The sequence below is a fragment of the Microcaecilia unicolor genome, unplaced genomic scaffold (genome assembly GCF_901765095.1).
Source record: "Microcaecilia unicolor unplaced genomic scaffold, aMicUni1.1, whole genome shotgun sequence".
NCBI classification, from domain to species: Eukaryota; Metazoa; Chordata; class Amphibia; order Gymnophiona; family Siphonopidae; genus Microcaecilia; species Microcaecilia unicolor.
In genome coordinates this window covers 1-220056 of record NW_021963100.1, presented here as the reverse complement: position 1 = coordinate 220056, position 220056 = coordinate 1, and the positions used below count along the sequence as shown (strand labels likewise).

Genomic DNA, 220056 nt, shown 5'->3' with positions numbered 1-220056 from the left:
ATCTAGGACCTTTTGGGAAGACAACGTATCAGGCCGCTATGCTTGCCGCCAAGATCCAACTTACCACCTCTACATGAGCATCCACTTACGGAACTCGGTGAGGCAACTGTCCAGTTTGGTTGAAGCACTTCCTCCGGAGCTCACTGAACCTTTTCACCAGGTTTAGGCAGCAGAAGGCTGTCGCAAATTCCTGGCCAGGGTACTTAAGACACTTTTGATGTGGCATCCCGAGTATCTGCTCAAGGTATAGTAATGCGCAGACTCTCATGGCTGCATGTCTCTGACCTGGATCATAAGATGCAGCAGCGAATGGCGGATGTTCCTTGCTGGGGGAATAATCTTTTTGGAGAAAAGTAGAGGACATGGTCGATCAGATCAAAATGCACCATGATGCTATGGATTCTCTCTCCCGCCGGGCGTCTTTTGCTACCACTTCCTCTTCTCAGAGGTTTTTTGGAGGGAAGAGGAGTGCTCCCTATTCCTAAAACAGGCGTAGGTAAACTCCTTGGCAGCCTGTTCAGGCTCAATCCCAGCACACTCATTCCCATCAACGACGTGCATCTAAGGCCCCTAGGGCTCCCCAGCAAAAGCAAGGGACGGGCTTTTGACTGGCTCCAGGGCAGCATAGCCACAGAAAAAGTGTCCGTGCCGGATGGCTTGCCGGTCGGGGGGGGAGGTTGATGGTTTTCACCAAAGGTGGCCTCTTATAACCTCTGACTGGTGGGTTCTTCAAATAGTCCGGTTAGGATACACTCTCAATCTGGTATCCAGGCCTCCAAATTGTCCACCGGGAGCTCAGTCCTTCAGCTCCCAGCAGCAAGCAGTACTTGCAGAGGAACTCTCCGCCCTTCTAAAGGCCAATGTGGTCAAACCCGTTCCACCAGGGAAGAAGGCTGAGATTCTATTTCAGGTACTTCCTTGTGCAAAGAAAACAGGGGGATGCGTCCCATCCTAGACCTAAGGGCCCTGAACAAATTCCTTCTCCGAGAAAAGTTCAGGATGGTTTCCCTGGGCACCCTTCTTCCCATGATTCAGGGAAACGATTGACTATGCTCTCTGGACTTGAAGGATGCCTATACTCAAATCTCGATACTCCCAGCTGACAGGAAGTATCTTCAATTTCGGTTGGGAACTCGGCACTTTCAGTACTGTATACTGCCCTTTGGTTTTGCGTCTGCGCCCAGGGTCATTACAAAGTGCCTGGCAGTTGTCGCAGCATCGCTACACAGACTGGGAGTGCTTATGTTCCCTTATCTCGACGATTGGCTGGTGAAGCACCTCGGAGGCAGGCGCTCTACAGTCCATGCGGATGACTAATTTGACTGCTAGAACTACTGGGGTTTGTAATCAATTATCCCAAGTCACACCTTGTCCCGGTTCAAAAATTGGAGTTCATTGGAGCTCTGTTGGACACACGGACGTCTCAAGCTTATCTCCTCCAGGCAAGGGCAGACAATCTCCTTGCCCTAGTGTCCTTGGCTCGAGCAGATGCTGAGACTTTTAGCAGATCACAGCTCAGCAGATGTTGAGACTTTTAGGGCACATGGCTTCCACAGTTTATGTGACTCCCATGGCACGCCTACATATGAGATCAGCTCATTGGACCCTAGCTTCCCAGTGGTGCCAGGCCACGGGGGATCTAGAGGATGTAATTCATCTGTCCACTGACTTTTGCAGCTTCCTTCAGTGGTGGCCATTCGATCCAATCTGACCCTGGGACGCCCATTCGAAATTCCTCAGCCGCAGAAGTGCTGACGACAGATGCATCCCTCCTGGGGTGGGGAGCTCATGTAGATGGACTTCACACTCAAGGAGCTTGGTCCTTTCAGGAAAAGATCTTCAGCTCATCCTCCTGGAATTACGAACGATCTGGAACGCTCTCAAGGCTTTCAGAGATCAGCTGTCCAACCAAATCATTCTAATTCAGACAGATGTATCAGGTTGCTATGTATTACACCAACAAGCAGGGGGGGCACCGGTTCTCGCCCTGTGTCAGGAAGCCATCCAGATGTGGCTTTGGGTGCACCATCACGGCATGTTTCTCCAGGCCATGTATCTGGCAGGCGTAAACAACAGTCTGGCCGACAGGTTGAGCAGGATCATGCAACCTCACGAGTGGTCACTGACACGTTGTCCGCAAGATCTTCCGAGCATGGGGCACCCCCTCACTGGATCTTTTTGCCACTCAGTCAAATTACAAAGTCCCTCAGTTCTGTTCCAGACTTCAGGCCCACGACAGACTAGCGTCAGATGCCTTTCTCCTTCATTGGGGATCGGGCCTTCTGTATGCATATCCTCCCATACCTCTAGTAGAGAAGACTTTGCTGAAACTCAAGCAAGACTGCGGAACTATGATTCTGATTGCGCCCTTTTGGCCCCGTCAGATCTGGTTCCCTCTTCTTCTGGAATTGTCCTCTGAAGAACCGTGGAGATTGGAGTGTTTTTCGACCCTCATCACCCAACGCGGACGACGACCCAGTTGTGAGAATTATCAGCCCGCTATCCTCTGAGAATACCTGCTACAGGTATGTATCTTCATTTTTATGCTTCAGTTTACAGACAGATAACTGGACATTCTCTAGAATTTTCCGGTACAGCGTAAAATTCATGGTTCCTTCAATATGGCAAGTTTTTCAGGTCCTGAGGAAGCAGAGCATTAGAGGCTGACTGAGTTTTGGTTACGGTGCTGAAACTGACCCAAAATCCTTTTTCTGCCCAATTTCAGTTTTAGCCGCAAGACTATGGCTGTTTGGTTCAATTGAAACTGACCGTGTGTGTTCAGTGGAAGCCAAAAGTTTGTTGTCTCCTCTCCCCCCTCTGTTGGGTAAGCATAAAAAGCTAGTAATCATGATATTAACACTATCTGACAAAGTTCCTGTCTCAGAGGATGTTTAACTATCTGTATTACATAGTAGATGACGGCAGAAAAAGACCTGCATGGTCCATCCAGTCTGCCCAAGACAAACTCATATGTGTATACCTTACCTTGAATTTGTACCTGTCCTTTTCAGGGCACAGACCATATAAGTCTGCCCAGCAGTATTTCCCGCCTCCCAACCACCAGTCCCGCCTCCCATCACCGGCTTTGGTACAGACCGTATAAGTCTGCCCTCCCTATCCTCGCCTCCCAACCACCATCTCCTCTTCCCCCACCTGCTCCGCCACCCAATTTCAGCTAAGCTTCTGAGGATCCATTCCTTCTGCACAGGATTCCTCTATGCATATCCCACGCATGTTTGAACTCCGTTACCGTTTTCATCTCCACCACCTCCCGTGGGAGGGCATTCCAAGCGTCTACCACCCTCTCCGTGAAAAAATACTTCCTGACATCTTTCCTGAGTCTGCCCCCCTTCAATCTCATTTCATGTCCTCTCGTTCTACCGCCCTTCCCATCTCCGGAAAAGATTAGTTTGCGGATTAATACCTTTCAAATATTTGTACGTCTGTATCATATCACCCCTGTTCCTCCTTTCCTCCAGGGTGTACATGTTTGTACATGTTCAGGTCAGCAAGCCTCTCTTAATACGTCTTGGAACGTAAATCCCATACCATCCTCGTCACTTTTCTTTGCACCGCTTCCATTTTTTTAACATCCTTCGCAAGATACGGCCTCCAAAACTGAACACAATACTCCAGGTGGGGCCTCACCAACGTCTTATACAGGGGCATTAAAACCTCCTTTCTTCTGCTGGTCACTCCTCTCTCTATACAGCCTAGCTGTCCCGTTCCGGCCCTTACCTGGCGGTCCGCGGGCCGAAGCGCGAGGCTGGGGCGCCCGTGGGATGCGGGGCAGCGGGGGAAGGCTGCCACGGGGATCGCCGCGACTGCAGGCTGCTCCGAGGCCGGCGATCCAGAAGAGCAAGCGCCGGCCTCGGAGAAGGAGATCCGCCGGCCAAGATGGCGGCGCCGGCGTCGTCGTCCTCCTCGCTACAGCGGGACCAGCGAGGAGGCTCCGCCCACTTGCGCCGGATTGGCGCATCCGCGTAGGAACTCCGCCATCGGACGGGAGGACCAATCCGGGCCCCCGCTGCCGGCCTGGGCGAAGAGGATTGGTTCCAGCGGTTCCCCAGCCAGGACGAGCGGGGATTTAAACGGGAACACGGAAGGGGTCCAGTGCTTCCGTTTTGTTGTTTGAAGCCACATTCCAAGCCTGTGTTTGTTCCTCGTGCCAGCTAGCCGTCCTGCTAGCTATTTCCAGTAAAGACTGTGTTTGTTCCTCGTGCCAGCTAGCCGTCCTGCTAGCTATTTCCAGTAAAGACTGTGTTTGTTCCTCGTGCCAGCTAGCCGTCCTGCTAGCTATTTCCAGTGAAGACTGTGTTTGTTCCTCGTGTCAACTAGCCGTCCTGCTAGCTATTTCCAGTGACGACTGTGTTTGTTCCTCGTGCCAGCTAGCCATCCTGCTGGCTATTGCCAATAAAGACTGTGTCCGTTCCCCGTGCTCAGCTAGCCGCCCGGCTAAGCCACGCTCACCAAGGACTCTGTACCCACATCCAGCCAGGCCAGCCGTCACCCCGCGGTTCCAGCAGTCCTGCTGGCCGCCCGCAGCTGAGGGCTCAACCCTCGGTGAACGGCGGTCGCCGCGGGTGAAGATTCGGGGTGCTCGGTGATTTCCTGGCCCTAGTGGGGCTCGGGAAGACTCGAGAGCTCACCAATACCGGAGTGACATCAGAGCCGCGACAGAAAACGGAAGCCATGAGCTCGCCGACGCAACCTGATCTACGGGACCTGGCCAAGGTTCTCCAGCAGCAACAGGAACAGCTCAATGCCCTGTCTGGGGCGCTCCAGAATGTATGTTCTCAGCTTTCCACGCTTCAGGTACAGAACCAGGCCGCTGCGGTCCAAGGGGTCGCAGCGGCTCCCCGTATGGGAGGGTTCCGCGTGGGACCTCGGTTCCCTGAACCAGCACGATACGATGGGACCCCGGGAGGTTGTCGGGGGTTCCTCAACCAGTGTAACCTGGCCTTCCGGATGCAACCGGAGGCCTTTGCTTCGGACCAAAGTAAGGTGGGCTACATTATGGGCCTTTGTGAAGGAAAAGCCCAGGACTGGGTGGCCCCCCTGAACGAACAACATGACCCCATTTTGGATGATTATAGCGAATTTCAGCGTCTGTTCCGGATGGTGTTCGACCTTCCGGGAAGACCTTCCTCCGTGGCATCGGAACTGCTCCGGATTCATCAGGGAGAAGGTACGGTGGCCGATTATGCCATCCGGTTCCGTACCTTAGCCACGGAGCTGCGTTGGAATCCGGAGTCCTTGATGGCCATTTTTATGGAGGGATTACAAGAACGAATCAAGGATGAATTGGCGGGACGGGAGATTCCCGGACAATTGGATGCCCTCATATCACTCTGTATACGGGTGGACACCCGATTCCAGGAGCGAGCCAGAGCCCGGGCGGAGCGGCAGAAGTGGGCACGAGGGACCTCCCGGACGAGCAAAGGGCCGTCCTCTCGCCAGGGGAACCGGGACACTACGGAGCCCGGAGGAGCCGATGGTGATGGGCCGGCAACGGTTGACTCCCGCCGAAAGACAGCAACGACAGTCAAACGGACTGTGCTTCTATTGTGGGAAGGCTGGGCATTTCCTCCGGACTTGTTCCATCCGGCCGGGAAATGCGCTCCCCAAGGCACCCTGAGGGGAGGGTTCTTGGGGCACTCCGCTCCCCTACCAGACACCCTGATCATCCTACCGGTGACCTTACGGTGGCAGGAAGCCACGGTTCAGACCCGAGCCCTGGTGGACTCGGGGTCAGGGGGCAATTTTATTGGGCTCGAACTGCTGCAGCAAATGGGCTGGCCCACGCTCCCCCGGAGGCCGATGCTGCGGATAACCTCCATCCAAGGAACTACCCTTCCCCCAGCCGGTCACTGAGATTACTCCAATGTTGGGACTGCAAGTGGGGGAAAACCATCGGGAGGAAGCCGAATTCTTAGTATTATCCCGGACCATCCACCCTGTGGTTCTGGGACTGCCATGGTTACGATACCACAACCCGGTTATCGACTGGGCCGGGGGAAGAATTCAAGCGTGGGGTAATTCCTGTCAAGAGACCTGTTGTAAGGGTCGGGCTGGCAGCTGTCCGGCCTTAAATACGTTGCCCGAGGAGGGACCGGGTGAACTGGGCTCCTTGCCTATGGATTATAGAGACTTTGCAGATGTGTTTAATCCCAAGGAGGCGGAGGTACTACCGCCGCATAGGTCTTTTGACTGTGCTATCAATTTGAAGACGGATACGGTACCCCCACGGGGCCGACTGTACAAACTGTCCCGAGGAGAGTTCAAGGCAATGCGAGAATACATCCATGAGAACCTACGGAAAGGGTTCATTCAGCCGTCTACATCCCCAGCCGGGGCAGGGTTTTTTTTCGTTACCAAGAAGGATGGGTCGCTGAGACCTTGCATTGACTATCGGGGATTAAATGCCATCACCGTGAAGGATCGGTTCCCGCTGCCGCTCATTCCCGAGCTCTTGGACAGACTGCAAGGAGCTCAGATCTTCACGAAGTTAGATTTGCGGGGGGCCTACAATCTAGTACGAATCCGGTCCGGGGACGAATGGAAAACGGCTTTCAACACCCACGAGGGACATTTTGAATATAGGGTGATGCCGTTCGGTCTCTGCAATGCCCCTGCGGTGTTTCAACGCCTTATCAATTGTGTACTAGAGGATTTGCTAAATTCCACGGTGATTGTATATCTGGACGACATCCTAGTTTACTCTAAGGACCCCCTGGAGCATCCGGTCCATGTTCGTGCAGTACTGCACCGCCTACGTCAAGCCCATCTATTTGCTAAGCTGAGTAAGTGCGCTTTCCATCAGCGATCCTTACCCTTTTTAGGGCATATCCTGCTTCCAGGGGGGTTACAGATGGAGCCAGACAAGCTCCAAGCCATTCGAGAGTGGCCTCAACCGAAGGGCCTGAAGGCCTTACAACGATTCCTGGGCTTCGCCAATTACTATCGCCAATTTATTCCCCAGTACTCCCGGTTGACAACCCCGTTGACAGCGCTCACCCACAAGAACGCGAGGGTCAGGGATTGGCCGCCAGAGGCGCAAGCGGCTTTTCATCGGTAAAAGAGGCTTTTGAGTCCGCGTCCATTCTGTTGACCCCCGACCCTGAGAAACCTTTCATTGTAGAGGTGGACGCGTCCGCCCTAGGGGCCGGGGCGGTCATTTCTCAAATCAACCCCGAAGGCCGGCGCCAACCGTGCTCCTTCTTTTCACGTAAATTCTCCCCAGCCGAGCGGAATAATACGGTAGGGGATAGAGAACTCTTGGCTTTGAAACTAGCACTGCAGGAGTGGAGACACTTGCTGGAAGGAGCGGAACACCGGTTCACGGTCATCACTGATCATAAGAACCTCCTATACCTCCAAGAGGCTCAACGGTTGAATCCCCGACAGGCTCGGTGGTCATTATTCTTTGCCAGGTTTCATTTTCAATTAGTGTTCCGGGCGGCCTCCCAGAATACCCCGGCAGATGCGCTCTCCCGGGCCTTCGAGGTACCAGAAGAGACTAAGGAGACTCATCCGATGTTAGACCCCGCTTGTCTCAGTGCGGCCACAGGGGAGGTTGCACCGATCCAGAAATTCGTGGCGGCCGCCGATCGGAAAGAGGTTCTGCAATGGGGGCACTCGTCTAGATGGGCCGGGCACTTCGGGTACCAAAAGACACTCCGATTCATCACACGACATTATCGATGGCCACAGATGAGACGAGACATCCTCCAGTTTGTTACCTCGTGCCCGGTATGTGCCCGAACCAAGCCAGTAGGAGGACCCCCCGTGGGAGACCTACAGCCACTGCCCGTGCCGACCAGTCCCTGGTCGGAGATATCCATGGACTTTATCACTGACTTACCTCGCTCCCAGGGTCATACCGTGATCTGGGTTGTGATAGATCGGTTCTCTAAAATGGCTCACTTTGTTCCATTCGCGAACCTCCCGTCGGCCGCCTCTCTAGCTCAAGCCTTCATTCACCACATTTTTCGACTACATGGACTACCCACTCGGATCATCAGTGACCGAGGACCCCAATTTACCTCCCGCTTCTGGAGAACTTTGTGCACGGCCTTGGGGGTGGAGAACCATTTTTCATCCGCTTACCATCCTCAAACCAACGGCATGGTTGAGAGGATTAATCAAACCTTGAAAGGATTCTTACGAGCTTTTGTCAACCAACGACAAGATAACTGGGTTTCTCTACTTCCCTGGGCCGAGTTCGCCTATAACCAAAGTGACCACTCGTCCTCAGGGCAGTCCCCGTTCTTCCTGGTATATGGACGACATCCTCGGCTTCCAGGGCCGTTCCCGGCTACCGCCATAACCCCGGCGGGGACCAAGTCATGGCCGACCTACAAAAGGTCTGGAAGATGGCTAGGGAACAATTACAGAAGACCGCGACCAAGGACAAGATCTTTGCTGACCGCCATCGGCAGCCCGCTCCCGTGCTCCAACCAGGACAGAAGGTGTGGTTAAGCACGAAACATCTGAGATTCCGAGGTTCTTCCCGAAGATTGAGACCTCGATATGCGGGACCATATGCAATCCAAGAACGAATTGGGCCAGTAACGTATCGGTTGCGGTTACCCGGCACCCTACGAGTGCATAACGCCTTCCATATCTCGTTATTGAAGCGGTTCCGGGGGTCCGGGTGGCACCCGCCCCCGGCCCAAGAAGAAGATCTCCAGGTGGCCCCGGACCCGGAGTACGAGGTAGGAGAAATTCTCGACTCAAAGTGGCGGCGGGGAAGACTGCATTATTTGTTATCATGGAAATCTTTTGGCCCCGAAGACAATTCCTGGGAACCCGTGGCTAATGTTCATGCCCCAGAATTGGTCAAAGCCTTCCACGCCCGATATCCGTCCAAACCCGGGCCCCGGGAGAAGGGGTCATCCGGGAAGATACTGTCCCGTTCCGGGCCCTTACCTGGCGGTCCGCGGGCCGAAGCGCGAGGCTGGGGCGCCCGTGGGATGCGGGCAGCGGGGAAGGCTGCCACGGGGATCGCCGCGACTGCAGGCTGCTCCGAGGCCGGCGATCCAGAAGAGCAAGCGCCGGCCTCGGAGAAGGAGATCCGCCGGCCAAGATGGCGGCGCCGGCGTCGTCGTCCTCCTCGCTACAGCGGGACCAGCGAGGAGGCTCCGCCCACTTGCGCCGGATTGGCGCATCCGCGTAGGAACTCCGCCCATCGGACGGGAGGACCAATCCGGGCCCCCTGCCGGCCTGGGCGAAGAGGATTGGTTCCAGCGGTTCCCCAGCCAGGACGAGCGGGGGATTTAAACGGGAACACGGAAGGGGTCCAGTGCTTCCGTTTTGTTGTTTGAAGCCACATTCCAAGCCTGTGTTTGTTCCTCGTGCCAGCTAGCCGTCCTGCTAGCTATTTCCAGTAAAGACTGTGTTTGTTCCTCGTGCCAGCTAGCCGTCCTGCTAGCTATTTCCAGTAAAGACTGTGTTTGTTCCTCGTGCCAGCTAGCCGTCCTGCTAGCTATTTCCAGTGAGACTGTGTTTGTTCCTCGTGCCAGCTAGCCGTCCTGCTAGCTATTTCCAGTGATGACTGTGTTTGTTCCTCGTGCCAGCTAGCCGTCCTGCTAGCTATTTCCAGTAAAGACTGTGTTTTGTTCCTCGTGCCAGCTAGCCGTCCTGCTAGCTATTTCCAGTGATGACTGTGTTTGTTCCTCGTGCCAGCTAGCCGTCCTGCTAGCTATTTCCAGTGATGACTGTGTTTGTTCCTCGTGCCAGCTAGCCGTCCTGCTAGCTATTTCCAGTGACGACTGTGTTTGTTCCTCGTGCCAGCTAGCCATCCTGCTGGCTATTGCCAATAAAGACTGTGTCCGTTCCCCCGTGCTCAGCTAGCCGCCCGGCTAAGCCACGCTCACCAAGGACTCTGTACCCACATCCAGCCAGGCCAGCCGTCACCCCGCGGTTCAAGCAGTCCTGCTGGCCGCCCGCAGCTGAGGCCCCCAAACCTCGGTGAACGGCGGTCGCCGCGGGTGGAAGATTCGGGGTGCTCGGTGATTTCCTGGCCCTAGTGGGGCTCGGGAAGACTCGAGAGCTCACCAATACCGGAGTGACATCAGAGCCGCGACACTAGCAATCTTCTAGCTACTGCCACCGCCTTGTCGCACTGTTTCGTCGCCTTCAGGTCCTCAGATACTATCACCCCAAGATCCCTCTCCCCGTCCGTGCCTATCAGACTCTCCCCGCCTAACACATACGTCTCCCTTGGATTTCTACTCCTTGGGAACCTAAAGATGCCAGACTTGTTGAGAAGTCCTTGTTAAAATGGCTCTCCCAGTTGTCAAGCTGTGCTTGCAGTTCCTGGGACAGGAGTTTGGTAATCTAATGTGGGTTTAGCAGAGGTCTACTGTCACGAAACACCTAGCACCCAACTGGGGTTAACCCAGCAACCACCTGGAGGGTCTGTCCCCAGCACTGCTCAGGGCCGCCTGCACCTAGGCATGTGCACTACACTGCATCCTCCTCCCCACCGACTGGGCCCCTCTTGCCTCTGGCTAGTCTCCCACTCAAGTTATTCCCTGGTGATCTGTAGGGCACTGGGGCCACACTCCCAGGGGTCCCACAGTTCCTAGAAAGCACTCACAGACCTCAAATACAAACCACCAGGATTCTTAGTCCAAGACATCAGAGCTAATAAACCTATGAGATCAGAGAAATAGAACAGTGGACAATGTAAAACAGGTGGAAAAACAACAAGCAATAACAGGTAACTGAATAAGGATCAATATTAAAACTAACTAATAAACACTTTGTCACTACCTGGGTAGCACCTGGGGAGCTTCAGGAGAATAACTGCTCGCAGTTCTTGAGCAGGACCTCAGGGCAGAGATGTTTACCCTTCACTCTCAATCTGAGACTAGGGAAAATCCAGTATCTCCTGGCTGAATTTTGAACTCCAGGGCCAATCCGAGCCCAGAGCACCAACTTTGAAAGTATCTGGCCAATGACACTGCAGCTTGCCTTCCCACAGGGCTTAAACTGAAAAAAGTCTTTTCTGCAACAGATTTAAAACAGAAAACAAACACCACCTGCTGTCCAAACAAGAGAAATACACTACATGGAAACAATAATACAATTTATAGATATAGATACACACACACCACTTTGGTTGTACCCACAGAAAGGTGATATATCAAATCCATGACTCTCCCTTCCCCTTAACGGGGCTGGCTGTAATCATGCCTTGCTCTGTTCAATCAGCTGAATCTAATTATAAATTAAATTCTGTTAAATTGGTTGATTAAGGGGGCAGTTACTTTTTTTTAAATGGGTGCTATTGATGTTGGATAACTTTGTTCCTTAAATAATGAAGTAATTTTAAAAGCTTGTTTACTCAGGTTCCCTTTGTCTACTATTACGTTTTGTTTAAAGGTCAGGAACCATTGAACCATTCAGTGTGACACGTGCAATAAGAGAATTGTTTTTTTTTGGGGGGGGGGGGGTGGAGACTTTCACATCACTGTATTGTGTACTTATCAGCTTCCAGGATACATGTATGTAGATCTCTGAATTGAAAGCACTTTTTAGCCGATACTGTTTCCACTGTTCTGCTTAAGTTTGTCATAGAGGAATGTTGGATTATCAAGAGGCATTTGTGTTGGCTTGTGCTTCAGGCTGAAGGCTGCTGACACAGGAAGTTGTTACTTGGCCCTTGCACTGCTCCTTATTGTGGTGTCAGGATGTGGAATTTGTGGCTGTGCTTGGTCTTTACTGCTAACAGGCCACCAAAGTTTATCCTGGCTCTGGGCCGCAGCTGACAAAAATTCAGTGATTAACTTTTTTTCTCTATCAGATTACAGAAATTCTCGGCAGCAGTAAAATTTTATGTAACTTTTTTGCTATAGTTTCTCTGACCCATTTTTCCCATAGCCTTCATAATCCCTGCTAATGTAATATCTTTTCTCCAGGACTGACAAAAGTGCCTTCTTCACTTGAGGCAAATGTCAAGCCTTCAAAATTAATCTTAAACTGGTTAGCACGAAATTGAAAACTTTACTCACTAAATTTTTTCCAGAGCCATAAAGGATAGTGCTAGTGTATGACCTTCATGCATCTTACCATTGAAATTAATATGTGTATGCATTCATTATAAGGTCCATATTTTTTTTTCCTTTGTGACCTCTTTGTGAGCCTGGGTACTTGTGAAAAAAAGCTATGAACATGTTTTCCTCCATTGCGCTATTCGTGTTCAGGAGCATCTCTGTGCAGTTCGAATAAAAGTGGGTGCATGGTAGCCAGTTTGAGCTGGATTGAGTGAGACCAGTTTTCTGGCAGGTCAGTTTAACTTCACTAAAATCCTTTAGTTCAGCTCAAGAAAAGATTGACACCTCGAAGAACCACTGTAGCAGATGGTTACACAAAATAGATCAGTAGTTAGCAGAGATCAAATGCCTGCGTTTACTTTAAAATCACTGAGATCTAGTGACTACTTGTGGTGTCAGGTTTTTTTTTTTTTTTTTTGGGGGGGGGGGGGGGGTTAGATGTAACTGAAAACATGACTGTTGAAGTGTACTTTCAAAAGGGAATAATTACTAATAGGTATTGGTGACAGTTTGAATATTTTGTGGGCTTACTGGATAGTGTAGGATGTGTATGATTTCCAGTGTTAAGCCAATACTGTATCTGGCTACAGGTGTTTGGTAATCCATCTCAAACTCTATCAGGTAAAGGGACTATAAATGCCCATATGTTATGAAGATGTGTGGAAAGAACTCTTTAAAACTGGGTGAATCGGGAAGAAGAGATTCAGGTTTCCCTAGCAAATTTGAATTTTAAAAGACTCCTAATAAACTCAGTTTTATCCTGGTTTTCTGTCTCCTGAACTCGAATAACCAGTGGCTTTCAAGGGTGATATGGAGGAACTGAAATAAATCTGAGAACTGAGCCAGATTGACAAATTAGAGTAGTAAATTGCCTGGACCGGATTGCTTGTATCCAACGGTACTGAAATAACTCAAACATGAAATTGCTGATCTGCTGTTAGTAATCTGTAACCTGTCATTAAAATTTTCCATAGTACCTGAAGATTGGAGGGTAGCCATTGTAATGTCTTTTTTTTTTTTTTTTAAGGGTTCCAGGAGTAGTCTGGGAAATTGCAGACCTATAAGCCTGATGTCGGTACTGGGTAAAATAGTGGAAACTATTATAAAGAAAATTAGGGAACACGTAGAGAAATGTGGTTTAATGGGACAGAGCCAGCATGGTTTCAGCCGAGGGAAGTCGGATAAAAGTGAGCTGGTTGATCTAGATTTTCAGAAAGCTTTTGACAAAGTTCCTCATGAGACTCCTGAGAAAATTAAAGACTCATGGGATAGGAGGCAATGTTCTGGTGTGGATTAGGAATTGGTTATTGGACAGAAAACAAGAGAGTATGGTTAAATGACCATTTCTCTCAGTGGAGGAGGGTGAATAGTGGAGTCTGTACTGGGACTGGTGCTATTTAACATTTATAAGTGATCAGGAAATCGGAACAATGAGTGAGGTGACTAAATTTGCAGATGACACAAAGCTATTCAAGGTTGTTAAAACACATTTGTGACTATGAAAAATTGTAGGAAGACCTTAGGAAATTGGAAGACTGGGCATCCAAATGGCAGATAAAATTTAATGTGGACAAATGTAAAGTGATGCATATTGGTCAGAACAATCCAAATCATAGTTACCTGATGCTAGGTTCTACCTTGTGGGTCAGCACCCAAGAAAAAAATCTAAGTGGTGGTGTAGATAATACGCTGAAATCTTCTGCCCAGTGTGTGGTGGCAGCAGCCAAAAAAGCAAATATTTATTTATTGCATTTGTATCCCACATTTTCCCATCTATTTGCAGGCTCAATGTGGCTTACAGAGTTTTCTTATGACATGTTCATTCCATATAATGCTAGGACTTGTTAGGAAAGGTATCCTATATAATAATTCTCACCTCCAACGTTCTGACTTGCTGCCTGGGACATGGCTCATTCCGAGTTGGTCAGGAGGGCTCCGTAGATCAGGCTGACATTACCGTAGCCATTATGATGTCAACTTCAGAACCCGGGGGGGGGGGGGGGGAACATGCCTCACAGCTGCTCCATGTCCAGAGGAGGGTCGCTGGACATGGGAGGCTGGAGGGGGGGCAGGGGAGAGAGGAGGGTTGCTGGACATGGGTGGCTGCAGGGGAGAGAGGACGGTCGCTGGACATGGGTGGCTGGAGGGGGGCAGGGTAGAGAGGAGAGTCGCTGGACATGGGTGGCTGCAGGGGGTCAGGGGAGAGAGGAGGATCACTGGACATGGGTGGCTGCAGGGGGAGAGGAGGGTCGCTGGACCCGGGTAGCTGCAGGGGAGCCGAGGAAAACCTTGCTAGCGCCCGTTTCATTTGTGTCAGAAACGGGCCTTTTTTACTAGTGGTAAATAAGACTTGAGAGTATTATAATGCAGTGGTTCCCAAACCTGGTTGTGGATGCACCCCAGTCAGTCGAGTTTTCAGGATATCCACAATGAATATTCATGAAATAGATCTGCCTACCAAGGAGGCAATGCAAGCAAATCTCATGAATATTCATTGTGGGTATCCTGAAAACTCGACTGACTGGGGTGCATCCACAACCAGGTTTGGGAACCACTGCTATAATGCCTCTGTATTGCTCCATTATGCAACCTCACCTAGAGTATTGTGTGAAGTTCTGGTCACCGTATTTAAAATAATTAAAAAAAAAAAAAAAGATATAGGCGAATTAGAAAAGGCTTAAAGAAGAGCAACCAGAATGATAAAGGGGATGGTACTCATCTCATGAGGAAAGGCTAAAGAGTTTAGGACTCTTCAGCTTGGGGGAGAGGTGCTTGAGGTCTACAAAATCCTGAGTGGTGTAGAATGAGTCGAAGTGAATCGATTTTACTCAAGTACAAAGACTAGGACAGTGTTTCCAGTCCTGTTGTTCCCCTTGCCAGTCAGGTTTTCAGGATATCCCCAATGAATAATCATGAGATTGCATATAATGGAGGCAAGTTATGCAAATCAAGTAAACCTGACTGGCAAGGGGTACTCCAAGAACTTGGGAAACACTGAACTAGGGGACACTCGATGTTACATGGTAATACTTTTTAAAACAAATAGGAGGAAATATTTTTTCAATCAATGTGAATATAAGCTCTGGACCTTTGCCAGAAGATGTAGTAACAGCAGTTAGTGTATCTAGGTTTAAAAAAAGGTTTGACAAGTTCCTGGTGGAAAAGTCCATATTCTGCTACTGAGACAGGAAAGCCACTGCTTGCCCTGGGATTGGTAGCATGGAATGTTGCTAATATTTGGGTTTCTGCCAGGTATTTGTGATGTGGCTTGGCCACTGTTGGAAACAGGATACTGGGCAAGATGGACCATTGATTGACCAGTTGTCTGGTTATGTATGTTTATTAGTATTTATTTACTGCCCTTTTGAAGGAATTCACTCAAGGTGGTGTACAACAAGAATAAGTTAAACATAAGCAATAGACAATTACAGCAGTAAAAATATTCAAATACACAGTACAGCATAGTATGCTACATTACGATGTCAACACAATACACAATAAAACATTTTAATAGCATAGGCTATAAGCAAAGATGGAACATATAGATAAGTGAGAATAACAGGAATAAGAAAATAAGGTACTAAACCAAAGATCTGAATGGACACACCCAACTTCCCTCATACTCCCTAAATACTCCATCATAACTAACTTACATGAACCTTATTCCACCACAATAACACCTTGTATTTGTTCACACTGGAAATGGCGAACGCCACTACGGTAAAATGTAAGCCACATTGAGCCTGTAAATAGGTGTGAAAATGTGGGATACAAATAAAATAAATAAAATAGTCTAAAAGAAAGCTGCAAATAAAGTCAGGTGCTTGAATGTTGTTATCTTAGCTAGGGTAACAGTGGGTAAACATGTCCTGCTATATAGTATGTGCAGTTGGTGTTATTCCTTGTATATGTGACTAGCAAGTTAGTTAGTTACTTTCTTTCAAGGCCTGGTTGAAGAGCCAAGCTTTCACCTGCTTCTTGAAGTAAAGATAGTCTTGTGTTAAGCAAAGACTTTCAGGGAATGCATTTCAAAGTGTAGGGTATCACATCATGTGATGTCCTTTGGGGAGAGTGTGCTTAGGGATACCCCTTAGGAGAACCTTAGTGACCATGGAGGTGTGTAGAGGGGGATCGTGTTCAAGTACTCTGAGCCATTTCCTTTAGGGGCCTTGAAAATCAAAGTTTTTAAAATTTGGCCAGTACAATTTGTATTGTACTGGTAGCCAGTGAAGATTTTGCAAAAATGGAGTGACATCACATTTCTTACAACCTTCTGTTAGTCTTTCTGCAGCATTCTAAATCAATTGGTGTTGGTGCAGGCGCTTTGTAGTCAGACTAGTGTACAGTGCATTACAGTAATCCAGTCTTGATATCATGGCATCAGAACTCAGACAAGGCTTGCCTTCTCAGTTTATTTTTATTTATTAGGATTTATTTACCGCCTTTTTGAAGGAATTCACTCAAGACGGTGTACAGTAAGAATCGATCAAACATGAGCAGGAGGCAATTAGAGCAGTAAAAATATTCAAACAACAATACAAAGTATGGCATGGTATACTACTTGCAATGACAACACAATATGTACTAGAACATTATAATTGGTAGTGAAGGGTAAGGCAAAGTTTTAACATATAGATGAGTAAGAAAGTAGGAAGAATTAGAAAGTAAGGTGGTTGATTTGAAGAAAGTTGCACGTGGGGGTCAGAGAGATGGTTAAATGTTATCTCAGCTAGGGTAGGAGTGGATAAACATGTCCCGCTGCAGTATGTGCAGCCTGAGTCAATCCTTGTGAGTGTGTGTGAGTGAGACTAACAAGTTAGTTACTTCCGTTAAAGGCTTGGTTGAAGAGCCAAGCTTTCACCTGCTTCCTGAAGTAGAGATAGTCTTGTGTTAAGCGAAGCCTTTCAGGCAATGCATTCCAGAGTGTGGGGGCTACTCTGGAGAAGGCTTGCTTGTGGGTATCACATCGTGTAATGTCTTTTGGAGAGGGTGTAGTTAGTGAAAGTCCTTGGGAGGACCTTAGTGTCCTTGGCGGTGTGTGGAGGATCATCCTATTCTTCAGATACTCGGGGCCATTTCCTTTCAGGGCCTTGAAGATCAGACATAGAGTTTTAAATTTAGCCCTGTATTGTACTGGTAGCCAATGAAGTTTTTGCAATAATGGTGTGATGTGGTCACGTCGCTTGCAACCTTCTATGAGTCTTGCTACTGTATTCTGAATCAACTGGAGCTGGTGCAGGCCCTTTGTAGTCAGACCATTGTATAGTGCATTGCAGTAATCCCGTCTTGATGTTATCATGGCATTCACAACTGGGGTAAGATTTACCTTCTCGATTTAAGGAGAGAGGCAGTGTAGCTGTCTCAAATAATAGAAGCAGCTCTTGAAGGTTGCTTGGATTTGGGGAATCAGAGTAAGTGTTGAACCTAGCTGTATTCCAAGGTTCTTGCCTTGAGATATCAGGTATGTGCCCACTTGTGCTAGGAACCCATGGAAGCTCTGTTTTACTTGGGTTCAGGTAGTTTGTTGTCTTTAGCCCATTGTTGAGTTAATGTTAGGTAGTCAGTTTATTCAGGGTGTGGGTAAGTTAGGCTCAATGGGTACTATCATCAGCATAGATGAGGAACTGAGTTTCTATTAATCAAATCAGCTTGGCTAGTGGCTTGAGGTAGATATTGAACAGAATAGGTTAGCCTGCCCAATCAAAACTGAACGGCTGTTTACTATGCTGAACAGGTGCTTTGTTGAATTGGCAGCCTGCTCAATGCATTGAGAGAAATTGTTTTTGACTGCTGTTAAGGCTTGGCAGTACGTAGGCATGTGATTCATACAGTTTAAATATCATACACCAAATACTCAGCATTTCTTGCATGGCTTCCAAAGATATTTTATAAAATATTTGCACAAAACAGAGGAAAAATCCTCAGCAGACCCCAGGTATTTTGTGTCATTGCAGCCAATCGGGTACAGTGTCTATCATCGGCATTAAAAAAAAAACCTCTTGCGTTATTTATTTTGTATTTGATAAATCAAAAAATGTAGTAAGCTCTCCTGCACATTCTTTCAGAACACCATTCTTAACTTGTAAGTTTGGTGTTCTGAAAGAATGTGCAGGAGAGCGTACTACATTTTTTTTTTTTAATCGAATAATCCAGGGCCTGCAGGTAGTCTGTGTCTACCAGCGTATATCCGCAGCATGCTCGAACCAACTGAGGCATGCCCTTGCAGCTTAAGAGCGGCGCACTGCCACCTCAAAGTCAAGCTTCCAGGAAGACTTAACTTCCTATCCTGTACATCTTTTTAATGCTATGCCACCTTCCACTGAGAGCATGGTCTTCTTGGTGACCAATTCCACCAAAGCATCCACCTTAGGCAATGTCAGCTTGTCCAGGTCTATGGGCACCAGGGGATAAAGCTGTCCCATCACCCTGGACACTTTCCTCCCAGCATCTGGGGAGGACCACTGCCCTGAAATGAGTTCCTGAATAGCCACGCACATAGGGAAGGTCCTAGGCAGCTGCCTGGTGCTTGCTATTTTAGGTTTGGAAACCGCCACACCATTCTCTGGGGAAGAAATATTAAGAGCCTGAAGTGCCTTGTGAAAAATACGAACCCGCTGTCGGATCATCCTGCTCATCCGGGAGTAACTCCCCCTCCGCCAGGTGAACTGGTAGTGAAAACGCTGCCTCCGAGAGGAGAAGGTGGCACCAGCTCTTCAACCTGTGTGACAAGGTTGGGGGTGGGGAGGGATCTGGCACCACCAGGTGTACCCTAAAGCTGACACCGCTCAGTCACCCCCAAGCTTTGACAGAGGTGGCAGAACCAGAACTGGAGTAGCATAAGACGGTGTTTCCCAAATCCAGTCCTGGAGTGCCCTCTGCCATTCAGGTTTTCAGAATATCCACAGTGAATATGCATGAACTTGATTTGCATATACTGCTTCCACTATATGCAAATGTCTTTCATGCATATTCATTGTGTAAATCCTGAAAACCTGACTGGCAAGGGATACTCCAGGATCATACTTGTGAAAAACTGGTGCAAAAGATGAACCCAGGAAGATGAAGGAAACTGTCAACCACCTGCTGGAGCTATACTGATCAGGATGAGTACCCCCCCTATAAGGCAGAGTTCAGTTCTCTCTATCTCTACTTGCTGGTAGATGATTACAACCCACATGTCTCTGGATTTATCTGCTGCAGACACTAAATAAATTCCCTTTCATTCTAATCCAAAATATGGCTGGTTTGTTTATAAAACTTTTAGCCTGCTTCATCTATAATTCTGAGCAGAATACAAAAAGCATACACAGTCATGTACATCAAATATATAACTATAAACCTCATTTGTAAAGACAAGCTAACATAAAAGCAATAAAGTTATTTTTAAAGAGCAACAGTCCTAATCAATAACAGTAAACCTGTGAGAGGATAAAGGAGCATTGGTAGATTTGGGCCTTGGGAGACAGATTTTTTAGGCTGCTGTGGATCTCATTCTATAAGGCAGACCTTTACTCTTATGCCACAAGGTGTTGACTGCTGGAGTGAAAATGAACTTGAGTTTTGTTTTTTCTTTCCTTCCTGTAAGTTGATGGTTTTTAACTCCTATAGTAGTCTGGACGTTCCCATCTCTGGGATCTGCTATCACAGGACCTAGTGACTTGTATGTAGATAAATGCTGCTGCTGCGAGGGAGGGGTTTTCGCCACAGTTTATTTTGCTACTCCATCAGGCGTTTTTGTTGAAAAAGGCCTTGCCCACCCCCTCACGCAGCTGCGACAGCTTCGGCCTTTGATTCTCTCAGGGGGTCTGGGGGTAACCAAGAGATTTTGGGTTTTTCCCCAGAGGATTTCTCCTCCGTTAAAAAGCCTAGGCTTTCTTTGGGGTCTGAGGAGGGGTCCTGCATACGGTCGCCTGCAGCTTCCTCCATGGTGGCTCTCTCGGAGCAGACAGGGGTGGAGGACGGTGTCCTCACTGACCAACTGGAGAACTCTTCCGCCGTGAGGATTTTCCATAAGGAGGAGTTGTCCTTCTTTATCTCTCAGGTGCTGGAAGCCCTGAATATAGAGGACCCTGAGGTTGCGGGTTCTCAGGCGGTCAACCCCAAGATGGCTAGTACCAGACGACCTTCTAAGGCCTTTCCGTTACATGAAGCTATTGAAGAGTTGATTTCGGCCCAGTGGGTGGATCCGGATGGGGGGCTGAAAGTAGCCAGGGCTATTGCCAGGCTGTATCCTGTTTCAGCAGACCGTTTAGAGCAGTTTGCTCTACCTAGGGTGGATGCCCTGGTGACGGCGGTCACTAAGATGACTACTCTTCCAGTGGAAGGTGGTGTGGCACTTAAGGATATGCAAGACAGGCGGCTAGAGGCCTCTTTAAAACGTGCCTTTGAGGTGGCCGCTTTGACACTTCAAGCTTCTGTTTGTAGTTCTTATGCGGCTAGAGCTTGTCTCAGTTGGCTACATTCTGTCATGGATTAGATTTCGGAGTCTGATATGCCGGGAACTCCTCAGATGTCACTGATGGATATTGGGCTGGCGTACTTGGGCGGATGCCATGTATGATTTGGTCCGTGCTGCGGCCAAACTCATGGCCTTGACCGTTTCCTCTCTGCGTCTTATGTGGCTCCGTCATTGGGCCGCAGATATGGCCTGTAAGCAACAGCTCATTAAATTGCCTTTCCGAGGGAAATTGCTTTTGGGGAAGACCTAGAAAGGAGCCTCGAGGTCACGTTTTAGAGAGACGCACCGGTATCGCCCAGGGCGGTCCAATGCAGCCTTTCAGCGTCCTCGTTTTGGGCAGCGTTCTTCCTTTCGCAACGAGAAGCTTCCGGCTGCACCCCCCCTCTTGTCAGGGGGCTCCTTCTCGGGCCTCCCAATGATGGGGCGCAGGTTCACTCGGGAGGAGAGCAAGATTGGTGGTCAGCTTTCTCTGTTAATTCCAGAGTGGGCCAGAATTACTTTTGACCAGTGGGTCCTTGATGTGGTGCGAGAAGGTTACAAGCTAGAATTCTCTCCCGTCACAGACTTTTTTCTGGAGTCCCGCTGTGTATCGTGGGCCAAGAGGACAGCGGTTCTGCAGTGTTTGCGAGACCTGCTAAGGATAGGTGCTATCGTGCCTGTTCCTCCTCTCGAAAGGCACACAGGTCGGTACTCCATCTTCTTTGTGGTTCCAAAGAAGGGAGGGGCTTTTCAGCCTATTCTCGATCTCGGAAAAGTAAACCAGTTTTTGCAGGTTCGTCACTTCTTCATGGAGACATTAAGAGCAGTTATTGCTGCTGTTCAACCAGGCGAGTTTTTGACGGCTCTCAATTTGAGGGAAGCTTACCTGCACATTCCCATTTGGCAGCCCCATCAGATTTCTCAGATTTGCAGTGCTGGGTCAGCACTTCCAGTTTTGGGCCCTTCTTTTCGGAATGGCCACTGCCCCACGCACTTTTTCCAATGTCATGGTGGTGGTGGCGGCGTTCCTGCGGAAGGAGGGGATTCGAGTGCATCCATATCTCGACGACTGGCTGATTCGGGCGATGACAGCAGAGGAGAGTCGAGTGGTCACCGACCGAGTGATTGCGGTGTTGCAGTCCTTAGGTTGGGTGGTCAATATGGACAAGAGGCATCTGGTTCCTACTCAGAGCCTGGAGTATCTTGGAGTGCAATTCGATACGAAGCAGAGGAAGGTGTTTCTCCCTGAGGGGCGAAGGATCAAATTGAGTTCTCAGGTTCGGACCTTGAGTCGTCACGCTCCTGGAGTGTGGGACTATGTTCAGCTCCTTGGTTCCATGACGGCGACCTTGGAGGTCATTCCATGGGCAAGGGCTCACATACGGCCTCTTCAGAATTTCCTTTTGAGCAGATGGTTGCCAACGTCGCTGGATTTTCAACGACGCCTTCCTTGGTCAAGCCAGGACAGTCTCGCGTGGTGGCTTTGGTCAGCCAGTTTGCAGAAGGGTGTTTCTCTGGCGTCTCCCAGTTGGGTGGTAGTCGTGACGGATGCCAGCCTTGCGGGCTGGGGAGCCCATTGTCTTCATTGAGTAGCCCAGGGATCGTGGACCCCTCTCAAAGCAACTTGGATGATAAATCGTCTGGAGTTGCGAGCAGTCGTGAATGCGCTGCGGAGTTTTTAGGACCGTCTGCAGGGGCAGGCGGTTTGTGTATTCTTGGACAACACCACAACGGTGGCCTACATCAATCGGCAGGGGGGCACTCGCAGTCTTCCCTTGGCAGTGGAAGCGTCTCGTCTTCTAGTATGGGCGGAAGCACATGTTCAGAGTGTCGGCAGCGCACAATCCGGGTCAAGACAATGTTTAAGTGGATTTTCTCAGCCGGACTCTTTTGGACGCAGCGGAATGGACGCTGTCTGACTCGGTTTTTCGGCTGATCTGTCAACGTTGGGGAAGTCCAGTAATGGGTCTCATGGCCATGGCTTGCAATGCCAAAGTTCCCCAGTTCTTCAGCCGCAAAAGGCAGCCAGGATCCGCAGGATTGGACGCTCTTCTCCAGCCATGGCCGGAACAACAGCTACTGTATGTTTTTCCTCCGTGGCCTCTGATAGGGAGAGTTCTTTGCAAATAGGGCGGCCTCGGGGGCCAGCCGTTCTAGTGGCCCCAGACTGGCCCCGACGGCTGTGGTATGCGGATCTCGTTTGAGCACTCTGAGCCACCATTGAGACTTCCGGTGACTCCCGATCTGCATCAAGGGCCAGTTCAGATGGAAAAGCCCTCCTGCTTTGGTCTTACGGCCTGGCTATTGAGAGGCTGCTGCTGAGGAAGAAGGGATTTTCAGGACCAGTCATTGCCACTCTTTTGGGGGCACGGAAGCAGTCTACTTCAGCAGCGTACAAGCGAGTGTGGAAAGCTTTTTTGGCATGGTGTGCTTTGCATGCTGAATCGCCTTTTCAGGCAGACATTCCGGTTATTCTGGAGTTCCTTCAGGATGGTCTTCAAAAGGGATTGGCATATAATTCCCATCGAGTGCAGGTGGCCGCGCTAGCTTGTTTTAGGGGCAAACGAGAGCAGCTCATTCTGATGTGGTCCATTTCCTACGCGGGGCTCTTCGGCTTCGGCCTCCTCTGCGGCAGCTGTGCCCAGCGTGGCATTTGAAGGTGGTACTGAGAGCTCTCCAGGCCCCACCATTTGAGCTGTTGAATAAGGTTTCTGAGAAGGATCTAACACTTAAGACAGTGTTTTTGGTGGCCATTGCTTCAGCTAGGAGGATTTCTGAAATTCAGGCTTTGTCTTCCAGAGATCCTTTTTTGCAGTTTTCTGAAGCAGGGGTGTCTATTCAAACGGTGCCGTTGTTTCTACCTAAAGTGCTTTCGGCTTTCCATGTCAATCAGGCGGTTTATATCTTCTGTCTTTTCGAAGAGAGGATTATCTGGAGGAGTTTGCCTCGCTACGTTTCCTGGACGTGCGGAGAGCCTTGTTTCAGTATTCGCAGATTTCTAACGAGTTTCGACGCTTGGATCATCTTTGTGCTCTTGTGGGGATCGAAAAGAGGTGAGGCTGGATTAGGGAAGCCATTGGAGCGGCGTATCTGCTACAAGGGCGGGCGTCCCCAGTGGCCCTGAAGGCGCATTCTACTCGGGCGCAGGCGGCTTCTTGGGTGGAGGTGTTGGCCTTATCTCTGGAAGAGATTTGTCGGGCGGCTACTTGGGAGGCCCGTCATACTTCTGCGAAGCATTACAGGATAGACGTGTCTGCTCGGGAGGATGTGAGTTTTGGGGTGGGAATGTTGGCGCGGGGAGCATGGGCTTCCCACCCTACTTAAGGAATGCTTTGGCACATTCCAGTAGTTCGTGGATATATCTGCTGCAAGTGACAAGGTAAAATTATGTCTTACCTGATAATTTTCTTTCCTTTAACTCAGCAGATGAATCCAGGATCCCTCCCTAGTTCAGCCGACGTTTTTTTCATTTTCTGCGCAGTGTGGCTATTTTTTCCTTTTGGGTTCTCTTTTGCAGAGTTCAGACAGATATGAGAACATGGAAAGGATTCCAATTTCTGGATCAAGTTGCAGTTATTTTGAAGTTCTTATTTGGTTCTCTGTTTTTCATAGTGAGGATGGTTTCTGGTTGTTATTGGTTTCATATTTTTGGCCTTGGCAAATGCTTACGAATGACATACTAACTGAGGAAGGAGCTGGCCGTCTGGCATCACTGCCTTTAGTTTATCTCATATCTGCTGTTAGGCGAACTTAACCCACTAGTTCCTGGATTCATCTGCTGCGTTAAAGGAAAGAAAATTATCAGGTAAGACATAATTTTATCATACTTTGTACAAGTGTTAATAGAACAATTGACCATCTCACACAACTCCAAATCTCAAACCTTCTTTTACTGTATGTCCCCCCCACCTCCCCTTGTCTGTTCCTTAAGTGAACTGGCTTGGGTCTAAGGTACTGTGCACAGGGAACAAGAAACAACTGTCTAGGGAGAAAAGACTACAACTGTGAATGCTGACTCACCTAGACACCCAAAGATTTGTTGCTGTTTGGACCCAGGGACAAATGGCTACAGTGTCAGGAGTTGGCTTGTGCAGGCTTCTAGGAAGAAGCTGAAGCTGTGAGGAAAAGCTGTGTGCATGTGTTTAAAAAAAAACAAAACAACCTGCAGCCATGAGTACTGGTGCACACAACCCAAAATGAAGAGACTGTAGCTCTGTAGGCTTGGTGAGACATGGCTCTAACCATGATTGCTGGTTGGGAGTCTAAAGGAGTGTTACTTGAGAAGCCCTGGGGGAGGGGGAAGCAGAGATGGAGGGGTAGAAAACTGGGGGAGAGAATGAGAAAGCTGGGATGGGGCAGAATGTTTGGGGGAGGAGGAGAGATAGCTGAGGAGTGGAGGGAAATGCAGGGGTGGTCCAGGGCTTATGAATAGGGAATTATGCACAAGAAATGATAATATTCTGCATTTTTATCACTCAAAAATAGTGTAATTTTTAACAAATGATGCTGAATTTTGTGGAATTTTCAAGATTTTTTTTTGCACAGAATTCCCCCAGAAGTAAACTTGAACAAGTATGAATCTCTTGTTTAGCTGCTTGCTTATCTGACTTTTTTTTTAAGCTCTCCCCCCCCCCCCCCCCAAACTCTCAAATTTCTCACATTTCCTATATTGCTGTTTAATTTTGACATCAAAAATATCTGACTTAAAACAAGCTAGGCAATTTACTCTTTTTCCATTCAGCTGCTACAGCTATGTGTGCTGCAATCATAGGGGCTGATGCACAAAGCTGATTCAGCATGTGGTTTCTACCACCAAAACTCCAATTGGTATGCAGTGAGCATGCAACCTATCTATTTATAGCATTTATACCCCGCTCTTTCCCGCTCGTTAGCAGGTTCAGTGCGGCTTACAAGGTATGGTACAAAGTATTACAGAAATAAGAGTATGGTACAAAGTGTCGCAAGTAGTAGTAGCCTCTAAAAGAAGTCAACATCCTCAGGTGCATCTAGGTCTCTGTATTCAATTATGTTGCAAAATATCCCCTTTCCTGTTAGTGCCTGAGTGGTAATTGGCTGAAACACTGACAGCAAAAGGGGACCTTTAAAGAAAAAAAAAACCCCAAAACTTTCCAGTGGTCTGCATCAACCCCACTCGCCCTCTCCCCCTCCCCCAACCTGCCCCATAGTAAAACTTGCTACTGTCTAGCAGCACTTTCCCCTTTTCCCATGAACCCCCTCCCACCAACTCGAAAACTAAAACTCCCTGGTATCCAGCAGCACTCCCTCATCCTGAACTCCCCTTCCCCCGACTTAAAAAAAAAAAAGCCCTAGTGTCTAGTGGTGCGGTATCTTAATGAGGCAGGATGATGCCTTCTTACTGGTGCCTCTGTGCCACCTTCTTTAAAAATGGTGATGCTTGATCCTACCTGGTGCATTCTGTGACACATCAAGTGGTGTCACTGTCACATAAGAGAGAAATTAAAATTAAATGTATCCAGAACTCAAGATTTTAATCCTTTCTGATCATCTGAATGGGAAAAGTTATCCTTCAGAATTTCAGACAGAAGATATTCCCATTTTGTGAGAGGTAAGTATTTGGGTATTATATTAGATTCCTTTGTCTTTTGGGTCTCGTATTAGATTTTTAGTAAAGATTTCCTTTACATTGAAAATAGATGCCTGTCTGAAGAAAAATTTAGAACTATATTACATGCATTGGTAATGATGCTTTTTGATTTAAGTATTCCTTCAAATTTGATACATTCTTTGCAGATGGCACAAAATGCCAAAGTCTGCATTGTTACAGGTGCCTTAAAATTCGATCATCTCTCCTGAACTTCAAAAATTACTGGCTTACCTGTTAAATTTTGAACACAATTTAAAGTTTTGACTTTGATATTTAAAAGTAACTTGAGATGTAACCCCCCCCCCCCCCCCCCCCCCCCCCCCACACACACACACACTTTGGCCAGTATACTATGATTGTATTGTCCATCATGCCCATTGAGTTCTGATGTCTAAATATTGAATGTGCCATCATTCAGGTAAATTAGATTAAATGATTTCAGATCAAGAATTATGTAGAAGGTGCACGTCTGTGGAACACCCTCCAGAAGGACTATGCACTGTAAATTATTTGTAATTTAGAAAATTACTCAAGGAACATTTGTTTCAACAAGCTTTTTAGATGAGTTTCATAATGTTTGATTTTATTCTGGTTTTGTATTTTTTTTTGTTACTGTTTAATTATGTATGTAAACCTGTAGTATGGTATATAAAATAAATACAAATTTTCCCCATATATAGTTTTTGTGCACCCTACCAAATATAAGAAAAATTCCCTTATTTGGCAGATCAAGGGGAAGGCAATGGGACTTGATAATACCGCCTTTCTGTGGTTTTTGCAACTACATTCAAAGCAGTTTATGTAGTATGTACAGGTACTTATTTGTAACTGGAGCAATGGAGGGTTAAGTGACCTGCTCAGAGTCACAAGGAGCTACAGTGGGAATCGAACCCAGTTCCCCAGGATCAAAGTCCACTGCACTAACCACTAGGCGGCTACTCCACTCAACACTGCTTGGTGTATCCAAGGATACACTGGGTGGAGTTAAAGTGCTGCTGTTTTCAAAGATGGTGTCACAGAGGCATTAAGATACAGGGTGTCTGGAGGGGGGAGCCTAGGGGAAGGGTTGGGGGTGCCACTAGACACCAGGGAATTGTGCTAAGAAGGGGGGTCCAGGGAGTTGCTGAGAGCGGGAGAGGCAGCTGTGTCTTCTTAAAGCAAAAAAGAAAAACATCCAAACTCTCTGTAGGATAGTAGCAGGCAGGCAAAGCTTCTCCCATTCTCAGCAACTCTTTCCCCGAAGAATCTAAGGCGTAACGGGTCCACCGGGTGAACTAAACACTGCAGGGGAGGACTTGGAGGGAGGGACCCTGCCCCCAGGTGTGACACCCCCCCAGGCTGAGGCAGCCATGGGCAAAGAATAATTCTGAGAAATCATATTAAGGGTTAATTCTGTTAAAATCTGGGGTTTAAAAGTGGTGTTTGAATTCTAGCTTTTTACCTTGCAAGCAAGATAAAGGAATGCAGGCTGGAATTAATTACTAGAAGTCTAGCGTTTGCCGGGCTGGGTTAGAAAGGTCAGAAAGACCCTTGTGATTGATGGATTGCTAAGCAAACACATATGTATTCTATTATGAGCCGGCATATTGCAGGCAGTTTGTTTAGGATTAGTTTAAAATGCTTAGAAGAAAATACTATTTAGAGAGAGAGGCAATAGATTAGTATTTACAAGTTTTTGATATTTAGAATATGTTTTTCTGTGTAATTAATATGTAGGATACCTTTCTAAATTCTGTATTATTCTTTGTCTGACGTTCTAAGCAAGGACTGCAGTGAAGAGGCCAACATGTGTTTTAAGTTATCTGCAGTTCTGGCTGGTTCAATGTATAAGCTGATAGGTGAACGAGGTCAGGACTAGTCAGCTCTCTTCTCCTTGATTAATTGTAGGTAAATGTAGAAATGGTCCTGAATGCCATTAAGTAAGATTGGCTTTTGACCCCTTTAATGAATGCCAGAGTTCAGCTAGCAGGTAGTATGAAGCTGATTAGGAATATGAGAATAACCAATGTTAGATTGGGCCTCTTGGTCTCTAAGGGAACCCAGTTTAAGCTATAGATGAGAAATCAATCATAATGAACATGCAAGAGTTCTGGAGACCAAATGTCTGGTGTAAGGGGCCCCAGGTCACAGGTCAGTTTAGGATGTCTGGAACCTATGTAACTGATATTTTAAAGTAATGATTGGTTGAGGCCAGGTAACCAATCTATTCCTTAACCAATTGGAGAGTAAGGGGGGGGGGCAAGGCTAGGAGGGGGATAGAACAGTATTTAAGTAGGAGCAGAAGCAGTTTACGTCAGAAGAAAGGAAGGAGAGCTGAAAGAAAGCTGGAAGACAACAGGAGAGAAAGAGAGCAGAAGGAACAGACAGAAGAGAAGAGAGCTGAAGAGGACAGACAAAAGCCATAACATCCAGAGAGCTGAGAGAGAGAGAAGAGAGCTAGAACTGATGTCCTGCTTTGTTTGCTGGCAAATAAAGAAGATTTCTCCCTCATTCTGGTGTGTGCTGTCTGACTCCTGAAGTATCACAAATTCCTATCTCAATTCCTGCAACAATTCTTGGTGGCAGCGGTGGGATCAATCCTGCATTAATCCCAGCACCCAACTGACTGGAGAACATTCGCCGGGTATGTATTCTGTATTTTGTATTGTAATTCTAGCTAGAAAATTGTAAATCAGCCCCTCAAAAATTGAGGAAGGAGAGCCTGATCAACTCTCAGCGAAGGCCCTAGTACCTTCTAGTCGCGGGGACTAGAAGCGAAAACGCTTGAGCTTATCTGTATCTGAGAAATTTGAAATTGTTGGGTGGGATTTTCTGTATGGAATGTGTGATGCGTGAATGTTAAAAGAGTGGGGACCCCTTACCGCAAATCCAAAAACTCCCTCCCTTTTGTGTGTTGTAACTGTAAGCATTATGGGTGGGACATCATCTAGACAAATTGCTACCCCCCTAGATTGTATGCTTAAGAACTTCAAAAAAGGATTTTTAATTAATGACTATGGACAGACTTTAAGCTCAAGTACTCTAAGAACCTTGTGTGAAGTTGAGTGGCCATCTATGGGAGTGGGGTGGCCCCCTAGTGGCAGCTTAGATATTGAAGTAATCCGGAAGGTCTACAGCATAGTTGTAGGAGAACCAGAATATTCTGAACAACTCCCTTATATAGATTCCTGGGACAGCCTTGTGACTGACCCTCCCTTATGGTTGAAAACTTATATGGGATCCCCAGTAAAATTCATGTTAGGCCAAGTTCAAAGAAAGATTAGAAAATCTAAACTAGAAGAGGGAAAGAGCCCCAGGAAGCCTACCACCCAATCGGTGGCTTCCGCCCCTACCCTGTCCGAGAAACCCATACTCTCTGATGACCCCTCAGACCTTGAGCCACCACCTTATGGCCCATTGTTGGGGTTCCGTGCCACCCCCAGAGATCCACGCCGCCCAGCCCAAGCCTCTCCAGCACAGGCTTCTCCGGATAGTTCTTCCCCTCCTGTGCCACACCTGCCACACCCTAGGTTGGACTTTTCACCCAGTCTCTACCCTTCTGTGCCACATCCTCTCCTGTTAACCTCTGAAGACCCGCTTTGGGTTCCACTCCCTGACTCCTCAACTCCTGACAGCCCAGCCTCTCCCTCTAATACCCCTACCCATTCATTAGGGGCCCGGCATCCCTTTCAATGGACTGAATCACCTGTGACCACCTCTCGGTCTATGAGTACCCCTCCCCATCCCTCAGGGGTTCAACCTACCTCCACTGAATGGGTTAGACCCGCTGCAATTACTTTTGAGCATGATAGGAGGGTAGCTCCTAGCTCTACCTCAGGTTCCATTCCCACCTCCTCGAGAGTTCTGCCACTCCGACAGGTAACCATCACTCGACCGGATCCTAATAATGAGGGTCAGGTTATACAGGCACAGGCCTATCAGTATGTACCCTTCACAACCACCGATCTCCTGAATTGGAAGACGCATTACCCCTCTTATACTGAAAAGCCTCAGGCAGTGGTGGACCTAGTGACTAGCATTATGGCCACCCATAACCCAACCTGGACTGATTGTCAACAACTTCTCCTGACCCTCTTCACAACTGAGGAGAGGCGGAAGATTTTGCAAAATGCTGAGGCCATCACGCGAGAGCGTGTCCCCGGGGGGACACAGGACCCAGAGGGATGGGTTAGAGCTCGGTTTCCTCGCGCAGCTCCAGATTGGGATCCAAATGATGGGCAGCACTATGAACTGTTGTCTGGCTATTGCCGGGACTTGCTGGAAGGTATGAGGAAAGGCATAAAGAGGCCCATTAATCTGGCAAAGGTCTCTGAAATTCTCCAAGGGGCAACTGAATCCCCTGGGGCCTTTCTAGAGCGACTAATTGAAGCCTACAGAACATACACCCCATTTGACCCTGAAGCCCAAGAAAACCAGAGAATGGTGAATAGTGCATTGGTGGCCCAGAGTATGCCAGATATTCGGAAGAAGTTGCAGCGTCAGGAGGGATTCGCAGGGATGAATACCACCCAGCTAATTGAGATCGCAACCAAGGTTTTCATTAATAGAGATCAGGAGGTGCGCCGAGAGGCTGACCGGAAGATGCAGAAGAAGGCCGACCTTTTAGCGGCAGCCATTACTAATTCCACCCTTAATCGAGGTCGACCTCTAGCTAATGGGAAGCCAAAGTGGGACCCCGGACCACCAGCCAGGCCCCGAGATTCCTTCAATCAATCCCGGCAAAGGGGGGAGAATCCCAGACCAAGATTGGAGAGGGATCAGTGTGCCTATTGTAAGGAAAGAGGGCACTGGAAAGATGAATGCCCCCAGAGGCGCCAGGGACTGAGAAGGGGACCAGGAGATCGAGGAAGCCGAGGCCGAGTTCGAGAGGGAAGATATGAGCCTCCTGAATCTGACATCATCGGGATAGCTGAGATGGCAGAATGGGACGAATAGGACAGACCGGGTTCCTACAAACTGGGCTCCCAGGAACCTATGGTCAAGCTAACTATAGGGAGCCGCTCAATTCCATTCATGATTGATACAGGAGCTGAACATTCTGTTGTAACGGAGCGATTAGCGCCTGTGTCTGGAAAAACTGTCCGAGTGGTGGGTGCCACGGGGGTGCAGAACCGGAGGCCCTTCCTGACGACCCGTAGATGCCAATTAGGCTCACACACAGTCACTCATGAATTCCTGTATATGCCAGACTGTCCAATCCCTTTGTTAGGCCGAGACCTGCTGTCCAAGCTTAGGGCCCAAATTTCCTTTGATTCTGATGGCCAGACTTCAGTCTCCTTTCGGCCCCCGATATCCAGCCCTAAGGGTATATTGAGTTTCTGCTGCCCTCTTGAAGAAGAATGGCGGCTGCATCAGTCGCATGGCCAAGTTGACCTACCCCTGGCAGACAGCTTTCAGGTCAGTGGGGTATGGGCAGAAGATAATCCCCCAGGGTTGGCCCGAAATATTCCTCCTGTACATGTAGATTTACTTCCAAGTGCCCGGCCAATCCATCTTCGTCAATACCCAATTCCCAGAAAGGCTCTGGAAGGGATTCAAGCACATCTGAATCGTCTGTTATCCCATGGAATTATTCGACCTTGCCAGTCTCCATGGAATACGCCACTATTGCCAGTTCAGAAGCCAGGGACTGAGGACTACCGGCCAGTCCAAGACTTACGAGTGGTTAACAAATCCACTATTTCATTACACCCTGTAGTGCCTAATCCATATGTCCTGCTAGGATTGATACCTTCTGGAGCTACCCATTTCACGACACTAGACCTAAAAGATGCCTTCTTTTGTATTCGGGTGGCCCCCGCCAGTCAATTGCTTTTTGCCTTTCAATGGGAAAACCCAGTAACAGGAAGGAAGCTTCAGTATACATGGACCCGCCTGCCACAGGGGTTCAAGAATTCCCCCACTATTTTTGGGACAGCCCTAGGGCAAGACCTTAAGACTTTTAAATCTGAGCCTTCCAGGCGAGTTTTACTCCAGTATGTAGATGACCTCCTGATTGCAGCAGTGACCCAGGAAGAGTGTTTTGAGGCTACTAGAGAATTGCTGGAGCTACTCTTGGATGCAGGCTATAAGGTCTCACGCTCAAAGGCCCAACTTTGTCAGTCAGAAGTGAAGTATCTGGGCTTCTGTATTTCCCAGGGAAGTCGGAGACTGGATGCTAGTAGGAAGCAAGCGGTAGCTGCAATTCCCCAACCCAAGTCCAGAAGGGAAGTTAGGGAATTCCTGGGAGCAGCTGGATTCTGCAGAATTTGGATTCCAAATTTTGCATTGATGGCGAAACCCCTTTACCAAGCCACAAAGGGGGGTGAAAAGGAACCATTTGAATGGGGACCTACAGCTCAACAATCCTTCATTGCTATAAAGAAAGCCCTACTCCAAGCCCCTGCGTTAGGCCTTCCTGATGTGGAGAAACCTTTCTCATTGTATGTCCACGAGAGACAGGGGGTTGCTCTGGGTGTGCTGACCCAGATGATGGGATCCTGGCAGAGGCCTGTTGCATACCTGTCTAAACAGCTGGATGGAGTGGCTAAAGGATGGCCAGCCTGCATGAGGGCCATTGCAGCAACAGCCTTACTGGTCCAGGAAGCTGATAAGTTGACTTTGGGGCAAGAACTGGTTGTTAAAGTCCCCCATGCAGTTCTCACCCTCATGGAGTATAAGGGCAACCACTGGTTTACAAATAACCGCATGGTTAAGTACCAAGCCAGTTTGTGTGAGAATCCACGGATACACCTGGAAACAGTGGCTACATTTAATCCTGCCACTCTTTTGCCAGCATCTGAGGGACCACCGGATCATGACTGTATCCAAACTATGGATGAAGTGTACTCCAGTCGACCAGATCTTAAAGATGTGCCTTGGAGGGACCCAGATGTAATTTATTTCACAGATGGAAGCAGTTATGTGGAGAACTCTAAGCGACTGGCAGGCTATGCTGTGGTGACAGAGGACAAGGTGATAGAAGCAAGAGCCCTGCCCCAAGGAACTTCAGCCCAGAAAGCAGAACTTGTGGCCCTCATACGAGCTCTGGAGCTAGCAGCAGGACTGGTAACCAACATTTATACTGATTCTAAGTATGCCTTCACAACCCTACATGCTCATGGAGCTTTGTATAAGGAAAAGGGACTCATAAATGCTGCAGGCCAACCTGTTAAGTATGGACCTGAAATACTTCAGCTGCTAGAGGCTGTTTGGGCCCCCAAGAAGGTAGCTGTCATTCACTGTAGGGGACACCAAAGAATAGATACTCCAGTGGCCCGAGGGAATCGCCATGCTGATCGGGTGGCCAAGGAAGCTGCTCGAGGACCCCCAGCAAGTACTGTGACTCCCCTGTTCCAAATCCGACTGCAAGAATGGACACCTATGTATACCCAAATGGAAGAGAAATGGGCTCAAGAGGAAGGTGCAGTAAGGAGACCTGATGGCTGGTTACATCTCCCTGATACCAGAGTTCTGGTGCCACGCCACCTAGCTTGGCCTGTAGTGTCTCAAGCTCATGACCTATCACACTTAGGGAAAACAGCACTAGCCCGTCTACTCAATCGAGTAGTGGTGCTGGAAGGATTGGATAGTCTGGTTGCCACTGCCTCTGCCCGATGTACTCTCTGTGCCCAGAATAATGCTCGTCAGGGACCCCGTATTCCACCAGGAGTTCAGTCTAGAGGACTAACACCCTTTGAGTCCCTAGTTATAGACTTCACAGAAATGCCCAGGAGCGGTAGGCTCCGATACCTCTTAGTTATGGTCTGTACTTTTTCTGGGTGGGTGGAAGCATATCCTACAGTCACTGAGAAAGCCACAGAAGTAGCTCGAGCCCTCCTTAGGGATGTCATCCCCAGGTATGGATTGCCCCTTGCCATAGGTTCAGATAATGGTCCCGCCTTTGTTGAAGCTACACTTCAGGCCCTGTCCCGCGCATTGCGCATTACCTGGAAATTGCATTGTGCCTATTGTCCCCAGAGTTCAGGGCAGGTTGAGCGGGCAAACAGAACCTTGAAAAATAGCCTAGCAAAGATTTGTCAGGAAACCCAATTGAAATGGCCACAGGCATTGCCACTAGCCCTCTTTCGCCTCCGATGCACCCCAACTAGAGGAACAGCCCTCTCTCCCTTTGAAATTGTGTATGGGAAGCCCCCAGCCATTTTACAGGGAATTAAGGGAGACATAGGGATTTTAGGGTCTGCCCAGGTGCAGGAGCAGGTAGCCCTCTTGGGAAAGATAATTTCTGAGCTTCAGTCTTATGTGAGAGAAATAAACCCTGTCCCCTTCCAGGCTCAGGTACATTCCTTCCTGCCAGGGGATAGAGTTTGGGTGAAAGATTGGAGGCTTCAGCCTCTGGGGCCCCGATGGAAAGGACCTTTTACTGTTTTGCTTTCTACCCCTGCAGCTGTGAAGGTCGCAGGGATTACTCCATGGGTCCATTGGTCTCGAATTAAGTCTGCTGACCAGACTGAGCCCAGCACGGATCAGACGGAGCCTAGACAGTGGAGAGCAGAAAGTGATCCAGCGGAGCCATTGAAGTTGCGCCTGACCCGAACCAAAGAATCTACTAGCTGAAAAGAAGGGTCAACTGCATACTGCAGGAGCGGCTGAACTTCGGCTTCACACTGAGACTCTTTCTTGCCCAGATTCTGGCTTTCTTGGAATTTGAAAGCTTGATCCTTGTCAGTTGAGGGTCTATCCCAACTGGTATAAGAACTCAAAGACTGAGAACACTATATGAGAGTAATCTGTGATTAGCACAGACTGTTGAAATATTATTGCTTAATTAGTTTGCTGTATTTGTTTTAGATTAGGAAGAAAGAAAATGTTAGTAGTTTGGATGCTTTTGTTGTTTTCTACTCCTTGCCTCCTTGTTCCTAATACCCCAACTCGCTCCAACCTTTGGTTACACTCAGTCCAGGAACTAATTAGCCAGGCAAAGATTACTTCCCCTTGTATTGTGTGTTCCCGATTTTCTCCTTATACCACAGATGTCCCAGCTGTTCCTGTCCCTGTGCAACTCCCAGCTCTTATACCTCCCTATTTTTCGAGTTCAGGTCCTTGGAGCCAGGATTATACTTGGTGGTCCTTTTATAATGCTACTTCCCCCTCTGAATCTTCTCTAAGGCCAGTTTTTACGTCTCCCTATCCAGCTTCTGGAGTGTTTTGTTTAACAAGAAACATCTCAACTGTTCTTCCCATTCCCTGTAACTATACTAATGTTCTCCCAGAAAAAGGAGAATCTGTGTGGGTAGTTTCTCCAGGTACTCCTATGTGCCCTACTACCGTACCTGCAGATTATGACCCAGGTGATTATCTGGCTCCTAAGCGTACCACTGAGAAGACTATAGTGTCCAAGCTTATTTTCTACTTTCATAAGTCCCCGGGGTATGAAGAGTTACTAACAAATGAGCAGCCTGTCACAATTGGGGATTGGCGCCTATGGTGTGCAAAGTCTCCATTTCGTCTTCGTTCCCCCTGGGATAGGGGCTCGCATTATGGGCACCCTAAGTACCCTGTCCAGCCTGAGCCAACATTTATTGGGAACTTTCCTCACCCTCTCCTTGGTCATTACTGGCTCTGTGATAATGTCCTCCACATGATTCTTCCCTTCACATATGATTTTTGTGTATTGGTAACCTTGAATTATTTTCCTAAAGTTATTCCTCTTAAGCCACTATCCCCGCACCGCTCTAAGCGAGAGGCTTTGTCCTTACCCTCCTCCGTTGCCACAGAGGATGAGGCGATTGAATTAGCCCTCCAGTATATCAATTCTACTTATCCTCTGACTAAAAAGAGACTTGTAGCCCTTTCTGCCACGGCCTGGATTCCAATTGGAGGCCCGGTAGCGGGTATTACTGAACTAGGTATGGCTACTCGGAGACTTCAGTCCCTACTCCATGTTTTAGTTCATGAGCTGAACGTGGTAGTCAATGCATTGCAGGATCAAATTAATGAATTAAGTATAGTTTCTCGGTATAACCGTATGGGTCTTGACTACCTCTTTGCAGCTCAGGGTGGTCTCTGCACAGTGTTAAATTCTTCAGAGTGCTGTACTATTGTCATAAATAGGACGCATGTAGTTAGGCATGCCATGGATAAAGTCCTACATTTGGCTAGCCTTAATGTGGAGGATTACCGAGGAGGATTAGACCTTACCTCCTGGTGGTGGTCATTGACCTCCTGGATACGTCCCTTGTTCATTTCCCTAATAGTCTTAGTTTTAGCAGGGTTGTTGTTTTGTTTCCTGGCCTCATGTGCTTCGGCAGTATGCCGTCGGACCTTAACAAGTAGGGTAATGGTGATTCACAAGTCTATTCCTAATTAGGATCACTATAATCTCCAGAGTTTGAGTTGTGAGACTTATCTCTGCATAAGCTGATTTTAGTCTCAAAGGGGGGAATGAGGCAGCCATGGGCAAAGAATAATTCTGAGAAATCATATTAAGGGTTAATTCTGTTAAAATCTGGGGTTTAAAAGTGGTGTTTGAATTCTAGCTTTTTACCTTGCAAGCAAGATAAAGGAATGCAGGCTGGAATTAATTACTAGAAGTCTAGCGTTTGCCGGGCTGGGTTAGAAAGGTCAGAAAGACCCTTGTGATTGATGGATTGCTAAGCAAACACATATGTATTCTATTATGAGCCGGCATATTGCAGGCAGTTTGTTTAGGATTAGTTTAAAATGCTTAGAAGAAAATACTATTTAGAGAGAGAGGCAATAGATTAGTATTTACAAGTTTTTGATATTTAGAATATGTTTTTCTGTGTAATTAATATGTAGGATACCTTTCTAAATTCTGTATTATTCTTTGTCTGACGTTCTAAGCAAGGACTGCAGTGAAGAGGCCAACATGTGTTTTAAGTTATCTGCAGTTCTGGCTGGTTCAATGTATAAGCTGATAGGTGAACGAGGTCAGGACTAGTCAGCTCTCTTCTCCTTGATTAATTGTAGGTAAATGTAGAAATGGTCCTGAATGCCATTAAGTAAGATTGGCTTTTGACCCCTTTAATGAATGCCAGAGTTCAGCTAGCAGGTAGTATGAAGCTGATTAGGAATATGAGAATAATCAATGTTAGATTGGGCCTCTTGGTCTCTAAGGGAACCCAGTTTAAGCTATAGATGAGAAATCAATCATAATGAACATGCAAGAGTTCTGGAGACCAAATGTCTGGTGTAAGGGGCCCCAGGTCACAGGTCAGTTTAGGATGTCTGGAACCTATGTAACTGATATTTTAAAGTAATGATTGGTTGAGGCCAGGTAACCAATCTATTCCTTAACCAATTGGAGAGTAAGGGGGGGGGGGGGCAAGGCTAGGAGGGGGATAGAACAGTATTTAAGTAGGAGCAGAAGCAGTTTACGTCAGAAGAAAGGAAGGAGAGCTGAAAGAAAGCTGGAAGACAACAGGAGAGAAAGAGAGCAGAAGGAACAGACAGAAGAGAAGAGAGCTGAAGAGGACAGACAAAAGCCATAACATCCAGAGAGCTGAGAGAGAGAGAAGAGAGCTAGAACTGATGTCCTGCTTTGTTTGCTGGCAAATAAAGAAGATTTCTCCCTCATTCTGGTGTGTGCTGTCTGACTCCTGAAGTATCACAAATTCCTATCTCAATTCCTGCAACAAGGCAAACCTCAGTCATTCTCTGGGCCGGTCTGGAGGGACTTCACTAAAGGAAACCAAATTAGCAGGTAAGGTCTAATTTCTCCTTCTGCCCGGGGTATGCTGCCATCTGTATACATCTTGCAGCTGATATCAATCATACTTCTGGCCACAGCTTCTCCATGGGACTCAAGGCAAACAAATGCCCGAATTATGGCTCAGTGCATTTCTGTGGTGAAAAGAAGTTGCAGTGTCTGTAGGATAGAAATTTAGAAAGGGATGTAGCAGTTGGAGAAAAGGACAAGACAGTTTCCCTATTCTTCCAAACCACCAAACTACCCTCTGCAATTGCCACATCACCCCCAAAACTAGCCCCCGTCTACCCCATTACCCCTACATAATGTGGGCAGGTTCAGTAAGACTTTGTACATATTTCATTGTACGTATTTCATGTTCACATGTTTAGGGAAGATATGAGATGTACTCAGGATTTGAGAGATTAAGATTGCCAGCTGTCTTGGGGGTTTTTCTGAAGTCAGCAGAATTTTACATTAATGGCCAGATAAGGAGAATTGGTAATAAAGAAGTTCTGGACGGCTTCCTAAAGAAAAAGTCCATATACTATTATTGAATTGACTTGGGGAAAATCCGCTCCTATTTCTGGGCTAAGCAGCATAAAACGCATTGAACTTTTTCTGGATCTTGCCAGGTATTTGTAACCTGGATTGGCCACTGTTGGAAACAGGATGCTGGGCTTGATGGACCTTTGGTTTGTCCCAGTATGGCAATACTTACGTACTTACTTTTCAAGTTCTTTCCTCTCATCTCCTCCCCTGATAAGATGCACAGAAAGTGTGCACACCCATTCAATCTCTTCTCCCCCCCTCTCAATCAATACAAATGCAAGCATTTGCATATAAAGGGATTTGAAAGGTTTTCATCATTCATGCTCTGCATGTTTTCCCCACTTAAGTATCAGGCAGCAGTGGTAAGTAAGCATCACATGGTTCACTGTCAAGTGTTCCAATTTCACTCGTTGCTTTCATTTGAATATATTGGGTTCACTGTCAAGTGTTCCAGTTTCACTCGTTGCTTTCATTTGAATATATTGCCCTTACTTGGACCACTTGATGATCTTTCAAAATTTGTTACTGCTAACCCACAATTCTTTTCAAAATTAAATAAGAGCTCTTGCCACTCTTGGTTTTTTTTTTTTTTTTTGCCAAATGTAAGCAAAGATTTTCTTGTGCAGGGTCCTAAGTTTGCTCAGGAATGGGTATTTTTAGTATTGAGAATACTCAGTCTATTTTTCTTGCTGCTGCCACCCTTCCAAGCCATAATGTCATTATGCCATCTTTAATTCATACATTGTGTGCACTGTGTTAAAAAAATTGAACTATTTGTATGACCACCAAGATGTGACACTTTTTTCCTATCTTACACTTTTTTTTTTTTTTTTTGGTGGGTAGAAATTGGGAGGGTGGAGGCTGCTCAATTTTTATACTGCTCCCTTAATCCCTAGACTTACTAGACTGCATGTGAGTAAGAAAGGACATGGTGTACAACCAGATCTGCGGCTAATTTGATAGTGCATGTTGAAGGAAGGAGAAATTCCGGTCTAGACTCATCGGCTCTAATACAAGTTATTGAGGAACTGGAGAGTCCGGGGAGTCGTAGGTCTAGGGATTCTCTTCAGCCATATGGAAAGGAGGGCAGAGGAAGAAAGGTGAAAACCTAGTGAGAGATGTGGCAACATAAACATGGACAGGGAAGAGACTGTGACCTCCACGGTAAGCTTCATTAGATTGCTGCTGTAAACTCCAGTGCTCAACATTCCAATTTATGTTCTGAAACAGATTTTTATTCCAAGTATAGTAAACTGATTGCAAGCAGATTACCAAAGCATTAAAAACTGTGCACTGTCAAACAAAATACACTGCTGAAAAATGGTGGTTCCTGAACCGTACAGTGTGTTGGGACAGTTGGACAAATGAGGAAATTGTCTAAACCTTGATTGGGGTTTGCTGATGAGGTCTGGTGTGCCAGATTGGTAGGTAGAAAGTGAGATGCACCCCCCCCCCCCAAACCTCTTCAAACATTCCTCTTACATTTACTGTCTTGAGTCCTTTCATCCTTGTCCACCATGTACAATTATTCTCGTGATACGGATTTTGTTGGCTTCTCAAGACCTTTCTTTTATGACTGAAATTTGATTTGAATTTTTGTTTTAGATTCAAGTCCTGAAAGCACAGTTGGAGAGCACCCAGAAAGAACTGGAGTCTTACCGTTCATATAATGGACGATTGCATGAGCAGACAAAATTGCACAAGGAGGTGCATGTACCCAGAGGCTACATCGCTCAGGTAAGCGGAGGGGGGGGGGGGGGGGGAGACAGGGTGGAGATGAGTTTTGGATGACTGGAGTGGAAAGTCCCCTCCCAACTTTTTTTTTCTCTCGTGTGAATTCACAGCTTCCATAGCATCCCTCTAGACCAGTACAGATGGGTTATCTACTCTGACCACCAGATGGAGTCCGAGAACAAACTGAGCTTCAAGTGAGCCTATAAGTGGACAAGTGGACTGTGCAGTCCTCAGGAAACCAGTCTGTTCTCAGTCTCAGCAGATGGAGGAGAGGTAAGCCTGTGCAGTCGGTTACTTGTGGACCCTGGGATTTCTTTTCTTGAGTTTTCTTCCTGGGGCTACTGGATAAGAGAAAATGCTCCCTCTCTTTTTTTTTGTTTTTTTTTTTTTTTTTGTTTAAAAAGGGAAAATTAAAACACCAGAGGTAGTTTCAGGTTTTGCTTCCCTCTTGTCTGCCTGCTGGAAAGGGGTTGAGGCCCGCTGGGGTCTCTTGCGCCTCGGAGGTGTTAAACCTGGGTGGCCAAGTCGGGACCTTGCTTGTGGGTACCTTTGGTCTGTGAGCCTCAGCTGTCTGGCTCCGTCTTCAGGCAAAGCAGCAGTTTGGAGTGTTGTGGGGTCTGCCTTGCTTCTACTTTCTGGCCTGGTGTTGGTGAAAAACAAGTGTTTTATCGTGGGGCAGCTGCATGGAAAAAAAAAAGAAAAACAGAGTAGCAGACATTTTTTTTTCCCTCCCCCAGCAGTTATTTTCCTGCTGCCCCAACACTTCTCCGGGGAGCCGCGGAGTTCCCGCAGAGGTACTCGATGCGCTGGTACAGCCTTGGCCCAGCGTCAGCCTGTTTTATGTTCTCCCCTTGACCCTTGATGGACAGATTTGTGCTTCGAATTTAGCATCATGCTGGTCAGGTGGTTTTGGTGGCACTGGATTGGCCGTTCAGGCCGTGATATGGAGACCTCATTTGGCTTCTTGTGGCGGAGCCTTTTCGATTTCCACCACTGACAGATCTTCTATCTCGGGGACTGGTGCTCATGTCTGATCCAGCTCAGTTCTTGCATACGGCTTGGCTTTGGAGAGGGTGCGTTTGTTGAAGGGTTTTCTGTCCCAGTGGTTGCCACTGTGCTTCGTTGGAAGAAGCGTGCAACTTCTTTCACCTAATATTCGCATGTGGTGCATATGTGGGGACTGTTCCTTTGTGCCGCTGCAGTTCCCCAGTTTCTTGATTTCTTACAGGCTGGCCTAGATAACGGTCTCGTTTTGTCATCCTTGAGGTTGCAGCTGGGGCCTACTTTCAGGGCCTGATTCAGGGGCATCCTTTGGAGTCCCTTCCTGATGTGATTTGTTTCTTTTGGGGCGTACGTCTTATTCATCCTCCAGTTCATAGGTCTGTTCTGCCTTAGGATCTTAACCTGGTGTTGTCCACTGTCGTAGAGCATCCTTTGGGTCCTGTACTCAGAAGGGTTTGACGTTGAAGGTGGTGCTTCTTGTGGCCTTGGCTTTGGTTTGGCGTGTTTCCGAGTTGCAGGCTCTTTCCTGTAGGAAGTCTTTCCTCCAGTTTCTTCGGGAGAAAGTGGTTCTTCGCGTTCTGCCTCAGGTGGTTTCTCCACTTCATGTCAATCAGCAGGTTTCCCTGTCTTTTTTGGGGGGCAGTTCTGGCTTGGAGGAACAGAAGCGCTTGCACTGTTTGGATGTCCACAGAGCCCCCCTGTCGCTATTTGAGGGTGACACTAGTTTCGCCGTTCGGATCATATGTTCGTGTTGTTTGGTTCACAAAAGGGTGAGGTGTGGTCTGCCACTGTTGCCCATTGGGTGAGGGAGGCTGTGGCCTCTGCCTGTATACTTTAGAAACAGCCTGTTCCCTCCTTCTTGAAGGCCCATTCTACTCAGGCTTTGGGGGCTTCATGGGCAGAGCATTCATTGGTTTCTCAGCTGGAAATTTGTAAGGCTGCAACCTGGTCTTCATTTCTTTACGCGCCACTATCACCTTGATGTGTTTGCTCGTCAGGATGTGCGGTTTGGAGCCAGGGTGCTGACAGAGGGGCTCCGTGGGTCCCGCCTATCATGGTCACTGCTCTGGTACTTCCCATCTGTGCCGGTCTAGAGGGATGCTGTTGAAGGAGCAATTAGATCTTGCCTACTAATTGGCTTTCCTTTAGTTCCTCTAAACTGGCACAGAGCCCTTCCAGCGGACGGTAGTTTTGTTGTTTTCAGTGTTTTTGTAGCTGGCACTCTCATGAAGTGTTTTGGTTCTTTTTCAGAACTGTACAAAAAAAATATACAGACACGGGAGTGTCAGGATTCAACCCCGTACCAGCCGCCTTGCAGTTGGTCAGAGCTAGTGAATCCTGTTTCTCCTATTTGGCAGCAGCAGTGCAGACAGCCTCAGTCAGGGGATCGAGGTGGCAAAATTGAATGGAGAACTTGATTTCCTTTTGGAGTGTTTTCTCTGTTCAGTCCTGTGGGTCATCTGCTTTGCTAGGCGTATATTGGTTTCCTGAAGACTGCACAGCCCACTTATAGGCTCACTTGAATCTGTTTGTTCTCTGTCTCCATCTGCTGGTCGGAGTGCATAACCATCTGTGCCGGTGTAAAGGAAAGCCAGTTAGCAGGTAAGATCTAATTGCTCCTTGATGAAAGCAAGAGGAAAACCATTGCAATGGGAGATCTTCCACATAGATTTATCTGGTTTAATATTAACTCTATCACCAGGAAATACACACACCGATAGTTGTATAGAAGTTAGCCAGCCCTCCATCGGGGAGGCTTGCAAATCTAGCTGTAATGATGCAATAAGAATTTTTGGTGTCTGCTAACCTTGTAAATACTGTGGACATTATGAACTTCATGGAATTTGCAAGTGTGGTGCATTTCTGTTGTGATCCCCCCCCCCCCCCCCCCAATTCTCCACACGAGTATTCTGATAAGGTGTATGGATAAATCCAGTTTGTCATGTACTGGCTGGAATAGCTTCTCCCAAACTCTGGAACTTTTGTGTTCTTGTATGTGCCTCAGCTCTTTTTTAACACAGATAATACAGTGGCCTACACCTTAGGATTTATTTAATTACTCTTGATAGTTTATTGTTCAAATTATATGTTATGTTGTAGCTTTTGTGTTGAATTTGATAGACAGTGTAGCCCAAGTGCTGTTGCTTGTGATTTGTATTTTGTTTTCAGTTGTTTGTTTGTTTTAACTGGTGGTTTTCTGTTGCTTATTTGGGCTCCCAACTACCAGCGGGTTTTTTACTCACTTTAGTTCCGTCTTGCAGTGACCGTCCTCACTAGGGCTCATTCTGGAAATCTGTAACTAGCCAGATTTAGGACCACTAGGTGTCATCATTGCAAGATGACCAGTTCGGCCTCAGTCTACCCAAGGAGCAGACATCTGAGCTGGGAATTAGAATCCAGCCAGCCTTTGAGAAGCATTCTTTGCTCTCAGTATGTAATTTGTAAGCATTATTTTTGCTGTAATATTTGCTAACATCTCCAACATAGAAAGTGCATGCTATTTTCAGATAACTGATATTGATTACAAAATGTTTTTGGTGCTTAGGAAGACCATATGTGTGAGAGAAAATAGAGCAAATCTTGCAATCTTACAGGTCATAACAGAAAAGACCATTTCCAGTACTCCCCCCCACCCCTCTTCTGTTGACTTTCATCTTCCTTTTCTTTTCTTTTTTTTTTTTGTGCTCTGGGAAACTAGCTGTACATATTAGAAAGCTGCACAAGAGTGGGAATCCACAAGGATTCTCTCCAGGTCTACGGGGATGGGCCCAGGTCTTGCGGGGTCCCCTGTGGAAATGCACGGCGATCTGAGCTTTGCCTCTCCTGCCCCGAGACACAGTGTTGTCTCCTGGCATGTACCAAGCCACCCTAGTGGTCTAGTGGTTTCTTCAGGGCAGGAAAGATCCCCAGTCTTTGCTGCCACTGACCCTCTTGCTGCCACACCACTTTTTTAAAATGACTTCCGAGACTTCCAGTGGCGACCTTGTGAGACTTCCGTTTTCCCCTTCCTCGTGCAGCCCGAATCCTGTGCACTCAAAACAAAGCAAGCAAACCTATGAACTGCTGCATCCACGTTGTCGTTCTTTATTTTTGGTGGCATTTTTATTTAATCTCACTTAGATTTTCAAACACGCCGGCTTGTGCATATGGATGTATACAGAGGAAGTATAATAATGGAATAACTTTTTATAGGTAGAGTAGTAATTTGTTATAAATCGTAATCAGTGTTTCATTTGGAGGGGCTGGTTAAAGGGATACCCTAGTACTGTTCATACAGAGATTTCTTTTCTCCTGGTAAAGGGCCACTAAAACAGACATCATTATGAGAATCAGGTTCTTAGCATTCAGAGTGTCTGTCTATTTACTTATTTATGGCATTTGTATTCCACATTAAACATGAATTAGGTTGAAACCTCGAGTGTTTTTCCCCTGTGCCTGTATCAAAAGAAAAAAAGATGGCATGTGGGAACTTGCTTCTTCTGTTTTGCGGATTGCAGTGGTATATTATAAAATTGCACTTGCCTTTTTTTTAAATGCCCAGTTGGGTATATATGCTATTCTCCGAGGACAAGCAGGCTGCTTGTTCTCACTGATGGGTGACGTCCACGGCAGCCCCTCCAATCGGAAACTTCACTAGCAAAGTCCTTTGCTAGCCCTCGCGCGCCCGCGCGCACCGCGCATGCGCGGCCGTCTTCCCGCCCGAAACCGGCTCGAGCCGGCCAGTCTTCTTTTGTCCGCACTCGGTACGGTCGTGTTTTCGCCGTGTCGAGCCCCGAAAAGTCGACCTCGCGCGTCCAATTTATTTTGAGCGTGTTTTTTTCCTTCGGGAAAGTTTTCTCTTAGTCGGGAAGTGCTCCGGAAACCCCCCGCTGGGTTTCGTGTAAATCCTCCCCGTACTTCCAGCTTTTTGCCCCGGTAAGTTTTCTTTCGTCGTCGGGGTAGGCCTCTTTTTGGCCTCGGTCGAGATTTTTCTCCCTCTAAATTTTGGTGCTTCAAATTTCGCCATTTCGGCTTTTGATTTCGCCGGCGTGATTTTTCCGCCCATGACATCGAAGCCTTCCAGCGGCTTCAAGAAGTGCACCCAGTGCGCCCGGGTTATCTCGCTCACTGATCGACACTCGTCGTGTCTTCAGTGTCTGGGGGCCGAGCACCGCCCTCAGAACTGCAGTCTGTGTTCCCTGCTTCAAAGGCGGACTCAGGTAGCGAGACTAGCCCAGTGGCACGTGTTGTTCTCGGGCTCTTCGTCGGCATCGGCACCGGGATCTTCGAGTGCATCGACGTCGTCAGCGTCCAGACCATCTTCCTCGGCCGCCCCTGCATCGAGTGCATCGAGGCATCGGGCCTCTGCATCGGCGCCGAGACATCGGATAGCTGCATCGACGTCGGTGGTACCAGGACCTCGTCTGCTGATGTCGTCGGACGGTGGTGCATCGGGTGGAGTGCAGGTGAGGGCTGTCCATTCCCCTGCTGGTGGCGGTGAGCCCTCGGGTGGGTCTCCGCCTACCCTGAGGGCTCCTGCGGTACAGCCCCCCCCGAGATCGACCTTCTTCAGTCTCGGCCCCGAGGAAGCGACGGATGGATTCGACGTCCTCCTCGTCGGTGCCGGGGAGCTCCGGTGACATGCTTCGGAAGAAATCGAAGAAGCATCGACACCGGTCTCCTCCCCGTGTCGGCACCGAGAGCTCTGGGTCGCCGAGGGATTCGGCACCCAGCAGGCATCGGCACCGAGAGGACCGCTCACCCTCTGTTCAAGAGGTGTCGATGCGCTCCGCTCTGGGCAGCCCGGAACAGCCTCCACGCCCGGAACAGGTACTGACGTCGACGCCTGCATCGACCTCTCAGCCTTTCTCTGCAGCCACTCTAAACGAGAGCCTCCGGGCCGTTCTCCCAGAGATTCTGGGAGAGCTGTTGCGCCCTACCCCTCCGGTACCGGCGGTGCTTGCGCCTCCGGTACCGTCGAGCGTGGCGCCGGCTGGCCCATCGCCCAGGTTGAGGTCCCCGACGTCGGTACCGCGTGCGGTGCCGACCGCGGCCACCTCCCAGGAAGGCTCCCCGACCACGTCGGCGGAGGGAGCTTCGCCGATGCGGGCAAGGGAGTCTACCTCTCGACGCCCCCATCGTGGACGGGGTTCCACGGAGTCGAGCAGGGCGAGGTTGCAGACACAGGTCCGGGAACTCGTGTCTGACACCGAGGGTGAGGCCTCGTGGGAGGAAGAGGAAGATCCCAGATATTTCTCTGACGAGGAGTCTGAGGGTCTTCCGTCTGATCCCACTCCCTCTCCTGAGAGACAGCTTTCTCCTCCCGAGAGTCTGTCTTTCGCTTCCTTTGTCCGGGAGATGTCTACGGCCATCCCCTTCCCGGTGGTTGTGGAGGACGAGCCCAGGGCTGAAATGTTTGAGCTCCTGGACTATCCTTCTCCACCTAAGGAAGCGTCCACTGTTCCCTTGCACCATGTCCTGAAGAAGACATTGCTTGCGAACTGGACCAAGCCATTAACTAATCCCCACATTCCCAAGAAGATCGAGTCCCAGTACCGGATCCATGGGGACCCAGAGCTGATGCGCACTCAGTTGCCTCATGACTCTGGAGTTGTGGATTTGGCCCTAAAGAAGGCTAAGAGTTCTAGGGAACATGCTTCGGCGCCCCCGGGCAAGGACGCTAGAACCTTAGACTCCTTTGGGAGGAAGGCCTACCATTCCTCTATGCTCGTGTCCAAGATCCAGTCCTACCAGCTCTACACGAGCATACACATGCGGAACAATGTGCGGCAGTTGGCGGGCTTGGTTGATGCTCTTCCCCCTGAGCAAGCCAAGCCTTTTCAGGAGGTGGTCAGGCAGCTGAAGGCGTGCAGAAAATTCCTGGCCAGAGGAGTTTATGACACTTTTGATGTTGCGTCCAGGGCCGCTGCTCAAGGTGTGGTGATGCGCAGGCTCTCATGGCTGCGTGCCGCCGACCTGGAGAATAGACTCCAGCAGCGGATTGCGGACTCGCCTTGCCGTGCGGATAACATTTTTGGCGAAAAAGTCGAACAGGTGGTAGAGTGTCTCCACCAGCGGGACACCGCATTCGACAAGTTCGCCCGCCGGCTGCCTTCAGCTTCTACCTCTACAGGTAGACGATTTTTCGGGGGAAGGAAGACTGTTCCCTATACTTCTGGCAAGCGTAGGTACAATCCTCCTTCCCGACAGCCTGCGGCCCAGGCTAAGCCCCAGCGCGCTCGCTCTCGTCAGCAGCGTGCGACTCAGCAAGGCCCCGCGGCTCCCCAGCAAAAGCAAGGGGCGAGCTTTTGACTGGCTCCAGCAGAGCATAGCCGACATCCAAGTGTCAGTGCCGGGCGACCTGCCTGTCGGAGGGAGGTTGAAAGCTTTTCACCAAAGGTGGCCTCTCATAACCTCCGATCAGTGGGTTCTCCAAATAGTCCGGCAAGGATACACCCTCAATTTGGCCTCAAAACCTCCAAATTGTCCTCCGGGAGCTCAGTCCTACAGCTTCCAGCACAAGCAGGTACTTGCAGAGGAACTCTCCGCCCTTCTCAGCGCCAATGCGGTCGAGCCCGTGCCATCCGGGCAAGAAGGGCTGGGATTCTATTCCAGGTACTTCCTTGTGGAAAAGAAAACAGGGGGGATGCGTCCCATCCTAGACCTAAGGGCCCTGAACAAATATCTCGTAAAAGAAAAGTTCAGGATGCTTTCCCTGGGCACCCTTCTCCCCATGATTCAGCAAAACGATTGGCTATGCTCTCTGGACTTGAAGGATGCCTACACACACATCCCGATACTGCCAGCTCACAGACAGTATCTGCGATTTCAGCTGGGCACACGCCACTTCCAGTACTGTGTGCTACCCTTTGGGCTCGCCTCCGCGCCCAGGGTGTTCACAAAGTGCCTAGCTGTGGTAGCAGCGGCGCTTCGCAGGCTGGGGGTGCACGTGTTCCCATATCTCGACGATTGGCTGGTGAAGAACACATCCGAGGCAGGAGCCCTGCAGTCCATGCAGATGACTATTCGCCTCCTGGAGCTACTGGGGTTTGTGATAAATTACCCAAAGTCCCATCTTCTCCCAGTGCAGAAACTCGAATTCATCGGAGCCCTGCTGGATTCTCGGACGGCTCGCGCCTATCTCCCAGAGGCGAGGGCCAACAACTTGTTGTCCCTCGTCTCGCGGGTGCGAGCGTCCCAGCAGATCACAGCTCGGCAGATGTTGAGATTGTTGGGCCACATGGCCTCCACAGTTCATGTGACTCCCATGGCCCGCCTTCACATGAGATCTGCTCAATGGACCCTAGCCTCCCAGTGGTATCAGGCCGCTGGGGGACTAGAGGACGTGATCCACCTGTCCACGAGTTTTCTCGAATCCCTATATTGGTGGACGATTTGCTCCAATTTGACTCTGGGACATCCCTTCCAAATTCCTCAGCCACAAAAAGTGCTGACCACGGATGCGTCTCTCCTGGGATGGGGAGCTCATGTCGATGGGCTTCACACCCAAGGAAGGTGGTCCCTCCAAGAAAGCGATCTACAGATCAATCTTCTGGAGTTGCGAGCGATCTGGAACGCTCTGAAGGCTTTCAGAGATCGGCTGTCCCACCAAATTATCCAAATTCAGACAGACAATCAGGTTGCCATGTACTATGTCAACAAGCAGGGGGGCACCGGATCTCTCCCCCTGTGTCAGGAAGCCGTCAGCATGTGGCTCTGGGCTCGCCGTCAAGGCATGGTGCTCCAAGCCACATATCTGGCAGGCGTAAACAACAGTCTGGCCGACAGGTTGAGCAGGATTATGCAACCTCACGAGTGGTCGCTCAATTCCAGTGTGGTGCGACAGATCTTCCAGGCGTGGGGCCCCCCCCTGGTGGATCTCTTCGCATCTCAAGTGAACCACAAGGTCCCTCAGTTCTGTTCCAGACTTCAGGCCCACGGCAGACTGGCGTCGGATGCCTTCCTCCTGGATTGGGGGGAGGGACTGCTGTATGCTTATCCTCCCATTCCTCTGGTGGGGAAGACTTTGTTGAAACTCAAGCAAGACCGAGGCACCATGATTCTGATCGCTCCTTTTTGGCCGCGTCAGATCTGGTTCCCTCTTCTTCTGGAGTTATCCTCCGAAGAACCGTGGAGATTGGAGTGTTTTCCGACCCTCATCACGCAGGACGAAGGGGCCCTTCTGCATCCCAACCTCCAGTCTCTGGCTCTCACGGCCTGGATGTTGAGGGCGTAGATTTTGCCTCTTTGGGTCTGCCAGAGGGTGTCTCCCGTATCTTGCTTGCTTCCAGGAAAGACTCCACCAAGAGAAGTTACTTCTTTCATTGGAGGAGGTTTGCCGTCTGGTGTGACAGCAAGGCCCTAGATCCTCGCTCTTGTCCTACACAGACCCTGTTTGAATACCTTCTGCACTTGTCTGAGTCTGGTCTTAAGACTAACTCCGTAAGGGTTCACCTTAGTGCAATCAGTGCATACCATTACCAAGTGGAAGGTAAGCCGATCTCAGGACAGCCTTTAGTTGTTCGCTTCATGAGAGGTTTGCTTTTGTCAAAGCCCCCTGTCAAGCCTCCTACGGTGTCATGGGATCTCAATGTCGTTCTCACCCAGCTGATGAAACCTCCTTTCGAGCCACTGAATTCCTGCCATCCGAAATACTTGACCTGGAAGGTCATTTTCTTGGTGGCAGTTACTTCGGCTCGTAGGGTCAGTGAGCTTCAGGCCCTGGTAGCCCAGGCCCCTTACACCAAATTTCATCACAACAGAGTAGTCCTCCGCACTCACCCTAAGTTTCTGCCAAAGGTCGTGTCGGAGTTCCATCTGAACCAGTCAATTGTCTTGCCAACATTCTTTCCCCGTCCTCATTCCTGCCCTGCTGAACGTCAGCTGCACACTTTGGACTGCAAGAGAGCATTGGCCTTCTACCTGGAGCAGACACAGCCCCACAGACAGTCCGCCCAATTGTTTGTTTCTTTTGATCCCAATAGGAGGGGAGTGGCTGTAGGGAAACGCACCATATCCAATTGGCTAGCAGATTGCATTTCCTTCACTTACGCCCAGGCGGGGCTGGCTCTTGAGGGTCATGTCACGGCTCATAATGTTAGAGCCATGGCTGCGTCGGTAGCCCACTTGAAGTCAGCCTCCATTGAAGAAATTTGCAAAGCTGCGACGTGGTCATCTGTCCACACATTCACATCTCATTACTGCCTGCAGCAGGATACCCGACGCGACAGTCGGTTCGGGCAGTCAGTTCTTCAGAACCTGTTTGGGCTTTAGGATCCAACTCCACCCCCCGAGGGCCCTGTTTGTTCTGTTCCAGGCTACACTCTCAGTTAGTTGGTAAATTTTTTAGGTCAATCTCAGTTATGTCCTCGCCGTTGCGAGGCCCAATTGACCAATGTTGTTGTTTTGAGTGAGCCTGGGGGCTAGGGATACCCCATCAGTGAGAACAAGCAGCCTGCTTGTCCTCGGAGAAAGCGAATGCTACATACCTGTAGAAGGTATTCTCCGAGGACAGCAGGCTGATTGTTCTCACAAACCCGCCCGCCTCCCCTTTGGAGTTGTGTCTTCCCTTGAAGTGTATTGTCTTGCTACATACTGGACTGGCCGGCTCGAGCCGGTTTCGGGCGGGAAGACGGCCGCGCATGCGCGGTGCGCGCGGGCGCGCGAGGGCTAGCAAAGGACTTTGCTAGTGAAGTTTCCGATTGGAGGGGCTGCCGTGGACGTCACCCATCAGTGAGAACAATCAGCCTGCTGTCCTCGGAGAATACCTTCTACAGGTATGTAGCATTCGCTATCTCAGCTTTGTTAAATGTTTCAGATATATCCATCTACTTGCTCCCATGATCTAACTAAATTCTATTATTCTGTCTCACTGTATTTTCAAATGTAAGCTACATTGAATCAGAATTTGCTTGGGATAATGTGTGATATAAATGTAAAATAAAAAAAATCCCTTATTTCTAATAATCTTTTTGCTATTGTTTTCAATAGCATTTGCTATTGTTTTAGGTGAACCAGTGTGGCATCCATCTCTGCCTACTGGCTTCAGCCCATATAACAGGCTAGATAGACTCAACCTTTGAACAGTGGGGCTTCTGATCTCTGCAGGAAATTAAATTAGACATCAGGTGATGAGGATGTCGTGAGCACTAGGTATGTTCAGAAATCAGATGGTTAGTAAGTGTCACAACCAGACCGGGAATTCATATCACTTGAGCCAATAAGGACTAAGGAAGAAATTTCAACCTTTTTGCCCTCAAGGTATGGGCTGGAGTGTTTGTCTTGGGACATTTCTGATGATCATACAAACCTAGTCTGGGTGAAGGGCCAAGCTGGAGACCAGTTAACCCCACCTCATTAGTGGTCTTCCTTCATGAGAAGGAAAATAGGTTCTGTTTTGTGGAGTGGAGAAGATCTGGATAGGAATATTAACAGCCTTCTGGAAATTGGAAGCCAGTCTTTCTTCAGTTGACTAATTTTGAGCAAGGGTGTGTGTTGGGTTTTTTAAGATGTTAAAACCTAAGAAGTAGGGTAAAGAAGTCCCACCTATATGGTAATCACTAGGATGGCCCATTAGGTAAGTAGGTGTCTTGTCAGACCTGATTATCTGAAAAGCATGGCTTGCTGTTACACCTTTGAATGCAGATTTTACAACTTAGTTGCATTTAGTAGCTTCACAGATTATGTTCAAGGAGGGGGAGTATCACAAAAGCAGATCCAACTCAATGAATGAGAGTCTCTGGCTTCATTCAGTGTGAGGGCAGGCCCTCAAACCATTCCCTCCTGCCCCCACCAACATAATTTCCTCACACACTTTTTTTTTTGTCTTGTTATTGATGTTTAATCTGACAGCACAGTATAAAAAGGAGAAAAACCATTAGAATGTAACATTCCATCATGTAGCTTCCCAGTATTCCAAAACTTGTGGGATAGTTGTCCATCAACCAGCATGTGGAGATAAAGAACTGAAAACTGAGCTTTCTCTTGGCATCCAGTCCAGCTCCTCAGTACTTTCTATCTCCAGCAGGTGGATAGACACGCTTTTCAGCCTCTGGTTTCGGGTGCTTTGCTCCTGGTCCAGTTGGTTCCTAGTTGAGCTTTGTGGGTGGCTTGAGTCTACAGAATCATATCTGGAGGACTTCAGATCCCCTGTCTCTGATGCCCCAGAAACTTACTTTTATCTGTGGAGACTGTGAGCTTGGGAGGAGCAGCTGGCAGTGGCAACTCCCGACTAAAGTTTGACTGTAGGTTCTAATTGGGGCAGAGGAGGGATCCTGACTCACTGTTTGGGACACGTGCTGTGCTTGTGACAGTTGGGGTGATTGGCATGTCCCGCAGATTCAGTTAAGCGGTATTCCTACTATGGGACCTTTCGGCGTTGCAGTGCGTGCACGCTGGGAATCCCAAGGTATGCAAAGGAAAGGGTCAGCGGCAGCACATCTCTGGATTTGGCACAGCATCTGAATATGCCAGGGTCTTCAGGCTCTGGGCCATTACACAGTTTGATGCAGGAGAATGTGGGAATGGGCACCATTTTGTTGTGGCCAACTGGCAGTGAGGAGCAGCCTCTTATCATACATGGAGCACAGCCACCATTTTACATCCTCAGAGCCCGACAGAGCATTCAGCTGCATCAGGATCTTTGTTTTCTCTGGAATTTATATTGCTCTTACATCAGGCCTATTTACTGAAGTAGAGACAGTCAGTTGCTGCAAGGTGCTTCAATCTCTTGCCCTGCTGCCCTTCCAACTCCTAAGAGATCTCGTTTAGACCTCCAGAAGTGGGCAGATGAGGCTATCTCTGCTTCTCTTTCCTTATCTGATATGGCCTTGGTCTATTCAGAGAAGCAATCATTGAAAGAGCTATTAGAGGAGAGAGATAATCTGAAAGTACTGAGGTGGTTTCATAAAGAGAAGCTCAGTACTCCTATTTCTGAAGCACTGGCAGTGCTTTCCATTGAGGAGCCTTCTGCTTCAGTGTCAGAGTTCTATCTTTGATCATGAGGGGACTTAAAGGTCCTTCTAAGGCTTTCCTGATATATCCAGACATTAAGGACCTGATTACAGCAGAATGTGTCTCACTGGATGCGTGGCTGAGAGTGGGAAGGGCCATGGCTCACCTCTACCCGTTAGTTTCGGAAGAGAAAGATAAATTGCAGCTACCCAGGGTGGACTCCCTGGTTACAGTGGTGACTAAAAAGACCACCTTGCTGGTGAAAGGGGGACATTGTCCTTAAAGACCTAATAGGATAGGAAGCTAGAAGGCTTGATGAAACAAGCCTTTGAAGTGGTCTCTTTGGGCCTTCATGTGACAGTGTGCAGCTCGTTCATTGCAAGAGCATGCCTTAAGTGGCATCAGCAGTCTGAAACACAAGACAGGCGCCATAATGCCCAGCTGGATATGGGGTCCACCTACTTGGCAGAAGCTATTTGACATATTACGGCCCACAGTATGTCTTTGGCTGTCATGGCATGTCGGCAACTCTGGTTGCAGCATTGGGCAGCGGACACAGCATTGGTCACGTCTAGTTAAACTGCCCTTTTGGGACGTGGCTGTTTGGAGAATATCTCTGTAACTTGATGAAAGAACTGGGGGAAGCTAAGCCGCAGTACTTGCTGGAGGATGCCGAAAGTCTCTGGTCATCCATCTTCAGGGGGATCTTAATTCCGAGACAGCAGAGTGTACCAGCCTGGTCGTTAGCAATATGGTCAGAAGACCCACTTTCAGGCATTCCAGTTTTCCTTTTGTGCAGTCAGGAAATCTTCCTTTCAGTCAGTTAGAGCGTCCAGTGCATCCAGAGCTTCGCAATGATGCGAGGCTGGGCCACTCTTCTCTTCCTTCGGTGGGAGGGGTGGGACAGAATCACATCAGACCAGTGGGTTATGAATGTTCTACACAAAGTTATAAGTTGGAGTTCTCCCACCTGGTCACTTCTCTCTTCTTGCAGTCACCTTGTTGAAAGGGAACCTAGGTGGCTGAAGTTCAGGCCATTGTAGATTCCTTGCTGGCACTCCAGGCCATTGTTCCAGTTCCCAGGCCGAACAGGGACAAGATAGTTACTCTGTCTACTTCATTGTCCCAAAGAAAGAAGGCACTTTTCGTCCGGTGTTAATCTCAAAGGTCTAATCTGCTGCCTCAAGTGTCTTTCACATGGAGACACTTAAGAGCAGTCAAAGCCTTTGTTCAAGTGGGAGAATTTCTCATCACCCTCAATCTCAAAGAGGTGTATTTGCATATACCCATGTGACTGCTGCATCAGAGGTTTCTATGTTTTGCGGTTCTAGGCTGTCACTTCTAGTTCAGGGTTTTGCCCTCCAGTCTTGCCATGGCACCAAGAATGTTTACTAAGGTTATGGTGGTGGTGGCAGAGGCAGCAACCTTCCTTCAGAGCCAGGGAATCAAAGTTCAGCCGTATCTCAACAACTGGCTCATTTGTGCATCATCCTATTAGGACAGTGTGGTACTGACAGACAAAATTGTCTGTCTTCAGTCGTCAGGTTGGATGATCAATTTCGAGAAGAGCAGACTAACTCCATTACAGATACTGGAGTATCTGGGTGTTCTATTTGACACAGCACAGGAGTGGATCTTTCTCAGAGAGCGCAGGAGGTCAAAGCTGGTTCAACACATTTGTCTTCTCAGTCAAGGCAGGTCCAGATTCTGGGATTATGTCCAGGTTCTGGGGTCAATGACAGTGTCAGTGAAAGTGGTGCCATGAATAAAGGCTCATATGCAGCAGTTACAGGAATCTCTTCTCAGCCACTGGTGTCGCAGAAGTGTGACCGTCATCTTTGGACGCTGCTTCTATGCAGTGGTGGTTGTCCCAGGAATTTGACTGTCGGACCTCCCTTTCCAGTAACACAGTGGGATATGGTGACAACGGATGCCAGCAAGTCGGGTTGGGGAGCTCATTACAAGTTCAGTCTGGCACAGAGCACCTGGATGGAACAGGATTCTCAGTAGTCGATAAATTACTTGGTGCTCAAGGTAGTGTGGAATGCCTTACGCAACTTTACTCCTTTTCTGGTGGGGTTCCCGGTTTTCTCCAACAATGCGACGGCGGTGGCTTACATCGTGCGGCCTCCCTCAGTAATTGGGAGGCAAAGACAGTGTAGGGCAGACTTCTATGTTCTGTGCCCTGATCTTGACCTGGACAGAAATGGATGGGCTGGAGTAGGGCTTTGACTTCAGAAGTTGGAGAACAAGGCCTATGCCGGGCAGACTTCTACAGTCTGTGGCCTGAAAATGGCAAGGACAAATCAAGATCAAGTATATATGTGTAGTATCACATCATACCTTATGCTATGAGTTTATCTTGTTGGGCAGACTGGATGGATTGTACAGGTTTTTATCTGCCTTCATCTGTTACTATGAGGCTCATTTTCAAAAGAGAAAAAAGTCCAAGAAGTGGCATAAATCTGCATCTGGCCATTTTTCTCACAAAAACTTCCAAATTGGTATTTCTCAGAAGTGCATTTAAATCACAAGGTGGGCGTGTTAAGGGCGGGATCTGGGCTTCCTAACACTTGGACGTTTTTCTGCCATTATGGAACAAAACAAAAACGTCCAGGGCTATAAGTTGGACATTTTGGTCTAGACTTATTTTATTAACAAATTAGCCACAAAAAAGTGACCTACATGAGCCACAAAAAAGTGCCCTAAATGACCAGATTACCATTGCAGTAATAAAGGAATGGCACACTCCTTCAGTAGTCGCTGACCCCACCCCTTGCAAAAATGTAAATAAAACAGTACATACCAGCCTCTGACAGCTTTAGATGTTATGGCCAGTCCTATTAGAGCAGCAAGCAAGTCCTTGGAATAGCCTAGTGGTCAGTGCAGTGCACTGTAGAGAAGGTGACCCAGGCCTGTAATCCACTCTATTATATTTGTGGTGGAAAGTGTCGGTGTCTCACCCCCCCACCGCCAAAAACATACTGTACCCACATATACAGTGGGGGAAATAAGTATTTGATCCCTTGCTGATTTTGTAAGTTTGCCCACTGACAAAGACATGAGCAGCCCATAATTGAAGGGTAGGTTATTGGTAACAGTGAGAGATAGCACATCACAAATTAAATCCGGAAAATCACATTGTGGAAAGTATATGAATTTATTTGCATTCTGCAGAGGGAAATAAGTATTTGATCCCCCACCAACCAGTAAGAGATCTGGCCCCTACAGACCAGGTAGATGCTCCAAATCAACTCGTTACCTGCATGACAGACAGCTGTCGGCAATGGTCACCTGTATGAAAGACACCTGTCCACAGACTCAGTGAATCAGTCAAACTCTAACCTCTACAAAATGGCCAAGAGCAAGGAGCTGTCTAAGGATGTCAGGGACAAGATCATACACCTGCACAAGGCTGGAATGGGCTACAAAACCATCAGTAAGACGCTGGGCGAGAAGGAGACAACTGTTGGTGCCATAGTAAGAAAATGGAAGAAGTACAAAATGACTGTCAATCGACAAAGATCTGGGGCTCCACGCAAAATCTCACCTCGTGGGGTATCCTTGATCATGAGGAAGGTTAGAAATCAGCCTACAACTACAAGGGGGGAACTTGTCAATGATCTCAAGGCAGCTGGGACCACTGTCACCACGAAAACCATTGGTAACACATTACGACATAACGGATTGCAATCCTGCAGTGCCCGCAAGGTCCCCCTGCTCCGGAAGGCACATGTGACGGCCCGTCTGAAGTTTGCCAGTGAACACCTGGATGATGCCGAGAGTGATTGGGAGAAGGTGCTGTGGTCAGATGAGACAAAAATTGAGCTCTTTGGCATGAACTCAACTCGCCGTGTTTGGAGGAAGAGAAATGCTGCCTATGACCCAAAGAACACCGTCCCCACTGTCAAGCATGGAGGTGGAAATGTTATGTTTTGGGGGTGTTTCTCTGCTAAGGGCACAGGACTACTTCACCGCATCAATGGGAGAATGGATGGGGCCATGTACCGTACAATTCTGAGTGACAACCTCCTTCCCTCCGCCAGGGCCTTAAAAATGGGTCGTGGCTGGGTCTTCCAGCACGACAATGACCCAAAACATACAGCCAAGGCAACAAAGGAGTGGCTCAGGAAGAAGCACATTAGGGTCATGGAGTGGCCTAGCCAGTCACCAGACCTTAATCCCATTGAAAACTTATGGAGGGAGCTGAAGCTGCGAGTTGCCAAGCGACAGCCCAGAACTCTTAATGATTTAGAGATGATCTGCAAAGAGGAGTGGACCAAAATTCCTCCTGACATGTGTGCAAACCTCATCATCAACTACAGAAGACGTCTGACCGCTGTGCTTGCCAACAAGGGTTTTGCCACCAAGTATTAGGTCTTGTTTGCCAGAGGGATCAAATACTTATTTCCCTCTGCAGAATGCAAATAAATTCATATACTTTCCACAATGTGATTTTCCGCATTTAATTTGTGATGTGCTGTCTCTCACTGTTACCAATAACCTACCCTTCAATTATGGGCTGCTCATGTCTTTGTCAGTGGGCAAACTTACAAAATCAGCAAGGGATCAAATACTTATTTCCCCCACTGTAGGTGACACCTGCTGCCATAAGAGCTATTGTAGTGGTGTATAGTTGGGTATGGTAGGTTTTTTTTGATGGTTTTGAAGGGGCTCAATATACAACATAAGGGGGTGACAGTGAGATGGGTAACGGTGGATGTGTACCTGTGACCTTTTATGTGAAGTCCACTGCGGTGTCCCCTAGGGTGCCCCACTGCTCTTCTGGGATGCCTGTGTGGCCAGTCTACAAAGAAAGCTGGCTCCTACATCCCAATGGCTTAATTTTGTATGCTTTTCACTTGGATGTTTTTGTTTTGGAAATGGTCCAAAAAGATAGATGCACTAAACACAACGTCTAAGAAATAGCCAATTTTCAAAGAAAAGAAGGTAAGACATTTTTCTGGTTTGAAAATGGTAATTTTTGCTATTCTGTTTTTGGACATTTTCATCAAAATGTCAAAAGTTGGATTTAGACATCTTAGACATCTTATTGAAAATGCCCTTCCATGTTACTAAAGAAGAAAAAAAAGCTTGATTTACATTAGACTACCAGGCTGGGTGTCTTTTTTTTTTTTTTTTTTTTTTGACAGAAAAGAGACTTCTTGAAGGTAACTTATCCTATAATTCCAGTTATATTACCAAAGATTCACAAATTATTGTCAGCACCTCCTGGTATTGGGCAATTTTCTAAAAATTACACAATACCAGGAGGTGCTGATAATAATTTGTGAATTTATCGGAATTCATTGATTTCTCAGACCCATTGTCCTGCTCATTCCATCATTCATTTGTGATTTTTATTTTTATTTTTTTTTATTTGGTGCATTTGTACCCCATATTTTCCCACATAGCAGGCGCAATGTGGCTTACATTCAACTTGCATCATACTTTTGGAAGATGATATGGGATATTCAGGGAGATATTACATTAGTAACAATGGGCATAGACTCCCTGTACACCAATGTGGAGGAGTGGCCTAGTGGTTAGGGTGGTGGACTTTGGTCCTGGGGAACTGAGGAACTGAGTTCAATTCCCGGCACAGGCAGCTCCTTGTGACTCTGGGCAAGTCACTTAACCCTCCATTGCCTGCCGCATTGAGCCTGCCATGAGTGGGAAAGCGTGGGGTACAAATGTAACAAAAAAAAATATATATATACCAAAATAAGCAATTGAAATAATTACGGATACGTTGAGAAATAGAGACATCAGTTTAAGAATTTCCACTGAATTTGTGGTAGAACTTGCCAGTATTGCTGTGTGTGAGAACTTGTGCTGCTTTCAGAGTACTTTTTAAACAGATAAAAGGCGCAGTGATGCATGCCACAATGGCACTGTAGATTGCGAATTTCCATTTGCAGAGTTTAAGAAGCATCTCGGTGATCACTTGCAAATACCTGATAGCACTTTGGTGTAGATATATAGATGATATATTCATGATATGGTTAGGAAGTGTAGATGAATTGCTTTCTTTTCATGAATGGCTCAACAGATTCAAATCTAAAACTTAAATTGGAGTTTCATGATAAAAAAAACCTCATTTCTTCACATATGGATAATGTATGAAAATAATAAACTGACAAGCCTTTATCGTAACCCTTTATTATAAAGATAGACATCAACAAATTACTCTATTATAGTAAGGGGATGGGATTTGATATACCGCTTTTCCTTTCCTTTTCATCCATACCTATGTACCGAACATTGAACATTGAAAAAGTAGTTCCAAGTGATTCACACCAAAAGATATTGTGCAGCCATAGAATCTTCCGTATTCTCTGTCTCGAAGCAGTTGGTTGCTGGACTGTGCAGTTCTCCAAGGACAAGCAGGTTGCTTGTTCTCACGACTGGGTTGACGTCCACGGCAGCCCCCACCAACCGGAAGAACTTCATGGGCGGTCCCGCACGCAGGGCACGCCCACCGCGCATGCACGGCCATCTTCCCGCCCGTGCGCGACCGGTTTTTTCGATTCCTCGCTGGAGAGAGACGTGTTATCGTCTCTCTCTCTCTCTCTGTCAGCCCCGGAAACCAGATCGCGGCCTAGCCGCGGTTTTTTCTCAACTCGTGCACGCGTTCGCATATTTTTTTTTTTTATTAAAAAAAAAAAAAAAAAAGAGAACAGTGTCCTTGTCGTTCCTAGCCGCGAGGGCGCTTCGTCGCGGCCTTGTGGCCGCGCAGTCGTTTTCTTTTTTCGGGTGTGCTTTTTCACTGCCACCATCGACGACTTTGACTTCGCCGACGCGATTTTTCCGTCGATGTCCTCGAAGGTCCTGAGCGGATTCAAGAAGTGTGGTCGGTGCAGCCGGCAGATCTCGCAAATCGATACCCACGCTTGGTGCCTCCAGTGCCTCGGCCCGGAGCATAATACCAAGACGTGCACCTTGTGTCTCGGCTTAAGGAAGCGGACATAGGTGGCGAGGCAAGTTCTTCGGGACCGTCTTTTCGGAACTTGCGCCGGCCCTTCGACGTCGACCTCGACGGCATCGGTGTCGACGGCCGGATCTTCGGTACCGGTACCGATGTCGACGAAATCGGTGCTGACTATGGCACCGACCCCAGGAGTACAGGTACCGTTGGCCCGCCAGCCTGCCGGTGACGGCGGGGGTGAGCGGCCGCGTGGGCAGTCGGCCCCGGCCACTCCCTCTACCCAGGGCCATCGGGACCGAACCCTGTCGGATCCGATTCCTCGAGGCCGGGGGGGGGGGTTCTACCTCCTCCTCAACTCTGCCGCCGAGCGCCGATGACGGGCACCGAAAGAAAACCAAGAAGTACCATCATCGGTCGCCCACGGCGCACAGAACTGCCAGCTCCGGCACCTCGAGGGAGGACTTGACGCCGAGAAAGCGGCAGTGCCAAGAGGAGCGTTCCCCCTCGGTTGAAGAGGTGTCGCTGCGCCAGTCCGTGGGTGCTTCGGTACCGTCTCCTGGACCCGAACAGCTTCCGGCACCGATACCCACACCGGCCCCCCTGCCTTTCCCGACAGTGGGCCTTGACGAGTGCCTCCAAGCCATCCTTCCGGGGATCCTGGAAGGGCTGATGTGCCAGGCTCTGCCGGCACCGGGGGTGCTTGCGCCCCCAGTGCCGTTGATGGAGGCGCCGGCGTGCTCTAGCCCGATGCCGCGGCCTCCGACGCCGCTTGCGGCACCGGGGTCGACCGCCACGCAGGTGGAGTCCCCGTTGACGTCGATGGAGGGAGCTTCATCCCTGCCGGTGCGGGAGTCCACCGCTCGACGTCATCACCGAGGACATGGTTCCTCGCAGTCGAGACGGGCCCGGTTGAGGTCTGAGCTGCAAGAGCTCATGTCCGACACTGAGGAAGAGGCCTCGTGGGGGAAGGAGGAGGACCCCAGATATTTCTCCTCAGAGGAGTCTGTGGGTCTTCCCTTCGACCCCACTCCTTCACCGGAGAGGAAGCTCTCGCCCCCTGAGAGCCTCTCCTTTGCCTCCTTCGTCAGGGATATGTCTATTTGCATTTCCTTTCCCGTGGTCTCTGTGGATGAGCCGAGGGCTGAGATGCTCAAGGTCCTCGACTATCCATCACCACCTAGAGAGTCTTCCACGGTGCCGTTGCACAATGTCCTCAAAGAGACACTGCTTCGGAACTGGCTGAAGCCATTATCTAACCCCACCATCCCCAAGAAAGCGGAGTCCCAATACAGGATCCACTCTGACCCAGAGTTGATGCGGCCTCAATTGCCTCATGACTCGGCGGTCGTGGACTCTGCTCTCAAGAGAGCACGGAGTTCGAGGGATACCGCCTCGGCGCCCCCGGGGCGGGAGTCTCGCACTCTGGACTCGTTTGGAGGAAGACCTACCAATCTTCCATGCTCGTGACCTGCATCCAGTCATACCAGCTCTACACGAGCATTCACATGCGGAACAATGTGAGGCAACTGACGGACCTGGTCGACAAGCTCCCTCCGGAGCAGTCCAGGCCTTTTCAGGAGGTGGTTAGGCAGCTGAAGGCGTGCAAAGAGTTCCTGTCCAGGGGTATCTATGACACCTGTGATGTGGCATCCCGAGCTGCGGCCCAAGGTATAGTGATGCGCAGACTCCTGGCTGCGTGCCTCTGACCTGGACAACCGCACCCAGCAGCGACTGGCGGATGTCCCTTGCCGGGGGGATAACATTTTCGGCGAGAAGGTGGAGCAGTTGGTGGACCAACTACACCAGCGGGAAACCACTCTCGACAAGCTCTCCCACCGGGCGCCTTCAGCATCCACCTCTGCAGGTGGACGTTTTTCCCAGGCCCGGCAGGCTGCACTCTACGCCTACAGCAAGCGTAGGTACACCCAGCCGGTTCGGAGGCCTCCTTAGGCACAGTGACAGTCCCAGTGCGCTCGTTCCCGTCAACAGCGTGCGCCTAAGCAGCCCCCTGCGCCTCCACAGCAAAAGCCGGGGACGGGCTTTTGACTGGATCCATGGGAACATAGCCGCCATCAAAGTGTCCGTACCGGACGACCTGCCGGTCGGAGGGAGGTTGAAAGTTTTTCACCAAAGGTGGCCTCTGATAACCTCCGACCAGTGGGTTCTCCAAATAGTGCGGTGCGGATACACCCTGAATTTGGCCTCCACTCCACCAAATTGCCCAACGGGAGCCCAATCCTTCAGCTCCCATCACAATCAGGTACTTGCAGAGGAACTCTCCGCCCTTCTCAGCGCCAATGCGGTCGAGCCCGTACCACCCGGGCGGGAAGGGCAGGGATTCTATTCCAGGTACTTCCTTGTGGAAAAGAAAACAGGGGGGATGCGCCCCATCCTAGACCTGAGAGGCCTGAACAGATATCTGGTCAAAGAGAAGTTCAGGATGCTTTCCTTGGGCACCCTTCTACCAATGATTCAAAAATACGATTGGCTATGTTCCCTGGATTTAAAGGACGCTTACACTCACATCCCGATACTGCCAGCTCACAGACAGTATCTCAGATTCCGTCTGGGGACACGGCACTTTCAGTATTGTGTGCTGCCCTTTGGGCTCGCCTCTGCACCACGGGTGTTCACGAAGTGTCTCGTGGTGGCTGCGGCGTATCTACGCAAGCTGGGAGTGCACGTGTTCCCGTATCTCGACGATTGGCTGGTCAAGAGCACCTCAGAGGCAGGGGCTCTTCGGTCCATGCAGTGCACTATTCACCTTCTGGAGCTGCTGGGGATTGTGATAAATTACCCGAAGTCCCATCTCCAGCCAGTCCAATCTCTGGAATTCATAGGAGCTCTGCTGAATTCACAGACGGCTCAGGCCTTTCTTCCTGAAGCGAGGGCGCACAACCTCCTGTCCCTCGCTTCCCAGACCAGAGCGTCTCAGCAGGTCTCAGCTCAGCAGATGTTGAGACTCCTGGGTCATATGGAGGAATATTTTCAAAGCACTTTGGGAGGCTAAGTTCCATAGGTTTCTATGGAACTTTGGGAGGCTAAGTGCTTTGAAAATGAGCTTGATGGCCTCCACGGTTCATGTGACTCCCATGGCACGTCTTCACATGAGACCAGCTCAATGGATCCTAGCTTCCCAGTGGTGCCAAGCTACCGGGAATCTAGAAGATGCCATCCGCCTGTCTGTCAGTTGCTGCAATTCGCTGCACTGGTGGATGATTCGGACCAATTTGACCCTGGGACGCCCATTCCAAATACCGCAGCCCACGAAGGTGCTGACGACGGATGCATCTCGCCTGGGGTGGGGAGCTCATGTCGATGGACTCCACACCCAGGGTCTGTGGTCCCTCCAGGAACAAGATCTTCAGATCAACCTCCTGGAGCTCCGAGCGGTCTGGAACGCGCTGAAGGCCTTCAGAGATCGGCTGTCCTACCAAATCATCCAAATTCGGACAGACAATCAGGTTGCAATGTATTACATCAACAAGCAGGGGGGCACCGGATCTCGCCCCCTGTGTCAGGAAGCTGTCGGGATGTGGCGTTGGGCTTGCCAGTTCGGCATGCTTCTCCAAGCCACATACCTGGCAGGCGTAAACAGTCTGTCCAACAGACTGAGCAAAGTCATGCAACCACACAAGTGGTCGCTCCATTCCAGAGTGGTACGCAAGATCTTCCGAGAGTGGGGCACTCCCTCGGTGGACCTTTTCGCGTCTCAGACCAACCACAAGCTGCCTCTGTTCTGTTCCAGACTACAGGCACACGGCAGACTGGCGTCGGATGCCTTTCTCCTCCATTGGGGGACCGGCCTCCTGTATGCTTATCCTCCCGTACTTTTGGTGGGGAAGACCTTACTGAAGCTCAAGCAAGACTACGGCACCATGATTCTGATAGCCCCCTTTTGGCCCCGTCAGATCTGGTTCCCTCTACTTCTGGAGTGTCCTCCGAAGAACCGTGGAGATTGGAGTGTTTTCCGACTCTCATTTCACAGAACGACGGAGCGCTTCTGCACCCCAACCTTCAGTCTCTGGCCCTCACGGCCTGGATGTTGAGGGCGTAGACTTTGCTTCGTTGGGTCTGCCTGAGGGTGTCTCCTGCGTCTTGCTTGCCTCTAGAAAGGATTCCACTAAAAAGAGTTACTTTTTTAAGTGGAGGAGGTTTGTCGTTTGGTGTGAGAGCAAGGCCCTAGAACCTCGCTCTTGTCCTGCACAGAACCTGCTTGAATACCTTCTGCACTTATCAGAGTCTGGCCTCAAGACCAACTCAGTAAGGAATCACCTTAGTGCGATTAGTGCTTGCCATCATCGTGTAGAGGGTAAAGCCATCTCTGGAGAGCCTTTAGTCGTTCGATTCATTAGAGGCTTGCTTTTGTCAAGGCCCCCTGTCAAGCCTCCTACAGTGTCATGGGATCTCAACGTCGTCCTCACCCAGCTGATGAAACCTCCTTTTGAGCCACTGAATTCATGCCATCTGAAGTACTTGACCTGGAAGGTCATTTTCTTGATGGCAGTTACTTACTCGTAGAGTCAGTGAGCTGCAAGCCCTGGTAGCTCATGCTCCTTATACCAAATTTCATCATAACAGAGTAGTACTCCGCACTCACCCTAAGTTCCTGCCAAAGGTGGTGTCGGAGTTCCATCTTAACCAGTCAATTGTCTTGCCAACATTCTTTCCCAGACCACATACCCGCCCTGCTGAACATCAGTTGCACACATTGGACTGCAAGCGAGCGTTGGCCTTCTATCTGGAGCGGACACAGCCCCACAGACAGTCCGCCCAATTGTTTATTTCTTTCGACCCCAATAGGAAAGGGGTCGCTGTCAGGAAACGCACCATCTCCAGTTGGCTAGCAGATTGCATTTCCTTCACTTATGCCCAGGCTGGGATGGCTCTTGAGGGTCATGACACGGCTCATAGTGTTCGAGCCATGGCAGCGTCAGTGGCCCACTTGAAGTCAGCCACTATTGAAGAGATTTGCAAGGCTGCGACGTGGTCATCAGTCCACACATTCACATCACATTACTGCCTCCAGCAGGATACCCGATGCGACAGTCGGTTCGGGCAGTCGGTGCTGCAGAATCTGTTTGGGGTTTGAATCCAACTCCACCCTCCAGGACCCGATTTTATTCTGTTCAGGCTGCACTCTGTTAGTTGTTCTTCGTAGGTCAATTTCTGTTATGCCCTCGCCGTTGCGAGGTTCAATTGACCTGGGTTCTTGTTTTGAGTGAGCCTGAGAGCTAGGGATACCCCAGTCATGAGAACAAGCAGCCTGCTTGTCCTCGGAGAAAGCGAATGATACATACCTGTAGCAGGTGTTTTCCGAGGACAGCAGGCTGATTGTTCTCACCTACCCTCCCTCCCTCCCCTTTGGAGTTGCGTTTTTCCTCATTCCTTTGCTTGTCATTCAACTGAGCGAGAATGGTCGCGCACGGGCGGGAAGACGGCCGCGCATGCGCGGTGGGCGTGCCCTGCATGCGGGACCGCCCGCAAAGGTTTCTTCCGGTTGGTGGGGCAGCCGAGGACATCAACCCTGTCGTGAGAACAATCAGCCTGCTGTACTCGGAGAACACCTGCTACAGGTATGTATCATTCGCTTTCTTGGTGTTTCTCTGCCAGCTCCTGACCCATTGTTGTTTGGATGTCAGTTGAGCTAGCTTCTGACTAGTACTATCTGGCAGGCAGATGATCAAAAGCCCCGCGCTGTTCCAAACAGCGCTCAAAAATAGCGCTGGAACAGTGTGGGGCGCTATTAGACTTATGATCAGAGATAATGCATGCATATTTAAGCAGCGCAGTTATCTCTGATCATGGGGTAGAAGTGCGAGTGAATTGTGCCTGAGCTTGCGCTCAGCATAATCCTCCTGCACTTGTTTGATAGGTCTGGGCTGTCAAAAACCCAAACCTGTCAAACACAGGGGCTGGAGGTCCATGGGACCACCAGGCCCTGACTACCCCTGCCCCGAGCAAAGGGGGCTGGAGGTCTGGCGAACTTCCAGTCCCCCCCCCCCCCCCCCCCAGGTTCAGGGAGGGCTGGAGATCCGGTGGGTCTTCAAAGATTTGCGAAAGTTACTTAGATCATCCATGGTTTTCAGGGCTATGGGTAGTGCGTTCCAAAGCTGTGTGCTCCTGTACGAGAAGGACGTGGTGTATGCCTGCTTGTATTTAATTCCTTTACAGCTGGGGAAGTGCAAGTTAAGGAATTTTTGTATTTCTACGCCATTCTGCCTTGTCTTGTTTTGTACTTCATTTTGAATGGTCACACTGAGGGTGGGGACTTCCTGCTCTGCAAGTCTCTCATAATGCTTTCGTTTTCATAAGTTTTTTAATCGGAGGACTTAATATTCCTAAATGCTGAAGAGACACTTTTGTATTTCTTTAGCTGCTGGCAGTTTCACAACTTTTGTTTACATTTTTACTCTGCCTATTTTTAGCTCCTTTACTCTTTTTGTGCTGGTCACAGTCTCTGCTTTCCTGCACTCCTATTTTGCCTCTGGGCAAATTTCTCTGCTGGCTGCTGGTTCTTGTCTCTGTCTCCCCCCCACCTCCCCCAACTTTGGGTTTACTGGGCTTAAACCTACACCCAAGTAAGGGAGCACTCTTTCAGGATGTCTTGTAATAGACTGATATTTGGTAGGGCACCGAGGGGCTGATTCACAAAGGCCGTCATTAAATATAGCAGCTGTGGGTGAACTTAATGATTCATAGTCAGAGGCTGATGCACAAAGTAAATTGCATGCTAATGAGATGCATGGAAATTCTGCAAGGGAAAGCACCTAGAATACGCGCAGAACAGTGTCTCTGTAAGAGTCCATGTTCTGCGCATTCCCTGGAATCACTGCTTCATGCTCTGACGGTGGACTAGTGTGGAATGATTTTGCTATTAAAGTAAAAAAGAGCTATTATGTGCTCAGAAATGTTTTATGTGCTCATTTATACAGGCAGGAAGCTGTTGAATTTTTCACAAAGGGCTAGAATGAGGGGCAGCATGGAGGAATTGAAGGAAACTAATTTTCTATCTGGCTCCGATTACAATAACTATTTCACCTTGTTTCCAGAAATCCCAGGTTGCCCACTCCCCTCCCCTTCCCGTTGCATATTGTTGGGTCATGCAAGGACAGACCTAAGATAGGTGCTTCTTTCTGTGCATCACATGGAATGCTCATTTTAATACTGATGAGTTTGTTGTAATACGTTTGGATAGGGTTATCGGTAGCTGCTAAGGTGAACAGTAAAAGGGATGTGGAGCCCCTGTGTGCATTAGATGCTAAATAAATTTGCTTTAGACCAGATACAACTGGCCTAAAGCAAACCTTGCAAGCATGGTAAGCTTAGTGCATCAGCCCCTGAGTCAGATTGCAGAGGAGTGGCAGGCACACTGTTTTTATCTCTGCTCTAATTAAGCTGAAGTGCTCTTTTTTTTTTTTTCACCAGCATGTGTCTGCTTTGTTTTTAACTTTAAGCCTTGGTACTTAATTGTATTTGAACTGAAGCTAGCCTGAGGGCTTTCAGCCACCCAAGGGTTAATGCTCCTCTGCTCAAATTTCAGCTGGGTTCTATTCATGTTGTTTTTAAAACACAGGACTGAGGGCAAGATGCACTAAAGACTCCTTAAAGCCCTTTCCTTACCAATTCCCTTAGCGAATGGGTAAGGAACAGGCATGCATCAAGGGATAGGAATGCAAATGAGCTGCTTGTTGTAGCACATTTGCATCCTCTATTCCATCGTTAAACAGTTGGCCAGTCAGCCGGTCGAGCATGCGCAGAGCAGCCAAGCATTATGCTGGCTGCTCTGCGCATGCCAAATACGCCTCCCGAAGACGCCGCGATGCTCACCCCCTCCGATGCGAATCGACAGAGGACAGTGCAGTTGAGGACGCCCATCCAAAAAAAAAAAAACCCCGTCCATTTTGGCCGTCATTCCCCCCTGCAATAATAAAAACGTCTTTTTTGGCAGTGCTTCACTCAGCGGAGAGACCTGGCAGTCTCTGAGCCAATCACAGCGTGTTTAGCTCGGCTAAACGCGTTGTGATTGGCTCAGGGACTTCCAGGTCTCAGCTGAGTGAAGCACTGCCAAAAAAGACGTTTTTATTATTAGGGGGGCCAAAATGGACGTTTTTTTCTCAGAGGACAAGCAGGCTGCTTGTTCTCACATAAGGGTCGGCGTCCACGGTGGCCCCAGGAACGGAGATTTTCCAGCAAAATCTTCAGTCTTTGCGACAGTCCGTAGGACACGAGGCGTACGCACTGCGCATGCACGCGGCCATCTTCCTGCCCACGCGCGTCCGTTCCCACCTCAATTTTTTCTTTTCCGCGGTATAGAGAGGCTGTGTGTCAGGCGCTCTCTCGCGGGTCCAGGAAAACTTAAGCGCCCTTTCGCAGTGTTTATCGCTTTTTTTGTTTTAGGTTGCCCTTTTTCTTCTTTTTCCTTTTTGGTAAGTTTACTCTTGCTTTTCGTGGCGGCCCTTTTGGCCGCCCGTCCGCGCTTCTCTTTTTGTGCCTTTTTTGTTGGCACAATCGAGCCGTTTGATTTCGCCACCGCGATTTTTCCGCTGATGTCCTCGAAGCCTCCCAGCGGCTTCAAGAAGTGAACTCGGTGCCAGCGGTCGATCTCGAGCACTGACCCACACTCCTGTTGTGTACAGTGCCTTGGGCCTGACCATCGCCCAGAAGCCTGCAAAATGTGTCTTAGCTTGAAAAAGCGGACGCAGGTGTCAAAAAGAGCTCTTCGGGACTGTCTTTTTGGAGCTCCGACTGGTTCCTCGGTGGCGACAGCGGTACCAAGGTTGGTGGCGTCGATATCGGCACTGGGGATGGCATCGACATCGGGAGCGCAGTTAATGGCTGACTGGACTTCATTTTTAGCTGGGAGTAGTGAGCCGTCGAGTGGGCCTCCACCTGTCTCGAAGGATCCTATTGGGCAGGCACCCCGGGACCGACCCATGTCGAACCCCACCCCGAGGAGGCGTGTGGATTCCACGTCCTCGTCGGTACCGAGGAGTTCCGGTGACGTGCTTCGAGCGAAGGCGAAGAAGCATTTGCACCTGTGTCCGAGACACGGTACCGGGAGTTCTGGGGCGTCGAGGGATTCGGCAACCGGAAAGCGTCGACGCTGGGAGGACCGCTCGCCCTCCATCCAGGAGGTGTCGATGCAGTGATCTCCAGACAGCCCAGTACCGCCTCCCAGACCTTTGCAGATTCTGACATCGACTCCGGCACCGGCCTCCCAGCCTTCCTCGACAGTGTCTCTGGAGGAGAGCATCCGAGCCATTCTTCCAGGGCTTCTGGAAGGGCTGATGTAGCGCTCGGTTCTGGTACCGGGTGTGCTTGCACCCTTGGTACCGTTGATCCACGCACCGGCTGGCTCTGTGCCTGTGGTGAGGTCCCCGACGCCGGTACCACTTGCAGTAACGGCCTCTGCTGCCACCCAGATTGACTCGACGTCAATGGAGGAAGCTTCATCGCCGCCAGCATGGGAGTCAACCTCTCGACATCGCCATCGAGGACATGGTTCCTTGGCATCGTCGGGCCTGGTTTCGGACTGTAGTTCGTGAACTCTTGTCTGATACCGAGGAGGATGCCTCCTGGGATGAAGTGGAACATCTCAGATATTTCTCTTCAGAGGAGTCTTGTGGTCTTCCTTCTGATCCCACTCCTTCTCCAGAGAGGAAGCTTTCTCCGCCGGAGAGTCTGTCCTTCTCCTCCTTTGTCCGAGAAATGTCTGTGGCCATTCCCTTCCCTGTGGTTAATGAGGATGAGCCCAGGACTGTGATGCTCGAGGTTCTGGACTATCCTTCGCCACCTAAAGAGTCATCCACTGCTCCTCTGCATAATGTCCTTATGGAGACATTGCTGAGGAACTGGATGAAGCCTTTATCTAATCCCACTATTCCCAAGAAAGCAGAGTCCCAATATCGGATCCATGGAGAACCCGAGTTGATGAGGTCCCAGTTACCTCACCACTCTGCGGTTACGGATTCCGCTCTCAAAAGAGCCAGAAATACTAGAGATTTTGCCTCAGCGCCCCGGGGCGAGAGGCTACGACTTTAGACTCTTTTGGGAGAAGGCCTACCAGTCCTCTATGCTCGTGTCCAAAATTCAGTCTTACCAGCTCTACACGAGCATCCACATGCGGAACAATGTTAAGCAACTGGCAGACTTGGTGGATAAGCTCCCTCCGGAGCACACCAGGCCTTTTCAGGAGATGGTCAGGCAGCTGAAGGCGTGTCGTAAATTCCTGTCCAGGGGTGCTTACGATTCTTTTGATGTTGCATCCAGATCTGCTGCTCAAGGTATAGTGATGCGCAGACTCTCATGGCTGCGTGCCTCTGACCTGGACAATCGAGTCCCTTGCTGGGGGGATAACATTTTTGGCAAGAAAGTCGAGCAAGTGTTAGAACAGCTCCACCAGCGGGAGACTGCAGTCGACAAACTCTTCCACCGGGTGCCTTCAGCATCTACCTCAACAGGTAGACGTTTTTTTCCGGGGAAGGAGGAGTGCTCCCTATGCTTACAATAAGCGTAGGTACAATCCACCTTCCCGACAGCCTTCTCAGGCTCAACCACAGCGCGCTCGTTTGTGTCAACAGTGTGTGCCCAGACAGGCCCCTGCAGCTCCCCAGCAAAAGCAAGGGACGGGCTTCTGACTGGCTCCAGTTGAGCATAGCTGCCATCAACGTATCTGTACCGGACGATCTGCCAGTCGGAGGGAGGTTAAAAATTTTTCACCAAAGGTGGCCTCTCATAACCTCCGACTGGTGGGTTCTTCAAATAGTCCGGTCCGGGTACTCCCTCAATTTGATCTCCAAACCTCCAAATTGTCCACCGGGAGCTCAGTCATTCAGCTTCCAGCACAGGCAGGTACTTGCAGAGGAACTCTCCGCCCTTCTAAAGGCCAATGTGGTCAAACCCGTTCCACCAGGGGAAGAAGGGCTGGGATTCTGTTCCAGGTACTTCCTTGTGAAAAAGAAAACAGGGGGGATGCGTCCCATTCTAGACCTAAGGGCTGTGAACAAATATCTGGTTTGAGAAAAGTTCAGAATGGTTTCCCTAGGCACCCTTCTTCCCATGATTCAGGAAAATGATTGGCAATGCTCTCTGGACTTAAAGGATGCTTACACTCACATTCCGATACTTCCAGCTCACCGGAAGTATCTGCGATTCTGTCTGGGGGCACAACACTTCCAGTATTGTGTGCTGCCCTTTGGGCTAGCGTCTGCTCCCAGGGTTTTCACAAAGTGCCTGGCAGTAGTTGCAGCGTCGCTACACAGACTGGGAGTGCATGTCTTCCCTTATCTCGACGATTGGCTGGTGAAGAACACCTCAGAGGCAGGAGCTCTACAGTCCATGCAGATGACTCTCCAACTCCTGGAGCTACTCGGGTTTGTCATAAATTACCCAAAGTCCCATCTCCTTCCAGTTCAACAACTAGAATTCATAGGAGCTCTGCTGGATTCACAGACGGCTCAGGCCTATCATCCCGAGGCGAGAGCAGACAACCTTTTGTCTCTCGTTTCTATGGCCGGAGCGTCACAGCAGATCACAGCTCAGCAGATGTTGAGATTGCTAGGCCATATGACCTCCACAGTTCATGTGACGCCCATGGCACGCCTTCACATGAGATCTGCTGAATGGACCCTAGCTTCCCAGTGGTATCAAGCTGCGGGGAGTCTAGAAGATGTGATCCAGCTGTCCACCGACTTTCACAATTCCCTTCACTGGTGGACAATTCGATCCAGTTTGACCTTGGGACGTCCCTTCCAAATTCCTCAGCCTCAAAAAGTGCTGACCATGGATGCATCTCTCCTGGGTTGTGGAGCTCATATGGATGGGCTTCACACTCATGGAGCCTGGTCCTTTCAGGAATCAGGTCTCTAGATCAATCTCCTGGAGTTGCGAGCAATCTGGAACGCTCGGAAGGCTTTCAGAGATCAGCTGTCCAATCAAATTATCCAAATTCAGACGGACAACCAGGATGCCATGTACTATGTCAACAAAGCGGGGAGCACCGGATGTCGCCCCCTGTGTCGGGAAGCCGTCCAGATGTGGCTTTGGGTTCGCCGGAATGGCATGTTTCTTTAGGCCATGTATCTGGCAGGCGTAAACAACAGTCTGGTCGACAGATTGAGCAGCATAATGCAACCTCACGAGTGGCCGCTCAACTCGAGCGTGGTTCGCAAGATCTTCCAAGCGTGGGGCACCCCCTCGGTGGATCTTTTTGCCACTCAGATCAATCACAAGGTCCCTCAGTTCTGTTCGACTTCATGCTCACAACAGACTAGCGTCAGATGCCTTTCTCCTACATTGAGGACAGGCCTTCTGTACGCATATCCTCCCATACCTCTGGTGGGGAAGACTTTGCTGAAACTCAGGCAAGACCGCGGAACCATAATTCTGATTGCGCCTTTTTGGCTGCGTCAGATTTGGTTTCCCCTTCTTCAGGAGTTGTCCTCAGAAGCACCGTGAAGATTGGAGTGTTTTCCAATCCTCATCACTCAGAACGAGGGGGCGCTTCTGCATCCCAACCTCCAGTCTCTGGCTCTCACGGCCTGGATGTTGAGAGCGTAGACTTTGCCTCCTTGGGTCTTTCTGAGGGTGTTTCCCAAGTCTTGCTTGCTTCCAGGAAAGATTCCACAAAGAGGTGTTACTCTTTTAAATGGAGGAGGTTTGCCGTCTGGTGTGACAGCAAGGCCCTAGATCCTCGTTCTTGTCCTACACAGACCCTTCTTGAATACCTTCTACACTTGTCAGAGTCTGGTCTCAAGACCAACTCAGTAAGAGTTCATCTTAGTGCAATTAGTTCTTTCCATTATCGTATGGAGGGTAAGCCTATCTCTGGACAGCCTTTAGTTGTTCGCTTCATGAGAGGTTTGCTTTTGTCAAAGCCCCCCGTCAAACCTCCACCAGTGTCATGGGATCTCAACATCGTCCTCACCCAGCTGATGAAACCTCCTTTTGAGCCACTGAATTCCTGCCATCTGAAGTACTTGACCTGGAAGGTCATTTTCTTGGTGGCGGTTACTTCAGCTCGTAGAGTCAGTGAGCTTCAAGCCTTGGTAGCCCAGGCTCCTTATACTAAATTTCATCATAACAGAGTAATCTTTCGCACTCACCCTAAGTTCCTGCCGAAGGTGGTGTCAGAGTTCCATCTGAACCAGTCAATTGTCTTGCCAACATTTTTTCCCCGTCCTCATACCCTCCCTGCTGAACGTCAGTTGCATACATTGGACTGCAAGAGATACTGGCCTTCTTTGTGGAGCGGACAAGCCCCTTCAGACAGTCCACCCAAATGTTTGTTTCTTTCGATCCCAACAGGAAGGGAGTCGCTGTCGGGAAACGCACCATTTCAAGTTGGCTAGCAGATTGCATTGCCTTCACTTATGCCCAAGCTGGGCTGACTCTTGAGGGTCATGTCACGGCTCATTGTGTTAGAGCCATGGCAGCGTCAGTTTTGAAGTCAGCCACTATTGAAGAGATTTGCAAAGCTGCAACGTGGTCATCAGTCCACACATTCACTTCTCATTACTGCCTTCAGCAGGATACCCGACGCGACAGTCGGTTCGGGCAGTCGGTGCTGCAGAATCTGTTTGGGGTCTAGAATCCAACTCCACCCCCATAGACCCATTTTTGTTCTGTTCCAGGCTGCACTTTCAGTTAACTGTTGCTTCGTAGGTCAATCTCAGTTATGTCCTCGCCGTTGCGAGGCCCAATTGACCTTCTTTGTTGTTTTGAGTGAGCCTGGGGGCTAGGGATACCCCACATGTGAGAACAAGCAGCCTGCTTGTCCTCGGAGAAAGCGAAGATACTTACCTGTAGCAGGTATTCTCCAAGGACAGCAGGCTGATTGTTCTCACCAACCCGCCCTCCTCCCCTTTGGAGTTGTTGTGTTTTGTTTTATTTGCTTTTCATTTAACTGAGGTGGGAACGGACATGCGCAGGAGGGAAAATGGCCGCGCATGCACAGTGCGTCCGTCCCGCGTCCTACAGACTGTCGCAAAGACTTTGAAGATTTTGCTGAAACATGTCTGTTCCTGGGGCCGCCGTGGACACCGACCCACATGTGAGAACAATCAACCTGCTGTCCTCGAAGAATACCTGCTACAGGTAAGTATCTTCGCTTTTTGGATGGGCGCCCATTTTGGCTGCCTTCCCCACTTGCAATAATAAAAATGACTTTTTTGGCAGTGCTTCACCCAGCTGAGAGACCTGGAAGTCCCTGAGCCAATCACAGCGCGTTTAGCAGAGCTAAACGCGTTGTGATTGGCTCAGGGACTTCCAGGTCTCTCAGCTTAGTGAAGCACTGCCAAAAAAAGACGTTTTTATTATTGCAGGGGGGGAAGGCGGCCAAAATTGACTTTTTTTTTTTGGATGGGCGTCCTCAACTGCACTGTCCTCTGGATCGAGGTACATCGGAGGGGGTGAGCAGCGTGGCGTCTTCGGGGGGGGGGGGGAATGATGGCCAAAATAGACGTTTTTATTATTGCACTGATGAGCACGTGACTTTTTTTTCCCCAATTCTTTTTTTTATTTTATTTATTATTTTATTGCATTTGTATCCCACATTTTCCCACCTATTTGCGGGCTCAGTGTGGCTTACAATATATTGTGAATTATGGACATACAATATGTACAGTTCGGTTATGGGTTAACATTGTGAGGAGTTATGTGAAAACAGAATCGAGCCAAGCCATCGTTTGGCGTAGAAACATTGGAATGGTACAATGGGGGAAAAATAGGGCGATAGAATAATGGCAAGGAGCCTTAGGTATAACTATTTTATATATGGGAGTGTTAATAGTGGTGTGAGTACGGGTAGGAGGGTACAAGAAAGTGTATTGATGCAATTCTGTTGGTGTGTATAGGCTTCTTGTGTTTTGATCCTTGCCGTAAATTTTCTCAAAGAGATAGGTCTTCAGTCGTTTGCGGAAGTCGGTTAATTCGTAGATCGTTTTCAGGTTGCATGGTATTGTATTCCAGAGTTGCGTGCTCTTATAGGAGAAAGTTGATGCATGCAGTGCTTTGTATTTTACGCCTTTGCAGTTAGGGAAGTGGAGATTCAGGAAAGTTCGGGATGATCTTTTTGCGTTTCTGGGTGGCAGGTCTATTAAATCAGACATGTATGCAGGGGCTACACCATGAATGATTTTGTGGACTAAGGTGCAAACTTTAAAGGTGATGCGTTCCTTGAGTGGGAGCCACTGCAGTTTCTCACGTAAGGGTTTTGCACTTTCGTATTTTGGTTTTCCGAAGATGAGTCTGGCTGCTGTATTCTGGGTTGTTTGAAGTTTCTTCAGTATTTGTTCTTTGCAGCCTGCATATAGTGAATTACAGTAGTCCAAGTGACTGAGTACTAGTGATTGTACTAAGCTGCGGAAGACGGATCTCGGAAAGAATGGTCTTATTCTTTTCAGTTTCCACATGGAGTAGAACGTCTTTTTTATTGTGTTGTTTGCGTGAGTCTCAAGTGTTAGGTGGCGGTCGATAGTGACTCCAAGGATTCTTAAAGTTTCGGAGATTGGCAGTTGTAGTTTAGGTGTGTTAATAGCGGTAAATTTATTTGTGTTGTATTGGGAAGTAAGTATGAGGCATTGAGTTTTTTCTGCATTCAGTTTCAATTGAAATGCGTCTGCCCAGGTATTCATGATGTGTAGACTTTGGTTGATTTAGTTGGAGATTTCGCTAATATCTTGTTTGAATGGAATGTAAATCGTTACATCGTCTGCGTATATGTGAGGGTGAAGGTTGTGATTTGATAGAAGTTTTGCCAAGGGGGTCATCATTAGGTTGAAAATAGTTGGTGAGAGGGGGGATCCTTGCGGTACTCCACATTCAGGTGTCCATGCGGCAGACGTATTTGATTTTGATGTGACTTGATATGAGCGCAAGGTTAGGAACCCCTTGAACCAGTTTAGGACGTTGCCTCCGATTCCAAAATATTCAAGTATGTGTAATAGGATTCCGTGGTCAACCATATCGAAGGCACTTGACATGTCGAATTGTAGGAGGAGTATGTTGGTGCCGGTAGCAATCATTTGTTTGAATTTGGTTATTAGTGTAATTAGTACTGTTTCTGTGCTGTGATTTGATCGGAATCCTGATTGGGCATCATGCAGTATTGAGAACTTATCAAGATAATTAGTGAGTTGCTTGGTTACCATCCCTTCAGTTATTTTGGTTATTAGTGGAATAGATGCTACTGGTCTGTAATTAGTTATTTCGCTTGCGTTTTTCTTTGTGTCTTTGGTTATTGGGGTGAGTAGAATTTTTTCTTTTTCCTTTGAGAAAAGTCCGTTCTGTAGCATGAAGTTCACGTGGTTCGTTAGGGCTATTATGAATTGTTGAGGAGCTGATTTCATGAGGTTGTTTGGGCAGATATCTAGTTTGCAATGGGATTTTGCGAATCTTTTGAGTGTTGTAGAGATGAGGTCTTCTGATATTATTTCGAATTCTGTCCAGATCCTGTCTCCTGGGTATATTCCGTCTTCTGGGTCTAGGCAGTTCAGGAGTGTGTCGTATTCAATAGGGCTGGTAGGTATTTTAAGTCGTAATTGTATAATTTTTTCTTTGAAGTATTTTGCGAGGTCGTCGACCCCTGGTGTATCTTTGCTATTGTTTATGACTGGTGTAGTGTCTAGCAAGTTATTTACAAGATGGAAGAGTTTGTGGGTGTCTTTGTAGTTTGAACCAATCATTGTTTTGTAGTGTAGTCTTTTAGTCTGTTTTATGGTATTTTTGTATTTCCTCCGAAGTGATTTCCAGGCATTCAGTGTGGTTTCGTCTTTCTTTTTGTTCCATGCGCGTTCTAGCTTTCTGACTTGTGTTTTGATTTTTTTCAGCTCTTCTGTGAACCATGGATTTGGTTTTTTCCTGCGTGATGTTCTGGTTTGGATTGGGGCAATTATATCTAATGTTGTTTTGCATATGTCATCCCATTCTTGGAGGAATTGGATGGTTTCTGCATTTGTTGACCATTCATTTTGGTAGACCTGTTGCCAGAATGTTTCGGGGTCTATTTTTTCTCTCGTGGTGTATGTTGTCCGTTCATGTTTGTTTATTGCGTTGTTTTGCGTGTTTCTCCACTGGAGAGAGACATATACTTTATGGTGGTCTGTCCATGGTGTGGGTGTCCATCTTGTGTCTGTGAGTAGAAGAGTTCAGTCTGAGTCGAATTTGTGTGTGATGATGTCTAGTGTGTGTCCCTTTTCGTGTGTTGGTTGAGTGTTAGGTGCGTGTAAATCCCAGAGTTTTAAGAATTCTTTGCAATCTTGTGTGCCTATTGAGGTATCATCTTCGAGGTGTAAGTTGATGTCTCCTATTATGAGGATGTTTGAGGTAGAGACACATGTGTTCGAGATGAAGTCCATGAGTTGTGTTTGGGAGTCTTTCCATTTTCCTGGTGGTCTGTAAAATATGATTGCGCTGAGGTGTCCTTGTAGGTTCGGATGAGTAATATTTGTCGAGGCTATTTCAAGTTGTGGTGAGGTTGATTCGCCGGTGGTTTTGATAGTGAACTCAGATTTGTAAATTATGGCTATTCCGCCACCTCTTTTTCCATTTCTTGTCCAGTGTGTGATTCTGTAATCTGGTGGGCATGTCTCTTTGATGGCGGGGTCTGTGGGGCTGTGGAACCATGTTTCCGTGATGAATAGAAGGTCTAGATTATCTGTGGTGATCCAGTCTAGTATGTCTACTGAGTTTCTTACTGCTGATCTCGCATTTATGTATCCTATTTGGATTGGGCGGTATGGTTCTGTAGGGAGGTTAGATATGTTTATTGTTCTTAATTGTCTTCTTCCTCGGCGGTTGAATTTGTCGTCGTTGGATTTTTTTTTCTCTTTCTGTTGGTGGTGTTCGTGTGTGTGGGGTCTATCTTTAGGTTGGTTATTGTGTTTTTGGTCTGGTGAGTTATTAGTAGGTTGTATGTAGAGTTGATGAGTTGTGGTTGGGTAGTTGTTGATGTTGGGGATGGTCCATGCGTGGTAGATTATGGGGATGAGGTAGATTATTATTAGTAGCTTGTTAGTATTCATATTTATAATGCAGTGCACTTAGATATAGTTTTTAAACAGGTATTAAGCAGTGCGTGTGGATAAATTAAGATACGGTTAAAAGTAGTCGCTAAAAGTAGTGCAATTGAATTATGTGCAAGTATAGCAATATCTGGCAGTGTGACCTTTGCTTTTCACTTGTGCAGAGCAATATGCTTAGAAACAATTATAATCAGATATTAGAGCAATACATTTAGATACAATTATATACATTTAGATACAATTATAAGTAGTCACTCAAAGCAGTGCTGTAGAGTCAGTACTAATATAGCAATATTTAGCAGTGTGGGCTTTGTGGTTTCAGTCAGGCAGAGCTACAAGCAGTAGCCTAGCTTCTATGGTTTTCTTCGGGTCTCCGCTTGATCTTTAACGCAGTGCACCCAAAGCGAGGGTTCTGAATGGCATGTATCCTGGTATCTCGCAAGCAACAGGATTGCAAGCAGCTCTACATTAACAACCAAATTCCCCGGACACTTAGCTTGAGTTGTCCCGTGTTGGAGCGCTGCATTTGGGCGGTCCCTGGTAGCTCCCGTCTGTTTCGAGTTTGTTTTTGTTTTTTTTTGTTTTACTTTTGTAGCAGTTTTTCAATCCCGCGCAGCCCCAACGAGAGGTACAGACCTCTCGTTAGATTTTCCAGTGTTAAGGCAATCGGAAAAGGTTAGTGCATCTCATTACAATAGGGTTTCTACACAATTTGCTCAATCTGCATTCCGTTTTCGTTAGCTGCTACCCTGGGAAAAAAGTCTCTATTAGTGCATGCCAGGGTTTACTACTTGCTTGTTAATGGCTCGTTAAGTTTAGAGCATCTGGCCCTGAAGGCAATTAACATTTTCTGTTTTTTTTCTTGAAGCAGGCTTTGCAGTTTGCATATCTAATCTGTTGTCATCTCTCATCTTTGCTAGTAAAACAGTATTTTCCTTCAGCCAGGTCCTTTTTTTTTTTTTTTTTTTTTAATCAAACCTGAGTCATACCACTATAATTCTTTCCAAGTTCCTTGACGGTAATAGTTGAATAGGATTTTTTTTTTTTTTTTTAAATTTCCAGTCACACAGGATTCTCAGAGGTGTTTCAGTTCTGGACAGGGTTTGTATTGCTCTTGCAATCTCCTGCTTTCACCTATAGAGGTTCCCAATCTCCGTTTCACAGATACATCATTCTACATTACCTTAGTATTGTGCTTATTTACACTACAGTGGCAACCAAGCTATATTCAACATTCTCCTTCCTGCTATACTGCACAAATACAGTGCCAGTTCTCTAATTGGTTTTGGCCCTTAGGGTGACAGTGTTCCCTCTAAGGAGTGACTTGCTGCATGCAAAATGTTTTTCTACTGACTGCTAAAAATAACCCAAGAGCTGGGGTGGGATCGCTCCCGAACTGTCTGCATGGTCCATCTGTAAAAAGTCAAAAGCTGTTCCAGTTGGATAGGCAGTGCTTTAAAAGGTGGAGGACAAAATATTTTTTATTTATTTATTTTTTATTTGGGACAGCTTTTTAATTTATTTGAAAACATCCTATATGCAGATATAAATATCATGAAATCAAAACTGAATATCACGAACTGGGTTCGATTCCCACTGCAGGCACAGGCAGCTCCTTGTGACTCTAGGCAAATTACTTAACCCTCTATTGCCCCAGGTACAAATAAGTACCTGTATATAATATGTAAGCCACATTGAGCCTGCCATGAGTGGGAAAGCGCGGGGTACAAATGTAATAAAAATAAATAAATAAAACAGCTTCAAACAGTAATGAAATGCATGACCAAATTTCAGTGAGGACATCCTGTTTACTGATGGGTTCATCTCGTGCAAATGGATTATTCTGTTTTGAGCATGTTTCAGGGGCAAGTGGTTTTCATAACTAAATGGGCTATAAGCCCCTAATGCAGTCCATTGGTTTTCTTATATTTTGTCCTTGTGTGCCAAAACTGGAAATACAGAAATCAGTAACATCCAAAACTTATTAATTAACATTATAAATGTGTTCACAGTTGGGTAATTGAGAAAATGCTGTTAAATTATATTAGAAAGCATGAATTCAACTTGGTTAACTTCTGCTTTATGTCAACCAGTAGTAAATAGTAATCATAAACAATATTAATTTCATTTTTGTAGTATACCCCACTGCATTTCACAAAACTAAAGGAGCAAGTTCCCCCAAACCATCTTTCTATTTTGACACTGGCTTCCAATTAAGGCTAAAATATTTTTTAAAACTAGCGCACTCATTTTCAAAATATTGTTTATTTTGTCTCCTGATTACATGTTAGATCTGATAATCATCATGAAATGCAAGTCCAGGAACCAGAGGCTACTTGCTGCTCCATCTGCCCAACTGCAGAAGCATGATACAAATTCATTTGTACAGCTAAATTCAGTTGTCTGGGTTCCAAATGGTGGAATTCAATTCTCAGTCATAAGAAGTATTACCTACTATCTTCAGTTCAGAAAAGAATTAGGTCTTTTTTTTTTTTAATTCTTTATATTTCTTTTAACAATTCCAAGAATAGATCTTGTACAGAAATAAGAGGATTATATTCACAATATTGTAACGAAGAATATATAATATTGAAAAACAAATTATAATCATCTTGTAGTAGTCCACAATAATGGGGGAGATACAAGGCACAATATAAGGCAAAATCAGCATTTAAATTTACATACACATTCCGTGAAGGGATTCACAGGATTATAATTTTACAATTAAGGAGTAGTTGTCATAACCATTGCTGAGGTTGAAAGTGGAGTGACTACTTTCTTAGATTCTAAGAGGGAATTCAGGTGTAGTGGATCAAAGGAAATATATTTCACTGAGTTAAGTTTCACAACGCACTTACACGGAAAATTCAGCCAAAATAATCCCCCTAATTGGAACACAATAGGGCGTAGCTTAAGAAAACTTTGGCGCTGCTTTGTGTTACTTTGGACACATCTGGATATATTCTTACTTTAAAGTTAAGGAACGTTTCTTTTCTATGTCTAAAAAATTGTTTCAATATCCAATCCCTCTCTGGCTGTAACACAAACGTAACAATAAGAGTTGCAGCTTCCAAACCCACATTATCACCTTCTATTATTTGTGAGAGATTCAAAGTCTCAAAAATCGGTTCAGTCCCTTCTGAATCAAGTTGTCCAGATAGGCTTGATTTCTTATATGGTTTAAATAGTAAAAACTTGAAATTGGTGGACACGCTTGTTCAGGTATCTTTAAGATATCAAACATATATTTCTTAAATGTTAATAAAGGTGCAACCATTTTTTGTTTGGGGAAATTTATTACACGTAGAGTCTTTGATCTCTGTTGATTTTGTAAAATTTTCAACTTTGCTCTGTAGCAATTTGTTCTCTTTTATAATGTTTGCTTGAACTTGTTGGGATAATTTAATATCCTTAACATTTTCCTCGTATTTTTCTTCAATAGATTTTATTTGTTTTTCCAATTTTGAAATAGTTTCATTAGGGGTTTGTACTTTTTGAGTCAATAACACCAGTTTTTGGGAAAAAGATGATTCCAAAGTCAAAAGGGCGTCCCATATTGTCTCTAAAGTAATGGTTGAAGGTTTAGAAAGAAAAACGGACTTACGTAGTGATAAAGAAACTTTCTGAGTCTTCGGAAGCAATCTTCTCTTTTTCAACAGATGTCCATTCAGAAACGCCGTCACCATGCTGGTTATCGCCCTTCTCCATCAGGGCGTTCTGCGATCGATTACAGGGGTCTGGCCCTGCTAGAATTAGGTCTTTTAAAGAAATTGTATGGTTGATCATACATGCTACAAATGTTCCATACTGCTTGCAACTGTAAAACAATACTGTAACTTCTCCTAACCGATTATTATAATTGTAAACCACATTGAACCAAAACTTGTTTTTGGATAATTGTGGGACATAAAAAAAGATTTCAAATGCTCCCTGGTTTCAATCTAATTCATGTCCCTATAACCATCCCTTCCAAATGACACATGGATTACGATTTATAACAAATTACTATACCTATGAAAAGTTATTTTGTTATTGTACTTCCTCTTTGTACATCTATATGCTGCACAAGCTGGCATGTTTAAAAATATAAGAGAGATTAAATAAAAGTGTCACCAGCAATAAAGAACGACAGCATGGATGCAGCAGCCAGTCTCCTGTTTTTATTCAACCTCCTTGGGTTCCTGCAGCCGGCAGCAATTCACAGTCGGAGGCCGTGTCTGTGGCTTTCCTTCTGCCGTGTCCCACCTTCTCTACTGCAAGTTCCTGTTTTGATGCTAAATAGGAAGTTGTAGTAGAGGGCGGGGTACGGCAGGAGGAAGGCCACAGAGACAGTTTTTGTGAATCGCTGCAGGATCCTGTAAGGAAGGAAGATGGGAAGAAGAAAAGGATTTCTTTGTTGCAGGAACAAAACTTTTTACCGCTCCTGCAGGGCGGTAAAAAAAAATTGTTCTTGCATCCATCTTAAGTGAGTGACGCTCCTGATTTGTATGAATGATCACTCACATGCTCACCTTAGAGGGAACACCAGTGACAATATAGGATTTTTCCTGTATAGCATTGCTGCAGCAGTAAACCAGTATTATACAAAAGCGTCACTGCCTGTCTTGCACAACTGTATCAGCAAACTGCATGGGTGTGCCTCTGGTGGCAGACTGACTCCGCTGCTGCAGCAGCCAGTTTGCATAGCACTGCTGAGTGGCTGTTCATCTGTTTTACAATGGCATTTGTCAGCATTCCGTCATAATTCCCTTGTTTTTCAACAGTACTTAACTGGATGTCTCAGTTGTAGGCCAGCACCAGCATGCTGTGTGCTCCTTTGCTACAGCTGTGATTTGGAGCACAGAACAGAGGTTGCAGGTTCTAAGTTCACACTAGCTCTGAAAAGCGACAACAAAGCCAGGAGGCCGACAGGAGCTGGAGGCAGCAAGTTAAAAGACACCCACCACATGGTGCAGCCCCCTTTTTCTGAGAACATCCCAGAGTCTGGAGCAGCTAAAACTGAATGAGCTGCAATTCCAGTCTGCTCTCTTTCACAGAGGCTAATTTACCTTCTCATTTAATTAATTAACTGCATTGGCTCCCTGTCAAGGACCGAATAACATTTAAAATTTGAGATATGGTGCATAAAATTCTCTATGGTGAAGCCCCTGTGTTTATGGACACCCTTGTCAGCTTACCACCTCGAAACTCTCACAGATCAGCACGCTTGTATTTAAATCTGCATTACCCAATCTACAGAGGCTTCAAGTATAAAACCACCTACTCCTCCACCTTTTCCTATATTAGCGCACAACTGTGGAATGGTCTACCTAAATTTGTGAAAATTACCCCTGATCATCCGACCTTCAAAAAATACCTTAAGACCTTCTTATTCGGAAAAAGCTTACGCTCCTGACCTGCCCCACACCGCTGCCTGTTGAATTCAATTTCTCTTTCCACATTTCCCCACCTCTGCTATTACTCACTAGCCTCTTTCACTACAATGCTGTTGACTGTTTGTTGTAGAATTGATGTATGATTTTTGTAAATTTCTGTAAGCCACATTGGGCCTGCCCTTGGGTGGGAAAATGTGGGATATAAATGTTATAAATAAATAAATGTTTTCTTTGATCCCTAACAATATGGTTGGATAGCTTCCTCTACTTAGCAGGTAATTTGCCTATGGTCCTTCACTCTCGTCTCTCTGTTTACAGTGCCGCTACTCAGGCCAGCTCATAACAGGTCTCTAACATGACACAACCCTCTTGATGAGCTCACAACTCACCAGTTCTGGCAGACTGCCACTTCATCAGCATTTTTAGCAGTGCCTTGACCAATGATTGGCACAGTTATCGTTTCTTTACTATTGGTATCAGCTATTTTATCTGGATGCCTTGCAGCTCTTTCTCTAGTTTAAGCCACAAAAAAAAAAAAGAAATTCACCTATATTGATAGGTATAATCATACTCAGCAGTCTTCAGATACTAGTGGTATCTATATTTTTCTAGATGTCTTTTATTGCCTGTGCCTTTTATGTAGTTGCCTGTCTTTCATGTCTTCTCATAATGTTGTGACAGGCTTTACAGGCTGTGTAATTTGCGCCTCTTTGTATGCTCAGTAGCTCAACACTCTAAATATCTCTCTTCTCAACCTGATTGGCTCACACTGCCTTCAGACTCTGACCTCTTCAGACTGAGTAGGTTAGCTTTTCTTTTTTTCTTTTTTTTTTCTTTTTTTTTCTTTTTTTTTAGGTCCTGAAGGACTGTGGTCTCATTTTGACCTCAGTGTTGCAGTTCTTCTTTTGGGGTGAGCAGCTCCCTTCCCTTTTTGAGCTGTTCAGCTTAGCTTTCTTGTCTCCCTGGATGATTGGGATCTCCTCTCTGGCACAATAGATAATCTCTCTTAATATGAATATATTGGCACATTTCTCAGGCTGAATACTTCTTCTCTGGCTTGGTGTACCAGTCCTTTACGCAGGCGGAGTGCTTCTGCGCATTCGGATCTCGTGTCTGGATGGATAGTTTATCTCCTTTATTTCTGTTAAAGGTCACTTTCATTTCTCTACAATAGACTTTTGCAGTTCCTTGGCTACAAGCTCTCGGGAAGAGGTAGAGTATATTTTTTGGCTTAAATTTGAGTCCCTTTCTTGTTGTGCATTGCTTTAGTTCTATACCAGACCAGTCTTATTCTTGTACTAGTAGAAAAGGCCCGTTTCAGACACAAATGAAACGGGCGATAGCAAGGTTTTCCTCGGAGCATGTATGTTTGAGAGAGAGTGTGTGTGAGAGTGACTGTGTGTGAGAGAGAGAGAGAATCTGTGAGAGTGTGTGTGTGGCAGAGTGAGTGAGACTGTGTGTGTCTGTGTGAGAGAGAGTGTGTGTGTGAGAGAGTGTGTGCTTGGGGCCCCTCCCTCCCACCCAGTTCCAGTGTCCCCCCCTTCCTCCATGTTCCAGGTCGTCGTCGTCCCCCCTCCATTCCTCCGAGTTTCAGGGTCCCCCCCCTTTTTTTTTTTGTAGTTTTTGTACAGGTGGTGCATTCCCCCCCTCCCCTCCTCCAAATGCCAGACCCTCGTTCCCCTTCGAGTTCCAGACCCCACCACCCTGCCTCCCTCCGATTTGCAGACCCCCCTTCCGCGACCCTCTTCAGCCCGCCAACCCTCCCCCACCATTGCATACCTGTGCTGGCGGGGGACCCCAACCCCTGCCAGCCGAAGTCCTCTTCTTGGCCGCGCGGCGTGGACGAATGATGTGATTAAGTTTGAATCAGTTTGTGTTCGTGTGTCTGATGTCAGACGTGCAGGAAGTGGCATTGCTCATGGTCTGGGCGGAGCAGAATGTCCAGATACTCTCGGCGGTGCATGTATCAGGCGCAAACAGTCTAAGGTGGATTATCTCATTCGTCATCGTCTGGACCCAGGGGAGTGGACTCTTGCCCCATTTGCATTCCAGCTTTTCACCGATCGCTGGGGTTCTCTAATTATGGATCTGATGACCATGGTAGAGAATGGCAAGTCACCGTGGTTTTTCAGTCACAAGAAGGAACCATTATCGGAGGGCCTCGATGCGTTAGCACATCCCTGGCCTCCTCAAGCTCTGTTTGTGTTTCCTCTGTGGCCACTCATTGGTTGTGTTCTTCAGCACATTCAGGGTCACATCGGTCTTGTGATTCTTGTGGCTCCCGACTGGCTGCATCGGCCGTGCTGTGCGGATCTTATGAGTTTACAACGCTTCCTCTTCCCTCGGAGGATGGTCTGTTGAGTCAGGGACCCATGTGATGCCTGACGTGGTTCGATTCTCACTTATGGTTTGGCTGTTGAGCGGGCTCGACTGTTGAAAGGTTACTCTGCTGCAGTGGTTCATACCCTTTTGAGTTCCAGGAAACGGTCCACTTCCTTGGCCTACACGCAGGTTTGGCGTGTTTTTGAGGCCTGGTGTGAAGACAGAGGTACAGCCGTTAAGGACTTCTTTGGGTCACATGTTGGATTTTCTTCAAGGCGGTTTAGAAAAGGGTTTGTCCCTGTCCTCCCTTTGGGTGCAGTTAGCGATGCTTGTTTTCGGGGTCCGCTTCAGGGAAAGTCGTTGTCCCTTCATCCGGACATCTCTCGTTGTTTCCAGCGGGTTAGAGACCTCCTCTGCACCCGGTGGTTCCTCCTTGGGATTTAACTTTGGTTCTGTCTGCCTTGGTTAAGGCCCCGTTTGAGCCTCTGGGGCAGGCCACACTTAAATATCTCACTCTCAAGGTGGTGTTTTTGGTGGCTATTGCTTCAGCACAGTGTAGTTGCAGGCCTTTTCCTGTTGAGTCGTTTTTCGTCTTCTCTAAAAAAAAAAAAGATTTTAAGGATGGTTCCTTCCTTTCTTTGTAAGGTGATTTTCCCCTTTTCATGTCAATCAGTCAATCTCTTTGCCATCTTTTCTGAGGGATGAGTCTCCTCAGTTGTATAGACTTGATGTTCGTTGGGTGCTGCGGTGTTATGTGCAGCAGATGGCAGAGTTTCAGAAGTCCGACCATCTCTTGGTGGTGTTTGGGGGACCGAGGAAGGGAGAGGCGGCATCTAAAGCCTCTGTTGCTTGCTGGATTAAACAGGCTCTTTCTTTTGCGTACCTGCTGTCGAGTAAGGAAGCGCCCGCGGTGCTGCGTGCACATTCTATGCATGCCCAGGCTTCTTTCTGGGCAGAACATTCTCTCATTCCTCAGGACATTTGCAAGGTGGTGACCTGGTCCATTCTTTTGTCAGGAGCTTCAGATTGAATGTTCAGGCCCGGCAGGATGCTTCTTTTGGGGCTTCCATATTGCTCTGGGGACTTCCCCACCCTCGGTGAGTACTACTTTGGTACCTCCCACTCGTCGGGAATGGTCTGGAGAAGACGATAAGGACCTGGATTGGCCACTGTTGGAAACAGGATGCTGGGCTTGATGGATCTTTGGTCTTTCCCAGTATGGCAATACTTATGTACTTATGAGAAATTAGATCTTACCTGCTAATTTGCTTTCCTCGAGTCTCTCCAGACTATTCCCAAACCCTGCCTGGGAACAGTGGGGAGGGGGCTAGGTAGGTACCTCTTTTTGTTCTGGGGTTGGAACTGCATCTATGAATTTGGTTTGGTTATAGTTTTCTCAGTTGGTGCTCTATTCCTTCTGGGGTTTTAATCTCTGGGAGCTTAAGTCTATAGGTATATATAGTTGTGTTTTGATAGGTTCTATTGTTACTTGCTGATAGTTGTGCTGCTTGGCCATTCAAAATACTGAGCAGGTCAGGATTGCACAGTCCCTTATACAGAAGCACTGCTCAATAATTCTGTCTCCTGCTGGTAGGAGTGCATATTATCCACTTGTCGGTAATGGTCTTGAGAGACTCGAGAAAAGCAAATTAGCAGGTAAGATCTAATTTCTTATGTAAGCTACATTGAACCTGCAAATAGGTGGGAAAATGTGGGGTACAAATGTAACAAATTAAAAATTTCTTCTTTGGGTATGTGGGATTTTTTACTCGCACTGCTGTCTTCCTCTGTGTTAGTTTCTGGTGATGTCATTGGAACATATAAAATGGCAGCTGGAATGTATGGAATTAAGCATTTTCATCATGTTTCCAGTGGCATTTTTTAGTGACTTCAGAAGGGAAGATACAAGTGCTTTCAAATGACACATTGTTCGTGCATTTTTATGAAGATTTAAAAATCGGGTCGTTTTGAAAAAAAATTACGATAAACTTAAGTTCTTATTCAGATAGAACCTTTGACCTTTTTAGCAGCTCTCATGGGCTTGCACATGAAGTTAAGTTGCTTTGGTTGGTAAAACTAGAAGCAGAACCTGCGCAAGTGTGATTTGATTCCCTCTAGGTAGGTGCCATCATCTACTTGATCAAATTCACTGTATTAGATCGTTTACAAAGAAGCACACTGCTCTAGTAAGACACTGTGAAGACATTTGTTATTGTGTCTATTGCATCCATGTCTAGTATCTACATACTTATGTTTGTCACCTATATCTGGCTGTATTCTTGAAAGATCTATGCTTTGTATAGCTGTGTGTATTACATTTTTAAAGTAGTTGTCAACATTCTTTTAATGTACACTATGAAAAGTTTGCATGTATTGCTAAGCCAAGCTTTGAATATGGAAGTGTTACACATGCATGAAAATATTTTGCATTTATGATGCATATTGGTGTACACCATGTTTTTATGTATATTATTAGTTTATTTATTGCATTTGTATCCCACATTTTCCCATCCTTAGGTAGGTTCAATGTGGTTTACATAGTACAAGAGAGACGGTTACAAAATTTCAGTCTTAAATGATCATTAGTAGCATAGAATGCATCTACATGACATATGGGAAGAATAGGTGGCATTTGCGGGAGTGAGCAGTGCTTCGTAGTTTTTCATTTGAGGTTGTTTCGTGTAATGTTTTCATGGTTGAGAGGTTATGACAACGTAGAAGGAAGGGACTTACTGAAAAGGTGTGTTTTTAGGTTTTTCCTGAAGTTTAGGTGATAGTTCATTAGTTTCAGGTCTTTTGGCAATGAGTTCCAGAGTTGGGTGCCTATGAATGAGAAAAGGCGTACGACGATTTGTATTTCAGGCCTTTGCATCTAGGGTAGTGGAGGGTTAGGTATGATCTTATGTTACGATTTTATTGTGTATTATGACTTGCTTTTATCTTAAATATGCGTTTAGTGATTATCTGTAACAGCTGCCCCTGACGCAACAACATATGCAAAACGTGGCCACGTTGGGCTCTGGTTACATTTGTTCATTAAAGGTTTTTGAAACTTACCTCCAAATCTGTTTGATCTACTATGTATGCATTATCCATAGCACTGTAGGTCTCTGCCTCCCACTGTCCCCTGTAAGACTTGAGTGAGACCTCATTTAGAATATTGTGTACAATTCTGGAGACTGCATCTTCAAATATAAACAAGAGGAGCAGCTACTAAAATGATCAGTGGTCTTTATCATAAAGAGTATGGGGACAGACTTAAAGATCTCAAGATCTATTCTTTGGAAGAAAGATGGGCGAAGGGAGATATGATAGAAATGTTTGAATACCTACATGGCATAAATGCATTGGAGGTAAGTCTCAATTGAAAGGAAGGGGCAGGGCATAGGATGACTGTGAAAGGGGACAGACTCAGAAGTAACCTGAAGAAATACTACTTCATGGAAAGGGTGCTGAATTTGTGGAACTATCTCCCAGTTGAGGAGGTAGAGACAAAAACTATATCTGAATTTAAGAAAGCTTGAGACATACATAGGATCTCTTTAAGGGAGTGATACGGAGAGTAGATGGCATGGATGGACAGTCTGGATAGACCATATGGTCTTGATCTGCCTTCATTTTTCTCTGTTTCTGTGTATCTGGTGTCCAATTCATGTTCCCATTTAAATTTGTGGGACAAATTAAAGGGCATCCTATAATACAGAGATTAATTTATGGTTATTACAAAAGCCTTCATAAAGGTCCTCCAAAAAAGTATTTTCTCTAGTAACTTTGGGCCCAATATTCAAAATGATTTAAAACAGCCAGGAGCCTCTTAGGGCTAACTGGGCATTTTCAGTGGCACTTAACTGGATAGTGCTGCTGAAAATGCCTGGTTAATGCTCAAGCTGAAACCTGCTATTTTGGGGGTGTTCCACATAAAGCAGTCCTATCTTTGTGGTTCTTCGTAGCTGGTTAAGTGTCAAATATTGCACTCAACCCGCTATGTTTTAGTTGGCTCCTTATACGCAGAAATTCAATGCCAGAGCCTAGACATGGCCCAGCATTGAATTTCCAGGTTTAGCGCCAGTGGCTGTCAGCAAAATACTGATCGCTACCAGCTGAATATCTGGTCCTTTGGATTTAATTGTCTTGGGAGGTCTAAAAATGAACTAACTGCAGGTAGGCATAGTGATCATGTGACAGCAACTAATAATCATGAACCAGGTCTTCAAAGGGTAGCAAATCTGTATTGAATATTTGTCCCCATGTAGTTGGGTGAACCTCCAGCCCCTAAAAATTCCCAGAGCACTCCCTGCTGGAAAAAGAGGATTGTCTTCAATCAGAGAAAATTGGGACAAATGGAAATCATGATCTTTGCCTGTGTGATTTGGGATCTGCAAGGGTATAATGAGTAGTTGGGCAAATTTCACCAGCAAGCTCCGTATACCTGGGAGGCAACCACAACAGGGATGTTAAACTGACCCATCTGGTTCTGTTTCAGCACAATCCACAACTTATGAGGGTGTGCTTGAAACTATTTTATGGTTGCATGTGTCTGAGCTGCTTGATGATAAAGGGCTGGTTAGGAACACCCAGGCCTCATTTTCCTATCTCTTAACAGAATGCTTTGAGGCAGTCTGGGTCATTTATTATTATTTATTTATTTATGGTTTGCTTATATCCCACATTTTCCCACTCATGCAGGCACAATGTGGCTTACAGAAAGTTAACTAAAATTACAAATTTGGAAACTTAGAAAGTATACAAGGAGCAAACAGGGGAATCAGTATCTAACAGTGCGAAACTAAGCAGGGTAAGGGTCAGGGGGGTGCATCAATCAGCGGTGTAAAGTGGAGAGTAAGTCTTAGCAAAGAAGTAGGTCTTTAACAACTTCTTGAGGGTATGGTCCGCTTGAGTTTTAAGGTGTTGCGGGAGAGCATTCCAGTGTTTAGGACTTCAATAGCGGAAGGACGAGGTGAAGATCTTCTTGTACTTGACACCCTTACAATTCGGGAAGTGTAGATGGAGATATAGGACCTAGCAGCAGGATTGGCATTCCTAGGCGGAAGGTCGATCAAGGGGAGCATGTAATCCGGGGCAACCCCGTAGATGATTTTATGGGTTAGGGAGCAAAGCTTAAAGGCAATGCGCTCCTGTACAGGCAGCCAATGGAGTTTGAAGCGCAAGGGTTCGGCATGCGCAAAGCGTCGTTCTCTTAGGATGAGTCTCGCGACAGTGTTCTGAACTGTTTGGAACTTTTTCAACAGTGAGGCCTGGCAGCCCGCATAAATTCCACTGCAATAATCCAGCTGGGAGAGGACGAACCAGTGGACAAGTGTACGGAACATATCTCTAGTAAGGAAGTATCTTATGCGCCGGAGCCTCCACATGGCGTGAAACATTTTTCTGGAAACCAAGTGCACGTGATTGGCCAACTGGAGGTGTGAGTCCAGGTGCACTCCTAAAAGCCGCAGGCTATTTGCAATCGGAAGGGCAGAGCCCATTACTGGAAGCATTGTGTCAGTTACTTGGACAATTTTTATTCCATATAAATTAAATAATCTGTTTCTGGAGGTACAAAATGAAAGCCCTTGGTATTGAAATAGGCAAAACTTGGAATAAGTATGAGTGTCGAGGTAAGATTGAATTTTTACTGTTGTCATGCGGCCAAACCATGAGAGGGCAGTGATCCCAATGATCAAGATCTTACTTCAATTCCCACAGCAAAACTGAGTAATTATCTTGAAACAAACAAGAATATGTAGTTGTTATATAGACCCCCCCCCCCCCCCCCCAAAAAAAAAAAAAAAAATTATTTGATTTTGTTTTCTACCCATTTACAGTTAAACGATCTCTTGAAGACTGTGAAGAAACAGTGTATGTTAAGCCTGTAAATTGAATATTTTCCTCTCTAATTCTAACAAGTATTTCTCAAGTTTGGCCAACAGATGGTGCATGTTTATTCTTAAAGCTGTTACAGAGGACTGACTTCAGTCAGCACACTGTAGTGATGTAACCAGTTTTTATTTGAAACTTGACTGTCCTGGAGTTTGAAATTACCTAGCAGGTGCTGGCTGTTTCTTCAGTTTCAGCCTGGGAGAAGTCTGTATGCCCTTTCTAAGAAGTAAGCAAATGTCTAGCTAATATTATTATTGATCCATATTTCACTTACCTGTTATTGTTTGCTAATTGCACTATTTTGTTCCACTTTTCAATAGTTTTAAGAGAATAAACATAATTGTTCGCCTTGTTTGTCTAGACTGATAAAGAATCCTGGTGGTTTGTGTGTTGGTTCTGTGGTTGCTTTCTGGGAACTGAGGGATCACTGGGAGTGTGTCTTCCAGTAACCTAGAAATCACTGGGAATAATTTTAGAGCGGGAGAGTCACCAAGAGGTAGTTGTGACCCAGTCGTTGGGAGGAGGGTGCTAATGTAGAGCACAAGCAGCAGGTGCAGGCAGGCCTGAGCTGTGCTGGGGATAGACCCTCTAAATGGCCGCGGGTTAACCCCAGACGGATGGCTAGGCATTTCATGACAGACATTTATTTAAGAGTGCTATCAAGTGACATTGTAGGCCTCAGATTTGTTCATATTAACTTTAAAACCTGGTACACTAGCAAACTGATGCAACACTCTAAGCAAGTTTGGTATGGAGATAGGATTGGTAAGGGGCAGGAGAATGTCATCTGCAAAGAATACAGTTTTATACTCTGTTGCCTACTCACAGCACATGGATATTGGAGCTGCCCCTTATTGTGGCTGTTAAGGGCTCATCATTAATGGAAAATGCAGAGGGAACAGGGAGCAACCCTGTCATGTCCCTCTACTTAAACAGTTGGGATTCCACCCCCCCCCCCCCCCAAATTAATTCACTCACAGGCTTAGGGAAGCAAAGAGGGTTTTGATCCAGTCTCTAAAGTAAGGACCTAAGCCAAATGTTGACAAAACAATCCATAAAGGGCCAGTGAAGACTGTCAAAGGCCTTCTCAGCATCTATTTCAAGAAGACCACATCAGTATCTTTGTAGAGCAGGCTATTCCAATTAAGTTAACAGTTCTAAGCCCACCTGATCAGGGTGTACTAAGATCAGGACTGCAGTGAGCCTATTAGCCAAAACTTTAGCTAGGATTTTAACATCACTATTAAGCCCTGAAATCTTTCTGTGGTTTAGAGATCACTGCAATCTAAGTCTCCATTATAGTGGCCGGTAAGGGGGCACCCATACAGGTCGCATTTAAGAAATCTGTAACAGAGCAAGGTCAGAATTAAAGGTCTTGTAAAATTCTCATGTAAAGCCATCTTGGTGTCTTATGGGTGGGAAGTGATCTAATAGCATGGACAGTTCCTTGATTGTTTCGCTATCCAGAAGGGCACATTGCTCAAGGGTCAACATTGGAGGAACTAGCTCGGTTAGATAAGAATCCATCACAGAATTAGCAGTATACTTCATTATAGTACTCCTTAAACCTATCCTGTGTCTGTGTAGAATGAGTTGGTAAAGAGCCCTCCATGTCTAGAATTTTAAAAATGCTTTTGTCGGCCTGAAGCTTACATAATCACAAGGCTAATAACCTAATTTTATTTCTCATAAGCCTGATGTTTCAAATGTGCATAGGAATAGGCTACTTTATCTATATAATAACTAACTGCATCCTAGGCACTTGTAATTCTTTGACAGTAGTCTCTGAACTAGTAAGTTTATGTTGCTGCTCTGTAGAGCCAGTGCACAACGTACACTCTTTAATTAGGGCCACTTCCATATGCTTTCACTACATAGCTGCTTTAATGAAAAAGCACCTGGATACTGCTTTAAGGGCATTCCAAATCACCCCAAGAGATTGTCCAGAGTCAAGGTTATCAATGAGTCCTTCAGCTTGTCTTATAAGCTTGAATCAAGGACTCGTCCCTTAGGATATCATTAAGAGACCAGTACCTGGTCAAGGCTCTCCCCCAATGTCAAATAGCTCAACCCAAGTAGGAGTGTGATCAGAAACAGCAATGATGCCTTTCCTTAGCATCCCTCCGGACCAGCCCAGAATGCAACTGATGGTTGTGCACGTCTTCCAGCAGGTGGTGACTAAAAACTCTGACTCTAGAGAGAGCCAATAAGAGACCTGGTTAACTGGAACTAGATCCATTTTCTGTAGGTGCAAGGTGGTGAGCCCTTTCAGTCTCTCTCTATTTTCTTTTCTTCTGGGTTTATAAATATATTTAGGATATTTTATTCTGGGGTAGAGAGTGTCTTGAGTTTTATTCTGTGCCCTGGTGTCTCTTGTAGTGTCTGGAGGCTGAGATCTGTGGGGGTCTTCCTAAGCCTCAAGGGTGTCACACTCGGCTGGCTGGGTCCCTCCCCCCACCTCCCTTGGTCTCCCTGCTTTGCTTAATTTTCCTGCAGGTTATTAGTCAGCCTTAAACTCTTCAAGGGAAGAGTGTTTAAGGCTTTGGAAGAGGCAGCCACTAAAAAATAAATTAAATTAAAAAAAAACAAAAACAAAGTGAACGAGCAGGGCATCTCTGTGTCCGCCTCTGTCGGCGGCGGCTTGCTTTATTTCTTTGATTTTTGTTTTCTCTTCAGCGGAGTTTAAGAAAAAATACTTGCCAGTTTGTTACAAAATCAGCTGTAAGATAATTGGCATCTACAAATCATAGTCAGTGCTAGAGTATGACCCATGGGAATGTGCATATAATGTATTGGCTAATCTGCAAGCATCTACCACTTCTAAATTAAGATGTTGAAGCACTCTAGTGTGTGTTTATCCTGCCCTGTAGAAACCCTAGTACGATCCTGGTCAAACTTCAGGCGGGCATGTTTATTTTATATTTCTAATACTGCCTTTTCCGGCTAATGGATCAAAAACAGTGTACAAAATAATAAAACATCAATGTAGAAAGGGATGCCATTGTAAAATAGAAAAGAGACTCCACACAGGAGACCCAGCTTTTTAAAATCTTTTTTTTCCTCTTCCTAAAATTAGTTTACTCATACAAAAATAGATAACAGCTGCATTATCTTTTTGTTTTTTTGTTTTTTTAAAGCAGCCTGTCCAGCATTTGGAGCATATATGGTAGCAGAAGTAACATCAAACTCATCCTGTTTAACATGAACAAGAGAGAGCAGCCCTCAGGATCATGCTTCATCTGCTCAACTGGAGCAGATAAAGTATTGCATAATAGAAGTGCAACTCCTTTTTTTCAGCCACAGTAACATCTGAAGCAAACAATATCTTTGAAAACTGTGCATCCTGGAGCAGATACTCATATCCTGATGTAAAGTGTGTCTCTTGCAACATCACTTCTAAAGGACGAAGGGACCCTTAGCTCTTGTAAAACCGGCTCTTTCTAGGAGAGTTGAGGCCTTTTACATTCCATGTCAGAACGTTAAAATCAACCCACATAAATAGGTAATGTAAAAGAAAACTGAAAATAAGGACATAGCCAGTGAAAGCTAGTTCCCCCTCCCTCCCAGACAATCACCTTATCCAGGACATATGAAGCATCAAATCAGACAGTAAGTGATTAAACAACTTCCCCCCCCACCCCCCCCCCCCCACCCTATCAGAAAAATAGGTTCATGCATATGAGTTGTATCTAAGGCCACACAGTGAGGTACCCAAGGTCCTAACCCACTGCCTCATCCCCCCCTTCCCCAACCCGCACTTGCAAACAACAACGAATACCTTGTATGTAAGCATACTAATTATCCTGTAATTAGACTCTCAAACAAAGTCGTTTTACAAGAAAATACATTCACATGTACAAAACTGTGAAGCAGAAATGTAGCAAAACCCAGTTTGGAGCCATTAGAGCTCTTGACCAGCTCTCCAATGTTCCATGCTGAGGTTTCTTGGACTTATCAGGGACCCAGTGCCACCATTGGAGTTTTGCTCAGGTCCTAGGTGCAGCAGCAGCAGGCAGAGATGAAAGAGAAATTTTGGCAGCATCCTGCAAACTCTTCCAGACCTTGTTAACTGTCCTCACTAGATTCGTTCTATTAGCATAAACAAAGGCTAAAGACCAGGCAAAAATCCAGAGATAAGGCATCGTCTCCTTTACAAGAACCTTAAAGATTGGTTTCATTTCATTGTATATTATTAGTCGGCCAGGATAAATCCTGATGCACACGCTTCAGAGACTTGAAAGTGCAGCACACCCATTTGGTGCACTTGCTGGTAAATCCACTCCTTTACCGTGAATTTGGCAAACTGGATGATGTCTCTCGGCCGATTTTGTGGGGGAGGGAACACTGATCCAAAGTGCATTGCTCTCGATCCAGTTCTTTCAGGGCCATGTCTCCTGTGCCACCTAAGATCTGATTGCACAGTATTTGTACTAATTTGGCGACATCCTATTTGCCAGCCATTTTGAGCACACCCTGAAATCTGAAATGTTTTCATTTCCCACTTTTCTCCAGGTTGTCGACCTTAAGGAGCAGATCATACTTAATCTGGAAATTGTCCGCTCAAGTGAGCGTACTCGCCATCGTTTCGGCATGCACCTCCACCCTGGCTCCCAACTCTTAAATCACAGTGCACAGTATCAGTGTTTTTTTCTGGAATTTCTTCCTGCATCCCTTGTGCATGTAACCCTGTGTCACGAAACATGTAGCCAGTGATCTGGGGTTACCTCGCGGCCACTTAAAGGGTCTATCCCCAGCACAGCTGAGGTCCGCCTGCATCTGCCGCTTGTGCTCTACACTAGCACCTACCTCTCACCGACTGGGTCACAGCTGCCTCTGGGCGAGCCTACCGCTCTCCATTTATCCCCAGTGATTTCTAGGTTATTTGAGCCAGTGCTTCCAGTGGTCCCACAGTTCCCAGAAAGCACTCACAGACCCAACACACAAACCACCAGGATTCGTTATCAGTCTAGAACGAACAAACAAATGTGTTATTCTCATAAAAATATTGAACAGTGGACAAAAATGTGCAAATAGCAAACAGTAACAAGTAACTGAAAAATGGATCAATTAGAAAACTAACCAAACATCTATATGCTGTCTAAATAGTACCTGGGAAGATCGGGACATATAATTGTTCACAGAGCCTTAGCAAAGAGATCTGTCTCCCTCTTCTTCCAGGCTAAGACTGAAACAATAGCTAGCTAGCCACTGCTGAGTAATTTCAAAATTCTAGGCCAATCAGAGACCAGAACAGTCAAGTTTCAAATAAAAACTGGTTACATCACTTCAGGCACTTCCTATTACCCTGATGGCGAACCTATGATACGCGTGTCAGCACTGACACGTGGCGGCGCCGCAGTGTGGTCCGCCCTCCCTCCTCGCTCCCGGAAACTAACCCTAAAGCCTCCTTTCACGTCGCAGCAGCAGGGCAGGCCACTCCTTCCTTCCGTGTCCCGCCCTCGCCTGATGTAACGTCCGCGAGGGCGGAGCACAAAATGAAGGCGGAAAGGTCTGCCCTGCTGCTGCTTGCTGCGACGTGAAAGGAGGCTTTAAGGTTAGTTCCGGGCCCGGTAGCGGGTGGAGGGGGGCCCCGGCGATCTCGGGTAGGGGGGGGCCCGGGGGCGGTCCTAGTAGCAGTGATTTTTCTCGAAGTGACACACCACCCGAGTTATGCTCGGTTTTTTGGCGAATTTTGACACACCAAGCTCAAAAGGTTGCCCATCACTGTCCTATTATCTGTGTGCCAAATAAAAGAAAGAGAAGTCAGTCTTCTAACAGCTTTAAAAATAAACATGCGCCATCTGCTGGCCAAACTAGAGGAATACATTTCAGACATAATTAAGACAGGAAAAAATCCAATACATTTTACAGGCTTAAAACACATAGTTTCTTCACACCCTGGTCCCGCTCCAGAGTGTGAGCTAAGCTCGTCTGTGTAGGCACTCTGACCGGGGTTCACAAGAATACAAGTCCAGTTGAAATAGCTCATAGTCTGGGGCCAGGTTAATCCCAGTGGGCCAGAAGGTATTACCACCTTGCTCTCTGAATGATCAATACTTTAAATCAAGCAGTCATACCTGATGAACTTCAAACTCTAATAGTCCAGAGAACACTTAGAATCAGTTACTTCATAAAAAATGGTATGTATAATTTGAACACGGAAAGGGGAAAAAATGGAAGTATTAAACAGTCACATCCATCCAGTTAAACTCTGTTCAATGTCCATCCCAGACCAGTAGTCTTACTCATTGCTTGGCAAAGTCCTGCTGGGAGTGGGGCACCTTTGTGCCTGCTCCTCTCCCACCTGGAGCATCTTTTCCCGCCAGGCACTCCTCCCTCCTCCTCTTACAGTTCCCTGCTTTTGGTAATGGCTAAGGATCTCCTATCTTCAGCAGAGGATACATTGAGCCAGCAGTGACCAGGGTCCACACCCCTTCAGTGCTCAAGGTTTTGGTGGGGGCTGGGCAACCAAAGACCCTGCTGTAACAGTGCTCAGCATTCTTATTTGTCTCTACCCTGCCCCTCAGGCTGGACTCCTCCACCCACCTTAGGCAGCTCTGTTAGATCCCATCACTACAGTGACTTCAGGAGATTCTCCCACAGTCTAGATTGTAAGCTCTTTGAGAAGGGACTGTCTTTTTTGTGTATGGTGTACAGCGCGGCGTATGCCTTGTAGCGCTATAGAAATAGTAGTAGTAGTAGTCTGCCCTGCAGCAGAGGCATCTCCTTGGGGTTAGTACATCTTCAACCCATGATAACGCCCCCCCCCCCCAACTACTAGTGGCATGAATGCTCCAGCACAAATTGCCTCTTGCATTGCTGAAGGGTCCGTGCTAATGTGCCATCAGTGTGACTTCCTCTTTCCTTGGAGTCCTAGTTCAGTTCCTGTAATGGGCGAGTTAAAATGCTAAGCTTCTGTGGTCCTGCTTTCTGATCTTCTGCACTGTTTATCCCACCAACAGTTCTAAAATCACAGGATGTCAGTCCAGCACTGCTGCTGTTTAGTTCCATAAAAGAGGACTCTTATGTGGTTGTTTTTACACTGATTTTGAGGTTGTACAAGCAAAGAGCATAAAGAAAAAAAAAATCATAGAATATGTTCTTGTCCTACAGGTTTTCTCATTTTAATTTGGCCTTTTATTAGGCAGTTGTTGGGTAGATAGTAGCATTTTGTGACAACAGTGGGTTTTAAACCTGTAAAACTGTGTTATTTCTTGAAGTGTATTTCTCTAGTTTGACCAGCAGGTGGTGCATGTTTTTTAAAAACTGTTAGAGAACTGACTATTCTTTCTTTAGTTAACACAGGTAAGAGGTAACCTGCAGTGATGTGGCCAGCTACTTTTAAAACTTCTTGTTCTGGGCTCTGATTGGCCCAGGAGCTCAAAATTCAGCTAGCATTCACTGGTTTTTTCCCCACTCTTAGCCAGGGAGAAAAATCTCTTTCCCGAGGCCCTGTGAACTTGATAACTTGTGAGCAGCTATATGTCCTGATCTCCCCAGATGCTACTATTTAGGTAGTATACGAATGTTTAGAGAGTGTTATAATTGATCCATATTTCAGTTATTGTTTTGCTCATTGTTCCAATTTTTCATGACCATAAACATTTTTAGTTTATTGCCTCTGCTTGTCTGGACTGACTAAGAATCCTAGTGGTTTGTTTGTTGGTCTGTGGGTGCTTTCTAGGAACTGTGGGACCACTGGAAGTGTGTGGCCCCTATAACCTAGGAATCACTGGGGATAATTTGAGAACGGAAGACTCGCCCAGAGGCGTTTGGAACCCAGTCCGTGGGAGGAGAGTTCTAGTGTACAGCCACAAGCTGCAGATGCAGATGCTAGCACATCTGAGCTGTGCTGGGGATAGACCCTCTGAGTGACCACGGGGTAGCCCCAGGTGGGTGGCTAGTCATTTCCTGACATTCTATTAGAATTCTTGTTTTTGAAGAACAGCTACACGAAAGTGATTGATAACCCTGATTCCTACTGGAAAAACTCTAAATTGTTGGTTCCCAAATCAGCCCATTGGGTTCTCCAGTCATTCTGTTTTTTTGTATATCTCAGTGAGTATGCATGAGAGATTCATGTATGCCATTGTATACAGATACCTTATGTTCTTTATGAATGTCCAAAAAACCTTCTCTGCTAGGGCATTTCTGAAGAAAGGCGCAAGGGGAAAAGCTGCTCTAAACTAGCTGCCTAGCCCAACTATGATCTCGGTCATTAATCTTCTTTCATCTAAAGCTATTGAGGAAATTGCTTTTCGTATCACTAATACCACTTTATAGCTGAGAATTCTTGGAAGATTGTAGAAGTTCAGGAGACAAACTCACTGTTTAACCTGTCCTCAACTCTGGATGCAGTCTTCCGAGATAGTAATTATCCTTTCTGTCCATTCCAACTGTCCTATTTAATTGTGTTTTATTCTCAGGAGGCGTGTGAACGTAGCCTTGTAGAGATGGAATCTTCCCATCAGCAGGCAATGATGGAGCTACAGCGGCATCACCAACGGGAGCTGGAGAGACTGAAGCAAGAGAAAGAGGAACTGCTGGCAGAGGAGACAGCAGCAACAGCTGCAGGTGTGGGCTGAGAGCCACTCCTTACCTGATGTCTGTTACTTCCCTGGACTGCTTTATGAACTAACTTATAAAATGTTTATCCCCTCATTTTAAAGACACGAGTGTACATTTATTTTGATTGTTAGTCTTTCTCTAATCTTTTTTGCAGCCATTGAAGCTATGAGAAAAGCACACCAGGAGGAACTTCAGCGGGAGCTAGCAAGAGCTCGGAATTTCTCATACGGTGGGAGCACCAACTCAAGCCAGGAAGCATTACGTCGGCAGCACCAGTATGGCCCTTTGTAATTTGCATGTTTCACTGGAGGGGGAAGGGGGTTGTTAAAGTTTGTGCTAGCAAGCCACAAGTTAAATGGCTTTCTCTGAGGACAAGCAGGCTGCTTGTTCTCACATGTGGGTCGACGTCCACGTCGGCCCAGGAATCGGCATTTTGCCAGCAAAATAAAAACAAGTTTTGCAAGAGTCTTCTAGCGTGCAAATCGCACACACTGCGCATGTGCAGACGACTTCCCGGCAGTCGTGTGAGCGTGCTTCCTCGTTTTTTTCTTGTCTGCGGCGGAGAGACAGTGTTTCAGCTCTTAATTTTTGGCCCAGGAAAGAGAGTCGTGATGACTAGTTCGTGTTTTCTTTTCTTTTTTTCCGTCATCCTTTTTATAAGTTTTCTTTCTTTTTTCGACGCAACCGAGTTTCAGGCCGCACGGCCGGGCTCTTTCCTTTCTTTGTGCCCTTTTTTTTTTTTTCTTTCTTTTCAACAGCACAATCGCAACGTTTGATTTTGCCGAAGCCATTTTTCCTTCCACGTTATCGAAGACACCCAGCGGCTTCAAGTGTTGTACGCGGTGCAACCGGACTATCTCAGGTACCGATACCCACGCCTGGTGTATCCAGTGCCTTGTGCCCGACCATAGCCCAGCTGCTTGTAGTCTGTGTCTTCGTATGAAGAAACGGACCCAAGCGTCTCGAGAAGCCCAATGAGAAAACCTTTTTGGGGCTCAGTCCAGTCCTTCAACATCAGTACCAAGGTTGCAGCATCGACAGGAGCATCGACGTCGGGAAGAAAGGTAATGGCTCTGAGAGACCAACTCGCGCTGGGAGCAGTGAGGCATCGAGTAGGTCTCCACCTGCCTTGAGGCCTCCTGTTATGCAAGCCTCCCGGGACTGACCTTCGTCGGACCCGGCCCCGAGGAGACGTGAGGATTCCACGTCCTCCTCATCGTTACCGAGGAGTCTCGATGACGGGCTTCGAGCGAAGGCGAAGAAGCACCGTCATCGTTCTCCTTCGACACACGGTATCAGGAGCTCCAGGGCGTCAAGAGACTCGGCATCCGAGAAGCGTCAGCGTCAAGAGGATCGCTCCCCCTCGATACAGGAGGTGCCGATGCGTCAGTCTCCTAGCAGCCCAGTACCTGCTCCCGTGCCTCCACGGATTCTGACACCACCTGTTCCACCGACCCCACAGCCTTCTCCGATGGCGGCTCTCGATGAGCGCATCTGGGCCTTGTTTTCAGAACTTCTGGAGGGACTGCTACGACAGTCGGCTTCGGTGTCGGGGGTGCTTGTGCCTTCTGTATCTGCTGCTGCAGCGGTGTCTGGCCCTTCGCCTGCAGTGAGGTCCCCGACCGCGATGCCGCTTGCGGCATCCACGTCGGCTGCCACCCAGGTCAACTCCGCTTCGACATCTGTGGAGGGAGCTTCACCGCAGTCGGACCGGGCATTGGCGTCAAGGCAGGTTGTGTCGAAGCACCTTAACTCAGGTTTTATCCGATACTGAGCAGGAGCGTTCGTGGGAGTCAGAAGAGGATCCCAGGTACTTCTCTTCTGATGAGTCCTTTGGGATTTCTTCTGATCCTTCCCCTCTTCCAGAAAGGAGACTATCTCCACCGAGTCTGTCCTTTTCCTCTTTTGTCCGGAAAATGGCTATGGCTATTCCCTTCCCTGTGGAAGTTGAGGATGAGCCCAGGACTGAGATGCTCAAGGTCCTGGATTATTATTCTCCACCTAAATAGGCTGTGACAGTTCCTCTGCATAAGGTACTGAAGGAAGTCCTTATGCAAAACTGGTCAGACCCTCTGTCTGGCTCCGTGGTGCCGAAAAAAGCTGAAGGCCAGTATCTGATCCTCGGTGAACCTGGGTTAATGAGGTCTGTTACCCCACAATTCCATGGTGGTGGACTTCGCCCTCAAGAGAGCCAAGAGTACTAGAGACTATGCTTCGGTGCCCCCAGCAGAGAGGCTAGAACACTTGACTCTTTTGGGAAGAAGACGTACCATGCCACAATCTCACCACCAAGCTCCAGTCTTACCAGCTGTTCATGAGCGTGCATTTGCAGGACTCGATATGGCAACTGTCCAGCTTGGTTGATGCACTCCCTACGGAGCTGGCCGAGCCTTTTCGCCAGGTGGTCAAGCAGCAGAAGGCGTGTCGAAAGTTCCTGGCCAGGGTTACTTTTGACACCTTTGACTTGGCATCCAGAGTTGCTGCTCAGGGTATAGTGATTTGCTGACTATCATTGCTGCATGTCTGACGTGGATCATTCTGTCCAGCAGTGAATGGTGGATGTTCCTTGCCGGGGGGATAATCTCATTGGTGAAAAAGTAGAGGATCTAGTGGATCAGATCAAGAAGCATAATGATGCTATGGATTCTCTCTCCCACCAGACGTCCTATGGTACTGCCTCCTCGTCTAGGAGATTTTTTGGCGGGAGGAGGAGTGCTCCCTATTCCTATTCTAGGCGTAGGTACACTCCTGCTTCTCGGCAGCCTGCCCAGGCTCAACCCCAACGCGCTCGTTCTCGTCAACAGCGTTCGACTAAGGCCCATACTGCTCCCCAGCAAAAGCAGGGGACAGGCTTTTGACTGGCTCAAGTTAAGCATAGCCTCGATAAAAGTGTCTGTACCGGACTTCTTACCGGTTGTAGGGAGGTTGATATTTTTTCACCAACGGTGGCCTCTTATAACCTCCGACTGGTGGGTTCTTCAAATAGTCCGGTTAGGATACACTCTCTATCTGGAATCCAAACCTCCAAATTGTCCACTGGAAGCTCAGTCCTACAGCTCCCAGCACAAGCAGGTACTTGCAGAAGAACTCTCCGCCCTTCTACAGACCCAAGCAGTCGAACCCGTTCCACCAGGGGAAGAAGGGCTGGGATTCTATTCCAGGTACTTTCTTGTGCAGAAGAAAACGGGGGATGCGTCCCATCCTAGACCTAAGGGGCCTGAACAAATTTCTAGTTCGAGAAACGTTCGGGATGATTTCCCAGGGCACCCTTCTTCCCATGATTCAAGAAAATGATTGGCAATGCTCTCTGGTCTTAAAGGATCCTTACACACATATCTCGATCCTTCCAGCACACAGGAAGTATCTTCGATTTCGGCTGGGAACAGCACTTTCAGTACTGTGTGCTGCCTGGTGCCAGCGCCCAGAGTATTCACAAAGTGCCTGGCGGTAGTCGCAGCGTCACTATGCATGTGTTCCCTTATCTCGACGATTGGCTGGTGAAGAGCACCTTGAAGGCAGGCGCTCACCAGTCCATGCGAATGACTATTCAGGTGCTAGAGCTACTGGGGTTTGTAATCAATTACCCCAAGTCCCATCTCACTCCAGTGCAAAAGTTGGAATTCATTGGAGCCCTGTTGAACACAAAGACTGTTCGAGCTTAGCTTCCCGAGACAAGGGCAGACAACCTGTCCGTGGTGTCCGTAGTTCGAGCGTCTCAACAGATCACGGCTCGGCAGATGTTGAAACTTCTGGGGCACATGGCATCCACAGTTCATGTGACTCCCATGGCACATCTACACATGATCGGCTCCATGGACCCTAGCTTCCCAGTGGTATCAAGCTGTGGGGAGTCTAGAGGATGTAATCCAACTGTCCACCGACTTCCGGAATTCTCTGCAGTGGTGGGCGATACGATCCAATGTGACCTTAGGGCGTCCATTCCAAATTCCTCAGCCACAAAAAGTGCTGACAATGGCTGCATCCCTCCTGGGGTGGGGAGGTCATGTAGATGGGCTTCACACTCAAGGAGCCTGGTCCTTTCAGGAAAAAGGTCTTCAGATCAATCTCCTGGAATTGCAAGCGATCTGGAACGCTGTAAAGGCTTTCAGAGACCGGCTGTCCAACCAAATCATATTGATTCAGACAGACAATCAGGTTGCCATGTATTCTCCGAGGACAAGCAGGCTGCTTGTTCTCACTGATGGGGTTGACGTCCTCGGCAGCCCCCTCCATCGGAAAGTTTACTAGCAAAGGCCTTTGCTAGTCCTCGCGCGCCCATGCGCACTGCGCATGCGCAGCCGTCTTCCCGCCCGAAACCGGCTCGAGCCGGCCAGTCTTCTTTCGTCCGCGCTCGGTACGGTCGTGTTACGCCGTTCGTGCCCCAGAGAGTCGACCTCGCGCGTCCTTTTCGACGTGTTTTTCATTGTTTTTCCTTCTAAAAAAGTTTGGGAAGCGCTCCGGAAGTGTTCCGGAAGACCCTGTCGGGTTTTCTGCCCTTCCCGTATTTTTCAAGTTTTGCCCCGTAAGTTTTCTTTCGTTGTCGGGGGTAGGCCTAGTTTGGCCTCGGTCGAGATTTTTCTCCCTCTAAATTTGGTGTTTCAATTTTCGCCATTTCGGCTTTTGATTTCGCCGGCGTGATTTTTCCGCCCATGACATCGAAGCCTTCCAGCGGCTTCAAGAAGTGCACCCAGTGCGCCCGGGTAATCTCGCTCACTGATAGGCACTCTGCGTGTCTTCAGTGTCTAGGGGCCCAGCACCGCCCTCAGAACTGCAGTCTGTGTTCCCTGTTACAAAGGCGGACTCAGGTAGCGAGATTAGCCCAGTGGAACGTTTTGTTCTCGGGCTGTTCGTCGGCATCGGCACCGGAGGCATCGAGTGCATCGACGTCGTCAGCGTCTGGACCATCTTCCTTGGCTGCCGCTCCATCGACTGCATCGAGGCATCGGACCTCTGCATCGGCGCCGAGGCATCGGGCGACTGCATCGACGTCGGTGGTACCGAGACTTCGTCTGCTGATGTCGTCGGACGGAGGTGCATCGTCAGGAGTGCAGGTGAGGGCTGTCCATTCCCCTGCTGGTGGCGGTGAGCCTTCGGGTGGGTCTCCTCCTACCCTGAGGGCTCCTGCGGTACAGCCCCCCCGGGATCGACCTTCTTCGGTCTCGGCCCCGAGGAAGCGACGGATGGATTCTACGTCCTCCTCGTCGGTGCCGGGGAGCTCCGGTGACATGCTTCGGAAGAAGTCGAAGAAGCATCGACACCGGTCTCCTCCCCGTGTCGGCACCGAGAGCTCTGGGTCGCCGAGGGATTCGGCACCCAGTAGGCATCGGCACCGAGAGGACCGCTCACCCTCTGTTCAGGAGGTGTCGATGCGCTCCACTCTGGACAGCCCGGAACAGCCTCCTCGCCCGGAACAGGTTCTGACGTCGACGCCTGCATCGACCTCTCAGCCTTTTTCTGCAGCCACTCTGAACGAGAGCCTCCGGGCCGTTCTCCCAGAGATTCTGGGAGAGCTGTTGCGCCCTACCCCTCCGGTACCGGCGGTGCTTGCGCCTCCGGTACCATCGAGCGCGGCGCCGGCTGGCCCATCGCCCAGGTTGAGGTCCCCGACGTCGGTACCGCGGCCACCTCCCAGGAAGGCTCCCCGACTACATCGGCGGAGGGAGCTTCGCCGATGCGGGCGAGGGAATCTACCTCTCGACGCCCCCACCGTGGACGGGGTTCCACCGAGTCGAGCAGGGCGAGGTTGCAGACACAGGTCCGTGAACTTGTGTCTGACACCGAGGGTGAGGCCTCGTGGGAGGAAGAGGAAGATCCCAGATATTTCTCTGACGAGGAGTCTGAGGGTCTTCCGTCTGATCCCACTCCCTCTCCTGAGAGACAGCTTTCTCCTCCCGAGAGTCTGTCTTTTGCCTCTTTTGTCCGGGAGATGTCTACGGCCATCCCCTTCCCGGTGGTTGTGGAGGACGAGCCCAGGGCTGAAATGTTTGAGCTCCTGGACTATCCTTCTCCACCTAAGGAAGCGTCCACTGTTCCCTTGCACCATGTCCTGAAAAAGACATTGCTTGCGAACTGGACCAAGCCATTAACTAATCCCCACATTCCCAAGAAGATCGAGTCCCAGTACCGGATCCATGGGGACCCAGAGCTGATGCGCACTCAGTTGCCTCATGACTCTGGAGTTGTGGATTTGGCCCTAAAGAAGGCTAAGAGTTCTAGGGAACATGCTTCGGCGCCCCCGGGCAAGGACGCTAGAACCTTAGACTCCTTTGGGAGGAAGGCCTACCATTCCTCTATGCTCGTGTCCAAGATCCAGTCTTACCAGCTCTACACGAGCATACACATGCGGAACAATGTGCGGCAGTTGGCGGGCTTGGTTGATGCTCTTCCCCCTGAGCAGGCCAAGCCTTTTCAGGAGGTGGTCAGGCAGCTGAAGGCGTGCAGAAAATTCCTGGCCAGAGGAGTTTGACACTTTTGATGTTGCGTCCAGGGCCGCTGCTCAAGGTGTGGTGATGCGCAGGCTCTCATGGCTGCGTGCCGCCGACCTGGAGAATAGAATCCAGCAGCGGATTGCGGACTCGCCTTGCCGTGCGGACAATATTTTTGGTGAAAAAGTCGAACAGGTGGTAGAGTCTCTCCACCAGCGGGACACCGCATTCGACAAATTCGCCCGCCGGCAGCCTTCAGCTTCTACCTCTACAGGTAGACGATTTTTCGGGGGAAGGAAGACTGTTCCCTACTCTTCTGGCAAGCGTAGGTACAATCCTCCTTCCCGACAGCCTGCGGCCCAGGCTAAGCCCCAGCGCGCTCGCTCTCGTCAGCAGCGTGCGACTCAGCAAGGCCCCGCGGCTCCCCAGCAAAAGCAAGGGGCGAGCTTTTGACTGGCTCCAGCAGAGCATAGCCGACATCCAAGTGTCCGTGCCGGGCGACCTGCCAGTCGGAGGGAGGTTGAAAGCTTTTCACCAAAGGTGGCCTCTCATAACCTCCGATCAGTGGGTTCTGCAAATAGTCCGGCAGGGGTACACCCTCAATTTGACCTCAAAACCTCCAAATTGTCCACCGGGAGCTCAGTCTTACAGCTTCCAGCACAAGAAGGTACTTGCAGAGGAACTCTCCACCCTTCTCAGCACCAATGCGGTCGAGCCCGTGCCATCCGGGCAAGAAGGGCTGGGATTCTATTCCAGGTACTTCCTTGTGGAAAAGAAAACAGGGGGGATGCGTCCCATCCTAGACCTAAGGGCCCTGAACAAATATCTCGAAAAAGAAAAGTTCAGGATGCTTTCCCTGGGCACCCTTCTCCCCATGATTCAGCAAAACGATTGGCTATGCTCTCTGGACTTGAAGGATGCCTACACACACATCCCGATACTGCCAGCTCACAGACAGTATCTGCGATTTCAGTTGGGCACACGCCACTTCCAGTACTGTGTGCTACCCTTTGGGCTCGCCTCCGCGCCCAGGGTGTTCACCAAGTGCCTAGCTGTGGTAGCAGCGGCGCTTCGCAGGCTGGGGGTGCACGTGTTCCCATATCTCGACGATTGGCTGGTGAAGAACACATCCGAGGCAGGAGCCCTGCAGTCCATGCAGATGACTATTCGCCTACTGGAGCTACTGGGGTTTGTGATAAATTACCCAAAGTCCCATCTTCTACCAGTGCAGAAACTCGAATTCATAGGAGCTCTGCTGGATTCTCAGACGGCTCGTGCCTATCTCCCAGAGGCGAGAGCCAACAACTTGTTGTCCCTCGTCTCGCGGGTGCGAGCGTCCCAGCAGATCACAGCTCGGCAGATGTTGAGATTGCTGGGCCACATGGCCTCCACAGTTCATGTGACTCCCATGGCCCGCCTTCACATGAGATCTGCTCAATGGACCCTAGCCTCCCAGTGGTATCAGGCCGCCGGGGGTCTAGAGGACGTGATCCACCTGTCCACGAGTTTTCTCAAATCCCTATATTGGTGGACGATTTGCTCCAATTTGACTCTGGGACGCCCCTTCCAAATTCCTCAGCCACAAAAGGTTCTGACCACGGATGCGTCCCTCCTGGGATGGGGAGCTCATGTCGATGGGCTTCACACCCAAGGAAGCTGGTCCCTCCAGGAACGCGATCTACAGATCAATCTTCTGGAGTTGCGAGCGATCTGGAACGCTCTGAAGGCTTTCAGAGATCGGCTGTCCCACCAAATTATCCAAATTCAGACAGACAACCAGGTTGCCATGTACTACGTCAACAAGCAGGGGGGCACCGGATCTCGCCCCCTGTGTCAGGAAGCCGTCAGCATGTGGCGCTGGGCTCGCCGGAACGGCATGGTGCTCCAAGCCACATATCTGGCAGGCGTAAACAACAGTCTGGCCGACAGGTTGAGCAGGATTATGCAACCTCACGAGTGGTCGCTCAATTCCCGAGTGGTGCGTCAGATCTTCCAAGAGTGGGGCACCCCCTTGGTGGATCTCTTTGCATCTCGAGCCAACCACAAAGTCCCTCAGTTCTGTTCCAGGCTTCAGGCCCACGGCAGGCTGGCATCGGATGCCTTCCTCCTGGATTGGGGGGAGGGCCTGCTGTATGCTTATCCTCCCATCCCTCTGGTGGGGAAGACTTTGTTGAAACTCAAGCAAGACCGAGGCACCATGATCCTGATTGCTCCTTTTTGGCCGCGTCAGATCTGGTTCCCTCTTCTTCTGGAGTTATCCTCCGCAGAACCGTGGAGATTGGAGTGTTTTCCGACCCTCATCACGCAGGACGAAGGGGCTCTTCTGCATCCCAACCTCCAGTCTCTGGCTCTCACGGCCTGGATGTTGAGGGCGTAGACTTTGCCTCTTTGGGTCTGTCAGAGGGTGTCTCCCGCATCTTGCTTGCTTCCAGGAAAGACTCCACTAAGAGGAGTTACTTCTTTCAGTGGAGGAGGTTTGCCGTCTGGTGTGACAGCAAGGCCCTAGATCCTCGCTCTTGTCCTACACAGACCCTGCTTGAATACCTTCTGCACTTGTCTGAGTCTGGTCTCAAGACTAACTCTGTAAGGGTTCATCTTAGTGCAATCAGTGCATAACATTACCGTGTGGAAGGTAAGCCGATCTCAGGACAGCCTTTAGTTGTTCGCTTCATGAGAGGTTTGCTTTTGTCAAAGCCCCCTGTCAAGCCTCCTACAGTGTCATGGGATCTCAATGTCGTTCTCACCCAGCTGATGAAACCTCCTTTTGAGCCACTGAATTCCTGCCATCTGAAGTACTTGACCTGGAAGGTCATTTTCTTGGTGGCAGTTACTTCAGCTCGTAGAGTCAGTGAGCTTCAGGCCCTGGTAGCCCAGGCTCCTTATACCAAATTTCATCATAACAGAGTAGTCCTCCGCACTCACCCTAAGTTCCTGCCAAAGGTCGTGTCGGAGTTCCATCTGAACCAGTCAATTGTCTTGCCAACATTCTTTCCCCGTCCTCATTCCTGCCCTGCTGAACGTCAGCTGCACACATTGGACTGCAAGAGAGCATTGGCCTTCTACCTGGAGCGGACACAGCCCCACAGACAGTCCGCCCAATTGTTTGTTTCTTTTGATCCCAATAGGAGGGGAGTGGCTGTAGGAAAACGCACCATTTCCAATTGGCTAGCAGATTGCATTTCCTTCACTTACGCCCAGGCGGGGCTGGCTCTTGAGGGTCATGTCACGGCTCATAATGTTAGAGCCATGGCAGCGTCGGTAGCCCACTTGAAGTCAGCCTCTATTGAGGAAATTTGCAAAGCTGCGACGTGGTCATCTGTCCACACATTCACATCTCATTACTGCCTGCAGCAGGATACCCGACACGACAGTCGGTTCGGGCAGTCAGTTCTTCAGAACCTGTTTGGGCTTTAGGATGCAACTCCACCCCCCGAGGGCCCTGTTTGTTCTGTTCCAGGCTGCACTCTCAGTTAGTTGGTAAATTTTTTAGGTCAATCTCAGTTATGTCCTCGCCGTTGCGAGGCCCAATTGACCATGGTTGTTGTTTTGAGTGAGCCTGGGGGCTAGGGATACCCCATCAGTGAGAACAAGCAGCCTGCTTGTCCTCGGAGAAAGCGAATGCTACATACCTGTAGAAGGTATTCTCCGAGGACAGCAGGCTGATTGTTCTCACAAACCCGCCCGCCTCCCCTTTGGAGTTGAGTCTTCCCTTGAACTGTATTGTCTTGCTACATACTGGACTGGCCGGCTCGAGCCGGTTTCGGGCGGGAAGACGGCTGCGCATGCGCAGTGCGCATGGGCGCGCGAGGACTAGCAAAGGCCTTTGCTAGTAAACTTTCCGATGGAGGGGGCTGCCGAGGACGTCAACCCCATCAGTGAGAACAATCAGCCTGCTGTCCTCGGAGAATACCTTCTACAGGTATGTAGCATTCGCTTTACACCAACAAGCAGGGGGGCACCGGATCTCGCCCTCTGTCAGGAAGCCGTCCAGATGTGGCTTTGGGCTCGCCGTCACGGCATGTTTCTCCAAGCCATTTATCTGGCAGGCGTAAACAGTCTGGCCGACAGGTTGAGCAGGATAATGCAACCTCACGAGTGGTCACTGAACATGGGCGTAGTCCGCAAGATCTTCCGAGCGTGGGGCACCCCCTTGGTGGATCTTTTTGCCACACAGATCAATCACAAGGTCCCTCAGATCTGTTCCAGGCTTCAGGCCCACGACAGAGTAGCGTAGGATGCCTTTCTCCTACATTGGGGACAGGCCTTCTGTATGCATATCCTCCCATACCTCTAGTAGGGAAGACTTTGCTGAAACTCAAGCAAGACTGCGGAACCATGATCCTGATTGCACCCTTCTGGCCACGTCAGATTTGGTTCCCTCTTCTTCTGGAGTTGTCCTCCAAAGAACCGTGGAGATTGGAGTGATTTCCAACCCTCAGAACGAGGGGTTGCTTCTACATCCCAACCTCCAGTCTCTGGCTCTCACGGCCTGGATGTTGAGAGCTTAGAATTTGCCTCCTTGGGTCTTTCAGAGGCTGTCTCCTGAGTCTTGCTTGCTTCCAGAAGAGATTCCACGAAGAGGTGTTACTCTTTCAAATGGAGGAGGTTTGCTATCTGGTGTGACAGCAAGGCCCTAGATACTCACTCTTGTCCTACACAGACCCTACTTAAATACCTTCTACACTTGTCAGAGTCTGGTCTTAAGACCAACTCCGTAAGAGTTCACCTTAGTGCGATTTAGTTCTTTTTATCACCGTGTAGAGGGTAAGCCTATCTCTGGACAGCCTTTAGTTGTTCGCTTCATGAGAGGTTTGCTTTTGTCAAAGCCCCCTGTCAAACCTCCACCAGTGTCATGGGATCTCAACGTCGTTCTCACCCAGCTGGTGAAAGCTCCTATTGAGCCACTGAATTCCTGCCATCTGAAGTACTTGACCTGGAAGGTCATTTTCTTAGTGTCTTTCTTCACCTCATAGGGTCAGTGAGCTTCAGGCTTTGGTAGTACATGCACCTTATATCAAATTTCAGCATAACAGAGTAGTCCTCCACACGCACCCTAAGTTCCTGCCAAAGGTGGTCCGGGTTCCATCTGATCCAGTCAATTGTCTTGCCAACATTCTTTCCCCATCCTCATACCCGCCCTGGTGAAAACAGTTTGCATACCTTGGACTGCAAGATAGCATTGGCCTTTTACTTGGAGCGGACAAAGCCCTTCAGACAGTCCGCCCAGTTGTTTGTTTCTTTCAATCCCAACAGAAGGGGGGGAGTCGCCATCGGAAAACGCACAATCTCCAATTGGCTAGCAGATATATTTCCTTCACTTATGCCCAAGCTGGGCTGTCTTTAGAGGGCCATGTCATGACTCATAATGTTAGAGCCATGGCTGTGTCAGTGGCTCACTTAGTCAGCCTCCATTGAGATTTGCAAGGCTGCAACGTGGTCATCAGTCCACACATTCACATCTCACTACTGCCTTCAGCAGGATACCCGACGCGACAGTCGGTTTGGGCAGATGGTGCTGCAGAATCTGTTTGGGGTTTAGAATCCAACTCCACCCCCCTAGACCCATTTTTGTTCTGTTCCAGGCTGCATTCTGTTAGTTGTTTATGGTTTCAGGTCAATCTATGTATGTCCTTGCCGTTGCGAGGCCCAATTGGCCAATGTTCATTGTTTTGAGTGAGCATGGTTGCTAGGGATATCCCACATGTGAGAACAAGCAGCCTGCTTGTCCTCGGAGAAAGTGAAGATACTTACCTGTAGCAGGTTTTCTCCGAGGACAACAGGCTGATTGTTCTCACAAACCCACCCTCCTCCCCTTTGGAGATGTTCTTGTTGTTTGTTGCTTCTATGTTTTTTGATTAAATTGAGGAAGCACGCTCACGCAACGGGCGGGAAGTCATCCGCGCATGCGCGGTGTATGCAATTCGCGCGCTAGAAGACTCTAGCAAAACTTGTTTTTATTTTGCTGGCAAAATGCCGGTTCCTGGGCCAACGTGGACGTCGACCCACATGTGAGAACAATCAACCTGCTGTCCTCGGAGAATACCTGCTACAGGTAAGTATCTTTGCTTTTCATAAAACTATCTCTGTGCAGCAGTACAGAGATAACTTTCCCTTTTTGTTTTGGCAGGTCAGATGTGGAGGCCTTAAAACGTGACCTGCAGGGGCTCTCTGAGCGCTACTCACAGAAGTGCCTTGAAATTAATGCCTTGACACAAACTGCCGAAGAAAGAGATCGGATGCTATTAAAATGCCAGCAGGAAGGACGAGAACTGCTGCGGCAGAATCAGGTGAGATACTTCATCCACTTTTCACATGTCTGGCCCCAGGAGCATTAAAAATTAAGAAAGAGGTGCAGGAGTGGAAGTATAGTACTTTGGTGCCAGTCAAAACTTTTTTTCATCGTTGATATTTTGATTTAATTTGGTCTTTAGTTTGTTTAATAATATTTTCCTTTTTTTATACCAAATGCCAGTTCTTTGTTCTAGCCAGATTACTTCAGATGCATGAATTATGCTTCCCTACTCAGCAAAGATACCAAGGCTTGCTAAAGTTGCCGTATTTAAGCTGCCCATGTACTGAACAGCACACCAATGTATTCTCTCTCAAGCAGATGGCGAGGAAGCTGATCTGTGCATATGGAAGTTGGTTTTGGTCAAGGACATTTGCTGAAATAGGAGCCCCTGGGGCAGTTGTGCCTTTGGCATCCTCTCCCCATGTTTGGAAGTTTGTACCTAATTTATAGAGATGTGGTAGCCGTGTTAGTCCACTTTTAGAGGTAATCAATAGAAATAGAATAAGATAAAACATAGAAAAGAAAGTAAGATGATACCTTTTTTTTATTGGACTAACTTGATACATTTTTTGATTAGCTTTCGAAGGTAGCCCTTCTTCATCTTATATATGCTGTTACTTATCAAAATTTGCTTATTTTTGATGTGACCAAGAAGGGCTACCTTCGAAAGCTAATCAAAAAATGTATTGTTAGTCCAATAAAAAAAAAGGTATCATCTTATTTTCTTTTCTATGTTGTATTGATTACCTAATTTAGAAATCTGAATTGGCTGGGGTGACATACTTGGCTGTTTTTGTTTGTTTGTTTGTTTTGGGGGGGGGGGGTTCTTCAGTTTCCTGGATTTGAGGCCTGGCTGAGAGCTCTTGTCTGCTGCATGCAGTCTATAAAGATAGTTTTAAAAAACAATTTCTTAGCAGCAGGGCAACAAATCAGTGTTATGTTGGGGGGGGGGGGGGGGGGGGGGTTGCTCCTTTGATACACACATCCTCCAGTGCTAAGCATAAGTGGACCAGGCCTGGCTCACTCTAGTGTGGCTCTTCAAACTGTTAGGAGTTTCATGCCACTGAAAGAAGAGCTTTCAGTGGCCATCAATCCAGGAAGCTTGACTGCCTCTGAGGTACTGAATACAGGCTTGATTAATGGCAGCACAGTGGTGATCAGAATATCTGCAGCAGAAGTGGCAGCCAATCTGGTCAAGAGTGGAGAGGATTAGAGGCTGACTGAATTTCAGTTGGAGTCTGCACATTTAGAGTAGTGAACCATGTTGGATTACTGACACAATGGATGCAAGTTTTAATAGCTGGGAGGCCATTAAAGGGGTTAAGTGGCTCAGGATTGCTGGGAAGAGGCAGAATTCCACTGGTTGATTAACCACTTGGAGACATAGAACATAAAGAAGGCTATCCTGGAATTTGCACTCCTATTTGTGGGCAAGCTTCTGTCTGACAGTGCAACAGTTGTGATTTATGTGAATCACCAGGGCGGTATCAGAAGCCTTCAGAAGGCCATGGATGTAGGTTTGTGGGTAGAGGCAGCTGGAGTTTCTCAGCCACCCACTTAATGGGGGTAGAGAGCATTCATTCAGACTCAACCATCACATCTCAGATTCTACGAAATGGGAGCTGATGGATTGGCTGTTTACCTTCATGTTGAATAGTTGGAGCCTCTCAGCCATGGACCCAATAATGACAGTGCAAAACACATGGTACACTGGTTCTTCAGTCAGAAAATGGTCTGAAGATCTTGGTGCCCTGCTTCTGGTGTTGCCACCATGGGATCTGTTATTTTTTCCATGGTGTTTAGAGGCAGAAATTATCCATTGGTGTTTAGACCATTGAACCCTATGTCGGGGTTATGTTGACTCAGGTACTTTTATTCTCATGGTTCCCTGGCACAAGTATGAAGAAGTAACTCCTCAGTGTACAGCACCAATTGTATTTCATTGTCCCAATAGTCTTCTTGCAGGCCACTAAGTTATCTTTGCATTATCCTACCCAGGCTTCAAACCCTCTGCTCCCATAGGGCCCCTCTTCTAGCTATATCTTCCACCAACCCAGTCTTGCAGTTTCCCACAGTCCTGGCAATACATTAAGGTTCCAACAAAACAGTTAATCTTCCTGGGGCAGATTCTGGCCTCCCTCCACAGGGCTTAACCATTTACAAAGTCCCAACAGCATTCAGCATAACCATTCCTTTGAATTGATTGGGTATTAGCAGTATATAAATTATAACCTGTAACCTGTAGGACTTATACAGCCCCCACACTATCTTTCCATGCTTGTCAAGTAAAAATTAGCAACAGAAAAATATCCAGCTCTGGGGCTTTTCCATCATTGCCACCAGAGCTGGGGGCAGCACCGTGCCTTGCAGTGTTCTTGCACATGCCCCCCCCCCCCCCCCCCCCCCCCCCCCCCCCACTGCCACAGGCAAAAAATATTACACAGTAGCTACACTGGGTGCTACAATCCAGTAATGTTTAGGGACTTCTCAGTTGCTTTTAGTGGTCAGTATCAAACGGGGTTTCTACTCTGGCTCACCGGCCTCTGTTAGGTCATAAGTACATAAGTATTGCCATTCTGGGAAAGACCAAAGGTCCATCAAGCCCAGCATCCTGTTTCCAACAGTGGCCAATCCAGGTCACAAATACCCGGCAAGATCCCAAAAAAGTACAAACCATTTTATGCTGCTTATCCCAGAAATAGTGGATTTTCCCCAAGTCCATTTAATAACGGTCTATGGACTTTTCCTTTAGGAAGCCGTCCAAACCTTTTTTAATCTCCGCTAAGCTAACCACCTTTACCACATTCTCTGGCAACAAATTCCAGAGTTTAATTACATGTTGAGTGAAGAGAACTTTTCTCAGATTCGTTTTAAATTTACTATATTGTAGCTTCATCGCATTCCCCCTAGTCCTAGTATATTTGGAAAGCGTAAACAGACCCTTCACATCTACCTGTTCAACTCCACTCATTATTTTATAGACCTCTATCATATCTCCCTTCAGCCGCCTTTTCTCCAAGCTGAAGAGCCCTAGCCGCTTTAGCCTTTCCTCATAGGGAAGTTGTCCCATCCCCTTTATCATTTTTGTCGCCCTTCTCTGCACCTTTTCTAATTCCACTATATCTTTTTTGAGATGCGGCAACCAGAATTGAACACAGTATTTGAGGTGCAGTCGCACCATGGAACCATACAAAGGCATTATAACATCCTCATTTTTGTTTTCCATTCCTTTCCTAATAATACCTAACATTCTATTTGCTTTCTTAGCCACAGCAGCACACTGAGCAGAAGGTTTCAGCGTATCATCGACACCTAGATCCCTTTCTTGGTCCGTGACTCCTAATGTGGAACCTTGCATGACGTAGCTATAATTCGGGTTCCTCTTTCCCACATGCATCACTTTGCACTTGCTGACATTAAACGTCATCTGCCATTTAGACGCCCAGTCTCCCAGTCTCGTAAGGTCCTCTTGTAATTTTTCACAATCCTTCCACGATTTAATGACTTTGAATAACTTTGTGTCATCAGCAAATTTAATTACCTCACTAGTTACTCCCATCTCTAGGTCATTTATAAATATGTTAAAAAGGCAGCGGTCCCAGCACAGACCCCTGGGGAACCCCACTAACTACCCTTCTCCATTGAGAATACTGACCATTTAACCCTACAGTTTTTAATCCACAATAGAACACTACCTCTTATCCCATGACACTCCAGTTTCCTCTGGAGTCTTTCATAAGGTACTTTGTCAAACGCCTTCTGAAAATCTAGATACACAATATCAACCGGCTCACCTTTATCCATGTGTTTGTTCACCCCTTCAAAGAAATGTAGTAGATTGGTGAGGCAAGATTTCCCTTCACTAAATCCATGTTGACTTTGTCTCATTAATCCATGCTTTTGAATATGCTCTGTAATTTTGTTCTTAATAATAGTCTCTACCATTTTGCCCGGCACAAACGTCAGACTTTCCCAGATCTCCTCTGGAACCTTTTTAAAAAATTGGCGTTACATTGGCCACCCTCCTATCTTCCAGCACTATGCTCGATGTTAAGGATAAATTACATATTTCTAGCAATAGCTCCGCAAGCTCATTTTTCAGTTCTATCAGTACTCTGGGTTATGCTCAGTGGTGTGCTGGAGCAGGCTCTCACAGGCTCTCGAGAGCCGTTTAAGTTTTTAAGAATGTTGGGAGCCGGTTCTCCATGGCTACTTTAACAAATGGATCCCAAAATGTGGGCTTGGGCCCCTCCTGAATTCTCTTTTACTTTGCTGGCGAGAGAGAGACCCCTGTTAACAATTTACCAGCACACCCCTGGATGTGCTCCAGCCTCATTCCTTTCCAGAGCTTCATGTCTCAGCCCTTACTTTGGGGTCCCTTCTTGCCCCAGGTTGGGTAGTCCGTTTACTCTTGGCTGGTCTTTCTGTGAGGGGGGCTTCTTTCCCTGCCCCCTTCTCTGATGGAGCCTTCTTTCTCTGGACTGGGGTGCTCTCCTTTTCCCTGTTTGTCCCTTCTCTCCCCCCCCCCCCCCCACCTCTTAGGGAGCCTAGAGACTCCTTCCTTTCAGATATGCGCCCTATTTTTCACAGAGCACATGCTCCACTCTGCAGAGACCCTCCCAGCATGCTCTGGAACTCCTAGGTACTGCTGCAGGATAAGGAAACTCCCTCGCACTGGACAGGATTCCATTCTGGGTTTCCTTTTTCAAACACTTTCTGAATCTCCTTATCTAAATGGAAGTAGGGTCATGCATAGGGCTGAACTGTCTCTTATACACCCCGGATGTCGGGGCCACCACTTATACACCATACCTAGTGCTCCTAACAGTTCTTTTATACTGATGGGAGACCTACTCAGGAATTCATACAGCTGGAGGATCTGGCTCCATACTGGTTTACAGCCTGGTCCTTGAAAGGGCATGGCTACAAGCAGGAGGCTGTTATCAAGGGGATATCTAAGATCTGTTGGTATGGAGGATGTTTGAGGCCCTTGTATTGACAGTGCCACAGTTTCTCTTGCAACTTCTATTTTATTTGTTTGTTTGTTGCATTTGTATCCCACATTTTCCCACCTATTTGCAGGCTCAATATGGCTTACATTGTTCCGTAATGGCAATCGCCATTCCCGGCATGAGAAATACAAATTGGTATTGCATTACAAATCATAGGTGATAGAGTAAGATTAAGCAGTCAAATATAGAGAATTTATTTTCGGGAAGAGAAATAGAGGTAGTACGTTAAATTTCATTCGTGTCAAAGTAACTGATGCAATCAGGTATAGAGAGTTCGGTATTGTCAGGTCTGGTATAAGTTTCGTTGTCTGGTGTTTAGGATGCTTCTTATCTACTGGTACCTCATTGCTGACTTTGCCTGTACCTGGATTACCCTTCTGCCTGCCGCCTGCTTACTGACTTTTGCCTGCATCTGGATTACTCGCTTGCCTGCCGTCTGCTTACTGACTTTCGCCTGCATCTGGATTACTCGCTTGCCCACCGCCTGCCTACTGACTTTCGCCTGCATCTGGATTACTCTCGACCTGCTGCCTGACTTTCGCCTGTACCTGGATTGCTCTCTTGACCTGCCGCCTGCCTGGCCGATACATTCATCATCCCGCTTCCAGCTCCGTCCCGTAAGTCCTGCAGGCCTGCCCACACCTAGGGGCTCAACCTCTGGGGAACGGCGGTCAGCGCAGGTGAAACCCGGGGTTGTCCAGCTGCCAAGCAGAACCTGGTCCGAGTACCGGGCTCAGCAGCACTCTACTTGGTATAGGAACTCACAAGACTAACAGGCACCATACGTAGGGTGTGTTCTCTGCCCCCATCTGTTGGTAGGGGAGCATAACCATGCATCTTGATTTGACGAAAGGAGATTATCATAAATAATTTCTTACATTTAAGTTTTCAGGCATCCTGGTTAGGATTTTTCAACCCTGAATGGGTGTGAATTAGTGCTGCTTATCCCTAAAATTCAGGCTATTTCATTAGCATTTGTTTGGGTGATGCTCCACTAAACTCAAGGGGATAAATCCTAGCTCCTTTGTTTTTAATTTTCTACATAAATTCTGCTCCCAGTATTGCAGTTGAATTTACTTCCTTTTCTCTCTGCTTGCAGGAGCTGAACAGTCGCCTGTCAGACGAGATTGAGAAGCTACGATCATTCATGGCAAAGCATCATGCCGGTGGTGATGTGTCCCAGAATAGTGACAGAAGCTCCTATGAACTAGAGGCATGAGAACATTTGGTAGCCATTCAGTGAGCAGTGCTAAGGGAATGAGCAGAGCCAAATCCCCCAGAAGTTGATATAGCGGGCTCCTAAAGCATTGATTGTCACAATTTGTGGGCATAGTTTAACCACTATTATGAGAATGTTGATAGAGGAAGCAGTGCACATTATGTGGAGCCAAATGTGTGCTATTGCTTAAGTGCACAACAATGCATGACACATAACCACGTGCTGTACCTGAATATACACCATTTTGATAGCTTGCAGGCCATCTTTAATAACATGGGATCTGTGATACATACCGTAAGACAGTGCACATCATATTAGTTTGATTATGTTCCAAAGGCTGAAATATATTTGGGGGTAAGACAAGAATGAACACAAGTTACAAATCTGCAGTGCTAGTTATACTTACTAACTTGTCAGCAGTTTGCTTAGTGGTTTAGTCTCTAGGGCAGGGGTTCTTAACCCAGTCCTCAAGACACACCCATCCATCCAGTCAGGTTTTCAGAATGCCTACAATGTGCATGCAAATCTTATGCATTTTCAGTCTCCATTATATGCAAATGTATGTCATACATATTCATTGCAGGTATTCTGAAAACCTGACTGGATGGGTGTGTCCTGAGGACTGCTCTAGACTTTGGGAATTGGATTGGTGTGGGCAAGGGGGGAAGGAGAGAGATGTTTACTTTACTCCAGTCCTGGCCCTTAGCCTTGTTTATTGCTGATAATGAGATGTCTTGAAGTGGCATCCTCTCCCCTTACTCTATATGGACAGCCATCACAGTGTTTTACTCCCAGTTGATAAGGAGATGGATAGACATTTAACTGTGCACACAGTATTCAGCCTGTAGATTCTGCTGGTAGTTTTATCTTCCGCTTAGGGGCTGTGATCACAGCCTGTTAGACTGGTGGTCTGAGATTCAAAACTCTGTCTCCACAAAGTGCTTTAACGTTGCTGCTTGGCCAAAGGGCAGACTTTGTACAGCGTGTAGCTGTTCTGAGGGAAAAGAACAACAAAAAGAGAGTCCAAATCTCCCGCAAAAACACACAAAACAACAAGAAAAGCAGAAGAAACCCCCCAAAAAGACCAAACTGAAACCACAGATGGTAAGAGCACCAAAAGAAGTTTTATTGGGACCCTACACAGTCCGTGTTTCGGCTGAGAAGGCCTTCCTCAGGGGTCTAAAACAAAATATAACATATATAATATAAACACATCTAAAATTGTTCCATACAATATTCTATATATGATGCGTAATGGTGACATTAAAATTAAAACCATAAAAATCTAAAAACATATATCACACACAAATCATTATAAAACATAAGAGATAAATGAGGATACAGCATTTGAAATAATCCATCTGTACAACCTTTATATGTATTCACTTATGCAGTAGGTGTTATTATTCAATCATTTTTAGGTTCATTTTGTTTTTTCTTTTCATTTTTTCTTTTTATCATTTTTCATCACATATTAATTCATCACATTAATTATTTGGCTTTGGAGGTTGAATTGACATTTCCACATTATCATTTATTTACATTATATATTTTTAATCATATGTCTGAATATACATATTCCTGTATGTGGCTCTGGGAGTTTGAAATAGTATTACCATTACCATATTTATACGGTTTTTGCTTATATATTATATGTATTTTAGTCTTTATTGCTATTCGTATTCTGGATTATTTCAAATGCTGCATCCTCATTTGTCTCTTATCTTTTATAATGATTTGTGATATTATATGTTTTTAGATTTTTATGGTTTTAATTTTAATGTCACCGTTACGTATCATATATAGAATATTGTTATATTATATATGTTATTATATTATATGTTATATTTTGTTTTGTTTTAGACCCCTGAGGAAGGCCTTTTCAGCCGAAACACAGACTGTGTAGGGTCCAAATAAAACCTTCTTTTGGTGCTCTTACCATCTGTGGTTTCAGTCTGGTCTTTTGGGGGGGTTTCTTCCGCTTTTCTTGCAGTTCTGAGGGAGCCAGGATATGGCTTTAACAGTACTAGAGTGTGTCTTGATTTTTTTTTTCCTTTTTTGCCTTTGTATTTTCTCCTCTTCTGTTTTGTTGTGCCTTGCCTTCTCCCACTGGGGTTTCCCAGGTCCTACTGAGAGTGAAGGAGAATGAACTGCAATACCTGAAGCAGGAGGTTGGCTGCCTGAGGGAGGAACTGCAAACTATGCAAAATGTATGTGAGATGAGCTGAATTTCTTTGCCTGGGAAATGAGGGTGTCTCCTTTTGGGGCCAGAACTGGAAATAAAAGGGATACAAGAAGGCATAGGAATTGATAAGACTATAGTAGGAAAACAGTGGATTAAGTGAACAGTGGCTAGAGGTTGACCGAATTTCAGTTTTGGGACCGAAACAGGCCCAAAATTCATGTTCAGCCTTGTTTCGGTTCAGCCAAAAATGCTGATGTATATTTGGCTGAAACCGAAATCATGCTACTTGGGACTGCCTCTGGAGATTACAGCAGCCATTCTGAGACTGGAATTGGCATTGGCAGGTGCAAATGAGTATCACTCCTGCCCCCCACTAGCCACAAATGACACGCTGCTGCCGCTGCGCCTACAGCTGGGCCCAGGAGGGGGATGGAGTGGGTGCTGTTTTGGTGGGGGGAGGGCTTTGTTTTACATATCTGTTTCAGCTGAAATCATAATTCCTCAGCGTCCCTCTAGAGTGACACAGATGGATTATGCACTCCTACCAGCAGATGGAGACTGAGAATACACTGAACTTCAAGACACTATATGTGGGCTGTGCAGTCCCTTGGAATTCAGTCTGTTCTCAGTTTCAGCAGGTGTTAGCAGTGATAAGTTTGTGCAGTTCTTTTTCTCTCTGAAAAAAAAAAGGGCATATTGACTAAATTTTGTTTGAGCAAGACCTTGGCAAGAGGAGACTTCTTGGTTTCTTTACTTTGTTTTCAAAATAACAAAAGAAACGAAGTAAATACAGGCTACGCTTCTTCCTGCTTGCTGGACTGGGGTTTGAGGCCCGTGGGGTGAGGGGTTCTGTTTTCCCTGGTGTGTACACTTGGGTGGCTGGGTCCCTCCCTCCCCCCCCCCCCCTTCTCTCGAAGTGGTCTCTTTGCTACCCTTGCTGTTTCTTTCCTTGGCTGGCCTCTTCTGCCACGGGCCAGACAGGCAGCCTTGAGATAGAGATCTGCCTGCAGCGCTGTCTTGGAGAGTCTCACGGGGCTGGTCGGGTTAGTCGTGTGGTATTTTTGGAATCAGGTGATGGCGGCTCTGTGTTTGAAGCACTTCCCGTTTTGTCATCGCCGCGGGTTGGATGCTGCAGGAAGTTGTTGCTTTTGCATGAGCAGGCTGGCCTCCCTTCCTGCGTCGGTGTCTTCGGGGGGGGAGGGGGGGAGAGAGCTTCAAGATGCAGGTAATGGTGGCAGCTCCAGTTTTGGCAGGAACCGCTGCCAGTTTGGATTCTTTGCTGGCACTGGAGCTTCCCTGCGGCTCGAGCCTGTGGTTTCTGGGGACCACAGTTTTAGCCTCAGTGCAGCCTGAGCCCTCAAGAGTTGATTTTTCTCCAGACTTTGTGCTGGCTATTAATAGGGCATACTGCCAGCATTAGGAAGTAGCAGCAGACTGGTCTCTTTCGCAGGGTCTTGCCTGCCCCACCCCCTCCCCCCCAGCTTCGGAATCTGCCGCTAAACAGCGTTGCATGGATTGGGGCTGGATCTTTCCATTCTGATGAAGAGGGCAATTTGCTTCTGGATGTCTTGGGATCAGGCTGCACAGGAGGGACCCTTGGTCGGAGGAGGTAATTACTGGGAGGATATGTTTGGACACCCATTTTTAGCGAGATGAACTTCCGGAACTCATTGCTCAAGTTTCTGTGGTGGTAAGATTTGAAGATGCTCCTAAGGAAGCACCCAGAACGGTGCTTTGTTAGAGGCACCAGGACATTAGAGATGTTGTTCAGACTCAGTGGAAGGTTCTGGATGCTCTTTTCCATCTGGCCCGTTCTATGGTGCCGCTCTATCCTATTCCAGAAGCTGACCTGGAGTCCTTGAGGCCTCCGGTCGTGGATGCGTTCGTCGCTGCAGTGATTAAGAATACGGTTCGTATGGACAGCGACACGGCTTTGAAGGATCCTCAGGACCGGCGTCTGGAGGCCTTACTCAAACAGAGCTTTGTGGTGGTTTTAGCAGTGCAGATGGCCATTTGTGGCTGTTTGGGGGCTCATGCATGCTTCCACTGGGCTGAACATATGCTGGACAGACATGCTGATGACTGGGCTCTTGTGAATCAGAAGGTCGATAAGATTGAGATGGGGATCCTTTTTTTTTTTTGCTGTTGTATGCACTTTATGATTTGATCTGGTCCTTGGCTAAGTCCATGCCTGGAACAAACTCCCTGAGCCCATACGTCGTGCCCCCTCCCTACCCATCTTCAAATCAATGCTCAAAGCCCACCTCTTCAGTGTCGCCTTCGGCACCTAATCACTACACCTCCTCTCAGAAAACTTATCTACCCCAACTTGACATTTCGTCCTTTAGATTGTAAGCTCTTCCGAGCAGGGACCGTCCTTATTGTTAATTTGTACAGCGCTGCGTAACCCTAGTAGCGCTCTAGAAATGTTAAGTAGTAGTAGTAGTAGTACATGGGGGACCCTGTGATTGCGAGGCTGGTTGACCGATGCAGCTTTCATGTCTAAGCTGAGTAAGTTTCCCTTTCGGGGTTCTCTCCTTTTTGGGGAGGAGTTAGACAAGTTGGTCAAGAGTTTAGGGAAAACTAAGGTCCTGAGATTGAGGCGCTGTTGGCGGCTCACGTTGCGGAGGAGGACAACGTCCAGGCGGACTTCCTGAATCAACATCTTCTTGATCCCAGAGACTGGAATCACAATCTGGATGTCTTTGATCCCATTGTGTGCAGGTGTGGGGGATTCTTGTTATGGATCTCATGGCAACCATTTGCAACACCAAGGTATGCCCGTTTCTTCAGCCTAAGGCTAGACGGTGTAATGACAGGGCTGGGTGAGCTGGCCCAGTCTTGGCCTAAATGTGTTTCTACTGTGGTCCCTGGTGAGTGGGGTCATTCGCAGGATCACGACCCAGTGGTGCTGGTGGTGCCTGATTGGCCACAGAGGCCCTGGTATATGGATCTTGTTCAGCTGCTGGTGGAGGAGCCTCTGTCTTCCAGTGTCTCGGGGCCTTCTGGCTCAGGCACAGGTGGAGAACCTGGTTCGCTCTTGCTTACAGCATGGCTCTTGAACGGGCGCATTTGAGGTTTCATGGTTACGCTTCCTCTGTTATCTCCACTCATTTGGATGGAAAGTTGCTTGCGGTTCATTTGGATGTACAGTGTTTCCTTTAGGTTGGTTTTGTTTGCTTCGTCTCCTCATCAGTGGATCTTAACCTTGTGCTGTCTGTGTGGGTTTCTGCTCTGTTTGAGCCCCTATCAAGTTCCTCGCTTTAGGATCTTACTCTGAAGACTATTTCTGATGGCATTGACTTTGGCTCGGCGGATTTTGAAGCTTCAGGCCCTTTCTTGTAGTGCCTTTTTTGACGCTGGTCTTGGACAAGGTGGAGCTCCGGGTGGTGCCATCTTTTCTTTCCAAGGTGGTTTTGCCATTCTATCTCAGTGGTTCTTCCTGTGCTCGGGGACAACTCAGATACGCTGGAGCAGTGGTGTCTCTATACTTTGGATCTCGGGAGGGTGCTTAAGCATTGTTTAGGGTTTTTGACACATAGACAGGCTTTCTGTATTGATTGGTGGAACTTGCAGGGGGGGGGGGCTACCTCTAAGGCAACCGTTCCTCGGTGAATCAAAGAGGCAATTCCATCTGCCTATGTTCTCCATGGAAGACTGGTTCTGGAGTTCTTACGGACTCATTCAACCAGGGCTCAGGCTTTGTCTTGGGCGGAGCATTCTTTGATTGCACCTATCTTGTATTTGTAAGGCAACTGTTTGATGTTCTCTGCATTCTTTTGCATGGGATCACCATCTGGACGTCCACACTCGGCAGGATGCTGTCTTTGGGGCTCGGACGTTGGTATGCGGGCTTCGGGGTCCCGCCTGTGAAGTTACTACTTTGGTACTTCCTATTTGTGCCAGTCTACAGGTACACTGGGGAAGAAGAAATTAGGTCTTACCTGCTAATTTGCTTTCCTTTAGTCCCTCTAGACTGGCACAGAAGCCGCCCAGTTTCTGGATTCTGTCTCAGATTGTCAGCGTGTTTGTGAGAGGGAGTAGCAGAATGGAAAGAAGAATTTACCTTACCTACAACCAACCCCCCCCCCCCCACCCTCCCCTCCAAATTCATGGCACAGAGGTTGTTCTGTTTGGGTGCTGCCTCTTTGTCGGTATGGCCATAGGCATACTCTATGGTGTGTTCTACCTGGCAAAGGCAGCCCTATTGGGGCTTTGGTCCTTGTTTTCAGGCTGTCCTTCAGCAGCACTGGTGTTCATCAGCCTTGGCAGCAGCACAGCAGGAAGATGGGAGTTCATCAGTGCAGCATAGTTTGCCTGTACATTGGTTGTCTCCTCTTGCGTCCAGGTCTTGTTTGTTGGCTGTTTTCTACTTTGCTATTTGTAGATATACAGTATCTTGAAGATCAGAGTGTTCTCTGTCTCCATCTGCTGGTAGGAATGCATAAACCATCTGTTCCTGTCTAGAGGAACTAAAAAAAAAGCAAATTAGCAGGTAAGACCTAATTTCTCCATCCTGGTTTTAGTCAGGCTCTATAGTAGGCCCTGCCAGGTAATGGTGCTGTAGAGTTCCACAAGCATGAAGGAGGCATTTTGTTGTATGCTGCATCAGTGAATGCTGGATGCAATTAGAGACCCTGCCTTCTCTGAGGACAAGCAGGTTACATTATCACATGTGGGTGACGTCTTCCAGCACAGAAAGCTTGAAATAGCGAACTACAGCTTTAAGACGCATGCCAGTGTCCCCACTTCGCATGCAAGAATGCCTTCCCACCCACCACAAGAGAATGGTACCAGCAGTCTTCTCTCATCTGCTGTGAGGAGAAGACACTGTTTCGCAGCTCCCTTTCTGCATCTGGTGTGGTTCTTTATTTTTCACAGCTTTTCATGCCTTCCCAGTGGGATTTTTAATTGTGTTCTTTATTTTGGGGCTTTTTTCCATTTATCCATTATAGGTTTAGTTTGTCTTTCCCCACTTTTAAAAAGGCCAAACATTTTCTCTTTGAGCCTCTAGACGAAGGCCAAGAACACAGCTGAAAGGGGTAGGCTCAATCCCCAGGCACTGGAGACACCAAGAATCAGTGTCTTTACCAGAGATAGACCTATTGCACTGGGCACAGTGCTTAAAGCCAGTGAGAACCTTCGATGACATGGAAGGTAAAATAGCCGTGGCCAAATCAAACAACTTAGTGGTGACCTTAAAAAGGAGCAGATTACCAAGAAAACAAGTAAGAACGAGAGCCCAATGATCTCATGAGTGCCTAATGAGCACGGAAAAATAAATTCCATGCTTATTAGGTCCTCTTAGACATGATATCCAATTGTGCTCTTGTCCTTACTTGTTTTCTTGATGATTTGCCCCTTTTTAAGGTCCCCAGAGAAGCATCAGCACTGGGAGGACTACTCTCCCTTCATTGTGGATGACAGACATCAAGTGAAGGCCAAGAAGCATTGGGATTGATCCCCCTCGACGCATGGTACCAGGGCACCAAGGGATCCAGCATGGTACCAGGGCACCAAGGGATCCAGTCCTGAAGAAGCATTGGCACAGGGGAGGACTGCTCTCCCTCCATTGTGGAGGTGCTGACGTGTGGGTTTCCATGCAGCCAGGACCAGGCATCCGCATTGACCCCAAAGGTTCAGCATGCTGCTTTCCACTCGATGCCTCGGCCTTCCCCAACATCGGCCCTCAATGAGTGCATCTGGGGCATTCTTCAGCAGAGTGCATTGGCAGGTCTCCAGCCCCAGTGCTGCATGTGGTACTGGTGTCGACAGCTGCCCGTGCTGGCACCCCCTCAACATTGTTGGAGGAAGCTTCACTGGAGTTGAGGATGGAATCTGCGCCTAGATGTCCCTCCAGGTAAGGATGTGTTTCCTCTTATCTCGAGGCAGGCTCGGTCTCAGCCCTCCCATGAGGATTATTTTGCTACTACCAATGAGGAGCACTCATGGGCGTCTGATAAGGATTCTATGCACTTCTTGAAGGAGGAGTCGTGTGGAATCCTTTCTGACCCCTCCCTCCTGAGGAAAGGGGGAAGTCTCCCATCTGAGTGCCTTTTTTTCCCAAGATTTATAGGGGAAATGGCAGTTGCCGTTCTAATTTGGAGACAGAGGACGAGCCCATGACTGAGATTCGCCTAGAGAGTCTGTGAGTCTCACTTCACCAGATCTTGAAGGATGTTCAGGTGAAGAATTGGGAGTCCGTCCTGTCCCCCCCCCCCTACCACCCCCGTCTGTCCTCATGCCCAAAAAGATCGATACCATGTAACTGATCCAAAGTTCCCCAGGGTTTGACAGGCCTCAGATGCCTCATTATTCCCTGGTGGTGGAATCCATGCTCAAAAGTGCCAGGAGTTTCAGGGACTTGATTCGGCGCCCCTGAGCAGAGAAGCCTGAACTCTGGAACAAATAAAAGAATGTTTTCAATATCTTACGAAACTTAAAATAGTTCTGTTCAGCTCTAATCATCAATGGAAGAGAATTCCATTTAGGGAATGATTACAATAACCAAGAAAAGGCCAAATCTCTTTGCCAGCTGGTCAAGAAGCAGAAAGTGTGTAGTAAGTTCTTGGCTTACATGTGGACGCACCTTTGCCCAAAGTATAGCGATGTGCAGACTTATGACTGCGTGTCTGACTTGGACCCTGCGGTCCAGCAGAGATGGCGGATGCCATGTGCTGGGGAATAACCTCTTTGGAGAGAGAGTGGAGGAGGTCGGTGACCTCATCAAGAAGCACACTAACACCATTGATACTCCCTCCCGCCTGGTGCCTTCTGAACCCTCCTCATCCAGGAGGTTTTTGTGAAGTTGAAGAGGGGTCTCTGTTACTCAACATTGGTGCAGATATTCTCCTTTTCAGCAGGTTCACAGCTGGCTCCTTTCACAGCAGGCTCATTAACAGTGTGAGCCCAAGGCCCAGCTGGTTCCCCAGTCAAAACAGGACGAGTTTTTGACTGGCTCCAGCAGAGCATAGCCACAGGAAATATAACTGTCCAGAAAGACTTCTACTGGTAGAAGGGGAGCTGAGTTTCTTCCAAGAAAGGTGGCCCCTTGTAACTTCAGATTGGTGGGTTCTTCAAATAGTCCATCTCAGTTACGCCTTGCATTGGCAGTTGAAAAAAGAATATGGATGTGGGTGCAGGGAGGGAGCCTGTGTGTTAAAAAAAAAAAAAAAAAGTGGCTGCTGTGGGGAGTGGAGGGGCTGTTTAAAAAATAAATAAAGCGCAATCCTCCTGCACTTTACCCTATGATCAGAGATAGAATGCAAATTTATGCACACTATTATCTCTGATCATAGGGGGCGGTAAAGCCATGTGCTGTTCCAGTGCTATTTTCAGAGCGCTTTTTGGAACAGCGCGGGGCTTTCTGTCATCTGGGCATCGGGGCTGTAGATCTTGCTGATCCAGACTGAGGACTGGACTGGGAAAATTTCCCTAGGAAGTTGCAAGTGTAGGTTCATGGTGCTATATCTCAGCCCTGGTTCCGATTGATAAGGGGCAGAAGGAAACAGCCAAGTCCCAAAAAAAAATACACCATCTGAAGTCAGGTTTTTGAGAAAACATCCTGAGGGGCCTGTGGATTAGCCAGGTATTCTGATTACAGCTATTAAATGAATTTAGAAAGTTTGATAGTGTATATTCATTTTAGGATATACAGTTGGCATTTTAAGTATCACAGCTGTCATGTCAAAATTCTGTACATATACAGTGGGTAGTATGATAGGGGAATAAAGGAAATGAGGTTGGCAGCAAAGCCTAGGGAGTTTGATTTTCTGCTTGAGTCTGTAGTATGTTTGAAATGGAAGCGAGTAGCTGAAACTGACTACACCTTTAAGGTGGTAAAGTACAGGGGAAGTGATTTTCTGTATCCTGGGGCTGGTTGTGAAATCCATTTTGTGAGGGGTTTTCAGGTTTGTTGCCCATCAGTCCATCTTAGGATAAAGTGGCAGTGATTTGAATTTATCCATCTCTGTAGTGTTTTCTGTGTGCAAGTTATGTCGTTTCTATGCTCTTATGTGGCAGGATAAACAATATGCATCAAATAAGTATAAAGATATCTATGTGGAACTGAACAACATCAAAACGCGCTCGGAGCGGGAGATCGAACAGCTGAAGGAGCACTTGCGACTTGCCATGGCTGCTCTCCAAGAGGAGGCTACAGTGCAGAACAGCATTGCATGATGGTGAGACTGAAGCAGCTAGTAACAATACTGGGATTTAAAATGGAAGTCTGTCTTAACCTGATTATCAGCTTAAAACGAAACATCCAGCTGTGTAATTCTGATATTGTGGTTGTTTGATTGTGATCCTCTCAATTGTGGTTGGTTCCATTTCAGGGTGACTGCTTTCCTTGCTGTCAGTGGCATAGCTAGGACTGAATGGACCTCAGGCAGAAAAACAGATGGGACTCCTATAACAATGAGCAAAACAGTGAAAATGACCAAAAAAATTAAAAAAAAAAAAAAAGAAAAACTAAAAATATATAATAAAGACGACACTTCTAATTTAAAAACTTTAAAATATTTATTAACCATAAAAAGTGATAGAAAAATGGTTAGAAAAGGACTCGACACAGCTGTGTTTCGGCCGTACAGGCCTGTGTCAGGAGTCTTCTCACCATATAGAGTCTCGTTCTCTATGCATTGGATGATTTTTGTATTGGTATGTAGAAAGTCTTATAAATGGACTGTTTAAAGCGTCTGTGTGAACAACTCTCCGGTTGTCTCTTCTGAAATCTTGTGGCGCTAAAATTTACTGGAATCAGTATAGATTGGAGGTGCTCTGATAAGCGTCTCACATCTATGAAAACAAACCATTTTTGCTCATTGTTGTTTTTTTGCGAAGACTGGTTTCTTCTGTTTTTTTGCATCACGTGGGACTCCTATAGAAGGGGAAGCACCCTTTCAGAGCTCCAGTAAACAAACCCTGCATAAAGCAAACACATTCCAGACCTATGTAGATAACCTGTTATAGTAATGGAAATTGAAATGCAGGATATTGAAGATAAAACATTTCCAAAGCTGACATATTACAATTAATACATTTTGAAACAATATATACTTTTTTCCCGTACCTTTGTTGCCTCCTGTTTTTCCTCTGTTTTTTTTCTTAACTCTCTCCAGGGTCCCCTGTCCTTCTGACATTTTTTTCTCTGTCCATTATCAGTGGCGTTCCTAGGCTGCCTGACACCCGGGGTGGATCGCCGATGCCCCCCCCCCCCCCCCCCCCCCCCGGGGTGCATTTTTCCTTGCGGGGGGGGGGGGGGAGGGGTTCCGCGCGCCTGTTGGCTGAGTCCGCTTGTTCCCTCCCTGCTGCTCCCTCTGCCCCAGAACAAGAAGTAACCTGTTCCCTGCAGAGGGAGCAGCAGGGAGAGAACGAGCGGACTCGGCCAACAGGCGCGCGGCACCCGGGGCGGACCGCCCCCCCCCTTGGTACGCCACTGTCCATTATCCATCTTTTCCTCTGCATTCCTATCCTGTCCAGTGTCCTCCCTTTGTTCCTGTCCCTATTCTGCACCCAGAGAAAGGCACAGCGAAGGTGACAAGGTGGATGATGTCGATAAAACTACTACTACTAGACTCGAAAAAAATTCACAGCAAGAGTTTATTGATAAAGACTGGACTCAACACGAATCGTGTTTTTGGCCGCTCTGGCCTGCCTCAGGAGTCCCTAAAACAATGCGCAACAATTAAATAACAACATAACTTTAAATGAATATTTAAAAATATATATATGAAACGAGTAAATGACAAATATTTTTTGAAAATTTACTATATAACATTTACAGAAACAGAGACAAACTGATATATATAGGTCCAATATATAAACACACTTAGTGAAATGAGAGTTAAAAGATTACATGAAAAAGGCACTCAATATATATAACTACATTGATAGTTGTCATTTACTCGTTTTGTATATATATTTTTAAATATATGTTATTTAATTGTTGCGTATCGTTTTAGGGACTCCTGAGGCAGGCCAGAGCGGCCAAAATATGATTCGTGTCGAGTCCAGTCTATCAATTAACTCTTGCTGTGAACTTTTTTCGAGTCCTGTAGTAGTTTTATCGACATCATCCACCTTGTCACCTTCGCTGTGCCTTTCTCTTGGTTTTACCATTGCGGAGGTTTGTTTTTTTCAGTGATTGTCGACCTATTCTGCACCCCCCCATGTTCAGTATCAATTCTGTGTCTCCCCCCCACCCCCCCCACCTTATTCTGTCCAGCATCCCCCCTGTCACTATTGCCCTTCTGAGTCCCTGTCTCTGCTCCCTCCATGCACAGCATGTCTTCCATGTCCACTTCTATTTATTTCCTCTTGCACCTCCTGACCCACCCCCCCCCCACCCCCCCCCCCCCCCCCCCCCCCCCCCCACTTCCTCCATGATCTGGCATCTTTTCTTTCTCTCCCTCCATCCTTGGTCCAGGGTCTCTCTAGCTCCAGAATCCAGTATCTGCCCTTCTCTTTTTTCTCATCCCTCTTCTCCTGCGCCCAGGTCCAGCATTTCTCCAGCTCCTCACCTTCCTGCCAGTCCTCCAAATGCTGTGGCAGGTTGTAGTATAGAGTGCTCAAAGCTGCCTCTGTGACTGGCAAAGCCTTTCTTCCTTGTCATCAACAGTAGATGAATCCATTAACTGATGGGTTGTATCCGCCTACCAGCAGGTGGAGATAGAGAGCACTGAAAGCACATGGTGTTCTAGGACGCCCAACTCCCTCTGCCTTCAGTATATCTGTATCTCCCAGCAGATGTGGATGTCGCTTCTCAGCTCCTGGATTTCTGCCTGGGGTGGTTCCTGTGCTTTGCCAGTAGAGCAGGGGGTGTTGTGGCTGGTGGTACCCACTTTAAAGGCATACTTGGTTTTCCCTGTCACTGCCTTACCCCATTCCCCCTCCGCCTGGAGTTCCTCTGTGGCTGCCTGCCTCTAATTTTCCTCACAGTAAAAAAAAAAAAAAAAAAAAAAAGAGAGGCTTTCTCCTGAGCTTCTGGTTCAGTGCAGCTTGACCGCAGCTTGTTTGACTCGGTGTCCTGAGGTGAGAGTGGTGCCCAGCTCCTCTGGGGAGGTTCCCGCTGACAGCGCTGTGTGCGGGGTAAGTTTTGGCGCAAAGGTGCCATTTTGTTTTCTGCATTTGATGGCTGCTGAAGGGGTTAAGCGCTGCTCCCACTGTGGGAAACGCAGATCAGCAGCGGGGCTTTGCAGCACATGCTGCCTAGATGCTAATGCTGTATCTCCCAGCAGATGTGGATGTCGCTTCTCAGCTCCTGGATTTCTGCCTGGGGTGGTTCCTGTGCTTTGCCAGTAGAGCAGGGGGTGTTGTGGCTGGTGGTACCCACTTTAAAGGCATACTTGGTTTTCCCTGTCACTGCCTTACCCCATTCCCCCTCCGCCTGGAGTTCCTCTGTGGCTGCCTGCCTCTAATTTTCCTCACAGTAAAAAAAAAAAAAAAGAGAGGCTTTCTCCTGAGCTTCTGGTTCAGTGCAGCTTGACCGCAGCTTGTTTGACTCGGTCTCCTGAGGTGAGAGTGGTGCCCAGCTCCTCTGGGGAGGTTCCCGCTGACAGCGCTGTGTGCGGGGTAAGTTTTGGCGCAAAGGTGCCATTTTGTTTTCTGCATTTGATGGCTGCTGAAGGGGTTAAGCGCTGCTCCCACTGTGGGAAACGCAGATCAGCAGCGGGGCTTTGCAGCACATGCTGCCTAGATGCTAATGCTGGCACGAGCATGGCGGGCGGTGATTTCTTCCTGCCCGCCAGAGTTGGGAGCGGCCGCCATCTTGGAGGTGCTGCGTGACTCGACCCTCAAGGTTGTGGAGGGGTCTGAGTGCAAGGGGACACCTCATTTCGAGGTTTCTAGAGGAGCTTTTGCCTCAGCTTCCCCCAATGTGGGGGTGGATGTACAGGGTGAGTTTTTCTCTCTTGAATTTGTGCTGCTGATGCATAAGGCTTTTATGTTAAAAAAGAGCACTGCCTGAGGCTCCTGACAATTCCTGTCGGTCTGGGTTGCATCTGGTTCTTGATAGCTCAGCGTCTGCTGGAGACTTTATTTCTACCCCCAGGTCAGGAAAGGAGAGACGTCCTGAAGATTCGGCCGCGATCAGATGTTCTTCTTGCCCGTGCAGCGCCTTCACAAGAGGCGCTGCGCGGGCCTGGTAAGGCGGAGGGGGGCCCAGTGGAGGGGGGGGAGCGGCGGCGATGACCTCAGGAGGGGGGCGGGGCACGGGGGCGGAGGATGACGGGAGGCGGAGCTGGGGAGAAATAGAGAGAGGAAGGGAGGGGGGCCGGGGCTGCTAAAATTTGGATTTTTATGCTGCGGGGGGAGCGGGGAGCAGCGGGGAGCAGCGGCGACCTCGGACGGGGGGGGCACAGGGCAGAGGATGGTGGGAGCCGTCGTTTTAAAGGAGGAGAAAGGGGGGGAGGGGGGCCGGGGCTGCCCAAAGTTTTGTGATTTTTGCCTAAAGTTTTGTGATTTTAATGCAGGGGGAGCGGGGAGCAGCGGCAACCTCGGGGGGGGGGGGGGAAGGACGCTCATAAAGGACACTCCTGATGAGCGTTTTTGCCCCCTCCCTCCCGATTTTTTTTTTTTTTTTTTTACATTACAGTTTGGAAGCCTGGCAGCCTTAACAAGAGGTACAACCTCTCGTTAGCTTTCCGGTGGTTTTCCAGCGTTAGGGCAAGCGGTAAACTTTGATGCATCTCATTTCAATAGGGTTTCTACACAATTTGCTTTGCTTATCTGCATTCCGTTTTCGTTTGCTGCTACCGTCGTCGGGAAAAAGCCTTTAATGCATTTCATGGTTTAAAACTTGTTCGTTAAAGGGTTGTAAAAGGGTCATTAAAGTTTAGTGCATATGGGCCTGAGAGCGATATTTCAGACTCTTCTGGCCTTCCACAGGACGCTGAAGGGTCTTCCTGTCCGAGTTCTGTCGGACAACACGACAGCAGTGGCCTACATCAATCGCCAGGGCGGCACTCAGTGCAGGGTCCTGGCTGTGGAGGCGTCTCACATCTGTGACTGGGCCGAGCGCCACCTAGAGCTGCTGTCCGCGGCTCACATAGCCAGTCAGAGCAACGTGCAAGCCGATTTCCCCAGCAGACATCAAATCGACCCGGCGGAATGGGAACTGGCAGACGAAGTTTTTCTTCAGATTTGTGCCAAATGGGGGACTCCAGGCTTGGATCTCATGGCGTCAAGCGTAAACGCCAAAGTCCCTCGCTTTTTCAGCAGAAGGAGAGATCCTCGCTCAGCAGGGTTGGATGCTCTGGCTCAACCTTGGCCCGAGGGCCTCCTGTATGTGTTCCCTCCTTGGCCCTTGATAGGGCGAGTTCTACTTCGGATTCATCTGCACCGAGGATTGGTGATTCTCATCGCCCCGGATTGGCCAAGGTGTCTGTGGTACGCGTATCTCCGGCAGATGCTGGTGGACGCGCCTCTTCCTTTGCCTCGGGTTCCGAACCTGTTAGTTCAGGGTCCGGTGACTATGGAAGATCCTTGCCGCTTTGGTCTTATGACCTGGCTCTTGAGAGGGCGCAATTGAGGGACAAGGACTATTCTAATAAAGTTATTGCCATGCTCTTGCAGGCTCGCACGCGGTCTACCTCTGCGACTTATGCGCGGATCTGGCACACTTTTCAGGCGTGGTGTACGCCAAAGTCTATCTCGCCGACTCTGGCGACAGTCTCGCTCTTGCTGGACTTTTTGCAGGACGGGCTACAAAAGGGCCTGGCCTACAATTCCCTTCAAGTTCAAGTGGCAGCGTTGGCCTGCTTCCGGGGAGAAGTCTCCGGATTGTCCTTTGCTGCTCATCCGGATATTCTCCATTTTCTCAGAGGGGCGCTTCGTCTCCGTCCTCCTTTGCGGTTGCCTTGTCCGGCTTGGAACCTGGGGCTCATGTTGAAGGCGCTCCAGTGATCTCCGTTTGAGCCTCTTAAACAGGCTTCTGAGAAGGATGTGACTCTCAAGACAGTTTTTTTCGTGGCAATGACGTCGGCTAGAAGAGCGTCTGAGCTTCAGGCTCTTTCCTGTCGGGATCCTTTTCTAAGTTCTCAGAATCTGGGATAACTGTTCGTACGGTGCCTTCTTTTCTGCCTAAGGTGGTTTCAGCTTTTCACCTCAACTAGCCCATCTTTCTTCCTTCCTTCTGTAAGGAGGAGTTTCCGGACTCCTTTGGGCAATTGCGCCTTTTGGATGTCCGCAGGGCTCTGTGGCAGTATCTGCAGATGTCAAATGAGTTTAGGAATTCTGATCATTTATTTGTTCTGTTGGCAGGTTTCCAGCGTCTAAGGCCACTATAGCCCGATAGCTTAAGGAACTCATTTTTTCTTCTTACCTGCTTTCAGGGCGGTTGCCGCCTGAAGCGTTTAAAGTGCACTCTACAAGGGCAATGTCCTCTTCTTGGGCTGAAATGGGTGGTTTTTTTCTCTTCAGGAGATCCGTCGTGCGGCTACCTGAGCTTCTCAGCTCTCTTTTGTGTGGCATTACAGGCTGGATGTGGCCTGTTCCCACCCTACTTAGGGAGTGCTTTGATACATCCCATCAGTTAATGGATTCATCTGCTGTTGAATCCATGATCCCTCCCTGACTGACTTTAGTTTTTGTACAGATGTTGCATACAGACATTTTGCCTCATCAGGAGTACTTGAAGACAAGCCATAAGAGCTTCTACATGCTGTTTTTATTGCAGGAGGTTGATAACGTCCCTCCTTTGTTTGGTTATTGCCCCGGTTCTGGGGCGTTTGTTCTCTGTGAGTTTGTTATATTGCCTTATTTTATTCACTCTACTTTGGAAATTTCATATACTGAAGGCAGAGGGAGTTGGGCGTCCTGGAACACCATGTGCTTTCAGTGTTCTCTATCTCCACCTGCTGGTAGGCGGATACAACCCATCAGTTAATGGATTCATCTGCTGTGACTAAAGGAAAGAAAATTATCAAGGTAAGAACCTAATTTTCCCTTCTGCCACATCTCACCTCTGGTCAGCAAAGCCTTTCCTCTGCTGCATCCCATCTACAGGAAGTTGCATCAGAAAGGCAATTTTCAGCACTCTGCCGTGACCCACCGCAGCCTTTGGAGGACTAGCAGACGCGTGAGGAGCTGGAGAGATGGTGGACCCGGGCACAGGGAGAAGACTAGGGAGGATTCAGCTACAGGGGCCTCTACCATTGGGGAGCTCTGGGCATTTTGCTGGGCTTGCTCAATGGTAGCTATGCCCCTGTTTGCTGTCAATGGTAATTTAATCCTTTATACTCCTGGGAGAATTCTGTGAACAATACTATAATTCTACAAAATTCTGCATTCCTTATTTCAGTGGCTCCCTAACATGTCCCCAGCCAGTCAGGTTTCTGGATATCCACAATGAATATTCATTTTTTTAATTATTATTTTTATTGAATTTAAACATTTACAAGCCATACACTTGAATCAAGCAATATCGAGCTAGTATTTTCCGAACAAAACATTTAACCAAGTAAAGAAATAAAATATAAAGAAAGTTCAACAATAGTACAAGTATTACATAAAGTAAATCTAGCTCAGCCTCAGACCACAATTAGAATAGAGGGCTAGAAAGATAATAGGAGAACTAAAAGAAGCATTTATTACAGGAAATATGGCCTGGTCGATTAGCACATCATTTCTCTTAATTCAACTTGCGGTAGAATTTATTTGGTTAAACTTTTCTGATCTAAAAAATTTGAGCTGATCAGGCTCGAGGAAGACATATTTGTTATTCATGTAGTAAACAATACATTTGCAGGGATATATCAACATAAACTTTGCTCCTATAGCTTTTGTCTCTTCCCTTAAAGCCAGAAATAATTTTCGTCTATCCTGAGTCGTCTTAGTCACGTCAGGATATATCCATATCCTGGCCCCACAGAAAAAAGTCAAAGCATGTTTAAAGTACAGTTTCATCAAAGAGTTCAAGTCTTGTTCAAAGACAAATGAGACTAAGACTGAACTTCGGGTCTTTATATCCGATAGTGACTGTTCTAGGATTGCTGAAATATCCAGACACAATGAATATTCATGACAGATTTGCATGTAGTGGAGGCAGTGTGTGAAAATCTGTTATGAATATTCATTGTGGAAAACATGAAAATTGGCTGGGGAACCCCCCCATGACAAGTTTGGGAATCACTGCCGTATTATAATTTTCTTGTGCTCAATCCACCCCCCCCCCCCCCCCCCCCCCCCCCCCCCCCCCACCAATTCCCATACCCATCATAAGATCAGGAGGTTTCTCCCTGCCCTAGGACTAACACCTTCCACCAAAGTTTGACCCTTCCTAGTTCTCGCTTTCCAAATTAAATTTTAATTTGATCTCCATTCCCCCCCTCCCAATTCTGAGCTGTCTGTCCCGTGTCTTTCATGCTCCCACTCACCTTTTTTCATCTTTGCTCATATGTTCTCTCTCCCTATCCCCCCCCCCCCCCCCCCCCCCCCCCCAAGTCCCCTGTACTCTCTGTTCCTCTGCACCACACTAACCACTAATCAGAGGGTGAGAGTGGCTGCCTGTTTGACTGCATTGTTGTCCTCTTCCCATAGCCTTACTGCTGAATTTGAACTATACAGGCAGCAGAAGAAAGTGTAGCTCAACATAGCCACCACCCTCTTGCCAGTTGATAGGTGACTTAGTGTGGTAGAGCAAGTGAGAGAGGAAACATTCGAGGTCCCACTGCCTCCTTGTCCCTGTGCAGGAATTTACACAAAATTTTCATTGCACAGATGTGCAGGGTTCTCCCAGGATTACTTTGTCATTTTGCATTAGTTTGTATTGGCAGGGCATGCAGATGCACTGGTGGCACTGTCCTACAGGACCACTCGTTATGTCACTTTGAAATCCCCCTATGTGCAAGTGGCTGCCCTTTGGTGTCATCCCTATAGTAAACCAGAGGCACTACTTTTAGCATTTGGAGCCATTATATATATTCCTCTTCCTGAAGGAGGAAAAGGAAGAGGCCAATTTTGTGTGTTTAAAAAAAAAATAATAATAATACCCAAAATATCAGTGGCAGTGCATTTTGACAGACTGAAATTCTAATCAGCTGTATTAAAAACACTTTAAACTAGACCTGATAGAAAATCTCTAATAGAGTGCTGGTAAAGTCAGTAAGCTTGAAGAACGTGTATGCATCACCGTTCTGGCCTTGGTACTTTATTTTACTTATGTTAAACCTGGTAACCTTTATCTGCTTTTCTGGTGCACTTTCAATGCCCCTTCCCTGTGATCATCTTTTCTATGTGGCTTGTTCAGACAGTACCCCAAATTGCTTATTTAGTTTCCTCATAGGCAGATGCCTGAATTTTGACCAGTATATTAACATGACATGAACATGTTGGAAAGGAAGAGTTGTAGTGGTAAACCATAGATACATACTGAAGTTTAAGTAAACACTTTCAAAATGTTGCTTTCCATAGCGTCCCACAGGTCAATCCAGAGACAAGTGGATTATGTCCCTCTACCAGCAGGTGGAGATGGAGAGAATGCCAGATCTCTGATATAAGGGATACTGTGCAGCAGCTTCAGTATTCTCTCTCAATCTCAGCAGGTGGATGGACATATCCTGTCAGCTCTCTGGATTGAGAGTTGCTCCTAGCCTATTCCCTCAGGTTTAGTTGAGCTGGGGATCTTGGCCGCACTTGTTCTTTTTTGGGATACATCTAGTGGTGCCAGGTCCCTCCCCTTCCGTTCCCTTCATCAACCCACTGGATCACTAGATCTCCTGCCTCTCCTACCTGACAGCATACTAACGCTCTGATTCTGTTTACTGGATTGCTAGGACTCTTGCTTCTCTCACCTTTCAGCATGCCAACTCTCCGGTTCTAATCAATAGATCGCTAGTACTCCTGCCTTAACCAAAAAAAAAAAAAAGAGGCCCAGTCCTGTTCGGTGCATTGCTAAGTGCAGGGGGGATTTACCTCTGGGTGGGCGCTCTTTCCATACAGCCCTTGTGAGCTGTGCTGTAGTGAAGCATTGATGGGACTTGCTGCACTGTAAGTTCACTGTGCTGAGGACTGAGTTCAGGCAGCGTCAGTGGTCCGGCTTCACATTTGTCAGCCGCTTGCTGTTGCTGGTCTGAGAGATTTCACTGTGTCAGTCAGTGGGGAGCGGGAGCTCGGAGTGGTTTGGTGGGCTCCACGGTTCCGGCGGCCGCCATTTTGAATCACATGCTTCGGCGATGTGTATTAAAAAGAAAGAAAGAAAAGAAAGTTCGGTGGCTTCTCGCTCTGTTCTGTGGGCTTCTGTCGCTCATTTCCTCCTCCTCGCTGCAGTGGTCCCAGGGGTGCGGTTGCCGGGTTTCTTTCCTGGCTTCGATTCCCACACTTTCTGCAGTGCCCTCCTTCGGTAGTGACGGTTTGATGTTATGCCGCAGCCAGCGGGCTTCTTAGGCATCTGGTCCTGTTTATTTGGCTGCTCAGCCTTTGGTGGGGATTCTTCCTGAAGCCAGCCAGCCAGCCAGCCACTATGTCACTCCCATCGTGCTGGGTTCAGTCTTTACCGCTATGGTGGGCTTTTATAGCCCAGTGCTCTGGTAGTTTGTCTGCCTGGTTTTTCTGTTTGTCTTGTGCCAATTTTTTTTTTTTTTCAAAAGATAAAGAAAAGGGGGGGGGCCATGCTGGAGCACTATAGTTAAGTCACTGGTAGCTGCATGGGTCCCGCATCTCTCACACTTTTTATGTTGCTTCTTTCAGTCTCTTTGGATCTAGGGCAGTTATCATCCCTTCAGTGGGGACTTCTAGCGCTGACCTTTTTTTTTTTTTATCACTGAGGCTCCGGTAACGTTGGTTACCTAGAGCACTCATACCTTTCTGTTGTCTCCTGGCACTTGTCGAAGGAATTTTGCTTCAGTCCTTAGTGCAGTTGCTATTGCCTCGTGGGTTCCACATATTTCCATGAGCTTGGTGTTGGTGTCTAGCGCCTAGGCTGCACAGCGATTTGTCCTTTTGTTGTTTTTCCATGTGCTATATCACTGTGTAGGGTCAGTTGTTTTTCTCAGTGTCACGCTTTTTTCTCCGAGGACAAGCAGGCTGCTTGTTCTCACGACTGGGTTGACGTCCGCGGCAGCCCCCACCAACCGGAAGAAGCTTCGCGGGACGGTCGGCACGCAGGCCACGCCCACCGCGCATGCGCGGCCGCCTTCCCGCCCGTGCGCGACCGCTCCCGCCAGTTACTTTTTTTCCGCGACTGAGAGAGGGGTGCGTTTGCCTCTCTCTCTGTTCAGCCGCCGGATTTTCGACCGCGTTTACGCGGATCGTCGCTTGGATCCCGTTCGGGTTTCCTCTGATTTTGTTTGTATTGTTTTAGAAAAAAAAAAAAAAAAAAAAGAAATTTTTTGCGCGTGTGGAGCACGCGCTCCCCTTTTTCCCTCGCTTTCTAGCGGGGACGCCACGTTGCGGCCTAGTGGCCGCTCGGTCGGTTGATTTTTTCGTGGTGTGATTTTAGCCACCATTGCCGACTTTGACTTCGCCGACGCGATTTTTCCGTCGATGTCCTCGAAGGTCCCGAGTGGTTTTAAAAAGTGTGGTCGTTGCGGCCGGCCGATCTCGCAGACCGACACCCACGCTTGGTGCCTCCAGTGCCTCGGGCCGGAGCACAATCTCAAGTCGTGCGCTTTGTGTCTCGGTCTCCGGAAACGGACTCAGGTTGCGAGGCAAGTTCTGCGGGACCGTCTTTTTGGAACTTGCGCCGGCCCCTCGACGTCGACCTCGACGGCATCGTTATCGAAGGCCGGTTCTTCGGTACCGGTATCGATGCCCGAGACATCGGCACCGATGGCAGCGACCCCAGGAGAACAGGTCCTGTCGGCCCGCCGGTCCGCCGGTGAGAGTGGGGTTGAGAGGCCGCGTGGGCAGTCGGCCCCGGTCACTCCCTCAACTCGTGAGCCACGGGACCGAACCCTGTCAGACCCGGTACCTCGAGACCGAGGGGGATCGACCTCCTCCTCCTCCATGCCCTCCGGCGCCGGTGACGTGCACCGGAAAAAAGATAAGCGCCGTCACCGGGAGCCCTCGGTGCACCCTGAAGAGGAGTCGACGCCGAAGCGTCATCGCAGAGAGGAGAGATCTCCGTCGGTGGTGGAGGTACCGACGCGTCGGGGTTCCGGCACCTCGGTGCCGTCTCCTGGCCCCCAGCAGCTTCTGGCACCGACACCCTTACCGGCCCCACCGCCTTTCCCGGCAGCGGGCCTGGACGAGTGCCTCAGAGCCATCCTTCCGGGGATCCTGGAAGGGCTGATGCGCCAGGCTGTGCCGGCGTCGGGGGTGCTTGCGCCCCCGGCGCCGATGACTGTGGCGCCGGCGAGCTCTAGCCCGGCGCCGGGGCTGTCGACACCGCCGCTGCTTGCCGTGCCGGTCTCGACCGCCACGCAGGTGGAGTCCCCGTCGACGTCGATGGAGGGAGCTCCGTCCCCGCCGGCGCGGGAGTCCACCGCTCGACGACACCGAGACCTTGGTGCCTCGACGTCGAGCCGGGCCCGGTACCGGACTCAGCTACATGAGCTAATGTCCGATACCGAGGATGAGGACTCGTGGGGGGAAGAGGAGGACCCGAGATATTTCTCCTCAGAGGAGTCTACGGGCCTTCCCTCGGACCCCACGCCGTCACCGGAGAGGAAGCTCTCACCTCCTGAGAGTCTCTCCTTTGCCTCCTTTGTGCGGGATATGTCTATAAGCATTCCCTTTCCCGTGGTCTCTGTGGAAGAGCCGAGGGCCGAGATGCTCGAGGTCCTCGACTATCCATCACCACCTAGAGAGTCCTCCACGGTACCGCTGCACAATGTCCTGAAGGAGACGCTGCTTCGGAACTGGGTGCGACCACTAACTAACCCCACCATTCCCAAGAAAGCAGAGTCCCAGTACAGGATCCACTCTGACCCAGAGCTCATGCGGCCCCAGTTGCCCCATGACTCAGCGGTCGTGGATTCTGCTCTCAAGAGGGCACGGAGTTCGAGGGATACCGCCTCGGCGCCCCCGGGGCGGGAGTCTCGCACTCTGGACTCATTTGGGAGGAAGGCCTACCAATCCTCCATGCTCGTGACCCGCATCCAATCTTACCTGCTCTATATGAGCATCCACATGCGGACCAATGTGCAACAGCTGGCGGACCTGGTCGATAAGCTCCCGCCGGAGCAGTCCAGGCCTTATCAGGAGGTGGTCAGGCAGCTGAAGGCGTGCAGAAAGTTCCTGTCCAGGGGGATTTTTGACACCTGTGACGTGGCATCTCGTGCTGCGGCCCAAGGTATAGTGATGCGCAGGCTCTCATGGCTGCGTGCCTCTGACCTGGACAACCGCACCCAGCAGAGACTGGCTGACGTCCCTTGCCGGGGGGATAATATTTTTGGCGAGAAGGTCGAGCAGATGGTTGACCAACTGCATCAGCGGGAAACCGCTCTCGACAAGCTCTCCCACCGGGCGCCTTCAGCACCCGCCCTCGCGGGCGGGCGTTTTTCCAGGGCTCGGCAAGCTGCACCCTATTCTTTTGCGAAGCGTAGGTACAACCAGCCGGCCCGAAGGCCTCGTCAGGCACAGGGACAGCCCCAGCGCGCTCGTTCCCGTCAACAGCGTGCGCCTAAGCAGCCCCCTGCGCCTCCACAGCAAAAGCCGGGGACGGGCTTTTGACTGGATCCATGGGAACATAGCCGCCCTACAAGTGTCCGTACCGGACGATCTGCCGGTCGGAGGGAGGTTAAAATTCTTTCACCAAAGGTGGCCTCTCATAACCTCCGACCAGTGGGTTCTCCAAATAGTGCGGTGCGGATACGCCCTGAATTTGGCCTCCCTGCCTCCAAATTGTCCTCCGGGAGCTCAGTCTTTCAGCTCCCATCACAAGCAGGTACTTGCAGAGGAACTCTCCGCCCTTCTCAGCGCCAATGCGGTCGAGCCCGTACCACCCGGGCAGGAAGGGCAGGGATTCTATTCCAGGTACTTCCTTGTGGAAAAGAAAACAGGGGGGATGCGTCCCATCCTAGACCTGAGAGGCCTGAACAAATTCCTGGTCAAAGAAAAGTTCAGGATGCTTTCCTTGGGCACCCTTCTGCCAATGATTCAGAAAAACGATTGGCTATGTTCCCTGGATTTAAAGGACGCATACACTCACATCCCGATACTGCCAGCTCACAGACAGTATCTCAGATTCCGCCTGGGCGCACGGCACTTTCAGTATTGTGTGCTGCCCTTTGGGCTCGCCTCTGCCCCACAAGTGTTTACAAAGTGCCTCGTGGTGGTAGCGGCCTACCTACGCAAGCTGGGAGTGCACGTGTTCCCATATCTCGACGATTGGCTGGTCAAGAACACCTCGGAGGCAGGAGCCCTCCGGTCCATGCAGTGCACTATTCAACTTCTGGAGCTGCTGGGGTTTGTGATAAATTACCCAAAGTCCCATCTCCAGCCAACTCAGTCTCTGGAATTCATAGGAGCGCTGCTGAATTCCCAGACGGCTCAGGCCTACCTTCCCGAAGCGAGGGCCACCAATCTCTTGGCCCTGGCTTCGCAGACCAGAGCGTCTCAGCAGATCACAGCTCGGCAGATGTTGAGACTTCTGGGTCATATGGCCTCCACAGTTCATGTGACTCCCATGGCTCGTCTTCACATGAGATCTGCTCAATGGACCCTAGCTTCCCAGTGGTTCCAAGCCACCGGGAATCTAGAGGATGTCATCCGCCTCTCCACCAGTTGCCGCACTTCACTGCTCTGGTGGACCATACGGACCAATTTGACCCTGGGACGTCCATTCCAAATTCCGCAGCCCACGAAAGTGCTGACGACGGATGCATCTCGCCTGGGGTGGGGAGCCCATGTCGATGGGCTTCACACCCAGGGTCGGTGGTCCCTCCAGGAAAAGGATCTGCAGATCAACCTCCTGGAGCTCCGAGCGATCTGGAACGCACTGAAGGCTTTCAGAGATCGGCTGTCCTGCCAAATTATCCAAATTCGGACAGACAATCAGGTTGCAATGTATTACGTCAACAAGCAGGGGGGCACCGGATCTCGCCCCCTATGTCAGGAAGCCGTCGGTATGTGGCGTTGGGCGTGTCGGTTCGGCATGCTTCTCCAAGCCACGTACCTGGCAGGCGTAAACAACAGTCTGGCCGACAGACTGAGCAGAGTCATGCAACCGCACGAGTGGTCGCTCCATTCCAGAGTGGTACGCAAGATCTTCCGAGAGTGGGGCACCCCCTCGGTGGATCTTTTCGCCTCTCAGACCAACCACAAGCTGCCTCTGTTCTGTTCCAGACTTCAGACACACGGCAGGCTAGCGTCAGATGCCTTTCTCCTTCATTGGGGGACCGGCCTCCTGTATGCTTATCCTCCCATACCTTTGGTGGGGAAGACCTTACTGAAGCTCAAGCAAGACCGCGGCACCATGATTCTGATAGCGCCCTTTTGGCCCCGTCAGATCTGGTTCCCTCTTCTTCTGGAGTTGTCCTCCGAAGAACCGTGGAGATTGGAGTGTTTTCCGACTCTCATTTCGCAGAACGACGGAGCGTTGCTGCACCCCAACCTTCAATCCCTGGCTCTCACGGCCTGGATGTTGAGGGCGTAGACTTCGCTGCGTTGGGTCTGTCTGAGGGTGTCTCCCGGGTCTTGCTTGCCTCTAGGAAGGATTCCACTAAAAAGAGTTACTTTTTCAAGTGGAGGAGGTTTGTCGTTTGGTGTGAGAGCAAGGCCCTAGAACCTCGTTCTTGCCCTGCACAGAACCTGCTTGAATACCTTCTGCACTTATCAGAGTCTGGCCTCAAGACCAACTCAGTAAGGAATCACCTTAGTGCGATTAGTGCTTACCATTATCGTGTGGAAGGTAAAGCCATCTCTGGAGAAACTTTAGTCGTTCGATTCATGAGAGGCTTGCTTTTGTCAAAGCCCCCTATCAAGCCTCCTACTGTGTCATGGGATCTCAACGTCGTCCTCACCCAGCTGATGAAACCTCCTTTTGAGCCACTGAATACCTGCCATCTGAAGTACTTGACCTGGAAGGTCATTTTCTTGGTGGCAGTTACTTCAGCTCGTAGGGTCAGTGAGCTTCAAGCCCTAGTAGCTCATGCTCCATATACTAAATTTCATCACAACAGAGTAGTGCTCCGCACTCACCCAAAGTTCCTGCCGAAGGTGGTGTCGGAGTTCCATCTTAACCAGTCAATTGTCTTGCCAACATTCTTCCCCAGGCCGCATACCCGCCCTGCTGAACGTCAGTTGCACACATTGGACTGCAAGAGAGCATTGGCCTTCTACTTGGAGCGGACACAGCCCAACAGACAGTCCGCCCAATTGTTTATTTCTTTCGACCCTAACAGGCTAGGGGTCGCTGTCGGGAAACGCACCATCTCCAATTGGCTAGCAGATTGCATTTCCTTCACTTACGCCCAGGCTGGGCTGACTCTTGAGGGTCATGTCACGGCTCATAGTGTCAGAGCCATGGCAGCGTCGGTGGCCCACTTGAAGTCAGCCACTATTGAAGAGATCTGCAAGGCTGCGACGTGGTCATCTGTCCACACATTCACATCACATTACTGCCTCCAGCAGGATACCCGACGCGACAGTCGGTTCGGGCAGTCGGTGTTGCAGAATCTGTTTGGGGTGTAAATCCAACTCCACCCTCCAGGACCCGAATTTATTCTGGTCAGGCTGCACTCTCAGTTAGTTGTTCTTCGTAGGTCAATTTCTGTTGTACCCTCGCCGTTGCGAGGTTCAATTGACCTGGGTTATTGTTTTGAGTGAGCCTGAGAGCTAGGGATACCCCAGTCGTGAGAACAAGCAGCCTGCTTGTCCTCGGAGAAAGGGTATGATACATACCTGTAGCAGTTGTTCTCCGAGGACAGCAGGCTGATTGTTCTCACCTACCCTCCTTCCTCCCCTTTGGAGTTGTGGTTTCATATTTTATTGCTTGTCATTCAACTGGCGGGAGCGGTCGCGCACGGGCGGGAAGGCGGCCGCGCATGCGCGGTGGGCGTGGCCTGCGTGCCGACCGTCCCGCGAAGCTTCTTCCGGTTGGTGGGGGCTGCCGCGGACGTCAACCCAGTCGTGAGAACAATCAGCCTGCTGTCCTCGGAGAACAACTGCTACAGGTATGTATCATACCCTGTCTTTAGCTGCCTTATATTACTTCAGTCTATTTGGGCTGTGTGGTGTCAGTATCCTACTTTCTTTGTCGGATATTGAGTATGGGCAATCTCGGCTATATTTAGTGACTTTCTTGGGAGTCTGGCTTAGCTGCCCTATATTCTGCTTGGTACCTTGACAGATCTCTCTTCCCTGCTGCAGGGCAGTTCTTTAGTACCGTGGGTGGTAGCAGCACCTTCTCAACTGTGAGCCCCAGCTTCTTGCAGATTCTAGTCTAGTCAGTTTATACCAGGGTGGAGTAGCATTTTTATTAACATATAATATTCCTGTTGCAGCAGCATGTTTCAGCCTTTTAACGCGCTGTTTCTTGGCAGCTTCCTGGTTTGCTGCAAGTGATACTCTTTTAGTCTGCCTCCTGGAAGAATACTGGGATCTGTATTTTGGCACCTGGTGATCTGCACAGTGATGGTGTTTTTTGTTGCCACATGGCAGCACTACATGTGACACGGGCAGTATTCTGGCTGGCTGTATTGACATTTTTTTTTTCGTCCACTGTGGTGGCATCCTTGTAGACTACGCAGTGACGGGCCTTTGCTTTGTCTCGAGCTATCGAGATTTCTCTGTTTATGTTGGTCAGGCTTGGCTGTTTCAGGCTGTCTGCTTTACTCCATCCATCTTTGGCTACCAAGATTCGCTCCGCCTTAGACCCAGGGTCTTGCACAGTATTGGCGATCGAGTCTGACTCCATCTAGGAGGTCATCTGTTTTTCATCTCTGGATGCCATGCCTTGCTCTGTTTCCGGAGTTTGGTCCTTGCTTTATAGTTCCAAGTGGTGCCTGGTCCCTGTCAGCAGCTTCCACCTTGCTCCATTTTCTGGGAGTCAGGTTTTGCTCCGACTCTGACCCTCGAACCTTCCCCATTTCGGGTGGTCGAGTCTTATTCCGTCTCTGACCGTCAAGCCCAGGCTCCATCTATAACCCCTCGAGCAGGGCTCCTTCTCTGGCAGTTGAGCCGGGCTCCCTCTCTGCCTGTCGCATCTGGACCCATTTTTTGGCTGTTGCGCCTGGCTCCTCTATCAAGCCGTACTCAGTCTCTGGCGGGCGAGCCTAGCCTTTTTGCTGGAGGCTGCGCTGGCAGCCATCACTGGCTGTTGCTCTGGCTTTGGATGTTGGACCTTGGTCGCCTCATGGAAGGTGGGATGGTGAGTTCCCTCTGTTTTCGAGCGAGCAGGGTCTCTCCGGCTGTCGAGTCTTATGCCAAATGTGGCTGACCTGATCCACTACTCTGGACGCTGTGGCTTACGTTGCCTCTGCCGGTCAACTATGGTTTTATTGATAGCACTTAGCTTGGTTGAGTCTGGCTCTGCCGCTGGCGGTAGAGGCTTTCACCTTGGTGGGCTGGCGTGGTCTGTTCTGCCACTGGAGGCTGGACTTCTTCCATGGTTTGGAGGTCGGCTTGGCTATGACTCCGGGTGGCAGCCTTCCTCGTTCTTTTGTCATAGAGCCTCATGTCTTGTGTGGTTGTGGAGTCTTCCTTCTGGTGGTTGAGTCTGGATTTCTCCTCGTGCCTCTGGTCGGCACTGCTTCTTCTAGCCCTAGATCTCCTGGCCCTGGAGGGAGTTTTCTTGCATTGTCTTGGGGTGGTGAGTTCTCTCAGGGTCTCGCCCTCTTCCAGCCTCCGTATCTGGAGTTTAGCATCGGCACTGTCTCTCAGGGCTGGTTCTATCTCTGTGGTCCCACCCAACTTTGGGGACTGCTTTGGTACATCCCACTTATCTCTGGATTGATCTGTGGGACGCTATGGAAGGTAAAATTAGTGCTCGCCTGATTATAATTTTCTTTCCATTAGTCCCAACAGATCAGTCCAGAGGCCCATCCTTTGTTGTTGTTCATTATTACATAGTATGTGTGATGTATATTCTTTTCAGATTTGGATTAGAGCTTATCGCAGATGTTGATTTTTCAGCACATTGTGGATGTTGCTTCCATGGATGAATGGTACAGGAGTGAGGCTATGGTTGTTCAACCACAGGGCTGCTGGTTTGTCCTTTCCAACAGAGGCAGGAGTTGGAGGCATAGTATCTTGGTTTCCTTACTGCTTTGGTATTGATCATACTGAGAGTGAAGCTGCTGCACAGTATCCCTTATATCAGAGCTCTGGCATTCTCTCTAGCTCTACCTTCTGGTAGAGGGGCATAACCTATTGTCTCTGAATTGATCTGTTGGGACTAATGGAAAGAAAATTATCAGGTAACGACTAATTTTACCTTACTTTTCTCTATTCCCTGGCTGAGTGAATTCACAGTCTGTTTTCACCTATGTGAGAGCAAAGCATGTCCTGCAGTTCCAGCACTTCAGCAGGAATAGATGGGGTGGATTCTGCACACAGTCCTGACTTAACAGCTTGCTATCTGCTTATTTCCAGGTGCTTGATGACTCCTGGATAGAACCGCCTCCCCCTTACCCAGGGATCTAGGGTCACGTTCTGTCGGCCTGCGACTGTTGGAGCTTTGAGGGAACGCATCAAGAATGAAGAAAACTGAGTACAACCTCTCTATCATGCACCACTTGCACCTTTTTCAGGATTTTATATGGAAAATGTGTGCTTTTTTTTTTTCTCCCCATCCTCCAGAGACCATTTTGAAATGGACTTCTCAGAACGTTTTAACTTTTTTAGGGGGGGGGGGGGGTCCCTGAATTTACCTCGTTGTGTGTTTTCAAACTGTTTTTTTTTTTTTTTTTTAAATGGGTTTCCCACCCATTTCCTATGTTTTGGGTAGAGGAGAACTGCAGGATTTGTGCTCCAGCAGCCATCTACTCACAGATGACCCAGGATGAGATCAGATTCTGTGTATACATAGCGCGGGACATTTTTAAAAATTCTCCTGTGTGAAATGAGTGCCTTTCTTGTCTGACTGCGGAAATGGTGGAGGGAAAGGGGTTGGAGTGAACTGTTTTTATATTTATTTCCAATTTATTGCTTCAGCTAAACTGAGGCTTTTTATTACTGGACAGTTGTACACTTTTAAAACAAAAAAATTTGTATTACTACTCTGACCCGATGAGGAATAAGCTATCCTGTCAAAAAGAAAATATGCAAGTTTCCAGAAATTTTCATCTGTACCTCTTGTATGAACTAACTGATTTTACAGGCAAAACAGTGTTAAGTATGCTTGGTACAGCCATACCTTGCAGTCCCAGTTAGCACATACAAAGCTTAATGTATGAGGCCAGCCAGATGGTAGACCCTGCCAATAATGCATTTATTTGGCTGTAGGCAGGTGGTGATGCAATCATAAGCTTTGGATAGGAACCTGCAAAATAGAATAAACTTTGTGCAAGGTGTTTTTTCTTGCTTATGCACATCTTATAGTTTAGAGGACTTATGTCCTCTATATGGTTCTGCACAGAGATTTCTGAAGGCAGCACTGCTTTCTCTTATGTGCAACCTGGTGCTTTGGAAACTAGTTTTAAAATATTAGCTGGTGTGCAAGTCTTTTTTGGCAGCTGTATTTTGCCCGTCAGTGACACTATGCAAATGGGTATGTGCAGCGACGTGTTAAATCAGTCTGTACAGGCAGTGATTAAATTTGTCATTGCTTGTGAATGCTCTTTTTGGAGCTTGATTTCACATGCTGACCGTCCTTTTTGACTAAATCTGTGATTTAGGGATGCAAACCATATCTTATGTAAAGGTTTTGATGCAAGTTGAATACTATTGCAGAGTGCATAGGTGATGGGTGTTTTTAGGAAACTTAAAATATGTTTCTGTTGGCCTGTGAAGGCATGCAGGCCTGTCCTTCCCCTCTCTTCCTCCCCCCCCCCCCCCCTTCCCCATTGATATACATATGGCAGAGGACTAGCAGTTTTTGATTATTTTAATTGCTGGAGCACAAGAGTGACTACTTCACCTTTCCAACGGTTAAACCACACAGACTTCTATAATTTAATAAAATTATAAATATTCAAAATATGAAGAATTCTGCTCATTTTTTAAATGCATTGTTGCCAGGGAGGTTTGTGGCACAACTTCTTATTGTATAAGAAACCAGTTGTGAACAACAATGAATGGATCTCTGTTAGGATCTCTTGGGTATTTCTTCCAGGTGGTCCTGATTTAGCCACTGTCAGATGCTGGTCTTGATAGACTGTGTGGCACATGGCTGGCTTGAACTTGTCCTGATTTTCTATTTTAAAAATGTTAATGCGAGCTCCCACAACCAAATGCCTTGGATTTGGCCAGGTTTGAGATGGCCGGCCTCGGTTTCTATTATTGGCAAAAAAAACTATGCCGGCCATCTCAAACCCAGCATCTCTGACATTTGGCTGGCCCCAACCGTATTATCAAAACGAAAGATGGCTGGCCATCTCGTTCGAAAATACGGTTGGCCCCGCCCCTTCGCGGCGCCATCCTCGGAGATGGGCGCCCTTAGAGATGGCCGGCCCCGTTCGAAAATGCCCCTCTGTTACATTAAGCGGCGCTTTAGTACAAGGGCCCCAAAATTACTCAACACACACCACCAATGTGAAAAAGTAACTGCCTTTTGTTAATCAGTTAACCAGTTGACCAAATTTAATTGATTAGATTCAGCTGATTGCACTTAAGCTTGATGGCAGTCAACCCTTTTGAATCTACACCTATAAATTCTACCTCACAATCAGAGTGAGGTAGTCATCACAAAGTTTCTAAAAGAATGCTGTGCCACAATCGAGGGAAATTCTAGAAGAAAAAAGAGCAAACGTTATTGAAATATATTAGCATGGAAAGAGTTACAAAGCCATTTCTAAAGCTCTGGTATGTCACTAGAGCACAGTGAGAACCATTATCTCAAAATAGAGGAGACTTACAATGGTGAATCTTCCCAGGAGTGTTTGGTCTTCCAAAATAACTCCAAGGGTACAGCAACAACTACTCTAAGTCATTGCTTATATACCACGGAGATCCCAGTGAGAGGTTCAAGGCGGTTTACAGAGTAGGGGTCTACATTGGTGGAGAGGGAAGGTATGGAGGGGAAATGGGGAAGGGATATGTAAAAGTTACATTTTGTCAAACAGTAGTGTTTTCAGTTTCTTCCAGAATAGCATGCAGTGTGGTTTGGGGTGGATCGTGATTGGCAAAGAGTTCCATTTGGAGGAGGTGCGATAAGTGAACAGGGAGTAAACTTGAACGTATTTTTAGATTATTAATTTGAGGGAGCAAGCTGTCACAAAGTCTTGCAGAAGCTGGGATGTTGCAAAACTTCCCAGAAGGACATGCAAAGAACTGCAGGCCTCTCCAGCCTTGGTTACGGTCAGTGTTCATGACTACACAATAAGAGCAGGGGAAAATGGGATTCATGGAAGAGTAGCAAGATGAAAATTGTTACTATCCAAAATTAACATAAGTACACTTCTCCTGTTTATAAACACACACCTGGTGATCCTCAAGCCTTTTGGCATAATGTTCTATGGACAGATGAACCAACAGTGGAATTGTTTTTTGTATGTGTAGACATCACAGAGCCTGTTAGTCTAGTGAAAAACAAACAGTATTCCACAGTAAGAACGTCATACCAACAATCAAATATTGTGATGGTAGTGTAATGGTGTGGGGATGCTTTGGCTCAGGACCTGAAAAAATTGTCACTGAAAGAATCATGAATTCTGCAGTGTACCATAAAAAGCTAATGTCTCATCTGTCTAAGCTGAAGCATAATTGAGTTTGCAGTGGTGCAAAACACAAAAGCAAGTCTGCATCGGACTGTCTGAAGAGGAAAAAAATTAGTTTTGGATTTATGAATGTGTCTGAATTAAAGCAGTTCTGGAAAAAAGTGTGGGTAAAGATTCTTCAACAATGATGTAAAAGAAATTACAGGAAGTGTTTGGTTGCATAAGTTTAGGGGCAGTTATTTTTTCACGTTGGTGATAGGGGTATTGGATAACTTTGTTCCCTGAATAAATGAAGTAATTTAAAAATGTGTTCAGGTTTCCTTTGGGGCTCATTTTTAAATCATGTAGAATTACAAAGTTCCATAGGTTACTATTTGGGCTCATTTTCAAAAGAGAAATGTCCAAAAAGTGACATAAATCTGCACTTGGATGTTTTTCTCATAAAAACCTCCAAATTGGTATTTTCAAAACCAATTTTTAGACGTTTTTCTATGAAGTCTGTCACAAGTGCGTTCGGATCACAAGGGGGCATGTTAAGGGTGGGATTTGGGCGTTCCTAACACTTGAGGTTTTTCAGCCATAATGGAACAGAACAAAACCGTCCAAGACTAACACTAAGACGTTTTGAGCTAGACCTGTTTTTATAACGAATAAGGCATAAAAGGTGCCCTAAATGACCAGATGACCAATGGAGGGAATCAGGGGTGACTTCTCCTTACTCCCCCAGTGGTCACTAACTCCCCACCTCCCAAAAATGTGATTAAAAAACATTACTTGCCAGCCTCTATGCCAACCTCAGATGTTGTACTCAAGTCCATTAGAACAGTATGCAGGTCCCTGGAATAGTCTAGTGTACTGCAGACAGGTAGACCCAGGCCCATACCTCTCCCTACCTGTTACAGTTGTGGAGGAAACTGTGAGCCCTCCAAAACTCACCAGAAACCCACTGTGCCCATATATAGATGCCCCTTCACCTGTAAGGACTATGGTAGTGGTATACAGTTGGGGGTAGTGGGTTTTGGGGGGCTCAGCAGATAAGATAAGGGAGCAATGGTGAGCTGTGTACCTGGGTGCATTTTATAAAGTCCACTGCAGTGACCCCTAGGGTGCCCTATTGCTTTCTTGGGATGTCAGGGGGACCAGTCTACTAAAAATGTGGCTCCTCCTACATCCCAATGGCTTGATTTTGTGCGTTTTGCACTTGGACGTTTTTTGTTTGAAAATGAACCAAAAAAACAAAAACATCCAAATCACAAAACCTTGTATTTTTTAAAACAAAAGATAGACATTTTTATTTTTTGAAAATGACCTTCTTTACTATTCAGATTTTGGACGTTTTTGCAAAATGTCCAAAGTCGAACTTAGATGTCATATCGAAATTGCCCCTCCAGGTAACTTTGTAAGTCTAAATGCTTTGAAAATATTCCTCATGTCTAATACAGTATTACATTTTCATTAAAGGTCAGAACCCATTCAGTTTGATTATATATAGATACATTTATAGTGATATATATCTGTGTGAAATCAGGAAGGGAGGGGGAACTTTCACATCAGTGTATATAAATTAGTTTGCTAAATCAAGCCTACTTGACCAGTAAATACAATTTAGTCCCAAAGATCTTACTACTTTTTCTTTTTCTAGTTCTACATTACATTTAGTACAACCGACTGCCAATGAATTTGCCAGCTATTTTCTGAGAAGAGTCTTCTGTCATGGCAGCCTTTGCTTGTTGACCAACAATCTTCTGATTATTTTCTACCTTTGACCTTAGAAATTGATAGTGGTGATCCAGTGGCTCTGTTTGAGGAAGATGTGAAACCGTTGCTTCATAGCTATTCTACCTAAAACACAATGTGAAGTAGTTGTCCTTTTTCTGGTAGACAGCCCTCCCCAAGAAATAGTTATTGGATAGTATTTTGTGAATTGCATTTTTAAGTTCTAGTTTTTTGCCATATGTGGGAAGCATTGTTTTAACATCAATCCCTAAGTCTGAGGGTTCAGATGTGACAGAAGGATCAACTTCAAGCATATAACAAGTATTCCTTTTTTCACTAAACTTACTGAGTCTTTAGTTAAGTAGCCACTATCTAGATATTTGGATGACTGTTTTCACCCCTCAGTTTCGATTTAGGATTCTACTTGACATTTCTGCGGCCTTTGACAGTTGTCAACTCCCCTCTTTTTTTGAAAGCTTAGTGAGATAGGACTAACTGGAGTGATACAAGTTTTTTCTTAATAGAAAATACTATGTGATGAAAAACGGGGAACAGTCATTTATCTGGCAATCATGTGGCATCCCTCAGGGCTTTCCACTCTCGCCAGTATTGTTTTAACATTTTTATGAGCAGTTTGGGCTCATACTGGTCCAGCCAAATTTGACTGAAACATTGACAAAGAGATCAAATTACATTGACTATTAAAAATTGGTCACTTTCTCATTTGTTAAAACTGAATACAAACAAAACAGAAGTTATGTGGTTTAATAGTCCTCAAAGGTGGGAATAACTCCCTATCTCCTTAAGCCAGAGTGATTCTTTACCAGTGGAGTAAGTCCAAGAGGTAATGCTGGACTCTTCAAAGATTTTATTTAAAGCTCAGACAACTTAGGATTGTTCATTGGTGATCACTTTGCTGATACAGAACTTGAAACTATCCCAGATTATCGTATTTCAGTTTACTCTGGTATCTATCAAACTATGTAAATTCTTGCAAAGCATAGCAATCAAATTTTTAGATCAGAGAGATACAACAGGATTTCTCCTCTAGCTTCCTGTTCAGGCATGCATAAAATTCAAACTGGCCTGACTAGTTTTTTTTTTTAACCTTATATGGATTGGCTCCTGCCCAGTTAACTAAATTGATAACTACTTCATCTTCCAATCAGTTTTCGTATGTTTTTTTTAAACTTTATCTTTATTAAGCTTTTTAACAAACATAATTTCACATTTATGAATGATGATACACAATTTGGAAATAAATTATATAGACAAGCAAATATTTTTTTAAGTTTCAAATAGTTATCAACCACAAGAATAAAAAATCAATCCAAGATGTAAGATTAATAATATAATCTAAAGGAAATAAACATACATTGTAAATTATAATAATGAAGCGTCACGTCCCGAGTGATTCACTCCAAGGCTGTTAAACAGTGTACATATGGAATTAAACCACTACATTAACCTCATCCCTACTGATTAGAAATTCCTCTAGCTGTTTGGGGTCAAAAAATTGAAACTGTTTAGATTGAAACACTATTCTGCATACACAAGGAAATTTCAACAGGAAGGTAGCTCCTATTGCCACAGTTCTTGTGCGTAAAGCCAAAAAGGCTTTACGCCTCTTCTGAGTCTCTCTTAATAAGTCTGGGTATATTCTTATTTTTGACCCCAAAAAAACTGAATCCAAATGTCTTAAAAAAAAGTCTCAGTACTGCATCCCGATCCATCTCCAAGGCAAATGAGACTAATAATGTTGCTCTTTTCGTTATAACATCTAATGATGACTCCAAAAAGGTAGTCAGATTCATCACTGCACCACCTTAAGGAAATTTTTCTGATTCCATTCTAGAATCAGTTGGCAAATAAAACGCTCTAGTTATTGGTGGTAGTGAATTTTCTGGCATACCCAATATTTTCACAAGATATTTTTTTACAGTTTTTGTATGTTAAATTGCAATTTGCTAAATTTTCATGTATCTAAGAACATATGTTATATGAGAATTATGAATGGTTCTTTTTTTTTTCTTTTTAAGCAGCTTGCATTTGGAATGGGCTGTCTCTCTTTGTTAAGCAGCCATCTTCAAATTTTAAAAGCATTTAAAACTTTTTAGTACTGCAAAATGAATGCTAACATAAGCTTAAAAAAAAAAAATTAAAACTCCTTATATTGACTCAGGTTTCAACCCAGTCATTGGGACACACCAAGGCAGCCTGGTTTTCAAGATATTCACAATGCATATGCATGAGATAAATTTGCATGTACTGCTGGGTGTTTCCCCGAGGACTGGATTGAGAACCTCTACTTCAACAATTGTTAATTCTTGTGTTTACTGCTTTTGGAACTATTGCAGGGATAAGTGGGTTATAAATGCTTGAGATGAGATGAGGACAGAGGTGGGCAACCACAGTCCTTGTGAACCACAACCCAGTCAGATTTTCAATATTTCCACAATGAATATGCATGAGATATATCTGCATACAGTGGAAGTAGTACATGTAAATACATTTCATGCATGTTCATTGTGGAAGTATTGAAAACCTGACTGGGTTGTGGCCCACAGACTATGGTTGCCCACCCCTGGATTAGGAGTAGAGTTGCATGGGGACAGAAATTTCACCCATACCTGCTAAGATCCATTCCATCACTATCCATCCCCTTCAATAGCCTCATTCCCACCACCACCAATACGCACAAGTCAACGCTATTACTTAGTCTTGCAGCCCTTCATTTCTTCCTGATCCCAGCAGCCTCATATGGTTTTTTGGCCCTTATATTCACTATTCAACCAATGAGTGTTCAAAGCCTCAGGTGTTCCGGCTGCCTCTTGGTGCATTCCAAGCTTCATTCTGATGTTTGCCAGAGATTTTGATTATTCTTGGAATCCCACATAAACTTGCAGTTCTCTAATTAGGAGGATACGGCCTGATGTGCAGCCATTTGCTGTGTGATTGTGGGTGGGCGACCAGAAAAGGACCAAGTTGAGCTACCACATCTGTGATACCAATGCCAAATTCCATATTGTGCAGAATTTCTCCAAGAATAATACTTGGTTAGCATGTTGTCATTCTGATAATGCATAGAGATTTTGGTTACTCGTAAGTTAATGCTCCTTCCTTTGATACTTTATTAACTTCAACCAGCTTGGGCAGGTTACCAAACTGTCCACCGTACATACTGTTCTGATTTTACCCTATTTGTGGTGATAACATTAGATGTCTGTAGTCTGGTAAATTTTATAATTCAAGGCCCTACCATCTGTCCTGAAATACATTGAATGTAGCCATCTTAAGGGATAGGTTGTTCTTGCATGACACTTGGTTATGGACCTGCTTCAAGCTCTAAGATCAATATTAGAAACTCTGCCTGCCAAATGGCTGTTAATATCTCTGGACCTTGATAGACGCACACTCTTATTCCCATTCTTTGTTTTGATATTCTAGGGCATATTCATTTTTGTGCTTTTTCAGTTTAACCATAGTACTGAGAAATTTCTCCAAGGTAATATTCATACTGGCAGTTGCCTTACTCAAAGGCAGTGTGTTGGTACATCCCTTTCTAGATGACTGGTTGATCAGAGCAGAATCATACAGGGAGAGTGAGGAAGCTACAAGTTGTGGTTTACATTTTGTAGGAGTTAGGATGATTGTCAAATCATCCAAGAGCAAGCTGATTCCATTGCTGTGGAGTGTCTGAATGCACTCCCAAAATACTCTCATCAGGAAAGAATATTTGTAAATCAACAAAAAAGCAAAGAATCTGTGGATCTAGGTCAGGAACATACTTGGTACATTGAAGCTGAAGGCTTGGAACTATCTTCAGGTTTGGGGATCTACCTCTCCTGGAGCTGGTACTTGTGTGCCAGAGCCTATATTCACCCATTACATAGCTCTGTTCCATAGTTTTCCCTAACTCAGGAAACGCCTAGCCACCTACCTGCGGTTGCCCCATGCCCATGTAGAGGGTCTATCCCCAGCACAGCTTAGGTCTGCCTGCACTTGCCGCTCATGCTGTACACTAGCACCATCCCACCAACTGGGTCACAACCACCTCTGGGCGAGTCTCCCACACTCAAATTATCCCCAGTGATTTCTAGGTTACTGGAGCCACACTCCCAGTGTTCCCACAGTTTCCAGAAGGCACTCACACACACAACACACAAACCACCAGGATTCTTTATCAGTTCAGACAAACAAGGTGAACAAACAAATGTTTATTCTCTTAAATATTGAATAGTGGAACAAAATAGTGCAGTTGGCAAACAATAATGGGTAACTGAAATATGGATCAATTATAACACTAACTAAACCCTTGCATACTTCCTAGAAAGTACCTGGGGAGATCAGGACATATCAGTTCACAAGGCTTCAGCAAAGAGAGCTCCTCCCGGATTGAAACAGAAGCAAAAGCCAGCATCTGCTGGGTAATTTCAAACTCGAGGCCAATCAGAGCCCAGAAAAGTCAAATTTCAAATAAAAACTGGTTACATCACTACAGGAACTTCCTATTATCTGTGTGCCAACTAAAAGAAAGAAAAGTCAGTTCTCTGCAACAGCTTTAAGCATAAACATGCACCATCTGCTGGCCAAACAGGAGAAATACACTTCAGACATATTTAAGACAGGAAAATATCCAATACATTTTACAGGATTAAAACACACAGTTTCTTCACATCTCCCATGGAAGGAAAGGGAAAACCTATTGTAGTGGCTACAATCTGCCAGTGTAGAGTAATGTATGAATCTGGAATGAGAAGCCAGCCTGAGGGACTGTAGGAAGGAACATTGGGGTGAAGTGGCCCACGGTCGCTGGTCAGTGGAGGCTGCGACAGCAGCTTGGTTGATCAACCACAGAGTGAGAGCTATACATTAAGCTCTACAGGTCTCCCTCCCTTTAGTAAAGGTGATGTCAGACAATGTGATAGCAGTGTGAATAAAGGGGGAACCAAGAGTCAGCACTTGGTGGAATGCTGAGCATGCTCACAAGTTGGGCAGAATAGTATCTGCTAGATCTAATAACAGCACGTGGCAGGAGTGGAAAATGTCCAGACAGTCTTCCTAAGCAGAAACATGTTGGACCCAGGAGAATGGAATCTAGCAGAGGAGGTCTTCATTTATTTTGTCAAGCATTAGGGATGGCCAGGCATGGATCTCATGCCAGCAGAGGTGAACAGGAAGTTCTCTGAGGACAAGCAGGCTGCTTGTTCTCACTGATGGGTCGACGTCCATGGCGGCCCAGGAACGTCAATTTTTCACAGCAAAAATAGACAAAGTTTTGCCAGAGCTTTCTGGAATGTGCACATTGCACGGCCGTCTTTCTGTCTGTCGTGCGAGAGTCCCCACTCAGTTACCTTTTTCCCCCAGTGAAGAGAGGCAGTGTTTTTCTAGTCTTCTGAGCCCTTGGAAAGAGCCTTCGGCCGTTTTTTCGGAGATTTTCTCTTTAATTTTCTCTTTATTTTCCTTACCTTGCCTTTAAAAAGAAAAAAAGTCCTTTACCTCTTAGTTTTTTGCCCTTTCTAAGTTTCCTTTCGTTTCTGCCGCGGTTTCTCTTTTTTGTGCTCTCCTTTTTGGCACAATAGCGAACTTTGATCTCGCCGCTGCTATTTTTCCGTCCATGACATCGAGGACTCCCAGCAGCTTCAAGAAGTGTACTCTGTGCAACCGGTTGATCTCGGGTACCAACCCCCAAGCCTGGTGTCTTCAGTGCCTTGGGCCTGACCATCGCCCAGACACATGTAAGTTGTGTCTTAGCTTGAAAAAGCGGACACAGGCATTGAGACAAGCTCTTCGAGACAGACTTTTCGGCGCTTCGACTGGTTCCTCGGCGTCGACATCGGCACCGGGGATGGCATCGTCTTCAGGAGCGCAGGTAATGGCTGTCCGGAGACCACAGCACGCTGGGAGCAGTGAGCCGTCGAGTGGGTCTCCACCTGTCTTGAAGGCTTCTACTGTACAGGCCCCACGGGACCGACCACTCTCATACCCGACCCCGAGGAGGCGTGTGGATTCCACGTCTTCGTCGGTACCGAGGAGTGCTGATGACGTGCATCAAGCAAAGGCGAAGAAGCATCGTCATTGGTCTCCCTTCAAGCACGGTACCGAGAGCTCCGGGGCGTCGAAGGATTCGGCACCCGTGAAGCGCTGATGCCGGGAGGAACGCTCACCCTCCATACAAGAGGTGTCTGTCTTCGGACAGCCCAGTACCGCCTCCTCGACCTTCACAGATTCTGATGCCGGTTCCTGCACCATCCCCGCAGCCTTGCTCGACAGCGACTCTAGACGAGCGCATCCGAGCCAATCTTCCAAGTCTTTTGGAGGGTGCTGCGTCAGTCTGCTCCGGTACCGGGGGTGCTTGCGCCCCCCCCCCCCGTACCGTTGGTGGAAGCGGCAGCTGGCTCTATGCCTATGGTGAGGTCTTCGACGCCGGTGCCGCTTGCAGCATTGGCGTTGGCTGCCACCCAGGTCGACTCCCCATCGACATCGCTGGAGGGAGCTTCATCGCCGCCGGCATGGGAGTCGACCTCTTGACATCGCCGTCGAGGACATGGCTCCTCGGCGTTGAGACGGGTCCGGTTTAGGACTGCAGTTAAGGAACTCCTGTCCAACACCGATGAGGATGCCTTGTGGGATGAAGGGGAGGATCCCAGGTATTTCTCTTCTGAGGAGTCTTGTGGTCTTCCCTCTGATCCTACTCCTCCAGAAAGAAAGCTTTCTCCCCCGGAGAGTCTTTCTTTCTCTTCATTTGTCCAGGAAATGTCTGTGGCTATTCCCTTCCCTGTGGTATCTGAGGATGAGCCTAGGACTGAGATGCTCGAGGTCCTTGACTATCCTTCGCCACCTAAGGGAGTCATCCACGGTTCCTTTGCATAATGTGCTCAAGGAGACGCTTATGTGGAACTGGATGAAACCATTAAGTAATCCCATCATTCCCAAGAAAGCTGAGTCCCAATATCGAATTCACAGAGAACCTGAGTTGATGAAGTCGCAGTTACCGCACGACTATGGTTGTGGATTCTGCTCTCGAGAGAGCCAGGAGTTCTGGAGTCTTTGCCTCGGCGCCCCCGGGAAGAGAATTTAGAACCCTGGACTCTTTTGGGAGAAAGGCGTATCAGGCCTCTATGCTTGTGGCCAAAATTCAATCCTACCAGCTCTACACGAGCATTCACTTGAGGAACACGGTGAAGCAACTGGCGGACTTGGCTGATAAGCTCCCTCCGGAGCAGGCCAAGCCTTTTCAGGAGGTGGTCAGGCACCAGAAGGCGTGTCGTAAATTCCTGTCCAGGGGTGCTTACGATTCTTTTGATGTTGCATCGAGATCCGCTGCCAGGGGGGATAATATTTTTGGTGAGAAAGTTGAGCAAGTGGTTGATCAGATCACGCAGTGGGAAACTGCTATGGACAATCTCTACCGCCGGACGCCTTCTGCTTCTACCTCATCAGGTAGACTATTTTTCCGGGGAAAGAAGAATGCTCCCTACGCCTTTAACAAGCATAGGTACAATCCTCCTTCTCAACGGCCTTCTCAGGCTCAACCCCAGCGCGCTCGTTCTCGTCAACAGCGTGCGCCAAGGCAGGCCCCTCCGGCTCCCCAGCAAAAGCAAGGGACAGGTTTTTGACTGGCTCCAGTTGAGCATAGCCGCTGTAAAAGTGTCCATGCTGGATGACTTACCGGTCGGAGGGAGGTTAAAACGTTTTCACCAAAGGTGGTCTCTTATAACCTCCGATCGGTGGGTTCTTCAAATAGTCCAGTTAGGATACTCCCTCAACTTGATATCCAGACCTCCAAATTGCCCACTGGGAGCTCAATCCTTCAGCTTCCAGCACAGGCAGGTACTTGCAGAGGAACTCTCCGCTGTTCTCAGTGCCAATGCGGTCGAGCCCGTTCCACCAGGGCAAGAAAGGCTGGGTTTCTATTCCAGGTACTTCCTTGTGCAAAAGAAAACAGGGGGGATGCGTCCCATCCAAGACCTAAGGGCCCTGAACAAATTACTAGTCCGAGAAAAGTTCAGAAGTATCTTTGATTCCATCTGAGAGCGCAGCACTTTCAGTACCGTGTACTGCCCTTTGGCCTAGCATCTGCGCCCAGGGTCTTCACAAAGTGCTTGGCAGTTGTCGCAGCATCGCTACGCAGACTGGGAGTGCATGTGTTCCCTTATCTTGACGATTGGCTGGTGAAGAACACCTTAGAGGCAGGGGCTCTACAGTCCATGCAGATGACTATTCAACTGCTGGAGCTACTCGACTTTGTTATAAATTATCCCAAGTCCTATCTTTTCCCTGTTCAGAAACTGGAATTTATAGGAGCTCTGCTGGACTCTCAGATGGCTCGCGCCTATCTTCCCGAGGCGAGAGCAGACAATCTTCTGTCTCTAGTTTCCATGGCCAGAGTGTCTCAGCGGATCACAGCTCAGCAGATGTTGAGACTCCTAGGCCATATGGCCTCCACAGTTCATGTGACTCCCATGGTGCATCTTCACATGAGATCAGCTCAATGGACCCTAGCTTCCCAGTGGTCTCAAGCTGTGGGGGATCTAGAGGATGCAATCCAGCTGTCCACCGTTTTTCACAATTCCCTTCAGTGGTGAACAATTCGATCCAATCTGACCCTGGGACGTCCCTTTCAAATTCCTCAGCCACAAAAAGTGCTGACAACGGATGCATCCCTCCTGGGGTGGGGGAACTCATGTCGATGGGCTTCACACTCAAGGAGTTTGGTCCTTCCGGGAAAAAGGTCTTCAGATCAATCTCCTGGAGTTGCGAGCGGTCTGGAACACTCTAAAGGCTTTCAGAGATCGGCTGTCCAATCAAATCATCCAAATTCAGACAATCGGGTTGCGATGTACTACATCAACAAGCAGTAGGGCACCGGATCTCGCTTCCTGTGTCGGAAAGCCGTCCAGATGTGGCTTTGGGCTTGCCTTCACGGCATGTTTCTCCAAGCCATGTATCTGGCGGGCGTAAACAACAGTCTGGCCGACAGATTGAGCAGAATTATGCAACCTCACGAGTGGTCGCTCAACATGGGCGTGGTACGCAAGATCTTCCGAGAGTGGGGCACCCCCTCGGTAGATCTTTTTGCCACTCAGATCAATCACAAGGTTTCTCAGTTCTGTTCCAGGCTTCAGGCCCATGACAGACTAGCGTCGGATGCCTTTCTCCTTTGTAGGGGGAAGGGCCTTCTGTATGCATATCCTCCCATACCTCTGGTAGGGAAGACTTTGCTGAAACTCAAGCAAGACCACAGGACCATGATTCTGATTGCTCACTTCTGGTCGTGTCAGATTTGGTTCCCTCTTCTTTTAGAGTTATCCTCCGAAGAACCATCGAGATTGGACTGTTTTCCAACCCTCATAACTCAGAACAAGGGGGTGCTTCTGCATCCCAACCTCCAGTCTCTGGCTCGCACGGCCTGGACGTTGAGAGCGTAGAATTCGCTTCTTTGGGTCTCTCTGAGGGTGTCTCCCAGGTGTCTCCCAGGAAAGATTCCACGAAGAGGTGTTACTTTTTCAAATGGAGGAAGTTTGCCGTCTGGTGTGATAGCAAGGCCCTAGATCCTCGCTCATGTCCCAGTCAGACCCTGCTTGAATACCTTCTACACTTTTCAGAGTCTGGTCTCAAGACCAACTCCGTAAGAGTTCATCTTAGTGTGATTAGTGCTTATCATTATCGTGTAGAGGGTAAGCCTATCTCTGGACAGCCTTTAGTTGTTTGCTTCATGAGAGGTTTGCTTTTGTCAAAGCCCCCTGTCAATCCTCCACCAGTGTCATGGGATCTCAATGTCGTTCTCACCCAGCTGATGAAGCCTCCTTTTGAGCCTCTGAACTCCTGTCATCTGAAGTACCTGACCTGGAAGGTCATTTACTTGGTGGCTGTTACTTCAGCTCATAGAGTCAGTGAGCTCCAAGCTTTGGTAGTGCATGCTCCTTATCTCAAGTTTCATCACAACAGAGTAGTCCTCCGCACGCACCCTAAGTTCTTGCCGAAGGTGGTGTCGGAGTTCCATCTTAACCAGTCAATTGGCTTGCCAATGTTTTTTTCCCCGTCCTCATACCCGCCCTGCTGAACGTCAGTTGCACACCTTGGACTGCAAGAGAGCTTTGGCCTTTTACGTGGAGTGGACAAGCCCCTTCAGACAGTCCGCCTAAATATTTGTTTCTTTTGGAAGGGGAGTTGCAGTCGGGAAACGCACCATTTCCAATTGGCTAGCAGATTGCATTTCCTTCACTTATGCCCAAGCTGGGTTGAATCTTGAAGGTCATGTCACGGCTCATAGTGTTAGAGCCATGGCAGAGTTGGTGGCTCACTTGAAGTCAGCCACTATAGAAGAGATTTGCAAGGCTGTGACGTGGTCATCTATCCACACATTCACATCCCATTACTGCCGTCAGCAGGATACCCGACTCGACAGTCAGTTTGGGCAGTCGGTGCTGCAGAATCTGTTCGGGGTTTAGAATCCAACTCCACCCCCCTAGGCCCATTTTTATTCTGTTCCAGGCTGCACTCTCAGATGTTTCTGGCTTTAGGTCAGTCTTAGTTATGTCCTCGCCGTTGTGAGGCCCTATTGACCTTCTTTGTTGTTTTGAGTGAGCTTGGCTGCAAGGGATACCCCATCAGTGAGAACAAGCAGCCTGCTTGTCCTTGGAGAAAGTGAAGATACATACCTGTAGCAGGTGTTCTCCGAAGACAGCAGGCTGATCTCACAAACCCACCCACCTCCTCTTTGGAGTTGTTCTTCTCCTTGGTTTATTGCTTTTGATATAACTGAGCGGGGACTCTCGCAAGACGGGCGCGCCAGAAGGCTGTGGCAAAACTTTGTCTATTTTTGCTGTGAAAAATTGCCGTTCCTGGGCCGCCGTGGACGTGAACCCATCAGTGAAACAATCAGCCTGCTGTCCTCGGAGAACACCTGCTACAGGGTATGTATCTTCACTTTTCCTGAATTCTTCAGTTGCAGGAAGGAACACCTGTTGTTCCACCATGGCCCTTACTGGGCAGGATCATTCAAGAGTTAGAGGGCCATTGGGGGGATGGTCATGCTGGTGGGTACTGGTATGGTAATCTTGTGAGATTAGCAGTGGAAAACCCTCTAGTGTTGCCAGTCCAAATGCAGGATCCATCCCTGTTACATCGTCACTCTTTCTGGAACTCAAGTAGCTGTCAGCTTCTTTGGTTTACATCAGTGTCTGGTGGATTTTCAAAGGTGTGGTGCCAGAAAAGCAGATAGTGCCATTGCAGTCATTGGAGATTTAGGGGGTCTTTTACTAACTTAGCTGGAGTTATCTGCAGCAGAGCCCATGTTATTCCTATGGACCCTGCTGCAGATAACTCGAGCTAAGCTTTAGTAAAAGACCCCCTTAGGTTATTTATTTATTTATTTATTTATTTTGCAAGATGAGCAACAACAGTTCGACTCTTGCCTCCCTGAAAATGCAGATAGTGGCCATGGCATGCCACAGAGGTTTTCATACAATGCAGAATTTTTGCAACTCTTCCAGATGTGGTGTATTTTCTGAAGGGAGTTAAGTTCTTGAGGCCTTGTAGGTATCTGATAGTACCTCCATGGGATGTGGTTTGTTCTCCTGATTTTGGTTCAGGTATCCTTTGAGCCCCTTAAAGAAGCCTCTGAATGATGTCACTTTGAAGACATTGTTTCTAGTAGCTATTTGTCTGGCTAGGAACATTTCAAAACTGCAGGCCTTATCTTAAGAACCTTTTCTGATATTTCATGGGAAAAGATGATTCAACCAGTACATTCATTGCATACTAATTAGGCTATCTTGTTTCCACTGTTTTGGGAAACAGAAGAAGATGAAGACACATGGAGTCTACATCATCAGTTGGATACGAGGTAGACTGTGCTATTATCTAAAGAGGACTGAAGAATTTAGACAGATCAATTGTTCTCTGTGGAGAAGCTGGGAAGAGAGTCAGTATATGGTTTTGGGTCATCAGGTACCCCCCATCCTAAAAGAACATTCTGCCAGCGGTCAAGCTTTGGACAAAGCATGGGAGAATTGTTGGGCAGTCATATGTTTGTCATTGCATTCCTTTGTGACCCCATTAACTAGCTATGTAGGCTTGTCAGGACACAACCTTTTGGGGTGAACATTTTGACTGCAGGGATAATTGCCCGTTTCACTTGACAGATACTGATTTGGTACTTGCTCTGTGTATGGACTGGCCAGGAGGGATAATGAGGAAAGGGAAATTAGATAATGCCTGCTAAATAGCTTTCCTTGTCCCTGTAGACCAGTCTAGAATTTCCGTATTTAGGTATGGAGTTTTGAAGGACAGAACTTTTTTACTTGGAGTTAGAGGTGTTGGTCTCACTAATCTGTTGTCTTCCATCTGCAATATAGCTATAAAGGTAGTGGTTTATTTGTCGGTTCAAAAGGGGGGTCTTAATTAGTCATTACTATGATATGGAAATACTCACTGGCTGTGGGCTATACAGGATATTTAGTGATGTCATGAAGCCAGTGGTTCTCAGTTTCCATCTGCTGATAAAAGTACATATACCTATGTATTTTGGACTAATCTGGAAGGACTACGGGAAACAAAATTAGCAGGTAAGATCAAGTTTCTACATGTGTCCTGGCCTAAAGGCTTCATTAAAATCTTTTCAGCTATCAAGTTCATTGCCTTTTCTAGCCAAAGTCATGGAGAATATGGTGCTTATGCAATGCCAGGGTTTCATTGATCAACAAAATGTGGAGAAACAGGATCCGCTAAGTGGATAAAAATAGAAGAACAGCAAAAAAGTAGCGAGATCAACATGACACTCCCAAGACACCGTGGGTACAAGTAATAAAATGTTTTATTAAATGAGAATTAAAAAAGACACGGAGCCGTGTTTCGGCGAAAAACGCCTGCTTCAGGAGTCTACAAGTCAAGAGAGGTATATAATTATAATACATTCAAATAAATAGAACCTAGAACAGTCATATAAATAGCAGTACTCAAAAATGTATGAAACTTAGAACAATCGTATAAATGGTAATGACTGACAAAACAACAAGGGGTTTTTTTTTTTTTTTTTAATGGAGACATAAAAACCATGTATTGAAAAGATAAACATCCAAAGAAACTGTAAATCACATGAGAATAATAAGATGAAATTAAAGAAACTCTAAATCAGACCATGAAATAAATAACAGTATAAAATTGTAAAAAATGGAATGAGACTACAGTTCTGTTCATCCTTTTGCCAGATTAAGGCTAATAATTATAGGAGATATCAGGTATGGATAATATATGAAAATAAATGCAGATCTGTTTGTTGCAGGGGTGTAGCCATGGGCGGGCCCAGGCCCAGCCACTTTCCCTCCAGGCCCGCCCGCCCACCCAACATCCTTCGCTGCTGTCACTTCCTTTTCTCCCACGGCTCTGGATACGGCCATCCGGGAGGCAGCGTTCAATGTTGCCTACCTGCCCTGAAATAATTCTCCCCAGGCTCCGCTGCATCGGTCCCTGCATTCTCTTTCATCCGTCGCGCAGCGCTGCCATTCTCACAGGCAGCCCTGCACTCCTCTGCCGCATCCATCTGGCCCTACGTAAACAGGGAGTGCATAGAGAGGGCTTGTGGACATGGGAGGGAGAGGAAGAAGGGGATTGGAGAGCTTCTGGACATGGGAGGGAGTGTAGGAAGGGGCTGGAGATCTGCTGGACAAGGGAGGAAGAGGGAGAAGGGACTGGAGGGAAGGGTCAGAGCTGCTGGACATGTGAGGGAGAGGAGAATGCTGAAGAGGAAGCCATACCACTTTCCAAAGTAATATACTGAACAAACAAAGCTGCCCAAAGGCATCTGCTCTACAAAAATGAGAAAATAAAGGACAGGTGAAACAGTGTGATGGACTAGATATGCGTTAAGTTATTCGTGTACATTAAACATGTTCAGCTTGGAATACATAAACACCCAGAGTGAGAAAAAAAAACAGATAAAGAAAAAGCAAAACTGGCACATGCCTGCCTTTTTTTAACCAGCAGTAACAGGAAGATTTCATTCATATTTCATTTTGTAGACACATTTTATTCTGTCTCTCTCTCTCTCTTTTTTTTTTTTATGTGTATGCCCTCGGGTAGCATCACTTGTACAGGTTTTTCAAGGTTCTTTTATTGATGGTCTTTGGAGTATTTTTACCCGTGCTGGCGATTTGATTTTTATTTATGTATCAGTTTACCTGACAGTTGTGTTTCTATCCGGCTTAGTTACCCAGCATTGGTGGTATTAGTGATTGTACTAACTTACGCCATTGTTTTACCCATTGTTTTATTTTTTATTTATTATTTTTTATACTGTCTCAATGCTTTTTTTTATGCACCTGTGCCAGTTTTGCTTTTTCTTTATCTGTTTTTTTTTCCTCACTCGTTGGGAAGTAGATGCCATAAGTTTGTCCAACTGTTGGAATGCATCCATGAATTTAAAGCATTATGTACTTTGTCAGGTCTGCAAACAGAAGATCTGTCAAGGTAAGGATCAATTGGAAAATTGAAGTCTCCTCCAATGATGGTGGTTTGAAAGAGTATAGGTACCAGAGGTGTTTATATGATGAAATAAGGTGGTCAATATTTGCAGCATAAACGTTGCTTAAGATGAGAAGTTTGCTGTCCAGGGTGCCCTCTAGTCAAGACCATCTGCCTTCTGTATCGTGTGTATTGGGGATGCTAGTTGGAAGGGAAAGGATATTTTGATGTGTAATGATGCCATTTTTTGGCTGTTTGCAGGGCTAACAAAACGCTGGTCAAACCAATTACCAGGTAGTTTAGATCCTTCTTGTAAGTCCAAGTGGGTTTCTTGGAGAAAAGAAATGTCAGTCCATTTTTTTTTCATATAAAGGAGGCTATTTTTTCATTTAATAGGATTGGAAATCCCTTTAGTGTTGAGAGGTGATCCGTATCTTAGTCATTGTGATATTTTAAAGACCGGTATTGAAACAAGCAGGTCATCCATCGTTTCCGTGTGCATTGTAGAAATAGTGTGAGCAGTGAGAAGTGTGAAATAGGCTCTGAATAGTACAGCAAAAAAATATTGGAAAATAACAAGAAAGAAAAGTACAAAATAAAAAGTAATAGTGGCATCGGAGCATGTACGTCCAGGATTAATGCATGAAAGGGCTAAGGCAGGCATTTTATGCGATGATTTATAGTAAGTATAGCAGGTTATATCTAAGTTGAAATAACAATAGAGAGCTTCCAGAGAAGAAAAAAAATGCTTTTAACATGCTTTCAAGAAGCGCTAGGAGTGTGAGCTGCAAGAAATTTTTGTAATTCACTCAGATCAGAATAATGTTTGGTATCCTGAAATGTGACACGCATGGTGGCAGGATAGAATAATCCATACTGGGCACCCAATGATTTTAATTTGGGGCGTATTTCCAGAAAAAGTTTCCTCTTCATGGCGGTGGGTTTAGAAAAATCCGGAACTAGCAGGATTTTTGTGTCAGCATACATTAATGTCTATTTCAAGCATGAAGCTGTTAAGAGACTTCATCTGATCGTGTCTTAAAAATTTTATAAATATTGGACAAGGGTAATTCTTTCCAGGAACAGGCCGGGACGCAATGCGATGGGCCCTTTCAATATCAAGGGGGCCCTTTCAATATTGGGGGGAAGAGCTGCGATGTTTACAAGAAAGGTTTATAAAAAAAAAAGTGATCGTGTTCTTACCCTCACCATTTTCAGTGATTCCAAGGATCTTCAATGTCTTTTTGCAGCGATTTCTATTTTGTTAAGCTTACGCTGCGTTGCCGTTTGCATTTTGTCATGAGGAGCCATGCGTTCTTCAAGAAATTCCAGTCTGGCATTGAATTGTTTAGAAATCAATGAAAGTTCCATTTTAATATCAGAAGTTGTTTGTAGATTCTGCTGTATTAGTATATGAAGGGGTTTAAGGTCATCAGCAATTGAGTCTGCTTTGTCATACGGCAAAGGAGATTGTAAGGCCTTTTCCAACGTTGATGGTTTGGTCTTGTTCCGCTTTGAAATGGAATGCATGGAAAAAGAGCCTTCATTTCTGTTTGATGTTGAAAGCCATTATACTAAAATGACAGAATTATGAGCTTTAGTCTGCTATAACTGTTTAAATAAGAAGTCAGCATGAGAAAATGCCCAAAGCATCCATGCTGGAGAACATCACATGACAACCCCCCCCCCCCCCCCCCCCCCAAGTGGCTTGTTTTTGTGTCTTTTTCCTCTTGGACCTTTTTTTTTCCCCTCGAAAATGATCCTAAAAGACAGACACACTGAGAACAAAAATGTTTAGCAAATAGCCATTTTCTAAACAAAAAAGTTAGGCATTTTTCTGGGTTGAAAATGGCCATGTTCACTACTGGATTTTTGGATGCTTTTCACAAAATGTCCAAAAGCAGATTTAGATGCCATATTGAAAATGCCCCTCTAAATGACTTGGTGGAATTACAATCAATATAGTCATGTAAGTAAAGCTTATGTTTGTTCATGGATTGACTACATATTCAGCTTGTAAGGCATAGGGGTGATGCATACAATGACTGCAGCTATGATGTCCTGATAAACTTTGAGATGGTTCAACACTGTGACTATTACTTTGAGTTAAAATGTCGCCCAAACTTCTGCCATGTTTGTAAGCAAATCTCGTTTTTTACGCAAACTCCAGATGGCATCTAAGGACATCCAAGTTTTTACAGGTAATCTTTCATATGCCAAAGACTTGAGATGAGAAAGGTAATATACACACAGGGCTAGATTCTATGTATAGCGTCTAAAAAAAATCAGCGCTGAAAGATACCTGAGTAAGCAATATTCTATAAGTCATGCTTAAAGTTTGGTGCGGTTTATAGAATACACACTTAAGTGGAGTCTCGCATGTGAATTTAGGTGCGGCCATTTTTGGATCACATATAAAATTTTAGGCACGGATCCCACACTTAAGTTTACAGGCATTGGGTCTCAATTAAATCTAATTGGTGCCAATAATTGTTAAAAAGCCAATTATTGGCACTAATTGGCTTGTTCTATTAAATTGCATGTGCAAATCGGGAACGTGCCTACATTTGCATGCATAATTTTTGGCAACCTTTATAGAATCAGGATGACAATGTCTGTATTCTGATTCTGTTGAGAAGAATAATTCAAAATCCATTCTCCCTGTGCAACAGAAGCCCATTTAAATGCTTTCTTCAAAAGTGCCTTCAGATAACCGCGCTCCAAGAACTGGTGCATCATAGAGCATTCTTGAAGCTTGACTTCATCACCAGAGGAACATAATGGTTTTAATAGCAAAAATTGTCCCAAGGGCATACTATCACACAAGTATTTTGGATGATGACTTTTATAATGACATAAAGAGTTCCGATCAGTGGGCTTTCTAAAAGTTGTGGCTGAAAATTGCCCAGCCTGATATTGATCGTGAATGTCCAAAAAACTTGCAGTTGTATGCCCAATGGATGGAGTAAATATATTTGAGTCACAAGTATTCAAATACTGTGAGAACTATTGCAAGGAGCCTAAATACCCTTGCTAAAATAGATAAATATTGTCAATGAATCTCTTCCAGAAAAATATGTGAGAATTATGGATTGGTGAATATAGAAACTGTTGTTCAAAATTCTTCATATAAAAACAGGCAATGGTAGGTATATCATTAAGACTTTGAATTAAGTGCATCAAATCTCATAAATAAGATGCAATTTTCAAAACAAAAGGTTAAGTAATAGTCCAAATATTGCAACAAAAAAAAAGTTCAGAAGGGACCCTCGGACAGACATTATGGGGGCAATGGGGGGATTAATCAATAACAAATTTTGGGTAAAAAAAAAAAATATACAGTACAGATGGATATTGACGATATAGATATATTCCTTATATGAGAGAACCCCATTTTCCTCTGCATTTCAGTCTGAAATTCATCCTTAGGATCCCCAGTCAGCTGCTGATAATATCGGACATCCAAAAGTTGTCTGTTACAAGGCTTCCTTGTCCTTCCTTCTGATGAAGTCTTGTTGCTGAAACAGTTCCATGTTGAGGGAGCTGCTACACTGTTACTGTATACTGAACTTTCACTTGGAATACTTCATGGTATCGGCAACTGATCCTGCACTGTTAAAGTGAGAAGAAACATCTGCAAGTTTAAGATAAGTGCACTCGTGACTTTATTATTAATGGAATTTTTTGATAAAGCTGAAACATTTGAGTGCAGTGATGGCTTGATAGGGATTTACCTTAGTGCAAATGGTACTTTTAACAATGCTTTTAATGACCTTGAAGAACAAAGGTGAGTAACCACTGTCCTCAAGGCTTCAACCCAATCAGGTTTTCAAGATTTCCATAATATACATGAGATTAACCCCTCCGAAGGGACACCACCTTGTAAGTGGTGGAGGGGCTTCCGTGTTTCAATGACTCAGAGGGCTATGCTGAAGGGTTACCCATATCAGACAGGCCTCTGAGGAGAAACCAGACAAAGAGTGTCCCAAATTAGGGAGAGGGGAAAGATGGTGACCTGAAGCTCGTACACTCAACGGCCCAGCTGTCCTCTGAAGTTCAGTTTTTGTTCACTTGAAATTTCCTCTCTGCATCGCAGTTGTCTTAACAGAGGAAGGGGACAATGGGGGGTCAGCCGCCAATGACCAGCGTTTTGTCCCCTGTGCAGCAAGTGTGGGACCGCTGTGTGACGAGCTGCCCATAGATGACTGGGTTGATGAGTCCTTTGATTAGCGCCGACAAAGGAGCGTCGATGCTCTTGGACCTGGAAACAACTTCATCGCTCAAAAATCATTTAACCACCATGCCCAAAGGAGTGGAGGAGTGAGTCAGGAATGTATGCTGAAACGGAAGTCATTTACAGCTGAACCTGTGTCGGCAGTGCTACTCCTAAACCCTTAAGAGTTATCAGCTTGGAGTTTTTGGCTCCCGTGGAGGTTGCATTGAATGTCATCTGGAGGGTGCTCCAGGACCTGACGGTGGTAGAGAATGACTTTGCTTCAGATAGTCTTGTTAATGAGCCTCATGGATAATCTAATCGAATCCTTTGAGAATATACAGCAAATGAAGTTCTACTGAAGTAGGAAACGGTTAAGATTTGAAAATAATAAAAGACCAGAAAAATTTGAACAAAATTAATATTGTTACAGATGATTAATATCGAGATTGTTGTTTTCCCAGAGTTCCGGGTATGACACCTAATGTTTTTTTTCCTCTGAAATGATTCCTCTTAATATATTAATTCAAAAGGAGTGAAGCCTGTGAAACTGGGATTACTTTAATCAGCGGGAATTGGATTGGAGATTCAAGGGTTTGTATTGTTAAACAATTTCTGGTTTTAAAATGGGGAAAAAAATGAAATCAGGTGTATTACTTTCACTAATATTGGACAATAAGTATGTTTCCAATGAAATTGATGGACTATGCACCATTATGGTCTTGAAGAAACCAACCAGATGATCAATGTGGAATAGTGATTTAGATAAATAATAACTGGGGATAATCGGGTTAATACCACGTTTTCTTTGTTTGCTGTTGTTTAAATTGATCTCCTTGTCTTGTTTCATGCACCCTATTTATTTTGTGGTCTAAGAAAGAGAAAGATTGTATAAAATCCATTTATCTCGTTGAGATTGTTTTCTTCTAATATTGTTTTAATGTACAATCATCTCTGTTTTACTGTTTTGCAAGTGATCCTTGTAAAATGAAAAAATTATAAATAAATGATTTAAAAAAATAAAAAAAAATATACATGAGATTAATTTGCATGTACTGCTTCCATTGTATACAAATGCTTCCACTGTGTGTAAATATATCTCAGGCATATTCATTGTGGAAATCTTGAACATCCAACTGTGTTGTGACCCTCAAAGACTGTGGTTTCTCATCCATGTTGTAGAAGGTACACCCTTCTCTTTATAGCCTTTAGCAGTTCACTTTATACAGGGCTTGCTCTTATTGAAGCCCTCATCCTGTTTCCAACAGTGGCCAATCTAGGTTACAAGTACCTTTCAAGATCCCAAAACAGTACAATATATTTTATGCTGCTTATCCTAGAAATAAGCCGTGGATTTTCGCCAAGTCCATCTTAATAATGTCTTATGGACTTTTCTATTATGAAGTTATCCAAACCTTTTTAAACCCCCACTTATCTAAATGCTTTTACTATATTCTCTGGCAACGAATTACAGAGTTTAATTACACATTGAGTGAAGAAATATTTTCTTCAATTTGTCTTAAATTTACTACTTTGTAGCTTCATTGCATGCCCCCTTGTCCTAGTATTTTTGGAAACAGTAAACAAGTGATTCACATCTACCCATTCCATTCTACTCATTATTTTATAGACCTCTATCATATCTCCCTTCAGCCATCTTTTCTCCAAGCTGAGGAGCCCTAGCTACTTTAGTCATTCCTCATAGTGAAGTCGTCCTATCCCATTTATCATTTTTGTCACCCTTCTCTGTACCTTTTCTAATTCCACTATATCTTTTTTCAGATACGGTGACCAGAATTGCACACAATATTTGATGTGCTGCAGCAATACAAAGGCATTATAACGTCCTCATTTGTTTTCCATTCTTTTCCTAGTAATACCTAATATTCTGTTTGCATTCTTAGCTGCCGCAGCACACTGAGCACAGGGTTTCAACATGTCATCAACGATGGCACCTAGATCACTTCCTGGTCAGTGACTCCTAATGTGGAACCTTGCATCACATAGCTATAGTTTGGGTTCCTCTTTCCCACATGCATCACTTTGCACTTGCTCACATTAAACGTCTTCTTTCATTTGGATGCCCAGTCTTGTAAGGTCCTCTTGTAATTTTTCACAATCTCTTGCAATTTAACAACGAATAACTTTGTGTCGTCAGTAAATTTAATTACCTAACTAATTACTCCCATCACTACATCATTTATAAATATGTAAAAAAGCAGCAGTCCTAGCACAGACCCGTGTGGAACCCCACTCTCTAGACTTCTCCATTGAGAAGTCTGACCATTTAACCCTACTCTCAACAATCTTTTAACCAGTTTTTAATCCACAATAAAACACTACCTCCTATTTCATGACTTTCCAATTTCCCATGGAGTCCTTCATGAGGTGCTTTGACAAATGCTTTTTGAAAATCCAGATACACAATATCAACAGACTCACCTTTATCCACATGTTCGTTCACCCCTTCAAAGAAATGTGGTAGATTGGTGAGGCAAGATTTACCTTCATTAAATCCATGTTGGCTTTGTCTCAATAGTCCATGCTTTTGAATATGCTCTGTAATTTTGTTCTTTATAATTGTCTCTACCATTTTGCCTGGCATTGACATCAGGCTCACCAGTCTATAATTTCCCGGATCACCTTTGGAACCTTTTTTAAAAATTGGCAGTACATTAGCCAGCCTCCAATCTTCTGGTACCATGCTTGATTTTAAAGATAAATTACAAATTACTAATAATAGAAGTGAGGACATTATATATCCTTGTCCTCACTTAAAGGTTTACTAGATGTCTGTATGGAAAGCGATATCCCAACTTCTGGATTGTCAAGAACCTTTTTCATTTAAAATTTTAACTCTAGACCCTGATGGCTTGTCTCGGCCTATCAACAGATAAAAAGCTAAACTGCTTAGAATCCTTCTTTACATTGCTATTAAGACAATGTGCCATTGTTGGAGAGACTTGTCCAAGACTGATTATCTAATGTGGTGGAACTCCTTATTCTTAACAGCTAAATATAAAAGAGTGGTGGCAGACTGCTCAAGATCGTTACAATCATATGAAAAGGTCTGGGCTCCTTTAGCTGAATTCTCACATTACCCTTAACATTACTTGACCTTTTTCTACTACTTCATATTTTCTAGACTTTTTTTTTTTTTTTTTTTAATTTATTTATTTATCATTTATATATACTTTACAAGTTTCAACACTTAGCAGAAAAATAATGCAAATGGTATATTATCAAAAAGTAAAAAAGAAGAGAAAAAAAAATTTTCTCTTATAGGTATAAATTCCTCATTAACATCATAAAAGTCCACAAATTCTGGAGTTCAATAACCCAACTAGGGAGAACAAATAGGTAAATATTATAGCAAACTTAGATCAAGTCAGAAGCGTTTACAAGCTAGTTATAACAACTTCTTGAGAAACCTTTTTTGATGTAATAAAAGAGGATAATTGAGAAGGTTCAAAATAAACATATTTTTCAGTTTGATACAAGACCAAGCACTTGCAGGGATACTTTAAATAAAAAGTTGCTCCAAGTTGCAAAGTTTCCTGTTTCAGTTGAAGAAATTTCTGTCTACGTTTTTGTGTCTCACGTGCCAGGTCAGGAAATATTCGTATTAGAAGACCTTTCTAGACTGTTTCTTGATGCTTATTTATATTGCCTGTGCATTGTGAGTTTTTTTTTTTTAATATTGGTTACACCTCACATTCCCATGTGCATTTGTTTTATTATGTTACATCTGTTCACTTGTTAATTGCTTTTATGCCTCAGAAACCTTGAATACAAATATTGAACTAAAAAAAAAAAAGAACTATGGAGATCTATGGCTAAGACAGTTTCAAGATTAGGCCACAAATATGGCCTGTATGGAATGATGGCAAATAGGAAGACACTTCTGAAGGAACACCATAATGTGAGCTACACAGGGTTTGCGAAGAAACAAGGGACACTGCACACATGGGATGAAGAGAGTAAATGGAATTATGTGTGATGTAAATCAAACACAGCACATCACCCTCCTAGCATCATCCCTCCAGTAAAGCATGCTGGTTGCAGCATTATGTTATGGGGATGCTGCCACCAGCAGAAAAGTACAGGCACTACAGACAGATGGTGCAAAGTACAGGCAGATCCTGAAAGAAAATCTGTTCCAAGTTTCTGTATTTTTTATAACATCCATCAAAAAATCATCTGAGCAGTTTACATATACATATAAATTCAATAGAGTGGAAGTGGAGAGAAGAATTTCTTTCAGACAGGAAAGTTAAAAAATAAAAATGGCAAGATTGCAGTGCTGCCATCTAAGTCATCCCACTGCACCCTCAATCCAGCCCCCCCCCCCCCCCCCCCCCAGTAGAGGTAAGATAGCTCAGGGAAATGCCTTTTCAAATAGAAAGGTCTTCATATCAGTTTTAAATTTGGTCAAAGAATCTTGCAATCTAACACAGGTGGGAAGAGCATTCCAAAGACTGGGGGCCATTATGGTAAAGATTCTTTTTTGAATGTAGGACTAATGTGCTTCTTTGGATGTGAGCACAAGCACATGTTGATTTTGTGACTGAAGAACTCGTGTGGGGGGGGGGGGGGAAGTAAGCATGAGAGAAAAAAAAACAGAAGATTGGTCTGGAGAATTTTGAAAACCAGGAGTAACGTTTTATAAGATATAGGATAAGGAAGTGTTAACCAGTGTGCCTTATGGAGGAATGGTGTTACATGATTATATTTCTGTGCGCCTCTACTACTACAACTACTACAAATAATTTCTATAGCGCTACCAGTCGTATGCAGCCTCTATTGAGTTTAACAGTGACATTCTGAATTAATTGAAGACGCTGAATGTCTGAACCCCATTGAATGTTCCATTCTGCCATAGTTCTGGGGCTAGGGAGAGGTTTACCTTGCACATACACCAGCAGCCCCCAAGGAGGAAGGAGGAGATAAGGCCCTCCTATGCCTATTTCAAACCAGCTACCACCACTGCCAGCAGGCCAGGAGCCTGCAGCTGTCCAGCCACCACCAGCCCATTTTCTCCCTTTTGTGTTCCCCCTCCTCTGGCACTATCCTCACTTTTACTGCTAGGAGTTGAGGACAAAGGTCCCCAGGAATTCCTCAGTTTGTAGCAGGTTCTCCTGCTTGATGTCACTCCAGAGCAGACCACAGCTGGGTCTGGGAGAATTGCTCTCTCCTCCAGTGGAGTTCAGCTCAGAGCTGCTGTGACTACTGCTTAGGAGCACCAAAACATGGTTTACACCATCCAGCTAGACCAGGGGCTGAGGTGGATCACATGATCAGTTTTTCAGCAGGGCACACTGGACTTCATTACTGAGGTATGAACTGCTCTTCAATAGACAAGTCACCGGTTACTTAAGCCAATTTCTTCTCAAGACCAAAGCCATCTGCTGGGACCTTTCTCCTCAGCTCTCTGGGTCCATTCAATTTTACTTTTTGTTTTTCACCCTAGTTTTTCCTTTCCTTGTTCCTTATCAATCTCCACCCCTCCCCCACCAAATGGCTGTATAAATAAAAATGATTGTCACTGTTCCATTTGCTCTCATGCCTGTTTCTCTCATGCGTGGTACTATCCCACCCCCAGTCAAATATACCACACTGGATGTTAAGGCTCAGATATATGAATGAAAAGAGAGAAAACACAAATGCACATCCCTATTAAATTTCATCTGTCACAAGTTTCAAGTTTAGTTTCAATTTTATTCAGAATTTACTGTCCCGACCATCGAAAGCATGTCTAGGTGGCTAACAATCTAAAAAGTTACAGAACAGAGAGATAAGTAATGAAGCATGGAGGAGAGAGGGTGGGGAGGAACTACAAGTTTGATAGGATAGAAGAGAAGAGAAGAGAGGAAGACAGTAAGAGGAGAGGTGTTGTCTAGTCTGACAATGTCCTTTTTACAGTAACAGAGCTTATCTTCTTAATAGGAATTACGGAAGAGCTGTGAAGCACTGGAAGGGTGTCGGACTTCAAGGCAAAGTTGTCCAAATCTGAAATCTTAAACACTGGGGCCACAAGAGAAAAGGTGGCCTGGCCTATAATCACATTTCTCTTACCAGTCAGCACAGAAATAATTCTGGATGGCTTTTTATATCCTGAAGCACTTCTTATCCAGCTCGTTTCTAATCCCCTGTATATTTTATTAATCTAATATTCTCCCTCAGCTGGTTCTGCTGAATGGGACCTTGTCACTGTCACCCTCTGTGACACCACCACATGTTTTCCAATATTCTCATTCTCGGAGACTTTAATTTCCACATTGACAACCTTTTGTATCTCCAAGACCATCATTTTCTTCAGTTAATATCCGATCTCTCTCTCACTCAACATATATCCTCTGCCACTCACTGTGCAGGTCACACTCTCAATCTTGTTCTTACCCTGCAGTCAGCCCCTTTCTTTCTACACTTTCTCCTCCCAGCTTGTCTTGTGGTCAGATCATTATCTTCTTTCTTTCACTCTCTCTTCTCCCACATCAAACCAGTTACTCAGCCTCCAGACCTTCCATTTAAGTCTTCATGGTACTGATCCCAAGTCTATCCCACTCCTTTTTCTCTCTGATGATTTCCTCTGCCGATCCAGGGTAGGGCAACTTGGTGAGATACCTCTTTGTTTGCCACTGAGTCTTATATCTCAGCTATGTCTGCTTATTACCACAGAAGTTTGCCCTGGTTCCACACTGAGATCCATCTCTCCAAGCACCAGGCTAGATGGGCAGAACATATGTGACACAAATGTACCCAATCCTCCTTGCTTCATGTTAGAGGATGTGTGTCACTTATAATTCTGCCATAAAGAAGGCAAAGTGTGTTTACTAAACCAATCTAATAAACAACTCTAAAAATGGATCCAAGACCCTCTTCAAGATTTAGCTTTCCAGTATGAATACAGATAATATTATTCCACCTTCTCTTTCTTCTGACTCGCTGGCTACTGCTTTCTCATCTATGATTATCAATACTAGGAATTTGGCCTCCTCTGTTCGTAATCCATTAGGTTCAGTGTTTCCATCCCTTAAACCTGCAGTATTAACCTGCTCCAACAATGTCAAATAGGGTGCTCATTCATAATTGGAGTAGCTTTAATTTGCCCTATCTCACCTCTGTCTCTAAGATTCTATCCTCTTCTAATTTGACCAGTCCCCCCTCCTGGACCCTTTTCCTGGTTCCTGGCTGAAGATATCTACGTAAGCACTACCTTCTCCCTTTTTTCATAGCGATGATAACTCAAAGTCTCACTACCGGGATGTTTCCCAATAGATGGAAACAAACTGTAGTTCACTCAACTCTGAAAAACACTTCCCTGAACTCTTTGGATCTAAATAACTACAGACCAAAATGTAACCCCCATTGTCTAAAATATAGAAAGGTTTGTCCTACAACTATTTCAGCATATAGATTGCTTACATATACTATACCTTTCTTGGTCTGGCTTCAGAACACATCATAGCTCAGAGTCTCTGCTCACTGCTTTGATCAATTCCTTGCATATTAGTTTAGAAAGGTAGCCCTTGCCATCTCTGGATCTAAGTTCTGCCTTTCATCTCATGGATCTTGAACTTCTCATTGTCAGACTTGTCTTCCTTGGCATTTCTAATACGGTGCTCAATTGGTTTCAGAGGGGTCCTTTTACTAAGTTGGGCTGAAAAATGGCCTGCAGTAGTGTAGATGATATACTGCTATTAGATTAGGGCTATTCAGAGATGATCGAGAGGGGACATGGTAGAGGTCTATAAAATCATAGGTGGTGTGGAACAGATTAACAGTGATTAGTTATTTATCTTTTCAAAGAATAGTAGAATTCAGGGAAACTGAGTACTAGTCTTTCAGCCAATTAAGCTCTGGAATATTTTTGCCAGAAGACTCAGTCAAGAGTGTAGCTGGGTTTAAAAAAAAATTGGACAAGTTTCTAGTAGGCAATTCCATTAAAACAATTAGGCAGATCTGGAGAACGCCACCTCTTGCTTCTGCTGTTAAGCAACCAGAAATTGGCTTCTTTGTTAATATCTTCCAGTTCTGTCCCAGTGACCCAGATTGGTAACTGTTGGAGATGGAATGTTAGACTAATGGACTGTTGGTCTAACCCAGCATGACACGTCATAAATTTTAATAAAAAAATATTGTCCCATAGAAGGAATGTTAATCTCTGCTTACTTTTGTGTATTTACCTCATCACCACCTGAGCCATCATTACAATTATAATTACTATTATTACTGCCAGCCAGAATGAGTCAGTGAAAGAGTGTGTACCACACCTCACATGTCCCAAGACATGCCTCCTTTTCCTGTTACCTAGCTTGGGTGTTCTCATACGCTGTTAACAGAAGCCTGTTTCAGATGATGCAAGGTCAAATCATTCTACAACCAGTATTTCAACTGCTGGCACCAATGCAAATGTTATAAATAGGGTTCTCATTTTAGGTTTTTTTTAACTAATAATCACTGACAAAACATCACTGATGCAAAAGAAAAAAAAACAGGTGTTAAGCTCAGAAAACCCCTACTTCCCCTAATAATCTCTCACTCCTCCCCTGGCTTGTCTTGTATCCTTCACTCAGGGGGTCTTTTACTAAGGTTCGGGTAGTGTTTTTAGCTGACAGTAAACGCCTAGATGCCCACTATATTCCTATGAGTATCTTGGCGTTTATCACCAGTTGATTTCTACCTTGAGCTAAAAACGCCAGCGCGGCTTTGTAAAAGACCCCATTCAGGTTTTGTGTATTTTCTGCACTGACAGCTCTTACATGACAGAACCATAAATGTTCAATTCCACCAGAAAAAGGTACCCAATAATAGTACATATAAGGGCCCCTTTTACAAAGTTTATTTATTTATTTGTTGCATTTGTTTCCGCCAAACTGAGAGAGTAACCAGCATACATAGAAAGTATACAAACAAAAAGGAGTACATAAGTAATGCCAAACTGGGAAAAGACCAAAAAAGTACAAGTATTTAAATTTCTTAACAAGAGCATTAATCTGATCCTCCAGAATTACATAAGTACATAAGTAATGCCACACTGGGAAAAGACCAAAGGTCCATCAAGCCCAGCATCCTGTCCACAACAGCGGCCAATCCAGGCCAAGGGTACCTGGCGAGCTTCCCAAACGTACAAACATTCTATACATGTTATTCCCGGAATTGTGGATTTTTCCCAAGGAGTATTTTACTCCTGTTGTCTCAGTCTTGAAGGCCCAGTGTTGCTCCTTTTTGTTTGCATTTGTATCCCACATTTTCCCACCTATTTGCAGGCTCAATGTGGCTTACATAGCACCGTGCTAGCGATCGCCAGTTCCGGTGTGACAAATACATGGTGATATCATGGTAGAGATCATGTGTGACAGACACATTATGGAATCAGAAAGGAGGAAGAGTTATGTTATGTCCATTTCGAGTATTAGATTTGTTGTGTTGCGCTTGCGGGCTGTCTATGCGGTAATGTCGACACAGCCCATTCTTTAAGCATTGCCATGTGGCAGCCACTAACACAGCTCTGTAAAAGGAAGTCATAGTGCAAAAATCCATTAATACACAGATTTGTTTTGTTCCCTTAATTAGCTGAAAAAGAAACACATAAATTTTAGGGCTGCATTTCAATTAAAATTTTAATCGCGATTAAAGGTATGCTATTTTCCCCCCTCTGCAGCTCCTTGTGATTCTGGGCAAGTCACTTAACCCTCCATTGCTCAAAGTCACAAGGAGCTGCAGTGGGAAAAATAAATAACATACTTTTAATCTCATGATTAATAGCAATTACACATTTTAATCGAAATGCAGCCCTACTGTTCCACAGCACTTTCCCTGATAATAAAGGTTCTATTATCCTAACACCAATATAAAAAAAATAATTTAATCACCATAACCGATGTAACAAACTACAGACCAGTAGCCTCCATTCCTTTGATGATAAAGGCGATAGAAGGAATAGTAGCAGCACAAACTGTGGACTACTTTTCACATTTCTCCCACTTCACAAATCGCAGGTTTAAGACCATGCTGTAGCACCAAGACTGTCCTTAGTACCCTAGTATCAAATCTCAGAAAGAAATTAGCATAGGCTCCAAGATCTTAATAATTCAGTTTGATATATCTAGCACATTTGATGTAGTAGTTACTTAACATACTAGACAACTTTGACATATGTGGCACAGTCCACAAATGGTTTCAAGGATTCCTGAAATCAAGGTCTTACAAAGTGAAAATGAAAGGAACCTTATCCTCTCCTTGGTCCCTCCCACTAGGTAACAGACTAGAAACATCAGGATTCAAAACATTCATATATGCTGATGATGTTACCATAAATCTAATTAATAAGCCAATTATTTCAATCAGTTTCAATGAATGGGGGTAATCTGCTCAAACAAATAGATAATGACCCAGTGTCTCCAAACTTTCAAGCTACATAGAAACAGAAACTCCCTTTGAAATGAGTAAGTCACAGACCTCAGTGGCGACTCGTTTCACCAGGGCAAACTGCTCTTGGCTCACCTAGCCTCCTCACTGGCCCGTATAGACTATAGTCTGCCACCTCCATAGACTTCCCGCACTAGACTGCCCATTCACAAAGCTGTATAGCAATATATATATTTTTTCAAAGTAGAAACATATTTCAAATCTACATCATAGCTAAATGCAATTTATAATGATTTTATTCCTACCAGCTTTTCAGTTTCTATTGGTTTGACATGGCATTGAAACAGCTGAAGAAAGTCAGAAAACTAACAATTTTAAGGTCAATTTTTAAATGGATCTAGCTGGCTAAGAAAGAAGTTAAGCAGCTTGATCTGATCTCCTGGAGACTGACTCTTGCTGGAGCAGCTAAATGTAGCTGCCCAGATTTGGATACTTGAAATGCAGGTGTTCCCAGGGCATTGTGTGGTCAACAGAGAAAACTATGTGTATACATACAGTATATGTGAGTTTCAAAATGTCTGTACAATGTTTACAGGCCCTCTCATTCCTAGCATTATCCTTTCCACTATACCTTAGATTGTAGCACCTTACATCTGATCCCCCTCCCCCCAGGCAGGATTCATACCTACCCAGTGCATTTTTTTCTAGCAAAAAAGGTGCCGGTACTCAAATGCCAGGCCACCCTTCAGGGGTGGGGTGATCATTGAGGGACCCACCCGACAATAGCCAGGCCCCCTGTAACCATTCACAGAATCTATCGCAAGGTAGAATTGGTGTATTGAACCTGAGCTCTTTCATTATAATTTGGGGACCATGGGTCAATTTTAGCAGACAATGGAAAAGGTGCCAGTACTCAGTACCCCCTCAAAAAAAGCCCTGCTATTCTTTTTCCTCAAGTGCTGTGTTCCAAATGCTGCCAGTGACACACAGCACTTCCTGCTGGCAACAGTTGGAACTTGGTATTAAAGCAGGGAAGAAGACGGAACACTTCCTTCAGTCTTAGGTGGTCAGCCATGGCCTAGGTAGAGGAATGGGGAGAGACATCATTGTGTAAGGGGGCAGGGTTGGCAATACAGTAAAGTCTCGATTATCTGACCTAAACAGGACCGACCTGTTGATGGATAAATGAAAAGTTAGATAACACGGAAAACAATGGTATCCCCTCAAACAATGCAGAAACAAAGGTAGTATAAGCAGGCTCCTGGCTCACAGCGGTGGTAAAAGTAGGGTCCTGGGTTCTGATACCTGAAATAGAAGTCAAACAATGCAGAAACAAAGGGTCCCATCTCACAACGGTGGTGAAAGTAGGGTCCTGGGGTCAGAAAATGGAAGGAGAAAGCTGTGTGATGTCACCGGGGGGGGGGGGGGGGGTCTGTCGGATATGCCGGATGGTCAAATCAGTGAAGGTCAAATAATCGCGACTGTACTGTATTAGATCAGGGTTTCATGAATAGTAGAGTTTTGGGGTTTTTTCAAAAAAATCAACCCGTGTAACCTAAGGAGATACATGATTACATTCACTGTGTCTGCATGTAGACTAGGTTGTGGCTGAAAATTCTCCTAAAGATACATACCCAGAAAGCCTTAGCAGGTGTACATTTAGGACCTATGTCACTTTGCTATGTTCCATAAAATATGAGCCCCTCTGTTACAAGCATTAGCTATAGTATTTTGCTGAGGTGTGAGCATGCTCTGAAGCAGCGGTAAGCAATTCTGTTCCTCAAGTGTTGCAAGGCATCGGTTTTCAAGATATACATACCGAATATACATGAGATACATTTCTGCACACTGCCTGCACTGTCTGCAAATACATCTCATGCATATTGATTGTGGATACTGTGAAAACCTAATCAGTTCATGGCACTTAAGGACCAGAGTTGCCTACCCTTGGTCAAGAGCGAGTATGTCTGTGGAGAGTTGGATTTTCATGTGTGTTGCTGCAGTGAAGGGAGCTGTGAGACAGGAAGTTTGCAGGAAACCCTGAGCTGGGATGACTATACAACCTTATCTGTGAGAGTTTCCAGGCAGTGAGAAGAACACCACAAGGAAACTGAAATCTCGCTGTGAAATGGGCATGGATAACCCTATTCCCTAGGGCAGGGGTGGGGAACCATGGTCCTTGAGGACATTACATTACATGCATTCTTATAGTCTGCAAATACCCAATCCAGGTTTTATGCAGATTACATACCAAGCAATCCAGCAATATCTAGAGAATAACTGACAAGAACAAACATTATAAAATATGGTACCAATCAATAAAAATCGTAAACCTAATAACCAGATAAAAATTCTTAAAAAGATCTTTCCTAAACAACCCAGTTGGGTTTTCAAGATTTCCACAATGAATATGCACAATTGGTTTGCATGTACTGCTTCCATAATATGCGGATAAATCTCATGTATATTCATTGTGGAAATCTTGAAAACCCGACTGGGTTGTGGCCCCCAAGGATTGAGGTTGGTCACCCCTGTCCTAGGGGAAAGAAACTGAAAATAAAAATCACATTTTATTCTTTATTTACATGCACTTGATATACCTGCCTTAAATAAGTACCTAAACTGCATTGAGCCTGCCATGAGTAGGAAAGCGTGGGATACAAATAATAAAAAAAAAAAGCCAAGGCATAGCACACAAGTGTGTAACAAACAATAAAATAAAAGGAAGCAATTAAGGGCCAGGAAAGAAGAGGGAGGGGAAAGGGGAATTGGGAGATAGGAGAAGGGGGTGGGAATAATCAGGGAGGAAACAGAATGAGGTAGCCGGGGACTAACTGTGATGGGTATAAACAAATCTTCATACACAGTACAATTTAGGATCTCCACCAAGTAAGCTCAGAAATGCCAAATCCTGGGATCCCTCAGTGTTTCTTCTTTCTCAGCTTTAAATCTCTACTCCTTGGTGATCAAGGACGGCCAACTGCAAGGCTTCAGTAGACTTGCAGGCCTCTGCCCTGGTTTGTGCCTAGCAGTACACCAGCAAGACTCCTCACATATTGCCTCCTTGGAACAGTGCTCCAGCACCAACACACTTCTCCAGGTTCTACCTAATCCCTCATCCTATCATCCTCTACAGAGTGAGGGACCTACTTCCCAAGTCTGCAGGGACAGTAGAGAGAAAGACACCTCCCAAAACTGGCATTTTTTTTAACTACAAACACCTCCTATGTCACTGTTTAGACAGTGCCATCAAATCATGTACGTCCTATTATGAATAAATCACTTCCAGGGGTTGTAGCACCCCAGAAACTGCTTCAGGAATTCTCACCTGAGGTCAGAGACCACTATGGTGTTATAAAAAGTGACCTCGGTCCTCTGACAACCAGATGTCATGCTATACCAAAGTTTGTCAAACTACTGAGATCATTACATTGTTCTGCTTCTGGACCTTTTCAAAGATCTTTTCAACTTGTAGCTGGTGAAATGAGATGACCACAGTTTCCGCCAGATACTACAAGCCATGCATAGATTATACCATATTTCCTAATCAAAGGTCACAACAGCAGACCTCAGAAGGAATGTCTGTGATCTGTCCAGCACACCCAGCATGATAGATGCTACTGAATGCACACATATCTTGCACTGACATCATCAAATTAAAGGCAAAATATTCTTCCCCCTAACAAAGTATTATCACTTTCTGAAGGTACAGCTGAGTTATTTGAAAACTGTCTACCCTGTGTCCAGGAAAATGTACCTGCATACATTTATCCATATTCAGGGGAGGCATTCCCAGGCATGGGTTCAGGGACGGGACTGAAAAAACACATACCGGACGATATTCAAAGTGAGTTAACTGGTCAGGAACAGCTGCTGACCAGTTAACTCACTTGTATGCAGCTATCTAATCATTTTCAGCAGTGCTTAACTGATGGTTAGCACTGAAGTGGAAGCTGGCTTCCCTGGGGGCATTTCAGGGGCAAAGTCCGGTTAGCTCCCATGTTTAGCGCATAAATAGGACCGCATACATCGTTGCCCTATCTTTATATGCTAGCTCATGGCCAGTTAAGTCTGAATATTGATTTAGCCAGGCATGCGCTAACTGGCTTTTAAAAACTGGAAATTCAGTGCTGAAGCTTACCTAGAGCCCAGCATTGAACTTCTGGTTTTAGTGTCGGCAGCAGACAAAAAAACACTGTCCGCTGCCGGCTGAATATCGGCCGGATAAACTTTAGTAATTTCAAAATGGAGCATGTTGTTTTAGGGAAGGTTCATGTCTCTGCTGTGTGCTTTTTTTTTTTCTTAAGACAGCCATGTCCATGGAGGTTTCAGCATACACCTGCATCAGGGACAATGCAGGCAGAAGATGAATCGGAGACTGCATATACATGCAAAAGCCCAAAAAGCAGAGACGAGCAAAAGACAAATTAAAAAATAAAAGGCAAATTAAAAAGGTAGCACTGATAAGGCTAAAGTAGAAACATACAAATGACATATTTACTCATACACACCTCAGATTATATCAAACAAAAATATTCATGTGAGAAAATTAAATTCAAATGCCATTCTAAGGTGGGTTAAATTCCACATTTATTTTATATAGGTTTCTATAGCTTTTCATATAGAATTTTGTCTTTTAATTTAGATGTTTTTTGCTTCTTTATATTTTCTCCTCTTTCTCTTTTATTCATAGGGTTAGCGCCTTCCCTTCTAACAGAGTGTGGGTAGGTGCTTTCGGGTTACACATCAATAATAGGCTGAGCAGGTTTCTTGGAATTGGATACTTGTTTTTCATTTGTTTACATAAAACTCTCTAAATTCGTTGCTGTGTGGTTTTTTCCCCCCTCCACCACTGGATCTGTAGCCGTTACCTCTTTTGCTTTCCCTTTGAAATACCCACAGACGTTACAGCTTTGTGAGCAGTATGAAAATTCCCTTCACTGCAGGGCTGTTTTGAAAGGGATTTCCATGTGTAAACAGTCCCTGACTTTTCATGTGAAGGGACACAAGACATTTGAAAAGACAGTGAGGGCTGAACGGGAGGGTAGTAGGATCCACCTTGGAGAATAATTTGCTGCATGGGAGGGAGGGAAAATGGGATTATGTCCAGGGCTGGTCCTCCTAATCATAGGAGCCAACTTTTCAAAATGATTGGGGGTGCTGAAATATATATTTTTTTTTTACAGGCGGTGTATTCCCCCCCTACCCTCCCCCTCTCCCTCCCTCCTATCCTCCCCTCTATTCATATTCAGCAATTCTCCTCTCTCCTCTGCCCTCTCCTCCATTCATATCCAGCAATTCTCCTCTCTCCCCTACCCTCTCCTCTCATCCATGTCCAGCAAATTCTCCTCTCTCCCCTGCCCTCCCCTCCCTCCATCCATATCCAACACCCAGAATTTAAAACTCATCTTACCTCGCTCGGTCCAGGCAGCAGTGAAAGGCGAGCAGGCTCGGCTTCAGCCTTCCCTTTTCTCTCAGCTCTGGTCCCGCCCTCATTTCCTGTTTCCGCAAGGGCGGGACCAGAGCTGAGAGAGAAGGGAAGTCTGAAGCCAAGCCTGCTCGCCTTTCACTGCTGCCGGGACCAAGCGAGGTAAGATGAGTTTTAAATTCTGAGTGGCAGGAAGGCGAGGACTGTTGAGGGAAAAGAGGGCGGGCAGGTCGGGCTGGCTGGGGTTGGAACCGGAGCTTCCAATGGTGGGTTAAAATATGGGGGGTGCTCGAGCACCCACAGCATCCACGGAGTTGGCGCCTCTGCTCCTAATATATGGACTATGCCTAGGGTAGCAGAATTTAGCGAGTGGTGAGACGCTGCTGGTATGACAGGAGAGCAGCACTCTAAAGCTACTGTCAGCAGCGTGGAAATGGGCCAATAAGAACAAGCCTATGCTCGAGACCTGCCATGTTACTCCTCCTCTGACAGGAAATTTGCATCAGAGGGAGCAGGATGCACAGGGCTTGAGTGCAGGCCTGATGCAGCACTGACAGGCTCAGAACCAGAGGCAATTAGCTTCCAAGTAGCGCCCACATTAATGAGTGCAGAATGCTCAGAGGCTGTAGCACAGGAGACAAAGAGTGCACCAAAGATTAGCACAAATAGTATGCCTTATTTATTATTGATTGTTTAGCTTTAATTCAGCTGAAATTCCAAAACCGAAAGAAATTAGAAATTTGGGGGTTCAACTTGATACACCTTTGTTGATGAAGAAACAAGTTCAGAATATTTATTTCAAAGGTCTTTTATAAACTTAAAATAATTAGACCTTTTGTTACAGAAGATAATTTTTGAAAGGTTGTTCAATCAGTGGTTTGTCCTCTGAGGGGCTACTGTAATGACCTTTTTAGAGGCAGTCTGAGTAATTTGCTGAGAGCATTGCAAGCTACTCTGAACTCTATAGCAAGAGTTATCACAGGGGGGTCACGTTATGATCATATTACTCCCATTTTGAAGTTCCTGCATTTGCTTCCTATTAGGTTTTGTACTGAATTCTGGAATAGACTTCCTGAGCTGGTAAGTCAAGCTCCATCTCTGGCTGTCTTCAAATCTAAGCTAAAAGCCCACCTTTTTGATTCTGCTTTTAACTCCTAACCCTTATTCACTTGTTCAGAACCCTTATTTTATCATCCTCACTTTAATATTCCCTTATCTCTTGTTTGTCCTGTTTGTCTGTCCTAATTAGATTGTAAGCTCTGTCGAGCAGGGACTGTCTCTTCATGTTCAAGTGTACAGCGCTACGTATGTCTAGTAGCGCTATAGAAATGATAAGTAGTAGTAGTAGAATTCAAAATTTTAATTTTGTTTTTTAAAGTATTGCATGATTATGTTCCCCCGACACACTGTTCCACTCTAAGATGTTATCAACCTCTGCGCTCTTTGAGATCTTCCAAAAAACAGTGCTTTAGGCTCCATCATTTAGGCAGATTCACTTGGAAGAGTTTAGATCTTCTATTTTCTAAGTTAAAGGCCCTAATTTAAGGAACGTTTTGTTCTGTGCAGAATATTGCTCAGTTCAAGAAAGAATTAGAAACCCATATATTTGTTGAAGCATATGAGTCATTAGATTAATGATGCTGTTTTATTTTTGGTAGTGGATGAATCTGTATTAGTATTGAGTTAATTATTGTATTTTATGTTGATTGGTTTGTATTGTTATATCTTTAGTTTGCATGTATTTTTTGTTCCCTGCTTAGAATGTTTCACATACAGCGGGTTAGAAATAAAGTTTTATTATTTTATTATTATTTCCTCCCAGTGCTCAGAGAACAGCGCACAAACAGGGTCCGGATTAACCCTATATTGGGCCCTAGGCAAATATATATTTGTGGGCCCCCTTACCAGGGACCCCATCCCCCACCATTGTTTCACCTCTCCAGAAGCAGCAGGGAAAAGTGCAGAGCCTAGCTGTCAGTATGATAGCAGTAATAGTTTGTGAGTGAGCATAGGGACTATGCAAGCACATGCTTTGAATGGAGAGGCTTAATGGGTAAAAAAGGAGAGCTGCCAAGTTACCCAGTTCCAAGAGAGAAATTCTGAGCCAGTCCTAGATTTCTCCAACCCTATACTGGTTCATTATGTGACCTGAAGTGTTGATTTCAATTGATGATATCAGAGACTACAAAAAGAACACTGACTTAGGGTATAAATTCCCTCTTGGATTGGAGCTGGGTAACTTGGCAGCACTGCAGCGGTGGGCTCAGAACCAGGGAAGCTGGGCAAGTCATAGTCACTCTCTATTGCCTCTGATACAAACCAGAGATTCCAAGGATGGACTACCTGAAAAAGCGATATTTAAGGGCAATAGGTCCAAGATATAAATTTACAGGTTTTACATGTGAAGAAAGGTTCACAAATGAAAAAGCAAAATAAAATATTTTAGCTTTTTTTTAATGCTTCTGAAAGAATATAGGCAGAGTGGAGGCAGTATTAGGACAGTGTTCAAAGCAATCTGCCCTAGTAATTTAATAGTTAACAGGTTAAATTCACTGGGTTGAAAACTTACCTTCACTTAGTATGTGCACAGGTACATTTGTACCAGTGAACTTCCCCATTCCAGCCTAGATTTTCAAAGGGAAACTTCATTTCTATGAGACTATCCTCACCAGATACATAGAAACATCCACAAGTACATGATACGCACTTTCTAGCTCTCTGTTCTGCTGCTCATGTCTTCATTCACCTCCCACCAGGTCTGCCCACCAACACTGATTACCATTTATAACAAATTACTACTCTACCTTGAAAAGTTATTCCTTTATTATACTTACTCTGTGTACATTTATATGCTGCACAAGCTGGCATGTGTGAAAATATAAGAAAATGCTAAACAACAATAAAGAACGACAACGTGGATTTTGCTCACACCTTTTTCAGTAGTAGCTCAAGGTGAGTTACATTCAGATACATTGGATATCAAAGGTTTGTTTGATTTGTTTTGAGTGGACGCAGAATGACGGCTGAGCAGGGGAGAGGAAACACAGACTACTCAAACTGGCTTCAACTTTTTGACATCATCCCGTCCCATCTCCTGTTTTCAGTATTAAAAACAGGAGATGGGACCGGATGAGGTCAACCTCCTTGCTCCCTAGCCCTGAGTGGGTGCCTCCCCAAACTTCCTGGTTGTCTAGTGGGGCAGGAAAGATACCACTCTTTCCTGCCCGCTGCACTGCCACTGATCTGTTGCTTGCTCCTACTTCCCACTTTGTCTTTAAAATGGCTGCCAAGAGAGCTTGAAGCCTCAGTCGGCAGTCATTTTAAAAACAAAGTGAGAGATGGGAGCGAGCATCAGCATCAGTGGCAGCTAGCAGCACAGCAGGCAGGAAAGAATGGGAATCTTTCCTGCTTGGCTGCCCCATTAGACCACCAGTATAGAGCATAGGAGCCAACTTTTCAAAATGATTGGGGGTGCTGAAATGTTTTTCTTTTTTTTACAGACAGTGCGTCTCTCCCCCCCCCCCCCCCCCCCCCCCATCTTAAAATTATATCTACTGCAGTCTTCACCTTGGCAGTGGCAGCGCCACTCATAGGCTGCCTGCAACCTGCACCAGGACTTCTTCCCTGAACAGTCCCACCCCTCAGTCCCCCTGTACTGTGCAAATATAAAGAGATGCAAATTTCAAAAACTGACATATTTCAATCACTATACTATAGGTTAACAAATAAAACAAAAAATGGAAAATATGATAATATCATTTTAGTGGACTAAATACATTTTTCAATTAGCTTTCAAAGGCCAAAACCTCTTTCCTCAGGTCAGGACAGTATACTGCTGTTATGGTATTCTGTTCTGACATAAGAAAGGAGGGTTTGGTCTCCAAACATTAGTCAAAAATGTATTAAAATTAGTCCAGTAAAGATATCACCTTACTTCCATTTTCTGTATTTATTAACACAGCTACCACACTACTTTATCCTAAACTAAAAATAAAATTCATTTTTTTCTACCTTTGTGGTCTGGCCGTTTACTGTTTCTAATTGTTTTGGTCCCAGTCTCTTGTTTCTTCTTTCCTCGATCTTTAACTTTCCCCCCTTTCCATCCAGCGTCTACCCCCTCTCTCCCCCTTTTCCTTCCACCATCTGCCCCCTCTCTTCCCCATTTCCATTCAGCATCTGCCCCCTCTCTTCCCTCTTTCCATCCAGCGTCTATTTTCTCCATCCATGTGTAGTTTTTCTCCTCTCTCCCCTGCCCTCTCCCCCATCCATATCCAGTAATTCTCCTCTCTCCCCTGCCCTCCTATCCATACTACTACTACTACTTATCATTTCTATAGCGCTACAAGGCATATGCAGCACTGTACACCATACACAAAAAGACAGTCCCTGCTCAAAGCGCTTACAATCTAGAACCAGATGCATCCAACATTTTGTGTTCACTGCAGTGTGGCACAGGTGAAGAGTAACCATACCACACATTTATACAGAACCCTGTCTGATTTTGCACATACCACATACCATGTTCCAAGACATAAAGCAGCACTGAGGCTCTTTGAGGAGCAATAAATTCTGTGTTTTTTATTGTACATTTCATCCTATTCTCATTTGAGATTGTATTTCAAAGGAAACACTGTGCATATTTTACTATTTATGGATAGTTCCCTGGTGCAACCACCATTCTTCAAATTATGCTCAGAATACAATGTATACTGTCTACTACAGAAAGCTCAGGAGCAGCTGGTTCCAATAGTAAACGAATAAGGCTTAACATAGTGCAGCACAAAGGCACTAACTCTGCCCAGATCCTTGTTAATATCTGCCCAAACTTCTGAACAGGCTACTTCTTTTCAAAATGCAAAGTGATTTTTCTACATTCTCTGGCTACAAGAAAGAGAGAACGAGAAAGAGCGAAAAAGGAGGTATAGCAGGAACGAGGGAACGAGAAAGAAAAAAGGAGGTATAGAAGAAACGAGGGAACGAGAAAGAAAAAAGGAGGTATAGAAGGAACGAGGGAACGAGAAAGAGCAAAAAGGAGGTATAGAAAAAATGAGGGAATGAAAAAGAGCGAAAAGGAGGTATAGAAGTCCCAAAATTGTGAGAGCACTTAAACCTAAGAGAACTTAAGAGCACTTAATAGAATAGAATAGAAAGAAAGAGGGAACGAGAAAGAAAAAAGGAGGTATTGAAAGAACGAGGTAACGAAAAAGAAAAAAGGAGGTATAGAAGGAACGAGAGAACGAGAAAGAGTGAAAAAGGAGGTATAGAAAGAACGAGGGAACGAGAAAGAAAAAAGGAGAAATAGAAAGAACGAGGGAACTAGAAAGAGAAAAAAGAAGGTATAGAAGCAACGAGGGAACGAGAAAGAGCAAAAAGGAGGTATAGAAGTCCCAAAATTGTGAGAACATTTAAACCTAACAGAACTTAAGAGCACTTAACCTAAGAGCACTTAACTTGAGAGCGCTTAACTTAAGGAGGAATAGAAAGAACGAGGGAACGAGAAAGAAAAAAAGGAGGTATAGAAGGAACTAGGGAACGAGAAAGAGATAAAAGGAGGTATAGAATGAACGAGGGAACGAGATAGAAAAAAAGGAGGTATAGAAGGAATGAGGGAACGAGAGGGTATAGAAGTCCAAAATTGTGAGAGCACTTAACCTAAGAGCACTTATCTTAAGGAGGAATAGAAAGAATGAGGGAACGAGAAAGAAAAAAGGAGGTATAGAAGGAACGAGGGAACGAGAAAGAGAAAAAAGGAGGTATAGAAAGAACAAGGGAATGAGAAAGAAAAAAAGGAGGTATAGAAGGAACGAGAGAACGAGAAAGAAAAAAAGGAGGTATAGAAAGAACAAGGGAACGAGAAAGAAAAAAAGGAGGTATAGAAGGAACAAGGGAACGAGAAAGTAAAAAAAGGAGGTATAGAAGAAACGAGGGAACGAGAAAGAAAAAAGGAGGTATAGAAGAAACGAGGGAACGAGAAAGAAAAAAAGGAGGTATAGAAGGAACGAGGGAACGAGAAAGTAAAAAAAGGAGGTATAGAAGAACGAGGGAACGAGAAAGAGAAAAAGGAGGTATAGAAGGAACGAGGGAACGAGAAAGTAAAAAAAGGAGGTATAGAAGGAACGAGGGAACGAGAAAGAAAAAAGGAGGTATAGAAGGAACGAGGGAACGAGAAACAAAAAAAGGAGGTATAGAAAGAACAAGGGAACGAGAAAGAAAAAAAGGAGGTATAGAAGGAACGAGGGAACGAGAAAGTAAAAAAAGGAGGTATAGAAGAAACGAGGGAACGAGAAAGAAAAAAAGGAGGTATAGAAGAAACGAGGGAATGAGAAAGAGAAAAAAAGGAGGTGTAGAAAGAACAAGGGAATGAGAAAGAGAAAAAAGGAGGTATAGAAAGAACGAGGGAATGAGAAAGAGCAAAAAGGAGGTATAGAAGGAACGAGAGAACGAGAAAGTAAAAAAAGGAGGTATAGAAGAAACGAGGGAACGAGAAAGAAAAAAAGGAGGTATAGAAGAAACGAGGGAACGAGAAAGAAAAAAGGAGGTATAGAAGGAATGAGGGAATGAGAAAGAGAAAAAAAGGAGGTGTAGAAAGAACAAGGGAACGAGAAAGAAAAAAAGGAGGTATAGAAGGAACGAGGGAACGAGAAAGAAAAAAAGGAGGTATAGAAGGAACGAGGGAACGAGAAACAAAAAAAGGAGGTATAGAAAGAACGAGGGAACGAGAAAGTAAAAAAGGAGGTATAGAAGAAACGAGGGAACGAGAAAGAAAAAAGGAGGTATAGAAGAAACGAGGGAACGAGAAAGAAAAAAAGGAGGTATAGAAGAAACGAGGGAATGAGAAAGAGAAAAAAAGGAGGTGTAGAAAGAACAAGGGAACGAGAAAGAGAAAAAAAAGGAGGTGTAGAAAGAACAAGGGAACGAGAAAGAAAAAAAGGAGGTATAGAAGGAACGAGGGAACGAGAAAGTAAAAAAAAGGAGGTATAGAAGGAACGAGGGAACGAGAAAGTAAAAAAAGGAGGTATAGAAAGAACGAGGGAATGAGAAAGAGCAAAAAGGAGGTATAGAAGAACAAGGGAACGAGAAAGAGCAAAAAGGAGGTATAGAAGGAACGAGGGAACGAGAAAGTAAAAAAAGGAGGTATAGAAGAAACGAGGGAACGAGAAAGAGAAAAAAGGAGGTATAGAAGGAACAAGGGAACGAGAAGAAAAAAAAGGAGGTATAGAAGGAACGAGGGAACGAGAAAGTAAAAAAAGGAGGTATAGAAGAAACGAGGGAACGAGAAAGAAAAAAAGGAGGTATAGAAGAACGAGGGAACGAGAAAGTAAAAAAAGGAGGTATAGAAGGAACGAGGGAACGAGAAAGAAAAAAAGGAGGTATAGAAGACGAGGGAATGAGAAAGAGCAAAAAGGAGGTATAGAAAGAACAAGGGAACGAGAAAGAAAAAAAGGAGGTATAGAAGGAACGAGGGAACGAGAAAGTAAAAAAAGGAGGTATAGAAGAAACGAGGGAACGAGAAAGAGAAAAAAGGAGGTATAGAAGGAACGAGGGAACGAGAAAGAGAAAAAAGGAGGTATAGAAAGAACAAGGGAACGAGAAAGAAAAAAAGGAGGTATAGAAGGAACGAGGGAACGAGAAACAAAAAAAAGGAGGTATAGAAAGAACGAGAAAGAGAAAAAAGGAGGTATAGAAGGAACGAGGGAACGAGAAAGAGAAAAAAGGAGGTATAGAAAGAACAAGGGAACGAGAAAGAAAAAAAGGAGGTATAGAAGGAACGAGGGAACGAGAAACAAAAAAAAGGAGGTATAGAAAGAACGAGGGAATGAGAAAGAGCAAAAAGGAGGTATAGAAAGAACAAGGGAACGAGAAAGAAAAAAGGAGGTATAGAAGGAACGAGGGAACGAGAAAGAAAAAAAGGAGGTATAGAAGGAATGAGGGAATGAGAAAGAGAAAAAAAGGAGGTGTAGAAAGAACAAGGGAATGAGAAAGAGAAAAAGGAGGTATAGAAGGAACGAGGGAACGAGAAAGAAAAAAGGAGGTATGGAAAGAACAAGGGAATGAGAAAAAAAAGGAGGTATAGAAGGAACGAGGGAACGAGAAAGAGAAAAAGGAGGTATAGAAAGAACCAGGGAACGAGAAAGAAAAAAAGGAGGTATAGAAGGAATGAGGGAACGAGAAAGTAAAAAAAGGAGGTATAGAAGGAATGAGGGAATGAGAAAGAGAAAAAAGGAGGTATAGAAAGAACGAGGGAATGAGAAAGAGCAAAAAGGAGGTATAGAAAGAACAAGGGAACGAGAAAGAAAAAAAGGAGGTATAGAGGTCCCAGAATTGTGAGAGCACTTAAACCTAAGAGAACTTAAGAGCACTTAAACCTAAGAGCACTTAACTTGAGAGCGCTTAACAAGAGCGCTTAAGAGCACTTAACCTAAGAGCACTTAACTTAAGAGCACTTAAACCTAAGAGCACTTAACTTGAGAGCGCTTAACAAGAGCGCTTAACTTAAGAGCACTTAACCTAAGAGCACTTAACTTAAGAGCACTTAAACCTAAGAGCACTTAACGAGAGCGCTTAAACCTAAGAGCACTTAACTTGAGAGCGCTTAACAAGAGCGCTTAACTTAAGAGCACTTAACCTGAGCACTTAACTTAAGAGCACTTAAACCTAAGAGCACTTAACTTGAGAGCGCTTAACAAGAGCGCTTAACTTAAGAGCACTTAACCTAAGAGCATTAAACCTAAGAGCAGTTTACCTAAGAGCAGTTAACAAGAGCATTTAAACCTAAGAGCACTTAACCTAAGAGCACTTAACTTAAGGAGGAATAGAAAGAACGAGGGAATGAGAAAGAGAAAAAAAGGAGGTATAGAAGTTAAGAGGCAACGAGAAAGCGAAAAGGAGATATAGAAAGAACGAGGGAACGAGAAAGAGCGAAAGGAGGTATAGAAGGAATGAGGGAATGAGAAAGTGAAAAAGGAGGTATAGAAGGAATGAGGGAATGAGAAAGAGAAAAAAGGAGGAATAGAAGGAACGAGGGAACGAGAAACAGCGAAAAAGGAGGTACAGAAGGAACGAGGGAACGAAGAAAAAAAGGAGGAATAGAAAGAACGAGGGAACGAGAAAGAGCGAAAAAGGTGGTATAGAAAGAAGTAGGGAACGAGAAAGAGAAAAGAAGAGGTATAGAAGGAACGAGGGAACGAGAAAGAGAAAAAAGGAGGAAAAGAAAGAATGAGGGAACGACAAAGAGTGAAAAAGGAGGTATAGAAGGAACGAGGGAACGAGAAAGAGCCCTCCCCACTCAGTCCCAGTCCTTGTCCCAGTCCCCTTCTCCCATCTGAGCCCCCCCTCCCTGACCCAGTCCTCACCTGTCCACCAGTTCCATCGACAGATGACCCTCTTCTCCTGCCACCCGGCATCCAGCCTTAAAAAAAATATCTGTGAAGCGCCTCGCGTCTGCTCTGCTGTAAAAAAAAGCAAATCTCCTCATTGCGTCAGCCCTTCCCTTACTGTGTCCCGCACTCTGATGTAACTTCCTATTTTCGTGAGGGTGGGACACAGTGAGGGAAGGGCTGACGCGACGAGGCGATTTGCTTTTTTTACAGCAGAGCAGATGCAAGGTGCTTCACAGATTTTTTTTTTTAAGGCTGGGTGTCGGGTGGCAGGAGAAGAGGGTCATCTGTCGATGGAGCTGGTGGGCAGGTGGGGACTGCCAGCGAATCACCCCCCCCCCCCACCACCTGCTGACACCTGGGGCAGACCACCCCCACCGCCCCGCCCTTGGTACACCACTGGTACAAGCATCTAAGCAATGATAGTGAGAGCTGAATGTGTGTGAGTCAGAGCAAATAGAAAAGTGAAAGCACACACTGGTCCCTGTTTCCTGCGCTTAAATATAAACCTTCCAAGTAAAAAAAAAAAAAGAATTGAAACATTCATATTTAAAGGTGCAGAAAACAGATGCCAGTGTGTGCTTCACATTCAGGTTTGCCAGGCGCATGTGCATAGGAGCTGTGCTTACTGTGAAATAGAGAGTTGCATGGGGACAGAAATCTTACCCATCCCCGCCCGTCCCTGCTGGAATCTTACCTGTCCCCACCCATCCCACTGGAATCTTACCCGTCCCCACCCATCCCCGCAAAAATGTAACCCATCCCAACCCGTCCCCACCCGTCCCCGCAAGAATTTAACCCTTTCCTTTCACTGCGCTGTTCCGGTGGTGTGGTTTCTGCGCTGTAGGCTGACCGTGGGAGTTCTGAGCATCGGCCTGTCATTTATTGCAGCCTCAGGCACAGGTGTAATAAGTAGGGTTGCAGCAGCAAGCACAGCCAGGAGGAGGGAAGAGGGGGGACATGCTGGGTACTGGGCAGGTAAGAAAGGCAGGGGAAGGGGAGATGCTAGCCATCTTGGGGGAGGGGTTAGGGAAGGGGAAATACTGGACTATGGAAAGGGGGTGGGGCCTTGTCACACTCCCTTCAGCTAGCCCTGATCATGGCTAAACTTTTCAGTGAGTTTAAATGCTGGGGAAGGAGGGAGGCCAGGGGCATAATTCAGAAGGGTGAGGAAGATAACCCTGTCTCCTGTTTTCCTTGGCGTCTGTCCCTTGCGGAAGTTGGAGGTGGGTGGATGGCAGGGTGTGGGGTGAGGTGTGTGTGTGCTACACTGTCTTTCACTCAACTTTTCTATCTCTCTTGCCACTTCTTTTTCTTAGCCCTTCCCCTCTTTTCTTACTCTCCTTTCACTCCTTTCCCTCATCTCCTCTCTTCTTCTTCCCTCTTGCAGCATGGTGCAACCATACACACATTTCCAGTACTGTGTCACTGAAAGCCTGGAGCACCAGGACACACACTCTCCAGACTTGCAGTCCTGTAGTACTGTAAAAATGGGAAGCATTGTCACCCCTGGTAATGATAGTGTCTTACCCATGATAGGTGCATGCTGGAACTGAACTGGAATCTGAAGAATAGAAAGTGGTTGGGTGGATTCAGTTCTGGCAGGTTTAGATATGCCTGGTTCTTTTGCTCTCTCACCTTATTCCTACGACTTTTGCCAGTTTCCTGGCAAAGGGAAGGGGAAGGAGAAGGAGGATCTGAGCACTGGGAAAGATAAAGAAGAACAGACTACTGCGATTGTGGGGGGGTCTTCAGCATATGAGAAAAAAAATAAACAAATACATAAACCAATGGTACCCAAACCTGTCCTCATATGCTCTATCCTACCACTGTCTCCCTCCCTCTTTCCTGTAGCTTGGAGATATCAGCCAGCCAAGTGTGAGGACCCCCACACAATCTCAGTAGTCTGTCCTTCTTTATCTTTCCAACCAGAACCAGCCGAAACCTATAAACTGGTGTGCCTGGGGCTGGTTTTGACCACTTTCAGACGCCTTCTTCTTTCCTCCCACTCTCACTGCCAGGTCTTACCAAACTCTGTCTGAATCATGGGGTTCTGCATCTACAGAGCCTGCATGGTTTAAACATCATCTATTTCAACCACAGAGGCCTGTGTGGTTCAAACTGAAAATGTTTGATCTGTGCAGGGCTCCATAGGCAGATGGCCCCACAGCTCAAACACAGCATGTTTCAATTGCACAACCCAGCAGCCATAGGAGGGAAACCGGAACAGAAGCTACAACTCCACCAGCTTGGAGTGGAGGAGTAGCCTAGTGGTTATGTTACCACCCCTCTCGGCTGGACTGTAGTGATGTGCTCCCAGATACCTGATGGTTGTAGTCAGTGGCGTAGCCAGACCTGACATTTTGGGTGAGCCCAGAGCTAATATGGGTGGGCACTATGTATATAGGTATGAGTAGTATTTCTTGGGATACTACAAAATAATGCCTTAGATTGCACTAGATTATGTATTTCTAATTAGTCTGACCAACAGCTGCCCTGCATCAGCATAAACCATATACATACTTAATGGAAAAACTAATATTTTAAGAGGGTTACATTATCCCATATTTTAAACTTGACCAGACATAAGTCTATTATAATGGCAAACATCTCAACACATATGACAGGATCCTGCAATATAATTACAGCAATGGCATATCCTTCAAATTTTACATTATAACAAATGTAAATGCATGATTAAACTGTATTCAAAAAATGGGTAAATACCTTTGAAGTTCTTTTTCCCTTCCATCTATCCCTGTAGCCTGGTATCAGCCCTTCCTTTCTCTTTCCTACCCCCATCTATCCTCGTAGCTTGGCATCAGCCCTTCTTTTCCTTTCCCTTCCCTACCCACCCCCATCCATCTCTGTAGCCTGATATCAGCCTGACATCAGCCCTTCCCTTCCCTATCATCTATTCCGTAGCTAGGCATCAGCCCTACCCTACCCCTCCCTGTAGCCTAGCTTCAGCCCTGTCCTACCCCCATAGTCTGGCATCTCCCCTGCTTGTCCCAATCTCCCCCACCCACCCACCCTGAAGCACTAAATATAAAGCCTTTTGCTTTTTAATGTCCTGAGCACTTCAGAGCCCACCCCATCCAAAAACCCACCTACATTAAATATAAAACTTTTTTAAAATTTTAACCTGGCTACTACAGAGACCATCCCCAGCCAAAACCCCATAAATATGAAATATACAACCACTGAGCCCATTCCGACCCAGAAACCCACCAACCTTAAATATAGTAATAGCCTTTTTTTTCCCTAGGCAGTGAATAGCCCACCTACAACTAGATGTCCACCAGCATTACACATGTTTAAAACTTTTATTTTACCCGGGCTTCAGTATGCAGAGAATGTGCTGGTTCCTGTGCCTGTTTTGTGGCTGCAGTGGAGTGCTGAGGCCTGTGGCTGTACTGAAGGCTGATCACTGAGGGCCCAACTGTTCTTCAGCTGAGCCCAGGCAGCAGGGAGTCCAGGTTTGAGCTCACACACAGGTGCAGTGGAGGAGACCATCCAGCCGATTTTTCACTGTTGTGCACGGCACGTTGTCGGGGGGGGGGGGGGGTCTGAGTCACACTCGAGATGGATGGACGGACGGACGGAGCGGAGTGAAGCGAAGATGAGGCTGAGCGCGCCGCCACGCACGGCATACCGATGCAACATCTCAGCACGCTGCGGAAGAGCCTAGGACGTCACGCACGGGGTCAAGAGCTGCGACCTGTATTTCAGTGCCGTCTGCGACTGCGTGCATCCCGAGCCTTCCTCAAGCCCGAAAGGTAGGTGGGCTGGATCAGCGCTATGGATATCCAATGAAGGCTGCCGCAGACGCTTGAGTGGGCGGGCCTGAGCCGACATTGGATGGGCCTGGGCTCACCCAGGCCCACCCGTAGCTACGCCCCTGGTTGTAGTCGTGGCGAATATCCAGGGAACACACACTCACAGCCGAGGGAGTGGAACAAATAAACTAACCTCGTCCTTTACTCTCAAAGAATAAAGGAGGAAAAGAATCTAAATTTAGGATTTGTTCCTGAAATGGAAGGACCAAACTTTCAGATTTCCAAATTATCTCTTTCTTTATTGAATACAAATGCAAGCAAATTTTCATTCAAATAAACTCAAATTCACAATTAGTGTGAAGCTTAATAGAACTGCAATAACATATTCAACATTCAAATGTAGAACTACATGTATACCCTTAACTTTGTCTGTTTCACCTAAAAAGGCGGAAAAGAACCTTTTCAGATAAGTATTTAAATTGTCTTTTATCAAAATCAGATATTTGTGGTTATTCTCTTTCCTGATGTAGAAATTGGTCTCTTTGTGTGCACTATTGGTGTTTTTGCAGGGATCTCATGGATTTTTAATATCTGATGGTCTGTTCCTTTGTTTTCCCTTAAAATGTTGTGAAAAAATAATATATTTCTTTCAACACCCTTGGCAATGTCACTTAGCTGTGGTTGAATTTATTTAGGTGATGTCTTTCTTGCGTTGGAGCTCATCTGGAACCCCTCAGAGGATGACTCCCCCAGATTTCTTCTCCCTAAACCTCACTTATAAAGAAAATAAATGGAGGCAAGACCCTTGAACTCCCTCTGTTCTTGTTCAGGCTCTGGTGACTATTAAACAATTCTCAATAGTGTGGCCAAACTCTCTAATTGAAATAAAATAAGTTAAAGGTTTTCTCACTACAAAACCTATTTCTCACTGTTGCTTCCCTAGTCTAAAATGATCCAGCAGGCTTCAACATTCCATCTCACAGACTTCACATAAAAGCATAACTTTTCCCTTCACCGCTATCAGATCAATCTGGAGAATACAGCACACTCAAACAACAGCAGTGCTGGATTTTCTTTATTCTGAAGCCAGATTCCAAACCTTGCTTGCACTGAACTCAGAACTCTCACAAACAACACACCTTCCCCCCAGACACAGCTTAATGGCTTCTTTCTTCAAATCACAGATTCACCTCTCAGTCCTTCCCCTGTGTCAGAGTTAAAATCCTTACACACTTTTTCCTGACACCCTTATAGGTTCTTTCACTTAGTATAACTACCAGCAGAAATCACAGTCTCTCAGAACCTGAGTCTCAACTGTTTTCCCCTATTCTAAAAAGAGTAGGCAGCCATGTGTCCACTTAATACCTGAGCCTACAGACTCTCATTCCACCTTCCATGACCTTAAATTCCCTTAGAACTTAACCATTCCATCCACTGCATGCTGGGACATACATACCTCTGTTTCACTCCAAACCAAACTAAATTTGGTTTAAAACTTCTCACAGCTTTCTATTAGTATTTTTATTTATTTTTATTTATTGCATTTGTATCCCACATTTTCTCACCTTTTTGCGGGTTCAGTGTGGCTTACAATATGAGTTAAATGTTGGAAATACAATTTGTTACAGATTGGTTATGGATTACATTGTGCAGAGTTATGCGAAACAATTGAGGTGTCGTTAAGGAATGTAACAATGGAGCACAAACATTGAAACTTTGGAGGGAAACAATGGGAGCTTAGAGGGCGATAAAAAGGCATGAAGACATATGGTATATATCTTTCTGTGAGTAAAGGTATGACTGATGTGATAATACGGGAATGAGAGTTCAGAGGTGAATGTATGATGCATTAGTGAACAGTAAGTGTGGACTTTATGTGTTTTGGTTCTTTCCGTAAATCTTTTCGAAAAGATGGGTCTTCAGTAATCTGCGGAAGGAAGCTTGCTCGTTGATTGTTCTTAAGTTGCGCGGCAGTGTATTCCAATACTGCGTGCTCATGTGAGAAAAGGTTGACGCGTGTAGCGCTTTGTATTTCAAGCCCTTGCAATTGGGGAAGTGGAGGTTAAGGAAGGTTCGGGATGATCTTTTGGCGTTTCTGGGTGGTAAGTCTATTAACTCAGACATGTAGGCTGGGGCTTCGCCGTGAATGATTTTGTGGACTAATGTGCATACTTTAAAAGTGACGCGTTCCTTGAGTGGAAGCCAGTGCATTTTCTCTCATAATGGTTTTGCACTTTCATATTTTGGCTTTCCAAAGATGAGTCTGGCTGCCGTATTCTGGGCTGTTTGAAGTTTCCTCAGTGTTTGTTCTTTGCAACCTGCGTATAGTGAGTTGCAGTAATCCAGATGGCTGAGCATGAGGGATTGCACTAGGCTGCGAAAGACGGATCTTGGGAAGTATGGTCTTATCCTTTTCAGTTTCCACATGCTGTAAAACATCTTTTTAGTTGTGTTGTTAGCGTGAGTTTCGAGCATTAGGTGGAGGTCGATAGTGATTCCAAGGATTTTTAGCGTTTCTGAGATTTGAAGGTTCAGGTTTGGTGTGTTTATAGCTGTGAATTCTTTTGTGTTGTATTGGGAGGTGAGTATTAGGCATTGAGTTTTTTCTGCATTTAATTTCAGATGAAATGCATCTGCCCATGTGTTCATGATGTGTAGACTTTGATTGATTTCGTTGAAGATTTCGTTGATGTCTTGTTTGAAGGGGATGTATATTGTCACATCATCAGCGTATATATATGGGTTGAGGTTATGGTTTGATAGGAGTTTTGCCAGAGGGATCATCATTAGGTTGAAGATGGTTGGTGAGAGAGGTGATCCTTGTGGTACTCCACATTCAGGTGTCCATGCCTTAGACGTGGTCGAATTTGATGTGACTTGATACAAACGTTGGGTTAGGAACCCTTCGAACCAATTCAGGTCATTTCCTCCTATGCCAAAGTATTCGAGTATGTGTAATAGGATTCCGTGGTCCACCATATCGAAGGCACTTGACATGTCAAATTGTAGGAGGAGTATATTGTTGCCAGTTGCAATTATTTGTTTAAATCTAGTCATAAGGGTGACTAATACTGTTTCTGTGCTATGATTCGACCGGAATCCTGATTGGGCGTCATGCAGTATTGAGTGTTTGTTTAGATAGTTTGTAAGTTGTTTGGTTACCATTCCTTCGGTTATTTTGGTTATTAGTGGTATGGATGCTACTGGCCTGTAGTTGGTTATTTCACTCGTGCTTTTCTTTGTATCTTTAGGAATTGGGGTGAGTAAGATTTTTCCTTTTTCTTTTGGGAAAAGTCCGTTTTGTAGCATGAAGTTCACATGGCTCGTTAGGTCTATTATGAATTGTTGAGGAGCAGATTTCATGAGGTTATTTGGGCACGTGTCTAGTTTGCAGTGGGATTTGGCATATCTTTTGAGAGTTTCAGAGATGAGGTCTTCTGATAGTATTTTGAATTCGGTCCATGTTCTGTCTGCAGGGTATGTTCCTTCTTCTGGGTCAAGACAATCTAAAAGTGTGGCGTACTCAATAGGGCTTGCAGGTATTTTGAGTCGTAGTTGTATAATTTTCTCCTTGAAGTATTTCGCAAGGTTGTCCACATCTGGTACATCTTTGCCGTTGTTTGTAGCTGGTGTGGTGTCTAACAGTTTGTTCACAAGGTTGAAGAGTTTATGTGTGTCTTTGTAGTTTGGTCCTATTATTGTTTTGTAATGTAGTTTTTTGGTCTGTTTTTTGGTGTATTTGTATTTTCTCCGAAGTAATTTCCATGCGTTTAGTGTTTGTTCGTCTTTCTTTTTGTTCCATTCTCGTTCTAGTTTCCTGACTTGTGTTTTAAGTACAGCTCTCTCCCACCCAAAATACATCAGTTTTTCCCCACATGTATTCAGCAACACAATCATGAAAAAGGCAGTCTGTTTATTGAAGTACTCACTTTTAAGCTCAAATCATCTCATTCTCAGCACCAAAGCTCACCTTCTCTCACTTTCAATATTAAAGTACCCTTTTTCAATATCACATTTCACTTTAAACTCACAAAATCCATACTTTTATTCTTACTTTTACACAGACACACACTATACGTTTTCTCTTTCTCAATCCATGTTCACAGCCCTGGTCTCTCTGCTCACTCCAGTCTCCCTGGCAACTCACCCTCCTCTAGAGGATCCGACATCACTTAACCAATCAGCTTGTCAGAGAAAGACAGTTTTTTTTCTGATCTGTTTAGAATCTCCCTCCCCCATAGAAGTAAATGCAAAACTTCCTATACAGAGAATTTCAAAGTCAATTTTAACCTGACTTGTACCCAAAACAGAAAGGAACATTTTATAGTACAATCCCCACTTAATCATGGTTTATTCCTTGAAAAATAAAACCACATTTAAGAAACATCTCACACTTTCTTCAGCTAACTCTATTAACAATTCCCAAACTAAACTTTAAACCTTTTCCAGTCAGCAGCCTCCACCAAAACCCTGGGACAGCCCCCCTCAGAGCCCCAGAAAAAAAACATTTAATATATGTTACCATATATTACAGTTAGTGCAGCAGACTTTGATCCTGGGAAACTGGGTTTGATTCCCACTGCATCTCCTCGTGACTCTGGGCAAGTCACTTAACCCTTCCAGGTACAAATAAGTACCTGCATATACTATGTAAACCACAGAAAGGCAGTATATCAGGTCCCATTCCCTTTCTCTTATAGGGCTTGGCCAAGGACAAGAGAATGGAGAGAAGAAAGATGGATAGAGGACAGAGTAGAAAGATAGGACTTAAGGAAGTGATTGAGTAGGAGTGGCAGAGTTGGGAAATGGGAATGGAAGTAAGATAAAATGGATGAAGGGTGGAGGAGGATGACTTGGAAGAATGGAGAGAGAATGAGAGGCTTTGAAAAGTAATGGGGAGCTGTGGAAGGGATGGTTCTATGAAGGGGTGAGCGAGGGTGGAAATGGAGTAAAAAGATAGTGAAATGAGGTAAATAGGAAGTTGGTACAGGGTGAGAATAAGTAAGGGAAAGAGTGAGATGCTTGGAAGAGCTGGGGAAGGGATGAGAGGGAGTAGAAGGTAGATGAGAGTTGAGAGGGGGACTACAGAGGATGGAAATGGGGAACTAGGAAGTGGCTGAAAGTGAGAGGGGAGAAGACTAGAGAGAAATGGGAGTGTTGAAAAGGAGGTGAGAGGCAGATACGAAAAAGCTGATAGGTAGATAAGAGGTGAAAAGGAGGAGACGAGGGTGAAAGAAAGGGAAAAGTAGAGGTAAAAAAATCTAGATATGAGTAGATAAGCAGAAGATGAAACAAAATGGAGAAACAAAACCATAAAAAGGAAAGATTAGTGTCAGGCAGATGTAACAAAGGAATGAAAGAAAACAACAAGAAGAGAGAGAGGAAATGAAATGCAACCCTGGAAAAGAACTTATGTGAAGACTGACACATGAAAAGAGAAATTGGGACCAACCCAATCAAAAATAATAATAATATTAATAAAATGCCAAGACAACAGAGGTAGAAAAGAAACAATGTTTTCAAGGACTGAAATGTGTGAGTTTTGTGAAATGTGGATCTCTTGTCTCTTTGTATTTTTCAAAACACAGGAGAAAACACATTTCTGTTTCTCATTTTCCAGTGTTTGCATTTCACATAGTTTAGCTTTCTGGGGATCCTATTTCAGTTTTGGTCTGCATATTTCTACTTCTAATGTCTGGTTCCTTATTCTGTATTATGTAAGGGTGTTTTCCCTGTTCTGAGTGTGAGGTGAAGGATTCTGCTAGTGTGTAGTTCATGTGAAGGGGTATGTATTAATTTCAATTATTCTGTTGTAGGACCTGCTTTAATATTTGCAGTGCTGTCTTTTCATAGATAGGGGTGTTTCACTTTGAGTCCTTAGGAGTTAGTGCTGTTTTGGTATTGTGTTTGCTATATGTAAGGGGAAATGTCATGTGCTAACTCCATTGTTAGGGAATGTGGAGTGTGTGTTAAACACCTGAGAGATGCTGAGTTTATATTGAGATTCTGTTCCTTATATTATAGAGCTGGGGAGACTTATACGGTCTGTGCCCTGAAAATGGCAGATACAAATCAAGGTAAGGTATACACAAAAAGTAGCACATATAAGTTTTATCTTGTTGGGCAGACTGGATGGACCGTGCAGGTCTTTTACTGCCGTCTACTATGTTATGTTATGTTACTATGTATAGACTCCAGACTTCACTTCCATTGAATGATACTGTCAAATAATAAAGTACCAAATAAATAAATAAATGATGGTTGTTTTACTGGATGGCTCAGGGTTTCTCTGTGCATAAAAGGCTGTCGGAACCTTTTTTTTGTAGTACTGTTATAGCTAATTTAAATGTAGGGAGGGGAGGGCTGTAATATGGTGAGTGTAATATTCATCTTTGTGGAGAAAGATATCACGACTTGGATACTTTGATATTCCAGTCCGATGTGGGACTATCGGTTGTGCTCTTCCTGAGGCAGCCAGTAATTGGGCGAAACAAGGCGCACTTGTTGAAGGGAGATATCAGAAGGGAGAGATGAGATGGACTTATGAATGAACTGAGACTTTACAGACTGCAAGGATTGTTTTCGTCAAGGGCGCTGTGAGCAGCTCTTTCAGTACAAGTCTGTGGACAGCGGGGGATTCTTCCACAGTTGGATTGTCAAGTTACCCTGTCAGGAGCTGAACATTTAGGATAAGTAAAAGTGCTGTGTGTGTTTTTTCATGGTTGTTTGAACAGCTGAAGGATTTTGAATAGCTCCTGAAGTTAGGGGGAGATGCCCTGGATTGATTAACTGTTACGAGGGTCGGGTCTGGATTCATTAGTTAGTATCCGTGATTTAGTTTATGTGTGTGGTCTCACTGTGCTTTATAGTTATAGTGGTGTAGGAGACAGAGAGTTTTTTTAGATCATTCGGTTTTCTCACGTAAATGTGAGTTTTTTTTACGTCTGGTCTGTTTTTCTCCTGTTCTTCTTCCACTAGGACCTGTGATAGTAATTGACTCCTTATAAAAGTGGGGTTAAGATTTATACTTGCAGATTGATATTTGCAGTAGTTTCCCGCAGTAGGAGATTTGAGGTTCCTTGATAATTTAGAGAAAATAGGAATTGGATTTTCAAGTTCCTTGCACAGGGTGAGACTCACACATATGATAGTTTCAGACATTTTTTGATGTAAAGAGTGTAATATTCAGAAATTTCACTTTTGTTTACTCCCCACCACCACCACCACCAGACCTGGCTTACTCTCGTCATTGTCTCCCAAATACAGTAGGCTTGTGGTTCCATGTGTTTCAGTATTCAGTGGGACCTATATTCTCACAGAATAAAAAAGAACATATTATGTCTGCAGTGCCTTGAGGTACTCTTTCATGATTAGGAACGTTATTCTTTTCCATGCCGAACATTTGCAGAGATCAGCCACATGTATAGTTTTCCTATTCTCTCATTTCACTGACACTTTCAGCGATGCTGCTGATGGTATATCCACTAGCTGTGGATATTATAAGATATGCATCACTGCTGGTCTTGGGATACACAGATTTTTCAGTTTAAATGAGGGAACTCTATGAATGCTTTATATTTCAAAATCTTTTGAGAAATTTAAAGTAAGCAGCTTGAGCAGAAAAAGTCTCAAAGAACATCACTGGCAGCTTGACAACTTCACATGCTTCAGGTTCTTCTTGGATATGGAGATTATTCTCTAGTGTAATAATTACTGTAATACTGTAGGCCTTTTTCTCTGATCTTGTAGATCGAGCTATCAGTGTCATGATGATGCTTACCTTTGTTTTGACTTCTTATGCTGGTTCATAATTCTCAATCAGTGTTAACGGAGAGAGAGAGGGCGGGAGGGATGTTTCTGTTGACTGCTTCTCTACATGTGGAGATTGGGTCCACTCAGTGGGGACTAATTTTGTGGAAAGGATAGGTCCTGATGGGTGGGAGGAGGTAGTTGCCCCAGGCCCAGAGCTCTCACTACCTGCCAGGAAAACAATGCCAAATCTGCTTCACAGCAAAAAAACCAAAACAATCTAGCCTGAGGTATCTGGTTTATAAATCTCACCTTGACTTAGTACTTTCCCCAAAACAAAAGACATTGAAAATGCGACCTGTCTCCTTCAGGCAAGTCACAGCATATCCACTTATGTCACCCTATCCATGATGGTTTTCAGAAAAGATATTATGATGGCTCTCCTCCACTGAGGTGTAACAAGACACACCAGTGAAAAAAGCCTACTTCCCTTCCCCTGCAGTCCTATCTGTCTGCCAAGTAACTAGAGTAATCCCTAATTCCTCCTGGACAGTGTAGGAGGGCAAGAGGCTGGGATGGAAACAAACAGCAAGAGGCTGTATCTATAATGTATTGAACAGAACAGAAAGCAGGACTGCAAATCAAAGATTACTCGTACATCACAGGAAACATTTCTTTTCTAGACATGAATCCATCTAAATCCTGGATCTAATAAACTATTTGAGGTAAAATCAGACTTAAACCTCGGTATTAAAGACTTTCATTTCAAAATTCTTTTCAAAAGTGACACGCTTTCAACTTCCAAAGAGATTTGTTTGGTTATCTCTGCGCAGCGTTCCCTCTCTTGCACTTGAACTTTGATATACTGTATGACACTCACTACAAGAAAAAATAAATGAACATATAGGGGGCAGTTGTACAACTGGACACTTCCATTTCGGTGCCATGAAGATGCTCAACCTTTACAGGCCCATAGTTAAGCCAGCCATAGACCCGACATGTGGGTGTGTAAATGTGGCACGGACGCATGCAACTGCCAGCATTCTGTAAGTTACATAGGTAAGTGGGAGCCTCACCCATGCCCTGTACATGAGTACACCCCCCCTTGCATTTACATGTAAGTTACATGTACCATAACAACAGTATGAAAGGAGTAGATCACATATGGAAAAGTCCCTTGAGAAATGCTTTATTTATGTGAGGTCTATAAGTAAAAAAGAGCCCGACACTGGCCGTGTTTCACCCACGCGAGGGCTGTGTCAGGGACTAAGACAACTAATAACAAGTAAAACAAAAACATATTAGCAAACATTAATAAATGATGCTAGCTACATAAATAAAGCATTTTTCAAGGGGCTTTTCTGTATGTGATCTACTCCTTTCATACCACTGTTTTGGATCTTGTGGATTCTTTGTGGGGTAGAGCGGACAGATGTGAAGCGTTTGTTTACGCTTTCTAACAATAATAGACCCAGGGGACACAAGATGAAATTAGAATGTGGTAGGTTTAAAACAAATTGGAGAAAGTTTTTCTTTACTCAGCGCGTGGTTAGACTCTGGAACTCATTGCCGGAGAAGGTAGTGACGGCAGCTGGCCGTGCTGAGTTTAAAGGGGGTCTGGACAGATTCCTAAAGGAAAAGTCCATTGATCGTTATTAAATTTGGGGTTTTTGCCAGGTTCTTGAGGCCTGGATTGGCCGCTGTCGGAGACAGAGTGCTGGGCTTGATGGACCTTTGGTCTTTTCCCAGCGTGTCTGTGCTTATGTACATGTACCATTACAGAAGAGCACTCCGATGGTACTTTCACAGATAAATGTACACTTACGCACATAAGTGCTAGTATTCTATATTTTTACACGCAAGGGGTGTGAAAATGTGGGCACTTAGATTACAGAATTGCCCTTGTAGAGTCCCTAACTAAATGTAAGGAGGAAATACACCTGCTACTCACAGTGACTTAGCTCTTATGATGTTGCACAACTTCTCATAGGCACTGCCCTGTGCAGAGGGGTTTCTGGATCTGGCCAAATTCAGTGTCTTGGGTGTCTGGGTGAGCCTTATCCTTCTCTCGTGTAGATGGATAGGATAATTCTGCCTCTGATTCTTTCTGGAGCAGCCTTCTCTCACTCGATTAGTCTTCTGGTCCCTCACACTAGACTTTCTCTGATCAGTTACTCCTACAACTGGTCTCATGTTTTGGGCCTCTAACCTCTGAAGCTGGATTCCACAGTGAATCTGTTTATGGTGGCTGGCTCTGGACACTTCTACCACACTGAACTTCCCCAGCAGATTCTGCAGCTGACTTTTTTCCCACTTGGCTCTAGCTGTTTGCTGGCTCAGTGCAGCCCTTCACCTCCACAACTGTAGTCTTCCTCTCAGTTTCCTTTCTCCAAAGTTGGGTCTCGATGTCTGGCAGGCCCACCCCTGTAGAGCTTTTTAGCTAATGCAGCTCTTTACTGCCTCTCGGTTCCACAGTAACCTGATGATTGACAGTTGGTGCTTTGGGGGCTGCCTATTATCTTCTTTGGTCCAGGTCTTTCTCTTCTGTACCTGCTTTTTTTCTTGGCATATGGATTTCCTTTGATATGCTTTCCTCTATGAGTGCTCCACGAGTCCTTTCCTGGGCTAGCTGGGGGCAGAATCTCTCTTTACTGCATACAGTTTCCCAGGGGGCTTCTTTTGGTTGCTGGACTTCTTTCTCTTCCGCTTGGGCCTGGCTTCTGCAGAGCTGCAAAATCTCCGAGTTCCAGGAGGAAGACTTTCTGGCTATTCCTGGTTTTAAACTTACATGCTAAAGAAGTGTGATGGTCGTAATCCCTGATTCTACCCTCTGACATCAGTACTGCAAGTCTCATAATAGACCAGGATGAGGTTGTCGTATTCTGGATCAGGTAACTTGGAAGCTCTGCTCCTTCAGCCTGACCAGGTGCTGTGGCTCAGGTCACCAGGGCTCTTAGTCAGTCACTCTTGCTGCTGTGCTGGCTGTCCTCAGCATTGTGGCTCCTTCTTTCATCATGGCTCAACATCGCTGTTGCCAATGCTGCTGCGCTCCCAGCTCACTGAATCAGCATTTCACTGTCATGGCTCCTGGCTGTCAAGGCTTTTGGCTCACCTTCTCTATGGCTGCATCTGATCATGACTCTCTGACTGCCACTTCAGTTCCACAGCACTTCTCTGCCGTGGCTGCTCCTGTGGCTCCATTTCTGCCATGACTGTGGCCATCCTGTGGATTGGCTCCTCTCTTCACTGCAGCCTCATGCTACCATGGTTTCTCCTGATTGTGACACTCCTTCCAGGACCTACATATGCTCTAAGCTGAGCGGGAGCCCTCCAACAGCATTGCTGCCACTGGGGGGGAGGGGTGCTTCAATATTGTGTTTTCAATAGCTAGGGCCAGGCAGGTTCCCTGGAGTCCTCCAGAGCTTGCCTGTCCCTCACTATTGAAAATATGATGATGAAACAGCGCCACCCACTGGCAGGATTGTAAGTGAAAGACTCCCGCTCAGCTTAGAGGGAACAGTGTAAGTACTGTAGTCACTAACTACAAAAAATTTAAAGTCAGTGGAAAAATAATAGTTTAAAAAGTAAAAGTGGAAGAAAAATAAGCAGGCTCAATTAAATGATCTTGGTTCCTTTTAAAGTAGACACTCACAGTTGTGGGTATCTCTCACTCATGTCTCCAGTAAAATCAGATAGGCCATTTCCTGTATATTGTGCCAGCCACCACACTCACTGAATCACTGACTGCGCTTGTCCTCATTCTTCCTCTTGAACTGGTCTCTGTTCCTGCTCTTATGGGCTCTGGGTATGTACTCGGATTCTACAGTCTTTCCCTCTGGAAAACAGTCAAAATCTCAAAATTTAGCTTGCTGTCTGTGCGCTGTGGACTTCTTAAAGAATCCAAAAAAGGACCCTTTTCCCTCCCATTCTGTAGTTTGAGACTAAGGCATAGGGAAAATGCATCATCTTCCTACCTTTCAGTGTGGGATGTACTGGGGTTTGGCCTCTTAGAGATTAGCTGGACTTCCATTACACTCCAGGGCCTCCATACCCCTCAGGAATTCCAAATGACACTCAGTCAACTTGCTGTACCAAGTAGAGTGCTGCTGAGCCCGGTACTCGGACCAGGTTCTGCTTGGTGGCCGGACAACCCTGGGTTTCACCTGTGCTGACTGCCGTTCCCCAGAGGTTCAGCCCCTATGTGCGGGTGGCCTGCAGGGCTTACGAGATGGAGCTGGAAGCGGGGTGGTGAATGTATTGGCCAGGCAGGCAGGCAGGCAGCAGGCAAGACAGTGAGCCAGGTACAGGCAAGTCAGTAGGCAGGCAGCAGGCAAGAGAGTAATCCAGGTGCAGGCAAGAGAGTAATCCAGGTACAGGCAAAGTCAGCAACAAGGGACAAAGTAGAGAAGAAGCAAACTACAGAGCAAGTAACACCTACCAAAATAGAAGCCGAAGAATTGAGGCAGGGAAGGGTTCCACAGAAATAGTGCTGGCATCAGGCATTCACTGGAAACAACTGAGAAGGAGAGTAAGGGGAGCAGCCAGGCATCCAATAGGGAAAGAGCAGAGGAGGCAAGGGAGAGCCCATAGGTTAAGGGCTGAGAGATGGACAGGACACCAGTCACGGGGATCCAATCCCCATGGAGCAAGGAGGCAGGGCAGAGATGCTGTGAATGGAACCCCGGCCCTATACCGACGGAGGGAGTGCCATTACTGGCAAGGTGAGGGGCGTGACAGGCAGACTCTAGTTTGCTCCAGTGGTATAGCCGGACATGGTATTGTGGGTGGGCCTGAGTCCAAAGTGGGTGGGCGCACAATTCCCCCTCTGTGCTTTATGCCCCAACCCCTTTCCCTGCACCAGGGACCCCCAGCAAATAAAATAAATATATGAACTGGTGAGGATCCCAATGCCCAGCCAGCTGGAAGAGGTCCTTTGGTGGCCAGAACAGGTCACTCCCCTACTTGCTGCAGCCAGCAGTACTGTCCATATGCTGCTGCTGTGCCAGCCTCTCCCCTTCTGCAAATGCTCAGTTTTTGTGCATGCACAGGGAGCAACATTGTGGCAACAAGGAGACAGTGCCACTGGCTGCAGCAAGTAGGGGAATGACTTATTATGGCAGCCAGAAGACCTCTTCCAGCTTTTGGGGCTTGGGGATTCCTGCCAGCCATAACAAAAGTGCCAGAATTATGAGTGGGCCTGAGCCCAAACTGGATGGACCCACATGTGGCTGGCTATGCTACTGGCTTGTTCTCTCCAAACTTCTTGTTACAAAGTAGGAGCTGAATACCAGAAGGATGTCTGAGAATCTCTTCCAGACTCCTGTGGTCTATTCCTTCTCCGAACTCCTCTTTTACTGGCTGGCCAATCTGGCCTTGGAACTCGCCTTGTTCTTCAAGGCCTACCCAGCCATGAAGGGGCAACTCACTAGAGTTGCTAAATAGCTCCAGCCCCAGATTACCAGGCCTTTTATATTTTCTTCCAAAATACAGAATGGGAACTCCCACTAGCAGTGACTCATTTTAACTTATTTATATTACATTATTATAGCAGAAGCCCCAGAAATGTCCTCACTCTGAATTTAGAGGAACATTTTGGGACCCTGCTACATTGCCAAAGACTGTCTCGATCTTCTCTGTTTTGGATGTGCTAGATGCTTTCTCATCTTTAGGTTTGTGTGACGAAGGGTGCTATATTGGAGAAACAAGCCAGATGCTGAAGAAGAGATTTAATTTACATAGACATCATATGAAAAACACCAGTGCCAACCAGGATGTTACCTCTGAGGGACAGCACTTTACAAAGCCAGAACACTGTGCCAATGATTTTATGGTGAGAATGTTGGATTATTTGTAGTAAATAATTAGCAGATTTTTATACACACAGCTTCAGCTTTAGAAATGTTAATTTCTTTTCTTCATCTCTCTCACATACACCCCAGAATAATTCACTGCTGAGTCACTTTAAAGTTGAAGTAACAAAACATCTGTTTACTCACAGTTTGTAGTTAGATTATATTCAGACAGGCTTATATATACATAATACTATACATTTGGATTATCAGCTCTTTCCATGTGCTTAGATGGTAATGGATGCTCACACCATAGATCCTCAGCTTAGGAGAGATCATGAGCTCCATGTGCTGTGCCTAACCCCCACAGGAAGTTGCATAGGTGTGACCTCTCTAGGTAATTCACATCAGAGGTCACAGAGTAATCACAGAGAAAAACATTGCTGACAGGCAATGCATGTAAAATACAATACATTATTCCAACAGAGAATACTGAAAGGAAACTTTAAAACAATACAGGAACGCAAGATCTTTGAAGTCAAAATGATTAAATATTTTGACACCCACCAGACAGGACTTAACAAAGATCTGGGTTTTCTAGCCCATTACAAACCATGAAATTTCACTGCTTTGTCACCCTCTGATCACCAGGCATATCTCCCTGCCCCTCATCCTCTCAGCCCTCTCTGTTTCTCACCTAGCCCACACCTCCCTCATCCCTTCAGACTGTCACTGAAATACTTTGATGTTTCACTTATATATGCTGTTACTTATCAAAATTTGATTATTTCAGATCTGACGAAGAAGGGTTACCTTCTAAAGCTAATCTAAAAATGTATTAAGTTAGTCCAATAAAAAAAGGTATCATCTTATTGCAGATTCCCTTTCTGATGATGCAATGTGAAACTCAGCCAGAGTCAAAGGGAACTATGATTTGAAGTTATGAGAATGGTTCAGGATGAAATGATTGTATGTGGAGTATGTGGAGTTTGAACATGAGCACAATTTATCCTCAAGGGAAGTAAACCTTATATGTATTTTTTGAATTATTGTATAACTAGTAAAAAAGGCCCGTTTCTGACAGAAATGAAACGGGCGCTAGCAAGGTTTTCCTTGGAGTGTGTATGTTTGAGAGACAGAGTGTGTGTGAGAGATGGAGTGTGTGTGTCAGAGAGAGAATGAGAGAGAGAGAGAGAGAGACAGAGTGTATGTTTGTTTGTGTGAGAGAGAGACAGAGTGTGTGAGAAACAGCGTGTCTGTGTGTGTGAGACTGTGTGTGTGTGACAGAGAGATAGAGTGTGATAAACAGAGAGTGTGTCAGAGAGAGTGTATGTGAGAGACAGTGAGTGAGCGTGTGCCCCCTCTCTCACAGGGCCCCCCTCCCCTCCCCACCCCTACCTCTCTGGTCTCAGGACCCACTCCCCACCTCCCTCTCCCCTGCCCCCCCTCCAGCCACCCATGTCCAGCGACCCTCCCCTCCTCTTCCCCCCCTGCCCCCCTCCAGCCACCCATGTCCAGTGACCCTCCCCTCCCCCCGCGCATCAAACCCCCTCACCACCCGCAGCTGCCACTGGTAACGCTGTCTGGCCACTGCTGCTTCTCCTGTTGAGCAGCAGCGGCCGCTATGAAAAGAAAAAAAGCAATAAATGTTTTTAAACCTCAAATGTGGCACCGTTGACAGCCATCAGGCATTGGCTGTTGGCTCTGCAGCCGCTCCTTCTCTCGCCTCTCACATTGCTGTGCTCCTCTGGGGTCTTACTCCAGGGGCAGTGACGTGGAGGCGAGAGGAGGAGCGGCTGCAGAGCCAACAGCCAATGCCTGATGGCTGTCAACGGTGCCGCATTTGAGGTTTAAAAACATTTATTGCTTTTTTTCTTTTCATAGCGGCCGCTGCTGCTCAACAGGAGAAGCAGCAGTGGCCAGACAGCGTTACCAGTGGCAGCTTCGGGGGGGGGGGGGGTGTTGATGTGTTTCGGGGGTGGAGGGGGGGTGTTTGATGTGCCGGGGGGAGGGGCTTGGGTGATGCGCTGAGGGGGTGTTTGAGCGGCGCACTCACAGCTGATTCCCAGGCAGGGGGAGGAGTAGGGATACATGAGAGAATGGACTACGGGAAGGAGAGATGGAGGTGACCTGGTTGAGAATTCAAGTGTGGAGGAGTGGAGGAGTGGCCTAGTGGTTAGGGTGGTGGACTTTGGTCCTGGGGAACTGAGGAACTGAGTTCGATTCCCACTTCAGGCACAGGCAGCTCCTTGTGACTCTGGGCAAGTCACTTAATCCTCCATTGCCCTATGTAAGCCGCATTGAGCCTGCCATGAGTGGGAAAGCGCGGGGTACAAATGTAACATTAAAAAAAAAATCTTGTGAACCTTATCATGAAAGTACTCAGCCAGAGTCTGGGGAGAAAGTGAAGGGGGAGTTGGAGGTGAAGGCACTTTGAGGAGAGAGTTCAGTGTGGCAAAGAGACGTTGAGGGTTTGAGCAAAGAGAATTTGTCAACTGGATGTAATAGCCCTCTTTGGAAAGTAAAAGAGCAGACTGGAAGGAGGTCAGCAAAAATTTGTATGAAGTCAGCATGGGCACGGGATTTCAGCCAAAGGCGTTCGGCAGAGTGGGCACAGGAACGTAGGTAGCGGATTCTAGAGGTCAGCCAAGGCTGAGGTTTGGTACGTTTTACAGAATGGGGAATGGGAGGAGCGAGAGTATCCAGAGCATAGGAGAGAATAGTATCACATTCAAGAGCTGCACGATTGTTCATAAAATCATCTATGGAGATGCCCCGACCTACATGCTAGACCTCGTGGACCTACCACCCAGAAATGCTAAGAGACCTTCCTGCACCTTTCTTAACCTACACTTCCCCAGCTGTAAAGGACTAAAATACAAACTAACACATGCGTCCAGCTTTTCTTATATGAGTACACAGCTATGGAACTCACTTCCAACTCACCTGAGAACGATCAACGAATTAACCAACTTCCGCAAATCCCTGAAGACTTACCTCTTTAACAAAGCCTACCACGAGAACCCCTAACTAACTATAACATAACACCTATCCAACTTTATTCAGAATGTATCTTTCTACAACTGCTTGAACAAATCCTCCTGTCTTCATTAACTTCTTTATAACACCAATTGTATTATTTTACCTGGTATGGCGATGCCATAACAGGTCTTTGTAAGCCACATTGAGCCTGTAAATAGGTGGGAAAATGTGGGATACAAGTACAATAAAATAAATAAATAAATTATATGAAGAGACAGCCTCATTGACAGATTTGAATAACATAGTGGTAGAGAAGAGATTTGAAACACTGGAGGACAGAGTAGAAGAGTCAATAGCCTGAAGATTCCTAAATGTGTTGGTTAAGGTTGGATGGGACTGGGGAGGAGGGTGTTTAAGTGTGAAAGTTATCAGATAATGGTCAGAGAGGAGAAGAGTTAAGGCACAGAAACTGGAGAGTGAGCAGTTTGAAGAGGATAAGATCAAGACAGTGGCCATTCTAGTGAGTAGGGGCAGTGGAGCACAGTTGAAGATTGAAAGAGGATGTTAAAGCAAGAAACTGAGAAGCATAGGAGTCAGAGGGATCATTAGCATGAATGTTAAAATTCCCAAGAATGAGGGAAGGAGATGAAAGTTCAAGAAAGAAGGAAAGCCAGGCATCAAAGTCAGTGAGAAAGGAAGAAAGGGACTATCAGGGGGTCGATAAATGACTGCTACTCGGAGAGGCAGAGGAGCGAATAGATGGATGGAGTGGACTTCAAAGGAAGAAAAGCAGTGAGACTGAGGTGGAAGAAGAGGTTGAAACCTACAAGAGGGAGAAAGTAGCAGCCCGACACCACCTCTGTGGCCAACTGGGCGAGGAGTATGGGAAAAAAGATAACCTCCATGGCATAGGGCCACGACTGAAGCAGAGTCTTCAGGGTAAAGCCAAGTTTCAGTTAGGGCAAGCAGATGGAGAGTACGAGAGATAAAGAGGTCATGGATGTAGGAAAGTTTGTTACAGACAGAGCGGGCATTCCACAGAGCACAAGAGAAAGGCAGAGAAGAATGGGGGAGGAGAGGAACAGAAATTAGATTGGAGATATCACAGTGTGACCTGCACAAATAGGATGAGAGCTGATGTGGAGGACCAGGATTGGGATTAATGTCCCCAGCAGAGAGCAGGAGAAGGAGCAAAAGAGTATGGAGAAGAGTAGGAGAGGTTATGACGACAGCGACGAAGGTGAGATGTACTCAGATAGAAAGGAGAGGGATGAATGGAAGGAAGGAAATGTTGAAGGCTGAGAGCTGAGAAGAAGGAAGAGGAAAAAAGAGGATGGTGAGATGATGAATACAGAGGGTGGACAATGTGTTCCTGCAGTGTACAGTGGTTTCAGATGGAGAAACAGATTAGGAAGGGACAGTATCAAGAAGAGAAAGTGTACTGGAGCCATAAGTAGTTACTGGGAGAAAAATAAATGTAAAGAAAAAAAAAAGGTCATGAGTTGAGGTTGCAGGGTGGGAGACTTAGCATGTCAGGAATACTTTTTCACAAAAGGGTGGTGGATGCCTGGAGTGCCCTCCTGCGGGAGGTTGTGAAGGCAAAAACAGTGATGGAATTCAAGAATGTGTGGGATAAACAGAGGATCTGTATATATATCTATATATATATATTATATATATATATATATATATATATATAAAGGATGGAATCCAATTAAAGCAAAACTTAAATGACCTCATAATTGGCAATAGCCTCAGAGGTTGGGAAGTATGACCAATGCTGGACAGACTTCTACTCTTCTACAGCCTGTGCCCCGGAAGGCAGAGAGAGACAGAGATTAAGTATATCAGTGTTAAATCATGAAGAAGTGGAACCTGTGCAGACTGCCAGATTCAATTCTGGCCACCTTGATGGACAGACTGGATGAACTGTGCAGGCCTTTATCTGTCGACATTTACTGTGTTACTATGTAGAAATAGGAAGGAATGCTATCAAATGATAGGACAGAGAGAAAGTAGTGAAGATGTAAAGAATAACATCCGGATAAAGAAAGGGGATAGGGGTTCAGAGGGAGGAGTTGGGGATGGGTAGTGTTAAAGGGTAGAGATACCATGTCCCAGCATGATGCTCAAAGACCATGTGTGAACAGGATAAGCCTGATTAAAAAGTGATGAGAGCAGCTTTAAACTTTAAAAATGAGGGTCCCAGACAAACGGCCAAGGGGAGCATATTCCAAAGTGAGGGTGACACTCAATGAATTACAT

The 220056-nt window shown here is 46.3% G+C and overlaps 1 protein-coding gene across 1 annotated transcript; it reads left to right on the top strand.

Annotated features, from left to right (window-relative positions):
- Positions 1 to 39461: 39461 nt before the first annotated feature.
- LOC115458929 (TRIO and F-actin-binding protein-like) lies at positions 39462 to 150203 on the top strand. Its single transcript, XM_030188784.1, has 9 exons — positions 39462 to 39491; positions 39933 to 40064; positions 99949 to 100096; positions 100245 to 100365; positions 112643 to 112802; positions 118919 to 119032; positions 121162 to 121248; positions 129246 to 129406; positions 148698 to 150203. Exons 1-8 carry the CDS (start codon positions 39462 to 39464, stop codon positions 129402 to 129404), a joined length of 951 nt encoding a protein of 316 aa, XP_030044644.1. The 3' UTR covers positions 129405 to 129406; positions 148698 to 150203.
- Positions 150204 to 220056: the final 69853 nt, after the last annotated feature.

Coding starts and splice junctions, on each gene's coding strand:
- LOC115458929 (XM_030188784.1), top strand. CDS start 39,462: ATGGACAGGGAAGAGACTGTGACCTCCACG. Junction 100,366..112,642: donor GCATTACGTCGGCAGCACCA/GTATGGCCCTTT, acceptor TTGTTTTGGCAG/GTCAGATGTGGAGGCCTTAA. Junction 112,803..118,918: donor AACTGCTGCGGCAGAATCAG/GTGAGATACTTC, acceptor CTCTGCTTGCAG/GAGCTGAACAGTCGCCTGTC.